Below are 288,358 nucleotides of genomic sequence, written 5' to 3' on the forward strand. Positions count from 1 at the left end.
ATTTCAACAATTGAAAAATTATTTTTCAGATATAGATCCTTTCAATTGTTAAAATCTGCTGGACTGAAGGAGTAAGTAACATTTCTAAATATTTAAAGTGTTGCTTTTGAAAAGCTATCAATTACCATTGGAAAAAGTAATTTGTAATTTATAGATGCTGATGTTTATATGAAAACATGTTTATTGGAAAACACCACATAATATGATTTTTCAATGATAAAAATGAACTACTAGTTTTCAATGTTAGAAAACACATTAGAAACTATATAACATAAAGAATCTTGTGCTCATGACTGAGCCCATCTTTATTTCTTTCAATTATGTCCTCTTACAACATAATGCAAAGCAACTATGGTATTCCCTTTGCATTCAGACAATTATGCAACAATAAAATTCAGCTAAGTAGCTGTTTGTATAATCATGTCAAAAAGGTTTGTTTTACTATTAACTTATCTCAAATTTAATTGACTTACAAAGAGTCCAAGATAAAACAATTTCCAAATTTCTCCTTATAATATATCTCAGCAGAAAATAACTCCTGAAATTCTCATGCGCTGGAAACAATTGCATTCAGCAGGGATACCAAATGATTCAGGAAACAGCAAGATCCTACAAAATCCTACAAAAGCTACAGGAAGAATCTAGTTTGATTTTCATTTGTGCCAACTGAAGTCTTACTTCAGTGTTTTACATCAGCAGGCAAACATAATTCAGTGTTTCCATTTATTAATAAAAACTCTCCATGCTTTAATGAACTAGTTCTTCAGAAAGAAAACACATTATTAAGTGAAATACTCTTTGCCAACTAAGATTAATAAAAATCCAGAACCAAGTAGGATAGCTTTTACCATGGCAACTAAAGCTTGGACTTATCAAACACATCAAAGCTTACATTTGATTAACTGGATTGAAACCAGGCCCTGTTTCCCCAAAGAAAAGAAAGGAAGAGAATAAGATGGGAAAGAATGAGAGTTAAACAGGTGTAACATCATAGGCATGTCTGGTACATGCTGTTTGACATGTGATTTTACTGCAGCAGCTGTCTTTCAATAAAATTTCAACATCCAAATCACAGGCCTGATGAAGATGAAATGTAAGAATCGGATTGTGCTTAAAACTGGTAATTAGTCCGATATAATACCTTTCTTGTGCCAGGTGTGTGCTAGACAGATATCACTCACCCTGGTAAAGGTCACCCACTGACAGCTTGGGCCATCTGAAGATACTTGGGCTCTGAGATGCCCCAGGGCTGCTCCCTTGCCTGAGCACAATATTATGTGAGAAGTGCTGCACAGGTCAGTCCTAGTTCTTCTAACATCCAAGGTAGATCTGATATGAGTCATTTCCTGCATCAAAGAAATCTTGACTGAAAAAGACAGTTATAGATTTTAGGACAACAGCCTCTTGTCACTAAGTGGGTTAAAACAGGCTGTTTATTTAGGACTTGTCAGGATAGTAACATTAAGAGCATAGAAAAAAAAAAAGCAAGCAGAGGGACTGAAGTACATGGGTCTGTCTCCTTAGCTTGCAGAATGCCAAAGCAGAATAGAGCAAACTCTCACTTTTTGTTATTTTATCACCTTTTTTTCTGCCCCTCTAGTCCCAGAAAAACTTTCCTTGATATCAATGCCAGTATAGCTCCACATATCCTAAATTAGCATAGTTACAAGATTTAGTTTTGCTTTTCCTTCTTCCACATGTTTTAATGTAAAATCTGAGCAAATCACATTGGAAATAATAGTGTTGAATCCGAAATTGGGTTGTTTTTTTCCTAAGCTATATCGTTTTCTAAGTACATTAGTGAAAAAACATTCTGCTCCTTTTTTTTTTTTCCAAATTCATTGTTTTCCTTTTTGTTTAGTTCAGTCATTCTAACTTCAAGACGTTTCCTTTTTCTGGGTGCATGTTTGCTGTTATTTTTGCTGTATTATCATTGTCATTGTCCACTTGGTGTGGTTTTTTTTCTATAAAAATTTCCAAAGTATTTTTAATATTTCAGTCCAGGCCTGTTTCAGAACACTTAGGAGTTTACTTGAGATTGCCATCACTTGATTCAAACTATTCCACATTTTCCCTAGTTTTAAGAAATCTTGTTTAGATAATCCTGGGACTATCATGCTAGTGGTCTGAACTTTATTGTTTTAAAACCAAATTTTGCATCATTAAATAGATATGGCAAAATAATAGGACAGATTTTTTTTTTTTTTTTTTTAGCTTTCTCAGCTCAGTGTGAGAAATCAGATGCCTGAAAGATGGTCCAAAAACATTATCTCAGTATACAAGTAGGATTTATGATAAAGCATGAATGATGTCATCTGTCTCCACTTTCCTTGAAAAATAAAAAATGCGACTGGGTGTCCTTTCATTTAGTTTATCATGCAGGCATGTTTCAGTCCTGGATTTTTCCTTTTGCAATCCCCATATGTTCTTAGGGAATCTCTACAGACTTTTAACATACTGAGTCCTGAACAGAGGTCTGCAGTGTGTCTGTTGTGGGTGGGCAGGTGTAAGCCTGTGCTACACACACTCAGAGGTAATACATGCTTTCCTCACCTGAACTCTGAGCTGGTACAAACTCATTCTGTCCATATCTTAGTTCATAGGGGAAAACTGATTTGGAGGTGATGAGCTCTGATGAAAGTATACGTGGGGCCTGCTTATCATAGGGATGTGGCTTTCAGTAACAAATTTATGTTTACCTGTGATTTACCACACACAGGACTACAAGATTTGGAGGGGTATATATATAATTATTATTTTTAATATGTTATTATTATTTGGAGGGATATATGCTGTACTATGACTTTGCAGAGACAGTAACGACAGAATCTTTTAATTTTGAGACCCAGAGGCTCTATGCTTAGTCTCCATTTGTACAAGGGAATCTTATTCTATTCAAATCTTAAAGGTATTTTTAAGTGACAGTGCAAAACAGTACTGAATCTTTTTTTCACAAAAAAACATTTTGGTTGAACTAAACCTTTCCTGCAAGGTTTTTTTTAGTCCTTCTCTGTGATTTGATACTCCACCACAAGTCTTTGCAAATCACATATGTATCCATTTTGTCATTATCTCTTGAGACTTTCTTCTCATGAGGGTGTTTAAAATAGACTAAATGTTCCCTGAAAATAAATACTGTCAAAATATTGTCTCTTGTACTAGAGGTTAGGTATCCATATCATACCATCTTTAGAACTTCATGCATATAAATAAATCATAATGCAATAATTTAACTAAATTAGTTGATCTGGTACCAAAATCAGACTTGCATTCTCCCACAAACATGCCTGTGAAAAATTTTCAGTGGGTCCTAGTCTGCCATAGCCTTGCAAAACTAGAGAAATCTTGATGAGCATTGCAGGAAGAAAAGGAAGAGTTTGGGGCAAAATGTCTTCAACTCTTATTGTATGATAAATCACTCAGAATCACAGAACATTCTAAGATGGAGGGGACCCATAAGGATCATCAAGTCCAGCTCTTGAGTAAATGGCCTGTACATGGATCAAATCTGTGCCCTTGGGATTATCAACACCATGCTCTACCCAACTGAGTATAATATAATAATACCATACCAAAACCTGCTTTTTTATTCCTTTATAGGTGACAGTTTTCAGAAGTCCTGAGATAGCCTTTTCTAGTTCAGGTAAATATTTCACAGTAGCAGATGAATATGGGACAAGAGACCTTTTTTAATCTATTTATCCAGGAGTCCATCTGGGGAACAAAGGCAGGCAAAGTAAAAAACAGAAGAGAAACAGAAACCTTGTAACAGAAGACCAAAGAAAATAACAAGGAGAAAGGAAAGGCATGTGTTAAAATATCTGTATTAGAAAAGGCAAGGCAAACAGAAAAATCCATTGTCAAATGGATTAAAACAAGATTAAAGCAATTAAACAAAGAAGATTAAAGGAGAGCTGAAAGCAACAAAAGGTGTTGAAAAGATAAGAGCAAGAAGCACAAAATGGGGCAAAACAAAAGCAGCAGATATCTGCAAGAACCAACAATTTTTAAACTGATGCAGCAAGGGTCTAAGAAGCAGTATAGCCACGTAAAAACTTTAAGAGCATGTGGCTTGTAGGAGCATAAACATATAGGTTCCAAGAGTCTGGTTTGGCAGGTTACTTGTGTCAGCCTGTCAGAAAGGCTGCTCACTACCAGGTAAGGGTGAATGCCCTGGGTCTTTATGAATCTCAGTGGTATCCAAATCTGCAATCTCCTTTCAGAGACAGAGATGTCTGACATTGATGTTTGGCATTCTGCAATTCGGAAGAGATTCCATAAGCATTTACATAAGTTTTGATTAGAAAATTTTCTAGTGACAAACACATGTGGTATCCCAGCAACTTCCTGTAGATAATGAAAGCTGTTCACATAGCAATATTATCCCTCAGGAGGATAGATTCAAATCCTCACTGGTCTTAACACATTAAAAGCCCCCACATGACAACTAGCCTCTGCTAGAATGAAACCTGCTGCCAAAAGCTAAAGAAAGTATTTTCCTTCTTGATTCCCACCACAGCTAGTGAAAGAAGAAAAATCAGTGCCCATATGTGTGTCTGGTTTTCTCAAGCTGAATAATCTAAGCATTATTTCTGCCTTCGTTTAATGCAGGTGTGAACCCACTCTCAATGGCAAATTTATCCCCATTCTCTTATACTCTCAAAGTGTAGTGAGATGGAAGTTAAGCTGATAAATACTTCAGTCTAAATCCAGATTGTTATGGTTTACAAGATATGCACATGAGTCTGGTCCATTTCTGTTTGCCAGCAGATATCTTCCCTTGTCTAACAAAATAAAAACTGAACTATAGCCAAAAAGATGAAATATGTGGATATGTCAGTTAAGGTATATTTTAACTTGCTCTCTCAAGCATGTTCCTTATTTTACAGGCTGTGGTTACTCTGTTTATAAAAAAGGAGTAAGGCAGCATGCAACTTCTAGGATAGTCCCTGGCATAGTTTAGAGTCATGTGAATGAGTGCTTGCACAGACAGTATCCATGTACAGTTTGGAGCTTAGTAAAGGCTAAAACCCACTCCTGACAGGCCATTTGAATAAAGCCTTTCTGGTTTGGGCAGTTGCAGGGTTTAACTGTGGGGATGTGAACTGAGTCAGAGATGAATCCCTGCCTTGTATTTACTGTTCCACAGAGGTAACCATAGCAGTCATAGTGGTTACAGGGTTATGCAAACTTCTCATATTAAAGAAAAGATCTAGTTAAAACATTTTATTTGTGGCTGGATAATCTAATTGCAATTATTTGACCATGGAGAGGCTCTTGCAAGCAGCATTTATTTTTCCAGCTAAACCTGGGATGAACACAAAAATCACATAAAATAAAGACAGAGAGGTATCCTTTCAGCTGCCATTAAAAATCTGGAAAACCTGGACCTGCCCTCTCCATCATGCTGCAGATATTCTGTTTCAGGACATTGTGAGTATTAACAGGATATTTAAGGTCATATCTCCTAGCTCTGTTTACTATGGCTGCTTTTCTCTCCCTGATTGCTGCAAATGACTGCTTTTGCTAAAAAACAATCTCCTTCCCACTGACAGTCTTATGGCAGAGAATCTTTTAAGTGGTAAGAGTCAAATCTCAGTAGTGAGTCATCCAATCAGTCAATCAAGAAAATAGTGAAGATTGGCCATAAAGCAACTTCATACATACATATTACCCTTTGCTTTGCCCATCAGTGTCAAATTCAAAATGCAGGTGCGTAAACGCTCTTCAGTACTGCATAGTCATTATCCCATAATTTAACTGGTTGATAGGCATGCTCAGTAACATGACTCACTATTCAAATTTCCTCCTCACCAGGGGGAGTATTTTCTTTTCAGGTCTTTTTTTTTCTAATTCGCACCCAATGATTTTAGAAGAAACTAAGAAAGATGGATGTACAGCATGGTGATTCTGGTTTACTAGAACAACAGTAGGCCTCTTCCTTTTTAGTCGTCTGCCATTCATGTCTTCTGCATGGAAGAGGTCTTATGTATAACCCACTTTTTATCACCGATAGTTGACATTTGGTATGACCATTCAAATACTCACTGCCTCCAATTCTAGGCTCTTCACCTACATAGCTACATCAGGAGTCCTAATTTCTGTGACCTCATGAGGAGTTGGGGTTTGCCAAAAGGCAATTCAAAGCCTGTGTATCTGCCCACTGTTCACGATAATGATGTGAAAGGGTGTGTTTTTCTGTGTTGTTTATATCTTAGTCTGAAGAAACTGATTTCATAATTTAGCCATTATATTTAGATGGCTAGAATTTCATATGGAAGTGTAACTTTTACAGTGTTCCCAAATTGTAAAGGCCAATCCAAGATGTGGTTATGATACAATCTTGCCCCCACAATGCAGTCACTTTCTTTTCTGATCTTTCCTGACACTGAAGCATAGATTAAACTGGCAAACCATTTCAGGGTGCTATCATAATGTAAAATTAGTTTTGTGAAAACCTGTCTGCTGTTTAAGCTTCATCAGCTGTCTCACTTCAGATGTCAATGCAGAAAGAATTAAATGAGAAGTATGGAACACCAGTCTAAATAAGAAGTGGTTTAGATTAGTTGATAAATTGTTGTGAAAAAGCACCATGAAGATGAAATCCAGAAGAATATAATATATTTGGACTCAAAGATGCAATATAAATCCACAACACACATGGTTTCCTAAATGGCTTTAAAATTGCTGAGTCAGTCTAAATGCCTAACTCAGGCAGCTATGACTCCTGGCTAAACAAGTCTGTCCCCTACATAAGAGGCATCAGTGGGGCCCCACCAAGGAGTGGGAGAACTGAGCAAAGTCCAGGCCCTTGGTAGTAGAAGGATATTACCCTATAACTCGCCCTTGTAGTATCTTGGAAAGAAACATCCACCATCTCTGCTTTGGAGTTGGGCCACTGTGTGTCCTCTAGCAGAAAATTCTTGTGTTCAGACAAAGAGGGAAGGGCACAGCAAGGAGCTCAGTTCCTGAACCTATCTCCAAACACATGAAGAAGCAGACTTGAGTTTCTCAGTGTCAGCTCTGAGGCTGGCTACAAGAAGCTATTCTGATCCATAAGCCACACAGAGGATTTTCTGTGGCTGACCTGGTAAGCCCACAGCTTGTTAGCTTTGGCATAGAACCAGACCAGCATGGCTAAGCAGTTTCTAGTTCTGACCAGCTCAGAGTCTGAGCAGAACAATGCTAGGTCTGTCTGAACTTGTCTGTGTACGTTAGGTGTCACAGCATTTGATTAAGTGGTGAAAGCCCCCCAGTACTGCTCTTTTGGCTGTATTTAAATATGAACATCAGGCAGTTACAGACAGACAGTTAAGGCATGTAGGGCCAAAATCTAGGGACTCCACGCTGAAAACTTGACTTGTCCTTCTACTTCTCCTCAACAGTCTTAACCTGACCTCGGAACCAATTGAAAGAAGAAAATGGAGAACTGGTTTGGTCCTGTAAATAAAGCCCTGAACAGCAGGAATGTAGGAATTACAGCGATTGAACGCCAGTCTAGGGAAGCTTCAGTGTACCACACATAGGAGACAAAGAAATGGCTTCCATCCTTTCCAAGTCACTTTTCCATGTTTTTCTGTCCCCATTAGGCCCTTGAACTTCCATCTCAACAGAAAATCATTTTTGTTTGCCAGTGGCATATATAATTTCCTGGACTACAAACACATTAAGTTCAAATCTACTGCAGCTGAGGCATACGGCTCTTAGCACTAGGTCTTCCACTTCCTAGCTAGTCATGGTTACTGCCCTTATGTCAATATTATGCCTTTCATATTGACTGTAGACCTCAGTAAGTCTAAAAGTTTCAAGTCTTTAGAATTTAGATGGTTGTAAGCCTAAATCTGGAGTGTAGAAATGCTATATATAGAAATTAGTATCTATTTCTCCAGAAAAAGCACTTTTGAATCTGGTTACATATTTAAAATTAGGTTAATACCAAAGGTTAAACAATAAGTCAGACATTGACTTTAGGGACCTGAAGACTTAGGGGAAGTTTGAAATCCAGTGAACTGCTGTTGGGGATTTCAAAGGCTTTGAGACACTTCAAAATCTAAGACAGACAATGCAAGCTTTAGCTTTATCATTAACTAAGGAAATTTCATTCACCAGTTTCTCTTCAAGTGTTCTGCAGCCTATGGGATGCACAGGTCTATCTGCTTCAGGAGCAGGAAAGGGTGACACTAGTTTTTCATCACTTAGAAAAGCTCTCAGCCTGGTAGTTATAGATATTCTCTTTGAATATAAAGGTTATTTTTCGAAACACTTCTTTCTTTCTTAGAGCAGGAAGAAGTTTTCCATTTTCTAGGACAGCACCCACCGAATTGGGCTGGTTTTACAAGACCTCTCTGCTTTGAGTTGGATACAGTGTAAAGTACAGAGTCTCAGGAGGGTGTATAGTGAAGGGAGGCACAGAACTGCCAAGCTTCTGTAACACAAGCAACCACAGGTGGAACACAGAGATGGTGTGCCAATCCTGGGTGTGTACAGAAAATACAGTACAGAAATACAACTGTAGGTCTTTAAAAGAATTCTTGCCAGGAAATATAAGCAGCTAGAGCTTTTAAGCAAGTTAGAAGTGGGATGAGGGGGTGTTTTTGGATAGCCCTTCTGATCTGTGGTTTATATATTCCATTTAAGGTGTTTATGAAGTATTTTCATAGTCACCTTAAGGCCTTGTGAAAAATTTACTTCAACTTTTGGCTCCTTTGCTCAAAGTAAAAATGTATTTTTTGTCATCTTGGCATGCCCCTATATTTTACTTTTCTATGAGATACATACTTTGTGCTGGTAATGTTTTGGCTCATTTTCTATTGTGTCTCCTATAAAATACCATTATTAAGTGTATTCTCTTTATTTTGGAACTTACATAAGTGTAAACTCATTATATATTGTTTCCATTTAAATCTCTTCAGCTTTGATCCTTTGTTTTGTACTGTTGGCTGGTCCAAATACTTTAGTGTTACCTGGAGACAGGGAAATGAGAGCAACAGTTTTATCTTCCTCTAAATCATGTAGGTGCATACTGAATGCATCAGGCTCAAACCTTTCCCTCCTTTCAATGTATTCCACTAACAGTTGAAAGGCATTAAAAAAAATAAAAAGTACTTAATATTGACATCACATTGTGGCCAATTTTTTTCACTATCTTACTAATATTGCAGCCTAAATTTCACTTTGCCCTTTTAAATTTTAGTTAATTCAGCTACAACAATTTTCATCCAATTATTTAATATAACTATTTATAGGCATTTCAAGGAGCTACTTATGTTAGTGTCTTAACTGGGATACATATCAAGAAATAATAACTACATGTCCTGTTCAATATAGAAACTTTTTGACAGATGAAAATAATGTAAAATTGTCCTTGTAAAAAAAAAAAAAAAAAAAAAAAAAAAAAAAAAAAAAAAAAAGCTGTGCATGCTTAAAAAGTGTACATGGACATGAGACAATTGTATGATTGTATGTTCATTTTTAGGACACCTAGACTTTAAAGTGATTCACGCTTAGACTTTAGATTATCTATGATCAGTTTGAATTGGGATAGATGACACCATTTGAAGGAGAGTGTAACAAGGATATTTCAGTTTAGCATTTACTTTGCCAAGGTTTTAGTATTCTCATGTCTGCAAAAAATTATCTTTCCTAAATATGTTTCTCAGTTGCACTACAAACAGACTTTCTAGTTGCTGGATAGAAATATAAGTATTGTTAACAACAAACTTGGGTGGAAATGTACTAACCAAACACTTTGTTTGAAATGAGCAACCGTAAAGATACTATGGATGGCAAATTGGAGTTACATCCTACCAAATCCTATCACTCCTGGCCCTGTTCCAGCACATGAGGAGTCTCATTACATTCCAGCCCTGTACTTTAGTTCTTACTGTTAAAGTCAAGCAGTGTTCAAAATGAATAAAAACATCATAAACCAGCCTGCAGAGTTTCTATTCCATTTCTTCTAATCCTCAGCATTTAATTAAAGAAAATTCGATTCCTCTTCCATCCAAAACTATTACAAGTGTGGTAGGATACATCTAATCAGAAAACAGTTGCAAAACATAGCTATTTTACAGACATGAGTCAAACTTTCCAAACAAATTTTATAAGAAATTTCAAGCTGTGATAAGTTAAATATGGCCCAGTATCAGGATTTGAACAGGAAAGAAAATATAACAGGTGGCCTTCAAAGAAGGAAATTTTAGAAAATTATTTCTTTTAGAATTTAATGAGATTTCTGTTAAAGGACTATGGACTTTGTAAAGATGAAACAATTGGAGAAGAAATGTTCTTTGTTTTGGTTATTCTGAACTTACTAAGGTATTTTTTTAATTTCTGAAAAACTCGTGAGATAAAGATATTTGAAATATCACAGACGTGATATTTGTGGCTGAGAGATAAATTTTAATCATATTCTGTGGTTAACTTCTCTCTGATTGTTAGTTTTCATACAGGTCTACATTGATGCATTAGTACTTTGTAAAATAATGTCTCTCTATTAAATCTACTGCAGAAATTCAACAACAAGAATAGCAAAAAATTAAGAAAGCCCACATATTATAGCCTACATACTTAAATTAAATACCCCATTTAACTTTTTCAACTTATGTGGAAGGGTGCAGTTTTCTGGATACCAACATACTTATACCCATATACAACTACATATGCATCTGAAGTCAAGAAATATTCATTCAGGCACATGAAAGCACTGGGCCCCAAAAGAATAAGAAAAGACTAACTGCGGAAAACCAACCAAACAAATTCCAAAGCAATTAAAACAAAAACAAATTAAAAAATCAGGACAAATAAAAGTTATACATTAACGATATGCATTTTTCTTATAGCAGCCTGTTATATTTATTTATTTAGAGCTGCTTTATTGAAGCTGCTTTATTGAAGCAACAAAAGCTATACTATAGGTTCGTGACTTTGAATTATCTCATAAATTCACGTGCTAAAACATTACTGCTTTTTCCAGGCTCTAATATTTATACTCTGAAAACAATCAGTTTTCACCAAAAGCTGTTCCTTCTGCATGTCCATAGGAAGAAAGTGATAAAATTGTCAGGAGGCCTTTCCTTTAAGGAACAGAAATACATTTGTGGAGAAGGCTACAAGCCTTCTTTAAAAATTTTGGGATTACTTACCAAAAAGCCCATATAAATCAAATTTATGTAGCATGTCTTTATGTATGCCAAGGCCCCTGAACCTACTGAAGCTGAAATGCTTCAAAAGTTTTCTAGAGCTTGCTATTTCACTCAGACAGCTGCTTTGCTTGGTGTTTAATCTAGTTAAAAAATGTGGGGCTTCATGCACTTAGCTACCATATCCAAAACCAACTTTCTCATACAGTTGAAATACAAACATTGGTTTTCTTAGCTGTCATGAACTTGGTATGTGTTATATGGAATGTCATCACACTCTGTGACAGTTGAATTGAGAAAGTTATCTTTTCCCATGTTAATCTTGCCAGTGATCTGATTATATTGCATATTCAGGATATTAAATTGGAGGACAGACCCTACCAGAAACCCTAGATTGTAGCTTGGCTGGAGCAGTATTAACGTGTTCTCTCTGGAAAGCTCTCTTGTTAACACCTGCTGCATTTATTTTTAAAAAATTTAAAAACCCCATATGATTTGTACTCACTTAAAATAGTAATATTTTAGGTTTGACTGTCAAATAATAAAGTGAATGCAGCTAGTTGAGAAGTTTTATATAGATTTTTGACCAAAATCTCTGATATAACTGAAAAGACAATACATTATAAGGCCTACAAGCCTTTCTGCAAATGACAATAACATGGAAATAAGTAATTGTTCAGGACCAAGATTCTAAATAAACAGTAAAGTAAGAAAAAAATCTTTGTGGAAATTTCACATTTAGGTAAATCTTAATTCTATTTTAGAATATAGTTATAATATGAACTGTCAGTTACATTCCTAAATTTACAAGGCAGATTGTGCAAGGTGACACACACAGATACAGTAATGCCTATCAGCCTCCTCTTCCACATGATCTTCCCACCAACCCCCTACCATTTCCCACAGTTCCAGTTCCAAGACCTTGCTGGGCTCACAGGATAATGCAGGGATCTCCTTGCAGATGTGTCTGAGCAGTGACAGACTTCATCTTCTCTCTCCTTTTCCTGAGGCTGCAAAGTGGTGCCAGTTTGGGGAGCAAGGGATTCATTAGTCTTTTGGTTTAAATGTGTGAAGTCCACTAGCCCTTTAGAATCTGTGTTCTAAATCTGTGGTGTTAGCAGGGAAAGCTTTGATAGGTGGATATGTTTTCTGATAATGGGAGCAAATTCAGCATAATCTGTAGTGACTTTGAATCTCCTTATCAGCTGTGGACTGAAGCAAGCAATTTTGGGAGAAATGTGGTCTGGCAATGCATGAATAGTGCTGGCATAATTTGATTATTTCAGACTGAAATAATAAAAGAGACAATTGTAAAATAGCAGGTAATAGAAATGTCTGTTTTCATATGTAAATTAAATCAAACAGCAGAATAATTAGAATCAGGCTTTTGGAGGCAGCTGAGATGGCCAATATCAGTTATTTCCTTTCAGGAAAGACCTGACAAAGAAAATAAGCTCCTAAATAAGTCTGTATTTTTATATAGTGCAACCATGAGTTTTATTCAAATCCTAAGTATTGTCATCATTTTTTTCATGCACCACAGTGCAGAAAGGTGCTTACAATTTTTGCTGGGGTCAGTGGACAGGAAACGTCACATATTTCAGTAGAAAGCTTCAGTTCCTCCCAACAAGGTTGATGACTATGTCAAAAATAACTGTTCACATTGGCCATTTGTCACTGCCTTCATCATCATCATTATCTGTAAAGAATCCCCTGTAACACACCTGTGTACATATTTTTCCTCTTCTCCTTTTCTTGCTCTGATATCCTTCAGCAATCTTGACCAGCCTCTTTTGGAACCCCTATGGAAACCCTCAGCCCCAGGAATCTTTCTAAGGCCATTGTCTTCAATACCTGTCTGAGTTGAGCTGTAGGATTATTTATCTGCAGCCCTGTCCTCCCTGTCCTGGTGGATATCAGACACATATTCTGGATGAATCCTTCCTGTATTTTGTACCTTGTCCTCAGTCCTGTCTTTAGCCCTGTCACCTTGTCACGCTGATGGGACACCCAGTTACCTCCTGGCCCTTGTTCAGCCCCTTGCCCTGTTACCAGCCACTGGCTTTCCCCCTGCTCAGCCCCAGGAGTTCATTGCCCAGTCAATACCCTCAGCTCCTGTCTTCCTGCCCCTCTGTTGTAATTGGTGTTCCCTTAGCCCTGAGATCAAGTGGGTTCCCTTCCTATTTGTTCTAGCTCTTTAATGATCTCTTTAGAATTATAATGAAGAGAAGGCTGTCCTGTGAGGAATTGAGATGTGCTCAAGTCTTGGAGATGTGTCATTGAAAACTCAATAGTATTTGAGTTCAGTTACAGAAGATAAGAAGACAGAGTCAGTCTCAAGCAGAAAGGTCAGAAATGGGAGCAAAGATGACCTGCATTCCTTGGCTAGATGCTTTCCCATTTTAGTTAAGATTTGAAATGCTGATAAGTAACTTATGCATTTAAGTGAACAAACTTAAACAGAAAAAGAAAATCTGCATATCTCTGAAATTAAACTACTTTATTTCTGTTGAGAAGAGATTATTTGGAAATGAGGTCTGAACTTGCAAATAGGTTCTGAATTCAAAGACAGTGAAACTTGTAAAGAGATCTTTGTCATGTTATTAACAAGACACTTAGGCACACATTCTGGTATTTGTATAACATAAATGTCTGATCTAAAGATGGAACATAAAATATTTCTAGATTACTTTACTAGTTTATGAAACCTTTCTAGGTACTACATGTAAAACTAAATTCAATAATATGAAACTACAGTGTGAAACCAATACCTTTCTTAGCAGTTATTGTAATAACAACATTCATACACTATGAACTTGATGGTCCAGTGTTGGATAACTTCTGTAGGTACTCTTGTAAATAGTCTATACCTTTGAACGTAGTCCATATGTACACTTAGGGAAAAGCACAGAACTATAGAGTAAAGGCAACTGGGAGACAAAATAAAATTCTCTTGGTGATAAAAGCTCATAACCAGCCACAGATGGTAAGATGTCAACAACATGGAAAAAAAGGAATTAATGTTCAAGAAATGTTAATGTTCTCTAATTAGGAAGAAGCAGAATGCTATATGTGTATCAGATTAAGAAAATGGAATGCTTTTTCCGGCCATTACAACCACCAGGGAATTGGAAAAAATCTTCTACTACATATATACACCTTTAATCTGATTGTCTGAATAATATGAACCAAGTCCTGGAGGAGCTGGCTGAATCTGACCTACTGTTGCTTTGGAGAGATTGCTTTGGAGATTCCAGGGGAATTTTGCAAAACTAAAAGAACTGTTTTGCCAGCAATATAAAGGGCAGAGAAGGCAAGTGTGGCATTTATAGTCTAATTGGATTACCAGTATAAACATTGCCAGGTGGTGGGGGTGGGGGGGCAGGAAAACAGATATAACAGAGTAGTGATTTAATTAAGAATCAAGATTATTGTAGGTTCTAACCAGTTGTCATAGTCAAAAAAGTGTCAAAAAGAGTCAAGAAAACACCAAACCCCAAAAAAAACCCAAAACCCCAGAAAACCAAATCAAACCTATTTAGCTATTGTCATGCTTTCCTAAGAAAACATGCTTGATTCCTAAACTTAAGTATCTAGATATAATACACCTTAATTTTGTATAGGCCTTTGTTTTATTGTTAATTCTCAATCTGTAAAGATAGTCAGATGGAGGACTATCTTAAATAGTTTTCACTAGGAAGTTACTGAGTAATGAGATTCTGAGTATACTCTGAAAAATTCTTCTGGCCTTGATACTTGGTCAAGCCTAATTTAGTGTTCCTTATGTAAACCCAAAGTATAGTATATCTGCTGGAAAGTGGTTCAACACATACATCTTTGTATAAAAGGTAATACTAGGTCACATTAGGTAAAATCCATGATCAGTCCCTGCTGGAGAATAGAACCAATATGTAGAGAAAATTGATAAAGAGTAGATTTTTCTTGATTGATCCATTCTGTGAAATGTAGATTGCATTAACTTTTTGTTTATTTTAAAGTATTTAATTTATTTTTATATGCTTTTACATGTTTTTGATAAATACACTCTAGGATCAGGCCCTAAAGGCTTTGTCTCAGGCCACATTGTAAATCTGAAAGAAAACCTCTGACATTTTCTAAAAAATTTCTCCTTTAGACAAACATTCATTTTGGAATTTTAACAAGGGAATTATAACCACAATAATCCTTTCCCTTAACACTTTTGACATATGGTTATTTTATCTTATTCAATCTTCTCTTCATTTTTTTAAAGGCTCTATAAGATGCTGTATGCATACTTATTCAACATCTGTTTTCAAGTAGTGTAGTAGACTAAATATAAAGTTAAGATGCCAGCATTTCATCTACTTAGTTTTTGTCTAGAAGGATGGTTATTGTGTCACCACACTCTTGCATCTTCCTACAGCCTTACAAGTATCAAAAGAGGCTCTCCCACTCCCTTCCTTCCCTTCCCAGCCATCCTTCCTTCCAACTGCATTCCAACAGCCTCCCTTCCAGCTGAGTGATGCACATCTTTGGGCTGCATCCAGACACTATCTGACCTTCTTGGATAAACTCACCTTGGTAACTCAGCAAATCTAAAACTAAACCAAATGTGCTTATGACAATTGACTCAAATGCACTGGCTCATTATGCAGTCAGATGAAGATCAGATGAAGAACATGTAACCAAAATCATAAAAAAGAGAGCATGAATGGGAGTGGTGACAGTCGGCTTCTCCACCTTAGCAACAAGGAAACATTAGGTCAGTTCTTCCATAGCATCTGATCGCACAATTAGGATTGTACCATTTGCTGTTCTTGGATGTTTTCCCTCTGAATCCTCATTTAAGCAATCTCCACAAACTTTCTTTTTTTTTTATATTGATGTAATTTTTCTCATTTATTCATCTAGTAAAAGTACAACATGTTTGCTGCAGTACAAGACAAGCACATGTTTGAACAAGCAAAAGAGGTAAAGAAGGCCAAGCCTACTGATCAGACTATGACTTTAAATTATCAGGCTAAGGTTTTTAGAGATGACTAGTTGTTTACATATGAATTTTTCCTTGGAACCTAATATCACACTTTTTTCTTCTAGCCTCATAAGGTATAGAACAACCAAACTTCAAAATTGTTAATATGTTCCTCTTTTCCACCAAACATGTCTGTCTTCCTAGCCTCTTTTGAAAGTCACAGCCATAATGCATTCCACATGTCGTGGTTTAGGAATGGTAGTCTCCAGTTTAGTGCTCCCACTGAAAGACTCTGAACCATGTACTGCTTACTCACTTTCCCATCTCCCTCCCCTTCTGTCACACTACAACACAAAATAACTCACACAAACAAGATAGATGTAAAAGAAAAGAAAAAGAACAAAAAAAAAGCAAACCTTATTTTATGACTCTACTATATTAGAATTGCAAAAGTGACAGTGGATTGGAGGGTGAAATTACCACCTCTCCAACCACACTGGTCAAACCAACAGTCCATTCATTTTCTCTATCCACAAAGTAGAATGTAAAACAATCATTGTTTATATGAACAGTCTGTGAGATCTACAGTATAAATATGTAAACATCAGAAGGCATAGCAAACTTTTAGAAGAACTTTAAATCTCTCAAAAGAATAGGGCAACACCCTTCCCCTTGCAGCAGGCTGTAGAGGAGAACTGGAGACACATAAAGGGCATAAATATCAGGAGAACATAAAGATCAGAAGTTGAGATAAGAAAATTTTCCAGGAGACAGCAATTAGATAAGAAAATGAACCATAACAGCAATAATATTAAGGAGAGAGCGTAAAAGACAGGCAAATGATTCACATGTTTGCCACCATGCCCTACAGGACCTGACCCCTGCTGATTGCTTCACCCTACCTGCCAGAAGGAATCCCGTCCTTCCCTGCCCACTCTGCAGGGTGTGAGGTGATATAGAATAACCACCAGGTCATAACCATGTTCCTTCTGGAAAAGGAGCAGCTGCAAAAAATTAACCCCTTCCTGGCTGGAACCAGGAAGATTTTTAATTATTTTTTGTGATTAGGGGGTCTTTAAAATATGATCATTGAAAATTAAAATTTAGTTTTGACTTTGATCCTGGGTCCTTTCTAGGAATGCATTTAAAGAAGGTCTAAAATGAATTTGTCATCACTGAGCTTTTCACTCTCAATTCTGATGAAGAGATAGCTACATGCTGAGATTTGGATTTCATTTTATGCCTTTGAAAAGTTTTACTACAGCAGAAAAAGAGATAAATAAGTAATCCCCACTCTAGTAGTAGTCAACTCTACTTGCTTTTAGGAAGTGTTTAAGTTTACATAATTAAAATTTTGTCTACATTAAATTAATTTACCAGGAATGGGCATTTTCTGAAATCTTACACATTGCAAGTTGGCCAAGAAACTGAAACATAAACAAAAACATTCCATTGTATAAAATTGGATAAAATGTTATTTTTTTTTGTATAGAAAGGACTTGAGAAATGACTGCATAACTTTACAGCTATGAAGGTTAAGTCATTTTATCTGATAGCAAACATGGGAGATTCTAACATTATCTTCCTCATTTGACATCATTCATGAAAAATTAAATTTTTATTGGATAGATAAGGACTCATGAAGTAAAATGAGTAGCTAGGTACCCCTATAGTTAGCAGTTAGAATGGTATACACCCTTAAGTTTTTGAGTCAGTCTTAGCCATGCCACCACTGATTTCCTTTTTTATAAGAGACTGTTCTCTCTTTATAACATGCTTTTGATGTGATTTTCTCCTACATTGTAAGGTTGTTCTTAGAGTTGGAAATATAATAGACTCTTTTCTTGTTTTTTTAGTTATTTAGGATTCATCACTGAATCAATGTCTTTTTGACAGTGAAGTTAGGGGAATATGAGTTTAGCAAGGTGTCATATAAATGTGATATAAGAAGCTGGGATGATGTAACCCAAAATTTACATACAAAAGATAGCAGATAAACAAGTATAGGCAAGGGATAACGAAGGAAAAAGTCCATCAGTGACTTTCCTAAAATTGTCCCTGAGGCCAGAATTGTTTGTGTTCCGTTCTAATAAAATGAAAACTTAACCAATGTGTTAATGTGACAGAAAGTCATGCTTGTATTATCTGCCTACAAGTGAAGGAGTTTGCAAGTGCAGAAGAGATTTGTGCCATGGGATTTCTATGACATGTTCCAAACTGCAAAAGTAAGAATGAAGAAAAATTATCTTGATGGTGAGCCAGCACTATGATGAATGTGTATCTTGCACTTTATGAAGCCAGCTGTTAAAATAAAAAGATATAATAGAAGATGAAGATAATTTAAGGAATATCTGTCAGTGATCAGTTTTATCATTCATTAATATTATTTTTTGCTAGAAAAACATTTTAGAATCAGTGGCATAGAATAAGTTTCCGATCCACTGTGAGACACAATCTTAGATCCACAGAATCTTTCTAAAAACACCCAGAGTAAAGAATGAAAAAGAGGTAATTTTTTTCCTGTCTGCAGGAAAAAAAAATTTGTCTTTTGACATACTTGTCTGCAAGTATGTCAGCTGCAGAGGAGGGGGCAGGACTGGAATTTCATATGATGTCCAGTAAAATACGAGGCTTCTTGTGATGTTTTCTAAGTGCAACCCTTCTTTAATCCTCATTCTTTTGTCCTTTATTGACCGAGGTTCTCTTAGGTGGGGGCTATTTCTTTCATGGGTGCAGAGATAAGGTGTCACTCCAATTCTGTGGCTCTGCTATACATGCTTGTCATGAATAACTGTCATGATTGATTTTGTGCTAGATATAAGTAATTGGGTCTTGTACAAGAAATCTTCATTCTTATTTGTAGAATGTTGTTGGGCAATGATGCAAACATGCTGTGACAAAGGGAATGGCATTCATTGCAAAAAGAGCAACAAATCTCTTTCAAGTATGTAATATCCACAGTCTTCTGTCCAATTTGAGAAACAGAAGTAATTTTCTCCCATATTTTTGTCAAAATATGTTGTGAGCTAAGAAAGTAAAAGCTAACAAAATCTTTCAATCTCTTTTGAAATATTTGTAGCCCCAGTGCTGAGTCAGCCCTGTCTTAAGAGGCAACATCTGTTAGGTATTGAGCAAAAGTATTTCTTACAGATCTGCTGACTCTGCATGAGATGAGTGGTCCAGCAACTGACAAAGAGTTAGTTAGAAGTTTCAATTACATAAAACCTATGCATTCATGGAAAAGTCTTCTCAGTCTGAACCTATGCAGCCTGGAGCCAGAGCCTTTATTATTCATACTTGATTTATGCATGAATACACAAGCCTGACTGGACAAGTAGCGCTTGTGAAGTACTGGATAAACATTTTTTATTAAACACTATGATTAAGAGACAAAAGAAGGTTTTAGCTTAACTGGATTAATACCTAATAATAAGTGTAGTTCTTAAAAATTATGTATATATATATATATATATATATATATATATATATATATATATATATGTGTGTGTGTGTGTGTGTGTGTGTGTGTGTGTAATATATGCTCGTTTGATTAAAATCTCTGGTTTTCTGCAGACATCTAAAGATATTAAAGATTCCTATGCAGGATCCTGGAGTGTGTGCAGGATTAACACAAAAGTAAGCATATTAAGTGTCATGTGAGAGAAAGCAGGGCTATGTACTGGCACAGCATGAAGAACATCATAATGCAGTGAAGAGTTCTGACCATTTATTCTATAACACTCAGGTCACAAGTTATGATATAGATTCTTTTTAAATAACTATTTCATTAACAAAGAGAATATAGAACAGAACATCATTTCTAGACATACTTTCAAAAGTAATGTGAAGACCTCAGCAAACAAGTTATATGCAAGATACTCAGTCTAATTGTGCAATGGATAAGTGCAGTTTCCTAAGAGACAATTTGTACACTGTCAAACAGGTTTACTCTTTGAATGTGGGGTAATTCCCTCTGCCTACCAGAGGCCTACTCTTGTGCCAAGAAAGAGTGAGCATGTGGCACTTGACTGGTAAAAACTAGACATTTTTTGATGATTTTAATATCATCAAGCTAGAAAATGAAAGTTAGAAAATAAAAGAAAATTGAAACCTTCAAGCTCCACACATTTATTTTATACAAACTCCAAAGTTCTAATGACTAAAAAACTCTGGATTTGGTTTTGTTTATCTTCTTACATTGAAACAAATTGCGAGAAAATTCTGTGAAAATCTTTATTTCATTCTTATATCTCAGAGTATTTAAGTAATACTTTATCCTAATATACTTTTGTCTTCATTGAATATATATAATCTACTAGTAGTTTTTTAGGTTTTATACTGTGTAGTTATTCTGATTAAGACCTTTTATCTGTTATCTTTTGTCTGTTCATTTATCTTAATAAATATTTCATTTTTTAAAAAATCTGATTTGCTATCATTAGAAATTGCAGGACAAGGTAATTCAATTAAACCTCTGTAACTGTCCCCACAACAGCAATATCAGAGCAATACATTGATATATAGTCTTAGTGTAGTACAGGATCCTTAAATGTTTTCATTGTAAATTTGGACAAACATTTTTCCCCTTATAAAATGTCCAAGAACCTGTGTTAAATATTAAGTTGCTTAAACAATGTGTTCTAGGGAAGCAATAAATAATTTTTTTTTCTTTAAGAAAATACTCCAGAGCATAAAAACAAATGTTGAAAGAAAAAGCTATAAATCATGTTATTTATAGCTGAAGTATTTATTTGAAAGAGTCTTGCTTTGCTTTATGTTATAGCACAGTCCAAGAATGACCACAATTTAGTGTTTAAAAATATAAGTACCAACCTTAAACATACAACTGTTCTTTTCTCTGAAGCCCCAAAGTGTCTAAGTAAGAATAACAAGTGCTTTAGATGTTTTCTCCCTGTCTAAGCACTAGTACTTATGCACTCTTCAGACCACATGGCTGGAAGAGCTTTTGCTCATTATAAGTAGTATTCTTTCGAAGCTGCTTAAAGTTTTCTTTTCCCGGTCTTTTTTTTTTTTTTTTTTCCCTAAATTCCTCCCTCCCCCAATCCCCCCTTTTAAAAAGCTTGGAGAATATACAAGTAAGATGAACAGGAAAATTATTGGTATCCATTTCCCATGGAAGATATTCTCCAAAGGATTTTTTTTTTCCAAAGACCCTGACGCTGCTGTAGACTACAATTTTTCAGTATAGTCTGTGGTTGGAAGCAAATGAAAGGCCACCTTACTGCTGTCTGATTTAGCTCTGATTTCGAAGTCATTTATTTAAGACAGGAGTGGGTTTGCATACATTAACCCCTGTATCTTGTGAGCAATTTGAATATTTCAGTTACTTAATATAGAGCCTCCATGAGAAGGAAGAAGTGTCAGGAGCTTTGAAAACTTGAAACTACAGTCATATATGCCTGAAATACAACAAAATTTCATTTTTAGCATTGAAGCAAGCCTAAAATATTTGGCCATTTATTAATGATTTTAAAATCCTGCTAGATCTGCATCTGAACTATAAGTTAAATCCATTTTAATTTTCCCTGAGAAAAGGAAAATTCCTCCACCAGATAAATAAATTTTCAAAGGAAATACAAGCAACAGTATCTAAAAGGACTGCATAATTCACACAGAATTATGTGGCAAGATTTACTTAAGTTAATTTGCTGAATTTTTTCCTCTACTTTTTTGGGGTTTTTTTTGGGGTTTTGTTTTGTTTTGTTTTTGTTTTTGTTTTTGCTATTTACTCTATCTGTTATGGTTTCCAGTTTCCTTGTTTCTCACATCTGGTGTGTAATCACTGGCCAGCTACAGAAAATATTATTCAAATGCATGACTAGTTTAAGATAAATAGTGCAATTATGATGCTCACATTGGAAATCTTTATAGGAAAATTCTGTGATGCTGGAGGTGTATCTGCCTGCGATAAGAAAAAATATGTTTGTTTAGTGATCAAAACATCTATTGTTGTATGTGTCAAAATATCAGATACCATAAAGTCTTTAAAAGAACTCAGACTTATGAGTACATTGATTTAAAAATAGGGAATAAAGTTTTTGAACTTTTATTTCTTTTCAATTGATTTTTTTGTTCATGCACTTTCTATTTCTATGCAAAATTTCCTGATGCAACATTTCCAGCATTGTGAGAAATTTTCCAAGAGCAAACAGAATTATTGTGTCATGCAGATTGCTTTACGGAAAGGTTAGGTGTCTAAATGTTATTAAATCTTACTTTTTGAACCTCAATCCTGCTGTAGGTATGGCCTCAGTATCACGTAATGTATTTGTGGTACAGCAGAGAATCAAAATCAGATACTGAAAATTGCACACTCTAATCCTTAGACTGTTTTTCCCCTCTTGAAAAAATTTGTTGTGATAGCATCAATAGCAGTTACTGGTTACAGGATGAGGAGAGATGTGAAAGCTGTTTGGGCTATATGCTAGGTTTAGTCTCTTATCTACAAAACTGCAATGAAAAATGTTTATAAAGCATGTGAATTAGGATCCTAGCCTGTTAATGGAGAGAGGGAGAAGCCACACTAAAAAGGGAAAGATTCATCCAGAAAATACTGGGAAGCCTACAGGGAAAGTAATCCTATCTTTTCATAAAATTATGGAAAGAGATGATGTAGTCAAAAAAGCTCGTCATTTGTGAATCACATGATTTTAACAGCTTTTCCTTTAGAGATTAAAACACTCAGTCCTGTCTTTTGTTCAATGTCTTTTCCTAGGTTTTGTTTCATAACGCATAGTGGTTTCTTATTTATTATTCCTTTTTTAATTTGTCTTGTTTGGAGAAATTGGAATTTTGAGAATGAGACAGGAATGGGAAAAAAGAATGCTGTAACTATAATCAGGGTGGAAGATGCTTTGTCTGAGCCCTCTTAGCCTTTGTCAAGAAAGGAAAGGCTGTAAAATGGTTTGTGTCCTCCTTGACTGAAGTGAATGCCATCATTGCTAATAAACACAAAAGTCACAGTTCTCTTTCTCAAAATGATTACTGCAGAGTTAAGTACTATAAATATGATGCTGTGAGGAACAGAAGCAACTAAGCTCACCTTCCTATTGGTTTGTATATTGAATGTGAGTTCTTGGGTTAGATTCTCTCTATGAAATGTGTTGTACATTATAACCTCTCCCTAATACAGTTTTTCTGCTTTATCCAAGATTCTGTTTTTATGATTCGTAGAAACAATGTCTTGCACTTTTCCATTTATTATGATTGAGATGGGACAGAGGCTCTAAATGCTGATAGGAGGCTTCATGCATATGCACACACATATGCCTCTTTTCCTTTGGAAATTAAGTTACTTATGAACTCTTAAAAATCTTACCGTTATCCTCAATATCTTCATAAATTAATTAGAGGAACATTTTAGTAGAATTTTAGAAAACTTTGCCTTAAACATTACCCTTTTAGATAAGTCTGTTAAAGAGCAGATTGAATCTGGACTGAAGATTAAATTACAGCAGTGGGGAAGGAACTTTAGGCTTCAATTCAAACTCAGACATATTACATCAGAATTATCTCTGCATTTTTTTCTTTTAGATCTCATTGTCCTTCAATATGGTTAAGTAAGGAGGTTGAAATCCAACCTGATTTTTTTTTTCAATTTTGTTTCAGAAGAGGAGGAAAATACTTTCCTTTTATAGGTGACAGATGTGAAGTTCATTGTAAATTTGGACAATTTAGATAACCAAAACCAATAGATGTGCATGACAGTTGCTGTTAAATCATAACTGTTAAACATGAAAACCTAATCTCACATAAAACTGTAGTTCCATCAAGCATCTTAAATTGTTATCAATGGAGAACATCAGAAAAGAATGTGTTTAAGAGAGGACAGGAGTGCAACTGGAAGAAAGTAAAAATATTACACAAGAAATACAAGTTTTGGGGGACATCTTAATTTCCTTGTGTTCATCAATATTGAATGGTAAGGCTGACAAGAAAAGAACATATAACAGCAAAAGCTGTTTTTCAAAATTTGGAGGTAATAAGCAGAACAGGGAACTGTTAATTTGCAAGAGAAGAACTAAATATGCAAAAAATATTCTGTATCATTTTCATAGGTAGTTGCAGACATCCAATTATGCCTCTTAAGAAACAGCAGCATGTCAACTACACAACTTAGTGTTCAGACTTTGAGAGCTGTGGATGACTGTTAGTTTCTGCCCTGAATTCATACTGTTACAAAATTTCATGTATTATAGTTATTTTTGCTCATCAGATTCTCTCCAGTTTAATTCATTATTCAACAGCATGCACAGAGTCTGACAAAAACTTGCTGCACCATTTTTTGGCAGTAGCACTGACTCCACTTTTGTAGAGAACTTGGGGAAAATATTCTGCTCTGCAGAGAAATTTTGCACAGTGATCTTTTTGAACAGTGGAAGTCCAGTGAGAAAGATAGAGTACAGTGTAGAAGCTAGACCAGGATGTGTCACTCATGTGAAATGGAGCTGTAAACCACTGAGGAAATCACTTCTTCTTAACTGCCTTTGTCTTCCTCAATTTGTGCCTCCCTTCCTTTCCATGTAATTTCTTTAGGGAACACCGACTGATCCATCAGTTACAGTTCTTGAGTCTCCACTCCAATCCTGCTTTCAGTGATGGTTCTGGATGTTGGTGTTAAAGACGGGACGAAGGTGGTACAGAAGTGCAAGATGTACTATAAAGGTTTAATTTAAAAGCATTAATACAAATAGTGCTTTCTCAGAGTCCTGAACAATTGAAATCAGTTTAACTCAAATGAAAGTCTTACCTCACTCTTGGTTCTTTTTCTGCCTCTACCATTTTGTAGACAGAAATAACTAAATTTTCTAATGAAGCATACTGTATTATAGCAACTTGAAGGTGGCCTAATTTTTACTCATTTCAAAAGTTCTTTTATTAATGAGAAATCCAGCCTAACTAAATTTCCTTATGACTTCAAATTAAAAATGACAGACCACTGCAGAACATGGAAATATTTTCCAGGTCAGGTAGTAACATTAACATGCACATTATTTATTTTTTCTGGCAACTGGACTTTTCTTTTTAAGCTTCAAACTGATGTTAATTTAATAATAAAGGATAAAATTAAATGCTGCAAAAGCCTTCCTGTCCCATCAGAGCTTATGCACATTTCTGAACCTGCTCATTCATCTATCTTAAAACCCAGAAATCCCTTTGGATTTCCAAAATTCCAAATCAATTTGGATTACCAAAGGATATGCCTTCTAGATCCTCTGATTGTGGAACATAGGGATTAAACACTTGCATCACTTGTATTTGAAAGTGCTATGATTGGCATTTGGAAAATTCTGAGTTCAGAGTGGTTTTTCACCTATAACAGGTTTCTGGGTTTTTTTTTGTTATTGGTGGTGGTGGTTTTTTGTTTGTTTGGTTGTTTTGGGTTTTTTTTTAAGAAAATCAAAATATCTTTTTTTTTCTAGTATTCTGCTACGTTTTTTTACACTATCAGATGTCCACGACTTATTTTCTAGAATGACAACATTTGAAGGGCAACAACAACAAAAAAATTTAAATAGCAGTAAAAAAGTAAAATTTTTATTTAAATTTAATTATTTAATTATTTAGGCCTAATTGAAGTCTTTACTTTCCTGGCAAGTATCTTTTAATATTTTATTAATTCAAATGCTCCAGAAGAGGTTTAGTGGAAAAGTGCCTTTATTTCAGATCTCTTTCCTCCAGTGAAGAGAAAAGAATATCCAAAGTAATATCAAAGCAAGAAATCTGATTGCTCCATCAACAATATCAATGAAATAATTCTTTCTGGAGTCTTGCTGGAATTCAGCTTGTCACAGCTTTGACCAGCCTGAGGCGCATCTACTTTTTCAGTACACAATATAACCTGATGTTTACAATGTCAGAGGCTGCAGATGTTCTACTTGTCATGGGCAGCTCAGAGAGCTGAAAGAAAATTCTAAATAATTAGAGAGAAGGTCAGCAGTTATGGCACCAGAACCAGGTGTGATAGGTAATGCTTTATTTATTTACTGTACAGTTATTCTTACTTCTGTCCTATTGAGTAGTATACACTAAAATTTCTTCTAACACAATGTAGAAGTGAAGCAATACAATTTTAAAATATTGAACTTTCAGATTCATTAAGTTTGGATATTTTTAAGAAAAAGGGATCAGACATCATCAAAATTTCAAATATTCTTTAATTTCACATATTTCTGGATGGAACAACATACAGCTTCATTATATAATTAAGTACTATTTAATTACTGGATAATTTAATTTAATCACTTACTAATTAGTAGTACTAATTACTAGTAATTTTATTACTATTTAATTAATTTTTTTAACACAGTAAAAAAACCAAAAAACCTGTGTTTATTTAGTGTTTTTCAGTAGGAAGAGTATTCAAACATTTTATACATTCTAATCAACCATCTCTAAATGAAAAGAAATATAAGCTAAATTTTAAAAGCATTAGCATCCTGGAATGGGTTTGTTTTCTGTTCCAAGTATTTCCTTCATGCGATTTAAGGAAGCTAAATATATTGTTTACATAGGTAGCATCTCCAATAGAAATAGCCAGATGCTAAGTCCTTTTCTGTTCTTTCAAAACATATTATATACATCTTCCATTTATTCTGTGACTGAAACCTCAAAGTTTCAATTTAAAGAAAATAACTGATCTTTGTAGCCTCCTTGCCAGCTCAGTAAGTGTTATCCTAATTTAGGAGGTCCTAAGTGTCCTGTACAAGATTGTGTATTTTAGTATGTTTTCAAAAGTGGATTCAGGTAGTCAGTATATCTGTAACCCTTTAAAAAAGTTTAGGAAACTGGTTTTTTGACATGGATGAGGTGAAATTCAAAAGTTTGAATATATATATATATTGTGCATAGGGGTTTTGGTTTAATTTGAATCCAGGACAGAGCCTGGCTCATGGGATACAAATGCATCTTTTATTGAAAACTGACTTGTTCCCTCAAGTCTGAGCAGACCTCTCTGCCCTCACTGGACACCACAGTGTTATCCTCTGTTTGCCTTTATGAAAACAAGAACAAAAAGAAAAGTTTAAAACCATGTATAATCATTTCTGCATTTGTCTTGCACTTATTACTTGCTCCCAGTAATATAAGAATTCATTGGCAAGAGCATTTCAAAAAATAGTTTTTTAAAGTTTTTTATATTAAATTTAAAGTCAAATTATAAACCACCTAGAAGAAAGGATAGTTACAGCTTTATAACACTGCTTATATACCTGAGAGGTAAGACAGGAAGATTACATCATCTCATAGTGGGAATGATAAGTGCAAAATAATTTGGGAAATTCTTTCATATGAAGCACAACAGAAGATAGAGACAATATTAATAAACAGATTGCACACCTTTTCCCTGCTCTGAAGAGGTGACTGACAGTGATGATGCAATTACTCTAAGGGGAGAGGACTGTATTCATCAGCTCATGGACGAGGGTTCAGCCAGCTGAGTCATGTCCTCAAAGATTTGCATCTCCAGAAAATCTTGTCCTGAAAGACAAAACCTTTTCCTCTTCACTTTTTTGTGCATGTAAGCTTTTGATTTCTGTCTCTAATGTCTGTAGTTTGGACACCAAGCTGTAGTCTTGATTGCTTTGAATCACCAATACATAGATACATTGAGTGGAAAACATCACATGAATACTGCCATACCAAAAAATTCAGTAACTTCTTCAAGCAAAACCTGCCCTACCCATACCAAATACTTTTCCTAATAGACTTCTCATTTCAGTTTTCTAGGAAAACAGGGTATAGATTCACATAGTAGGAAAAGTTAATGTCTTTTGTGAAAAGATATCTGTATCTAAATCTTTAGTTCAAAATCTTAGGCAAATTTTGAACAAGTAGGGTCACTAGATATTTTATAAAAGTCTTTTGTTTATGTAGATTTTAGTGGAAAAGTTTACTATATCTGACTTAATGCAATCACCTTCAATTTATAAAGAAGGTCCTAACATTTAAATCTTCCCCACACCAAGGAAACTCTACTATGGTACCTTGTGTCTGATTTTAAAAGTTCTTGTATTCTTATCCTCTTATGCTGGGCTTTAAACTGCTCAGGGAGCCTTTAGGGTTTTCTTTACCATCTACTTGAAGTTCCAAGAATTGTCTGATAATCATTGCAAAGAAATAATCATAGCTCTGAACAAGCATCTTGGAAAGGAAAAAAAAAATACTAAGGTGAATACTATATTTGGAAAAAATCAGTTATCAACTGAAAGGTCAAGAATATTTTAGTAATGTAATTCAAAATTCCATGTATGATTTAAATATCAATCTAAATCTGAAACCTAACTCTGAGTATGTTCTAACCACATGCTAGAAAATTCAGACCATGTTGATTAAGTGACTTACATCATGATGTCCAGTAAAGCTGAGAAAATTAAAATGCACCTGGCAGATGGAAGTGTCTATCTATCAGGAAATAAAGTCCTGTTAAGAGAATTTGCTCTTCAGGGCAGGAAGTCTCTTAGAGGACAGGTGGAGTTTATGTTCCCTGGAGTTAAGCCAGTTAACCACACAAGAAGTAGCACAGATCAGTAACTCATCATGCCAACATCTGTGTTCATAGCAGTTTAAAGCATTTTAAGCCTATCATAAGCCCGCTTGAGCAGGAAACAGTGCTGGACTGAGATAGATCACCTGCTTTAAGCAGTGGCAAAGAGAAAAAGGACAAGGAGGAGGAGAAGGATGTATTGCACTGGGAGGACTGACACGATGGAGTAAGTGCTACAACACACAGATGCATTTGAGCCTTTGTGTGGTTTGATTCACCTTCAATCCATATACTTCCACATTGAATTCAGGACATTTTCGGCAACCATTATCAGTGCCATGGTATTCTGAAATGTGAACAAAAGGAGACAGAATTTTAGCTGCTGTTTCAGCTATTGTGAATCATTGACTTAAAGGCAGTAATTCTAAAAAACGCAACTTATTATTCAGATTGATATGTACTGTCCAGGAACAGAGTGTCGTAGTTGGACACAAAAGTAAACTTTTTCAGGAAGTTGGGTCAAATCAATCAATAGTCAAGTTTAAATATTAGCACCTAGAGTGACCACTAAAAGTATAAACACACCTCTGAGAACACAGGGGGTTAAAAGCAGAGAACTCCCAGGGGAACTGTCTCTTTGGTTCCGGTCAGAGTGCAGTGCAGACCTCCCCTGCCCAGCCACGGGCTGCGTGGGGGAGGGGAAGCCATGCGCCTGGTCGAGATAAGCGAGGGGTGAAGCGACTAAAACCGAGCCAGCTCCTGCAAACAGAAAGGTAGAAAAAAACAGAGATACCTTTGTTCCACCCCCCCCCCCCACCAAAGGGAAAGAAACAGTCCGGAACATGAAATGTTAAAAAAAGAAATTTTTAAGTAAAAAGAATAATAAAGTAGCTTTTAACTAGACTTTTCTTATTAACCATAAACTAAACCAAATTCTCATACAACAAAAATTACATTTTTAAAAAGATACAATCATAAGCCAAAAAACCCTAAAAGCCCTACTTCAACAACTACCAGCACAGGAATAAAAAAAAAAAAAAAAACAACAAAAAAAAAAAACAAAAAAACCAACGCTAAAAAAGTATAGTAATACCCTCTATCTTAAAAAAAAACAACAAAAAAACCCCTCTGTTCTTAGACCCTCAACCCCAAAAGAAAAATAGAAAAAGACTGTAGTCCCAAGATAAAAAGCTAAACTATTATCTCTTTTAGTCCTTGGCAAAGCATCCTTAAAAAAACCCTATAAGCAATCTATCCATACATCTATCCATACAGTAAGAACACTGTAATATAAAAAAAAGTGTCACACTAAGAAATTTTCTCCAAGCAGTTACCATGTGTAACATAAAAACACAAGAAGTAACAATTGTGTTTCCGGCGGGGGGGGGGGGGGGGGGAGAGGGGTTGTCTATAGTACAAGAGAGACTCCTCTCTCCCTAAATAAACTAAATATTAATTATCTGAAAAGTAACAACTTTAATCAAAAATCCCAAGTAATGTTTCACAGTAGTTGTTTTAGAAATTAAATAGAAGAGTGTTTTAGAAAGTCTTAATCTTAAATTTAGTGTATGTGTCTTTTATAGTAATAATAATTTAATAAAGTTTTTTTCCTTTGTTATTAAGCTTAAACCTACTCTACTCTGTTCCTAATAACATCTCACAACATTTGTATTAAAAAAGTGTATTTTCATAAAAGCACTAACATTACACCAGTATCAAACCATAACACAGTGGACAAAATTCTAATTCAGTCATCATTGTGAAGAATAGATGTATCCATGGGTGGATGTTGAAATACTGTAATTCTTGGAAAAAACAGTGTAGCAAATTATTTACCAGCTCTTTCACCAATCACCATGCAAATCAATAACTAACCACAAACAGACCAGGGTATCTACCTGATGGCAACATGACTATATAAATGTAGCAAAAAGAAATTTGTCCTGCAGATATATATCCTGCAGAATCTATATGAGAATAAACAAAATAAAGGGAGAATGTGACACCACTTTTCCGCCAGGATCTGAGTTTGCTTTGGAGGAAGTTAGGAAATATTGCATAACTGTTATTATTGCAGTTGAGAGGCTTTTAAATTCACCAGATCTGGAGCAGAGGTTAGAAAGGAAAATTAGCATTCATTGTGCCCTACTAGTCAACATTCAGCATGGACCTGCTTAAATTTTCTGATGCATTCTGACTATAATATTTCTTTCTTTTATTATATAACTATTGCTTATCAGCAAAATTCCTTAAATCAATTGGTTTTAATATACACCTTCATGTTTTCCTAAAAGAAAAGCCAATGTGAGTTCTCTATTATTATATATTTTAGCATTTCAGTGGGGCTTGCAGAAGAAGTTAGTGTCATCTTGGTGCTGAGCACAGACACTGAGAGAAAGATTTCTACAAGTAGCTCAAAACCAGCCAGCTGGATAGTCTGGAATGTCAGTGAATATTTCCTTCTCCAGAAGTGGTAGACTTTCCAAGGTATAGGTGGTGCTTTCCAAGGTATAGGTGGTGTATAGCACCATTTCCTTTAGAGAGTAAAGGAAGAGTTATATAGGGGTACTCTTCTCTACTGACAAAGTCAAAAGGGTTTCCAGGGTTATAGATCAGGCTGCCTTAGATGTATTTGCAGGAACACCTTCCAGCTTTGGTGGAGAGTGGCAGAAGGAGCAGCAGACAGTGGGGGAAGGATAGGGGGAGCAGGGTGGGGAGCAAGAACAAGCTGCACTCTCTGCTGGACTGCAGGGCATGGGGAGAGAGCAGGAAAAAGCTGCTGTCCTTAGCCACACACTGGAGCCTCACAGCATAATCAGCATGTTTACACAATCTGCGTTTCCATCCCTGGAAGTGAGAGGCTGCTGTAAACAGCAATATGCCTTGCAGCCAAGGAGCACCTGGGGACTCTCGTTCACAGCACTGCAACAGCTTCATTTCATTCACTGCCTCTATGAGAAGGTGTTCTTGTATTTCAGAGAAATGAATCAGAGCAAGTCTGGACTGAGGTTCCTAGAAACTCTGTTTCCCTGGGTGTTACTTTTGGGAAGGTCTAGGAAAATACTTTAATATCCACTATAGGTGTTGACAGTGTCAACAGGGTCAGAAGCAAAATATTTATTCTTCCTGTATAGGCCTTTGAATACAGTTTCTAAACTCTTTTGAATGATCTCTATTTATTTCCATGATAGGTTAGAGATTTAATTCAGCATAGAAAAAACAGTGGACAGAGGAATATACGTGTTCTCTCCTCCAAAACTCCTGTTAAATAGCATACACAGTTCTTTCAGAACAGTCTAAATCTAGATCTGAACTGATCTCAAAACACTACCTTCCAGGAAATAATCAAATTTCTTATCTACATATCATTCTTATGCAATATCATTCCCCCCCCCCCTTTTTTTTTTTTGTTTTGTTTTGGTTTTTTTTTGGTTTTGTTTTTGTTTTGTTTGTTTGTTTGTTTTTTAGAAGAAATGAGAGACAGTAATCAAGGTACCTGCCAGAAGAAAAAAATACAACATGGAGGTTTCTTTAGTATTTATACTTAGCACATTTAAAAGAAAGAAAATGTTTCTTATGAATTGGAAACTTCTGAATGTAGATTCCTTTTTTGTTATAGCAGTAAGCTCTGCTGATTTTCTTAGAGTTTTCTGAGTTTTTTTCCTTCAGACTCCAAGAAATGATGTAGTTGTTACTGGTAATTTAAATGAATTTTCCAACATTTTTTTATCTGGAATTCTACAGTATTTTTACACAATTCTGCCCATAGCCGAATAAGTAGCAATTCTCCATCAGATCTCCATTCTGTCTCATCTGGTGACATGCCATCCAGATGGTACTGGTGTTTACTCCAAGGCTCTCTACACATCTGTCTTACAGAGAAATTAAAGTGTTCTTTCTGCTCTGAACAGAAATTACTTCTGAATTTTCTGAACTATAAAAACATTATTTTCAGATTAGCAGCAGTCAAGCCCTCTATTACTTCTTTAGGAAAGGCTATGACATACATCTTTGGTGACAATGAGGCCTGATTGAAAGGATAAAATCGTAAACTCTAAGCTTGCCTGTGTTGGATTGGTCTGCAAAGAGAGTGTGCATGGAAAGTGTTGTTTCAGATGTGCTTGTTCCTGTGTCACCTATTAACCACAGGCAAATATGCAACTATCAAATCCTTTCTTTTTCATTCTGACCTTCTGGGACACCCAAGGCATTGTACTGTAGAAGTGAATGGTGCCTGCAGCAGTGGATACCAAGGGCTGCTCCCCCATATTGGACAGTGATCCACATTGGCTTTGTGGCCATCTTGACAATGCTCCAGACCTGAACTTCCTTGCAGATGATGGCTCCTGATTATGAAAGGGCCAGAAGGAGGGGGATTTTGGTTGTGTTGGAAGTTTCACCATGGCAATCAGTCATGCATAAAATGCAGATGGGACTGGATTCAACAGGAGGTTCTGGGATGAGCACAGCAAGCTTAATTTTATGTGCATCAGAACAACTGAAGGTGAGGTGTTCAAAAATGCTTAAATTTCATTGCATGTAAGCATTGAAAAAGAGAGAAAACAGAGTTTGGTCTCACTGTGGAAAGGGCTGTGGATCTGCAAATAAAAACACTTTCACTTCTAAAATGCTTTGCCATGAAAACCTCTAACAACACACATATGGATTTCCATTAGTTGTACTTTGCTACTTACTTCAGGAGATGATAAGCATGGATAATGAGCATGTTTCTCATCTAATAGTGCTGTATCCTGTTAGCTGAATGGCTAATTTTATCTTTTGTGAAGGAGTGTTGTAGGATTCTTTACGGTTATAATGGGTCTAAGCCCAGCACAAGGAGAACCAGACCACATCTCTGAAATTATACTCTTGTTGTGCCTGTTGAATCAGAAGCAGAGGTGTGTTTCAGAGAAATTACCAGTGAAACTGCTAAACTGAGATGTCTTGACTAAAACTCCGGACTTCTGCTGCTAGCTTAGTTACCCCCATGCTGTGTGTGTCTGTTGCAAGGTATGTCCTCCTCCTCCTTGTTCCCACTGTGAAATATCCAGGCACTGTTTCCTACTGGATGCTTGTGTTGCAGCTAACATAGCAGAGTCCACTAAGCACAACTGCAACACAACTATTAAGTAGTAGTTACACACTTTCCCCTTACATGATTGTTTGCTAAGCAGCATTTTATAGTGTTAGTGTTATTCCCTTAATCATTATTTAGCCAAGCTGTGCATACATAAATCTTTCTTTATTCCTTAATAAATTAGTCTCTCTACCCCCTTCATCCCTTTTATTGCTTTTCTCTGAAGGAAAATACTGGAGAGAGCCTAATAGTAAAGTAGCCCTCTCTTTTCCATAATTCTTAACAGCAGTAAAAGTTTTATGCTGTTCATAACCAGTATATGATACCAATGGTCAAACAGCTTTTGCTTGGTGCATTTCTAACTGTGCCTCAGTTTTCCTTATACCTCCTTCTTACACACTGTTATCACTTCCCAAGACCTGGAATAAATGTTTCCAGTCTTCGGAAAGTTTTGTATGTGCCTCATCTGGCTCTTTACTGCTGTGTAAACTTTCATCAGCAATACCTTTGGATGCAGTGACTCTTGAGTGCATAGCATACAGATCTGCGTGTCTGAACGTGAAAATAGTTTGAGAGAAAAAAGCTTTATATGAACTCCATGTTCATGCAAACATATGAAGGGTGGTTGCCAACATTTAGGCCCAGTAGAAAGGAGTATATATGAAAATACATGAAGCGCCACAAGTTTGAATATACAGGGGCAGACCTTGCTTATTAAAATCATGAGCATTCTATCTTTTTCCTTAAGTAAGAAATGAGAATGCCAGACACAATTTTATACACTACTTTAGAAGATTAACTGGATGAATTTGGGATTTGACATGTACATCATTCATCTCACATAGTACTCATTTTTTATTAACTATACAACAGTTAATAGTATTAAATGTTATATAAATATATAAACCATTAATTATATTATAGAAACTATTATCAGTATAAAGATAATGCTGATAATGAGGTGAACTGCAAAAATCTTGCACAGCAACAAAAGCTCTATCTATATATTCTCAATATTACATGTCTTTTTGCACAGAACTTGCTAAATAACTATTAGTCTCTTGAGATTCAAGGCTAATGAATATAGAACATCTAAACTGTACCTGAGAATTTTTCAGTAAGTAAAATGTTTCTTTTTTCAGTGGCATTCCTTTAGATACAGGCAAATTTTGAAGAAGGTATGCATAGCCTGAGAATGGTAGTTAGTTCCTCACAGGAGTAAGCTAGCTCCTATCTGAGTTAACATCTGATGATGCAAAGCTCTATAGACAGTCTGTGAAGAAAGTAAATTATTTTCAAGTTAACTGCTGTAAAGGCAGGGAAAAAATATCATTTTGCTGTGAAAAGGATCATGCTAAAGCTGTCAAGGGAGAAAACAGACTAGTATTGCATAAAGTACAGCAAGCAAAGGCAGAGACATTGAGATCACTAAACAACACAGAAGAAATGAAAGTACTCCAGACAGTTTGTATAAAGTGTTATTGCCTGAATCCCTTTGAGACCACAGAAGTACACTCTGCTGCAGGGCCGAGTTCTTATGTAAAGTAATTAAAGACAAGATTTGGCCAAATTCTTTGATGTACATACTACAGATTTTGAGGATGTTTTTCTAAATACTCAAGATTTCTGATTTGATTTTTTATTGTGGCAGATCAAGCTTTGAAGGCATGAATGCAGTCCTCAAGGGCTTTATATTGTTTTCTTGTTGCATATAAGTCCTTTTCAGGATCAGAGCCAAAGTATTTAGTATTTTGCGGTACACAGACCTCATAAAATAGTAATAGTATATATTAGAAAGTAGTTAAATGGCTTTCAGATACAGACATAATGCCTGTAAATATAAAAGCCTCTAAATATAAAAGAAGAAATTATAATTTTCCAAAAATTATAGTTATATTTGACCTGTAAGTCAAAATGTAATTACACACTTTTTATTATTTCCTTTAACACAGAAAACATGTCTCCACAGAGTATGAATTACTGGGCTTTTACAGGAAGTTATTGCAAAGACACTCTAAGACTCAATAGATGAACTTTTCTATAGTGTGACAAACATGCTAAAATAGTACTTTACAAATGGGCTACAGAATTGAAGTGTTAGGTATAATCTTCCTTATGTAATCACTAAGTAGAATCATCATGAAGTATTAATGCATTAGTCAATAAAATAAGTGTAGATAAGGTCAAACACCTTAGGTGTTATCTCTTCAGCTATAATTGCTGCTATAATAGGAGTTTATGAACAGCATGATACTTCCTGCATTTTAGCAGTGAAAAGAGTTTTTCAAGTAACAGTCTCTTTGAAGATAACAGTAAAATAAAGCAAAAGTGCAACTAGAACCTAACTCTGACAGATGTGGTCATAGGGCTGCATCTAGAGTCTTTTCCTGAGGCAGATTCTCCCATTCTGCTACTTTTACCTAAGGAACATGTCACAAAAAGACCAGAAATTGATAAACTCTTGGCAACTTAGGATCCTTCATCATTTACTGGCTCCTTAGTAGGTCATTATACTGCTTTTTGAGGCCACCACTCATCAATGGCTATTTAAAGAGGAGAACCTGGCTAGGTCACCTTGGGTAGCACCAGCAACTAAAAGGCCTTGCTGTGATGTCATTTGTCATATTTGTCATCTGGTTTCTCATCCCCTCACTGGTTAGCCTGATCTTAGGCTAGAGCCTAATCTTAACACAATCTACAAGATTGTAAGTGCAATGTCTGTGCAAATGAAAGCACAACACTACCTGCAGTTCTCTTGCAGTCAGTTGCAAGTGCTTCAAGATTCCAGTCATGAAAAAGTTAAAACTGGTTATGAAATGCATGACATTGAATAAGTTGACTGCAAAAGTTGATAGATATTTGTCCTCAAACAATACATTTAGACTTACATCAATAGAGAGGGGTTTTTTTTAATATTGAGGGTGGTTAAACTTTTATTGATTAGGACCCTTTTAAGGAAAAAAAAAATAAGCCACAGAGGGACTATAAACTGTCAATGAATAATGAGAGTTGCGGATTGAAAATGTTCTATATAATTTTTCTGCCTATTGACATTCCTTAACAAAAGTAGAATATGCTAAAAACTTTCCACTGATTTCTCATTCTTATATCACTTTAAATGTATTAGGATTTGATGAACTGTAATCAGCAATCAAGCCACTGAAATGTAATTTTCAGTACAATGTTATTTGCAAATTTACATTCAAAGTTACACACAATATTATGTACCAATCATTTAAGGGGATTCACCTCAGAAAATACATATATTGATTTGAAGTTTCATTGACTTCAAGAATAGGCTTGATAAAGGTTTGATCATTCAAGGAGCAACATAGAGATCTACCCAGGTACCCAGTGGTCTGTGAACACTGAATTTGTTAAACTTCCTAAGAAACCAGGAGGATTTTTCCTTCGTCATACACCATCTGCTAGGTATCAAAGTTATCAGTGTTGTACTGTAAAGAAATATCATTATCAGCTGCAGTGTCTTGGCAATCTTGAATTCTAACTGGCTGTTAGAAAAATGAAACAAAACAAAACAAAACAGGGGAAAAGAAGTTTTCATAGCATTAAAATTTTCCTGAAAACAGTTAAATAATATTATTTCATTTATAAGATGCAATTTTGGAACGAGCTGCAGTTTGAAGACAAAAGTAAAGTTTCAGTTTTTAATCAATATGACCTAATTAGTCAGGAAGTTTCCACTAACCTCATCAATTGGAAAGCCTCATTGCCTATTTTAGAAGAATGAATGTGTCTTGATTGCATTGTGTTTCTTAAATATTTCATTAATGCTGAGTTGGGAACATTTGTGTTCAGCAGAAATTAGGACCTAAATTCTTATCTTCTACAGGAGAAGAACAAATGGAGAAGACTAGCTTACCTAAGCAATCAGGATGATTAGTATAGAAAATAATCTCCTTTGGAGGAGAGAGAAAGATTGGCCTGACTCTTTCACAAGAATGGATCAACCTCCTTCAGTGCCACTGGTAACAAAAACTCTGTGGCATCTCTGAAGACCCTGATGAGAATGGATGTAACCATATTTGAATGGCTAATCAATTCTCTCCCATGCCATTCTGTGTATCATAATGGGAAATTATTTTCTCCTTAAGGCTCAGTTATATTTTGTCATCTCTTTAATATTTTTATAAAATCTCTGACTTGTAATAGAGAGAGCAAAGCTTCTCCTAAGATAAAGAAATTTCCTCCTATAATTTGAGACTCTCCCCTCCAGATTAAAAATTTTTTAGAACAGCAAGTGATATGTTGAAAAGATTGTTTAATTCTAGTCACACAGCCCTGCAGAACTTCAGACATCCTTAGAAACACACAGGTTTCACTTTTCATAAATAATTCAAAATTGCCAGGGAAGATTTTTGGGCATGGAAGTTTAATCAGCTATGAAACTCTTTGTACATTTTAAAATTTCTAGTATGGCCCTTAGTGTGAGTTTGGCCCAAGTCAAAACACTGTCTCAAACAGTATTTAGATTGGAATAATGAATTTATATAGACCAGAATCCATTCCTCACAGGTAATTTAATGAAGTTTGTTTTGAATGGTAAAAGAGTTTAGTACTGTGTAATAATTAACTATGGACTGTGTTCTGCCAGCTGGCTTCAGTGCCAGAGGTCTGACACAACCTTTCACTAACCTTGTCCCACAGAGAGATCCTATTTGTCTATAGCTACTTGCCCTCTTCCTCTACTCCTGTGACTCTTCTTTTTCCCCAAAATTTTTTTCAATAAATCTGTTTCCCTGTTCATTATTGATATAATTTAGGAATTCCAAGAAAAATCGTCTTAGAACTATAAGAAAACGTCATAGGAAAATAAAAGAGTTCATCAAGAATCTCAAACAAAAAATTCAACCTTGGCTCATATGGAGCATGTCCAGTAAAGGGCAATGAAGCTAATGAAGGACCTTGAGAGCGAGTCATATGAAGAGCAGCTGTGAGAGCTGGGATTGTTTAGCCTGGACAAAAGGAGGCCTAGGGGGGACCTTATTGTTTTTTACAACTACTCAAAAGGAGACTGTAGCCAGGTGGGGATTGGTCTCCTTTCTCTGGAAACTAGCAATAGGACAAGAGGACACAGTCTCAAGCCACACCAGGGGAGGTTCAGGTTGCACATCAGGAAGAATTTCTTCACTGAAAGGGTTGTCAAGCATTGGAATGGACTGCTCACGGAGGTGGTGGAGCCACTGTCCCTGAAGGTCTTTAAGAAATTAATGGATGTGGCACTTAATGCTATGATGGTGCAGTGCTGCATGGTGGTGATTGGCCAAAGGTTGTACTCAATGATCATAGAGGTGTTTTTCAACCTTAATAACTATGATTCTATTCTATGATTCCTTGTGCTGCTGATTGTTGAGAGTTTCGAAGATTTACAAAAGAAATATTGTTTTCTCATTAACTTCCTCTTTACTTTTTCTGAATCGTGTGTAATGATTAGATGAACCCAACTGAACCTGTACTGCTGCTCCGCTGTTCTTATAAGAACTAAAAAAATACTTGTGGGAGAGACATTATTGTTTTTTATCACTGAGAGGCATAGGAATTTTTATTACGTAAGCATCATAAAGGGTAGCAAATCTTGTAGTCTACTGTATGAAAATCCATCTTGCTGATTAGCATGATTATTTTGTGATTTTTCCTGCAGTAATTATCTGTCATTAATGAAAGAGGAAAGCAGGAAACATTCATATCCTGCTGTACAATAGACCAATTTGCAAAATCTGTTAACAAGGAGCTACAGTAATATAAAACATCACTCCTAAATATGATGAGATTAAATATTGATGTTTTCCTTTTTTACAACTCTTTTTAAAGACAATTCCAAAAGACGTATCAATACACATGCACCTATTAAAATAGTCATGCACTGCCGGTTTATTATCATGCAATAAAAATTACAACTAAATATGCTTTCCTAGTGTCACATAAGATTGGTTAGAGAAAATGCAAAGTAGTAAACCCACACCTATTCCAGATTATATGGCTGTGAACTAGGATAAGTTATATAAAACCAGTATGTAAATATATATATTCTTATAAGAACTGTATTAGAAAAGTATGTAGGATTGATCTTGAGTTTATTAAGATCTGTAGAATGTTGTATCTGGATATTATTGTAATGGACTAAAATATTACTCCTGTGGTGGTTTTTTGCTGTTGCTTTTTTTGGTTTTTTTTTTTTTTTTTTTTGTGTGTGTGTTTTATTTTGTTTTGAAAAATTTTTGTTGTTGTTTTTGTTTGTTTTTTGGTTGGGCTGTTTTGATTTTTTTTTTTTGCCATCCATCAATTAAATTCCAGATATTATTTCGATGCCAGTGATTGAAATCAAGAAAATGCTTTTTCATTAACATTGAATCATAGTCTTCACTGTTCAGTTTGTCCAAACCATTTGGACAAACCATTTGTTTCCAAGCCATTCATTTTTACATAGTAATTTTATGTTTTAAACTATAAGTTTGATATAAATAATTTGGTCTTTTCAAAATAACCTAAATATAATTTAAATTTAATTTCTGGTGCATTTTAATCAATATGTACACATACTAGCAGAATAACGTTTGAAATAGCATTTTTTGCAATGGTCCAGTGAGTTTTGTTTGCCTTTTCTTTTCTTTTTACAGGAACAGAGGGCCACCCAGGATATACTTCACATATAAGAAAATAAAGGTCATCTCCTACTTGCTTTGTAAAAGGCTACACTCTCTCTTTGAATTCTCACAACATGCTGAATTGTGTATGGAATCTGAATTTTACTTTTTAATCTAAACAAAGGAAATTGTGCATCCGATTTAAAGTTTTAGTTGATAATGATATATTTCATAAAGTAACATTTCTGGTTCTGTCCATACAGACAACATTTGACAGATTTAATTTAGAAGATAATTTATATGGTGAGACTTTAAGGATGTTTTCTGCCATTTTAATATGTTTCTCACTACATTTTTTCATATTTGTGGTTAGACTGTTTAAAAATAAACTTTCTTATAATATAGCTAAGACACAGAAATATTTATACAAATAAATTTCCCTATTATCATAGACTGCTTATGCACAGATAAAAAACTAGATATGTCTCTGAACTAGATAACTTTAAGGTAGATTCACCTTAACCACAGAAAATTACAGAAAGCTACAGCAGAGTCATTAATTACTACCAAGATAGTTCATGTTAGGAATCTAGCCACCTGTAGTAGTGTCAATCTTCAGCTCAAACCTGGATTTAACAAAAAAGCTTGTCCCATTTAACTCACTAGTTTTGAATGCCTTTTTAACCTCAGGAGCCTCAGTTCTTGTTGTAGACACATTTAAATCCATGAGGAAGTTTTTCCAAGAAATGGAAGCAGCTCAATTAACATTTCTCATCTCGTAGATCAATCTCTCTCTTCTACTGTCTTTCTCTTTCCTACTGGTAACATGGAAGACTGCTTCCAGAAGAGAAAACATCTGTTTGAGCAAAGAACTATTGAAAACTCAGCCCAGAAATGTATATTACTGTCGTAATTTCATCTTGCTAAGAGTACCCCAGAGCTGCAGTCTTCCAGCTGGGGTGCCTGCACCCCAGAGGTGCACAGTCCATTTGGGATAGGGAAGAAAACGAGTTTAATGAAATTAATAAATAACACATTTAAAACATTTCTTCTTTACCTTTTTTAAAAATTATTTTCCCAGAGGTTGTATGTTTTATAAAGGACATATAAAATATCACAGCAGTATGTACTTTATAAATAAATACATACATAATATATTGACAGTTTGTGCTCAGAACTTTTTTACTGATGGGGTGTACAATCAGAAAAAGTTTGGAGACCATTGCCCTAGAGGGCCCCTGTGTCATCACAGAACCAACCAAAGTCTACAAGCTAGGCACCTAGAAAGCCATAGCTTCCTCTACAGATCTCTGCTCTCCAACAACAAGAGTAACTGGATTGGGTTGCTTATAAACTACTTATTTTATGTTTATTCTAGCTCCTCCTTAAGGGGATTGTCCCAAAGTCCTCAGGATATATATCCTTAGGATATATATTGAAATTTTCAGCATCTTGAATGTATAACAAATAGTTTGGCAGTGTTTATCTAGTTTTATGAATGTTCTGTAGCAGGTCTTCTGTGTTTCTTTACCTATTTTTTTTTTCTCCTTTCTTTTCATCTTGTCTTGACTGTTTCTGTATTCACACAATTATTTCATACTCTTTACCTTCCTCTTGTCTTATAATTCTTTACTATAACCTCTCATTTCCACATATGTACTCTATGTGACTGATTCACCACAGAGCAACTTTCAGTTCACATCAATTAAGTAATTACAAACTGGTCACTAAGACAGAAACAAGAGTAAACAAGAAAAGGAGAATATAGCAAATGCAACTTTCCTATTATTTTAACTCCCATGTTTGCAATCACTTATGTTGTCAGCTCTAAGTTTAAACTATAAACTCAAGGCAGATATAATTTTTCACTTTCACAGACTGTTATATCATCTTATTGCACTATATAAATATTGGTGCATATTTTTAAACATAATTAATAATTTTGCATGTCACAATGTTCATCTGTCCAACTAAAGAGTGCTTAAAGGGTTTATGAATTTTATGTGGCAGGTACTGTTCACTTCCTAAAATGGTATTTCTTTGGAATGCCATGTATTGGGTAACTGAGGTAATTAATCTTGTTAGAAAATTTGAGTTGATAGCAACATAAATCATGCACAGTTTGCACATGAAAATCTCACTGGTATCACTGCCAGGAAGAACAAAGAAGAAAACATAGAATCATAGAGTCATGGAGTGGTTTGGATTGGAAGGGACCTTAAAGACCACCTATCTCCAATCCCATATTGTGGCCAGGGAACCTTTCACTAGACCAGATTACTTAGAAGCCCATCCAGCCTGGTCTTGAACATCTCTAGGAATGTCCACCATGTCTCTGGGCAACCTGTTCCAATACCTCGTCACCCTTAATATCCAATATAAACCTGTTCTCCTTCAGGTTAAGGTCATTCCCCTTCTCTTACATGTCCTCATGAAAAGTCTGTCTCCAGACTCCTTGTAAGCCCCCTTTATGTACTGGAGGGCTGCTAACTTCTCATGAGAGCCTTCTCTTCTCCATGCTGAACAGGCCCAATGCTCTGAGTCAGTTTTTGTAGAGGAAATGATCCAGTCCTTTCTTCGATTTCGTGGCCCTCCTCTGGACTTGCTTCAACAGGTCCATATCTCTGTGTTGGGGACGCGAGAGCTGGACATAGTACTCCAGGTGAGGTCTCACAGGAGTAGAGGGGGAGAACCACCTCCTTTGACTTCCTGGTCATACCTCTTTTGATGCAGCCCAGGATGTGGTTGGCTTCTGGGCTGCCAGCATTCATTGCCAATTCATATTGAGCTTTTTATCAACAAACACTCCCAAGTCTTGCTTCCCGGGGTTAGTCTCGATTCATTCTCTTGCCAGACTGTACTTGCGCTTGGGATCGTCCCAACCCAGGTGCAGATCTTGTACTTGGCCTTGTTGAATATTATGAGGTTCTCACAGGTCCACTACTCAAGCCTGTCAAGGGCAAACATGGGCAACACCAGTGACCTCCACCAGTTCCCCTCTCCCATCCATCAGGATAAAAAACACTTAGTGGAAATATTTAAACATATATGATATGGATCCCCCCAGTAACTGGCCTAGACAGTCTGCACTGAAACTGGCACCTGGATCCCATTCCATCTAGGAGGACATAGGAGAGCCATACAGACATTCCATCCTAGACATAGGAGAGCCAAGGCCTGCGGCCTCACTCCAGCTGCTGATGCAGACTTACACATGCACACATGTGCACTGTGGATTCAGTAACTGGTCAGCAACTGGTCTTATCCAGTAACTTTATCCAGTAATTTGCCCTGAGATCCTCTCACTTCCTGTTACCTCATGCACTGACATGTGCAAACAGCGCCCTTGGTTGGATCCAAGAAGCCATGGTCAGCTCAGCATCTGGCTTTGTCCTCCTGATCCCCCCAGTAATCAATTGGCAGATTCAATAGTCTCTCCAGTGCCCAGAGTCCAACTCTGGCCATTTTTATATGTGTTGTCCAGGCTACTTGCCTCACTTACCCACCAGTTCATCTTAAAGTTCATGAAAAAATATACACTGACATGTGTAACCACAAACTTTGCACACACTTCAGCCTCTGAACAAGAATGAATGAGGCACTTGGAGGAACTAGCACAAATCAGAAAAATGGTTGCAAGAATGTCATATTTTAGTGGTCCCCCAGATTAAGACAATCTCAGTGTATTTACTTGCAACTGCTTAGGACCACCAGATTGAAAGGCAAAGCATGGTGGTTAATTCTCACTGCTCACAGATTTAAAGGGCTGGAAAGACTGTTAGCTCATAGAGAACAAAAAAAGCTATTGAAAACCAGCACAAGATAATACAAAGAAATATGAGGAGGACAGGACCATTTACCTTCCATGTCATTGCAAGGAATTCTGCTCACATCTCCTAAATACAAAAGCCTTGGATACTAAAGGTTCTACTTGGACACATAGGCTTTAATGGATTTTAACATGTGGGAGATACCATGTGAGTGTGAATGGATGAAACAGGTTAAATGAAGTCACCTTTCCCTGTAGCATTGCCACATTTGTGTTGCTACAGCATTGCAGTATTTCCTACAGGCGGCAATGTCATCTGGCTTAGCCTCTCAGCTGCTGTGAATCCTCATTACTAGGCACACTAGAAATAACCTCAAGGATTTTAATGCTGAGCTTCAATTAATGAATTTCATTAGGTGCTTGACACATAAATGCTTTGTGTGGTAGCATCATGCTATACCAATAAATCTGTTTATGGATCTGGCTGTGCAGCTGTCACAATTCATTCATTAAGAGAGATCTGTTCTGGAAACCTTGCCTGATATTCAAAATAAAAAATGGTGGCACATTTAATAGGCAATAATCACTTCTGTATTTGACTGCAAAAGGCTTCATGGAATGCCTAAATAATCTCGCAATAAATTCCAAATTTTTATATATATATATATATATATATATATATATATAAAATGAAAATTGAAAATTCCTCACCCATTTTTCTGTATTCAGAGAGGTGTTACTTTCATTGCACCACCCCATGACAAATAAACAAGCACAGATACTGAGTCCTGTGAAAGCTGAATTACTGTAAAATAAAGAAAATTTGGTTTGAGAAAGAGCAACAGGGTTTAGTCAAGTTGTCGGAGCTGAATTTAATGAAGCCAAATTACTTACTGAGCAGCCAGAGTGTGTGGGTGAATGAGGTTGTGCGTGGGAAGGTCTGAATATGTGTATGTATTGCTATTTGGAGCCACCCTTCATGCAGCAGGTGGTACATTCTGCTTCCCTAACAAGAAACAGTTCACTCCACTCCAAATAAGTGCAATTTTCCTTTTCCTTTTCTCATTTATTTTGATATGCAGTGTTGGATTATAATGTGCAGCTGTAATAACAGCTAAAAATACTTAGAGAACTAGGCAAGAAACGCCATGTACAGGTGACTTCGAAACTTGCAGGGATGAAGCACTGAAATAGCCCAAAGGCAATATTTCCCTTAGTACCAGAAACATATTAAGACAGAAACAGCAGAGCATGCTAAAGGTAGGAATTTACTTACACAAAATGCGTTGTAATGCAATGTAAAAGTTTATATTGCCTTTTTCCTCTCCTGCAAGAATGTTTTCCTCATAATTAGAAGAATACTGTATCACTCAGGCTGCCTTGCTGGCTTCTCACACAACTTTCTAGTGAATGGCACACTTTCTGCAGAGAAAGTGTAAAGTGTTTGTGGAGGTCCAAGGGTTTAGGGTGCTCTTCTTGGAAGTGAAAAGCCTAGGATACACACAGCTGTGTTAATAAAAAACTCAAGCCTTTGGTCCTTAAGTCACCAAATTTCACACTTACTGCCCTAACACTTATAAAAAGATATTCAGCTCTGGGGAAGATGAGATAAAGCTAAAGCCTTTTTTTTTTTTTTACACTTTTCCTACTGCACATATTTGTAATCTCGCTGCCCAGCATGCTTGGTGCTGCACATCCCACTCTGTACAGTTTATACAGCTATGAAAACACAATTTGTACTGATTTTTTCCAAAACAGTTTGCTTGCCCCTCCTTCTAATAAATGCTCATTCCCTCTCTTATGGGAGAAATAGGCAATGCATTCCTATCTGCACATTTTCACAACTACAGATCACATAGCAGAACCAGTTCTTCATATACAGGCAGACCTAGTTTTCTTATAAAAAACATTATGTTTTTTCCATGTTTATATTTTAAAGAGAGTTGAAGAAATGTTTATATGTGCCTGCTTCCTTTGAACCAAAGCCAAACAATATTCATATTTCCAAATATGAGTCAGAGCAGCTTTCTTCAGTTTCAGGTTAATAGATTTTTATTGTGCATTTCATTTCCCCTGTAAAAGGAAGCTCCAAGTTCTTTTCAATATATACTCTTATATAGTCGTATTCAGCATATATACATGTATACTCCTTCTTTTACTGTATGACTTGTCAAGTTCTCACTCCACTCAAATCAATGACAAGAATCTACTGAATTCAAGTCCAGAATTTCATCCACAGTTACAGAAAATAAAGCTCTTTCCAGCCTGCAGTTCCGGAAAGGATCAACCTCTTATAGCAACAAACATGGCTAGAGTTCTGTGCTTTATTTGTGAGACAGAATTAAAGACATTTTCTTGCCATCTGGAGGAAACATTCTGTTACCATGGGTTTGTTTTGAAAATTCAAGTTTGCATCCTGGATGCATAAGCAGAACAAATTTAGTTTTCAGACACAATAGCTTTATTCGAGTGTTTGACAGAGCCAAGGGTAACATGATGCTCTATTCACTGCTTAAATTTCTTGGTAGGTAGGTTTGTATACCAATACTGGGACCAATCCAGGTTGTTTTCTTTTTCAAAGTCCTCATTTTCTCATCTGTGTCTACAACATTCATCACAAAACTGTTGAAGGAGGGATGTGGGTATTTTCTGTTTAGAATGTTTTGCACTGATTCTCTTCTTAATTACAGGTCTCTTTTCCGGACTTTACCAGCTGTTGCTTTAAGAGAAGATAAACAAACCAACTTGAGACCATGTTCAGGAAGATGGAATAACCACGCATGAATTCTGGAAGAAAATAAAAATCTTCCTGTTAGGATATAGTGAGAGTGTGATTTAGGAAAAGGTTAAGGTAGATGTAATTTTCTTACCTATCGAAACTCTCCTACAACCCTTACAATAAAATCAGTAAGTGTACAAAGGATAACTGAATGAAGCCCTGGGTTTAAAACTGAATAAAATAACAGTGACAAGTTAATATAGGGAAAGTGATTATCCAATTTTAGTAAGTCAGAAAGGAACTCCAATTTAAAGCTGAAAGAAAGTGAAAGAATTAGCATCAGGTCTTATGATAGGCTAAACAAACTACTGCATGCAGAGCACATATTTGTCTTCTTACACCTGAAACCTCATCTTGTGTGAGCATGAAGCAGTCTTCAGCTTCTGTTCTCTATCTTTTCTCAAGTGGATGATTTCACTCAAAGTCCCAGTACAAGGTGCAGTGCAACATAACACCACAGGTCTTACTGGCATCCAAATTGTTATTCTCTGTTTTCTTGTGTGGGTGTTACAAAGGGCTTTTGATGGACTGAAAAGCAAGGAGCTTTTAATCTTATCAGTTCTTCTTCATAGCAGCCTTAGCCCATTCTTTCCAGAGGTTTGCTCTCAGGATAACAGGTGAAACTCAATTCAACTGGAATAATTTGTTGCAGATACATTCTCAGAATTTGGTACATTTTGTCTGGCCATATGACTTCATATTTCAGCCAGTAGTCAGATACCTGAATATCTTTGAAAATTGTAGTCAATAAAAATAAAGTATTTTTTAAACCATTGTTTGATTTTTAAACCAAGTAACTTCCCACCCTCCCACCCCTAACTCCTTACTATTTGGACAGATTCTCTGTGTTGGAGTGTGATTTGGGGGAGTTTATGTTTATGGTTTTCATACATATGAGCAAAAGGAGATTCATGCTGCCTGTGACATCAGTAGAGATAGTTTGGATCTCTGTGTCTTGTACATTTTATTTTGCAAGGTAAAGCTATTCCAGCTCACTTTTTTTGAAAACACTGAGAACAAAAAAATTACCAGAAATAAACACCTATACTGAAGATCCATAAATGAAGCACATTAGGCTAATTAATGCTCTGAAACATGTAGTCTGATCTTTTAGGGCACAACTATCTTAATTTTATATCTATTTTTCATACTATGTCCCATGTGCTAGTCTTGCAGGCCACTGTACGTTTTAGGCAAAAAAAAGAGGTAAGTATGTGTGCAAAATGTGCTCTCTAACTGTGGGACCTGTCATGACACTAAGATTAGAACTAAGGTCTTGAAACTGTAAAAGGGCTTTTCTTACCTGGCTTCCAGAAAGCCTTTGCTTGAATAATTACTAATCTGGGAAAACAACTAGAGGACTACCAATGTAAAGCTGGTGGGAAAATCCTCTGAAGAGCCTAGATGCAAGAGAAAGAAAGATTTAAAGGAAATTTCTGTAATTTAAAGGACATTATGGCAAAAGAAAAGTTGCCTGAAGAAGAGAATGTAAGAAGAGAATGTAAGAAACACTGACCTATGACCAATGTCATTCTTGCATATCATATGCTTTAATATCCTTTTAACTTTTGTTTTTAATTGTTTTCTTTCTTCTCTGGAACATATCCCACTTATCAATTTTCTTTCTATTATAAAAGACAGGCATCAGAGCTGAGCACACATCCCATCTCAGCAGCAGTGATTCTCACTGATAGTGCTATTAGAACTTCCCACCACTACTCAGCATTCAGCTTTCTGTATGTAATTCCTATAAACCAGAGTGCTACTCTGGACCTTACATCCAGCAGACTCTCCATTACAACCTCTCTCAGACTCACCTTTTTTCCTAGGTTTCATATTGGATGCCCAACCTATATCCTTTACTCCCAGATATATTTATTGTCTTACATGGAAGAAGACAGAATCATATGGACTGGGCCCAGTTTACAATGTGATCCAGCTTTCTATGTTAGTGATTTGTATTCCTCATTTTAATAACCACTCTATCAATCTTTGTCAACAGTAAATTTTATCAGTAATGATTTTATGTCTTCTAGGCAACTGAAAAATTTTAAATACTGTACAACTAAGAATAGATCACCATGGGCTCCAGTAAAACCAGAAGAGTTAATAGTTCGTCATTCAGATGACATTCTGAGAAATGGAGTTTTAAAACCATTTACAATAATTTTTTGTATGCGATTTCTGATTTAAAATCCAGCAAAGTCAAAATGTGAGACAAGAACTTTCACCTTTATCAGTAAAATATATGGGTTTTTTTTTCAATTTCATTATATTAATTTGAAAAAAAAAATTGATCATGGTGATATTTTTTAAATGACCCTCCTTTAATAGCAGTGCCTTAATTACTACTTGGTGCTAAAAAATGAGAACTTGATTAACTGACAACTAAATGCCAGTCATTAAGGCTGCCTATTCAGGTCCCCCTTTAGGGATTTAGATGCCTCTACTGGACATTTGGATTGTGCTGAAAGCTAACTCTGGAGGTACCTAAATTCCTTAGAAATCTAAGCTTTTATTAGTAAAGATATCCCAGGTGCTGGACATGTACTGCTGACCTCATGCAAAGCCATAAATGGCATAGCAGAAGTGAATTATTCCTTGTATATGTCAGGAACATTCACAAGTGTTGTGTTTCAATGTTTATATTATCTCTCATGTTTTTTTAGTAGATTTTTCAAAAATATGGTTAATGCTTCAGACCTCCCATATAGGCAGATGTCTCTTGAACCCAACAGCCGAATGCTTAGAGCAATTAGATCCTGAACCAGGAAACTGGTTCAGAGAGTCCCTTGGGAAACAGTCCTTAATAACAAAGGGGTCCAGGAAGGCTGGACATACTTTAAGAAGGAAATCTTAAAGGTGAAGGAACACGCTGTCCTTATTTATCAAAAGACAAGCCAGCAGGGAAGAATGTCTGGCTGAACAGGGACTCAGGGGGAGGAAAAAGAGTTTATGAACTTGGGAAGAAAAGGCAGGCAACTCAGGAAGAGTATAAGGGTGTCCTTAGGTTATGGAGACAGAAAATTAGAAAGGAGATAGCTCAGCTAGAACTAAATATGGCCACAGCTGTAAAATATAATGAAATGTGTTTTTATAAATATATTAACAACAAAAGAAGGGCTGAGGAAAATGTCCATCCTTTAGTGGATATGGAGGAGAACATGATAGATGAGGAAAAAGATGAGGTACTTAATGCCTTCTTTGCCTCAATCTTTAACAGAAAGACTTTGCCTGTCTTTAACAGGGCAATTGGCCCCCTGAGCTGGCAAACAGGGACAGGGAGCAGAATAGAGGCCCTGAAATCCAGGAGGAAGTAGTTAGAGGCCTGCTGAGCCACTTAGACACCCACAAGAATATGGGGCCAGATGGGATTCATCCAAAGGTACTGAGGGACCAGGCAGAAAAACTTGTCAAGTCTCTGTTCATCATTTATCATCAATCCTGGTTAACTGGGAAGGCCCAGATGACTGGAGGTTAGTCAGTGTGATGTCCATTTATATGAAGATTTGGAAGGAGGATCTGGGGAACTATAGGACTGTTGATACTTTATTAATCTCTACAACTACCTGAAGAGAGGTTGTAGCAAGGTGGGGTTGGCCTCTTCTCCCAGGCAACCAGTGACAGGGTGAGAGTCTCAGCTGCACCAGGGGAGGTTCAGGCTGGACATCAGGAAGAGTTTCTTCACTGAAGAAACTGAAGTTGTCAAGAATTGGAATGAGCTGCCCAGGGGGGTTATTGGAGTCAGCCTCCCTGGAAGTATTTAGGAAATGTTCGACCATGACACTTAGTGATATGGTTATGGCTTATGGTTATATGGTTATATGGCTTAGTTGATATGGTGGTAGTTGGTCAAAGGTTGGACTTGAGGATCTTGGAGGTCTTTTCCAACCTTAATGATTCTATGATCCATTTATCCACTGAAATTTAAGAGGGAGTCCAAAACTGCCCATCACAATCCTCGTTCTAAACAAAGCCCTACTTTGGCCCTTAGTTAGATTCAAGGCTCCAGAGATATCTGTGACCAGATGAGTCCCAGATGCTGACTGCTCTTTTGGAGATAGTTGCTTGTGTACCTGATTTCTGCAAAAAACTGTTGGCATATGTTTACTAAAATGTTTGTAATAGGGGTTTGTTTGAACCTATTTCTTTTCTCTCACCCCTTTGAAACAGAGCCTAGCCATTGTGTTGAATATAGAGACATGTTCCACTCAATTTTTGATGTTCAACTTTTCATTTTTCTTAGATACAAAGGTAGAATAAAGGTGTGCAAGGACTTTAAAAACCAGCTCTGTTTACATGAAAAAGAAAACACATCTGCAGATGCAGACTTTTCTATGCCACCTGAAAAATTCAGCGTAGAACAGATGAGAACACAGTCTCAGCATCAGACAGTCCTTCACAGTAACACACTCTGGGGGCTTTGGGGTGTGCAAGTATGCCATGTCTCTTAATAGGAGACTCATAAGTGACTTACAAATGAGGCTACTTAAGCAAGATTCCTTAACAATCAATAGCATCACAAGGATCTATACATTACTTTAGACATTTAGACTACTTTGCTGTACATATCAGCTGTACACACAGAGATATGATCTGGTAAAAGTGGGTTTTTTTGCACTTTTTAAGATGGGATATATGTATATTTATATAAAAATATATATATATTTGTATGATTCTTGCCCAGATGTTTCAATTTATTTGACATTTCATGGTCTTGGCATTACCATGATTTTCCTTCCTTTCTGGATCTGTCCTTCTGTTTAGCTGCCAAAGGAATGCAGCTGACATCTAAGAAGTTTCCTTGATGTATCTTAAATATTCTGATTTATCACTTGCTGTTTCACCTGATGGGATCAATCTACCCTTTTGATGTGCGTTGTAACACTTCTCTCAATTATCCCCTATCCACTGGAAGTTTAACTGCCAGTTAAGGGAGTGCTTCCTGATGGCATCCCTTGGGTAATACACAGCTGCAGTATGTTTGAACTGTTTTCTTTCACATCTGTCCTTCTGTTCACTACATTACTTTTTCTGATTTAAAAAGAAAATTGTCATCAGAAGGAGCAGCAAGTGAAGCATCCCGTCTCTCTTTGGCATTCTGATTCTTTTGTTTGAGATAGACCTTGAGACCTATTCCAAGAATAGTCTGAATGTTATTTAATGTGACTTTCCCATTTAAACAATATTAGGCAGTATTTTTTTAATTCATACTATTCCATAGAGCTCTGCTCTTACTACATTACAGACATGACAACTGAACCTGAAAAACAGGGGGAAGAAACCAAGCCAAAAGAGCATTTTACATACATTCAAATTCTGGAGGGGGAAAAAAAATCATTAAGGGTTGATTCTGGGCACCTTCCTTTTTTTCAGTCCTTTACAGTACACTGCTGAATCTTTGATAAGTTTCTTTACTTGTCATACAAGAATAGCAGTTCCTCTAATCTTAAACAGAGTAACTATTAACAATCAAACACACTTACATGCCCCAACCAATAGACACAACACATAAACAAGATCAATTAAAGCATATTTATTTAATTTCAAATTTAACATAATAAATCTTTTTTTTTTTGCATAAATTTTTCTTTCTTCTCCCTAAAATATCTATTTTCTAAAGTAATATATGAGCAATCATCCTATAATTTGGTTAAGAATTTGAAGAACCAGGCAGATGCAATACACACATCTTCTCCCTTCCTTTTACTTGGCAAAATGGAATACAGGGATGCTATCTTGTAAGCTGACACTAATATCCATCCAGAATAAGCAGGTTAGGAAGGCTCTGTAGAGGATCAGGCTTCCTGACAGGTCAATGGAAATAAATAGGTACATTAATTCTATTATGAAATAAGCATCTAAAATAAATAGACTTCTTCTTTTATATAGGATGTCTGTCCATATAGAGAATGCCTTTATCACCCTTTTCCATATGTCTACTTCAAAACAGAAACTCTGGAAAGTTCACTTCTTTAAACTTTACACCAAAATACATTAAATGAAATTAATGTATTTATTCAAAAGAACATATCCAAGGATAATCCAAACAAACAAATATAAAAGTTGTTACCAATCACTTAAATAAAAAGAAATCCTTAGACATAAGCATCACTAACTAAGGTAAGGATTCACAATGGAAAATGACAACTACTTTTGGGGTTGCTCTGCCTTCTCTTAACATCTCTATGAGCATCATGTCTAGTCCCCGCCAGAAGATCTATAAATAGTTCCTGAACTCAAAGTCTGAAGGTTATGGGATGTAGAAAGCCTCTACTTCCCCCTGTCTAGTCATTCAAGAAGTTATGCTCTAGGGTTACGTGCTAAAGCAGGCTCTGCAGACAAGGCAAGATTTAATTGACAGAAGCATTATTACGGGCTGATTAAAGATTTATAATTTACACATGTGTGATTATTTAAAATACTTCTGTGGATCTAAATGTTGGACCTAATGAGGTGGAACAATTCACTGCATCCAAAACATCTAAGTTGGAAAGATATTTTACAGCTGGGGAGAGAGATGCACTTTCAGGGGGATATTCAGGTCCTCTGACTCATACCTCTGATGGTGGTCTCTATCCATTTTTGCTTGGGATTTTTCAGTTTGTTTCCCACTAACAAGAGAGGAGAGGGAGGAATTCAGAGTTTATAATGCATATCAGCCTTTCAGTCCTTTGAACATTTTCCCTTTCATGTACAATCCCTTGCTTGTTTTGCGCATTTAATTTTTTTTTCTTTTGAACACATTGGTGAAAAGATATATAGCCATTAAAAAAGCATTTTTTATATTACTTCCATTATCTGAATGATACCTTGTTTAGAGGAAAGGCTGAGAAAGTTGGAATTGTTCAGCTTGGAGAAGAGGCTTCAAGCAGACCTTAATGTGACCTTACAATACTTAAAGGGGGCTGCTGAGAAGATGGGCAGAAACTTTTGGTAGGGTCAGTTGCAAAAGTATGAGTAGTAATGGTTTTAAACTACAAAAGAGTAGATTCAGATTAGCTATAAGGAAGAAATTCTTTACTCTAAGGGTAGTGATACATTGGAACAAGTTGCCCAGGGAGGAAGTAGATGCCCCATCTCTGGTAACATTCAAGATTGGGTTAGATGGGGCTCTGAGCAACCTGATCTAGGGGAAGATGTCCCTACTTATTACAGGAGATGTTGTGCTTGGTGGCTTTTATTGGTCTCTTTCAATCCAAACTATTCTATGATAGATATTAAGCTAAATATTCTTCTCAGTGCTGCCTGGTTGCAGCTTGTTCCCTTTGTCCCCTAGGGGCAGTGTCTTCTGCAAGGTATCATTATCACTAGCTCTCCTTAGAAATTCACATTCTTCAATTACTTACAAAAAATGTAATTCATTAATTTGATTGATGTGAATGCTCAGAATATTGGCCAAGGAATTGACTGGATCCTCAGTATTTGCAAAGTATTTGAAGAGAATTTCTATTTCCTTATAAGTCGGGTCTTTCTGCTGTCACTTGTCATTTATCTATGCATGGTAATATACTCATTCTCACAGGAGCTTCTACCATATGTTCAACCACTGCTAAAAGTAAACTTTAAAAAAGCAAGAGTTTTGAAGTGATTAATGTTTCAGAAACAGAAAATAACGTGAACTGAACAGGTGCCCCAGATACATTGCCTATAATTCTGCTAAATCAAACCTTTTGTGTCGTGTAGGAGTCTGGTGATGCCCACCACAGTGATTCACTTCCCTTTATTTCATGCTCTGCTTTTCCTGGCTTTTTCCAGTGAGAGGAAAGCAAACATCACTGATATATATTACATATCTGCTCCTTTCAGAATGAGACAAGCTTTAGTTTTAGCAGATAGCTAAGAACACATAAAAAAATGAGTTGTCCTGTTTTTCTCAGACTCAAAACAAATTGATTTGGCTCTTGTATTTCCTGTAGTTTTTTTAACAAACAACCAAACCAAAGAAAACTTTAATCTACAGGAAGATAAGAGAAAGCAGTTTAAAACTGATGGCAGTTGTTCTTAGGCCCCCATCACAGCAAAATTTTGAGTTATAAGAAAAAAGTAACTTTAGATGAGATGCTGCTATGACAGTTTTCTATTTAGCTAAAAATAAAGCAGGAGTTTTGGAATTATATTCTAGTTCTACACTTTTCCAACTAAAGTGGGTTTGCACAACATGGATGGCAGTTGGATAATGGCCTGTTTATTATAGGTCCTGCCTAATTTGGGGGGTCTAGTTTAGCCAGTTGCCATAGCAGACCAGAATGATGAAGGAAGATGAATAGGATGGCATTCAGATTACATTTGTTAGAACAGCAAAATAATATCTACCGTTACCAATAGCTTGACTCATTTTTTCACTGGACATTCTGAGGTAAAGTTATTTAAGGAACTAGTTATTGTTATAGTAACTTGTATTATTCTATATTTTTGGCTTACATGATATCACCATAATAAAGTTGATTACTTAAACCAGATTTTATATATATATATATATATATATATATATATATATATACACTAAGCTTAAATTTCAATCAACTACTCACGTGGACACTTGTCTGTCAAAGAGGCTTTGTTAACTCTGCAGAAGAAGTTTTAAAATGAAAATGAAGTTACTAAGAGAGACAAAAAATGGGAGAGAAAACATGATTCATGAGTTGTCATAGCTCATCATAAATTGCTAATAACTCCCTATTCCCCAGTCCTCAGACCCTATTATGTCATTAGCATTTAAACCATCTGGACTCCTCTATATAATTCAGAAAAACAGAGCTTGTTCAGACAAAACCTCAGATGCAATGTCAGCACCCTAAATATTTTTTACTTAATTGTTGTATAATTGCAAAAAAACCTCCATAGATTCGTGAGGCTTGTCCTGGTTGCAGAGAAGGGGTGGAGCCATGTGGGCCTTGCTAGGCTGCTATTCTATACCACTGGCATATTTGCTGGGGGCTGTGGTTCCAGGGGGAGAAAAAAGGAAAGCATTCCTGGAGCTGCATTACTTTGTCTCCCTCTGTCCCTCTGGGAGGTTGTAAGGATCAGCCCAGCAGACCTCATCCTCTGCCACCGATTGCCTTTCCCTTCCCTTACGTGCCAGACCAGGCACCGAGGCGTGGTGCTGAGAAAGGGGCACCAGTGCAGGAGGCAGCTGCAGGGCACAGCAGCAGAAGGGAGCTCGAGTGCAGCCGAGTCTGACCTGAGCCAGGAGGAACCGAGCTAAGCTGAAAGGAGCCAAGCCAAAGGGAGCCGAGCAGAGCCAGGCAGAGCTGACCAAAGCAGCAGCGCGAGTGCTGGAAGCTGCAATGCGGAATCAAGCCCAGCATCCCATGAGGCGGTTACTTTTGTTATTAATATTGCTTCTGTTGGTCTTTGGCTTTTATTTCATTGCTGTTTGCTTTCTTAGTTATTAGCTCAATCCATAGTCTCTGCCTTTGTCCCTGTCCTGCTAAAGGGATAGGGGAAGAGGCATGGCTTATCTGGAGTTTAATTTCCATCTGGTTTTAAATAAACATGATCCTGAACTCCCTTTCAATGTCATTTTATCATTGCTTCTGAAGTGAAACAATAGTCACTCACAGGCTTTTATGGGCATATTTAGTTCCTGAATACAGAATGCTTAAAAGAAGTGGAAGACTTTTTCATTGAGCGACTTCTCATCTGGCAGTATCTGAAGTATCATCTCCTTAGGAAACAAAAGTTTTACTGCACATTTTTTCCTTGCTGGAAGTAGGGTTCAGCATTTGTATGACAATTTTCCTAAACTAAAATAGTCTGGAACCTAGCTTTAGTGTTTTTCATGCCTATGCATTCAATTAAACCTTCCATCACTGAACTAACGTAGCAGGGAAAAGATTTTATATTACTATAACTAATATTTGAAAATAAGTGAATGAACTGAGAATTTCAAAATGCCAACATTAAAAAAATCAAACTAGGATATACAATCCTAAGACCTTTACTGTAATATCTCTCCAAATCAGTTGCAGTGTGTTTACATCTGCCTGAAACACCTCAAGTTATTTTAACATATTTAGAACTGCATAAATCCATCTTTAGGATTTTAATAAAGTCATATATCCTCGAGCAAAATTCTTCCTCTGGAACATAGGAAAAGATGTCCAAAATAGTCATAAGGATGTGTGAGAATTTCAGTTTACAGAAATTGATGTTGGAATTAGACTCAACCCTTATGTCACAGAATCTTTTCTGTATAGGGTTGTCTTAAAACAACAAATTGCATAAAAATATAATTTTAATTATTTCAACTTTACTTCTGTCATGGAACCTTCAGTTTATAAATTCAGCTCTGAAACAGAGACTGAGAAATATCCCTTTTTAACGACAAAATTATTCTTTTCAGAAGAAGAACACTGGAGCATTCATATGCACAACTGACATCTCATCAAGTCATGACCCAAAGCCTGAAAAAACCTGAAAATAAAGGCTATGTTTACTGATAATAGATTTGTTAGGATCTCTATCCTGCTGCCAACAGGCACAGGAAAAAGTTTTTTGGCTACATGTTCTGGCTACTCACTGGATGGAAGAACTAAAACATCTTTCAAGAGCATCCAAGTGAAAGGAGATCTTTGTTCTGTGTTCCAGTGGGACTGAAAACACACATTTTTAAACTCAAAGGTATATGCTCTAGGAAGACTTAGATGATGTTTGCTAACAGAGGAGGTTCCAACAGGGGAAGTTAGACTAAATGTGTCACTTTCAAATTAATGATGAATTTTAGAGGCCCAGATACTTCTAGGCTCAAAAAAATCCCAAATTAAAGCAGATTATGAAGGAAAATTATTTTGCATGTACTTTACAAAAGCAGATTCATTGACTGCATAATTTTGTTTGAATAAAATATTTAAATTGAAGTTTAAACTTAGCTTACTAGGAACGCAAAATATTTCCATGGTGTAGCTTGCAAGACATCAAAAAAAAAAAGTATATATATAGAAACCATTCAGTTATTTTATTAGAACCTAAGCATAAATATTAGCTGTATATTACTGTTTTAAATGTCAATATATTTCCAAATATATTTCTTTTTTTATGTTCTTTTTTCAAAATCTTAATGCTATGAGTGGCTGAGGAAAGAAGTGGGTTCAAATTTCATATGGTTTCATAAGGTTTCATATCAGTTGTAAGAGATATCAGCTCTTGGGTGGTCACAGGGATGCTCACATTGCCAAAAGGTCAGGTGACAAGACATGAACTTTGGTGTACCAACATATGTGAGGGGGGCTCCCAACACTGCCCGAGTGCATTTCACCCCAGAAAAAGCAAGGTAGCAAGGATGATGACGAGCAGACAGGTTAAGCAATAACCAGGGAATTATCAAGGAACTTTTCAATAAGAAAAGCCAGCTCTAAAAATAGTTTAAGAAATGTGAAAATATTGTTGGTGAGAGGAGATAATTCAATAGGAAAGATCAGCAATAATTCTGGCATGACTCTGTGGCACTGGGGCTCTACATGGACTTAGCAGCATGGCTCTTCATGGACACCCCCAGCAGTGGGAAAAAGTGTAATATTATGAAAACTGGAGCCCAGGACTACCTTAGTCTCCTCTGTCTCTCACAAGTAGCCTCATCCTATTGCTTTTCATAGCTTTCATTCCCAGGGTAAGGTTCATAGCCATGTATAAAAAACAGAATTGAACTTCTTATGTCAATCCTTCCAGCAACAGTAGTAGTAAGAAAAAAGTAAATGAAGACAGCTGTCCACTCTGCCTCTAGTTAACAATTTCTTTTTCATCTAATGTAGTTTGTAGCACACCCCTGAGATGCAGATGAGAGAGAAGTTGACAAATAGGAAAGTTCTTCTGCTGATAATCTTTCTATTTTGCATCTCTCAAGCCAGAGAGATTGCTGTGCTATTTGTGGCTGCCTTTTAGTAATGCTTACAATACATTTAGCAATTTCAAATTTGTTGTTTGCAGATACAGTGAAGAAAAAAGAAAACATTCTTTAAGAATTAGGGATGCTAACATAATCAGCTTGAAAACATAACATGATAGCTTTTGCTTGGTACAAAATCTCAGAAGACATATTTGCCTTACCTCAATTTTATGAATCATATTTTAATTCATAATTCTGTATCATTTAAAGAAGGTGAAATGCAGTTCTGATAAAGAATTGTCCAAGTAAAAGGGAAAAGATTCTTTCTTGTCCACAAAAATGCCCAGAGGAAAATCTAAACTGTGGAATCAATTTAGTCCTGTACAGATACAGTGCAATATGTTTCCTATTATGTATCAAAAATTCATGGCCAAGTGTTATTGATAAAGAACCCATTTCTTTTTATCTTTCCAGTGTACTGAAGGGAGAGGAAATGGTGACAGAGGGGAAATAATGTTAGTACTATTTCTTTTGTCAGCTAGTTTTTCCCATTCTGTTTAGATTTTTGCTGGTTTTCTAATTTGTACCTATATAAGTAATATGTAGGTTGCTAGCAAAATCACTTTTCCTTGGCCTCTTTCAAAACACTGGCAAATATATGAAAAACCACAAAAAACTTTGTAGTTTTCAGGGAGGGAAAGACTTTAAATTTCACTGACAAATTTAATTCTTTTAGGATTAAAAATCACATCCTGACTCTATCATGTCATTTCCTTGTCTATTTGTTTTATCCAAAATAGTTAAAGAGCAGCTGTTAACTATGGAGGCAAATACTGCAGAAATCCTAGTGCAAAATTATAAGGCAAAATTTACCTGTGTTACCTTGTTTGCTCACAGGGGCCAGTAAGGTACCACATGGTGGTCAAAACTTATCAGCATTATAAAATCCATTAAGGGGTATTAAATCTATTAAAATCAACGAAATTTTGGTTTTAAATTTATTTTTATAGTGATGGTTTTGAGAAAGCCATTTGAAAAAGTCTTACTTAATCATATACTATAGTCACATATATTCACATACTATATCACTTATTTTGAATTATTTTTACCTTCGGAAAAGTATTTTTCCTTGTCTTGAGAAACTATGACAAATAATTAATTAATTGCAAATTCATTTCTTAACCTTCCTGCCTGCATATACATACATACATAAATATATATATATATATATACACATATATATATATGTGTGTGTGTGTGTGTGTGTGTGTCGTTGTCAGTTCCATCCAGAGTGACCTTGAACACCTCCAGAGATGGGGCATCCACAGCTTCTCTGGGCATCTACTTCCAATGCTTCACCACCTTTAAAGAATTTTTTCATAATATCTAATCTAAACTCTACACTCTCCCTTGCTCTGTCACTACATGTAAGTAGACTCTCTTTATTTTTCCTTAGGCTGTCTTCAGTATTGGAAGGCTGCAATCAGGTCACCCCAAATCCTTCTCTTTCCAGGCTGGACAATCCGAATTTTCTCAGCCTTTCCTCATAGAAGAGCTGCTCCATCTCCCTCACCATCTTGGTGGCCCTCCTATGGACTTGCTCAACACGTCAATGTCCTTTCTGTGCTGGGACCTCAGAGCTGATGCAGCACTGCAGGTGGGGTCTCACCAGGACAGAGCAGAGGGGCAGAATCCCCTCCTTCTGCCTGCTGTCCATGCAGTTTTGGATGGAGCCAAGGACACACTTGGCTTTCTGGGGTGCAAGAGCACATTGCTGGGTCATGTCCAGCCTCTCAGCCACCAGCACCCCCAAATTCTTTCTGACATGGCTTGCTCTTGAGCCCATGTTGATACCATAATACCAGTCCAAGTGCAGCACCTTGCATTTGGTCCTCTTGAACCTCAACAGTTTCCCAGTGTCCCAGTTCTTGAGCTTGTCCAGGTCCCTCTGGATGGCATCAGGTGTGTCAACTGCATCACTCAGCTCATCTGCAAATTTACTGAGGGTGCCTGTCTATGCCGTTAATGAAGTTATTAAATAACACTGGTCCCAATACAGACCTCTGGGGGACACCACTTTTCACTGACCCTCAACATGACTCCAAGCCATGCATATGCATTTTTTACAGAGGAGATGAGCACATAGAATTATACTGATTAACTTAATGTGTTAGGGAGGATAAATTTGAATCATTCCAAAGATTAATATTTAGTTTTTAATGAAGAAGTACTCAGCTGCCCTCAGCGTGCCAAGTCAGTTTTCTCATGAGTCACACTAAGTAGCAACACGCAGTGGCAATATAAATCTTGACAATGTAAAGATCTTTAAAAGGGAGACTGTCATAACATGACATACACAAATACTTGTCTCAGTTTAGGCCTTCATCTGTTTAAAACTCAATTTCTAATGGTGAATATTACTGTTATAATAACTTTCAAAAACGAATTTTCATGATCATTATCCCAAAACTCATTATCCCCCAAGTGGTTGATTATCATTGTGTCTGGTTTCAGTGAAGAGGCAGAAAAGTACTACATGCACTTATCCCATTTAAATATTGCCATTAAGTATATCTACTTATGTATGGGTTGATATGAAATACAGAATTCAGTAAATGCAGATCCTTCACATTTCCATTTGAATTTTCAGTTACCCGAAACAGTGGGAATCTTGGTAGCTTACTCCTCACTGAGTCAACTCAAACAGCAAATGCTGTTTGTTTACCAACTCAATATATAAACACATAAATGACAATAAGGGATCTAGTCTAGTATTTTGAGCCACTTCCTCCGAGACACTATTTTAAATTTGCATTATTTTTATGCTTTTCAGCAGTCCTACATTTTGACATGTGCTGTTTGGAGGACTCTTTGTGCCTATGGTGGTAGGGTTCTACTGCATTACTCCAAAGAGGTTTGGTTTCTTTGCATTTATCAATTCATTTGTTGAGTACATGTTAACTTTTAGTGTCTATTGTAATTTATAACAAGCAGATGAGCACCTTACCTGTGTGCTGTGTAAAGCATCTACTTTGGCTAGCTTAAAGCCTACCACCTGCTAGCTTCATTTGAATCACTTACAGGGTAAGTCAGTCAGTGAAAAAGTGCTTGCTATAGACTTATAACTCAGTTTTTCAGATCATTTCTGTGTTTCCCTTCAGCAATCTTGTTGGAAACGTCCTCCTATACACGGGCATTTATTATGGAAGAGAAACAACTGTGATAATTTTGCTCATTCTTGTAGTCTTTATCTAACACAGATACATTATAGAATGTTATTACTTTGCTACTACACAAATTGTGCCATTCAAGTGGAGGAATAAAGGCAGAATTTCAAATAGAATTCGAGATGAAGGTATGTAATGGATTTTGCATAATGATTTTTCAGTATTTTGGGTCTTTTTGTCTACTATTCCATTTCTAACAACTTCTAACATTCACTTTTCTTTACTGCCATAGTGTACTGAAGTATCACTTTCACATATTTCTCTCTCATATTCCTAAGAGCTTTTTTTCAAACACTAATACTTGGCTCAGAAAACCTTATATAGATAGGAGTTTTATTTTTTTCTTATGTGTTTCCCTTGTACATAATTACATTTACATAGCATTTCATTTCCAAGTCCCTCACTATTATGCAGGTTTTATTTTTAATTATTAACCCTCATTCTTTGTCTTTATTACTTAGTATCATCAGCAAACTTTCTCACACAATTTTTCCAGATTATTTGTGAGTATTGTGAATAAAAATCTTGTCAGAGACTTTTATTTATGATGCTTCTATTGTAGAAACTAGGTAATAATGCTTTCTTTTGCTTCTTGTAGCTTAATAACTTGCTTATTCATCTGAAAACCTTAACTCTTTTCCTGTCATAACTAAATTTCTTTAAGAGTGTTTAAAGAAGGATCTTACTAAATCCAAAGTGTTAGCATTATTTACATTTTTCAAGAACTCTAACAGATTATTCTGTTACTAAAGTAACAGAATAATTCAACTAATTCAACTCTCATATATTATATTTATCCCTGTGTTTACAAGTCTTTCTCTTAAGGTCATTTTGCTCACTAGAGCAGTTTACTTGGCTGCAATTTTTCTGATTTTGTACAAAGCTCTCTAAAAAATCACTTCCAGTCATGAAGCAGTTTTAGGAAGACATGAGTCAACACAATTCATAAATCAGTTAATTTTTTTCAGTTCCTTCAGAACACTTAAATAAATTACAGCAGAAATTTGATACTTATGATCCCACAAACTAGTCTGTAACATCTTATACTGACATTTCAGCTCAAGATGATACTGTGACAATCACATCCAGGAAGACAGTTTGACCTCTCTATGTTCTTCCTTTTTTAAGTCAGATGCAGAATTTTGCGTGTCCACAGACGTGAAACAGTGCCCAGTATACCATCAAATAAAGTAAAATGAACTTAAAGAATAGTTGCAGGGGTGTCCTTGCCTAGCTGCTTACTCACAGCCTCTTGTCCAGGGTAGAGGGGCAGCAGATAGATTGTAAAACCTCATTAATTGAGATAAGGACAGGAAGATCAGTTAGCAATAATTGTCATCAGCAAACAGAGTGTGGTGAGAAATGAATTTAATTTATTGACAGTTAAGTTTGGATAATTGAAAAACACAGACAGATTAAACCACCACCTTCTCCTCACCCTTTCCTTTTCCCAGGCTCAAGGTCACTCTTACGTTCCTGACTCTTCTACATTTCTCTTCCATGTTCAGGGCAGGTGAATAGGGAACAGAGGTCATGGTTAGTCTGAAATAACTTGTTTCTACAGGCCCTTCCTCCTCACACTTGTCCCCTGCTACATTGTGGGTTCTCTGCAGAAGTTCCAGTCCTTCAGAATGAACCTGCTCCAGATTAGAGTCCTCCATGAGCACACTGTCCACATTTGGTCTACTGTGTTCTCCTGCACAGACTGCTGGGGAACCTCTGCTCAACACCTAGAGCACCATCTCTCCTTTCTCCTTCTCTGACCCTGGTAACTGCAGGGATGCTTCTCATCTTCTTTTAGCTCACTCCTCACTGCATGTGCAGTATTTTCACCCATTCTCCCAGAGGCACCACTGACTTTGTTGAGAGGCTCAGTTGTGTCCATCACTGAGTCCACTGGAGCTGACTGGGAATGACTGTGTACAACATGGAGCAGCTCTGGCCTCTCCTCGCAGAGGCCACCCTGTAGCTGTTCTACCAGCACCTGGGCACTGGCAGCACATACAGTGCCTAAATTTCCTGTAAGCCACCAGAGGTCCCTGGGAAGGGGATTGGCCAACATGTTCAGCTGAGAAAGAATTTGCTGTGACAGATGCAACATTAAGAATGTGAAGAAACACAGAATTAGTAATGGCCCAACTGAAGACATCCACTGCAACGAGGCTTTATTTTCATACCAAAACTAATGTCTAAATTCCTTCTGCATTGACTGGAGAGGCAGTTTAGAATCAGATTCACACCAGTTGCCATAATATTTCCTAAATGAAGGCTGAAGTAAAAAACTATACTGAGAAATACTGAAGAAACAGAGTAGCTCAAATCCTTCTTCTCTCTTTGGGTTAAGTACACGAATGGTAAAAAATTCCCTGAAAACTAAAAATCTAAATTTACCCTTTTTAAACACAAATGAGACTAAGATAATGAAAGCCATCCAATTCCTAAGAATAGACAAATTCCCTTGAGCTGAGGAGCTTTGGAGTCTTGAAGTCTCCACACCCCAGGGAGAATGCTTGAATGAGCAAACCATCGACAAATGTGAAATTTGCCAGTTCATCAATTGATGATGACTCAGAGCTCCAGATGTGTTTAGAAGAGTAGAGCCAGAGTTGTACTGTCCTCCTTCTCCAGTGCTTCTTAAGAGTAAGCTTAAGTGTCAACTTGCTCAACAAGGTTCACAATTATGAATCACATTTTTGGTGCTCAGTGTATGGAGTGCTTAGTCACACTATTGGCGATTCTGCTATCAATACAGTGTTGAAACAGCTGGCCAATGGTGATTATATGATTCACCAAAGGTCAAAAAAGGAGTGTAACTGTGCTGGGAAATTAAATATTATTCCAGTTAGGCTAGTGTTGCTATGACCTAGGTATCTTTCTCACTCTAGACACAAGACAACCAAAGTAGCTACAAGACTACTTTTTGTTCTATGCAGATGGAAAGAATCAGGAACTCCTGAGGTTGCTAGGCTTCAGTTTGGGTCTAACTGCTACAATCATCCAGGTAAAGATTATGGAGGAAAAGCGACTCAGGGGAATAAGATTACGAAGGCTAAGATAATTACTTTTATGCATAAAGAAGAAAGCTCTGCAGGTACTGTAGAGTTTCTGAGATAAACAGACGCATATCATTGTGTCAGTGTAATTTGGAGAGAGCTGGGAGAAGTGAAGCGGAAGTTTTTGTCCCCCAGGGAACTGTTCCTGCAGCCCACATCAACAAAGGCATACCCACTGCACAGTGCCATGTAGCCTGACCCATCAAAAGAATAATTTAATCTTCAGAACTTTCAAATTCTCATCTCTCTGATCCACTTAGGTTCAATTCTTTCAATTAAAATTTAAATGAGATTACAATTCCTTGTTTGGAGCTTCAACGGTCTTTCCCCCACGGGGAACAAATCTGGAGCAACCTGTTCCTGAAGGACAGAACTTTGTGGATGACATGCACAAAGGAGCAGTTGATGAAGAACTGCAACCTGTGGGAAGGACTCATTGTGCAGTTTGTGGAGGACTGTCTGTAGTGGGATACTCAAGTTTGATTGTTGCCTGGGCGGTGTCCAGTGGTACTACAAAACTGCAGGAAAGTCAGGCACGCAAATTCATGTCACCTATTTAACCACAGAGAAGCATGCATTGAGGTCCCTTTCCATTTTCCTTTTTATTTCCTTTGTATTGTGACTCCTGACAGTGCTGACATACCCAATTTAATTTCATCATGTGAGTCTGAGTGTTGCTGTATCCAGCATTTATTCTATTGTCTGCATCTCTGTTCTCCTGGATGAAGGGTGAAAGGAATACAGTTGATTTAATTTATGTGTCCTTTGAAGAGAAAGTGTCTTAAATTAGCTGCTCAACGTATCTGCCTGTTCAATGGAGAGAACCAATTTCCAAAGGCCCCCAGCTAGGATACAAATCTATTATATTCCGGTTGAGCCCTATTGTGATTACTTTAGGCACAGATTAGGAGCTACAAGTTGGCAATTATTCCCTTTTCTAGACTTGTAATGGATATTGAAGTTTCTGATCCCAAACTGTTTTGCTGATTGACTAAGCTGATCTTGGAGAAGGTAAAAATTTTACCTCTGAGTTTGCTACAGTTCTGAATCTAGAGAGTCTCTGATTCATTGTCAGTTATAACTAAACAGGACTCACAAACTCATAATTGTTCTAACTGAACTGAACTTCTCATAAACTGTGAGGCTCTATTTCTTTTTGAATTGAAGTATTTTGAGAACATGCCTTATGCCTGAAATTCTTCTACCTGCTGGGATCATATGGAAAGGATGATTCTATCTTACCCACTATGCCAATGTGATTCCTGGAATAACTGCCTCCCAGAAGTAAACACAGGTTTTATGCCTAAAAGGCCTAGCTAGCACACTCTAAGGAAAATCTGCAGTGCACACTGCCATGGAAGCCAGGCCTGGGAGAGATTTGAGAACAAGTTATTTGACACTGTGACAGTATTTCAATACTCCATATCTTCCTTGTAAAGCTAGCCTTTCAGAGATAATATAATATTTCATTAAAAAAGTACAACATGAATAGAAAAACTCTTCGAGATCTTTTTAAACTGAATGTATTACTTTAATTACAGTATGATCAAAGGCATGCAGTGGGAAGCTGGCCCCTGTGACAGAATAACAACTTCCTGGTGTGGAAACAAGAGGAGTGGAGCCACACTTGTCATTTGTCATAGTAAGAATGTTTGACTGGTGCTGAAAATCAAAGCAAGAATTATCTATGAACCACAACACAAAAGCACTCCACAGTAAATCTCTCATCTAGCAATTAGACAGCAAGTGAGCAAGTCATGGATAACAAGAATGCCTCTACATGTCACTTCAGGGTAACATTTTAAGTAGAAGAATCCTTGGGAAGTAAAGAAAGATAATCAATATGGTTATTAATGACACTAATTTCACACAAACATCTGGGAAATTAAGCATGCTCTTTAGGAGCTGTTTCTTGCAGTAACTTGTAAAGGAATGAATAAGTTGCAAGCCAAACTTCATATCAATATATTGAGTGGTTTAGTAGCAAGGATATTTCAGCCTCGAAAATTTTCAGAGATTAAATAGTAATATAAAAACACCTTAAAAATATTTTTCAAATACTTTTCTTTTTGTTGTTTTCTTGCATGCATTTACCTTTACAGTGAAATACTTGGGTTCTCTTGAATCTAAATATCCCAGATTTAAAATATAAAAATAAATTAAAACCTTATGGGGGAAAGAGGCACTTAAGTGAAAAAGTCTGTATGTTGCATTGAATATGACACATACTGAAATAAGAGAATAAGGTTTTGTCAAGTCTTGGGAAAACTCTGCATACTGAATGTTTGTGCAGAAGCTCATAGTACACTTCCCTTTAGGTTGAAAGTGACTTGAGGGAACACTGGTTAGGCATTGATTAGGGTCTAGCTTTTTACACTAGTGAAGCACAGACCAAATGTGCACCTAAAATTTGCATATCTTATAGCAAAATCTCCTTATCAATACCAACTCATTTTCACCAACACCAGCACTACACTGCCAACATACTTAGAGAAAAGGCAGTTTGACTCATATGTATTGTGGATTGTACGACTGTTTAATATTCATTAAAGTGCAATTCTTATAACTCATAGTAAGTGCCTAGAGTTTTCCCACTTGGCTCAGTAAGTGTTCCATAAATTATTGGTTTCTTTTATTTTTAGTTTATTTTGAGTGGAAAATGAGTATGTTGTATGCCATTGCATGTTGTTTTGACCTGAAGAAAGTAATATCTAATATATTCATAAGCCTAAATTCCAATAATGTCCAAATGTTTAGTTGGTTGTGTTTACCATTTCTAATAATTCAAACAATCAACAAGAAAGCAGCTGGCAAGCAGTTATTAAGAATATTTGTTACTCATAATCCTTTTTGTCTAACTAGTTAACACAGTAATTACTTCTTGATTGGAAAGCTTTTTGAAGAAGAATACCTGGAAGCTAAAGCTTGAATTTTGGCCCAAACATTAAAACAATAATCTAATTATCTGCTACATAACTGTATGCAATAGAACTGAAAAACTGCACCAAATTTCTCATATGTTAGCTGTGATTGCTGATGTTTAGTAATCAGTTTTCTGCCTGTAGCATCACCTTTGCCTATGAAGTGAATGGTATTGAGAAAATATGAATCAGCTTGGGAATTGTTTTAAATCAAATCTTTCAGAAACAATGCATTTCCATGAACTTAAGGATGATGAGGTAGAGATACTCCCCAAATCATTCCATTAAGAACTGGTGTTTATCCTGTCAGTCACTTGTGATAAGCCCAGCCAGGGACCTTTTCCTCTTTTATGGCTGAGAACTGCAGTCAGTGATTTCTGTTTTACTCATACACCTCTGATTTAGAATGGAAAAGAACAAAGCTTCAGGTAGCTTAGGTATGTGATAAGTTTGGCCTCAGGTTCTGGATCAGCTTATAAGCACTGCTGTCTTTCTTGCAAGGACATTGAAACAATAAGAAGTTTGTGTTTTTCTTCCAATAGACTGAGCTTGTTCCTGGCTTCCTATGCTCACATGCATGTATGGGTGTAGAAAAATTACAATGTTTTATAGCCTAAGAAGATTATATGGTTGTTGACATGGAAAACACACATATCTTTGCAAAAATGAGCTTGATTGCTAGTCTCACAAAACTTTCCTTTGCTCTTAGTCTTCTGGTCTTCTATTGTGGTTTGGTTTCAAGAAAATTTTTTTGTTGTTGTGTTTACTCTTTGCCTATTTTTTCTAATTTGAATCATTAGACTAATTTTTTTACATTAAATTTGTCATGGTTTTGTTACATATAACAAAGGAGGGAATTCAGCCACCTGTTCATCATTTTTTGTAGTGGCTGTGACAGCAATCTCTCAGACATTACAGAAGTAGGTCCACTGTTACTTACTCCACCTCTTTTCCAACATAAATTAGTTTTTCCTACTCTATCTTGATTGGAAAAATTGGAAACTATTGTTTCCTTCACCTTGTTCATACACAGATGCATCCATAATATATCTATAAATTGTCATTATCTGTTATTATATATAGGCATTCCTGTTCGGAGGCTAAATTTGGCTTTAATGCTATACAATATCTAAAGAACAGTAGCTATAAATCTTACAGCCATATACATTACCAATTAAACCACAATGCCTTTATGAAAATTTTTTTCTGTTCTCTTATTTATTGACAGATTTTTTTTTAATTACAACACAATGAAACGATGGTAAGTACATAAGATGCAATAGTATAAAAAGCCATTTTAACCCTTCCCTTGGTTAAGACACTTACAGCAGACAAGAACTGCCCCACCCCAATTCCCCCCTTCTCAAATGAAAACAAAAAATAAATATAAATTAATAAATATAAAACAAATCACTGCACAGCCCTTAACTCTTTGATTGCCATGGCAAGAACCATAATGATGATTCTAGCATGTGACGTTCCATGGTTAAAGGTTGCCGCAGCAGTCAAAGGGTTATAGCATTGTAAACATAAGTACTTTGTTGAAAATGTTCAGTCATATTAATGGTCTACAGCAATGAGATTATCATGACCCCTTGACCTTTAATGACACAACAGTATAAGGAGTTAAAGAGATTAGCTTGGTGAGCTGTTACATAGATTAATTAACCCATTTAGTTTAACAATGCACTATGAGGTCTTGATTTACTAACAAAAGATTACTTGTGTATAATAAAACACTGTTCAATGCATTGATCAATAAAATCAATGAAAAAAATCAGTCTAAGCACCACAAAATTTTGCCTGATTATATCTGACAGTCATAATACACTTTAGCACCATTTAGTCAGCCTTGTATTTGCACACAAACAAGCTTTGTGTTTGTCAGTAGAAGCTACCTGAAGGAATAACATATGTCAGTTATAAAAAGGTTACCGTATAGAATGCTGTGTGAGCCAATAAAATAAAATAAAATAACAATAATAAAATGAAATTCAGTTGCAGAAAGCAAATAAATGCTCCAGTTATTTTGATACTAACACAGATCCTAATAAGTGGAACATGGGCATGAAATGAATATGGAGCTATGCAGAGAAAAGGGAATAAAAATGAGGAAATTTGTTTCACACAAGAGAAATCATCACATCCATATTCTGACTTATTTGTCAGGCTTTGAAAAATAAATAAACAATTGTTGGGTGGTTGAAGATAAAAAGCTTGAAGAGTTATGTTCAACAATATGTGAGTTTTAGGGTCATGCTATGCATAAAACTACTTTCAGAGCTATCCTATCAACTGCACAAACACCCTTGTCTCTGCATGAAAGGTTGATTTCCTCTTTCTCAGACATGGAGGATAAATAAGCCAATCACTGGGTGGGCAGAACCATAATTGTAGTAGCTTCTAGCTAACATATTGGAACCAGAAAAATTTCTGTTGGAATTACAGGGATGAAGGAATGTCAACAAGAAGGAAAATGGAATCAGCTGCTAAAATAACATTCAACAAGCAGAACTGAGGAAGAAATCAAGTTCTGATAGATTCAAGAATACAGCACCTGGAGAGAATGCAAGGTGCGTGTTATTAATAAAGAGAAACAAGGATGTGTATGAAGCCTGGAAAATGATGTACCCTTCTTGTATATATCCATATCAAACTCTAGTTGAATACAGACTGACAAGACTAGCTGCACATGCTTTAACTGCTAACAACACTACCACTGGACTGGCAAGGAGAAGACACTGCAATCCCTCAGTTTCTGATCATATAGGAACACCTATAACATAAAGCAAACCTCAGAAGTCAAACACCTGCACCTTTCTCTGCAAGCTGTGTCTGAACTGGGCAATGAATCAAGACTACAGTAGCAGATGACAGAGAGAGTTCTTTATATGTGATACCAAAAAATAAGAATCAATTGGAAAACAGTGCATAATAGCAAAGCATTCTGCCATGCAACAGTGCTAGCCTATTATGCTACAGTAGTAAGGTAATGGTAATTGATGTATGTGTATGAACCGACTTGTGGTAGAGGAAGGAGTCCAGCTATAAAATTCTTGTCTGAATATCCATGACACAGATTATAGGCATCAGAATGCAAAGGAGAAAGAGAACAGGTTAAAGATGAGAACTGGAACCACTGAAAATAACACAGACTGTTGAAATGCAGCTTTCTAGTCTGCTCGCCTTTCAGAGATGCCATAAGCCTTACATACAAATGGCATGCAATGGCTGGCATCAAAAGTGGTAGGTCTCTGCTGTTACACTATTGTACATCTGACAAGTCAAGTAGTTCCAAGGTGCAAATAAATAATCTATGATGATCAGCCCTGGCTGTACCATGCCTTTTTCATAAAAGTCTTAAGGATGGCAATGTCAATGGATGGCAAAGGCTTCAATAATCTGCTGTAAGTTAGAGCTCAGTGTTGTAGTACTGGACAATGAACAAGATTCAGTGAAAGATATATATCCAGTTTCTCAAATATTTGCAGGAAATTTGAGAAGGTACTACTTCTTAATTGTAGACACAAAAAGCTGCAGTTCCTAATGACAAAGTGTAAAAAGTTGTATATGCTTAAATGAGATAGACAGCAAAATTGGTTTTCCTTATTTGTATAATGAACAGATAATTTCCCGCTTGCCTAGCAAGAGAATATAAAATTAAATATTGCCTTAATTAGTCAGGAAACATGTCAAGGTGCAGTGAGAAAAGGGGATGGAGGGGAATCAGACGTTTGGCAATATTTCAATTTACATATAGAAATAGAAATAGATGATCCATCCAATGGCCATAAAAGTATTTCTGTCATATCAAACACTTCAGGACTACCATAGAAGTAAAGATACATGGCTGTAATATAGACTACAGAGGTTAAACACTTCCTTGTCCTTCAGTATTTTATTCAGTGGCGTTCTTTCAATCATCTTGGATCTAATGTCTGAGAATAAACAGGACATTTCACTGTAACCAGTTTTTGCACAGAGATTCAGGTTAATATAAGTTTGACTAAATCGGTCTCAAAAGATTTTGATTGCACCAGATAAATAATGTACTATATATTACTATACATATTTGCAGTCAGGTTTAGAGGAACTATATTGAGAAGCTTTTTGACTGACTGTTATCTGGTGGGTTATGACTCCAAATACAGAATTCAGTGGACTTTGTACAGCCAACAGATATCTTTGTTGTTGGAGGCCAGTAATACTTTCCAAGCTATCACCAAGTTCCTGGTAATATCTCTTCTATTGTTGAATACATGAAATTTTAGTGGTGTTGGTGATCTTTGTCTCCATCTGTTTTTGATAAATTGGTGCTGTACTTGCACTTATAAGTTCCTATTTTCTTTTGGTAATCAAAAATGGTAATGCTACTTTTCTTGTGTCTGTCTGTAGGCTTTGGCCAAAAGACCGAGTTGGTTTTCCTGTGGGTCCTAGAAGTTGTGGAAAGAAAGTTCATGACCAGTTTAAGTTTCCTCTGAGAAACACTTCAACAGGGTGTTAATTTAAAACTGTATTTGTCATCATTGTGATCCAAGAACTGCTATCAGTACACATTCCTCTGAAGGTGGTAGTGTGTCTTGGATGATGAAAAGGGAGGGTCATGAACCTTGATCTATCCTGTAAAATTATTTTCAACCACACACAGTAAGACAATACTGTGGCTGAACAAGTGATATCTAAATGTTTTGGAAACACAGTAAAGATAGATGTTACATGTATATATATATATATATATATATATATATATATACTTGACAATGCTTTACCTCTTTGATTACGTAGAGTAAGAGTTGAAAATAGAGTATTTTCATCATCACACATTTCTTCAATTCTAGATTCCTATTCAAGGTAAAATTTCATTGAGTATAACGATGTCAGTTATTTCTGTAAGCTGTGAGTGTTGACAATGGCTGTTCTGAAAGGTCTTGTTGATTGTTTTCATCTGCCTGGTGATGCATGGCCAGAATTCATAGCACTTTATCATATGAGGTAAGACACAACCATATACCTAATAACCTGCAGCTATGCCTTGCTGGTATGAATTGTAGTTGTCATGGTAATTTAAAACAGTGCTGTAGGTTGCTGATGATGTCTTCTGAATGCATGTCATCACATGTACCATTTCCTAAATTACATAATTCTTCTTATATCCAAGCAGACAAACTGCTCAGAGTTGACTTCAACACAGTGTTCCCATGAGATTTGAAGGTGACCAGTATGTGAGCACTGGCAATTTTGTGGCAATGGACAAGCAAAGCATATACAGTATGTTCTTCTCTCTTTAGAATCATTGTATGCCCAAATATGAGGCTGTGCATTTACCTGCAATATATCAATTGTAAACCAGTACTTTTTGAGATCTATTTAATATAATCTATAATTTAAACACTGACAGTATTAGAAACCATCATTTTGGAAAGTAATGGAAAAAGTGATACTATGGAAAAACCTATTTTCTCTTCTTTAAGGTTGAAAAATGATAGTAAGGGAACCAAATTTTCTATACCTTATTAACACAGATTACCTGCTGAGACTAAGTACTCTTGACTTCAACAAGGCAGATGAATTTATGCACAGCCTCGTAAGCTATGAATGTGTATGTAAGCTGGGTGTTAAATACCAACACATCAGGATGGAAATAAGAATTTGAAACCTTATTTTATGACTCAACACAGAACCCTGCAAGTGGTGAACCCATATAGACATTCAATGATTGGCAGAGTTACACTGTTCTGTTGCCAGAACAGATGTAAGTAAGTTATGTAAGTAACACAATACTTCACTAAAAACTCTTTAAATTCCCTTGTCATATTGTTAAGGACTAACCAGGTACTTTAGGATGTTATTTTATGTCAGCATTCTGTTACTAATCCCAGTTGCCAGAAAGCCAGTTCCTGGAATGATGGATTAGTAATTGGGTTATCCAAGACACATGCATGACACAGAGTGAACAGGATTATTCCTGAGGATGGAGACAATATCAGTATCTATTTTACTGTAAGAATGAAAGAAAAAACAAAAAGGCATGACAAGCTATGACTTAAGATATGCTGCTCCAAGAAGATTAAGGTTGTAGTTATAAAAAGGACATGATTCCATTTCATACAGTAGAAATTACTATTAGCTTAACAGAAAACCTTGGTTTATGTAGTGGCTATAATAATAATAATCTGTGGACAATGGTATTCTACAGAAGCAAAAGAAACGAAGCAGTGTGACTGGAAAGCTTTATGCCATCGTAAGTGGCTGGCATGTGTAATGATTATTGCTTATGAAGTTTTACTGTGACAGCAAGTAGCACTATGCTGCATACACATCCAAATACAGAAAACTGTCTTTAGCATGTTAGTTTACATCAGCCTTTCTTCATTTATGTCTTCTCTGCATCTAAAATTTATTTAATCTATACTGTTGGTAGACCAGAGCAATACTTAAGTCCATCTCCACAAAGTCAACACACTATATGGACACCATTCACAGAATGCCTGCTTTTAAAGACAAAATGGGCAGCTGCAATTCCAAATGTAATTAACTGAACATAATTTTTAGATGATATGCTAAAGCTTATGTATACAGGGAAAGAAGACCTGTTTATAATGCATGTGTTTAATGCTGGCTATATCCTTCCTTGAAATACATTTTGATTTTAGGAACAGATGCTTGCTGTGCTCATACATTGATGATCCCTCAAAATATGATCTTCTGATTATTATTGGGCATTCCTACTTACATACATATATATATCAAATAATTCCTTACCATACAAAATCTATGCTGCCTAACATTAAAGGCTACCTTACATCAAACCTCAAATGGAGCCAGTTTGCAACAAGTGACTGTATGCTTTTGATGTTTATCAGATATTTCCAGCATTGATGGCACTGATGGCAATGTCTTTCTCCATCAGCCTCTGGCATCTCAGATGGCAAACCACAAGAATGGGTTAGACAGATTTGACTCACACATTACATATTTTTCATGAGACTAGTGGCAGACAATTCATTTAATTACATGCATATATCAGAAATTAATTTTATGAGCACATGGTTCATTTACACCCAATTTTGTAACTGACATATGTTTAAATGGTCTTATCTCATGAAAACCACTCTGTCTGCAGTCTGTGTAGTGGGAGCTAAGGAAGTATGCTATGCCTAACATTACAGTGCTGGAGTATCACAGGTATACCATTGTATTGAATAACAGGTTATCTGTTCCTCAGCTTCCAGACAATATTGTTTGATTTACAGCATAGTTGGACACATAAGTGGCCAGTGACATTTGTTTTCTCAGCTGATAGTAGTGATTTCCCTTATAACTCATAGACCTGCAGTCATCTATTTAAACTTCTGGAAACAGAGGTGTCCAGAGACAGTCTTGACAACAACAAAAGGCAAACTGGGAGCTACTGCTCTGTAATGGCTGCTTCACATCTCCCACTGCCATGGTGCATGGCTTCCTTCACCTCTGCAATAGGTGGTGAAACTTAGGCCATGTTGTAAGGAGAAGTGGGAGCCAGGACAGAGCAAACCCCTGCAGTCATATCCTTGCTCCTCCACCCAGTCATCTCATGTTCTTTCCAAAGTAGGCTGCTAATGGTATGGTAGCTTGCATTTCTACTTCCCTAAAAATCCAGTGCCTGGAACATTCACTGTTCAGTTTACTATGTGTGTGTTTTAAGATTTGTCCTAACAATGGTTCAAACACACACAAAAAAAAAAAAAAAAAAAAAAAAAAAAAAAAAAAAAAAAAAAAAAGAATAGGAATGTAGTACTTCCAGTGCTAAAAGGCAGATCAACTTCCTAGACTATGCACTTTTTTCTAACCAACAAGCTAGAATTAGATTCTATATCATTTGGTACCAAAAGCTACATTTAACTGACATTTAAATTGCAAAGTAAGCCCCCCCCCAAAAAAAAAAAGTTGAACATTAAAAAATTAAGCCTTACACTCTGTTCTTAACCCACAGTGCTAATGGCACAGGAGTCTTGATCAAGCAACTGGGGATGTGAAGTATGCTTCTAAGAAAAAGTGTAAGTCTGCCCCTTATGTTTGGATGTATTAGCTTATGTTATTTTAATTCACAAAATTAGCCTTAAAAAATCTTTTTCTTTAATTATCCCCTCCCTTTTCCCACTTTGAAAGAAGAAAAAGAACAAAAGTTCATAGGAATATATAAAATATGTATTACATTTATTCAGGAGACTTGAAAGGGCTCCTTTGGAGCCATTTGAGTCTCTCCATCCCAGCCTATCCAGTAAATATACAGTTACATATTTTAACTTTTTTTGATAAAAATTATTTTTTTCTACAGTCAATAACCTTTTCATAGGTTTAGATATTGAAAGGCCAAAGGAAACACTACCATAATCTACTCTGGCCTTCTTCATCATACAGACCATAGTACTCTGAAGATACACGATCTTGTGTAGTCAGCTTGATAGATTGTAGCTGATTAACACAACACTATTCAGTTTTGTATTGTTCCAAAATACAGATCATGACAATAGCAATATGGAAATGTTTATTAAAAAAGTCACGGCACATGAGCAGGGACCCAGATTGCAGACCTGAAAATACTTTCAATTTGCTTTTTCTTAATTCTAATAGTTATAGGCCCTTGTAGAGAAACAACTATTCAAAAAAATAAAAATTGTCTTAGAACTTTTACTAATTTGAGTTCAAAATTAGATCAGGCAACATCACTAATTTACTCTGAAATTCTATAATTTGAAACTAGCCAATATGTATTTGGAAATTACAGTGAACACAAATGCTCCTACATCTTTTACTTAAAGCAAATCTTTATGACTGCATTGCAACCTACTGAAAACATGAGTATGTAACAAAAATGTTGACACAATTTTGTTTGCATGACATAAACATGCCAATATATTTTTTTTTCTCCCTCTCTCTGTATATAGCATATATGCACTTTTAAGTAAAAGAAAATAGATTCAATGATCAACTTATCATGTATTCATGTAACTACCATGTACAATATACCAAGCACTAGAATTATCACACTTACCTTCCTGCATAATTACAGTTAAATTCTCCAAACACAAATATTTTTGTTACCTTATCAAAGAACAATAGTCAGCATGCTCAGCACTTCATTACTGTCAGGGAAACGGTTGCAGAAAAAGTTAAGCTGCCATGAAAGATATTTCAAAACGAAAATGAAATTTTCAAGTGAATAAAAAAACAGATGAGATGCTGTTCTGACTTAAAAAAAAAATAAAATAAATTCTCCTGCTGTAGAGGAAAAACAGATACAGAATAAGTAGTTCTCTTAGTATTTTCCTCCAGCTATCCAAGGGAAAAAAAATTGGAACAGCAACATCAATCATTTTATTCTGTCTATAGCAGAACATAAGTTGCAGTAGTTTGTTGACAATAAAAAATTCTCAATGGATAAAAGCGTGCATGTCTATGTATGTGTGTGTTTGTGTGCTTTTATAAGTATACAAACACACATCTTAATACATATGACAAACAGCATAGAATTTCAAATTCACCAAATTCACCAAATGATCCACAGCAAAAATCCTGTGCAACTATATGGTCAATAAATCTATATTTTCAGCAACAACTGACTTGGATTTACTAAATAATGTTATGGGCTGATACTGGTGCGCTTCTAACCTACAGTATGCAGTACTTCTACAAAACATCTCCAAAATGCCATCTGCATTGCATATTTGTTGTAAAACTATATCTTTTTCTAATCTTCATTTTTGTTAACCATACATATGTATATCTGTTTATGCTCTAAGAAATAAGTTTGCAATGCTTTACAGCATGCCACATATGTTCATAAGTCCTCAAATCAATATAAAATCATGTAATTGAAAAAAAGGCATACTATTTTTCATGCTATGCTCAATATAAATATAAATTCAAGGCAGTCAAGCTATCCATTACCAAAACAATAATAATAATAATATATATGCATATATACCTACACTCTCTAAAAAGTGATCCAGTTATGTGGATTAAGAAACCAGTAAGAAATTGGTTGAACATAGTATAAAATCTCATTTTATGTAAAAGCCCATACTGGCCATTTCAAGTATTTTAATACTTTCCTATAACCTTTTCATTAATAACTAGATATTTGTAGAAATAATAATTTTTTACTGAAAACTGTATTCAATTTAAATAAAAATTAACTTCTGCTGTAATTCATTTTTAGAGTGTGCATGTATACATAGCAAAATACCTTTCTACAGACCTATCATAAATATTTTAGTCTATGTCATTTCTCTCCTACTAAAACACTTCAATTTTTTTCTCACATTTTGAATCATGTCTATCAGGCCTTTCAAGAAATAAAACTCATCTAAGTTTATTTGCAACACCAGATTCCCTTCAGTTTGTGCCAGTTTGCAAGTTAAAGGTCAAAGACATAGGACAGTACACTTCAAGGAAATTCAGACAGTGAAGCTGTTCACAGAAGACAATGTTTAACTTGGTAATGACAGTCAACAGGTCAATAATCAAGTTCAAGGCAAGCTGTTCATTGTTGCAAAAGCTACTCCCCTCAAAACCTGGCTTTCATAAAAAACCAGGTGTCTGACTTTTGGGGTGCATCATTCTGACCATCTTTAGTAAGTTCACAGCCCAGTGACTGTAAAGCCTATCACTGCAAGAAGCAGCTCCTAAAATCAATAAAGAGGTCTGTCAGTTGCTGACTTTTCTCTAGGAAAAAATTATTGATACAAACCTGCTCTGCAGGTCACATGAAAATGACAATACTGCTGTTAGCACAAATTACATAGAATGACAAAATGTTTTGGTGGTCTTTTGGCTCTGTCAGTTGATACCTGTTTGACTGAAGGCCAGAAATTTTAACCCTTTGAGAACTATGATGAACATGCAAAGGGGTAACACACCAGAGGATACTCATGCACTATCAGAGTCATCTTCTTAGCTTTCTTTTGAAACTGTAACTCTACCTCTGCAGAAGCAAATTGAATTGTCATGCAACAGAGTCTCAAGAGAGAAGTCCAAGATGCTTAAGATAAGAGGCTAAGCTATAAAACTCTTGACAGCTCAGAAAAATTCTTGGTAAGTGGTAGAAATTATTAAAATATGTTTGGTTCCTTTAACAAGAAAGTAGCTGGCAAATATATTTTGTTTTCTATTCATGTTACAAATGCTTTTCTATCAATAATGCAAATAATTAAAAATGCAGTCAGTCACAAGAAATTTGAAAAACTGTTGTTTTGAAAAACTGATTTTCTTTTGAAACCTGTATTACCCAAACACAATTCTGTAATTTAATGATGACCAAGATTAACATCCACCAGACTCTGAAAACTGGATGCAATAGTTCTCAAAGGGTTATACCACCAATATAATACCAGTGTCAAGTCTCTCAATAGTATATCTGTTGTTTTAGTTCATTGAAATCCACTTCAGAGACACACTGCTTTTTACCATTCTTTGGAATGAGTGCTCCTGACAGACCTATAAAAGGCCTGGGGTAGTTGGCGTGGTACATCTTGGGAAATATAATGTAGGAAAACCAACCAGAAATCAAACCAACCAATAAAAAGGTTCTGCTTGAATATAGTATTGAATATGAGTTTAAAACATTGAGGACATAGCCCAGAGCAGCTGTAAAAAACACAAAATGAATGTATTAAGGCTGTTACTATATTGCAGATATTTTGGCCCCTTGTTTGTTGGAAAATGGCTGTCCGAACAGTCTGAAGTCCTGCGTGTCATCCGAGTCTCCCACCTGACAAAATTGGAAGTAGGAGTATAGGACTTTATCCGTAGCAGACAGAAAGCAATCCTCTTTGGAGACAAAGCTGTTTTGGGTCTTCTCACTTTCCTGAAAGTTCCATTGTTGGTTGTTGTGTTTCTCTAAAAAAATTTACTTTCAGCAAAAAATTCTTCGAAGGGGAACAGGCCTTAAGGGAAAAATGTAGAAACATTGGAGATATTTTTATTCCTCTTCATTAGTTAATCCTGATAGTTTATAGGGCATTGAGCGTGCAGAGGGAAGGCCTAGAATTGAATGACAAAGAAAGACAAAGGACTGAAGAAACAGCAGATACTGTGTATCATGGAAGCTTCCCAGCTGAGCGAATCGCCACTCATGCGCAGGACAGGCAACCCCCTGGGTTTTAAGGATCAGCTTTGTTTCAGACTGACAGATGCCCGCTCCTAGCTAGGAAACTGCATAACAGCTCTTGTGTTGAATCTCAAGTTACCACAAACTCCTGGGAGGGAAAAAGAAAAAACCAAAACCCTACATCACACCCACTCTTGCATAGAGCGTTTGCAGTACAGTATGTGGCGGGGTGTTCCTTTCCTTTTGAACTGGAACACAGTGTAAACCAAGACAAGGAGGCACAAGGCCAGGATGCAGGGAATGACAATGGCTATGGCTTTCACAGTGCTGGCTGTGTTGTCCAGTTTGATGACAATGTCAACATCATCTTGAGGGCTGTGTCGGTCTTTATCTCGGTCTGTTGGTCCATCACAACCCATAAAATCCTTGAGGATGGATCTGGGATAGCCAGGTTCCACCCTGAGCATCTGGTTATTGAATTTCCAGTACTCTTTTCCTTTGTAGAAATATGTGAAGCCTGAGGAAGAAAGTAGCAATTATTCATGGTCATATGAAATCATGTCATCAATATACCATTATGGAAATTACTGGTATCATTTTTGTTTTTGTAATTAAAAAAATCAAAAGACATAAGGAATAGACTTCAGTTAGAAGTCTTTCAAATATTTTTTTTACAAATTTTATTTTATTGTCTCTAGAAATCTAACATGCAGTTTGGGGATCTTATTTTGATTTTATTGTTTGCTTGTTCTTTAGTTGTTCTTTAGTTGATCTTTATTAAATTGGGATTTTATTTTCTTTCATTGCTACAAAAATAATCAAATCATTCCAGAGAATATGGTCTATGAAAAGTCAAGGTTTGGCCAGTTTGTTGATTCACTGGAAAACCAACTAGAGTTGGAATCCTCAGGGACAGGACTTTAAAGAATCCTGACATCTTCAAGATGGGAAGTCTCCTGAAACAAATTGCAATGCTCTGCTATGCTATGTTATCCAGAAATGAGAACTGACCCTCTTCAAGCTCACATAGACTGTTGTTGTACTTCAGAAGGAGACTGGATGAAATAACAGCATCTTTCACATTAGGTAAAATGTGTAACCAGATGTAAGTTTTCTGTAAAGACCTGATATTTTTTCATTCAGGCACAATCCAATGTTATTATTAAACATGCTTAAATGAAGAAAAAGCTTGACTCTTGACAAAAATCTATATTACTTTATTATCCCGGCTGAAAAATGACATTGATCTGGCAAGACACAAACCTTCAGGATGGGTGGGTAGGATGGATAAACCTCCTACAGTTTATGAACTGAATGGAAACAGCTGGATTTTTTCTTATCTTCACTTTATATATCTCATATATTTCCTGCAGTATTAAAGGCCACTAAGACAGATCGGGCACTATTTGTAGCTTACAATACTTCCTGAAAAGGCTGGTAATTGCCTATCTGGAAATAACATCATTATTAACCACCTATTCAATCAATCACTATTTTCTTTAAATTCTTAAATTTTAAGAAAAAGAAATATTTGATAGTCTATTTTGCAGCTCAAACTGTAGGAAATGTCTTCATCACCTACTACCACTTTTCAGAAAAAATTGAGTATTTCATCATTCTTCTACATTAGGGTTTTTTTTGTAATTTTAATAACCTTCCTAACCAATGAAAAGGCATTATTTTCCTTTCCTTAATTCCTTACATTTTTATTACCTGAAAATATGCTAATAGATTTATAGAAATATCTAATACAATTTGAAAAAAAGAAAATACAAAAAGTACTGATCTCTATCAAAAGAGTAGATAGACTTGTTCAGAAAATGCCTTCTATTCTAATTGGAATAAAACCTAAAAGAGGACTGGAATTCTTTAAATTCGATGAAGTTTTAAAATTTTAGCACATATAAAGTTACTTAAAGCAATCTGCAATTTAAATTAGAAGTATTATCAAATGCAAAGTTTCAGCATTTTGAACCACAGTTTCCCTATCTTTGGATTCCATATAACAATATGCCTTTCACAAAGTACTGCACATCTTGGGCATGGATAAATATTTAAAGTATGGAAATTTGATATATTATCTCTACCAATACTCTAACACACATATAGAGACCATATACAGATGTGACACCTCTAAATCTATGTTCATACATATATACAGAATACATGTACTCTACTCAGGGGTAGAGGTAAATCAAAATACAGATTTTAGTTAGTAGTAATGGATATTATGCAGCAAAAGGTCAAATTAACACTCTTAAAGCAGCAAAAGAATTGCCAGCTGCTAGAGATCCAATCCATTTTTTTCAATCAGAGCACATTTTCCACTGGGAAATTCGGTTTAAACTTTTTTAAAAGTTTAAAAGTTTAAACTTTTCTGCCATTTCTGCTGAGGTAGGAACCAGTATAATAGTCAGTTACAGCTGAAAGGTGGAAGCTACCAGCAGAGAAGGACAATTCTAAGAGACTGAGTAGTTTTACTGCTTCTCCTGACAGAGCAAATGACTTCACACAACTGTTGAAAGTGATTTCATCTAATCTGCTAGATGTGTTAAACCTGCTTTGAGAGCTGTTCCTTACAATTTTCTAGGTACTAGTCACTGAGTAGTGAGTGCAATACCTGACCCAAGCAGCACTGAAGGGCTCAGCAGTCACTGCTACCTCAAATGTTCTTATGTAGTAAGTATAAGGCAAAAAAGGCCAGTGGACTAATAAAGTAGACTACCTTTTGTCTTTCTTCTACCTAAAAATTTCTAGTTGGAAAGTTAAATTTGCTGTGCTGCTCTCAAAGGTAGAAAGAAAGATTTCTCCAATTTGGAGAACTTTGTGTGATCTCAGATTCCGTGCAGCAAAAGAAAGGAAATTTCTCTTTCACCCCCTCCTAAGAGTTTCTACTGCAGTGTTAGAAAACAAATCACAAAATGGGAAGTAGCAGGGCAAGTTTCAAAGGTGCTACCTTTACCTGTACCTCTACCTGTACCTTAACAAGCTTTTAGGGGGGGACATGACTAGAGTAGGAAATTGGTTTTTCTCATCCTTTCCAAAACTCTTAATGCAAGATTACCAAAATTTTTTGTCATCACTGAAGGAAACCCCTGCATGATCAGAGTTATTGTAGGTGTTCATTTGCATAGTTTGCACAACAACAAGGTAAAAGAAGGCAAAAAATATACTTTAAAATGAAATTCATTCCCTGAAAGACATGCTTTCAGATGTTTCCTTATGAAGGTTTATAGTAAAAGATCTTTATCAGCTCTGCTTCTGTCCAGAGAAATAAAAGCAGTTTCAGGCAAAATGGAATCAACTTTCCAACTGAGCTGTAGTATTTCTTATTTGCATCTGCTTTTGTTTCTTTCTCTCCTCATACAAACAACAGCAAAGTTGTGAACTGTTTCTTAAGACTTTATTTTCTTGATTTCAGGGAAAATGTCTTAGTGGTCTTCTTGGGAAATTTATGGTCTCATTTTCAGTCCCTTTTTCTGCCCTGGGGCCCTTATAGGATTTCTGAGATGTTCAAGAATTTCCTCTTTCCTTTCACCTCCTCCACAATCTCATGTCATGTTTTATTAACCTTCTCATCCAAAGAGTCTAGCAGACTATTAAAACCACTGGGGTTAGAAAGAGAAGTGCCTTTTATGTATTCAAAAGTCTTTCATACCTTAGGAATGGGTGCTTTGACTCTGCAATGCTTTCAAACTCACTGGTCTGAGTGTTACAGTAAGATAGTTTTTATTTTTAATGGGAGGCACATGTACCTGAGCTCTGAACATAATATATATATATATTTCTATATATATTTATATACAGAGATATGTGTATATATGTATATTTATGCACAGATATAAATGATACACACACAGATATATATGCATATATGTATATATATTTCTATAACGTTTGTGACTATTTCTACATATATGCATATTTTAAAACAGTTAATTATTGAGTGTGATGTATGCAGAATATCATCTTGAATGACCTACTTTCCAATTAAAAGCAACATAAAAAATCCATCTAGCAAAAAGGCCAAAATACAGACAGGGTTTCTTTTTCTGGGTACAACAGACCTAAAGCAAGGAAACAATTCAACATATTTTTTGAAAAAAAACCCCAAACATGTCCATGGTAAATTACTTAATCAAGTTAGAGGTTGAAATAGGAGACTAAAATGTTTTATAAAAGGAAAGAAATCTTTTTATTTTCTTATTAAAAGAAAATTAAAATATTATGGCAATAGATATGTGTCCTGTCTTATGAGGCAAACAGAATTAATTAAGAACCTACCAATAAATAAATCATATATGCCATATAACAATTGTCCAACAATGACAGGATACAACAAATGCATATCTTTATTCCCATCAAAAGGATCTAAAACTTCTGTGCAACTGAGGGCTCTGTTGGCAGCTGGCCACCATCCCCTGGGTAGCACTGAATTCTCCTAGGATGGTGGAGATTTCAGCTGCTCTCATTTGTTTTCTGGTGTGTCCAGCTGAGATTTCAGGCTCTAGGTATGTCATGTTGTATCTTGATAGAGGTAATAATACATCATACTAAAATCCCTGTTATCTGCTTTTCTACATCATGGACTTATGACATCTTTGATTTACATAAATTCATTGGGATAGTTCTGATTAGATAAAGATTTTGCTTCCCTTTGCTAGCTTTTGAGAATGAATGCAATACTTTCTAAACTGTTTAAAAAGCCAGTACCTTGAAAATTCAATAGAGATATACTGTGTTTATGATGCTTGTTTTAAGAGGTACTATCAGAGTACATCAGAGAACAAAACCAAAATGAATTAAGACAGAAGAAAAAAAGAATGGCAAGTAAGATTTATAATGCTAAATTTGAAAGTGTTTTGAGCCCCAGGTTAAACAGTACACACAAACAAAGAGTATTTTCACTAAAGCCAGTTCTATAGCAGTAAATACTCTGTTCATATATCAATAATTCCTTCACTGCTTAACCTGAATAGTCAATCAACTCTCTACTACTCTATCTTACATAAAGGGTGTAAATAAATCATTAAAACAAGAACATGCTTGCATACCATTTTCTTTGTGGACAAAGGCTCCCTGAGGAGATTCCGGGATACCTTTCCAAATTGTGATTGGTTTGGGATAACCAGGGTCCATGGATCTCATTTCTTCACTGTACCTCCAGTACCTGAAATATTTTTAAAAAGAAAAACAAAGCACATTTGTAAGATAGCAGATGTGTAACTTTATATTTTCCCCCTCTAACACTTGCTACATTCATTAACCACAAGTGGAAATACTGGATTTCTTCTCTTTGAACATACATTACAAATAAATCTATTTGCTGTTTCATGTAAATAGATAGAAGATAAAATATTTTTGACTTCAACAACTAAACCAGCATGCATCTTACTTATAATCACCACAATTCTGATGCCTAGGGCTTTTGTGCAGTGACACAGAGAGATGCAACACATGCAAAAAACCAATGTATATGAATGCCTTTCATAATATTTTAATAATGCAAGTGACAGTAGATTAATATTAAAATACTGCCAGCAATCTTAATTTAACTCTTCATACGTATACATTACAGTAGCTTTTAATTTTATTTCATTATCACTAAATAGATGCAGTGTATTATAAAATTCAACCTGTTTGTGTGTCTTTTTGCCAGCAAGCCTTTCTCAAGCTTGAAAAGCTTCTGTATGCAATTCTAGTAATCCTGAACATCTGAGAAGTATTTACAATTGTGATTTATTTACATTTAGAGATTATATTGATAATTTCTTTTTTCTTTTACTGCTGATCAAATTGCTATACATGTCTTATAAGTTGGTTCTAAGAGTACAGCATCTTTAATATCCTCTGTGTATCCTAATATTTTGGTGGGTCATTTCATATTTTGATTTACTCCATTGATTTAGAACACAGTTTTATCACTACCATTGATAATCTGGTTACTGCTAAAAAACTTGACCATGTTTCTCATTTGAATTCATTTGACTTGAGTTTTTAGAAATCCTTGTTATGATCATCATATATTAAAAAATTCTTATGTGGATGATATTTTGTTGCTGTGAAGGTACTTAGGCATTCTAATTAATTCACATTTTAATCTTTTTAGAAAAGTGGTCTAAACTCCTCAGTATTTCTCCCTGTAGGGAGTTTCTCTGGCTTTAAACTTTCAATGAAATTAAAAGATGGCAGATTTCAAGTGGGTTAAGTGTTGGCAAGTTAGATTAAAAAAACATTTGTATTTGTTTTTTCTTTCTTATGCTTAAATTATTTTTATAGCCTCAATTCTTAATCTAGCCAGATATACATCAGCTACCAGCCTACAACACAACGCTCTTTATTGGGATACGTAGCATCTTTGAAAGTTTACATGCAGAAACAACATGTAGAAGTAGTAAACAAAGCTCTATCATTAATACTGTTGAAAGCAGTTCTTCCTCATCTTTAAACTCTAAGTTTCTTGGTCTTTAGTTTGCATTTTTTAAAGAAATATATATTTTTTTCTCTCTCTATTCCAGAACTCTATTTCCATCCTCCATAATTTCTCTCATTTTCCTTTTTCTCTTCCAATCTTTTCACCTTTTTGAGCACCTTCTTTTAATAACCTCCGTTTTTCCCCTAGCCCTAGATGACTTTCAAAGATATACTTTGTCATTAAAAGTCTTTGAGGACATACTCAGTGCATACTCAGAAATCACAAAACTTCTGTGTTTTCATCATTGATGAGAAATCCTATTAGGGAAGGACTGATCTCGACACCACTTCAACAATCTGTACTGGAATAATGAACATGTCTGCAGGGTAAGGAAAAGCCTAGTCTTGATTCTATTTGTCATACCAAATGTTCACAAGCAAACTCCCTAATGATGGTTTGAGCTCTACAGCCTATATAAACTTGTTGCCGTATCTCAAAGACTGATAAATAACAGAGGGAAAAAAAAAACAACGCCCACTTAATAGACTGAGAAAAAGGGAATTTGGAAAATATTTGCTAAACTATATTCTATATCAAAGCCTATTTACTTAATGATATCCTGAGCCATTGGATGATTAAGTTTTATGAAGAAAAAACTGATTGATTTAAACTCTAAAGTGCATAAAACCAGTTGGACTAGACGGGCATAAACAAGGACATGTGTCAAGAAGTTCACCAAACATATTATTTTCTAGTCCCAAATGACTCAGTTCTGGTAGGATAGGAATAACAGAGGGACTAATGTTTTTTGTAGTCAATTTTTACCCCTTTTTTATTTTCATACAATTATTTGGAAGAATTATCTTTAGTGTTGAAATAGATAATGTCAAATTACAACAATAATATTCCATACATGAGCTGTTTTAGACATATGACTGTTTAATGGATTACTTTTAAATCTTCTTACTGGTATGGTTAATGGGATTTTCTTGTTTGTTTATTTTTTTGCTTGGTCATTTTTATTATTATTTTTATTTTATAGCCAATATTTGATTTCATAAGCAATGTACATTGAGAAACTTACCGTTGTAAGGGTTTTTTTCCCACTGATGGTCAATATCCTGTAATGGCTCAATTATCTCTGCAAGGGTCACGTTCAATCTTCTTCTAACATACTCTATTGTATTTATATCCTGCTGAGCTTCATTGTGCTTCTTAGCTCTAAGTAGCAACTTTTCTGCCAGTACATGTTTTCTCTGCTAGTTTTTTTTGTCTTCTGTTATTACCAATTGTGTTTTGGGAAAGTCCTGAATATAAGTAACTGCCTATACATGGTAATGTAAGAGGGCATTGCTGAATAAAGCCCAAAGGAAGTAAAAGTCACAACAGATTCCTACTGCACATCTTTTTACAATATGTATGTGGAGGTGGAAAATTATTACTTGCAAAAGAATTTGAATTGTAAAAAAAAATCTACTCAACCATAGGAAGCAAATTATTTAGGCATCTTCTACTCACTATGAAAATTGATTGCTTGAAATGATACCTAGTTTTAAAACATTGCAAAAATTTGACTTAGTTATCTACTTCCCTCACCATGAGTGTTGGAAAGCTATATTTTTTTAAATAATAAAAATAGCTTCAACCATAAAATTTGTTGCAGCATTCTGTAGTGCAATTTTTACAGTATTGCTATAAAATTACAAACTATACTGTCCTAAACATATTCTATGATGGGCATTAAATTGATTTCTTAAGTGATCCATGAATACTATTAGTGTCAGAGAACACTAAGTACCACACAGTAACAAAAGCAGTCATAGTTTTAATAAGATTAATCGAAATATTTACAGGTATTAATTAGGAATAATTTGTCTCTGAGCACACAAAATTTGCACAGTGATAGATCAATCAACAAACACAGTACCATACTGAAAACCTGTAAAATCCATCATTCAGACAATTTGCAGTGTTTCAATTCTCTTGACATCTCTATAAAGCAGACAAACATTCCTTTCCTTTTTTTTTTATTGACAGGTAAATAAAGATACAGTGACTAGTACAAGTATTTCATGTGTGTAAAAACACTTGGATTTTATGGGTTTTTTTTTGTGCTTGTCTTTTTGCTGGGGGGTTGTGCTGGGTTTTATTTTTTTTTATTGTTATTACTAATCATAGATATGTGTCCCTATAAGATTTATTTAGAAGTTATTCCAAGAAAATGCTCAAATTCTTCTCTATTTCCTAGGTTTAGCTCTGAGTTGCCTTTTTTACCTCATTATCAAATAGAAGCAAAGTAATTTTCACTGACTTTAAAAGCTTTGGATCATGCCTTGCCTGCTTATGTTCTGGGGTTTAGAATTGTGGATAAAAAGAAAGATGCAAGAGTGTACATAAACACAACACTTTTAATATTTAAGTTTAAGTTTACCACAACTGTGACTCTCCTGTTGACTTCTAAAACATAACTTTTCTATTGGATATATACTTATACCCATTCCAAGACACTCAAAAAAATATAATTTAGGTTATAAGACATGTGAAAACAGTATAGCCATCTATGCAGGAGGAGTAAATTTCATACTTTTGAGAACTAGAAGAAAAGGTTAACATGTTTAGCTGGTATCCACTGAATTGTTCCCTTGCAGAAATCCTATACCAACCTATCTCCTTTGAAGAAGTAGGTTTTTCCAACATCTTCCCACCAAATTGCTGAATCAATGCCATGGGAAGGAATTCCACTTCCAAGTGTTACCAAATCATGAGGATAGCCTGGCTGGAGAGTAGTGTCCTTGAAAACCCAGAACTTGTTACCTGTACAAAAGCATATATATTCACACATATATGTGTGTTAGTCATCAGTACTGCCAAGTAGAAATATTAATACACTCTTAAGAAATAAGAAAGACTTCCAAAGGTCTATAGTAGTGGTTCTTCCAAATACAATGAAATGAAAAATGTCCCATCGCTGCAGAAAATGCAAAATTAAATACGCCTTATGGATATCTTGCATTTATAAAGCACCTTTCTTCAAATAAGTCCACAGAATATTTTAATACCAACTATGCAATGATCAAAAGTAGAGTGAAAATTAAATCACCTTAAGAGACTCTGTAGTTGATAATGTAATACATTTACAGAAAAACTACACAGCAGTTTTACATTTCATGAGGAAAGAGAAAATTTTATAAGAAAATAAGGTAAGAAACACAGACACAAAAAAATAGAAATTACAATTTTCATAGAGACCAAATACTTTTATTACTCTGTATTTCTCCCCAAGAAGTTAAATTACTTATGAAAGATGTATGATTATTTCAGAAATAGCCATAGAATTTAATATTTAAACATCTTTTCTCTTAGGGTGGCTTAAAGACAGCAAACTGAGAATCTGAATCCCTTTTGTTGCTGAAAGTAATCGTGGGTTGCCAGTGGCAGTAAGATTTAAGCTTTGTCTGTAGGTGACAAATCATTCAAAACCCCCCAGCTGACTTATTAAGTGCTGAAAAGACAAGGTAGTTGTACGACTCCAGTTGATGTTAGCACAGTGTCTACACAAACCTCAGATTACCCTTGTTAATCCAGTCACTGTCTTAAATATGAATGACAGCCTAGGGCTTCCTGGACTGCGGTGCTGAGTGGACAAAACCGCTACTGCTAGAGGGGTAACTGCAGTTACTAGATAAATATTTTGTGTACATAGGGATCCATGCCTACAGAAGTAGCAGCTGCACCAGTGTTTTATAGTCAAGATGCCCCCCTGTTTGTGGGAGAGGATGCTTCCTGTGGTCTCTCTTCCAGCTGGATAGCTTACCTCACCAGCCCACAACTCCAGTTTCCAAGCTTGAGTTTTTCCTCTAGCTCCCTGGACAAGTTCTTCTTCACTGAATACTTTCATGATTATCTCACCTACTTTACCATCTCATATTAAGCCTATAGCCCAGTATTTCCCCCATAATTTTGTTGTCCTCCTAGAGACTTCTCAGCATACTGTGCCACTTGTCCTAGTCTTGCAACTATCTTCTCCTTTTTACATTTCTGCTTTTTTCTAATTCCTCTTCAAAAACTCACTTCTCACCTGTGTCTTTTCAGCAGAAACTTCTCTTTCAAACACAGCTTTGGCTGAAAAAAGGGAATAAAGATCCCCATATGCTCCCTAGAAATAGGAAAGGGGGAGCGTAATTTGTATTTATGTACTCATTTGATGAGCTTGCTTGGATGCCTGTCTTCTCTTTGTGTTCTGTCCCCTAGACCAAGAGGACACTCTTCCCAGGCTAGACTATAGGCTCCTTTGTAAAAGAACCATGTGTTTATTCTCTCTTCAAAGCACTACCATCATATTTTTTTCCAAAAAGCATTGCTAGTTTTAGTAATTATGACACTGAAGGAGAAGATACTCTTTGACATCACATGGACACTTTGAGCTAAATCCCAAAAGAAATCTAGATGAGAACCATGAACGTATATATAGAATTTGCCTTATTGGATTATTCACTTTGGTCTATCCATTGCTATTCATGATGATGATACTTAAAATATAAGGGAAAAGTTTTAAAACAAATTTTGATCAAACACATTTGGAAAGAGGATATAAGAGATAAAATCACGGCTGTTCACATTAGTTTTTCTACTTACCTTTAAGGCTAGACAGGCTGTTATACAGATTTAGGACATTAAGGTAGTGTGCTGTATAAATATTTTATAAGGAAATGTAATATTACCCCAAAGACCTAGGATCAGGTGCATGCCAGAATCATCAAGAGGGAAAATCCAGAGAGCTGTTTTGCAGTTGGTTTTACACTTTAGCTATCCCTCTGTGGTATTAAATGTTTGTTTAAAGGAAAGGTTTTTTAATCTCCCTGTTTGTACTGTGGTGATTTAAAGCATGTTTTCATTTTATCAGAGTTTTAATTAGGAGAGGGGGTATAGTTTCCATCCCTCCCATGCTGGGTTTCCAGGGTTAATTTTTTATCAGCTTCTTTACAGCTGCTTGTCACCCACTTTCAAGAACAGACACTACCGTTTGCTCAACAGATCCATTTTCCTGCCAGTTGAAGGAAAAAAAAGGACTCAAAGAACGAGTATGTACAGAGCCATCTGAAGTACTAAAAATGAAAGAGACACAGAGATCTGTGAAGAGCAGTCATGGAAAGCTGAGTTCTCTGTTGATCTGGGATTAAGGTCATTGCTAACCTGAGATTTACCTTTACTGAGATGCCTTATAAAAATTCACTTATAGGGTTTGATAATGACAGAGGTGAGCATCTTCAATCATTCTCTGTCCCTCTTCCCATGTGGTTTATTTTTTGCCAATTCATATGACTGGACACAGAAGGCTTCAGATGTTAATGGCAGTTTCAAACGCAATGATAAAGAAGTCATGCGTTTTGGACCTTACTAGTTGGTACTTATGGTGTGAACAACAGATGGCATCCAGTGAATGATCCCAGGCCAGCTCATTTCTGTTTCAGAAGATCATTCAAAATGACAGCTGTTGCACAGCATTGAGAGGCATATGCTGTGATGTATGTAATGCCAATACTTTTCTCTGTGCCTCACAAGGAATAAAAGTCAAAGCAATGTTATGAATAGATTGTTATCAGCCATACCCAGGGAGGCAAAGTTAACTATCAACAAGATCAGGTCATATCAAAATAAACAATGGTTATGCACAAGCCATTGTAAATGACAGCACCACTGAGCCATGTATTTTTTGCACATTCAGATATACTGAAGTAAAAGGAAAATGTAGATGTGGGAACAGGCATAAGAAACTGAATTCTTCACATAATTTCTTATTAAGAAGCAAATTCTTTCTTAGAAAACAGAGAAAAGGTAAGTTTATCAGTATTCTGTGGAGACAGGGGAGCACTGAGATCTCTAACATATGTAAGCAAAGCCTATTGATGCTAACTAGCAGGAATTTTATTTAACATTTGCCTTAGAAGACATGTTTAGTCTGCTATAACTGTGTTGATTGTTAATGAGAAGTACTGTATATAAGAAATCCAAATGTTCCATCTGGCTGACAGATTTAATTTCAGTTTTTTGTTTGGTTGGTTTTTTAGGAGGTTTTAGGAGGTTCGTTGTTGGTCTTGTTTTGGATTTTTTTTTCAGTCTCTCACCTGGAGGAAAGTGGGTGTCTACTGATCAGAGAATTGATTTGATCAACAGAATGTTGATCAGAACACAATGTAGGAGAAGTTAAAGCTGAAAAGCAGTGCCAAAGATGCCCAACTGTGATGAGAATGAGATAATTTTATTTCTAACATATTTATAAAACTTTAAACATAATACAAATTAATGCTAAAGTCAGTATGCTTTCATGTAGCTCCTATTCCACTTCCACTAATAGTCAATAAAACTTCATTAATTGTGATGATAATGGAAAGAACTATGACAAAATTAATCATATTTTTATTCTTATAGATAACTAATGCTTCTTTGGAGTCAAAATCTGTGCCCTTGGCAGAAACCACCAAGTGTTTATTTTGCAAAGTTGTTTTTTTAAGGTCTCATTGGTAGGTTTGTTATTTTCACAAAGAATAAAGCACCACATGTTTCATGAAGTCTGAAATTTCAGAATGTTTAATCTCTTGCTTTTATTCCCTAATGTAAGGTCTAATATAATAAGAAGCAGATTGGCAAGGTCAGAAGCTGAGAGTGAAGCAAGTGATAAAAAAGCTAAAATGTCTTACTTCTTGAAATAATGCTTTGTTAAATATCATCACTGTAGGGAAACAGCTGAGAAGGATGAACCATGGAATTATTTGAAGTCGCTCAAAATCCATGTTTGACATTCTAAAAAAAGTACTGGAAATAAAGGACATCTGTATTGCTATGCTTCACTTAAAATTACAATATTCTATATATTCTTTAGACTGTTTAACTTCCTACTGACTACTGCCAACAAATATGCAGTTTTTAGCAACTAGTTCTTCCTTTTATATAATCTGAATTCTGAATAATTGTGCTTCTGGGTTTTTTGTCCATATTATTTGCAATTATGGTGTATGTGCAGGGCAAGAAGTGTGTGGCATATAATCACTGTGATAGAGTGATGAGATGAATTCCCAAATTTTTAAACAATTACATGTAATTTAAGTCAGTTAAAAAAAAATGTAACATCTAATCCTGAATGTTGGTTTATTCCAGCCAACATTCCTCTTAATTTTGGTCTTTCAAGCCTGTGTCTACTCTTTTTCTAGAATCCTAAAATTACTATTCATGGTGGCTTTTTCCCCATTCTCTATTTCCCACATCAAGTTTCTGTCATTTCTCCATTCCATGATCTGACACTATAGTAAATCTATTTTTCAATATAAAACTGTCAGGCCATGGGGTAAGTGCAGTAGAACGTTATGATGGAGGCACTGGTAGTATGAGTTTTACAGCAGCCTTTCTATTGCTACATTTGGTTTACCATAACATTCAAGAGTGCAGATGGCTTGACAATTTCATTTTTAGCACTATATAAATTCCCAAAGGTACACAGAATGAATTTTACTATTCATGTTTTCTCATTAAAAGAAAAAAAAAAGGTATGCCATCTTATTGTCATTCAGCATGGACACTGGTAATGAATAATAACAAGAATTCAAACATCTGTTTTTTATAAGTAGCTATCCACCAGATTGCTCTGTACTTTATGAGTATGATCTGGTCTACTGGGGGCTGATGAGTCCATCTGGCAGGGAACAGGAAGAGGATCTTGGTCATAGGCTTGCCAAGCTGGTAAAGAGGGATTTTAACTAAAGTTGCTGGTGGAGGGAGAACCTCAATCCATCCCACTCCTACCAGCTTGATGCCAGTGCCAGCAAGAGATGTCCAGAGCCTGGAGAGAGATCACAGGTCAGCAGGAGAGCACCTGAAACAGCACAAAGCAATTCCAGCCACTCCAGCCAGTAAGTTGATTTCATTGGGGGCTCCAAATTAAATGCCTCTGTGGAAACACATGTATTATGCACAATAACAATAGGAGTTGGGGATGTGCTTGGAAATTCGTGCACACCTGCAGGGCTGTGATCTTACCAGCATCACAGAGATGTGGTGGGATGGCTTCTACAAATGGAAGGTTAGAATGGAAGGCTACTGGCTCTTTATGAGGGATGGGCAGGGAAGAGGGCATGGGGGTGTTGCTATCTGTGGCAATGACCCGCTGGCATGCATGGAGCTCAGCTGGGATGGATGAGGAACTTGTCACAGAATCAGCTAGGTTGTATAAGACTTTGGAGATCATCAAGTTCAACCTATGACCTAACACTGCCTTATCAACTAAACCATGGCCACATCCAGTCTTTTATTAAACACCTCCAGGGACAGTGACTACACCACCTCCTGGGCAGCCCATTCCAGTACCCATCCACTCTTTCTGTAAGCATTTTTTTCCTAATGTCTAGGTGTATATTTGTAGTATACTATGGGTCAGCACTAAAGGGAGGGCAGGATCAGTGACAGTATAGTGTGGCTCAGAGGAGTACATAGTGACACTAAACCAGTACAAGTTCTCTGCTGGCACTTAATCCATCTTTTCTATTTTATTCTCTGAATAACAGATGTAGACATTGGCTTAGGTATATGCTTTGTTAACACATCTGTATGCTAGACTTCAGATTTAAATTTCCTTCTAGAACTTACTTGTTTGGATCAATTTTAGACTGGTAAAGAACACTACCTGGATAAGGTGTTCTACTTGCTCATCATCTTAGCAATAATCAGCTTGTCTATTTCTAGCACCTTTGGGAGGAAGACAAGTACTCTTTTCTCAGGAAATTTTGTGATGGAATAGAAGAAAGAAGACAACGATCATTTACCTACAGTCTATTTATATAGATTTCTGTAATCATGTTCCACAAGGCAGTTGAGATCCTTGGAACAGGAATTTTCAAGGACACCCACACAGAAGACAGCTGAAATTTTTGATTCTGTAGCAGTGGAAAAACATGAATTACACTGATAGAAAAAACACCAACAGTTGGATATTAAGAGTCATGAAGACATGGCAGAGAAGCCATTTTTTTTTTAATTGCACAAGGAAATACAAAGACTTTTGACCTTGGCAAATAAAGGGATAATACAAATGTCATTGGAAAAATAATTGAAGGAATTTTGAAAAGAAGTCATATGGGAAAAAAACCTACAGCAGAATATCCAAATATCATATGGTATCAGCCAGAAGGCACAAAACTAACTGGTCTGAAATCAAATAGCATAAGGTGGGGATGATGTGAAAGGAAAACACAATTCTGACTTCTAAAAGCACAATCTTACTGTTCCTGCTTGCTTTAATTAATCTTGATTTAATTTCCCAGAGTAAAAATAGAGAACTTCCCTCCTCCTTCTGTTGTTTGCTATCTGTAACTCATAAACTACAGGATCAACCTATTCCTCTAAGACCTAACAGGAGGAGCCAGTCAGCAGTGGGTGAAGAGTTAAATAATGATGAAACATATTTCAAGGTCATTGGGAAGGAAAAGAAGCAGTTATAAAAATAAGCTTGATCATTTCTGTCTGGGGCTCAGATAATGGATGCCAGCATTATCAAGGCAGAAGTCTGGGATGCCCAGGGTAGCTACTTTGCTCTTTGTAGAAGTGGTGCAAAGGAATAGCTACAGAATAATATTTTTATCCTTCCATATCTTACGGACCTAAAAATCAAGCAGTGGGATGGAGATTTGGAGGTACCTTGATCATGATTCCTCACCATATAAACTTCCCAGTGTTAATGACTTGAAGTTTATTTTATGGCAACAGAAATAAAAGCATTTGCTCTATTGAAATAGAAACTGCACTACATGTAATATCATTTTCCTTATGATTCACACAAAAAAAAACAATTTCACTTTTAGCAAAACATAAGCTTCATTGTACTGTTATGAAGTGTTTCTGCATGTTATTAAATATTTTTCATTTAACATTCCCAAGATCCTGTTTCCATAGTGAATGAAATATTCTCCCCGTAAATTACTCCACTTGTAGAAATGAATTATTTTTTTTTAATATAACAACTTTTAAAAAAGCTACCTTTTTTTGTAATGAGTTAAAAAAAATAATCATTCACAACACTAAATAGCTGAATAATTTTTCACATATTTGTTATCTATTCAGTTTCATCTTCTCTCAAATGATTATTTTATAAAATGTACTTTACATAATTTGAAGATTTTGTCTCTAAGTATGCATTTGTTAAACATATAAGATAACTTTATCATTAAATCTAAATAAGGTACATGTTCAAGAACTTTAATTTTGAAGAACAGCTGATGTCTGGAGTGAAATTTGAAAAGAATTGTTAGCAACAATTTGATCTAAATCACCTATTTTGTGGAGTTTATGCTCCTTTAAAAACACTAAATACACATCTATGAAAAAGATTATTTTTCCCCACATGAAACTGCTAACATCACAGGTCTTAGATGAAACAAAAACAATGCAGTACAGTGAGGTATATTCATTGTGTTTTCCTAAAACACATTTAAAAAATTATTTCATAGTAGATCACTTCATTTCTGTCTTATATTTATTCTTTCAAATTTTTATTGAATATGTAAGAGCAAATGACCTGATACTGTGAAGGGTAATCATAAATTAAAAATGTCATTGCCAAACAAGAAAATGTTAACATATATACTCTTCATTTAGCTACCAATTTGCAACAAGATTTACAAATCATTAGTAAAAATACACACGATGTGTTTCAAGAAATCATCACACTCAAAAGTGTTACACAAAATCTTACTTTTGTTCTTTCTTACCTTTAAAGAAGACAAAATTCCCCTCGCTGTTTTCATAAACTGCATCAATGCTGGGAGGCAGTCCCCTCCAGAAGTAGGTAATCTGCATGGGGTATCCATCCATCACCCTGTTGTTTCTGACTCGCCAAAACCACTGATCCTGGAAACCAAACATACACTTCTTAATACATTTATTTGTGCTCAGCTGGTGTCTTGAAAATACTGAACAGCTTATTGTGGCATTTTTAAAGCAGACCTTTTGCTGAGTGGATAAGCACATTGTGTTTGCATTTGTCTCACATTACAAATGCTTCAGAACTGGTTTTTGCTGAGGTGGGGATAAGCTACACACACAAACCAGGTGTTTGGAGAATGTACAGCATTATATGAGATGATGTAGCTCTCTCAACTTCATTCTTAAAATTTAAAATTTGTGGTCTGACTACAAGTGCTTTTAGACTGGACATATACTTATGTGAATGCCCAAAACAATGGGACTACATACAGACTTTGAAGACCAATTAGTTTTGCAGGTCATTTTTTTGCAGTGGCTGCTAACAGTGAAAGGTTGATAGATATATGTGCAACATTACTACCTCAGTCCAGTAGGAACTATGCTTTGATGACAATTTTACTGTAGTGAAGTTCAGTAGTCTTTCAAGGGACATTAAATAGAATGGTTAATATTACAGCCATATATATATATATATATATATGTATATATATATATATACACACATATATAAAATAGGTGCTATATCCAGCTAAATCTACTACATGGAACATTACATGGGTATCAATAAAAATATTATCACTGTACCACTTCATAACTGTTTCATTTCAAGATGAAGGATAGGGTAAGTATTTAACTTCTTACACACATTTGAACATTTTTCAGCATTATTATTATGTAAAACAACCCCCTTTAACAATAAAGGAAGTGATATTCCCTTTAACAATAAAGGAAGTGATGTTCTGCCAGAATCTGTCTCAGTTTACATGGCAGTTCTTCCTCTGTATAAGGAACACAGATTTCACAGTGCAACAAAATCTGTAAAATCATAAAGTTAACAAATATCTTGTAAAGAATGGGTTATGTTTCAGACTTAGTGATTTTTGGAGTATGCTTGCATTATTTTATTTTGATAGCAAGACCGATAAAATTATATTTTGCAGATTTGGTATTGAGCTGTATGTCAAACTGTATTTTATACTTCATATTGCTGACTTGCAGCATAATAGAATATTCTTATCTATTATTTGCTCAGATTCCTTAGCAAACCAATAATTTTTCCTGCTATAATATTAAAATCTTAACAATAATACAATTATGAAAAAACTGGAATGTTTGTTTCATTCAGCATATCCCCATGAATTTATTTTTAAATCTGTTTATATGTATACATAGATTGATATGGGTCATTGCCTTTAATGTTGAAATATGCTATTCTGAAGCATAATTGTGAATATAACATGCAGCGTTCTCTCTTCTGCTGATGGAATCCTGTAGACTTCTTATTTTCCTCATCTATTTTCAGCATATGTACCTGTCCTTGCAATAACCATGGACAATGAGGTATAGCTCATCAGTAAGGATCCTTCAGGTTTCCACAAAACTAACATTTTGAAAATGTATGATTTTAGCATTTTTATGGTCTTATTTAAACAGGCAGAGGCTGGCATATGATTTTTCCATAGATACAATTTCAGGGAATCAGCAAATGGAAATGTCTGAGGTCAGAACTGAAAGTTTGGACCATCTGAAGATTGGGGAAAGTAGGCATTGGCAGAGGCTGATACAATAATTTGTTTATGTAAATTTAATTTTCCTGGGTGACTTTTCTGTGAACATGCTGGACTCAATGGTTTTAGACTGATATAATCCAAACTCTGGAACGCAAGAAATGCAGCATGTAGCTGTAAAGCATGCCAAGGACCTTTCTGAAGTATCAGATGAGAAAGGCTCTGCTTATGGAAAGAATGCCTCATTTCAGCACATATATGTAAATGTAATTTGTTTACCTTAAACAAAGTTATACTTACCAGCAATTTTATCATCTGTATTTTGATAAACATGTACATTTACTGGAAGTATTTTTTAACAAGAGTTTATCTATTATTGAAATTTAAAAGAGGCATAGTCCAAGACAAAGCATATTGACTCTAATAAAGCTCTTTCACACGTTAAGCAAATAGCTTGAAACAGTTTCTCTGGCAAAACACTTTTCAGTGTATTTGTTTATGTTGAATAAACACAGTTTTGTCTCTTTTGAGAAATGGTGTTTATTGAGAATCCCTTTGCCCTTCCCACTATGTTGGTTAAATATACTTTTTATTATTTTGTTTCCCCAAAATACATTAACTACAGCAAACAGGTTGAACACAATTTGTCACATGCATTCTAATGCAAAGCCTGACAAATGCATACATTGAATGCATAGATTTTAGTGTCTTTCCTTGCAGGCTAGTAAATGTCTCCTTGTTAGCATCTGTAGATACCCAATTGCTTCAGAAATATGGATCACTCCTGTGCAGCTGAGATCTGGCATAATAATGGATCATTAAATATTATGACTACAGACATACCAAATAAATTAAGCTTGGGCAATTATTCCCAGTTCAAAAAGCAAAGCTGAAACAAACAAAAATCAACACTTAATTAAGATAGAGCAATATATCTAAAACCCAGAAAATGGTTATTGAGTGAGAAGAGACTGTAAAATGTTTCAGAAACTCTATGATGGTTAAAGAGTAACAGTTGAATGAAGAAGCAGTAGCAGTCACTCAAATTGAATGTTTTGACATTTTATTCAGAAGATGGGATATTTCTGAGAAAAAAAGACAATAAAGCTTTTTAGAGAAAACAAAGTAAACAAAGGTCATACATAAATCATTCTGCACTCTCAGTAAATGTTTCACATATTTTTTTCCTGTGCATTTAAAGGGACTAAAATACAGTATATCATGTATGATCATAGCATATAGCTCCCTCATAGAAACACTTCTTTATTAGCTCAGAGAATTTTAAAAGGAAGAGAGTATTAGAGTAAAAAAAATCTGACTCTTAATGCGTAATGTTCATACTTTGTTGGTAGATATAGTCTCCTCCCAGTCTTAGAATATACCTTTTTAGTGATGATTGTGTTAAATTGATCTTTATGTTTAATTCTATGATTGTTTAAATATTTACTCCGATGAATAATTAGTTTCCATTTCAGTATTTATTACCAACTTAAATGTATTTCAGATTCCTTAAGGGACACAACTGATGCATATGAGAATTAAAAAAAAATATCCAGGTATTTTGCTTTATCCATAATACACAAACTAGTAGAGACTTTAGTGCAAAATTAATGGACCTTTCTTGTCTAGAGCACCTAACTTTCTCTTATGTCTCTGGATCAACAACCATTGTCAATGTTAAAACATTAATTTGCTACAAAATGCCTAGAGCTCTGACCTTTATTTTATACCTAACGAACTCTCTCTGCAATTCTGTAATGACATGTGACACTCTGACTCAAGGTCGAATGATAGCCAGTAAAAAAAGAAAGACTGCAAAATGTGATAGACATTCTAAAAAACCTACAACAAGCTAGAAAGAAGGAAAAAAAATCAGAAATCTTTGAACTGGTACCTTTTTTAGCTACTTGGAAGTGAAGGCAGGTAAAGATTTAAGGCAGACAGAGAGGTGCAAAACAAGACCAAAATGCAACTGTAAATTATATTATTTTGACTATGATTATAAAAATGTGTGCGAACCCCCAGTAATTTTTGAAATATCCTTGCACTGTACAGCAAAAATCTCTGAATTTCTGCCTGACTTGATGTCTAATTGTATATATATGGTGCTGTTAAGAGTATTACCCTAATAGGATAGAGTGAGATGCAAAATTTAAAAGCTATAGCTGATAAGGGAGAGAAGTTTTACTATTTCTAGATTCCACAGGATAACTGTTTGGCCTATTTAATTTGAAAAAAGAAAAAGCCAAATAAGCATAATACTTCTGCCCTAAATAAATGTCAATCAAATCAAATACTAAATTTCAGTCAATACTGTAGCTTAATATTATTGACAAAATACATCAAGATATCACACTGGGTCTTGTGTTCTCCTACATGCATACTCTCATCATGTGCAAAAGCAAGCCTCTGTCAATGGAAGATTAAACATATTCAGGAGCTAAGCAAAAGAGCAATAACAGACTGACACATTCAGACAAATGAATAGCCTTCTACTTTTTTTTTTTTCATCTAAGTATTGCAGAAAAAAAAAAAAGAAAAGAAGCCAGTGCAAAATAATATACTAAGATATTTTTAACAAATTTAAATTCTTCTCTTAGAGAAAATGAAGACTTCCAGTTATATACAGAGAAATTGACAAAAGGACAAAGCCTGCAGAAACTGCATTTCAAGACTGTGATCAAAGAGACAATAAAGTTCCCCTACTTCCCTTACAACTTTATGGGATATTAAGAAACTGAATTTGGGAAATGCAAAGTATAGTTATTGTATCTAAACAAAAAAAAAAATTTGGAATGTCCTTTTAAAAGTATTGATCTAATCTCAAAAGGCACTTTTCCACATCTACTTCATCAGGTCATGAATTTCATCAGGAAATCTCTATGTTGGTAATAACCACCCTGTGGCATGTGGAATTAAAGACTTTGTGCCTGCTCATTTGGGGGTTTCCCCTATTTCTTTAGTAACATCCATTTTCAACATTCTGAATTTGGAATCTACAGCATTTAAGCCAAAGGAAATTACTGCACAAATTAGGAAAAAAAAAAAAAAATAGCAACTTTCTGGGAAATAATTTTAATGGAGCAGAAAATAGAAGATACAGTTCATGGGATATAAGGGAAAAAAAATTCTTAGCACAATTCACCTATGAGAAAGATTCTGAATTTAGTTTTCTTTTCTGTTTTGCTTTTTTTTCTCAATATAGAATTTGCAATGAAACTTACAGACTAGCCTTACTTTAGTTCCTACTTAATCCCATAGTAGAAAACAATTGGCTCTGTTGAGACCAGAATCAGACATTAAATAGATGCTACCAATCTATCTCATTTTAGGAAACAATCAACTAAATGGACTATTTACACAGCTCAGCTCATTATGAAGCTGGTTCACATTAAGAACAAAGTTCCTTTAAAATTACAAAGGATAGTTATCTGTTCATTAACAGATGGATGTACAACACATCACTTATCTGAACTTATAGAAACATTTCATCTTTCCTAATGTGTCTGGGACAACAGCATGGTTACCCATTTAGAATAGGGCATAAAGGTTGTCTGAGAGCCATGGTGAGAAGTCAGAGATTTAAACACCACTCAGAAAAATCTCAGCACTTCCTAGGTTGAGCTCCTGAGCCTTCTGCTGATATCCTCACTGGAAATGAGACAAAATCATTGGATTCAAAACAAAGATATGCAAAGACATCACCAAATACTTGTTCTGTTTCTTCCTTACTTTCTCAAGTAAGGAATTTACTTTGATGCCAGTTATTAAGGACAATTATATAGAATACCAGCTATTTACTGTTGGTACCTAATCAGACACTGGAGAACTCCTGTAGACAAATTAAAAACATTGTTTGTCATGAACTTAATTATTTTCCTTAACAACATGTTATGGCAAACTAATACCATGAACAAAACTGTTAGCTACTGTGACTCGGCATAGAAGCAAGTGAAAAACTGGGAAACGTTTCCCATTGTTGAATATGGGGAGTGCTAAACTGAGATTGGTTTAAAGTATCTGTCTTCAGCTAAGCTGAGGTTCACTGGTGTAAATACATTTTCAAGAGAAAATATTATGTAGCTATTTTATGGGAATTCTTTGCTAAGGAGTATGCTAAGCATTTTTTCCTAGTATCTGTTCTTACCTCCTCTTCTGTATTACTGACACAATAAAGTGATGTCAAGTAATTTATTCAGGGTCCAAAATGGCTTTATGTTAAAACACGTCTTCTTGGTATCTTATTCTGAGACCTAACTATTGGCCTGAATCATCTCTTTCACTCATTTGAGATATATCAAAACTACTTTTCGTTGTTCATGCTGAAATCTATAGCTATGCTTAAAAAAAAAAAAAAGACAGAAAGAAAAATAAAAGGAAAAAAAAATTAAAAAATGCTGAAGCAACCCAGAAATTAGACTTCAAAGATCAGAGAAAATATGAAAATAATCAATTTATTTTTCAGAAAGAACTCAAAGGGTTATGGTTTTCATATGCACTATTACTCTCTTCATGGCAGAAACCTCTAGTTCTCCTCCCTCATTTGTAAACAGCTGTACAAATCTACTTCATGGAGCACATACACAACAAAATTGCAATGTGCAGTCTTGCTTATCTGAAATCTGGTTTATGCACTGCCAGAACAACAGGATGCAGCAAGAGGAACTGTGACTGAAACTGGAGCAAAAATATCTCCTTTACCCTCAACATCAAATTCTAAAGTATGGTTGATTAGCCAAAACACTGGCAGTCCCTCTGAAACCTATCCTGAATTTTTGTGGTGATTTCAATAAGCTGCAGTCAAGTATTTCCACTTCTACTGCTGCACAGTGATAGATCCAAGATGCAGTTACTCCTCCTTTATTTTGTCTTTTAATTTCTTCCTTTCTCTCTAATTTTCCTTATTTTACTCTAACTCTAATGTGTACTTTGGTCATTTTTTAAGGTTGCCAGTGCCCAAGCGCTGGCAGAGGGAGCAGCAGGACTGACCTGTGCTGGAATACTGTCGGGAATGCCTGAGCTCCTCAGCCAATCTCCTGCCTCTATGGTAATATATTTAAGAAAGGGCAAAAGCATTGCTCCCTATTCAGAGTTCTTTTTCATATTCAAAACCATTTCATGATCAGTAGCAGATTTGAGAAACTTTTCATTTTATTCCCAATATAAAAATACTGAACGTTTGATGACAAGCTACACAAGAATTCTGGGGTTCTTCACACTTTGAAGATCAACCATTCATTTTTAAACTAGATTCTGCAAATCACTCCTTTGTGCTATATTTTTTTATTTGAAACACAACATTCATTGCTCAGCTACTTAAAGCAGAGTTATTTTGTCTAACGTCATAAACATAAAAAGAAGATAAAACTATTCATTCTTTTAGAACCATAGAATCATAGGAATATTAAGGTTGGAAAAGATCTCTAAGATCTAAGATATCTAAGTCCAGCCTTTGATTGAATACCACCATGCCTACCAAAACAAGCCATTAATATATTTGTGAAGCTTATTTTGGTTGTTGTATGTTGTATTTTTCCTAATTACCATGTGTATTACAAGGCAAATATGTAAAAAATACTCAATATTGTGAACTTACATTACCTCTTCCTAAACAATATATAACAAAATATTCAGCCAAGTACCACATGCAATTTGGTCATTTGCTGTGCAGAAATTATTTTGGACATCTACCTGGTTGACTATTAGTATATCCAAACACTTTGTGCAATTCCTTGAATATTGAATGTATAAGACATGCAAAGAAAAGCATTTCTTAATAATAGACCCTAGGCTTAAAAAAAAAATGCTCAAAGGCCAATATTTATAATTTTTTTGATAAACAGTCTTGGTATAATCCAGAGTGAACTGACTGAGAAAGTATGTCTTTCAATGAAGGTAGTGAATGCAGCCTACTTGCAGAGGCATCCACAGCCATGGCTGTAGTTCTTCTTTGGAAAACATCTTGATTGAAATCCTGTCACTGTTCATCTCAGTGCAGAAAATAACTGCAGTAACTATCTAACTTACTTTCATCTATGTTACAAAGGTCATATGATTGCTGTTGCTCAGTCCAATTTCTAGTACAGATGAAAACTGTTTATTAAAAAAATATATTCTCTACATTTCCAATTAACAAATTTGTATTACTGCATTTAGAAAAAAAATAATTCTAAAATAAACATCTCTTAAAACTGCTCTTAGTATTTGGTGTTCTATGGAAGTAAATAATTTAAGGATACTTTGATATTCGTTTGTTTAATATTTAATTTTTTAATACTGCATCCTCATTTTTACAGCTGTTTTCATTAGTAAATTATTCTTTGATTATAGCCCTTATTTTAATTCTTTCAGTCTTATTCAAATATTTTTAATAATTTCTTCACTATGAAATTGGATGTGAACTTCTTATCAATTTTTTGATGCATATCCATCTGTCCTCTATTTTTCCTGTGCAGGCAGTACCAATGGCATTTTAGCATTTCTTTCCTTTGTATACATTAACCTTTCAAAAATATCCTGAAGTAATCAAAAGCTGTATTTATAAAACACTTTCAGCTCAAGGAAAATCTGTTCTGCAGAATCCATACAAAACATGCTATGGAGTTTTTGGCTAACACCAGCAGCTGGGTAACACTAGATCTCACGTTGTACATGAAACTCGGTAAACTTAGAGGCCTCTAACAACACCATGGGTTGATTTGGGCCTTCTGTGAGTGGTTACTATGTGCTATATCTCCATCATATACTTTCAAAGAGAACTTGGCTCCTTCTGGAAAATCTTCCACATGAGAACTTGTCCAGTGTCTCTCTTCAGATTAAAAATATGACCTTGTACTATGATGCAGCTGGAGATGATATTGCTTTTTCTGATCTGTTCCACAGTATATATATAAATGGTGACAACTCCGGTAATTAATGTTTTATCTTTACCAACTGAACATGTTTTTTTTTTTTTTTTTTTAACAACAACAACAACAACAAACCACCACCCCAAACAAACAAACAAACCACCACCCCAAACAAACAAACAAAAAACAACCAAAAAAACCCCACCCCGAAAACCAAAAAAAAAACCCCACACCAAACAATCTCTATTTGGATGGGTTTCTATATTCCTCACTGAATTGAGCATTTTAATTCATTCTGATTTTGCCCAAATAACTAAACTGACTGAGACACTATAAAATGTTCCCCTTGCCACATGGTTATGATCCAATATGAAGAAACAAATAGACAGACATAAAAGAAGCAAAATAAAGACCTGTAACGACATCAAATCTAGGCTTACAGCCAAGAATCTCTGGAATGTTCAAATTCTCCCTAATGTTCTGTAGGTATCAGCACAAGCCCATGAAGTGCTGCACAAAACCTTTCATCCACACAATGAATATTAGGCCTTTACAGAGCAATTAAGTGTTTATTTCCTCAGTAGTGATTGCACTTTGAGACTACAGAATCATCTGTAAATTTTCTTGAACCAAATTCTGTTGCCCTTCCCCACAGGGAGTTAACATAAAAACAATGAGTTCCATGAATTCATGGAGCAGTGGTGTGTTCTGCACCATGGAAAGATAAGAAAATTGGGCATTTTTTATTACTAAAAAAATACCAATTTTTCTTGGTTAGAATCAAAAAACTTTCTCCTGGTGCTGAGAAAAAAAGTGTTCTGTTGAAGTAGTCTATATTTAATCTGTAAATATTCTAAGAAAGATGAGTCAAATGTAGAAAAACCACCACCATTTCATGAATACATGCATCTGTCTATGTCATATGATACAAACAGGGGATCTTTGATACATCATCTTTAAAATCAGGCAGATACATAGAAGGGAATAAACAATGAAAAGAGTTGAAAAAGTTTTAATATGTAGTTGCATTATGATATGAGGTGAAGATAGGTGCTTTGTAGTAGCTGTCCTGTTCTCTTTATAAATAATACTGGAAAACACCAAGTTGGAATGTAGATTGGCTCTCTCAGAGGCCTGCAATTATACAGGTTATGTCAACACATGATCATGGTTCTTCGAAATACCATGGGACATGTGATGAACATAATTTGAATGAGTCAAATCTCCTTTTGCATTGACCAACACCTACTTCTTGATATTTCTCTTCCAATAACATATTCCACTTTTGATGCACTCTTTGGGGAAACTAGATAACCCATTATTTTCTATGACACTTTGATAGCTTAAATCTGACAAACATATGAGCCTCTAATCTATTTGAAAGCTCAGTAACACTAATTGTACAACTCTCTCCATTACCCAAATAATCTTTAATATGTCATAATCTTCAATTTTCTTCTATCCTTTTGCAACCTCTTTTACAATTTCATTAAAAAAAAGATCAATAACTGTGGACTACCTTTTTCCTTTTAATGAAAGTGTAAAAAAGATTTCAAAACGTGAAATTTTCTAGGAATAGAGAGAATATGAGCATAACAGCATTTTCAAGATTCTTTTGCCAGCTGCACAGTATTTCCTATCACAAAACTATATTGCCTTACCAATAATAGCACAGAAACCGAAATTTCCTTCCTGGAAAAGACCAAGTGTACCACTTAGGATCCTATAGAAAATTTAAGGATTTTTTTTCTGAGTTATTCATAGTTTATTTTTGCTATCCATCCTGGTCCATGAAAAGAGAATAAAGAATAGTGGCGTTTGTGTGTATACACTTCTTCTGTAACTTCACATATAAACCAGTGAAAATGGTTCAGGACAGACTTATCTTTCTCCAAACAACACTGATCAACCCCTGCAATGAAATCAGAATAATTTTTTTTTTTTTTTTTTCTACTTGTCTAGCCTTATCACACCATGACTTACAATATGATGCTTCACCATCTGCCAGAAGTGAGCAGATTATTTTAAAAACTAAAACAAATATGTCTGAGTCATCAGACTCATGAGGCTGGTGCACCCCAGGACAGGGTTGGCTCTCCTGGCTGTCAGGGCACTGCTGACTTAGATTCAGCTTTCCATCAGCCTGGACCCTCAAGACTTTTTCCGTGGCGGTCTCTCCAATATCTTGTTCCCAAATCTGTCTGTACATCCTGGTTTGCCCTGTCCCAGGTGCAGAATCCAGCCCTTTCCCTTGCTGAACATTATATGGTTGGTGATTGCCCAGCCCTCTAATTTGTTGATGTATCTGCAGGGCTTCTCAGTCCTCAATGGAGTAATCAGCTCCTCCCAATACAGTTTCATTGGCATACTTAGCATCTCTTCAAGTTCTGTATCCAAATTGTTTGTGAAAGTGTTGAAGAGAACTGGCCTTAAGATGTACTCATGTGAATCCCACTACTGATGTAGTCATGTGATCCCACCAGCCTGATGTAACCCCATTTACTATAGTCTCTTTTTATTGTCCTCCACATTTCTGGGCAGCTTCAACCCCAAGGATTCTTACTAGCACTCAGTTTGTCAAGTTTTGACACGTCATCCCACAACTTATCATTGGCAATTGCTTATCACTGATTTTGTACCTTTGCCCCTTACAATCTAGTTTAAACCTCTGTCAATGAGCCCTGGTAGCTCCTGTGCTAAGGTCCTTCCTCCCCTTTGAGAAATGTGCTCCATGTCCTGTAGGTGAGTGTATGAGGGTTATTTTGCATTCAAGCTGCAGCAAGATAAGAGGCTAATATATGCCTTTTGTTCTCATTTTAATGCTTGTGTATTTTGATATTGTGCTGACAACAAAAAAGAAAAAGAATCTGGGTACCAAATCTAACTCCAAAAGGTATGGGACAAGGCTAAGTAAATGTTCTCCCTGATGGACATAGTAGGATTGAAAAAAATGACTGTAGAAGATCCCACACTAATCAGTGATCATTTCTAGAGTGTCTCAGCTTTGAGGCTGACTGCAATGGCCAATGAGCAAAACAGGCCGCTAAGAGTGAAACATCCAGAAAACTGCAGCCAACAGTAACATCTGTCATGACAACACAAATATGAAAATGATAGATATTCAATTGTCTTTGCTCACTGCTTCTGTTTCTCAGATACAGGGATTAGATCTTGTAGACAGTGAAGGAATTTTTAACAGTGAATATGTAATGTCATAAACCACATCTGATTGCAGATATGCTGGGAATGTACAGTTTAAAGCAGCAAATGACTGTGGCTATTATAAAGGACTGGCCAGACATCACTCCAACACAAAATCAAAGGCTACATCATGATAAGACTACAGAGAAATGCTGGTGCAGTCTTATAAAGAATGGGAAAGGATTGAACTCTGCCATTATTAAGTATAACCTTTGACCTAAAACAGCCTATTCTCCTTTGTAAAGATATTTTCATTAGACAGATATGTCAGATCATGAATTAAAATGGTCCCTGCGTAATTTTGATTTATTGTCTGGAAAGGTAGCATAATCAAATTTGATTTTGTATAGAAAATCAGTTTTTGATTTCATACACTTGGTATTACAAGCTTATGTGTTGTTTCTTTTGTGATTTTCCCTAGCATGCATTACTCATAATAGATAGTCCCTCATTACACCAAAGGTAATTAAAACCAAGTGAAATCATCAGTGTGCTATAGTCAGTGGAGTTTTTTACCATTACTTTCACGTGGGCCAAGTTTTTGATCAATAGGCAAGGAAAGCAATACTTGAAAATATTCAAGCTATGGCTTATAAAAAAGAAGGAAATGCAGCATTTAAGTAAATATATGTTATAAATTTTTGATATTTTTCAATAGATTGCCAAGAGTGTGAATTGTGTTTCACTAAGTGGTTGAAAAAATAAACATACGTGTGTTTTACATTAAGATCTCAACTGTGTAGTAGTGCAGTGTTTTGCATAGGAAATGGCTAATTCAGAGGAACAAATGAGGTTAGTTTATCTGCATTTAAAAGCCTGCCAAACTTTTACATTGTGAACCTTCAACCCCTTGAAAGGGAAAAAAAAAAAAAAGAATCAAAGAAATTCTAAATATACAAATATTGGTAGAACAGAAAGCTTTGGATGTAAATGAAGATTAAGGAAGTTTAAGCAAATAATACCACTGCTTGAAAAAGCTTAAATTACAAGCCATTCAAATTGTTTTCCAAAACATTTACCTAAATTAGTTGAAAGGCCACAATTTTATATAACAAGAAATTTTAATTAAGCCTTGTGCTTGAAGTGTTTCTGCAATTATTCCCTTTGGTTCTATTAGGATGTAGTCTCAGTTAAAATGTATTGTTAATATTACAAGATAACACTTGCTGGTGGCACAAAATTGAAGATATGCCTCCATGTAATTTTAGATTATTCCTTGCTGTGAGTTTTTGCAATTATTTTTTGTCAATAATGCTTCTTTATATTCTCTTGCCAATGAAATATTTTTAATCAGTACACCCAAACGCTAAGCCTCTGAAAACAGGCAACTTCTACAAAACTAAGTATTTTTTGCAAACTAGAATTCAGTTACAACTTTTCATTATTCATTTTTTCTGTATTAAAATAAAAAGTAAAAAATTAATAGGGTCATAGGATTCTCTGACTCTAGGCAACAAATAATGTAACTGTGAGCAGGAAAATCCCCAGGATTACATCTTTCCACTTTATTTGACATCATTAGTCCTTTGTCAAGTGATAATGTCCATTGAAGGCATTTATTTTCCCCACTGAGATTCTCTGTCTATTGTTGAGTTATGCACAAGAAATAAATTTACCAGATTAATCTTTTCACGTGCATTTGTTTATCTGTATTTTAATGTCATTCTCTTATTTAATAGTTTTATGCAGAACCATAATTGTTCAGTATTCCTGACATTTGGTAGTATGTAAAACTTGTGATTGAAAACATAATTTTTAATGATCAAGTAGATCTTAGAACAAACTCTGGTCATATAGGCAGGAAAAAAGGAACAGTTATTTGCAACAACTAATAAAAATAGCATTTCTAAATGCACAAGTAACACCATATATGCACACTATCGTTTGTTGGAAGAATTTTTTTTTCTGAGTGAGGAAAAGTAACAATTCTATTTTTTTTATTTGACTTACAGAACTTTCCTAAGCATACATAAAGGTTTGACCCACTCTATCTTTTTGCATAAAGCAAGACCAGAGAACTTCAGATTCCCCCAGTTCCACTCTATTTAAAAAAAATGCTTCTAAAGAATGACTAATTCTTTGAATTGTGGCCAATGGTTTGCAAATATTTAGTATTACATTTTCAGTATTTATTACATTAAAACTAAATCAGAAGTCAGAATTTGTTTAGATTCACATTCAACTGCCCACAATTTTTAAATATTGTCCCAAAGCCTGCTACCACATTTGCATAATAATTCACACAATTCACTCCAGAATTCCTGTTAAACTCAGACTGTCCAAGTCTGTGAAAACCCTTGAAGAGTCTGAAGTGCTCCTTTTTATCTGTAAGGACTCTCTGGGTTAGGGAGTGTACCTTGTGTGTATTAATGGCTCATCAGGAGATGGTGAGAGTTTCAAAGAGACAGGAGCAAGTCAGCCTTTGAATAAAGTATTTTAGCTCAGAGCTTGACCCTAGGAAGGAGGATGATTTCCTCTGAAAGCTGACCCAGGGGAAGGAGGCAGCAGAGCATCTGTCTCACACAGAGAGAAAGGGTAGACATTCCCTCCCCTGCACTTCCCTTGTTAGTGTTTGTAAGCAGGTGCCACACATCCCAATCTCCTCTGCCTGGTCTGTTTTTCTGAGCTGGAATGAAGTCACAAAACAGTCTCCTGACCAAATCTTACTAGCTATTGCCTCTGAGAGTCATTTTCCAAAGGAGACGGAGCAAATGCTACTGGGAAATGAGTGGGTGAAGCAGTCAAATTTCAGCATATTCATAGAATCATAGAATGGCTGAGGTTGGAAAGAACCTCTAGGGGTTTTAGAGGATTATGTAGAAATACTTGAAACTTTCTTTGGAGTTAAGTGGGGAAAATAACTGACAGAAACATTTTAGGAGGCTATGACTTTTTAGTGCTCATATTTCTTTTGCTACAAAAAGTCACAGAATGGAAAATTATATTTCCTCATGTTTAAATTGAAATTAAACAAATCATCTGTCTTGCATTTGTCTCAGGGAAAATAAAATTCAGAATATTAGCTTTCAAGTTCAAGGCAATGCCTCAGCACAGCTGTTGCATCTACCTCATCTTCCTGAACTGTATTGCAATGCAAACTTGTAGTATGGACATAGTCAAGCAACAGGTACAATTGTTTAATGAAAAAAGTTCTATGAGAAGAAATAATACTATATTTTGCATGTGAGGGTTTATTTGGGTCAAGATGGTGTGAGCAATTACATATTAACAAGATGGTAATACCCACCATTAGATGAAACACTGGTGTGGTGCACTCTCATGGGGTCCACAGTCAAAGACACCAGTATCTAAGTGATAGCTACCCTTCTGAAAAATCAGAACCACATGTATTGTGCAACTGTTTGGCCTCAGAGGACAAACTGTATCTAATTAAATGCAAAGCACATATGATGGACATGAGAGGAACTCAGTACCATCTGCTCTACTACTGATTAAATCCTTTTACACCACACTGCTTGCCAGTGAAAACATAGCCTTTGGAAAAAAAACAGTACTCCCTCTCCTGACAAAGCTAAAGCCCTGTGGAAGATACTGAGTCATACATCCTGGTAAGGTTATACTTCTTAATGGGCTACTACATGACTAATGGGAATTTTACTAGGCAGATAGTACAGACTATTAATCAGTTCAAGTTGCTTGTAAGTTTCAATAAGATGTATACCAATTATATTGATACCTTTGTAAATAAAGCCCTAAAAATAGAGTTAGGATTTTTTAGAACTTTCTATACATAAAATTTACATTTATATATACAGATATGAGTATAAGTGCTAGATAATAAGTATTCCTATGATTGGGCTGCCATCTTTCAAATTGTGTAATAAAGACAACTTTTTAAAAGTTGTCAAGACAACTTTTTAAAAAGAGAGATGGTAGAAGGATTTTAAACAGAACTATTCAGGTACAATTATCACCCAGGTGATTACATTCTTGTCTAAATTGCTCTGCAGCTGGATAGAATACACTACCCACTTTCCACACTGTACGGAACAGATTGTACTTCCCATTTTAAGCCTGTGAAATGTGTTAGCTAGAAACCTTTCCTAGCTTAGAAGCAGATTGAAAGGCTGAGGTAACATTTGGAGAATATTTTTACATCTGTCAGTGAAAGTATTCAATTATCAAAAACAGACAAGCTATGACTTTTTAGCATCCCAGCATGTCCCTGCTTGTATCCTCATGACATCCTACAATTTGGTTTTGTTTCATAAAAACAATCATGCTGTACATTTCCAGTTAGCTTGGTGTATTATAAAACATTGAAATCCTCACTGAGTTTTTGCTGCTTTTCTCTTCATTTTCAACATATAAACTAAATTACCTGAATTAAAGCAGCTCTCCCTTGCCGATTAGTTCAAAATCGGCAAATTCCATCAGGCTGTTCTTCCTAACATGACACAAAAAATACGGTAAAAGGAGTCTGCTCTCTGCAGACTACTTCTGAACTGCTAGCTACTTCTGAACTACTGTTCCAAGCCTTTTACAGCGAAGATGTTAAGTGGTTTTTCCCTCTCAGATCACGAAGTGTCTACTTCCTCAGGATCCTCTGCTGAACTTTCCCAGGCAGCAGTTGACAGCTCAGACACCCACAGCATGACACGACAAAAACCAGCTACACAAACAGACCACAAGAGCTCTGAAAAAAAGCCTGCTCTCAAATACAGTGAAATCCAGTCTCATACTATAGCTATTTCTTTGCCTCTGCTTTTATTAGTAGTATTTTCCCTCTGTCTTACATATTTTTAATTAGATTAAAAAGCTAATGCTAAAATGCTTTAAAAGTTTCTTGTGTGTTTACCACATATCAAGAAACAGATTTTTTTCCTTTTGTGTTTAATGGCATACTCTATATAAATACACAGTTCTACGAGGGATATTCAATGGAACCTATACTGTCACGTATGAAAGCAACCACAGTCTAAACTAATGCCAAGGAGTAATTACAGCCTAATTGCCTTGGCTTGTTTGGTATGTCATAAATGTTTTTACAATGGTTCTTAGCAGATCAAGAGTCAGAAAACAAATTCCTGCAAGTTGTGGAGAAATTACTACAGCCCTTTAAGGCCTTCCTCAAACTGGCTCCATATTCTACCATCTGCAGTGTTCAGAAGACATTTCTCTGAGCTATAAATGTTATTTGTCTGCTGAACAAAATTCTTTATCTAGTACTTAAATTACATTTCAACAAACACCACAGTATATGAGAGTAGTTAAAAAATGCTCTTCTACAAGGAGTTAACTTTTCCAACAAGAATACTAAAACCCTTAGAGGTTTTATAGGATCCATTCATTTGTTTCCTAGGGATTTAGCGTTAAACAAAGGACCAGTGCAACCTCTGTGAAATGTTCTTCTGTGAAACAAAAACCTGTGTCACATAAAAAGGACAGTAACTTGTCCCTCTAATTTGATGCTCATGAAGGGCAAATTCTACAAATGCTTATTTTTTGAGATGCAACTTGCTCAAGAAAGCAGGATTTTTTCAAATCTGTGAGACTGAACAGAACGTAAAGGAAAAGGATATTGCCAGCAGTCACACTGTTTGATGAAGAAGAGCTACAGGTAATTTTGTTGCCATGGAACAAAGTGTGAATTGCACAGGACACAGGAAGAAAGTTGAAGTATATGCTGCAAACTTCTTCACTAATGGATTTTTTCTGCAGACCTCAGACAATGGGGTTTCTTTTCATGATGCACTAGCCCTGGAGGTACCCTCAGGAGACATTAATAAGACTGTATTGTTGGATACCACATATTGCTACACACAATGGCAGAGAGGATTTTCATTAAAGGCAGACACTGTCATACCACTTTGCATAACTTGCCCAGAAAAGAAAGGCCTTTATTTTTCACCATTTCAGCCATTTTTCTGCGTCCCAGGGGACTTCTAACTAAACAGAAGAAAAAAAGATTGGAAATGAGTGTGGCAGCAAAATAGTAATTGTACTGAGTATAAATACAGAAGCTGAGAAGCTATCCAAAGATAAAAACTTAGCACACATGAATTTTGGCATAGCAATTCTTCTGCCCTGATAGTTCCTTATACCAATTCAAGCACGAATCAAATAACAGCAGTATTTATCAGTTGATGACAACTGAAACCAATAGTTATGATGTATTGATTTTAACAAATATTTTTGTTGCATAGCATACTGTGTTCCCAAACCTTACAGCTGGCAGGGACATTTATTTAAAGAATTCTGGAAGAAATCCTCTTGGGACAATGCATTTATGTGTCAGTGATATTGATATGTGTATATTTGGTGTAAAAGAATTACCTTTTTATTTAAAATCCAACAATTCCTACAAAAAAAAAAATCTGATCTCTAAAATTATAATTTTATTTGGTGATAATTGAAGCATCTGTAGGAAGTTGATTACTTAACTTTTGTGTTTAATATTTATGTTAGATCAAGAACAGTTCCCCTGTTTTTCATCTCTATGACCCTAGAATTTTTATCAAGTGTTTCTAGGATTGTTACTTTGCCAAAGTGATGGAAAACAATAAAAAGGGATGGATAAGTGTAAATTGCATTTTCTCCTTAAATTTAGTGATACTCAGTTTTACTCTGAGTATATCCATTTGAGAATGACAGATAGTCTTAAAACCACAGACAAAGCTCATTAATTTTACTGAACACAGAAATTGCTTCTAATATTCTGATGCTCTTAAGTATACCTAATAGCTCAACAGCCAAGAGAAAACAATCTTGAAATTAATGTTTGTCATCTACTATGACAATCCACAATGTATCTCAGTGTGTTAGATTTCATGCTTCAGTTTTATATTTAATTAGAATTTAATTATTCAAAAGTGCTTAAATTCTTCAACTCTGTGGCTAAGTTCCCAAGCAATTTCAAGGATTATTTAAACAAATTGAGCTCCTGAGTTTAAGACTTGCCCATGAGAAAAAAAAATGGCTATTTTCAATTTGAAATTGGTACATGGCATACATTCCATTCAGGAGGCACGAAAATCAGCCACTACACAATAATTACAGACCTCTGGATAAAGACAAAGAAAGAAAAGGATTTAATTTGATTAGCCTCCAACTTTATTCATTTAACTCATCTGGGAACTATCCAGTAATAATTCTTCCAATGAAGGTCATAATTCTTCCTTAATTGTTTCCACCTGGTACAGTACTGTCATCAATCCCCTGTTCTCCAGCTTTCCTTACTTGGCTCCCAGCCCATCACTCATGCCCTCCCAGTCTTCCTTTGCACTGTCATTAAGGAGCAAGGGAAAAGAGGTTTGGGTTATTTTTGTTGTGACACATCACAGAACTGCCAGCTTGGTTTCCTCCTTTGCTGGATGATTTCCATGTGTTCAGTCCCTAATTCTGTTTACACCTCCTAAGAACTAATTCCTGCCCTTTTTCTGCTACATTCAGACACGCTGAGCTCTTCCTTACAACCTGTCCCACACCCCAGCATTCTGCAAAGTTGACTTTTCTAACTCTTCCCCTTTTCTGCCCTTTTTATAGTCCTCCCTATACATCACCCCCTGCTACCCCCCTCAAAAAATCTCAAACAGTTAATAAAAATCCTTTTGCAGACAAAAATCTTCACTATAAAATTAATGTACAAACAAGAGACTAAGACAAGCATTCAAAGACACTCATTCTACAAAGTCAAAATCCCTATACTTAGGAAAATTCCATTGCTATGCACACCTTGTTATGTTCCCAGGCATCCTGAGGAGAAAAGGGAAACTGTGGGACCCTAAAGAAACTAACCTCAACAAAGGTGACCTTTTACTTCCCTTCCTAGCATATTGCTTTCATGATTGCAGTGACTTCATCTGGGGAGTCAGACTGTATACATGAAATCCGGATGCATTCTGTTAATGGTCATTTTTCTTTGAGAGACTTTTATCATATTTCCTCATTGGAATTATAATGAAAGGAATTTTAATTTTGGAACATAAACGCAGTCTGCACACTAGCAAGCATATACACTTTATAGTAAATATGTGGTGTTAAGGCAGTAAGCAGTAAACATTTTTGAAGAAAACTTAATTTGTTGTCAATCAGACCAGATAAGAGTGATTATTAATGGTGGTGAATATATTTATCCAGGAACACAGGCTTGCCTAGACAGGAAATTTTGTATTAGTGAAACAGAATTTCTCAGTTTATTGATTTATGTCTGAACTAAATGAGAATATGTTCTATTGCTCTTGAGGTGGGTGACATGAGATTGAAGTAGGTATTTTAATATCCTGTTTAATGTCAAGTTAGAAAATTAGGTTCTTCCTCAACCTTTGAGTTTTAGTCATAAAAGACTGATAGTTCAGGACCTCCCAGTGTTTTACCATATACCATCTATTCAAATGGAATGGGCTGACAGCCCTAGGCTGCAAAAATCCTTAGCTGTTTATCGGAAAAATATTTCCTGTCCATTGGATTGTGAAGGTAGTTCAATAATTTTGAATGAATTAATGTAAAGCTATTTGTAAATGTTTTTTAGATAGGTAAAGAAAGTGAAAGCCTGGGTAGCATTGCTAATAAGATTTATCTGGTAAAATAGATTATATAAAAAGAAAACACGTAAGAGAGAAATGAGTCCTATCAGAAAGGACAACAAAATTGAACAGGGAGCTTCACATTTTGAGACAAATACATTGCCTTTCCCTTGCACTTACAGTATTGCTGAAGAGAAAACACTTATCTAGTTACATGAAAGGCCCTTCCTCTTTACCTATAATACTGAAGATAAAAAGGATCCTATCACACATTTACAAAACAAAGATCTCACACTTCCTATTGCTTAAGCAAATGTGACATGCTATTACTTCAAAAAACAGATTATCTTGTTGCTTGTTTCTGAAATTCTTGCACAACATTACCTGACAGCAGATTGGTTTATGAAAACGAGCAATAATGATTCTGTAATTTTTCTTCAACATTCAATGCCTTCTGGAAACCATACTGCAGATCATCCTCCTAAAGATACCTTTGATGTCCATGAGTCTCAGCAAACTGCTTCTATTAAAAGACTGCCTTTCAGTTCAGTTTGTTTATTTCAATTTGTTGTATACACACCACATTTTCAGCTCAGAGCAAGAAGATGAATGGACATAAATAATGACACATTTGCAGTAAGAATTTTGTGGCAAAGACCTTTAGTAAGATATTGTGGTTTCTATGCAACCACAAAACAATGACAAACGTCTTTTGTAAATGACAGATCTAATTGTAAAGTTAAAATTATAGTTCCATGAAAAAAAAACCCAAGTACTGAAGACACAGTACAACATCTACTGTATGTTGGCATGTGGCTGTATTCCCAACAAAACCATCCCTATTATTCATGAATTGATTTACACTTTTTATCTTTCCATAACATGCAGTATTTATTTACCCTTACATTTTGAGACATTACAGTTTCTGCTGACATGGCTATTTTCTTAAAATAGAACATTACAGCAGTCCCCTGCTAGATGTTTAAGCCATGTGTATGTTTATTTTTTAATTTTTTTCTTGAACTTTCTAACTGTGAGCAGGCTGGGAATGTAGAGTCATGACGAATTAGAGTTTGCTTTATAAAAAAAAGAGAAATGTAGACATTTGATGTAACACTGAAAAATTCACAGCCTCCTACCTTAAAAACAAACATTTCCCGGCGAAGAATAGCCAGAGTGTTGAAGTTCCCATCACAGATGTTAGGCTTGGCTCCAGGATAGGAAGGTTTGTCACCAGTGGGTGGCCTGGGAGGTTTAGGTTGCCTGTCATTCTTTCGTGGGTCTGCTGGGGGGACTGAACGATGTGGGGGTACTGTTGGCAGAGGTCTTGTTGGTGGTGGTATCCTGTCAGGTGGACCTTCAAAAATACAGCAGCTGGATGTAATACACAAACCCACTAAAGGAAACATACACAACAAAACCAGCTATAAGCTGTGCAAACCCAACAGTGAAAGGGGAATTAAAAAGTGACCTAACATACCTTTCTGATGTTATTAAATCACTGAATCATAGAATCACAGAATATGCTGAGTTGGAAGGAACCCATTAGAATCACTGAGTCCAGCTCTTGGCCCTGCCCAGGACACCCCAAGAGTCACACCATGTGCCTGAGAGCATTGTCCAAATGTCTCTTGAACTCAGGCTGGTGCTGTGACCACTGCCCTGGGGAGCCTGTTCCAGTTACAAACCAGGCAGTGGTTACAAAGGGCATAAAGAATGACTACTAAAACCAAGGAAAATAATTAGTTTTCATTATCCAAAACATTCCTTTTTTGGAACAACATTCCAGTAAAACCTTCAAAGGGTACTTAGGCCACCATCATTTCAGATGAGAAGTAGTTCAAAGCAAATTATTTACCAATTGAGTAAGATCTCTTATAACAGAATCATTTTCACTCATACAAAAAAAGAAAAAAGATCTTGTTCCTTATAAGATCATCAGTCAAAGATTTTCAACATATAGTTTTAATCTATAGTCATCAATTCACACAGGCACTTGCTACTTACTCCTTACTACTGACCAGGTAATTATTACTGATCAGGTAATGTCATATTCATTAGAGACAGGATAGTCCCAGCTCTTTCCAATGTCCTTTGGTATGTACTGCAGCTCCTAAAACTGGACCTCCAATCCTAGGCATGTATATAACACACCTACCCCCCCTGCCATGATTTACATATTTTCAAGTGAAAAACTAAAACTCTGTAGAGCAGTCTTAAAACATTTTTCTTTTTTCAAATATATTATTTGTCAAAATATACTAAGTTTTATGAAATTACTATCCCACTCATAATTTCTCTACCTGCAAGTCATCAGGCCATCTCAGACAGATACTGATCGTAATCATAATGGCATACTGAATGACTTGAAATGAGTGTACTGAAAATGCCTTCCCCTCTCTACACATGTCAGCAACATTTATTTTTTATGGACAAAAAGACAAGAAGCTTCATATATAACTTCACGTCTGGAAACAAGATGAATGTTTTAATTTTTGCTCACTCTATTTAGGCCTCTCTCCAAATAATTTAAATAGATAATACACTTTGACTTTAAAAAATAAATACTGTTTGCATGACCACCTTCAGAAATACTTTTGAATAGTACGACAACTCTAAAACTGCACAAATGACATTTGAATTTCTGAGAATTTTATGAAAAATACTTTTTATACTTCATTTAAAAAAAGACGGATTATGTACGGAAATCTTAAACTTGCCAAATAGTTGTCATGCAATTTAATAAGGCATTTATTTCATTCACAATTTTAAGACTTTTGACATTTATAATTTACAGCTAATAACAGTATTTCAAGGAATACTGCAGACCAAAGTAATTATTTTAATAGGTGTGACATTTTTATTGAGGCATATGATTCCAGATCACATCTTGATTTTAAAGGGAGCAAAGAAATCAGTTTGCAGTAGCTCGTGTTGGAAAGTTTTTAACACCAAATCAAAGTTTTTTTATGCTATTTGGTGGTGATGTCAGATATTACTTCCCAGGGGTAACACATTTCTCCTAATGTATAGCCCACAGCTGTTTGAGCTTAGCAGTTGGTTTTCAGCAAAATATTCTTGTCTAGCCCTTAAGTCTAGACTATCAACTTATGAGGTCATGAGAAACAACCTTCCTTCCAGCTAATCACAGGAAAAAAACCCAACCAAACAAAACTTGATCAGCCAATCATTCTGAAATTGCTTTTTATGCTTTATAAAAATATCTATCTGTGCTTGTGAATATGATATTTAGAAATTCTTGTTACTATTACACCATGTAGTCTGCAGATTTCTAGTTAGCAGTACAGTAATTCTACATGATCGTAGTTGTCCTTTGTGGTAGGAAAGATAAAGAAGGAATGCCCCTCACAATATTCAACATAAAGAAAACAAAATTTAAACAGGGAAAACTGGAAGTACAGAATTTAATTCCGTGCAGATTTAATTAAGGAATATTAAGCAAGGCAATATCAAATTATATACACTGGATAGAGAGCATTAACATGGAGGTATGATAGAATTTTCAATTCTAAAAATAAAATAAATCTTTAAAGAAAAAAAAATAAAGACTATTTAACATATACCAACAGAATCAAAGTCATTAAAACCAAAATTAAAACTCTGTCTCTGGAAGTTTAAGGGATAGTAATATGGGAGGTAGTATTACATTCAACCCATAATCACAGTTATGTTATTGTTTTGACTTTTAAAAAAATTTCAATTGCCTTTTTAAATGCAGAATTTATTTGCATCACATGTATTTTATATCAGGCCATAAAAAACTGAAATGAACATATTTTAAAGCAGTCTCTTCTTTACCCTCTGTAGGGACTATAACACTATTTTGGGATCAATTTCTTATATTTATCATAAGAAAGGGTATTTACGGGACCTCAGATTTTGAGGGAAATTGTCTGTATTATAACTGATAAATTGAGAAGCAATCAATTCATCCAGTTACATGAGCTTGGACAGCTGTGCAAATAATCTCATTATAGTTAAAGACCTGCATTTCTTAATATTTTCATAGTTTGGAATCATTTTGTATGAATTTTCATTATGGATTTTTAAAACATTTAAAATTACTATTCCAGATGAGTGTAGATTTGAATGTAAGTTTTGAACAGTGAGAAACAGAGTAAGAGCATCCTCAAAATCTTTGGATGTTTTACTCACACAGAGACTCTGGAATAACAACTGGTGAAGTCCACACTAATGAACCCTTTGGAGAGGTGATACGGACAGGAGGGCCTCAAAGTTATTCTAAACCAAAAAGCTTGTGCTGTCTGATGAGAACATGGCATACCGTATATCTTCTGGATGCCCTGTAAATCGTCATTAGGTAGTTTGAAGTTGTCAGTTTCCATATACTGGTAAAATGGAGCCATGATTGCAGTGGGATCATTAGAGTGCTCCAAGCCCAGAGCATGTCCGAGTTCATGCACTGCAACTAGAAAGAGATCGTTTCCTGTGAAGAGAAGGAAAGGAAAAAGATCTTTGAATCCACAAAGCTAGTAAAAAAATAACACACATTGGGGACTCTGGATTTGCAAGATGTTTTCACTACATATGAGTTTCACAAGGTAATGAGTACTAATTTATGGATCATCAAGGATAATGTGGCAAAAAAAGCATTTTTGTCTCTTTTTTTCTAACAAGGAAACTATTATGCTATAATATATGGTACTCTTACAGCCATCATAAACATAAACCTTTTTTAATTTATACACATGGTAAGTGTAGGGTTCAAGTGTCATAGCTTATGTCTAGGCTTTTGTGCAATTTATGACTTGATGTTGCCATGAACCAAACTAAAAATGCTTTCATCAAGTCATACTTCCAACAGAAAAATATCTTGGCTTTGTTTGGTAAACTTCACAAACTGAAGACAACCTATTTAGGATAAACCCCACAGAGTGTCATTCAAACACTTGTAATCAGACCCTTGCTGATTATATGTAGATGTTGTCCATTTCTGAATCACTGTAACTGAAATCCTAATGAAGAAAATAGATGTCCTAATACATTCCCCTGTGCAATTCCTTGTAATAACAGTAGTTTTTTATTTAAGTTTTAGAGCTTTTTAAATTTTTGTAGGACAAAAGAAAAATCCCAAAACCATGCACTCAGGTTATAGACCTGAGTTTGATATTTTTGTTATTCTCTTCTTAAAGTATCTTTAAATTTTTTATTATAGAGTATTAGATACAACTGGAAGATGTGGCAGTAGAATATGGCACTCTCCTGAAGCAAACACAAATCAAAGCCAATGGGATCTTTTCTAAAAAAAGTTTCAGAGCTGGACCTCTATGGTATTAGTCTATTTTTGCTCATCTAAGATTTTGTTCTGCATATCTTTCTATGAGTCTTTCATACAGATTCTGTCGTACTTAACCTGTCACAAAATGAGACTTTGGAAAAGTGATTTAGTTCAGGAGAAAGATTCCAGTTGTTTAAAAAGGGTCACATCCAGAATATAGCTCATTTCACCACCTAGGGATGGGAAGAACTATCCTCCAGAAGTGTGATCCTGTCCCACTGACAAGAGAAGTACTCTAGATCAACAGCTTATGCTGAATTTCTCAAGTATTTCCTCTTGCTGACACACTAAAATAAACTTTATTCAAAGTACATATGAAAGAGGAAACACTAGATGCCTTCATGATGTATGAAGCCACGCTGATGTCTGTAAAATAGATGTCTGAATGAAATAATGAAAACAGACACAAGTAAAACTATATGCTTAGTTCACAGAGTCTTCTCATAATTTCTGATTCATAATTTGAAAATATGACAACTAAATGCTCTTGATCTTCTATTCAATATAACTGTGCAAAAAAATCATGTCTTCCAAAAATTAATGTGACATAATGTGCTTTTAGAAATGAGAAGTTTATCCCATCATTTATAATTATGTGGTTTCTAGACGAAATGTTTTATGACAATATTTCTCTTGGATGCAGCTCTTTTTACAGAAAAGCAGAATCTCAATGTGCTGTTTCAATAGGTTTGATAAGCCTGACTGTCCTGGTGACAAATGCTCTTGATATCTGAATCTGGCCTTCTATATGCAGACAAAGCTGATCTTGACATCATCTCATATGAATAATCCACAGCTTCTGTAGCTAACATCAGCATAGGAAATGATGCACAGAAGGAACTTTGTAATGGTTTTTATTTTGCACTTATAATGGAATAATTAATGTAATTTTAAATAATCATAGGTTTAAGATGGAAAGACAGAAAAGAAGAGCATGTTACTGTACTACAGCTTTCATACTATGATGAAAAGTCTCACATAATTTTTCAATTATTTTCTGAGTTTTGTAAAAGTTCTAAACTAGGCTTATTAGAATGCAAAATTTCTTTCCCTAGTATTAACTTGAATATTTAAGAAGCAACATTCTTTTTCTTTTCAGACATTATGAAAGCAAATTTCTTTCCTATACCCATGCTTCCTACATCATAACTAAGAATATTAACTAAACCTTATATTATAAAATGCACTAACAAGTTGGCCACATTTTATTCACTGAATTATTTTCAAATAGTTTTGAAATAAGAGTATTTATTCTACTACTATCATCAGGCTTGTTACTGTCAATAAATGAAACACTTTTCTACATGTTTTACCTCTACTGTTTGAGGCAGGAAGTCTGGGAAGTTAACTAGTTATAATTTATAAAATTTCAAGAAACCACAGTTAATCAACAGTCTTGTAAGAGTCTACTACTTCTATTTGTGCCAGTTATGCAATACATGAAAAATCAATACATCCTTTGGCTCTCAGTGCTTATTGAGTCCCCTTACAGATTTCCAGCAATTTCTACATTGTGTTCCATGTTGATCTGAAAGAGGTGAAATACATAGCAATAGGGAAATAAATAAAACCGACTTTCAGCTACTGCCATATCCTCTTTCCAGAATCACAGATAATGAGTATATGGTAGAGCACTTCTAAAGAAGTACCAAGTGACAGTAGGACCATGTCAGACAACAGATATTATGCAGGGGTTGACTGTTTCTCCTTTCATCTTTTGAATAGAGGAGATTATGTAAAGAGAAAACAAAAACAACAACAAAAAAAATCAAAACAAAAGAACTCCCAACCAATCAACCAAAAACCTCCAAACACTACATTCAATGTCCGACTGTCCCTCCGGATTTAGTCCTTATTTCCACCTCATGCAATGCAACTTGTAGCCATCAGGGGAGCCATTAAGTGTGGCAAAGCCCTTGAGCAAATGCGTAAGGGGGAAGGGAGAAGGTCACAGGAAAGAGCTGGAAGAATAATATTCTTGCCTGGGGTGACAATGATTTAACAGGGAACATATTTTCTACTCATAGCCAAATAGCCCCATTATTCATAACAATTTCCATCAAGAGTCATGATTGTCTCCAGGGCATCCTGAATTTGAACTGACCCAAATAACTTAGTGCAATTGAAACTCAGGTTTAAACCAGCCCAAGATGAGCTGTCTGAGTCCAGTACAGGTAGGGCCTTATTACTATCTGATTTTCCATCCTTTTTGCTTTACATATGATTAAATTTCTCTAATTAGGCAACAATTATTCAGTGCCTCCTTGCTTAAGGGAGCAGACTTGCCCTGAGTACCTCAAAGTTACTGTAAAATGCTCCTGACAGTGCAGAAAGACAACCTTCTGTAACTCTGGCACTTTCTCTCAAGGCTGTACAGAAGTGTATTTGTGACTGCAAGGTCAATGGTGGCCCACCTTCAATTCCTTGGTCAGTGCTCAGAATAAGCTGAAGAAGCATAAAAACAAGTGAGCATTCCTATTCAGGCTAGCTGTGTTATCCTATCGATACTGGGGAGTTTTTACATTTTCAGTTGCCACCGCTGAAAGAGAGAGTGCCAAATCATTTCAGTACATTATCCAAGTAGGACATATTTCAGTCCACATGGCAAAATGAAGCACCATCACAAACTTGAACAAGTTGTAACAGAGTTAAAATGCATATGACTACAATGATTTTTAAAGCAAATGTTGCCACTGAAGGATATACAATGGTAAATATTCATTGTGATAGTCTCAGTTGCATCTTGTTGTATACCCACAGAGTAGTAGAAAAATATTGGAAAATATATTTCACAAGTCCAAAACTTGTGCATCTCTATTCTTGTGTTCCCCATTAGCATGGAGATTTGGAATAGAATGGCTGTAAGCTCAAAAAGTTTGTGATTATTTTTCTTGTTTTATCTCAAGTTTGATTTCACAAGGGAAGAAAAAAAAGATACCGTGTGTAAAGAACTAAGATAAAATTATTATTTTTATACTGACACTTTTCTCTGAGGCTATAAACTACTTTAGGCACTAAATCTGCCTGACTTTACAAACACTGCCCAAACTCCAGAATATAAATATGTATTAATATATCAAATATTCAACAGCCAGCAGTGTGAAGTATGTTATATGGAAAAGCCTTTCCCTTTAGCTAATATATACACTATTTTTCACATCTACAGATAAACAAAGCTAGTATGTTTGCCCACAGTAAGCTATTAAGAAAACCTAGTTCTGAAGATAATAATTTCCATTTTAAATGGTATGTGAATTCAATTTATAAATGCAATAACTTAATGGCTAAACATGTGGCCTCAATTTTGAAGACTTTTCCATCCCAAGGAAAAAAAAAAACCTAGAAACTGAATTTCAAGTTACAAACAAACTGTTAAAATATAAAGATGTTTTATACATAGACATACACTCTTTCTTCCAAAGACTATTTTATTTCATTTTTCATGATGTAGATAGATGTTTTCTAATTAAATTCACATCAAACTGAAATTTAAGTCTGCACAAAACTTCTATTATAGTCCTATTACAACAAGACCAACAAGACAGTATCTCAAAGGCAAACCTACAAATAATCAGAAATATTACACACACATAAAATACCCATTATTTTCTGTATACTTGGGCCTAAATATAAATAATAGGAATACTCTCACCCAAATAAAGGTGCTACATTTTCCAGTCTAAGAAATCATATATAGTTGCTTTACATTATCTCAGACTTCTGCCATTGGCACTAAAATTTGGCAGCCTGGTGATTATTTTGGAAAGAGAATTTTGCTAAAAGATAGAGGAGCACCTTTGAAAAATGAAGAACAAAACTAATTTTTTGTCATTTTAAGTAAAAGCATATCATATAGAGCATATCCACTTTCTGCATGAACTTAGCTTAGCTATTTTTTCACACTTTATTTTCAACAATTATTTTTAAATAATATAACTATATATTTAGGCTTTTTCATTGTGACAAAATGCAGCAACATAAAAATATCTTCCTTCACCCTATTAATACATAAAATGTAAAATATCTCCTTTCCAGTAGGCTTAGTGAGATATATATGCATACATGATATATATGCATATATGCATAGTGAGATATACATGCGCACATATATGCAGACAGGATGGGAGGTACAGACATTTTGTTATATACAAAGTCTGTACTAATTACAATGTCTATAATTTAGAATACCTACACCCATATGTGTATATTTTTGATAAACTATTCTATTTTAAAAAGATTAACAGATTAGTGTGAAATTCAAAATTGCTTGCTTGAAATTTGATAAGGACACATTACTACAGAGCAAGGCTGTCTTCAGGTGACTCAGATCTTTGATGAGATATGATGAGAACACTTGAGTTTAGTGGCCTGTGAGTCCATCCTGGCAGTGCTTTACTGTTTCTGCATATTTTGGGCAGAATTTAGAAGAAGTTAGGAGCCCACTTCCTTTAAAACACACATCAGCTTGTACTTTAGAAGGCAAAGACATGCAAAAGACAAGAATTTCTGACTTACTGCTTAGATCTGTTACCAGCCACATTCTACAACTTTTAGTAAAATGCTTGAAATGGGTGGAATTAATTACTTTAGGTATTCTTAAATTTCTTTCTATAAAAAGCATGGATATAAGAATATATCCACTTTTTCTTACAGTTTCTATCACTAGTACTGAAAAAATTTGCAAACCATTCTGACTAGTGAATCAATACCAACTTCCCCAAAGAGAGACAAGTGAAGAAGATAGAGATTATCCTAGGGGAGGTAAAGAAGACATGAGAGCTTGCTTCAATGTGATGGTATGTGTTCCTTCTGAAAATATGCTGCTTATGGCTTTATTTCATCCTTTGAGGAAACCCTGCTGTGACAGGAAATCTAGCAATCTAAACAAACTCTTACATTTATGTTGAATCTCCAGCTCCTGGGATCAACTTCTTCATCACTCAGGTCCACTACTGAATATTATTCTCAAATGGCATTTTTGAGAATTCTACTAGTAATAAAGCCATATTGATCAACAGAATGAAAAATTTTATTTTGGGGTGTTTTCATGGTTGTGTTTAGACAATAACTATCTTAAATAAATTTGACTTTTAATGGAATGCTGCATTTTGCTAGAAAAGGTCTTCATATTACAAATGGTGCAAATACTGTAATAGCCTTACCTATTTATACTCTTTCCTGTATTTTCTTTGTTTCTGTTTTTATTTTTAGTGGGAAAAATAAGCTAGAGAAGTACTTAAAACTGCTTTCTGAAGGCTGTTAAAATGAATACATGCTAGGATTGAAGATTTGGGTATGCACACGAGAAGAGCATGTATCACACAGTTCTCATCTATCCTCCATGGTCTGGTCCCTGTGGGTCACTCATGTGAAGGGAATGTACACCTTTCTACCACTCCTAAGTGGCACTTTGGGTGAGAATAAATGCAAGAGAACCTTAATTGTGCATGAGGCTGTACTAAAACTGAACCCTTGTTTTGACAAAAAAATTGTAGGGTTTGTCTCTAAGCCACTCAGCTAAAGTGCAGGTTTGTTAACACGGTGTCTTCTTTTGTTTTATTTTTATTCCTTTACCCCTATGTTCTTTGTGTCCCCCTATGAAGAAATATTTGTAAATGCTTGGAGGAAGGTCAAAGTCATACTGCAAATATTCGTAATAGATGGAATCTGTCATGGGGCAGAAATCACAGAAGCATAAAATGGTTTGGGTTGAAGGGACCTTGAAGACCATTCAGTTCCAACCCTCCTGCCATGGACAGGGACACCCTCCACAAGACCGGGTTGCTCAGAGCCCCATCTGGCCTGGCTTTAAACACTTACAGGGATGGGGTATCCACAGTTTCTCCGGGCAACCTGTTCTAGCATCCTCCTGCCTTTTAGAAATCTGAAAGAGTCCTAGAGATCACTGAAATCCCCACAATAGAATGTACACAGAATTTAAGATATGTGTAAATATTGTGTTGGCTAAAGTTTTGTTTGATATTTTTTTTACCCTGTACCAGTAAACTACTGAGATTAATTATAATATCCTCTAAATTAGCTCACATTAAACCCACCAAAATCAGGTTATTATTATTATTATTAGCGTACCATTGTATCTTAACACAGACACAGGACTTTTTTAAACAGTGACATAGTTGTTTGTTTATATATATATATACATAAAGTTTTTATATGAACAAATCTTCCTTCACTGTTACTTTAGGTTTTTTAATTCAAATTAAGAAAAAAAAAGTCAAGATAGATTTTTCCATTATTTGGGTCTTTTTCATTAAACTGATGATAAAAAGAAGTGGGAATTTTGAATCCTAATTGGCAAAGTGATTAGAAGAAAAAAAAACAAACCATTAAAAGTTCTCTGATCTGAAAAGAAGACAAATTTTCTAAGAAGCCTGCAGACTTCAAAGACAAACCTGATTCAAGTGTGCACCACATTTTAAATTGAGACAGCTTCAAACTGGGGATCGTGTATACAGAGAAAGTGACAGAAAGACAAATCTGCTACTTAGGTCTTACTTTGTTAGAATTTACTCATATGAAATGCTCTGATCTATTGGACAATCTGCTGCTAAGATCCTAGGATTCTATATCCATACAGATGTATGCCCCTCTAGCTAGAGGGACCACTGTAAGCCTCTCTAGATCTCGGGGAATATGAGTTCACACTAGTGACTCTTGGCACTTGTTGGCATGGAGATGACTGAGCTCCTGCCATGGAGGAGCAGCATCCAGGATGACAGGTTGCAGAGGGCAGAGCAAAAGGTGCTGGGGAGGACAAGATGGTCAGGAAGTCTAGTCATACTCCTGGGCCTCCCAGCAGAAGGAAGACTATGCAAGAATTTGCTTAGAGAGGAAGATGAAGGCAGGAGTTTGTTGACCCTGGCAAAGCTCAGGAGAGATTGGACATGAGAATGTAGGCCAGGGCAGAAGTTAAGCCTCTCACTTCCCCTTCTCTGAATTAGGAGCTCAAGCAGGACCCCAGCCTAGGGCAACAGCAGTTGGCCCCAGCAGGAAGAAGGGACAGTGCCAGAGGCTCTATGTTTGATGGCTCTCAGACCAGACCTTCCACACTCAGGAAGGTTGGGAGCACATCTCTGCACCTCTGCAAGCCACTATGGCCAGCCCGGCCAGTGTCACAGGTGATGATTAAAAACAAAAAAACAGCTAAGGAGTGACTGTTGATTATATATGTATTTTATTTGCTAACTCTTCCTGAAGCTCAGGCCTTACTACTTTTGCTGCTTCTGCTAGCACTGCTAGCTGGAGCACAGCTAACAACATTAATTCCATGTCTCTACTGGATCTTCAGCATCCTGAATATTCAGTGGTAATCCCATTTCCTCATACTAACATAGTGTCAATTTCTAAACTGCATCTGGTGTTCTGTATGATTCTCAGAAATGGGAAACTAAAAGTATGTTTACACATTACCATACTACCAACAATGCATTCAAAATTTCAGAGGTGCAACCCACTTGTGAATTATGTTACTCAGGCCAATACGAGTGTTTGTCTTGCCATACTGAGGGGCAGGGAGCAACCTCTGCCTGAACTGCCCTTTCTGACTGTTATACTGAGCTGCTCCCAAAACAGCCAGCTCTGGGGCTGACACAGATTTCTTTTCACCCCGTTGGTGCTGCTATTTTGAAGCTCTTATCACTACAGTTCTCCTCTAATCTGAAATGGCACGATTCAATATCACTAGTGCAAGTTATCTAGCTACTCAACACCGTAACACAAATGTCTCTACCTGCACCTCTCACAGCAAGAGATGAGAAACAGGTATTTCAGAACATGATTCATCCAGTTTGTTTTAGACACCTGCTTCAGGATGCAACAAACCTTACCCAGGAAGGCAATATATCTCTCCTATAACTCTAAAGGGACTCCATGAGATTAACTCAGATATAAACATCAACATATGGTCAGATTAATTCCGCCTCCTCAAGTCTTCTGGCTTTTGACTTAGGTCTTTTCTTTTAAGTCACTGGCAAAACATTAATTATAGAAGTACAGGACATGGACTTAAGTGATATATGTACAAACACAGGAAGTACTTATCATTGGCTGACTTGAAGAAGAGACTTAAACCTTAAAAAAAACAAACCAACAAGACAAAACCAAAAGATATTTGGCACAAACAATGTTGCTCTTTTAACTTGTCTGGATTCTTTTTTTTTTTTTTTTTTTTCTGCTTTCATCTTTTTTCACAACCTAATGTTTTAGCTTTGTATGTTTCCAGCTATTGGTGTTACCTGTTCAGCACTTTTTGGTACCCAAACTGTTAGGAAGAATTCTAAATATAGATAAAAACCATTTTGGCCTCAAGAACAAATAATTTGGGCATTTTGAAGTGAAGAATTGTCAGGAAAAGCACAAATTATACTCTAGACTTGAGAACATTATTGTAGAAAATCTTTCATTAGTTAATTTTATACTATTCTTAAAATTCAGATATACTATTATCTTCTGTTTTAGGGTTATCTACATCTTTCTACTTTTTCAATATGCATTATATTTCTGTTTAATAAATAAATAAATATGTAATTAAATATGTAATTACTGTAAAAATCTTGTTTTGTTCTCTCAGGAAACCAGGACAACATCCATATTAATTGGCAACATGATTTTTCAGATTCTCTTTGCCCCTAAAAAAGCAGAGGAAATGAGATGGCAATGCAGTAATGATATTCTATGGAGTATCTTTGGTATTTCCTAAATCTGCTATCTTGAAGAAAAAGTCTCTATTAAGTGGCCCTAGCAACAAACGGAGACTTGAGGAACTCTCGATCAGATGGGAGTTGGAATGTTAGCCTGATGTCTGCTTTAAATGACTGAAATATCACTTTTTGTCTAAAGGGAGAATTCTAGATTAACAGATAATGCCTCTTTCCTAAATTACCACTTCTAGGAAACCCAACTGAAAAGAAAATAAATAATTTCAAGCCATTTGTTCATTAGCTGATTTTTTAATTTTAAACTGTTTTTGACTTATTTGCAATAATAAAGGGTATTCTCTCTCTCTCTTTTTTTTTTTTTTTTAACTCAACATGTTTGAAATATGGCTTTTCACAAGCTCTCCGTAGCAAATAATCTTTCAAGAATGTGAAATTCAGTCTCTGGTATGAAATCTCATAGCTCATGAGGCAGTTCCTCTATTATTAGCACTACTATTAGTTGGTATCATAGATTTTAAAGAAATATTGCCTTATGGTAGGCTGATGGCATGCACTTATAAAATGCATAGAGAATAAGAATAAAAAGCACTGGAGCATATTTTTTTTCCCCTTTTTCCCCCATTCTCTAAAACTTTCTGAAACATGTAAGTGTTATATGAAGCTCTCTTAGATTCAGTAATCAAAATCTGCTAAGCTTCTTTCTAAAAGGAGGAAATATTAAGGTAGGAGTATTAATTTGTTTGTTTGGTTTTTGTAGATGTAGTGTTGGGGGGGTTTGTGCATGAGAGGTTGTGGGGTCATAAAAACAATCATGAAAAGGCTGGCCCACATTTTATGTTTGGATTCATTTAAAATAAATCTATTTGCCTGAACAAAAATGGCTTCCCAATGATCTTTTCTCATATACTGCAGAGGGAAAATGGCAAAGACAATAAGAGAAAATGAAGCCAAAAACTCCAACACGGTTAGTTTCAACTTACTAATCACTTCAACAAACATTTTTCAACTGAATTTCCACATGTAAACTTGGTTCTCTTAATATACTCGTATGATGGCCTGATTAAATGAATCCATTTTGGTAGATAAACTTGACTTCATTGTTACATGAACAGTTGTTTGAGACAATGATATCTTTAAAATTAAAAAAAAAGAAAAAAGATGCAGGGTTTTTTTCAGTGCTTGTAGATGCAAATGCTGCCAAAATTGTCTGCAGGGCCCATGCTGCCTTTCAGCTAGATGTTTCCTTGGCAGCAAAGCCGATGTAACAGACAATGTGAACTTTCCTCATTTATTTCCATGCAAAGTCAGCCAGATCTGCTTTAACACTTTTCATTAGCAGTTTAAGATGGGCTGGCGGATCGCAAACCGAGGCAGATGGCAAACGCAAGCAAGCAAATTCTGCTGCCCTGGTATGTGGGAAATAACCTCCAATTGCAGTTTGAATGGATAGCTGAGCTTGCAACTTCCCTAACTACTCCACAAAGGATTGCAATGATCTGTGCTTACCTACACCATGATGGAAGCAATATGCACTTGGTGTCTCGAGCTGTGCTGCCTTTTTGGTTTGTAGCCTGCATCAGGACTGTCTCTAGCAATTATGCTGCACTCTAAATATCACCTTGCTTCTATAGACATGAAAAGCATGATGTAAGATGTGCATCTTGGTCTACAATCCCACTGCTTTAATTAAGAATATCACAAAGTCAATTCTTTTAAGATATTCCTCAGCCTCTCTTTCAGTTTCCATAACAGGGCACATAGAAATGCTAGGCCAAGAAGGAAGCTGAGAGTAAGATATTTCATGCCGAGAGCCCCTGGGATGTATTAAAAGCATCTAGTCAAACACACCAGTTGACTGCCAGTTTTAAACAGATTTCCCTTTTAAAAGCATGCAAATGAAGTGCTTTCCTCAAAGGCAAAAAGGTGTTCCACAAAAGAAAAATCCTCCCCCAAATTATAAAAAGGAGGTGAGTACTTTGCCAAGTTACCACTTTCCATCATCTGACTTCCAGCCAGTAGATGGGGTCCAGCAGACAGATCCTCTTCTATCTGCATAGTTCTATGTCCAATGACTGAGTCCTCAAAAGCAGCCAGGGCCATTTATGATTTTTTAATAATTTCCCATCTCTTCAAAAGCTGAAAGGGACCTTTCTGTTCTCCAGTGCAGCTTTGCATACTATGATAATAATTTCAAAGATACTTTTTATGAATCAGATGATGGATATCTGAGAGATATGGGACAGGTGCACATCAGCAAGTATAATCCAGGAAGGTTTGGAAAGTTTGAGGACAGAGGATGTTCTATCAGCACAAAATGCACTCACTGATAAAGGAAAGACTGGTTTCTCTTTAAATACTGAAAATGTTGTGGTTCAGTGACAGAAAGTATTATTTGTGTTAACTGATTTCTGAATTAAATTTGATTTCAGGAGAAATGATGAAATTAAATGAATCAATTGTTATTCAATATGCCTGCAACTTGCAGAGCTCCTTGAAATATTATCCTGGCATCTTCATCACTGTGTAAGTTATAAATGCAATAGTTTCGTTTTGTCGTCTTTTATAATATTGTTAATTCTCTCACTTTGCATTCAAATAGTTTCAATTTAAAATGGAAGTTTTACTTCCTTAACCTTATGATTGTATATAAACAAGGCTGCAATTCAACAGTCTCAGTCTCTTTATTCTGTAAACAAGATATGACAGAGGCCCCTAAAATATGAATGGAATAGATAAAATTATTAGAAAATTACTTCCTTACAATATGGGCATCCATCTGTCTTAAAAAAAAGAAAAAAAAACAGAAAGAAGAAGTCTTTCATGTCTGCTTAAACCACAGGACATATTGTCATAGGATGTTGTGGATACCAAATGCTTACGTGAGTTCAAAAAGAGATTACACCGATTAATGAAAGGAAATCCCTCATAGGCTACTAAACACAAAAATATGGCCTGTGCCTCAGAAATTCAATGAGCCACAGATTACTGGAAGCTAAGAGGGAATATGCTGGGGTTTTACTGCCATATGTTTATCCTGGTCTTATTCTCTTCTTTAGGTATCTGTTAATAGCTATTAACTGGAGATAGGATATTTTGTAGGATAACCTTTGATCTGAACCTGCTTTTGCAATTTTCTATTTACAAGCACATACACAAGTACTATAAAATAAAAATTCATATAAGATATTAATCTTCCACATAGTTATCCTAGTGCAGAACTAGAAAATAAGCATGTGACAACTGGAAGGTCATACTGCTTGGTTACAGATCAAATTTGATGTTGATAATTGCTTATTAAAAAACATACATAATCAATTAAGACCACTATGCTTTTTGAAATTAAAGCCATGTTAACATTGTCATACAGAGCTTCCTTTGATCTGAAATGCTTTATACCAAGCCACAGCATGAGCACTGTTCAAGACACAGAGCTCCCTTAGGAGATGGTTTTCACAACGCCACTGGTTCACATTTCCAACAGCATATATCTCCTGCACTGTGTCAACCACACTGGCAGCCAAAATAAATTTACTACAAGTTGATCTATGCAGTTCAGAGATCAGGATTTTCATAAATTTTTCTTGGCTGCCAGCACAGTGCCCACAGCAGAATCTACGCACTAACTGGAGTCCAAGTATATTACACAAGACACTGTATTTGCATCAGCTCCAAGAAGCTTTTACTTGGCAACCTACAAACAGCATGGTACAAAGTGACAGGTTTCTTTGCTTGTTTTCTAGTTATTGCCCAAAAACTTCAATAATTTTTTGAATGCTGGAGAATTAACAAAAAAATTAACAAAACTGAATTCTTGAATTTTTGTTTTCCCAAAGACGGAGCTTTATGCATATACAAGTTACAAATATCCCACATGTATGTAAGTACTTAGCAGTAATATTCTCTTTACATGTCACTGTACACTAAAACCATACATTACTTCTGTAAGGGAATTCCACTTGTTATTATTTATCATATGTTATTTGATGGAAGAACTATTTTCTGCAGAATTTCAGTATGGTACACTATCTACCTTGGTAAATTTGCTACAGAGGTAAAAAACAATGTATTTTAGTTTGACTTGTATTTCTCTTGCTGATATGAAGATAACAGTATCAAATTACCACTACTGATTTACTGTGTTTATCTACACTTAGTTTTTGCCAAATATTTTCTGCTGATGGAAGACACAGTTCTGTGGTCACATTTTATCCAGTAATTGGTACATTACATATCATGTCTAATGTGCTTGAAAACTAAGCTCCCAAGAAATCCTTGTTTTCCCCAAGTACTTCTTCTAAATTTTGCCCTTTTTTAAAAATCTGCACTTGTGCAAGTAGGTCAATCTTAAATTAATCTAGTTAAAAGTAGTGCACTCTCAATTTAAACTGGTTTAACACTCCCTTAAATAGGTTTAGATGTATTCAGTAACTTCCCAGGAAAAAAAAAAAAAAAAAAAAAAAAAAAAAAAAAAAAACAACAACAAAACAAACTGCTTTTAAAAAAAGGTTTAAACTAACTTAAGTACATGTAGACAGACAAATGTGAAATCAACTTTGATAAACCAGTGCAATAAATCTAATAAGAAGCCCCTTTCAGTTCTGGTACAAGAAAGACAGGATTTTTCTTAAAGCTACTAGAAAATTTACAGAGACAGTACCTATCTGAGATGCTCCCTGGCAGTGACTTTGAATTTCATCACAGTCATTTGAAATATTGCCATTGAAGAAAATACTTTGAAAAAGATTTTTGTTGAGGGTTTTGACAGTACAATATATCCAAAGTACTGCCACTACTAGGAAGGAGTCATTGTCCCTTTCTGGATTTAGATACATCATTCATTGTCCATAAATTTTTAATTTAAAAACAATGAGGAGATATATATCACCTAAATGGATTGGAGTCATAGGAACAAGAAAATCTCTCCCTAGTCTCAAGACTGGTATAGTAAGATTTCTTCCTCTTTTTTCTTCACTTTTTTTTTTTTTTTTTTTGTTTGTTTAGTTTTGTACACAGTTCCTGAGTTCAAAAGAAAATAAGTATTTAATATTTTTTCTTACTAAGTGCTGATTTTTCAGATATCTATTTATGCAAGATGAATTCCATTTCCTGTTTATCCCTTTACCTTTGTACATCTTTAAGTGCTCATATTGTGAAACATTTTCCTGTAAAATCCTATCCATTTTGATTTGCTGTTCCTGAACAGTGTTTCTTCTGCTGTATTTGCCAAGCGCTACCAGAATAACCTGAGTTTTGATTGAGACTGCCTAGGAGCACAAGATACTTCGTAATGTGAATGAAGAATCCATCCTGTTCCAAATAATTTAAAAAGCTAAGGCTCTTATGTCACCTGAAGTCTAGATAGGCAGATCATAAAGGAAATGGAGCCTACTGTAAGTGAAACAGCCTACTCTCATGGGAACTTGAAAAGTAGTTGTGCTAAATGGGAAACTAGAAAATGAGAGCTGACTGAAGGAAGACTACAGTCCAATACACGCACTTTGTATAAAGTGTTGAAAGAATAGTGTACCCTTTCCTTATTCAAAATAAAAATTAAAAAAGAAAATAAATGTGCACCATATTTTATATTCCAGGATTGCCCTCATTCCCTGACAAAAGAAATTTTGTCCTTGTTTCCACTGCTTCCCTGTGATGCTAAGTCTATTGTCCTTCTTTCTGGCAATATTTCTAATATCACCTGCAGCAACGTGGATGGAAATTCAGAGAAAACACCTCCACAGCTCAGCTGGAGTTGAGGTACCAGCTGTATTCTGCTTACAGGGTATTATGAAAGCAAAGAAATATATCCTTGTAGAAAGCCTGCAAGTGTAAAATTGTATGATATGACAGGAGTTTTTTCCTGAGTGACAGACCCATTTGTCTTTACTCCTACAAAAGCCTCATTCATTCTTCAGGATGAGGGAGGAGTCAAAGCACAAATCTCTTCACAGAACACGATTGATAAGAACATAGCATTGAAGTGAGAACAAAGGAAAGCAGCAATGAGCTGTGGAGGTGATGCATTTCTATTGCAACTGTCCTTGGAGTCTAGAGTATGATTAAACAAAAGAAAAATACAAGAAGATTGACCAAATGTAATAAGAAAAAAAAAACCAAAAAAACCACCAAATCAACCAAAAACCTGAAGTATGAAGACACTGCAATTAAGTAGTCAGAATAAATTGCTATAGTAATTAACTATACTCAGAATACTGATGTTGTATATGATTCCTTATTTGAAATGAAAATTACTTTAAAAAAGACAACAGTTTATGAAAGCATTTCATTAAGTTGCCTGTCTTTTCTGAGGTAGATGGCATATAAACTATTTACATCAGAACAGTAGAAGGTGAAGAATGTGACTAGGACTTTTTAAAAAGACTTTATTTTTGCATTCTTGCTGCTAAGTAAACAAGTTGCTTTGTGTTTTTGAATCTCTCTGGGATACTGGAATAGGAATCAGAGAAAATCAGCCTCTTGGGGTGAGAGTTACTTTAAAAATAAAAATAAATCATCAAATCTTTTCCCCATTCTACCAGATTTCAAATAATACTACAAGAAGGCAGCTATTGGACTATTGGAGCAATGAATCTTAAAATTGACACCCGCCTGGGAAAAATGACTCATCACTAAGATCACATATATATTTTTCAACCTTCTGCTTTTCAGTGTTCTGAGACTCAGCTCACAATGATAGGAAGCCTAAGAGAGCTGTAAGTCTTTCTTTCCTGTCAATCCCAAATAGCATGCTCATCTTCTTTTTCCCCCTGGAAATTTTTCCCAGGCACAAAAAAAAACCAAAACAAAACAAAACAAAACAAAACAAAAAAGCCCCAAAAACAAACAAACAAACAAACCCAGACCAAACAAAACAACACCAACACAAAACAAACAAACAAAAAAAAAAACAAAAACAAAAAAAAAAACCAAACCAAACACCAAACAAAACAAGAAAAAACCCCAAAACCTGCACGATACTCCAGAATTCCTAAACACAAGCTAATCAGTAAGACAATGAGGAAACCTGGCCTACCTGATAGCTAAAAGCCACCAATCAGACAAACATGTGCCCTGCATTTTCAGATTAAATGAACATATATTGATGTTTCTAGGGTTACAGTGAAAAGGGAGTTTTCTCTGGACAACAACTATGACCTACGATCCATGGTTCCCACCATATCAACAACAAAACTAACAGTTGCCAAAGTTCTTCAGAGAACTTGCATTGGTAAGATATTTTTATTAATTATCTTCAATTTTTTACTCTGAATATTCCATTTTATCAGAAATATGTGTCCCTCAGAAAAGTATATATGGGCACACCAAAGTACGTAAGTTATTACATTTGCAGAAAAAAATTCCAATGATAACTCTTAAACCTTTGTGATATAGATAACAAACCTTTTTATTATGAAAGTTCAAGGTTCTAAGATACATAAAGCACAGTTTTAGTGATATCATCAATTTACTTTTCCTTGGTTTTTTTCATCAAAATATATTAAAATTCATGAATATAAGCAATAGCTTTTGAAAACTGCTCTAAAAAAGACAAACCTCAAAAGCCCTATAAAGAAATGAGTGCTATTTGGCAATATGAGAATTATTTAAGTTAAAGAAGACAGTCAGAAGTTTGTTCACTTTCATACAAGGTGTGGAACTGCTCCAAAAGGGTTATCCCAATTAAACTGGCATCCTGACTTCAATTTGCACATGCCTGTAGATTTTGCTGAGTGCTTCAAGCAATAGCTCCAAAACCACTGAACATTATGTGCAGTGTTGGTCTCCAACCAAAATAAAAACCAGACACATAAAATCACCTTCATTTACCCTCACAATGCTGTGACTGACTATGTACCTGAACTGCACCTACAGAGGACTCCCACCAGTGCCCCTTTGAGCTAAACATGTGAAGAAAGCAAATATGAGCTGTGCAATACCAGAGTTTTTGCTCCAGTAAGAATCTAGGGCTTGTTTCACAAAAATTAAGTGTCTTGAACCCATTGCACAACTGAAGGCTTTTACAGTGCCTTATACAGCTCTTGCTTCAACTGACTCTGGCGCAGCACAAGTATTGCACCAATGGAATAGTCACAACACCGTATTTATACTCCTAAAATGCTAAATTAAAATTTTGTTGCAGACCCCAGGCTACAAATACTGCTACATAAAATGCTCTGAATTTTACTTGGAGGATCTCAGGTAAGAAGGGGAAAGAAAAGGAATTAGATAAAGCCTCTTATCATTCACAAATTCAGTGTAACATTGAAATACAACAGCTCTCCACTTCTTGCCATCTCTATCATCTTTTGTATATGCCAGAAACATCCTACTTGTGCATCTCTGAAGAGATGTCTCAAATTTCATGTAACTGGCTTAGAGGGATCTACCAGGAGAAGTAAAGCTGCTTGGAAACAAAACCTATCACAGCATCAAACACAGAATATCTCTACAGAAAATCTCTTCTTTGATACTGTCTTGCAGAGATGCAAAGTTAGACTTAGCTTTTAATTAGCATTCCCAGATAATGGCAGTAATTTAGTCACAGTACCTTAGAGCTTGGCAATGGCCAGATTTTAGTTATGAAGAATAAAGGCTATATTTAGTCTTTATTTGGTAAATGTTAGGTGTGTAACTGCACTGTGCAGTCATTTATTTGACTATGGGGAATGTACTACTTAATTAAATTGGACGTGTTAAAATCAAAAATTTCAAAAGACATTCAAAAATTTTTAGGAAACACCAATTCTGCTCTTGGAATGGCATCTTTAAGATTTGCCTTTAAATGCTGTCACTGCATCATCATAGATGCAAACTGAAGACTAGGTTTTATGTCCAAAAGTATCCACAGAATTGGTGGATAGCTGAAGTAGTTCTTGTATCACGGCTAAATATTCCACATTTCCCCTAAACCCAAATAAGTTTGACATGTTAAAAAATGCAAAACCAAAGTAGTTTAGATAAATATTCACCAGTACAATGTTTGAATGATCATGAAGTTCCCTAATAAGGATTCAATGTTTTTTCAAGCAAAACATGTTTTCATACTGTATTACATTAAGACAGATACTTTTCTGCCTTGGATTCAAAGACCATGATCAACCAAATAAAATTCTGAAGTAATGTTAGCCAAGGAAAGAAAACCATGTGACTTTAGGAACAGGGGAACACAGAAGTAGTTCTGTTAGCTGAAAATTCATGCTACTTATCTATTTTGTTTAAAATTAAATCTTGTCTTACCATCATGATTGGGATTTCCCAAAGTCCATGGCTCATCTGAGTCAAAATGAGTGTCTCCCCCAATTCCTGGGCCAGGAAAATATGCATGAGCTAAAAATCCTCCCTCCCCATCAAAGGGAGAACTGTCTCCATGAAAACCTGATGCAAAAATGATTGTAATATCCACATCTCTCTTGCCATTTTCTAATTCAATGTAAGGAACTTCTTCAAATGTTAGAGGAGTTACATTCTGCCACACATCGAAGGCACGGCGAATGGCTTTACGAGTTTCAGCATCACCTACTTTTGGAGTGACGTTCTTTATGCTGAAAGAAACAGAGAAACATTACATAGATTAACTTTAACAGATTGGTAAGTGACACTGCTAATAACCATTTTCCCCTAATTATTATAAGCTCTGTGCTTTTAATAAAACATGCTAGTCTGGCATTATGTACTTTAGGAAGAGTATTTTTAAACAAGCTTGTGCAAAATTATGGTGTCAATCTGTATAGCTCTTTAAACTAGAACTTATTATGTTAGCTGGCTTTCTCCCAGCGGTACAAAAAAACTTATCTTTAGAAGATTTAAAATATATTAAAATGAAAAATTCCTAACAGTGGGATAACCAGATTAATCAACCACTGACTGTTTACCTCCTGGACCACAGTTAGAATCCATCACAGCTAAAGAATGTCATGTTCTTTCTGATCAAAATAAAAATGTTTTCAGTTAATTTTTACTTATTAGTGTGTTCATTAACAAAAGCAGAACTCCATACTGTGACCACCAACCAGTATTCATAAAGCCTTGCTGCATTTGCAACTGGATAAATTCATTATCAGAAACAAAGCCTTTTGACTTCAGTACAGGCTAAGATGTCCTTTAATGATCTGATTACATCTGTGAATCTGTAACACTGTAGAATCCATCAGAGAAATCATTTTATAGAAGACAATTTTGTGCTAACTTAAGAATATGTATTAAAGAGAAATTTCAGTCTCCAATACTTCTTCAAGTTGTATACACATGAAAATGCAAAAAAATATCAGAATTGAAGTTTACTCTCATAGTTAGTACATCATAGTGAAATTATCTTTAAAAAAACCCTTTATTTTCATTATTGAATTCAATAAATGAATGTCAACAATCAATTTCAGACCTATCCAATTTTCTGCATCATTTCCACTTGATTCATATCGGCAGCAAAAACTCTTTTAGGTTTGTGTCTGCTCTGAAAAGGCTGCAATCAGATTCCCTTTGTTCATTTGACATGTGCTTGACTGAATGTCCAGCACAAATTTCAGAAATTGCGTAGTTCTAGAGTATATGTAGTATTTTTGCCAGTTTACACAGCATGGCACATTAAAGGAGAACAAATATACTTTCATGAATAAATCTTGAATGATTGGTTTGTTTGGTACATTAAATTTGCTTGATTATATGGTATTTATGCTTATATAAATGGAAACAAATCTTTCAAGTGTAATTTTATATATTTTACTTCATATACACATTTTGTTCATAGCTTTATGTAGAAAACATAAAGTTACATATTTGGACTTCCACTCAAAAAGACTTTAATGTATTGAGTCCAATAGTGCTGTCTAACCAGAGCATAATTTTTTAGCTGGTATGTATGTTCCAAAGAGATATTAACAGAAATTATAAGATTATACATTGGAGAGAATCCACTGATTTCCTTGATATTTTTTTCCAAAGGTGGTTTAACCAATCAATTCATACTTGTGACTATTCTATTATTTGCCTGGCTTGTATTGTTGGTTCTCGTTCTGTTTTTCTCTCTCACATACATGAGCTTCAAAATTTTTCCCCCTATACATAAGGACATTTAAAAGACATTTCTGCACTGCAAAGTCATTATCTTTTTGTTCTCTCTAATAAATCAAAAATTTTAACTCTTTAAATCTCTGGTTATAAGACATTTTCTCCAGTCTATTGAATATTTTCTGTGATTTTTATTCAACTCAACCAAATTTTTAATGCTCTTTTAAAACTGGCTCTGTCAGAACTATAAAGTACTGCAGTACTGGTCTTGCTGTCAGAGAGAAAATATCCTCTGACCTGTAGGCATGACCTTACTCTACATGATGTAAATGTCATGGGATTTAAAGTGCTTCCTATGATGCCCCTTCATAATTATTTGCTCATCAGTAATTTTATGTGTTGCATTGCATTTTCTGTGATTAAAAAAATATTGGACACATTGTACCAACAATCAGCCCTTGCAGAACCCCTCTCTGAAAGCTCCTGCCTTTGAGAATTAGGGTTTTTTGAGATGTTTTAATTAGCAAGTTCATAAACTGGTGTCTGTGCCTCCTGAGAAAGTTCAGCATTTTGGAACTTGTCCTGTGACATGAAATCAAAACCACATCACAATGGCACACTTATACTGCCACTACCAAAAACTTCACTGTTGCTGTGCTAAGAATATCCCTTACAAAGCTGGCAGATGTGCTCTCAGTCAATCCTGCTGTGAGCTCCCTAAGCACCTGTATTGCCTGAAGCAGAGCTCTTTGAAGGATTAGAGCCTCTCTTATTTGCCATGTATAAGAAACGTGGCAAATGAATCAACAGGCTCCCATAGAAAATTGAGCATGTCTAGAAAAACTGAAATATTGATATAGAAAAAGTTCATCTGAAATATACAGCTTGGGCTTTGGTTTTTTTTTTAAATCTATTTATTTGTTTGGTTTGGTTTTTTGTTTTGTATTTAGGAATCTTAGTAATTGGTCAAAGTCCCACTTTCGTATTAAGTAAACAGAAAAAGGGTCTTCTGCTATTATATGTGAAATGAGAAAATGGATAAAAATGAATTGGAATTTTGTATTGGTGGTAAATTGAGTAATTAATTAGTCTGAAAGGATTTTACTCAAACGTCAAAACTTATCATTTTACATTTTCTTGCTTTTCCAGCACATTGAATTATGTTTTAATCAGATTACAAATGAGGAATTGAGCCATTGGGCTAGTTTCACACTTGCAAGCTAGAGTAGACTACCTTTGATATCAAATATTTTCCATGGGATTCAGCTATTGACGTATTTTTGAAATAGCATTCTACATCTCCAGATTTTCTGGAAAGTAATTATTTTTTTCAAAGCATACTTTCTGTATTAAAACCAGAGAGGTTTCTGGCTTCCAAACCAACATTCTGGAGTGGGCAAGATTATACTAAAAAGTGTAGCTTGAAAGAGATTACATAAATCAGCAGTTATTTCTATACAAGAGTATTTACAGAAAACAACTGTCCACTTTTAATGTGTTAAACAAAATCCAGGTTCACTCCTAAAAGAGCAACACAAACACTGAAATTGTCTTGCTGGGAACATTTTTAAAATAATTCACCAATGCAGAGATATCTGAAACCCAAGTTATGTTACATTTCTTTCATGTTGTTTATCATACAACCTCCAAGGGTGGAGTACAGTAAAATCAATCCATAAAGACAGTCTGTCAATTACCAGAGATACTAGGATTCATTCTTCAGTTTGCAATAGTAAATAAAGTCTCATATGAACCCTTTCCTATTACATTTAGATCTACATCTTGAATCCAGCAATCACCTGAAATAGTAGTAACTCTCACAGGAGTAAAAAAAAACAAACAAACAAACAAACAAACAAACAAACAACAAAAAAAAAACAAAAAAACCAAAACAACAAAAACAAAAAAACCACGAGAAGAATTGGACATCTTACACTCAACATGTCCAGATAATGGAACTTAAATAGAAGTAAGTGTAGGACGTGACAACTCAGAACCTCTCTTATTGCAAGGTGAAAGCATAGCAAGACAAAGCCCTTCATAATAAAAATCCATCTTTTTTCTAAGTATTGCCTTCCTAGCCTCAATGTCTAGTGATCATTTCATGGCAAAGTTCAAATGAGAGAAAGATCCAAAACTGACCTTAACCAGACTGGCAGTGCAAATTTATAAAGAGATTGAAGATACTGTAATTATGAAACAAAAGGCAATTTATAAGATGAAACATTTATCTTCATGCCATTTTTTATGAACTAATAAATTGAGTGATACTTTTTATAAATTTTGAGAGCTGTTATTTTTAGACAACCACAGCCATGTATCAATTGATTATGCTTTTTTTGTGGTTATTATTGCTGGTTTTGTATGATTTTCAAACTGATAGTTGCTTCAAGCATTATAACTTTAAAATACATGTCTTCCACAAGAACAATTAGATTTTGTCAGATATGCACTTTTCACGTTCATGTACTATTTCTACAGCTGCCTGAGGAGTCCTGTTTTGAAAGTGTTATTCTAGAATCCTGAGTCCTATTGATTTCAGAAAAGCTTTGGGTTTTCCTTCCCTTCCCACTCCTTTCCCAGAATATCCTAAAAGAAAAATTATATGTGTTTCACTGACATATTTTTGGCTGCATCAGCTTCCGGAGCCTTGCAAGATTGTCAGGATATACCTCACTTGACTGTGTAAAAGCAGCAATCTGAAATTTAAATAGATGAAAGAGCAGGAATTTCAACTGAGTGGGTAAAAAGATGCAGTCAATAATCTGTTTGAAGTAAGCTAGTTAAGATCTGTGCTTGATATGAAACTGTTCAAGTAAAATGAATTGATACATATATTAAATTTGAATAAGTTGTTGACACAACCTTTTTTATTGTCATTGATGTAAATCAAACCTAAACTGAATCAAAACTTTGGGGGTCTGTTTGTTGTTTTCATGGTTTTTTGGGTTGGTTGGGTTTTTGTCGTTTGGTTGGTTGGTTGCTTGGTTTTTAATCACACTATAGCTTTTATTGAAAGTAATAAATTACCTCTGGCCAAAAACATATTTCATTTTGCACCATAATTTCTCTAGAAATTGGTTTCTGTGAAGTTGCTTCACTAATCTCTCACTCATGTGAGGTTTTTTAGCTTCAGCTTTTTTCCAGTTTCAGTTTGCTGACTCTTTGTAGCTATAGACTAAGAGTGCTATCTTGGCTCATATAGCTCTTGCTCACGTTGATTAAACCTAAACCAGAACTATTACTTTTGATTTTCTGTGGGTTTGATTTTCAACCTACTGCTGTGATGATTGAAGGAATTTATAATTATCTTGCTTCTTCATTTTCATGGATAACATTCTCCTCAACATTCATTAAAAGAAGATGAAATGCGAAAGGGATGAGATTTGCGAGACAAAAACCCAAGATTAGCAAAATACTTGACAGATAAATGATTTTATGGGAAAGCTATTTTAAGAAATCTGATGTCATAATATGCTACTAGGTAATCTAAAATCAATAAAATGCAACATAAACATGGAATGTGTTCTAAATATTACTTTTTATTAATACATTCACAGGGTTTTTTTTGCTACTATGAATCAACAGTATTTTCAAAGTTTTTTCTTAATCCAGTATTTCCTTATACTTTTTAGGGTGGATTTCAAATATCCAAGAAAAAAATTTCTCTCCATATTCTAGACAATAAGGACCATTCAGACTATAGAAATTGCATAGTCTATTGCTAACAAGCCAAATAAGACTTTTCATTGCATACTGAAGCTCCCAGCTAGCATTCATTCATTTATCTGAACAGCATAAAGTTAGACCCATTCAAATCTTTCATCTTCTTTCAGAAATCTAGGTTATATCTAACTTGTAAAAGGAAAATGACAATTATCTGGGGCTTGATCCATTGTCCACGGAAGTCAAGAAAAAGATGAAATTATTTATAGTGGGTTCGGGATGAAGCTATTGACTATCTACAGCTAAGTTCTGATTGATTGAATTTGGGTTTTTTTCCTACTTAAGCAAGAAAAAATAAATCAGAGTAGCTTTTCGATTACTATTTTATTTTAAATCATTACAAGTTCTAAGTCATGGTTATAAATCAAGGCAAATATTTTAATTTTACAGAACATTCTCCAATTTTACTTGCAAAAGTATTTTGCAGATAAAATAATCTGGGCAATTGAGAAATGACTGACTGCTGGAGTTCAGATTATGAAGAGTATGCACAGAGTTCCAATGAGGAGGGCTTCATATTCAATGATTCTCTGTCTAAAATGGACACATAAACATTTATATTCCTTTTTTACAAAACTGATAACTTTATTGATTCACATTATTGCTCCTTCTTTAAAGTATTGGATTATTTACTTTCCTAGCAAAAGAGAAGGTGATTTTATTTTTGAGAATCGTATGTGCCTTCATAAATACACCCTTAAAATTTTTTATAAAAATTTAATTTTTAAAAATCCATTCATAGCTTTCTTAAATTTCTTCTCTGATTCTGTACAGTGTTCAGAGATTGTTGTGTCACCTGACACAGCCTAAAATAATAAGGAAAGATGAAGACTGTATCATTAAGATCTCTGTAGCTTTTTCTGTAAAGGGTTCGTAATTCTCTTGTACTCTAGATGTTCTCTTTCACCCCTATACCCTTCTGGCTGGAAAAAAGTTTCAAATACTTACTTTCTGTTTCTCTCTTTGTAAAAGGCATATTAGTCTATAACATATGCACTAATAATGTTCACAAGATTTTTCAGCATGAACTATACCAGGCAGAAAAATACTGTAAATTTCATCGGAAACAGAAATTCTAACAAACATCACACATCAGTTCAAATTAGAAGAAAGCTGCATTCCCTGAGGGACAGCAAGCATAATTAATGCACATTCCGTGCTGATGTTCCCAATACTGGAAATCTGTATTGTGGTTCTGTCTGTAAACACATTGCATTCTAAGAAAAAATATCACTTAAATCCAAAATTTAATATGTTGCCAAAGAACATAATAAATGTTCAAAATGTATTATGGAGAAAAATACATTATTAATGTAACTTCTAATTATAATTGTAGTTTTAAGTCGTTTCTTTGAAACTTCATCTTGAAATTTTGCAGAACTGTTTCAGGTGGAAAAATTACACATTGATAATATGGAAAAGTTCCAGGGCAAGGAAGGGTTGGGAGCTTGCTTTTTGGAATATTTGTTATGGGGTTTTGGTTTTGGTTTCCAAAAAACTGTAAGCTGTAGCATGCACCGAAATGAAGGAGAAATTGCTCTTTCTGTGGAAGAATTAGTAAACTGGCTTAGCATGCACACTTCAGACAGCAAGGTTCAACTGGCCAGGAAGGCACAGAATGCAGCTGGAAACCTGCAGGTTATAAAGAGACTGAGGAGTGGCACACAGAAAAATGGAACACATAAATGATGCTAGAGATATGATTAAAATTTTAGGAAACAAAGCAGGTTAAAATGCCATTCATTTAACATGTAATAAGCATGTAAGCAGGGAATTGGTGAAAAGCGTGAAAAGAATCTTAGTTCTTTTTTTTTTTTTTTTTTTTTGGTCTTTACTTGCTTTGGGTTATTTTTTAATTCAAAAAGATAATATAACATCTTTTTTTTTCCTTCTAATCAAATTTAGGGTTTCTATTTTAAATGTCTTTTGTGCTGTAATTCACTGCAAAAAATATTACAGACTTATTCACTTCAAAGCCCTGTTTCACTGGAGGTCTTGTCAAAGTGAGAGAGAGAACATTTTTGAAGAGGAGAGGCAGGAGATAAAGAACTGCTATAAATTCTTCAAAGTGAGAAAGATTACTAGACAGTTGTCACTTAGTTTAATACTGGACACCTTCATTTGTTATTTGGATTGATGCCTTGGACGACAGTCCAAAAGGTATACAACTGGTAGGATTTAGACTGTTGTAAAAAATCCTGTAATGAAATAGGAAATCAGACACTCAGAGTGGTAGAAAACCACACATATGAACAGATGACTACTCATGCCTCCTAAGTGTGCACACACTGCATTTAAATTCTAAAATGCAAATAGATGTAAAGCACTGTAGGTGGGCATTTTTATTCTAACTAACTATAAATTACATTTACATTAACAATAAAGGACTTCAGCCAATGCAATATACCAACCCCAAGGCAGTCAGCTGTCTACTGCTTGATGTTATATCAGAATGTAATGTCTTAAACTAGAATTGTCTAATTCAGTTATAAACCACAGTAGTGACACAGAGTTACTAATGAAACTATATCTTCACCAGGGTATGAGGAACAGTCTATATGCCAATTAGGGCTTATGAACTTTAAATTTAATACTTTATGGGTTCATGAATAATGGCACCAGTTAATGAATTTGAAAACTATTTTATCCCTCAGAACTTACCCCTGTTAGATATTACAGGAATCCATGATGAGGCTGTGTAAACTTTCCCACAGTTTGTATTGGAATCCTTGGTTTGCTGACAGATTATGGATTTTATATTATATACATGATGACACTTTCTCTGGTTGACAGAGCTCTAGTGAGTACATCATGAAAGTTTCCATCTAACTTTCCCTTCAAGGCCTCAGTTTTGACAGCAGGCACACTGTGCTACTACACGGCAGACTCAGGAGTCATACAGATGTACTGCCCTGCACACACTCCTATACCCATCATCAACTAGACTGGAAATGGTTGGGTCAGTGACTCATCAAATTATAATCAAATAAATTTGTACTTTGAACAGACCCATAGGCATATATATTTTGCAGAGACTGACTCCTTTCAATATCCTATTTTACATATTTAAATTAGAAATCCGAGTTTCATTACAGCACTCCTAGATTCAAAGCATTATTCCCTGAGAAGTTGCCAAGTTGAAAGGTAATCTTAAGGAAATACTGGGTGTTAAATTGATGCTGTAAGCTTCTGAAAATTTACTGGCTTCTAAATACATGCAATTCTAATCCAAAAAAACAACTTGGTTCTTATGCAGCACATACATACTTATAGGAGGTATCCATTGTAGCACTTCTATATCATACAGTAATAATAAACTTCTCAAAGTATTGAAAAACATTCAGGAATTTATATTGACTTTAAATTAAAAGTCATCACTATTAGTGACATTTGTATACCTATTGGAATATCTTTTGTACCTGTAAGTGATATGTTTGTGTTGCCATTTCTGTCCTGTTAACGCGTAGCGTTTTCGACGAATGTTGAATTTGGAGCTACCTCTTGTTTGGTCAGGCACACCACATCGAGGTTTCTTCATCCAGCTGCAAGAAACAGCACCACACAGTTAAAGCAACATGGAAGAAAAATCATAACCACTGCATCCCTAATAAAAACATGTAATTATCTGTAGATGCAATTTTATAGAACATATAAACTAATAAATACAACAGACTGCTGGCATTCTTTTAATTCAATATACTGAAATTGCTACCTTTTTGATACTATCAAGTTCTTCTATCTTGCTCTTTTTCCACACAATGAGAAGTATCTCATTGCAACTGTAAGCTCCTAATGGAGATATTTAACTCAGGAATTATTGCTTAAGAATATTTAATGTTCTGCAAAATCAAGCTGAAAAATCTAAATCACATACAATAAAAATGATCATTGCAGCAGCACCAAATTTCCCAGAGAAGGGCTGTAATTCTACAGTGCTCTGCAATATTTAATTGTTTTCCAGTATTTAAAAAAATTAAACATGCCAGCATTCAAAACATATTATAATTAAGATGATATCTAATTCAAAATTATAATTTCCACAGCAGTATCCTTGAACTGTTTCTCACTTGTAGTGTTAGGCACTATTTAGTTCAAAGAAAACACAGCTAAAGTTATTATTTATATGAGTTGAATGGCTGCAGGGCAATTTACCATCAGGAAGAGAGTAAGATAAAGTCTTTTACTGCATAAGTAAAAGATAAATCTCCTCTGTTACTTTTTCCAGCTCATTGGACTACATTTGTATCATGTCAAACAATTACTTATGTAAAAGCTATAGGTTTTCAATGGCATTTACAAGAAGAGTAGTCATACCCTATATTCAGGCTTTCATGGATGAATTTCTGATCACTAAACTGGCATTGTTTTGTAAATAAATGTACACACAGAAGCTGTGTATATGTGTGATTGGATGACAGAAGAGTAATTTGAAATGTCATCTCAGAAAGTAGATTCCCTTTAGAACATGCACAGGTAATAAAAAAACCTCCAAATAAGCAAACAATCAATCATCAGCTTATTTAGATAAACATGTAAGAAGTGGTTTGAAAGTAAAATTTATACTTGTAACACTTCATATATGAAGTAGCTATGGGTATATAGCAAACTGGTTTTCAAAGGCACAAGTAGGTGTTAAGCTCGCAAGCCTGTGGGAAAGTACAAAATTTTCTTGATAGTACCAAGATGGCACTGTACCCTACTTGCACCAGTAAGAGCTTGCAAAAACTCTTATGTGAGACAAATCTATTGAGGAGGACAGGTGAGGAACTAAAACCTAAAAACTAAAAGCTAAAAACTAAAAACTTAACTGCTTTAATTGAAGACATCAGGTTCGCAATCATGTTTCAAATAAGAAACAAAGAATGATTTGTTCTAATTTCTAGTCAGAATATTTACGTATAGCCCATAAAACAGCTGATGTGCAAGGAAAACAATGTTCCTTCCCTAGTGCCTGCAAAGACCATACTGCAAAAATCTAAAAGCCTTTACCCCACCAGCATTTGCTGAAACACCCTGCAACTTAACTTTACTCTGCAACTTTATTTCCTTTGTTTTTTGAAATAAAATAATAATGCAACAAAGTAGACATTAGGGATTTTTGGGATGAAATATTACTGAAAATTTTAACTTGCTCTAATACTGAAAGAAAATGAAGGAAAGAAGTAGACCTCTCTTACTGGCCAAAAGGCAATAATATTCTTCTTAGTAAAATAATATATGTACACTTCATGAGATTAAAATTGGCTCAGACCTTCGAAAAGTTTTAGACACGTTGTCAGTAATATTTTTTAATAAGGATGTATAAAACGTATGTTGTTGAAACTGCATACACACATTACAGAAAAAGATGTAAACATATCAAAGATTGGTGTTCTCACCTTAAGGTGATATCCCTACATCAAGAGCAAGAAGCAAGAAATAAAGCAAAACCAAATAACTATTATATTTGTTAGAAACACTGTATAAAGATATTGTAAAAAATATATATAATATATCACTCATAGTTGTATCATTTCAAGAGCAATGACTTAAAAGCCATTGAATTAAGCCTTTCCCCTCTCCAAAAAATTTACATTATTTAGCTTAATTGATGGAGACCTATTCTAATAACAGGCAAACTAGGGGCAGATAAGAGTATATATTCTAAGTTCTGAATTTAAAAATTAATCTTCAAAGTTATTGAAATAATTTCTCAAGTCAAAAGATTAAATAATCTTACAGAAAATCTTGTTAATGTAAAATTTTCTTCACACTTTAGAATTAATACTAAAAGTCAGGAACAGTAGGTAACGTGGATTCAAAAGTCAACATTGTATTATCTTACTAGAACTACTGACAATCCTTTTTTAACAAAACAAAACGTAGCCCAAAATAACATGTTATGAAATTCAAGCAGTCACAATTTGTTCTTGCATTGCTTTTGAAGTAGTATGTACCTATCAAGGGTACATGCTTGTACCCTTATTGCTTTGGACAGGGAGGGGATGTTGCAAGTTGTCATGCTGTCTGGACCATTAATGTTCTTACTATTGTTACATGAGGTCTGGGACTGTAGTTCACACAACATAAATCCAAATATAAATCAAATGGAAGTTATTGCATGGGTGGTTCAGTAGCTTTCAGGAAATTATCTTCATGTAAAATCTAAGGAAAAATGCAATTCGCAGCCGAAGATATGGAACATCACCAAATCTATCACCTAGATCTTAGCTGAGCTAAGTTAAGATATTGAATTTTAAACAAACTAGTGCATGACTAGTATTGGAGCTCAGTACCTTTGAGCACAGAAATAAGGCAAAATGTTAACAACTTCAGACACATCAATTTTCCTTTGATTTCTATAATATTTTAATTTTTTTTCAATAGCAATTGTTCTCACACTCACTGGGAGAAAGACTTCTCTTAGTAATAATCATTAATGCTCATGACATTCCAGATACTTAGCACATAACATGGTCCTCCCTTGGGGGAACTGACAAATAAAACATTGATTTCTATGTTCTTCCAAATATAGATTCTTCTAATGTAATATCATCAAGGTCTTCCATATTCCTGATTGTTTGTTAGAGTTTAATTTTTTGACATGTTTTTGAAATGTTTTGAAATACACTTCATTTTTAAAAGGTGCATACAGGTAATGACTTTGCCTCTCTTTCATCACTTTGTTTTTGAACTTGTAGAAATCTTTTCTGCAGCAGCCCTTCAAAATTAATATTTTATAAGTGCTCAATAAAGAGGCTTAATTGTGACTAATGTTCTCTATCTGTACACTATGTCACATCACATTCCTCTTCTAACTTTATTAGTTTGAATCTTGAGGAGCTATATATGTCAGGAAAATTTAAATATTTTAGACTCACAGCAAATCTAGAAAGATTAAAAGAAAAATATGCAGCAAAACTGCAGTAGAGAGATGAAACTGAACTTCTATCTCAAGCCAGTTGCCTAACCGTATTTTTTTCTTTCTTTTCTAGAAGGAAAAATCTCTTCCTGTCTCTTATTTTTCTTAAACCTTCAAGAAAAAGATTTACCCTCACAGGATCAAAACACTAAAAACCATACCTTTGGTTGAAGGCTCCAGCTGCTTTATCCCTTTACCAAAATTGACCTTTATCCCTTTATCAAAATTGCTGCTAAGGTTGCAGAATTGTTCTGTTCTTGTTGGGCTTTGGGGGTTATTTGGGACAGAGTTATCGCAAAAAAAAGGAAACTAAAAGAGAAGGTTCAACTTGACTCACTGCAACTTAACTTAGTGGCTGGACAAACTATAGATGTCTATTTAAGAAAACTACTGAATTATACCCTTAAACTTCTAGTGAGGAGAAATAAGTATGTCTTTCTTTGCTCACATAGCCTGCTATTACAGGACTTTATTGACACTTGCTAAGTAATAGGAAACAGTCAAAAGAGTGATGTATGATGTATTTCAGCCGTGATGATTCCTTTTTTTAATACTTCAAATTGGATATTTGCTGGGAGTACAGACCTTATATATACTTTTGTACAAAAAAATTACTAATTTACTAAGAAAATAAACCTCTGGATCAATTTCAACAGCTCAGAATTTACTTTATGAGTGATAGTTAATATATAAACAGCAGAGAGCATAAACTTGGTTAGAAGTTCATCTAAGCATTGAAATAAACATATTTGCCATTTATTTCTAAAGGATGACATTAGAATAAAATGAAAGTTTTATTATTATTGCACAGATTTAGTCAGCACCCTGTACATGACCATTCCATCTGTATATTCAGAAGTCTTGGGAATAAACATGTATAGCAGTTTTAAGAAAGATCAACAACTAGTCTTTTTCTACAATGTTTCTTTTAGGGATGCAGAAGACCAGGAATGCCAACAGTGGGTCCAGTTTCAGAAATGTCTTTTTTCATGAAACATTGACTGTGTTTGGTAATATATAAATGAAATACAGAAAATACTGTGGTACTCCATGCAAACATTAGACAGTATTTTCATTGGGTTAGCCATTCTCATGGTATTTGTATTCAGAACTTCTCTCACATTCTTACACCATTATAAGGATGTCTGTTTCTACCACTCACTCTTCCTTACCCCAGCAATAAGTATGTATCATTCTTTCCAAGACACTTGAGAAAAAAAAATAGCAAAAACAAGTGAAATCTGAGTAGTAGGGAGAGGATGAATACTGTACATATTTATGCATACCAAAATACTCATTGAGGATTATTTTTTTTTTCAGAGCAGCAAAATCCCTCCAGGAGACATTTAATGGTGCTGCTGCTGTAGGACATTATTTCTTTGTTAATACCCCCAAAGCTGGTTCCTATGAAGTTGCTACTATAACTTTTTTAATTGTTTGTCCTTCTGAAGATGAAGAGGCACATCATAATCTCTTCTCAAGATATGTCAAAGAAGCAAGTAAATCCTCTTGCACAAGATGAGAACATATTTTTTATGAGGTTCCTGCTTTATTTATTATTTGTAACACCAGCTTTGTTAGTTATTGCAGCATATTAATCCCAGAGAAACAAATTACAAATTGTCACATATAGTATATATACTTTCTGTGTAGATGAAAGGGAAAATAATTTCAAAAATTTACAAAATAATGCCACAAATGAACAACTGGAAAATAATCTACCCTTTATTATGTATTCATATTTCCTATGAATATTCAGTGATGTGAACTGATGGTACCTCGAGGCCAGAATTTATTTAAAAATCAGGTTTTTGTTGGTTTGTTTTTTCGACACCACTGAAAGTGTGACAAGCCTTTAAGAATCAGTTCTGTTCCTAACTTGACTCAAGTTAATGTGACTCCAAATATCTAAGTAAATGCAGCATTCATCCAGCATAAGTTACATGTACCTAAGAATTGCAATACATTAATGTATCTTTCTATGTAGAAGAAAATTATGCATCAAAAAATCTCGAAGACTCAATATTCACCACTTCATACAATTAATATTTTGAGTTGCTGCATAGATGGATTTCTTCATCTCTTAAATTGCAGAAGTGTAGAAAATCTTGGTGGCCAAACTGCCAAATTAGCAACATTAACAATCTCCATTTGAGATTAGAATTTTGGGTTGCTTTGTTTTTTGTTTTTTTTTTTCAATTCTCCAGCTGATACTCTAAATTGAGATGCCTCTGCTTTCCCTTAGGTTACCCCTTTCTGTCTCTTCTGCTCTGCTGTGAACAGACTATTTTACTTTTAGTGAAATATATTGTCTCTGATGAAGCTGCTACTAACATATCTTGAAAAGGGTCCTAGTTACTGGCAGCACTCTCTCCTCAAAAATCAGTCACTGAAGCTGTACGAAGAGCACAGACTCTTCACCCTGCAGTGGACCATAAACATACTTTTGAGCATGGCTCTCTCACAAGGCATTTACTGCTATTGCACTGCATGGTCTAAGGTCCTTTAAATTCCTAAACTGAGGGATGTGTGATCAACTCACCTCCCCTGAGGGCAACCACAAAATCTGCTTTGTTTTATTGCTTTCCAATGCAATAGAGTATGTGTCAGTGGAATAAAATGATTTTTCCAATCCTGCCAGAATTTTGTGTAGCCTCTTCCCTAAACTCTAAATGAAAGGAAAATCATTAATGTCGGCTACTTTAACATAAAAGAATAACAAAATATGACACATCAGGTTGGGGGTGGTAAGTGGGAAATGAAGGATGATTTCTCCCCCCCCCCCGATAAGAATTTTAGACCAGTAAAAAGATATTTCACTGAAGCAAATGTTGGATATGCAGTGACAGCACTATTGAGTTATTGCTTGCTTTTCAAGCAAAGTAACTTTTTCTGAAATCACAAGATAATCGTTATCACAATTCAACTGAATGAGTCCAACAAACACTTCAAATCAGAGAAGAGATTAAGTTTGAAAAGACCTCTACAATCATTGATTCATACTTTTATCATGGCACTGCTAAATCCACCATAAAACCATGTCCCTAAGTGACACATCTACACTTCCCTGGGCAGCCTGTTCCAATGCTTGACAGCCCTTTAGGTGAAGAGCTGTTTCTTAATACCCATCTAAACCTCCCCCGGTGCAACTTGAACCCCTGTCCTGTCACTTATTACCTGGGAGAAGGGGATGGCCCCTGCCTGGCTACAACCACTGCTGTGGTGTGTTTTCTTTAAGTTTGTGTTTGCCCACTATTCTCCTCCCTAATCTTTTCCCCTCCCAAGTTGCCAATCCCTCCAAGCCCTTCCCTAATTTCCTCCCTCCCAAGTTGTCAATCCTCCCTATCCCTACCCCTTTTTCCAGAGTGTTCCTTGTCTATCTAGTAGTATAGATGCCCCATTTGTTGCTTTGTATTTTTCCCCTCCCCTGCTCTCCCTGATAGGTTTATAGACTTCAGATTCGCCCGCCTTAAGACTCCTCCCCTGCCATTCCCTCATTGGTTAGTTGCCCTATACCACTCCCCCTAAGCTGTTGTATAAAAACCTCTGCATACCCCCTAAGTCTTGTCTTGGGGTCTTGGAGCCTCGTGTCTTCCACCTAATAAGCCCACCCAGTTCTACCCCAAGTCCCGTGTTGTTGTTATCTGTTCCTTCGCTGGACCAAGCGATAACTGGGAATAGCAGAGCTCACAGGGGGAAAGTCGCGCCCCTGCTGTCGCTGCCCAGTACGCTACGACAGCACACTGCAACAAACCACCTTTCAGGTAGTTGTAGAGAGTGATAAGGTCCCCCTGAGCCTCCTTATTTTATGTTAAACAGACACAATTCCCACAGCTGCTCCTCATAGGACTCATGCTCCAGACCCTTCCCCAGCTATGTTGCCCTTCTCTGTACACAGTCCAAGATCTCAATGTCCTTCTTGCAGTGAAGGGCACAAAATGGAATGCAGGATTCCAGGAGTGACCGCACCAATGTCAAATACAGGGGCATGATCGCTGCCCTGATCCTGCTGTCTTAATCCCAGGTACATTCTTTTAATTGTGTGTTAATAGTCTCTGTTATTTTACTTTTTGGGGCATATTTTTAAAATTCAGCATAGTATAGAGTTGTTTGAAAGTGTCCTTTAATAGCTCTGTTTTACAGAGTTTCTTCGTGGTATCCATTCTGTCACCAAAATCAGGCACTGAGAGCCTGAAACAATTCAGAATTGCAAAGGGCATGAAAAACTAATTCAATTTTACTGCATGTTAAAATCACGACACCTGTTTTTTTGTTATTAGAAACCACTAAACAAATGGGCCAGTGGAGTCTGCCAAATTTAATAAATAAAAATAAAGAAATTTACAGTAAAGATTTTCCAGTAAAACAAGACTCCTTCAACTGTGATACATTTCATGGATTCTTGCCAGTTTCAAATACGTTTTTTCCCTTCCAAAATGATAACCTTTTGGCCCTTACTTTAGGTAACCCTGGGACAGCTTGTTTACAATCACTTGCCCAAAGGCAGACAGCAGTTAGGCAGGTGATGACCTGCTACCATGAAATAAAAAAGCTGAAGAAAATGAAAAGGCAAGGAAGAGAGAAACAATTTACCTCCCCATCTGAAGCTGCAACACTATTTGGATACTCCAGTTACGCTGCTGCTTCCCAGCTCTATTTTACCCTGCTTGAAACAGAAAAGTCAAGAGCAGTTCAGTACTGGTTACTTACTCAATTGTGTTCCTGTCCACTTTTCCTGTCATATTAATGCCATAGAACTGCTGCATGGCAGCTATAGCTGATTGCATGGTTTCTGCAGAGCGCAACACCGACATTCGGGGGTCAGTTGGTGGAAGGTAGCCATACTTTTGTAACCATACCTGCAATGACAAGTGCAGTGGCTATTAAATAGAAATTAGAGGTAAATAAAATGCTCCCTAATAATTAGTTGTATACCATACATAAAGAAGCTTCTAATTCACCAAGTATATGTTCTGTTAGTTTGGGTGCTTGGGTTTTTTATTTATTATAGCTGCAGATTAGAAATTCTTTGGGAATTTTATTTCACCTTCTTTATTAAAGATTCTGTTGCTGTAAGACTTACAGAGTTTTCTACCCAGAAGCCAATCTCTCTTTATTATCTGAAACTGCCTGCTTCAATTATTTATTTAATGTATTTATTTATTTATTTGAAGCTACAACTTAAGCACCTAACCCTGTGTCTAGGCACTCAAGTAGTGTTTTAAGCAGACAAGGTATAAATCTACAATATATGCCACGTACAATTGATTGCCCACAGGGCACGTAATAATATTCACCATCTACAATAATAAATCCACAACAGCTCACGCATTTACACTAAATTGTTATTGTCTCTTGAAGAACATGAAAGAGAGGGTAGGGAGACATTCAGCTTTCTGACAAGAATATCAAAATTGCAAACTTATAGGCAAAACAGGTGTCCAGGAGATAGTGAAGTAGTAGAGTCTGCCTTCACTTAGAGAAAACTCTCTTATAAGAGGAACTGCTTTTTTAAATCAAGATGCCAACTGCTTATGCTTTTAATTGTGTAGAAGTGTGAGGTCCAAATTACTGAAAGCTTTATGCATTAAAGCCACTATCTTAAGAATCCTTGGACAAGACCTCTGAAACATGCTGTCCTCTTGAGGCAACGTTTCATAAGCAAGTAGCTGCAGTCATCCTGTTTTTGTGTATTCTCAAAATCAAGACTACAGAAAACAGTGAAAGACTTTTGAGGAAGTGAGGGCACTGATGCAGCTTTAAAAATGTCTTTTCATTTGAGGGCTAGAAGTACTCACTAGAATGAAAGGTACATATAAGCCAATCTACAAGACAGTTAAAATGGATTACTGCAGTTTCACTCCCTCCAGTAACAAAATATTTGTGACCCCATGAATCTGATTTTCTGTTCTTTAACAAAAAAAAAATCGAAATTGATTCAGCCACCTCTTTCAAACATACTGCATCACAATTCACAGATTCTGAATCATTACATTAATGAACAGTATCCACCCACCACACCTTATAGTGTTTTGTGGGCTCTCTCTGCCTCATACAACACTTCTGGGTTTTTACCTGTTTGTATATACACTGTTTTTATGCAGTCTAACACCAACCTATGAATCTATTTTCAGTTTTAAATTTATCTTTCTGAATCTACCATTTCAGTTTTGCAACAGGTTAACCATGGTTGTGATGCACTCCCCTTTTATGAACACAGTGAAGATGATCACCTCAAATTAACTTATTATTCAGCTTCACTTGCCTAAAACTGAATATGCTTTATAGGTGAACATTGGCTCAGTGTAAGTAAAAGATCAAACTGGAATTAAAGATAGTGGAAATCTTCAGGCTATGAGTTCAGATATTTCTAATTTAAACATGTTTACCTTAAACACACATTTACCTGTGCAGTTCACACACAAACTCAACAACCACAAAATCACAAAATCACACAATACTCTGAGTTGGAAGAGACCCACAAGGATCATCGAATCCAGCTCTTAAGTGAATGGCGCACAGGGATCAAACCCACAACTTCTTTGTGAGCTCCACACAACAGGGAAATACAACAGGACAGGGAGGTATAGACAGGATTAAGACCCAGACTAAAATCTTTCACGTTCACACTATCTCTACATACAGGAACCATTCAGAAGAAGAAAATGTTGTTTAATAGATAGGAAAATGTTTTTATTTACCATATAAATGAATTGCTACAATCAGTACCTACATACAACTTTACATATTCATACCTTCTTGTACTTTGCAGTTTTAAGGGAGAGCTTGTGTACATTAAGTGTGTGCAAGATTTGGGTAAGTACAGAAATAACTGTTTATGTGCCACTTTGCAGATGAAGCCTGTTCTTCCCTTCATTATTGGAAGATAGCTCTGAAAGGCCAGACAGCCTGAATGTTGGCAAAAGCAATGTACTAAGTGGAAACAAGACCACAGAAGTAAGAAACAAATAAGTTTGACACAGAGTGGATTGATTTCAGCGTAGTATGTAGAGTCTCTTTACATTAATGTTTACAATGAGTACATTTAAGTATGAGGTTATTTTTATATTCATCTTCTCAAGTCAGTGATATCCAAACAAATAGCAAGGGAAGAAAAATAGTTCTGAGTAGCATATCACAGTTATGTAAAATGGTGCCATCTTCTCAGCAAGAATTTGGTATGCAGACACAGACTAGGGCTTTTTATGAAGTTCTCAGGTACTAAGGGCAGAAAAAATTGCTTGGTAAGCTTGGGAGGTCACCTATCACCATGCAAAACCATCCTCACTGCAGCATAACTGAAGAAGTCAGAAGTATGGGATTGCAAGAAAGAAAACATGCCAGAAGTTAAACCTTCAGATATCTCAATTAGAAAAGCTATTAATACAGAGACAGAAAAAATATCTTGGGGACTACTGCTCATGGGAGAAGTGGGGCAGGGAGAACAAACTGGAATCTAGGAGAGTGCCACTGCAGAGACACTTGGCAGAAAAGGAAAAGAGGGTTGACTCAGAAACAGCAGGAGAGGACAGTATAGCCTTTCTCTATCTAAAAAGTCTTACATGCAAGGTAAGTACAGGATGCCTGAAAGCCACCCCCAATCATTGAACAAAGGAAGTAGACCACCTGGGTCTTCCCTCAGCCTTCAAAATAGACTAGAAGTCACTGGAAAGTCAGATGACACTCTGAAAGTAAGTTTCTTTTTGAAAATTCAGACAAATTGACCTCCAGGCTGGTGAATGTTTGAGAGCTAGTAGCACTTAGTGTTACAAAATTCTTTACTCTATCCTTATGAGAAAGGATTATGAAACAAGAAAAAAGACAGAAAATCTGGTTCTGCAGTTTTCTGCAGGAAGAATAGAAACTTTGGAAGGACCTTGTCTCAGACTACCAGATATCTGAAATATGCATCTCAGATTTTATTGTTCATAATCCAAATGCTGTGAACTGTAGAGGAGAAGCTTAACTTAAAGCCCAGATAATATATAGGTAGGCAAAACAGCAAAAAGGAAAAGAAACAGTATGAGAAGGAGAATGAAATGAACAAAAATTCTCTTGGTCTTGTACTTTTGAGGCAAGCTATAAAAGAAATTATACACAGAAGAATTTTCCCTGCCCCTCTACTGAAATTAGACTTAGTCTGCCTTTAAGGTACTTCAGCAATGACAGTGTCTTGGCAAGCCTCATCCTGAGGAAATCTTTGGAACAAAGAAATAGTGAAATATATCCATCTAACATGCAATGTCTTGGATGCCAATGGAACCCTTTGCACAGACCCCAAGTAGGTGATAGGTTTCATTCCTTTATACAATTTAAATTATACAATTTTTTGGGCAGGACTTTGTTGTCCTGCTGCTAAATGAGAACAGTGGTATCTCTCAGGTAACCACAGGAAAACACAGATGGAAGGCAATAGGGTTCTGCCATTTCCCTCTCTAGTACAGTGCTTTAGTATCCCACTGCTGTGAAGTTTCCTTCAGAGTTCAATCCTTCTTACTAGAATTTAAGCCCGTAACTTTATTTTACCTGCTACAGGTAAAGGGAACCAATTATTCATTTCCCCTCTGAAGCAGCCTTTCATGTATTTGAACTTTCTGATGTGAGTCACTCTTTCTACTGTTTTAAAAATAAACTAAAGAAACCTCTTTTCCTTAATCATATTTCATTATCTGCATTAACCTCCAGAGAACCTGAAGCTAAAATCTATCTTTACGAAGCATCTGCTTGCACTAGATTTCTATGCTAGTTCCCATTGTTGGCCTATTAGCAAACACTGGAGTTTAGCTGTAGTGTTAGGAGTAATTCAGAAGAACATGGACACCCAAATATTTCCTTTTGGAAAGAAAAGCAAAAAAAAAAACCAGAAAAAAAACAAAAATAAAATTACCCTAAAAATATTTTTATTCCATAACAGAACTTCAAGGCTTATGTCCCACTCATCTAAGCATTTTAAAATTTTAAACCCATGAAAAGTTTCTTCAGCCTAATTCCACCTTCTGTTTTCATAATCATAAAGAAAATGAGAAACAGAATCCATTGGTGATGAAATCTGTAGACATGACAGGAGTTGGTTGAGGACCCGAGACTTCTGCAGACATCCATGGAACCTGTAAGTGCTCAGCACATGAGCTGTATCACCTTCTAGATTTTGATTGTCATTGATTAGATACGTAGGGTTTGGGTTTTTTTAATGACATGATGAAAAAAATCTTTTTATTTTAGTTTGTAACTTATGCTATGCTATGCTATGAAACAGATAGAATTTTCTCACATGGCTGTATTTTTTTTCTCCTCTAAAGAATAAAGAATGGGCTAACTTAAAGTGTATTAAACACACCAAGGAATCTTAATCATTCAGCTCTTTGCTAGTTTAGGAAGAAAGACTGATCTTAAAAACAGTATGTTAACACTAAACTCTTATAAAGAACAAGGAAAACTGGTGTATTATCACTAAAGATTAAACAAGAATATTATTAAGATAATCAGAGTTTCAGAGACATTACTGATTTCTAAGATAGAAGAAAGTTTAGCAACAAATTATTATTGTTTCTGAATGAAAGTACATAGTATAAGCTACAATACAATTATGTCCTATGAAGCTGAAGGCTTAGTAAATCAGTCTGATAAAGCACGAATAAAAACAATTTCATAAATATCTTCAGTAGAGCAGCTACATATAATGATTATTCATGTATTCCTATTCCTCTTGTAGATTTTATCTGCAAGCAGAATTCCTATCTGCACTGAGTAAAACTGTGATATTTCATAATTTCAAAATATTTTGACTTCTGTTTTTTAATACACTTCCACACTATAAGTGAAATGATTTTAAGTGTCGGAGTAATTCAGGAGATTTGTATTTTCAAAAAGCACACATTTATGATTGTAACTTACAGAGATCACCACAGGATTTAGTAGTTCAAGTGCTGATGTAATTGTGAACAGGATTGAAGGCTTTAACTATAGTAAGGATAACAAAGCTAGCTCTAGAATTAGTATCCATATGACCAAATTATTTCTTCATTTAGGTCAAATAATCATGGTTAATGGTGTGGCTTAATTACAGTCCTGCCTATTGCAGCTAATACAGACTTTTCAGTGACAACTTGAAGACAGATAGCCAGAAATAAACCAAAGTGTTTACACAGAGCATTATATGAAATCTTCTGATGTCTTTCCTTCCTTTTGCCTTCAGTGCCAGCAGTTCCTCATCAGTGATGTTTTTTCTTCTTAACAGAATGCACTGATGTGAATGGGTATATGATGCACGGCATATAGCTAGTAAGAAAAATACTTCCAAGAAAAAGCACACACAGTCCAGGAGAGTCTGCCTAGTCTATCACTGATATCTACAGGATGAAAATAAAAATTATGATAGATAAAACAGAAGTCTAATGGCCCTGATTGTTTTAGTACCCATGGTTTTAAGTTGAAATAACTAATACTTAACAACCAAAAAAACAGTTCTCATGTTCAGAGTACACTGAAGCTCACAAACATATCAATTTCTTGTAAATTGTATAGTAGTGTGGAAAAGATGTTAAAATGAAGGAAGCATCTTCAGACCAAGAAATTATCTTTTTTATTGCTTTGAACATGCCAGAAAGAAAAACTTGCAAAACTTCTTTCTCCATTGACATAAACTAGAAAGTGACCAATCTATTTTCTTGTGAATTATTGTGACAACTCCCCCAAGAAACAATTTACATGTGACACTGGCACATTCTTAGACACATTAATGATGGTAATCTTCACTGGGGATTTCAAAAATTGTAGCAAGGACTTAATAATTCAGACAAGTGTGTGGGATCTAGGTTGCAGCCTGTACAACTGTAAATACTTAGATACAGTATTAGAAGTAGCAGAATTGACCTCAAAGTGGGTCACAGAAGAGAATAAATTTGGCTTCACTGGGTTCGGTGTTGCTGCAGCTAGTCAGTTCAAAATTAATTGAGGCACCTCCACTGTTCTATTTTGTATCTGCCTATTGATTTTTCTGTGTTCTAGATACAAAATAGATGTGAAACTGAACCATATTACCCTATTAGTCTCCAACAGTACAAAACTAGATTTACTAACACATGATACTGCATGTCAGCAGAGAGGTGAAAATCTGGAATTTCCCCACTCACATGTATAGTGACACAGATAATTTTAAAAGGGTACACCTCAGTGAGAGGCAGCTCAAGAATGAAGACTGCAGTCCAAAGCCAGAAGCTTTGCATTGTAAGTGACTTTGATTCAAACTCAGTGTCCAAGGAATGACAAAAGTAAAAAGACAAAATGTATTCAAAACTGAGTGCTGAATTCCTCTCATTTGTAATTCAAGTTTAGTTTAAATATTCTAAATAATTTCCTTTATTTTCCCACACTTACACATGGGAAAATCAATGTAGCTTGAGAGCAGCAGAAGTGGGAGGTGTAAAAGAGCTGTTGGGAGCACCAGACCAGAGCCATTTACAGATCCCGGGCACATGGGAATCTACCAGTAAGCAGCAGATGTGGGGTCTACATATAGCACTGTCCTTCAGCAACTGAAATATGCCTGGAACAGAGATTAGACACTACTCAGCTCCAAAGGCAGAAGCTACATTGTTTATTCACTATTTCTACTGTCTGTGTGGAGAGTGGGTTAGTGGCATAAGGATCTGACACAAATCCCTGGCCTGGAAAGAAACTCTTGATCATTTGCTCAAACAAATTTAGAACTGACTTCAGAATGTGGACCTTATTCATTAGTTACTCAGGGAAATTTTCTTCAATCACTAACAGAAATCTCTGGCAAAGTCTGGCAGAGGCCCAGACCAGTGGAAATATTTCTGCAAATAAAACTTCTAGTAGATGTAAATACTCAATCATACAGCTTATGTTAAAGGACTCTGTCTCTGCATCTTACTAGAATTTCTATAGCTTCTAGAAAAATATTAAGTGTTCTGCAGGGATAAGAATGCTGTACTGAATATTCTGACTGAATTTGTCCTAACTCGTCCCAAAAAAAGGAAAAAAAAAAGGAAACTTATAAGGCCATGAGGATGAATAAGGGACTAGAGCATCACTTCTATGAAGAAAGACTGAGAAAATTGTGACTTTTCAGCTTAGAGAAGAAAAGGCTCCAGGGGTATCTTATCTATGTAGACAAATATCTGAAAGGAAGGAGCAGAGAAGATGGAGTCAGGCTCTTTTCCACAGGGCCCAGTAACATGACCAGAGGTTATGGCTACAAACTGAAACACATGAAGTTCTTTCTCGAGTCTAAGGAAACACTTTTTTACTGTGCACTGGCAACAGATTGCCCACAGATGCTGTGGTGCCTCCATTCTTGGAGATACTCAAAAGCCATCTGGATATGGTCCTAGGAAGGGGGTTGGACAGAGTTCTCTTTCTACAATAGCCATTCAATAACACCTTTGGTTTATGAATGTCAAACTAACAAAGAACATGGGTGCAACATTGCAACTTTCTGCTGATAGCTAAGCAATTGTATGCATTTAGAAAGAATTGTTGTCTACTGTTTTGATAACCGTAATATTGTGGGGAATGGAGATTGCCCACAAGATTCCATAACCTCCAGTTCCTTTAAGACTCAAGCATTTTACTTTTTGTGCCTCTTTCTGTCCCTCTTTGTGTATCTTCTGAGAAGTTATTCATGTGTTCCTACTTGGAACATTCTTGATCTTTCCTGGGTTTAGATTTTTCTTTTTCTTTTATGGTTTTCTGTGACTCATTATATGTAGCCGTGGAGTTCATTCAGATGCCTGGATTCCAGAAAACCACTGACTAGATCAAGGTGATAGGCATATAACAAAAACAATTAAGAGTCTGAAGTCAGGGCAATTCTGGTTGAACCAAAGGCCTATGAGGTGTTCCTTGGAAAATCATCACTCACTTTTTGTTAGCAAAAATGAGTGATGCCTCCCAGTGTTCCTCTTCACAGCATTGCAAGTATTTAGACAAGGCTTTGAACATATCAATCAATATATAAATGCAGCTGTTGTTTGGTGATATATCAAAAAAAATGGCAAGAGTTCCCAGTAAGTCTTTCACCACATTCCAGAAGATCACCCCATCTTGTCATTGCCTTGGTATTAATCTTTGATCCCTACAGCTTTGCAATACCTCACTTGCAAACTGATTATTTTCATCTAATCCAAATATATATTGATGGCATAACTTTGACTATGCTTAGCATCACAATATTTTAGGGCAGAGTTGTTTATTCTTATAAAAAAGGCAATCAGGGAACTGAACAACGACTAGGGAAACAGAATTTGCTGCTTAGATCCTACAGCTTAGTACTTGCTTGAACTTTTGTTTCTTCTGGTTTAGATTTCTCAAGAGAAAGCCTATCTCTCCTCGGACACATATTCTAAACAATCAAAGCAATGCATTTCATCATGAATTCATGAGGACTGCCTCACTGCTTCAATCACCATCCTACCAGCAGGAACGTTTCCAAGTGGTTGGTGCTAGCTGGAAATGACAACATATTTTTTTAGGCTCTGAGAATATCATTGCAGGCAACCATATAGGAGGTGTACACATCCCTAAAACGTAAAAAAAAAAAAAATTGATTTTTCCTCATAAGCTGTAAAACCATTAACAGGAGCAGTAACACCAGACACAGAAACTTTATACTACTATAATACTGAAGTAAGAAACCTTAGTTATTTGGTATGTCTGTCTTCTATGGTGCAATTATAAATTACATGCTTTGATGTAAATCAAAACAAAAACAAAACCAGAAGTGTATTGACCAAAAATACAGTAATGATCACTTTCCTTTTTATATATCCCAATAGGTTGTTTCAAAAAATTTTACAAAAGTACCAAAACTTTGTCCGAAAAATTTTATGTAGGAAACCAACAGATGGTGGTGTGTTACTTTAAAAAGGCTTGTAAGAAGGTAGACCATTGTAAAAAAGGAAAGGGTCAATCTACAAAGTTCCTCTGGGGAAATGATTAGTCAAATCATATTTGGCTCTTGGTATTTGAATCCATTAGATAAAATAGCTTTACTATTATAATTTATGCAGTTTCAATTTACAACACTGAAATAGATGAAAGTCAATGTAAACATCTAAAGCACGTGTGACTGGAACAAACTTTTTTTATCCATCTTGCCTTTATTTAATTTTCTTCATTATAATAGGTTTTTTCTCATTTTATAAAGATAAGAAACATCATATTCTGAACCACTGAAACATCCACTAAATAGCTACATAAATGTTTACTGAATTGATATCAATAATATGAATAGTCTTATGAGTTAAACTAAAATTGCATTAAAGCAAAAGAACAGAAATGCAACGGCACAATGCATGTTTTTGTTGATTTATACTTCATAGGTTTTTTATTACACCTTTATAAATAAGATTGCATGTAAATTCATACTTTACCACACAAAAGCAGTGTTTAAAAGTTTGTCTGTAGAAAACCAGCTGGCTATGCCAATGTCAAGAATAAAGCTGCCTTCAGTGGAAATAGGAGGTATTTAACTGAATCAGTTAGTTCCTTTATTTGGATGAGTATAACTTTTATTTCTTTCTATCTATTTTTCAGCAATTAATGATGTCATAACTATCAGCAACATAAATTTAAGCACAGTATGTTTGTTTACCACGGTCAAAAGAATTTTTAAATGTAAATCTATAAATATATGCTATATCCACTTGTAACTTGAACATATTCTTTTTTTTTCCTTCTGCTTTTCAAAGTCAGATATGTAAGATGCAAAATTTCAGATCCTGCACTTCTTTGCTAGACGTCATTGCATATTTTAGAAATACTTCCTTTTTTTGACTGGTCTAAGATTTGTGATACAGTACTATTATAGCTCTTTGAAAAATCTGATTTATATTTTCCTGCAGAAATATGTAGATAGAAGATGAATGTGGATTTTGTAAATACATAAAATTGATGTATGATAGCAGTTCGTCATTTCCCAGAGAGAGACAAGAAGAAAATGTAATGAACAAAAATGGTAATTCTGTCTTTCCCAAATTACCTTATTTGGTCTACATGGCAGAATGAAAACAAAACAAAAGTAAATACTACAACAGAACATTTAAAAGAAAAATCTGCAAGGAGGCCAGGGAGCTAATAAAAAAAGGAAGTACATTTCCTGAATTGTATGATTTCTTCATGAGGAAGATGGACAACATTCCAGTTCAGCCACTGTTTTGCAATGAACACATTCAATTCAGCTACATGAGTGTATCTGATCAGAGGCCCTAATGGTGAAAAGGAAAGCACAGTACAGAAAATAGCTTGTCCTCTATCCCATACTGTTTTGATTTCTGACTGATTCCCCAGTTTTGAAAATGCTGTTCCAGTAGAAGAGTTTCCATTGAATATTGATCTATAATTAATGTTTCCTACTTTCATTTCCAACACTTCTTCAGAAAATGCCTGTGGGAGATGCCTCTGCCACAGGGAGGGCAGGGATCAATCAGAACCTAGTGCTGCCATTTATACATGCTTGCTTCTAATACTTCTAAACTTCTGTGATAGTTTATGCAAATTATACCTGTCTATCTTTTCCTCTGGTATGTGTGGTTCAAATGAAGCCACATAGTGCCCTACAGCTAAAAAGGTAACAACAATATTAGGTAAACATTTTTACCTTTTTTTACTCATCTTCAGCAATGATCACATACCTTTCATTGATCCTGTTTTAGCATGGATCACAATTGCTTTTCTGTACAGAGTTCAAATGTTATGCAACAAGATAAGGTGAATTCAGTACTGGAATTAATAGGTTTTGACTCCTGCCAATGATATGAAGGAAAAAAGACAGAAGGTATAGAGAAAACTATTTCGCTTGCTATAATAAAGACACATAAATTCCAAGGTAAAATATTTTTTTTCCTGGAAACAATGTCTGTGTAAATTAGAGGCAGACTATGACCAACTCAGGCTTGGTCTATTAGCCTCCTACTTTCATAAAGACAAAAAAATCCTTATACATCATTTGATGTCTGTTTTTTTGCAGTACACTAACTCACCAGCTGTTTGTAAGCCTCCTGCAAGTAGCAGAAAAACGGAATATATTTCAGCACATCTGCAACTCTCCTGTCTATGTCATCCTCTAAATTCTATTTTTGTTAAACAGCAGAATTACAAAAATAGAAGTGGGGAAGGGGAAGTGGTAGATTGATTCCTGTGAGGGATGTGACAAGGTGATTCCTGCAGACAGAAAGGAATGTAGAGTAATTGCTTCAAAGCAAGCCACAGGATTATCTTTTATTAGCTCCTCTATGGGCTATGGTCATGTGTTTTGCAGTTTTAAAATGTTGTAGAACAATTTCAGCTTTGCTTAATTACGACCTGATGCTGTGAATCCCTAAGTGCTCGCAGTAGCTGTAGGTTCAGATGGATGCTCAGAGCACTCAGTATCCAACTCATCTCAATTATGTCACTTCCAACCAACAAGATTAGGATTTATCCATACTTTTATATATAGTAAAAAAAAAAAAAAAAAACTTGCTTAAGAAAAATAATTTCCTTACACTCATCACTGGTAATATTTGCAAAGTCCAGATATTTTAGAAGTAGACGTTTTGTTTTTTTTTTTTTTTTTAATAAATACATTGATTTTCTAGCTCAAGCATGCAGATAGAACCACAATAGCAGAAAAGGCCAGGGAAAATGATATGGTATGCTTTTCTGTTTTCTTCTTCCAAAAGACATGGTCTTCCATGAAATTAAGTAACCTAGTACATTTTGAAAATTACATTTGCAATTAATAATTATCACAGGTCCTGTCTTTTCACAGCAATTAGTATCTTAATCCTGCAAATACCATATTAAGCATCCCAAGCAGCAGTTTATTTGATATTAATTTGTTTTTAGTTCAACCTATGTTTTTTAGACTTGGTCTACCATAAACTAGAGGCAAAATTAGACCTTGTTTAATGCATTCAGCAATTAAATTCAAATTTCCAAAAGTATGTATATATTTTTTAGAGATTCAAAGTGCAAGTGAGAACAGATTTTAAATATTAAAGACAAGGGTGTTTACAACAGCTTATCTGTGTATCTACATATCCAATTCAGAGGAAAATTAAACTTTTTATTTTTCAGTTTTGGTCTTAGAAACAAGAAAAAAATATTTTAATATAGTAATTGAGTTAACAATTGTTAATGAACAATCTGAATATTGTATTTCTCAGCTTCTACTGGAAGGAAAAAAAAACTTAGGAAAAAGGAGCAGTGTAAGTTTTATTGTACTGAAAACAAAACAAAAAAAAAAACAAAAACAAACCCACCAAAAAACCCCAACGAAACAAAAACCAACACAAAAAATAAGGAAAAACAAACTTTAAAAATAGAGAAAACAGCATCAGAAATCAAATAAATCCTGAATTTTGCAAACATCAAGCTCTTCTACAGATTAGGGTACCTCAGAACTGCAATTAAAGAACCCAAAAAACCTCCAACCTGTGACCCATTTATAGTGAACAAAACCATTCAGATTCTGATTGATGTAGAAACAACAGTTTAAGATTCATTAGTCCATTCTATCCCAAATCAGAACAGATACACAAGATTTTCCAACTGAGATCTTCCAGTAGGTGGTGGACATCATGGAAGAAGTATTCTCATGTTGTTGTGTTGTTTTTCTGTATGACAGCTAAAGTAGAATTAATTTTAGAAACTTGGCTATGTTTTTTTTAAATTTCTACAGATAAGAGATAACAGTATATTTTCACACTGTTTAAAGGTTATTATTTTATGATAAACATCTACAGTATAAATCCCATTTTTATCAAGAACTACGTCCTTACTTCCCTTAAAATTCTGCAATTGACCATCATCATACCTACTCTAAGGTTCATTTTTTAAATATATGCTTGCCACTATAGTTTTTTTCTGCAAGCAATTTTTCATGAAAAGTAATCTTTCTTCTTTCTTCCAATCTAAGGGATATTCAGTTTGAGAAAATTCACATTCATTCAATCAGTTAAATGTTGATTTTTAAAAAGCAATTTTCACATCTAAGTTTACTGTCTGCTTCAACTGATCCACACTGATTTTTGAAAATATAAATAGAATTCAGTTTAGTTTTTCTTATTCTTAAGGCTGATCCTATTCTTAATGAAACAATATTAATACAGAATCTTACAAAATGGGATTCCCATACACAAATTTCCTTTCACTCTTTTCTAGAATTCTGCCTTTTCTTGATGAATCACTTTCTGAAATTAAGTTCTCAGAACCTAAAAAAAAGTGTATGCAAAAAGATAGTAACAGAATATCTTAATGACATTAAAATATTTCAGGATTTTTAGAATTGTTTTTAAATGCCCTAGCATTTTCCTTTTGAAGCACACTGAAGGGCTGCTTTTGCTGAGCTGTCTAAAACACTGCCCTACTCTCTTCCCTCAGTGTCTACAATTAATTTAGAAATCTGCAATGTGTGTGAAGAGTTCAAATGATCCTCTCTAGCAGGCATTACCCCATCAGCACTGAATTTCACCTGCCACCCTCAATAAATTGACAACCATGCACTCCAACCCACACAGGCTGAGAACTGAAGTACAGGACTCAGCAAATAACTTCTCCCTGTCTCTTTCTCTCTTTATATCCCTCTCTCTCTCAATTCAAAATCTCACCATAAACTTCTCAACAAAGTCTTGCAAGGTTAAGTGGCTAATTGAATAAGTTTCAAAGTTTTAAGAAATTTTATTTTCACTGGGAAGAGGAAAATCGGGATGGAGTGTATTTTCCCTAAATGATGTGTATTATTGCAAAGTAGAATTAGTTCAGGGAAGTCTTATAACCTTTACGATGGAAGCAGGATGATCAACAGTCATCTGTGAGAAAAAGGTTTCACATAATTTTCCTTCTAGAATTAATGATCTCCTCAGAGATAATATTTTTTCATGAAGAGGAGGATGTGATGGACTACTGGTGCAATCACCATGGCAGTAGCTACTAGATTTTTTGTTTTTAGATATCATGATCTAGAAATCACCACTTTGTCTTCTGTGCCTGTTCACTTTATCTCATTCCAACAAAACACATGAGGCTGTGACAGCAAAGTGGTAAAGGTTTCCATAAGAACAAGCTGTATATTTTTGCAATAGCATCATGAGACTTTGGGAGGTCTGGTATTTGAAACCTCCAGGGGACCGTGCAGAAGCCTTAATGAAAAAAAGCAGGACATAAGTCAGCAGAGGGACTAGTATAGACCAGTCTGGGGCTGGAAGCATCTGCAAAAGATTCATGTGGTTTTAGTGAGCACTGAACTGCTTTGTAGGGAAAGGCGTCTGAGAGAAACGGACCAAAGTCTGCCACTGAGGCCTCTGAAGGTGTATTGGATCAGCAGCTGTTTGCATAAATGACTTCATCATGCATACAAAGTCTAGACAGGTAGAATATATGCATACATCCTTTCAAACTTAATCAAGGCCAGTTTTCTGACATATGATGAAAAGAGTATTAGTTCCAATTTGCTTGCAGATTCAAAATGAGCTATTTGTTTTGTTTCTGTAGGGCACATAGGACAGTCGACATACCAAGTTTTGTAGATGCCACTTTTCATAATGGAATATTTGAACAAAATATTGTAAAATCCATACCACTGATCAGTGTGAGAAGAATATATATAAAGTCTCTTCCCTATCTTGTGAAGGTCGTGAAACATTTTAGATAGCGCCAAGTAGTGCACAATTCAACATTTTAACAGAAATACATGGCAAGACTTTTTTATTATACTCATACTACTTTTTATGTTCATTTTCCTTATTAACTTTAAAATATAGAAAGCTTGTAACAGCAGGAAAGTACCTGAAATGTCTCTGAAACACTGTTTTGATTTTCATATCATGTGTTGAAAATTCTTCTGTAAACTCTCATTAAAGGACCTCCACATGTAATATGGATCTGGTACCCTCAGGGATTATTCTGCCATTCTAAAAGGCTTCTAGAGTAGCTGTTCTTTCTAAAAAGGTACATAATTTAATTTTGAAATACTCAGAATTTAATTTCCACTCAAGACTGGAATAGGTTTATTACAGAAAGGCAAATGCCATGCACATATACACATAAAAGCTCTATTATAGAGCTTACATTGTCTTAAAAAAATTGTTTGTCTGAATATTTTGCAGTTTTAAAAGATTTCTTCTTATAGCAGATCAGATGGGGGAAACAAAGGTAATCTCCTTCCATAGATGAGGAATTGCTCCCCTAAACCTCTGATAGGAGACTGAGAGGACAGAAAACTCTTGGACACCAAGTGCGCTTCCTCCTGGTCCATCAGAACAAACATGGTGATACTTTCCAAAGCCTTAAATTGATTATACTACTTTCACCTTGATGTTTGACTAAATGATTTGTAAAATACCCAAAATAAAAATACCCAAAAAGGTACAATTTTCAGGACAATTTAAGTCTTTTGCTAAAGGAACCACATCTACAAAAGTACACTTACTATACTTCCTATATACAGACTTTTATAAAGTATCCCTATTCAGATACTAGCGCCAATTTGGTAAGTTGTATTTAACTGTTAGCTAATTAATACTTTATTTCCTATTTAAATATCTATTTAAAAAATTATCCCCATAATGGTTACATACTAGAGCTTTAAAACTCTGCACCTGTGACTCTTGTATTACTCACTACCTATACATATGTGACCCCGAAGTCTACTTTGGATCATACATTAAGTCTTAAAACAACTGCAAATTTTTCATACTCTTAAGAAAGTAAATATATTTATATTGTGCTAATAGTACAAAATATGCAGTATCAACTAGAATGCTGTAAGTTACTTTTAGGAATAATTATAAGCTATGGAAATAAAAATTTATATATGAGAAAATAAAACAATTACAATAAGCTGTTATTTGAACTCATGTACCCTAGGATTCCTTTAAACCCCTTACTGCAGAACTGTAGATTTGGCAACTATTCTTAGTGCATTACTGCGGCTCTCCGTTGTTTCTCCCGGCTCCAGGCAACTCCGGCACCTGGAGCGGCACCGCTTCCATCCTGAGACTGGGTTCGCTGCTAGTTCCCGGGCGCCATGCGCTCCGGGGAGGTGGGCTGGCTGGGCTTTCCACCGCCACGCGCGAGGGACGCTGGGAAAGAGCGAAGGAATGTCCAATTCACCCACAAGGGAGGCGGGAAGGCTTTAATGGCCGTGGTGAGCTGTGGCGGAGAAGCCACGACCCTGTGGGGTCGCTCCCAGCGCCCGCATGGAGGAAATGGCGGCAGAACCAGGGAGGCGTGGGGTTTTATCAGGAGCGGGGTGAGGGGAGCAGGAGCCCCCCCCTGCCCAATGGGGACAGGCGCCGTGGTGATGACGTGGACCACGGCGCCCAACAAGGACGCGACAGGGGCAGACACGGGGCTCCGGAGCAAATGGGGTTGCGGGACCGGGATGACAGACACTGAATGCTCTGGATGGGACAGGGAGTGGTTAAGAGGAGTGGCGTGGGCTAGTTCCAATAGTAAGAGACTCAGAGCCAACCACCGCGGTGGCGGGGGAAACACGGGGTGTGCACGGGGGTACACAGCACTTGGCTAGCTAACATAGATCAGAACCCCTAATCTGAACCCAAACCCAGGATGCAACACATTACCTATACCTCAACTCTTTTATATTTTGAGACAAACACATTTTCCTTAGATACCATAAGCATCATCCCAGATTCCTCAGGTTGCTTTGAATTCAGGTTTTTGCTATTCAGAAAGATCTTTATATCACACAGGTATGCATGAAAATTTCCTTCACAGGAAGAGAAACCAACAGCCTTTGGTCTTATTCTCCTCTCTTCTATTCTAACCACTGGAATACAAACCCACACTGTTACTTGTGCCCAAGTGGAGGCATTCCCACTTCTCCAGGTAGCATACTTCCTAAATGGTAGTACTTCTCCAGATGAGAGAAACTTCAAACTTTCCTGTAGTTTAACAGTCTACTACAAGGGACTGGCTAAAGAAGAGCCTAGAATATGAACAAATGCTTTATTTAAAAAAATACAATGGAAAATGTGATAACTCCTTAGTACTAGCTAAGTATTTTTCAAAGAACATGCTACTCAAAGAGCTTTTTTAACTTGACAAAGCCTAAGGAGAGTAACTGACACAAACAAACTTCTCTTGTCCATAGTTGTGAGTGGAAGCTGAAGGTGTTTTATAACCCATGATGATAAATGCTCTATTCTCCTTTACCTGTTAAAAGAATGCAGATTTGGGACATGATTTTTAAAATTCTGTTTGCAGTGTAAGCCCTGCTAACACTCAACTTTATCACATTATGTCTGCTTGTTTTCCTGGGTCTGACATTTTCACACATGATTGCACACAGGATATGCTACAGTGAATATCAGTATGAACTGCTTAAAATGTTCAAAGAAATTAGGAAAAAGAACATAACAATGGAAAAATAAAACCAGGTCCTATATAGGCAACCTAGGGAGGCTTTCACCCTTGTGATCAAAACCAGCTCATATTTTAACTGTCTTCCACACCCTTATATGTGAAATCTGGAATGCATCTAGGGTTTTGCAGGGCTCATAGATGGCACGAAAGGAAGAATAACATGAATAATTACAACAAATCCTCAAATTACAACAAATCCTCAAAAGTCCTCAAATAGTAACTTAAGCTGTTTAAGTCTAGAGCAGCTACTCAGAGTGAGAAATCTAATAGTGAATGTGAACACATATTCAGTATCAGTTGAAAGCAAAAAAATATAATCTTGAAATGCGTCCATTAAAATCAAAAGCCTAAAAAATTAAATCAAGGCCTTTTATGGAAGACAGCTGACTCAGCCAGGTGGAATTGTACACAAGCTACATATTGTGAGTATTTCTTCATTACATATTTCTGGTCAGGATGGTTATAGCATAATGTTTTTTTCCAAATAAAGCCATTTTTTCATACAATATGAAACTTGTTCATAACTAATCTGAAGATTTGTAAAATATATACAAAATCATATAAAATGCATATCTTCACAAATAGTTGCACATGCCCAAATTTTATACTGGTCATTACTACAAAATGTTTTAAAAATCTCCAACTGTAAATGAAAACAAGGAATGGAAACAATAATAGAGTCCATATACATTAATAATACAATGCATCTAAAGCATAAAAATATATAGTGAGCTATTGAAACCACAACTAGTTTCTCTTTTTTATGTTAATTATGTGACAAAACAAAAAAGCATGGATTTCTCCCAATGAAATTGCAGACAGACTTAGTCTGATTCAACTAAAATACGTTATATGCATTTGCTGTGTTTGTAGCCAGATACAAATGAGTTATGAATTTCACAGTATGTTTGCATTCTATTTTTATTACTATTACATGAACTGTCTCATAGTTTCAAAATACTATAACGATTGTCACTTGACTCTACTTACTGTCCTTCACAGGCAGTTTTACCCCTGTTCTATTATTTAAAATGCCTTTCATTTGATTAAACACGCTGCATTTCAGTTTACTGTGAAATTAAGTTTTATTATGGCATATATTTGATAGTTTTTTTACAACATAAAATACTGACACAAATTGGCAGCTAGGCAGAAGCTTTAAATTTAGACAGAGAGGCTCCACACACACTGCTCATACCAGGAATTTTTCATGTCCTATTATCAGCAAGAAGCCCCATAGACCCATATGACACCTTAAATACTATCATTTTACTGTAACTGAGCCCAGTAACAATGGCCTGACTTTCAATATCTTCCATCTTTGCAACAAAATCTGTACACACATAGAAGTGCATGTTTCACCATACTTTAATATATCAAAGTAATGCTTTTAATGTTGCTTGTAACACTCAAGCTCTTGTTGATAACTCTGCTCCAATTAATAAAAAGAACTGCAAACACAAAGTCTTAAGTTTATGTTATTTTTTCAATACTTGGTTGTGGAAACAGGGAATTAAATCCAGATCCAGATGTTCTTCCATGTGTGTTACAGATTCATGAGGAAAGGCTTAGCTTCCAGCACATGAAAGTCAGAAGTTCATTATCTAAATGGGATATTATTAAAATTGGGATTAAAGTGGCCTTACCAGATGTTTAATCTTGTGAAATGCTTAAAAGCAGCACCAATTCAGACTTGGTGTCAACTGCTTGCTTTCTTTTTGATCAAGAATTGCTAAACAATACTTTTTTAGTATTTTCAGAATTTAAATAAAATATGACTAGTGTTTTGGAAGGGCAGTTTTTTTATTTCTGCTGAATTTTTGCTGGCAAAAATTTTATCAACTTTCTGATACATAATAGTAGTATCATAGATGATTTTAAGAGCTGCATTTTCAGATAATGCCCAAATAACTCTCAAGGTTTTCATCAGCCTATATTTTTCTGACCCAAAATTCAAACACAATCTCAGTGACAAGGGATCTGACAAAGAACCTCTAAGCAATGCCATCTGTGATGAGAATCTGACAAGTTCAGCTCTAGAAAGGTCAGTGCAGAAGAATAACCTTGCTTGCCATATCCATCACAACAAAATTCAGCAGTTTGGATGAAGAAAATACTCTCCTTTAGTCTGATCAATCATGCAATATCAGGGTATACTATGAATAAGTACTAACATGTTTTCAAATACTGATTTTTCTTTGCTGTCACCTTCAAATTTGCATAAAACTCCAGTTTGGGAGACTACTTCAAACTGTTTGACATTGTTAAAAGAAGGAATTAGAAAAGTCATCAGAAAAAAGTACTTCAGGAAATAGTGTTTTCTTTAAATCATAGCATTTAAAATGCCTCAAAGTAGTTGTAAAATTATGTTTATTTTTATTTGAAAAATTCATATAAGCTTAAATTCTGGTTAACTAGTTACAAAGTTGTTCAGTCAAACAACCCCCAGGCCATGAACCTACTTTAATTGTTTTATTCCTTCATGAGTTACTCAATCCTGTCTATGCAGACAATGCCCTTCAGCAACTTTTCAGAGCTTCTGATCTGCAGGAACACTTTGACCTTCTGTATGCCTCTTCAAAATGTGACAGCAAGATAGAATTACTCACACTTTGCTTTGCTCATAGTTCAACTTTTTCCATGGACATGGCAGAAAAATAACTACAGTAATCTGGTGACATTTGAGTCTTGAAGGAAACTCAGCATTAACTTTTTACTTTCATAGGTAACTATGAAAAATTCAAGTACAAACACTAGATGGAAATAAGGATGGATGCAATGAACCCTGTGCATAATTAAGGAAAATTTTGTAGGAAAAAAACAGTGGAAGCAACATGACAGAAAGGTAAAAAGTGCTTTATTGAAACCAATAACAAGCACTGCTTGATCTCTATAGTACATTAGGTGTAACTGATCGGTCAGAAGTCTACAAAAGAGTATAAATATGGCCCAAACTCTTTCATTGCCTTCCACTGTTGACATACTATGCACAATAATGATTCATCAATTATGATGATTTTTTCTTTGGCAGGATGGAGCAGTTAAATAAATTTGAATTAAATAATTTATTTAGTTCTTTAAATAGTTCATGATATCTTTTTAACCACCAAGGTAACTTACAATAAGCAGATAATAACTTCCTGAAGTACTACATGCTGTAATGCTTTAATCCATGCATAGCTGTTTCTCCTTTTCATTTTACTACCACTGAAAGAAAAAATCAGTAATAGTAATATTTAGCATGCTGACTGGATGGTCTCCTGCAACCAGTCTAGTGTAGCAGCCTACAAGCAGAAGCACAAACATGAAATAAAACTGGACTATGAAGACACTCAAACCTATGATGGTCACCAACCTTAAAAATACATTTGCAGTGGTTAGATGAGTCAAATTTGATAAGAATTATTTAAAGATTATCACATCTTTTAGCTGCTGTAGTGCCACCTAATGAGCATAAACCGCTAAAGTCACCTCAAATATACCCCTATTTTAAAGAATGCTTTAAAATGAGTACTCCAAACAAAATATAGAGTGTGACACAGTATGGACAGTGTGGTACCAATCTTCATGCATGATAGTTTAGTATTTCTAAGTCCCATTGGAATGGTAGGGAGCAAGGAATCCCTTAAGGCTGATACTAAGTTAAACTGTAAATGTATTTTACATCATCCTTATCATCTGTGCCATAGGCTTCTTTAAACAAAAGGTAGCACATGAAAGCTAGACAATTATTGGTAAAATATGTGGAAATGCCCCTTAGCTCTCTGGCTCTCCCCCTCGCTTGTGATGCTTTCTAATATGTCATTTTTTCCACAGGGTTCCCTGTATAACGAGCAGCCTCTCCTGCAGAGTCAGGGCAGAGTCACACACACACGCACTTAGGAAAGATCCGGTCCCACCTCTTCCGTATGGTGATGGTAGTAGCTGGCACATCTCTGTGCCAAACACACACAGGTGGGGCCATTTACTGGCTACCAGCTGTCATTCATCTCCTCTGTGAATAAAGGAGCAAGATGGCATATTACTGCTTTGCATGGTGCTTTAGAATAGATGGTGTCTGAAGTGTGAATAAAGGTATGCTACAGTTTGGCAGTCATTGTTCTGCACTAAAACAACAGCAGCAGACGGTTTTGCTATACCCAAGATCAATTCAGACTTGGCTGCAGCCCATTGCTGGTAGTGTGCAGCTCCACAGTTGTCATGAAGAAGTCCAACTAAAATATTTGCATTAGAGTGGTGCCCCCCATCTATTGTGCAATCATAAATACTTCAAGCACTATTTTAGCTCAGTGCTTTCCAGACAGTCAAGATGAATGGTGACCCCCATACATTTTTAGAGCATGAAATGTATTCAGCCTTTTGATCTTGACAGCTTGCACCAAGCTCTCACCAGCCCCAGCTAAGGGGAGTAAAGCCTGGCAGAAAACACAAGCAAAGCAAAGCCACTGCTGTCCTAAAAGTCTTTTGGGGTCACAGACAACCAGCACAAGTCAAAGCACACCATTTGGAGTCTTCACCTGTGCTCTGACACCAGCTTCCTAAGAAACCAACCTGGCTTGAAGGGATGTTTTCACCCTCCCCCACTTCAGATGTGCTAAGCACTACTTGGTTACAGTTATGACTCTAAATAAAAATCTCTACTACTTGGAAAAAAAAAAAATTACATCCTTCACTTTATAAAGGTAACAGCTGCCAGATGGTACAACTGTCAAGGCAGATCACTTTATGAATGAGTTCCAGCTACTTTGACAAAATCATTTTTAGTACAGATGCAGAAAAAGAAGTCCAGAAACACAACAGGACAGAAGGAATCTAAATTTCAATTGTAAGGTTCTCTCTTTTAATCTTGTGATTAATTTCATTTTAAAATAATGCAATGTCCAGCTATTGCTTTTGAAGTATAATAATACGCAGCTATATGCTATAGGTAGAATTAAAAGTCCCATCTCTGAAAACAGCCCAATGATTCCCGAGTAGTATTGTACAATACAACCCAGCAACACTTCAGTATTGTTTTAAGCAAAAGCAGAGCAGAAATGACACAGGTGAAGTGTCTAGGAAAACCGAAAACTCTAAGATATAAGAATGTGTAATCCAGAGAAACTACACATCCCACACAGCCACATATTTCTGGCACTTGTGAAGGAATACTTAAAAATAATTTTGAAAAAAAGGAGTTAACAGAAGTTAAGAATTATATGCAATTCTAACCAGCTGAAGTTTTCTCTCCTGTTCCCTTTCCATACATGTTACACCATTACTTCATCTTTTCAGCACTCTTTCTCAGAACGTTTGATCACCTGAAAATCACAGTTCACCCAGCTAGTGTTCATGCAAACTCTCAGATCTGTGGGAAAGAGTGGGTTGGGGCAGGTGATATCCATGGTCAAAACATACCGTACAAAAGATTTAAGCAAAATGAACCATCACATGTCATGTGGGAAATTGTTAATTGCCAGAACTCCTCTGAGGTTCCACTGGGAAGAAGTAAGAGAGAAAAGAGGAATATAAGTATGATGTAAAACACAAAAGATGAGAACAGCATAATAGTATGCATTCAAATTTGTATAAGATCTTCATAAACAAAGGTATTTCTAGGATAAAAATTCAAATTGACTCTAAAGTTCCAATTTTTGCCTATAGGAAACATTTCACAGTTTGCCTATGACATGTATAAATAATTTTGATTTTTTTTTCTCACCTACAGTGTGCAGGAGGCACAAGCCATATATGGATTAAGCCTTACTGCTAATTTATTTTTCATAAATTACTCCTATTTGTAAATAATTCCAAGATCATTTGTGAAACACTTTTCTCTTTTTGAGGGAAAACATAAACCAAAACACAACTCCCAAAGAAAAACAAAGCCCTTAAAGTTTTTTTTGGATACAAAGAAAATTATAATAATTTCAAAAACACAAGCAGCTGATGGATTGGCATGTGAAGGCTGATGACAGGTCTGTGGAATTCATGGAACATATATGCACTTGTATATTTCCATTCAGAATAAAAAGAAAACTGAGATACCTATTGCTTACCCTAATGCAGTGTGAAAGTCAGAACTACATTTTATAGTCAGATCTGTCTCAGGTAAGAAAAGGACACCCATGCTATTACTGTTGGTTACGATGTAACCTGGTACATTTACACAAATGTGTCTAAAGATCACCCGCAGCACATCACAACCTCATGTGTCCATCACCTTCCAAATATATTACAGGCATTTGACTTCCACTATGAAAGATCAAGAGCCTCACAAATGATAATGCTGCAGTATAATATCTTTTTTTATGGAATGTTATGAAAATTTATTTGGAATTTAGGGTTTGTATCTTGCAGAAGAGAAACACTTCTGTCAAGGGGAAAACTTGTGGGTATATTGTGATGAGAGATTCTTCTGCATGGTTTCTTATGCCTGCACCTGGTGGAGCCATTTATAGCAGTTTGCCATCATAAGCATACTGACCTAAAATGGAAATAAGAACCATTACAGAATGACATGTGTAAGCTTTCTCAAATAAAAACATGCAGGCAGCCATCAGCAGAACTAAATCCATATGATCAACCTGAAGGATGCTCTAAAGCAGCTGTGTGTTGATTATACTGTAAAGAGAGAAACTGCAGCTGGAAAAATCTTCAACAACTTCATGTCTTTGCCATCTGATTATAAAGGAGTACGAACAGAGAGAGAGTAAATATCAACTGCACCGTGCTTCACCACGGCTTCTTTATGAATTAAATAAATTGCAGTACATTTTTGAGTTTAGAAGAATCAGACATTCCTTCATGAACCAGCTATTTAGACAGTCTTCTTTCTTAATAGCATATTAAGTATATTGTTTTATGTGACAGTATATATTGCTTCCATTTATTTGCCCACTTGTCTGTCTCTGAAAACCTGATTGACACTCTCCTAAAGCTCTCTCTGCTCTCATCCACCTGTCTTCTCTACCTTGTTCAACTCACATTGAAAGTACTGCCTCTGCCTTGCTTAACTTTTAAATAGTTCTGGATTATTTCTAGTTACACTCCATTTGCCCTCTCTACAAACTCCAAGAAAATGTTACCTTTCCTCCTCTTTTGTTACCTGCCTTGGGATTTAAAATCATGAATTCTGAGTGCTATACTTGCTCACTCAGGCTTTACTGCGGTCTTCTTGCCTGCCTTTTCCAAGCCAACAGCTTCCATGGCCTTTCTGGCACTGGCCCACATGAGTCTACACAGTGCATTACAGGAGATAATGAGTTTGTTCTGCCCACACTACGACTTAGCCAAGATGAACCTGCTTTACATGGAAATAAGCCTGAATTTTAAAACCCTCCTGAGATAATGAAACACCTCAGATCAAACTCAGCATTCTGTCAACAGATATAGATATTTTGGACTCAGATCAACTCACATTGCACTTTCTCAGAGCCCACATGGGAGACTCTAAATACATCTAGGGAATATCTCTTAAGATATTTCCTCATTCTTCTAATTCTTCTTCCTGTCACAAACTCCACATTGCATTCATATAAATGTGTGGAAACCATTCCTGGATGAAGCAAAAAAGACAAGAGTACTCAAGACTACTCCTTGCTTACACTTGGTATTTCCTCAGTAGTTTTGGAGGGTTTGTGACTTAAGTAGAAAGCTTTTCACAAAACTTCTGCAAAAGCACCTGAGTCAGTGCTGCTTAGGACAATGTGGATATAGAGGATCATTAGCCTAGGCTGTTTCTCACTTAGGTGATGCTGCCTTTCTTCTGATGCTGCCTCTTTTTTTTGAGATTCCTATTTCCACACATTGAATACATTAACCATCATGTCATGAGTTACAGTGCCCTGTTCAGGACTCTCCAGTACAAAGGAGATGGACACATGGAAGGAAGTTCAGCAAAGGGTCATGGAGATTATTGTAGGGCACCTGTCATACCAGAAGAAGTTGAGACAGCAGGGACTGTTCAGCCTGAAGAAAAAGGGACTCAACAAGGATCTCATCAGTGTAAATAACCAATAAGAAAGAATAAGAAGAAAAAATCTAGACTCTTGTCAGGGGTTCCTAGAGACAGGACAAGGACAGGACAAGGGACAAGGAGCACAAATTGACAGGAATTGACATACAGAAATTCTCTTTTTATGTAAGAAAAATCTTTCTGTCTGTGAGGTTTGTAAGGCAATGGAACAGGCTGTCCAGAAAAGTCTTGGAATCTTCTTGGAGACATTAGAAATCCAGCTGAACATGGCCCTGGGTAATCTGCTTTAGCTAATCATTCTTTGAGAAAGGGAGTTAGACTAGATTATCTCCAGGGATGCCTCCCAAATTTCAACAATTCTGTGATATCTATAAACTTTTGTCCATATCTTGCTTTTCAAACTGTTCATGACTCCCTGTTTTTCCTCCTTCTCCCATTTCTGGCAATTTGTTTCCCTCTTTTTTGGAAGGCTCATTAATGACACCCAATGGCAAAGTCAGCTCCAATCAGATAGCAGTTCACCATTCCCACATAGTTTTGCACTTCTGAGCAATGCCACATGCAAGTAATCCAGAGTAGAGCTAATTCTGCTGACTCATCCTCCAGATCATCAATAAAAGAAAGTTGATTTCATTTATTTTCTCTCAATTCCTACTGCCCATTTGCCACCTTTTTCTATAATGTCTCTGGGTGATTTTCAGCAGGTAAGAGGTCATGCTCATTCTGACTAAACCCAAACCATTTTTTGACTTTCACTTATTTACTATAATAAGCAAAACCTGCCTTTTAGCCTGGAATATCCAAGTAAAGAAGGCCTTAAAATCCTGGGGTTTTAATGGAAGATTTACCAAATTTTAGCTTCTTTGGTTTTTTTTTTGTTTTTGTTTTTGTTTTTTTTTTTTGTTTGTTTGTTTTTGTTTTTTTTTTTTTTTTGTTTGTTTTTTTAGTTGCTTCACTCATTGCAAAATCAGACTATCCTGAATACAAGGTCTCCTCTCTCCCACTCATATAGACCTTGGGTGAACAACAGATCTGATCATTCTCTTATTAATCCTGATAGCTTTGATGGAATTATTCCTTGCTTTTGTAGATGCAATCAGGGGAAAAAAGTTGGTGTTCCATGCTGCAAGACTTACATCAAAGTACTGGAGCAATAATCACCATGCTTTCTGCTGCTCTTTTTTAAATATTGTATTTAATTAACGTTACAAGAATGGTTGAGCACAAGCTTCAAACCTGGTTATATAGAGCCATACATGCAAGCTGACATAAAGGAAAAACTTCAAAGAGCCCTGTTTGTCCAATTGAGATGGGCTAGATTCAATTAAAGATAAGAAAAAGGCAAAGTAGTAAATTATTTAATCAACTTCATGTCTGCTTTACTAGAGATTGCAGTATAATTTAGCTTTCTCTAATAAGATTTTACTTTATCACAAATCCAAACAAATAAATTGAAACATCATCCTGCTTCATGAAAAATACACACTACCAATGCTATCAAATATATTTTTTCTGCATTGTGTTATATAAGCTGGTATTGCCAAAAAGTTACAGAGTGCTTAAAATATGTAATTATACTGAATAACAGGGACAAAGCCCTGAGGAGTTTCAAATTCACAGATAAAAGCTAGCACAGTAGATGCAGCTCTGCAGCAGGGACACTGCCATTAGTGCTGCTTGACTTTACTACTAGAAGTAGACTGACAAGTCAAAATGCTTCCATCAAAATGATGGAAGTAGACACAACTCAAAATTATTGAAAAGCTATCTGAAACAGAAAGCAGGGAGGTCCTGCTGGATAAGGTGCTCCTATTTTAACTTAATGCTTTCTGGGCCTATTAATGCCATGACAGAGACCTTTCACACTCCCCCATCAACAGACACATCTCAGTGGTGGTTATGTCAGGACAAGGAAGCAAGCTCACTTCGATTTTCCACTAGACAGGTACTTCTTCTAAGCATCCCTGGCCTAAAAGTCATTTTTCTAGGTTTTCCCACCCATGATCTTCTAGGAAGAGAAAAGGAAATGAAGGCAGAATACCTTATTGTTGCTGAGGACTGAGGAAAAATGTAAATACTATATATCACTTCCCATGTAAAGGGACAGAGTCTGAAAACAAGACCCATAAAAAAACATATAAAGCACCTGTGCAAGTTTTGCTATAAAATAAAACACATATATGACCAGCTTGGAATCACTTTGTGATTCCAAATTTCCAATCACTTACCTACTGTATGTTAAAAAAAAAAAAAAAATCCAATGACAAAGAGAAGTGAAATGCAAATGTACAACTAATCAATGAAGATAAATGAATATCTTGACACTTGTCATTTGTTGGGCCCAAAACGAGAGCATTACAATGGATGAAGAAATATGGCTTCTACAGTTGAAATGGGCAGAAGTTCTGTTTGAGGTTGCTTTCATTATCTACAAACCAGCAAATATTTAAATGCTTTCAAGGAACATTATAGCTTTAGTGAACTTACACAGAAAAATAATATGACACAGTAGTCTACTATTTATCTTTAAGAACAAATAAACTGATTTTACTAGAATGTAATATATTCAGGGAAAATGTGAATGTTTCGCTAGAAATAATAAATCTCCAACAAGCAATTTTGCTTACATAATCACTTTGACAGTGAAAACCAGAAGAATCCTGCTTAATAACCAAAATACCCTTAAGTGCCACCCATCAGCTGGGCAGGAGAAAAATAAACAAAATATTATATTATTACATTACTGCTGTTTCTGAAGGCACGTCTTTCCTTAATCCAGCCAAGGATCCTTTTTTTATTTTTCTCCTCTATTGAAGCAACAAAGATGGGTAAATCTGTGGAAGCTAATTTCATCACCAATGAAAATAAAACCTGTGCTGTCATATAGATCTCTCAGGTCTATAGAGCAGGAAATATTCTTGAAAAAAAACCCAACCCTCCAATTATGAAATAAGGTCCTGTTTTGTTACTGAATCACAGTTTTACACATCTGCATAAGGTTCTCTTGCATACACAGGCACAAATAAAGAACAACTCTATGAAAACTTATATAACTGATCTGGTACAAAAGTCATGCAAGCAAATGGAATACTCAGCACAATTTGTTCTAAGGCAGTGGTGAAACACCTGTTAGACAGTCTGAACTACATCTTCCATGAGGCACTGCAGGCTAAATGAAACCAATGTGATAGAGGAGATCTAATCTAGTAAGGAAGACAGAAAATGAATGTCAAAGGACTAGAATTGCCTTGGGAAAAAATTTGTGATCCCAGCTAGCTCTAATGTCATGTGTTCAGATAGGCGGCTGCCATTTCCATCACAAAGCCCCAGATAAACAAGACTGTAGCCTGGAGAGGTGACATTCTCAGTCCAGGCAGAGAGAGGCTACTATGCTCCAGATGCACATCTGGAACATCCACGAGACAGAAGAGCATTCGTGCAAAACTGTAGAGAGAGTATCTGTGCAGTAATTAATAGCAGGGTGAGCAGTGACTCACCCTGAACTGATTCAGGAACTCTGTTCCCTGCTTCTGTATGTGTAAACCTATTTGGAATAACTGATTAATTAGGAAGACATCACATTTGAGATAACCTGTCAGGTTCTTCAGATACAAAGACCAACTTAAAGGTCACATTTAAGCTAAATAGAAGTTTAAGAAGAATTGAGATGAGGGCAAACCCAGAATTTTGACACAGATTTTGCAAAGAACCATAAAAAAAAAAAAAAAATGGAAGGTTGCCTGAGTGTACAAGAGTAATGAAATCACTTGCTTATCCCAAAAGCAGAATAAAGTGCAGCTAGACTATATAGGTCAGTTTTTTTTTTTTGTTAAAAAACCCCATTGAAAGAGAATCCTCAGTTTCCTGTTACTCAGCATTCCTGCATTTCATTCTCAAAGGTGAAGGTTTTCCTACATACCAAAACTAAAGCAGGGGCTTTTGATTGGTTGTTACCTCAAGGCTTTGTCTTGAAAACTAAAGTATTGACTACCTGTTTATACACATGGATGTCTTTTGTTTATAAAAGTCTTTTGCATACTGAAAATATTTTATCGTGTATTTGGCTCAAAAGAGAATTTTCCATAACTCTTGTAATTTTGCAACTCTCCTCAGAGCATGCTATGAATTTTAGCGCTTTTCTGAAGTAGGGAGGCAAAGAATGGATGCATTACTTCATAATTACTTCATAGTAATGTCTTCATCAGGTCTGGAGTGAAATTACTAAGATACATACCCTGCATATGGCAATCTGGTTAAGAAAACCAGAGTAACACCTGACGTTTATTTTTCAAAACCATTACTATTTTTTAGCTCACAAATTCTGTGGTCCACTCTAGAATTCAGACACTGATCTTCAGAATAAACACCTTGTTCTTCATCCTAATTTTCTATTTGTGCATTTCCCCCTTCTCACTAATCATTTTACAGTTATTTATTACCAAATTTCAGCATGTGATACATAACAGCTAAAATTTCCCAAGATAATGATCTTTCTTTCCTATTGTTGAAAAGCTACCAAACTGTCATATTTCATCCGTAAAATATATAAAGTGTACTTGTTAGTCTGCTGCAAAGTCATTTATAAAAATGTTGAAAAAAAAACAGGACCACTGTTGACCCTTCTTGGTAGTCAGATACTGATAACTCAGCTTTAAGTATTGTTTCCAACTAGTTATGTACCTCATCTTAATTTCATCTAGATCATATTGACCTAATTTATTTATGCACTTCTTTGTGGGACAGTGTCAGAAACCTTGCCTGAAGTCAAAATTAATCCTATCTGTTCCCGTATCTGATTAACCCAGAAATCCCATCAAAGAAAGTAATTAGAGTACATTGATGTGATTGTTTTTGACAAAACCATTCTGTTTTCATTATTTTATCTTCTCTGTACAAACACATTGAATGATAATAACTTGTTCTAATAACTTCCCAGATGTTGAAATTACACTGATTCATCTGTAATTCTACAATAGTCTATTTTTTGTTCTTTTTAAAGTTGGGTACTATGTTTGCTAATGGTTCAGGAATTAAGCTAGCTTGGTTTTCTAAGTACTTAAGGGCAAATTTAATTGGATCCTGTCAACACAAATACATCATGTTACATTAATATTCTTTAAATTATTCCTTCCCAATTCTGTTTGTACCTACTTGATAATGGTAATGTTGTTTGGTTAGATACTTGCCTACAGAAAGGGGATTTATTTTTTTCTTCTTATTCTTTCTTGCTAAATAATGGACCAGGGCTATCCTTTTATCACTCCAATGCATCATTCTAACACCTTCAGAATTTTCCAACAAAGTTTTCATGTTTATTTATGTACCCTAATGCATCCATATTTCTGAGTATATTTCCTATGTTTCCTGACAATTGTGACAGTTTCCAGCTCTGTTTTTAACATGTTCTCTTTCAGTAACTGCTAGCTCTCCGTCACTCTTTATCTTTTAGATTATCTTCCCAGGAGATCACTTCTACTAGGTCCCCAGGGTCATTAAAGTATGCTCTTTTTGAAGTTAGTTGTTCATGTTCCACTACTATGTTGCTTCTCCCTAAACCTATAAATATTGCCATTTTACAGTCACCTGCACCCAAATTGGCTTCCAAGTGGAGATACCTAGTTTCAGAAATCTCCTAGTCTCGGCCAAATCTAATTGTGATAATAACAACTTTCTTTATCTTTTAAAATAAACTTGTTCATATGTGAGACCTTCTGTATGCTTACACACTTTTTCAGTTTTTGGAACTGAATATCAATGCTCTTCAATTCAACCACACTAATTCATTCAGATATTTCTAGTGTCTCCATTCTTCTGAGTAAGCGGCCTGCAATAGATTCCAATAATGATAATGTCTCTTTTCCCTTCATAGCCTGTGAAGGTGTGCCTTCAATAATTCTACTTCTCACTTTCTTACTTGAACATCAGAAAAGTAGAAATACATTTTTCAAATGAAATATAACTCTACTAGTTTTACTAGCCCTAGATCATGGCATCTCTGTGATTCATACCAAGTAACATTTCTAGATGCCCTTCAGACATTTCTGTAGAGAACTCTCAATGCTTAAAGGTTTTAATCTTCACTCTTCCCTACTATCTTTCTATAATTTTCAGATTCCTGGATCAATTTTCAGATCTGTGAATAGTTCAGCCTATCTTAACTTACAAGTAGGTCTTTGTCATTAACACATTTCAAATTTGAGTGAAAGGGGCTGGAACACCTGTCCTGTGAGGAAAGGCTGAAAGAGCAGAGGTTGTTCAGCCTGGACAAGAGAATGCTCAGGGAAGACCTTATTGCAGCCTTTCAATAGTTAAAAGGAGCATATAAGAAAGTTGGAGAGTGACTTTTTGCCAAAGCTTGTGGTGGCAGGACAAGAGGCAACTATTTTACACAGGAAGACAGTAATTTAGATTAGATATCAGAAAGAATTTTTTTTTTATTGTGGAGGTGGTGAGGCACTGGAAGAGGTTGCCCAGATAAGTTGTAGATGCTCCATCCACAAGGTGTTCAAGGTCAGGTGAGATGGGATTTTGAGCAACCTGGCCTAAAGGATGATGTTCCTGCCTACAGATGGTTTGTATCAGATGATCTTGAAAAGATCCCTTCCAATCCAAACCCTTCTATGGTTCTTTGCAATCTGACTGTCCTCTCCTCATGGCTGAGTGAGCTGAAAATTGAATGTGTTATCTTCCTGAAATTCATCTGAAGAGTTCTATTAATTTTGTGCCTATAGATACACTTATGCTAATAGAAGCAAAATCAAAAAGAAAGGAAAACAAAGGTGTTTTAAAAATCTGTAAGCTCCACAATAAAAGCCATCAACTATATTAATAAAATCTTTCAAAATTAATACTTAAAACAAAAACTATTCTGTTACAGATATGGTTTTTAGGACATTTTTGTCATTGCTTTAGGCAGAAGCAATGCAATCCTAAGTGCCTTTTAAAGTAGTACATATGATGTGAATACCTGTCAGTCATGTCTCTTGATCTCATTATGGCTGAAATTTTCATTAAATTATCTTCAAAACTGTGGGGAAAATCTGAATTATAAATATTACAATGGAGAAAGTGTGACTTTAAGCTAAATCATTTAGTTTACACTAAAATAACCATTGAAAGTGTGTATTCAGAACACTGGGCAACACTTGCTGCATGGAGGTAATTGTGGAAAAGGGCTCTATCTGCAACAGGAAATTCCACCACTGACAATACAACACTTGGGTGCAATTTTGAGGCAATCTGCATAGAATCTTCATTACTGAACATATAACAATTCTTTACATTAAAAACACACTAATCACATCTATAATTTTATGAGCATATCTAGCGATGGAAAAATACATCCACACAAGCAAATATTTTCACAGTTATTTAATAATTTGAAATAAAGGCATAATCAGTATTATTGAAATGAATGTAAGAGATCTTAGAAAATCTCTACACATTTTGCATTATAAATGTATTAGAAAAATGCAATGAAAATTTAAAAGGATCTATTATATTCTAAAATCATTGCTTATTTAAGACTGATTTAATATCTCAGATTAATACTAACTAAAAGACTGGGCATCTGAGTCAAAAAAAAAAAAAAAAACAAATTAAATGAAAAAAGAATTCCAAGAAATAATAAATTCCAGTAAGATTGAATATTTTTGTAATAGACAATGTCATATTTCACATTTCATATGCACTACTGCAAAACAAACTGAAACACTTATTTTGTAACTATCAACTAGTAGACAGCCATTATTTGCATTTTAACTGTTTAATTTACATTTAATTAAGCTATTGTTGCATTCACATGAGAATTTATCAGTCATCATTTTCTCACTATTGTTTTATGCACAATTGTGATTTTCAGCCTTCTGCAATATAGCTTAATATTTAAGAAAGGGTTTCTTTTACATTTCACTAGCAAACGCCTGGCAATTTAACAATCTCTCTATAGTACAAACATTTATGAAAATGTCAATCATTGTGGCTTACACATGCTTTAAAATATTTAAAGTTTCACCAGAAGGTGGTAAGCTCAGCTTCTTGTCCTGTTTTTGATAAGATAATCGGCTGCTATCATTGGAAGTTCTCCCATGTTTTTCCACTCCTTTTAGCTGGACCTAAATATGGAGAGAAGGCAGCTGTCTTTAACATCTATTTAAAGGTTCCACTAAAATGACCTTATCTGCAGCTCATTTGAGTTTATTCTCGCATTCTCTTCAAGAAGACACAGGAGATGGCTTCTGGAGTCTTGAAGGTGATGTAAACCTAATCATTAAAACCCCAGTATATGTTAAGGTGGTGTAAAGTGCCTTCCTCACACTGTGCTGAAGAGAGTAAAACAGAGAAACACTTTTTCGTAGTCTTATTACAGTGAATAAGATAATGGCACTTTATAAAGAGTACAGTGCTTTGGTGCAAAGAAGAAACAGAAATGAAACAAGAGGAAGAGAAGCTGCAAAGATCTAAATATTGAGAGATACCATATCTTCACTAGAAGACAACTTAAATAAGCTATAGCACAACAACCTCCAAAATTGTACAAACGTTCCTGATAAAGCCAGAAGGCCCAATGCAAATGCTATAACTCTCTAAAAGAAAGAGGAACATTAAAATCAACAAAAGACCCACTGGCTTCAACAATACCCAGATTTCCTTAGGATGCAGTAACACTATCCCTGTACTGTCCTAATTTACTAAAAGTGTCAAAGCTGAAATAAAACTGTAGTGGTGAAAATATTGAAAAGAAGTCTTGAAAAGAAGTCTTGAAAAGTGTAATGCAGTCTGTGAAAAAGTACCAGGAATAGTTTCAAGGGAAATTAAAATCAAGGATTTCAAGATTAAAAAATAGAGGGGTCAGATGTTATGAATCCATTTTAGACTTTGTTACAAAGAAATTTATTTGTCCTTGATGTTAAAATAATAAGTTAGCTCTGGTCTCTTTCTGCAGTAGCCTACAGTGCCTAAGCCGACAAAGTAAGGTGTTTTTACAGTTTCCACTAGAAAGGAACAAAGCTTTTCTTCTTATTAACAAAAAAATGATATAGACATCCCATAACAGTCCCAAAGTTCATCTTACACATTGAAGAAAAATCTTTCTTATTGAATGACACTAAAATTTTTAAAAAACTTAAAAGGAGATTTCTAAAATAATGGTTGAATGTGCTCCAGTTTATATGAACTTTGTCAAAAACTGTAAGAGACATTTTGTTAAGGAACACACCTGTGAGACAAAAAATCACCAAATCAAAAAGATGCCAACAGGCTGGAAAGATCTGTAAAGAAAATCTTACTGTGATAAATTGTAGGCACTTAGAAAAGTTACATGTTTTAAAATTTAATATCATTTACGGGAATCAGATCCTTCCTACCAGATCCCCCAACCAAAAATGTTATTGTGCTATTCATAGCTTTTTACTAATATCACATCCTCTGCTATCTCGCAATGAAGAATCACAGCTACAATATCAGATAAAGGTTTGAACTATACTGACAACTTATAATCAAAACAAAGTTGTGAAAACAGTCCAGTGAAATTTAGAGTCCTATAAAACAAAAGAGAATGAATTATTCATTAGAGTAATTTAAGAAAAAAAGGAATATTTTGCAAATAAATATAGGTCATGTCACAAATCTTTTATCTAGAGAAAGGAATCCAACATTTCTAGACCAATCACTCTCAAAAATATCTTTCATTTCTCACAAACATGTTTTCATTAGTTAACGGTTTTAAGTTAAAAAAGAAACAAAAAAAAACCCCAAAAAAATATCTGCCTTTCATCATTACAATAAAGTCCTGGATTGTTCTGGAGTCAGTTTCAGGACACATACAAGAATCTGCAGGCTGTAGAATGAAGAGTGCAGAGGAAGGAAAGCACATAATGCTTCTAGCAATGAGTAATTCATTCCCTGCAACTTTTTTTTTTTGTCATACTAGGAGACTTCATTCCTACACAGGATGTAGATGATCATAAATTCTGAAAGACTTCTGCCCCACTAACTCCTTTCTGAAAAGTGCAGTTGAAATTGGCACTGTAGAATTTTATTTTATCATGTGCTAACATGATAAAACAACAACGATGCTATTTTTACAACTTCAAGGAATTAACTAGCTAGATTTCCATGTTTTCTGAACAGTTACATGTGCTTAACTTTTTATTTAATTAAGAATCTGCAATAGTTCTCAAAACCAATATCCAAGAGATTTACATGCAGTAGGTGCATGATTAAAGGCTGCTCATTGAACTTTTCCTTCATGTGACTGGGCTTGAGGCATGAGTTTAATGAAGGAGACATACACAGCTAGAAAACTCAGCTTTCAGTTATTTCTCTGCTTCTCCCAGAATCCTTAAGCTTTGTATTTGCTTAATTCTTAGACTAATTCGCACCTTTCTATTTCTGACAAGGCAAAGATGTTATATTTAGTAGTTCTAAATAGCTTTGATCATACTGTCAAATAAATGAGAAGAAAGATGCCTTCAGAGCATTAGGGAGAAAACATCTGCCCCTGCTTGAGAATTTGTAACATTTCAATAGAAAATGTTACAGAAGAATGAACAGGGGTGGGGTTTTCATTGCTGTTTGGTTGCTTGCCAGATTTTCTATCTGGTTTTACTCAGTTTTGAAAAAGCTTAAAATACGAAGTAATTATGTGTAAGGTTAATCACTAAACCTTAGATGCAAATGAACAGTAGTCATTATCAGGCAACTTCTCAGTATCTCCTAGCAAAGATATAGAAGTTAGTTATACTAATTTCACATGCTAAAGGCTTTGGAGCCTAAAATAACCTATAGCCACTTTATGAAAGAAAGGGTGAATTCAAACAATAACAAACAATTCCTGCTTTCAGCTCTTGCTGTTGTGGAGTTATATTTAAATTCTTATTCAGTAACACTAGTAACTGAGTAGTTAGTAACTAACTAGCTAGCAATACTTCTTTTGCTTTATTTGTAGATCCAATCGTATGAATTTTTATTTGTCCTGAGTTTAGATCAAAGAGATGAGCATGGGATCAGCTGAAGAGAATCAATTCTCATTCTCTGAATGAAAAATACCCATTGTGGGCTGCTCCAAAAAAAGACTGTTTAATTATAAATCCAGGCACATTTCAAAACCACATTAGAAAAAGACCTATAACTAGACCTGAAACTGACTTTTTTCCTAACACTTTAAGATATCACTTGTATTATTTGTTGTCACAACTGTGCTTATTCACTTTCAGATTAAAATATATGCTGTCATCCAAACTGTGCGACTCTGCAGGGGTTCCATGCTGCTTTCCCTGAAGGTAAAGTGTTCTCTGCCTCTGACCTCAATACTGCTGGGATATTGTAGCCTCCTAAGGCAATCTTTACCCTTGCAATCTGCATTTCATTCACAATCTACAAACCTGCAAATCTTCTTCCTTTTATCCGTGGTGAGTTCTACAGGGTGCAATCACTCAATTCTGAATGAAAATTAAATTCCATTGTGGATATGCAAGTGTCATCAAGTAGACATTAAATTCTCCCTATTTTCTTATACCCACAGTGCAAACAAGGCCACTTCACTGTTTACGTGAATTCCGCTGTGATAATTGCCGAGCCAATTCTGAGTCTCTCAGGTCATTGCAAGCTCCCGCTGGGTCATTTCCACCGCAACTCAGAGGCCACACTGGGAGACCTGACCAATAAGCCAATGTCAGTGAATGAAGGACAGCTGCTCGTGAGATTGTTCATACACCTCTGCCTCTGGATATTTAATGAAATATAATCTTATAATTCTTCTGGAACTGCTGAATTGTGAAGTCTTATTTCCCATTAAACTTGCAGATAGCCAGAGAGGTTTTATGAAAGAAGATGATTTCTATATCATCAGATGATTTTCAGTTCCCTTTAATCTATCTTTTTAAAGAAGACTGACCTGAAAATCTACCATAACACCATATTTTTTTTTTCAGTTTAGTAGTCTAGGATAAATAACATTCTCTTTAGAAAACTGTCATTTTGGTAAACTATGCATACATTCATAATTTTTCAGTTTGTATTCTGAAAAGTTAAAAGTCAATTATTATGCTAGTCTCATAAGAGATTGGATAACAGGGGTCTTCAACTGTTTTATAATAAAAATAAAAATATAAAAAACTACATACATTTTATTTATGGTCATTTTAACTAAGCAGCATGTCTTCCCTTTTTCAGTGATGGACTAGGGCCAAAGTAAAGTACAAAATCCAGCTCTTCTGGCTGCATTGCTCTGCTGTGCCACCTTGGCACTAAATTTCCTCTCTACTTCAAAGCAAATAGTGAAATATAGTGCCCATGTGACCAACTATAGGCACTAACTATAGTGCCTATGTTATGTGACTATGTGAAATAGTGCCTTTGTAACTAACTACAATAAAAGTGTAATTTAGGCGAGGGAAGACTTTATCTTCTTAATTGAAAAAGCAAGTGTCCATCTTTCAGCTATCATTAGTTAAGTCTACAGCAACATCATGTTTTGAATTCTGACTTTGCTTAATTACAACTGTGGGTAAATCATCATTGCTTGTGGTTAGCATAAAACATTGATATGTATGACCTACAGAAATTCAAAGCTTGAAAATAAACCTTAAAAACCTATTCTTATCTTATTTAAAAATTCTCCAGCATACCCTGCTCATTGCCTTAAGTACTTGTAAGATCAGAAATCGTAATTTCCTGTTACAGAAGAAAAAAATAATGTACCCATATTAGCCTGCACAACATGCATCTGTGCTTAGGAGATTGAGTAAGAAATAATCTTAGTTTCCAAATACTTTGTTTAAAGTAGCTGCATGTATACTACAAGGCCACAATTGCCACACCAATATGTCTTCCTACAATCACTGTTTCTTAGTGCTAACACTGTTTTTCTCTCTCCTTTTGTAGTGTAAAGCACCGACACTAAGAGTGAGAATTGATTTATTAGCACTCCTTTTAAGTAGATTTAATGCACAAAGATGCATCTTGAGCATCCCTCTATTCCTGTGAAAGAGCAAAGTAACTCTGCAGCCTATTAATCTTTTTTCAAACTTAAACTCATTTGCATGAGCAGTGATGTTAGAGATACTGCTCCCATCTGGGACAAATGCTAACCCCAAGAAACAGCTACTGCATTCTGACATTTCTTTTGCAAAGGAGACAGACCACTCCAATTTGCTTCAAATATAACTGAGGCATGGCAGAATGAGAAGCACTAGTTCATTCCTGTAGTACAATTAATTTCTTTACTGTAACTGGGTAGGAACACTTGACAGTATGAAGCGTCTAATTGCAGGCACTGAAAAAAAAAAAAACCACCCTTCTTATGTGACAGGGGAAAGGCAAAAGTAAGGCACAAAAAACAAATGAGAAAACGCCATGTCTGGCTCAAGTCCACACCCCTACATTTCCCATTAGTGCAATCTTTTGTTGCATTACAGATTTACTACTGCAAATCAGTGAAGGCCATAATTCTATGGCCTTCACAAAACATTACGAACATTTTTTTTTTTTTCTAGTTTGCTTTTTTAAGAGGTCTAAACTTCACTTCCAAGCTCTATTTGACTAATTCTTAAGTGAACCATGTTCCATATGCAACCTATATGCAAAACAATGCTCCAATAGCCAGCACTATATATTCTACTGAGAAGAAACAGATCCCTTTATCCATACATCCAGTTTTTCATTATGAAAATTCTGAATTCTTCTTTGCTATCTACTCATATACTAAAGAGATGTGATAGTTTATTGCAACATAATGCATTCCTGTAAATAATATCAGTACCCAACTATTATTTTTTCTTATTTAAGTGCAACCAAAATTTTTGAATTTCCTGTGAGTTTAGTGGATTGGTTAGAATCATAGAAACACAGAATTGTAGAATGCTTAGGTTTGGAAGGGACCTTAAAGACCATCTCATTCCAACCCCCCTGCCATGGGCAGGGACACCTACCAGTAGACCAAGCTGCTCAAACCCCATCCAACCTGGCCTTGAACACTGTCAGGGATGGGACATCCACAGCTTCCCTGGGCAACCTGTTCCAGTGCTCCTGAAAAAAGAACTTCTTCCTAACATCTAACCTAATCCTGCTGTCTTCTATTTTAAAACCACTGTCCCTTGTCCTGACATTACCTGGTCACAGCAAAAGTTCCTCTCCCTTTAATTTTGAGACCGCTTAAGGTATTGGAAGGCCAAAATGAGATCATCCCAAAGCTTTGTCTTCTCTACACTGAACAACCCCAACTCTCTCAGCTTGTCTTTATAGGAGAGGTGCTCCATTCCCTCTGATCATCACTGTGGTCCTAAGCTCTGTTGCCTTCTGTTTCTTCAACTGTGCAAACAGTGAAATTACAAGCCTATAATCTGTTCCCTGTTCAACTTACTGAAAATCCATGATATAGTTTTAGTTTTTAGTTCATTTTTTTCTCTTTCAGTGTTTATGCAACAAGTAGGTATTTTCAATGGGTTCACCCTCGATAACATTACAACCAAGCTCTCTATCACAGCTTGGTTCAGCTCTACTGCTCTCACTGAAAGCTAGTCTGTTTGCTAGAATGCACAGACCTTGACATGCTATAGAGTTCCCTCTGTTTAAGCAGTGGGTGAAAAACATCGTTAGGTTTGGCTCTCTCAATGCAAATTCTAATCTGACACTATTCCAGGTGAGCAGGATACTCAGATTCAGCTGCCTCAACTCTGAAACAGCCTTTCAAGCCTCCTAAGTACCACAGTTAATTGAATATATTTCTCCTAGAAAACACAGTTATATCAGAGATGCTGGCTTATCATTAATTTTTGAAACAACAAGTTGGTAACTGACAGAAAGCAGTGGAATTTCTAGAACACACAAAAATGCTATTCTCCTGAAAAAGAAGAAAAATGTGAAAACGTAGGGGGGAAAAAAAGTGAGTCTGGGGAGAAGTAAGTTCCTTAAGGTAACAACAGGTTCCTGAATATAATTTTACTTCTGAAACTTCTAATGAACGTTATGCTTATCCAGAAGCTACTTTGCTTTCCCCTTTCCTATTACATTTTTGGGCAAAAGCAGCCTTCTTTGTCCAGACAGCATGCTCCTTTTAAAATGCTCTTACTTTCCTGTTTCAGTTCTTTTTACTCTAATGCTCCTGTCATTTGCTACTGGATTTCTGGCCTGAGAGCTGCTCAGAGCAAATGGCCCTGCCTAAAGAACATTCACGCTTTTCCCAAAGGGAATCAATGTCAATAATACTGTTTTTCTCTCTCACATCTTCCCACATTGGGCAATAGCTGACTTTTAGAAAAGTTAACTCTCACAGCCTTAGCAACAATCATATTCAAAATAAGAAAGACAGACACACACATGGAAAAAACACCCCCAAAGAACTGCAAGTCCAGGTGGCACCTTAGCCATTATCTGCTCAAAAAATGTAGCACAACAAATTATGCTTCCTAAACCAGTGAGCACAGCCAATTATAAGGGGCGATTCAACCCCAAGGAATGGTTCTGCAATAACAGCACCTCATGGTTCAGTGTTTACTGTATTTTAGTGGTATTTATCAGTTTACAAGTAACAAGATTATAACAAAGCATGCCGCTCCCACCTCCAGCCCCTCTCAAGCTGTCAGTATGGGATCCAAAAAGCTTGTTTCTCTCACATTGTCCCGGTAATCTTGATCCAGTTTGTACACAGCCAAGGGACAACTATGGCAAATTTCTCTGAAGTACTACTCTCATCAGTGAATGAAGACAATTAGTAATTATCTTAACTGAAAACAATTATTTGATTGATAATATTGAGAAATCCTATACACATATTAGAACATATGTGCAATCTATTCCAAATTCTCCAAATTCTTGACAGATACCAGCTCCAGGTGCACCTTTGAAAATAAATGTTTTTACACACTATTTGAAGGCAAGTAACACCAGATGGGCAGCACAAAGATTAATGTGAGTATTTGAGAATGCTCCTCTGTAATCACGATGAAGCACTGAGTTCTGAAGGGACTGGCCACTTTCAATTTCTAGAAACTTACCTTGAATAAAGGGTAGTTATATTTCAATTAAAAATGACATGACTTAAGCAACATTGAAAAATAGATACATATTTTTGGGCATAAAATTCAATAACAATTTGTCACCTGCTCTTGCTACAGACAGAGCATCACCACTAAGGGCTGGGATCTCATCACCATACAGCTGATGGCAGAGCACGCAGGACAGTGGTATCAGGATGGATGCTGCCACAGGCTGGGAGAGGTTGGCAGATGGGAGACAGGCAGAAAATATGGAGAGGCAATACAGTCAAGCAGCTGCATCACTTAGACTGTCCAGCAGAACTAAACAGGAAGGCTACAACCACCTCCACCTGCTGAGTAAATCCAAGCTATATGAGGATACAAATTACTACATCCCAACTTTGTTTTTTTAATGTTTGCTAGTATTAGTGGTTTCATTATTTTTTCATATTTTTAAAAACTACACAAGCACAATAAAACCCCCTTACCTCATCACCATAAATCAGCATCTTCTTTGTAATATTTACAGGTAAACTATCATCTCTGTTAGCAAAGAATTAAGTTTTGGCAGCTAATCTGACTGCACAAAAAAAGAACCTCTACCTTTCACAATATTTTAGGCAGTCAGAAGTTAAATTCCAGATTGCCTAATCAAACACCTGTATTTTGCAGCACTTGGCTGTGTAATTAAACATGGAGCACTGAGCCATAGTGTTCAAGGTCAACAACTAAAACATCAGTCATGTAAGTAATAAGCCCTGGCTGACTTTCCTAAAATCATTCTTCAGCAGTAAAGTGTTTTTAAATAGATCAAGAAGATGACTAGGTTATGAAATAGTCACAATTCCCACTGTCAGACATTTTCAGAAGTTTTAATTAGAATATAAGCTTCAGACTCCACAGCATACCATGCCTATTAAAACTCATATAGGTATAATCAGGAGTGGTGTTCAGTTATGAACATATTATAAAGTGATTTTGCCTGGGTATTTCTCCCAAGCTAAACAGTTCACCTCATACTCTAAATATTATCTTGATTAACTGTATGTTAATAATGCCCAGAATTGTGTACTGTAGATATCCTTTATCATGTTCCATTAGGCTGTCATTCAAGCATATATTTAACTACTAAGAATGCAATTGATGTTATCTAAGCCAATGGGTCTACTGAAAAAGCTGAGAATTTCCTGTGGAAAAGTTGAAGTTTAGTACCAGCACACAGACTGCAGAAGCAATCATGCTTCCAGGCCACTGGGAAGATTAAAGATTTGCTTGCAGAAGGACTTTGTAGTACCTGGAGAGAAAGAAACGCTTTCACACCTGCATCTCGCTGAGAGGTGAATACAATTAGTCTTTCTTAGGCAAGACTTTGTCCCACTCATGTAGTGGCATTTTACCTGAGTGAGCTAGAATGGATCATTGAGCTAGATGAACTTTCAAACCAAAATATTCCATAATTCTATGACTCTGTAACTTGGTCCAAAACTGCCTGAGTTTTGCAATTCAGTACAATACAGAAAAGCAACCCAAAATTTCCTGAATATTTGACTATACTCCTTCTCTGAAAATTACCTCAGACCAGTTACTCTTCTCATTTTAGCTATTTAAAAATAGAGAATAATATCAGATATATGCATTGAGAATATAATTATTAAAAATGTAAATATCTCCCTTTTTTCATAACTCTCAAGAACACAGGTGCATAAAAAGTTGAAAGTTCAGTTCACAAAATGTTCACAATATTCCATAGCAATGCCACAAAGGAATAATTAAACCCATTTATGTTTACAGAGCATTTTGAGACATATTCATTCAATTTTAGTAACTTTTAAGGAACATAAAATTCTCTTCCAGACTCCAAAATTTCAGGAAGCAAATACCTCTGTCCTTTTGACTCCAGTTCTAAAGAGTTCTTTGTATTTGACTATGCAAAATGTAAAAAAAGAAATAAAAAAAAAAAAAAGAAAAAAGGGTATAATAAAAGCAAGAACTACTCAAAAGCAGCTGTAATGGTTCACTGTTTCACACAGTGCTGGGTGAAAAGTAAATGGTAGAAAGAAGGGTGGATAAAATGTATCAAAGATGAATAGATGAATGCTTTGTAGTATGTATGTGCAATGTAAACCTGTTCTACAGATATGGTTGCTCCGAAGAGGAAAAAAGGATTTCTTTTCCTTAAAAATTAAGAAAAAAAATCTTATATAATTAGTATAAATATCAGTCCCTCCAAGAGAGGAAAAAACAAACCATTTGCAACACAGTGGCTTTTATCGGAAGATACCAAATGCATAATGTCTTTGAATGGAAACTTGCTGAATGTGCACTCTCCCTGCTAAAGCTTTCTGATGGAACTGTGGGAATGCTTCTCTAAAATAGTGCCATGTTTTGTTAAGTATATTTATGCAACCTACAAAACTAAAGGGTTAAGCTTATAAAGGAATCAAAACTTGTGAACCCACTCTTTGTCGTACCAACATCTGAATATTTCATAAAGCCCATATATATCTGCCTAAAAATCTATTTAATGTATCCCATAGAAAATACAAAGCCTTTTAGTTTCAAAGGAATGGGGAGAAGGTGGTGTTTGCATTAGAACAAAGGCTAAGAACTATCTTAATTCCCCAACATCAGTCCATATCTCAGTTATGTTGCAAGTGATACTTACCATCCTGAATTTGCAAATCCTTTGAGATCTGAGAGCCCTGTACCACTCTTTTAATCTGCAGCATTTATTTTAGGGTCTCATTTCTCTTCTGCAAATGGTATTTCAAACAACTGTTCAAAGTATAGCTAAATTCTCAGAAAATTATACCTTATGCATTATATTAATATGGTTCTAGTATCTGAGCACACACCGGGTAAAACCCTTTCAAAGACTAGACTAGAGGTCATTAACACCAAATCCATTACCCATCAAACATGGTTTGCTTCCCTTTATTGTCTTATTTCAGTCAAGTGCTGCTGCTTAACCATGCAAATTATTCTCATTTATATGTTTGTAAGAATAGCTATTATTACATAAAATGGATATTTCAATGTATAAAGTGCATAAACCATATGTGTTTTGAACTCCACATTCTCAGAAATCAATACATTCAGATATGGAGTAAACAGTTTCAAATATAAGCCAAGAATTTAAAGGAAAAATATTTTGTCTTTAGTAGTGCTCTTCTATTCTTTTCAGATAAGATTATCAATGCATGTTCACATTTTTTAGTACACTGACTGCAATAACCCACTAGAAACTAAGTAAGAAATTAAGTAAGAGAAGACAGAGATACAAATTTACATTGGTATATATTTGGAAAGCATTGATTTTTCTCCTTGTGCCTTGATCAGAAGTGAAATTTGCATGTCTGCATTTGTTTAACAAGAGTAACATCAACTTGCACAGTGTCTTGTCATTTCCATATATCTCTGTCTGCATGCTACCACTATTTGACTGATAGTTGCATAACTCTAAGAATAGTGATTGCTTTTCAAATATATCAACGTTATAGGCAGAGAACCAAAATCAATGTGTACTCCACGGAAATAGTGATTTTAGGAATCCTAATATCACACTACAGTCACAGTGACCCATCCTAGGGAGGATCTGAAAAGTACAACCCAGCAGAAGATAACACTCCAGTGGCTGAGCCTGATTTGATATCTGACATGCTGTTACTTAATAATACATCATGATAGACTAATATCTGTTTGTCTTCTGGCTACACTGTAATCAAAGTAGTCTGATTACATAATCTTTGAGGACCTGAATAAAAAACTGGGGCTGGTTCTTGTATTGCTAATATAGTAACAAACACTGCTGTGCTCATGCCCTGAAAACTCTGATTTCTATCAAGAGAGAAAAGAAAAAAAATGTAAGGAATAATTAGTATATAAGAATTATTTCTGTCTCAAAGAAAAAAATAACCAGACAAATAATAATGCATGTATAATATGTTGTAAATTAATGATATCTGGAGCCAATTACAAGTTTTCCTACAAATACACAGCTCTAGTTTCCTGCAGATAGAGATCTTCAAAGGCATTTGGAAAAGGAAGACAGAGTGACCTTGAGGACAGCTGCTGAGTTCTGTTATTATTACACTGAAAAAAACATCCCCTGTTTACAGAGGTGTTATTCACAACAAAAATTCTTGCATGTGTGCCCCTCTGTAATAATATTAATTAAAAAAAAAATTGTCTAAAGAGCCTAGCATATGAAAAATTATAATAAAATCTTCCATGTATTTTGTTTCAGTAGAAAACTGGAGCTGGTCCAAGGTATTTCACTTTGTAGTAGGCAAGAAGTGAGTTGTATTTCTGGAACTGCAGTCCATCTCTGAATTATATGTATTTGACTCAGCAGTCACTTACCGACAGAAAAGTAAAGTTTTTCCAATAGTAAATCATAGAGTAATAGATTTAGCTAGCTGGTACTGTGGGATTAAACTTTTCAGTAGCTCATCAGCCACAGTTTAGCCCAGACAAGATAAGTTTAGGTCAGAGGTTTGGGTATAGCTGCTTTTAGCTGATGAGCTCTGGGATAAGCAGTGAAGGTCATCTATTGCTGTCACAGAACAAGAAAATGGGCAGAACTGCATATTTCTCTTCAGTGTACATGGATGAGCTTAACACAAAAGCTTTCTTTTCACCCCTTCCCCATGAACTCTTTTGCAGAAGTTTGTCTCTTCTAAATTTTTAAGCATATATTGGTATGCCAATGTATTATTGAAATAGCTTTTGCCAGACCTACCTGTGGAGGGCTTACTTTTCTTAAACATTTCTCTGCTATGCTTTGATATCTGCTTCACCTGCTGTGCCTGCAGTCACGCAGGGTATGTTCTGCAGTTGCTTCATCCCATATTCTCATTTGAGATGTTATCAAAACTTCATCAGCTGGGACATGATATTGCAAATGGAGAACAGAATAAGGTAGCTAATGGGACAGTGTCTAGGGAGGGACATGGACAATGACAAATGGAAATACAATGGAAGGAGTAATAAAGATTGGGAGGTCAAGTTGAGGAAGGAAAGGGAAAGAAAAAGCAGAAGGTTTAGGGACAGGGCAGTTATAAAAGCATTCTGGAAGTAGAATGTTAGGTCAAGTTCTGTGGAAAAGGGAGTAAGGCAAACAGATAATGGTAGAAAGTGGAGAACAGAAAAAGGGAAGAAGGAAAAGAAAAAAAAACAAAACAAACAGGAAGCCATAGTGAGCTTTTTTAATATTTTAGAACATGTTCATTTTAGTCAGTAATTTCTAGATATACCAGTCAAAAAAACAGCTTTGTCTATTTAAATAATAAAGGTTTTTAAAACCTCAGGATGAGAAAGCAAAATCACCTTTTTTTTGAACTTTTAACTCTGCCTTCACCTTCTTAAAGGAAAATACATTAGTCAACTTCAATTGCAGTATGTTTCACTAAAGGTAGGTAGGGCCATGGGGAGTCTCCCCCAGAATGTATCTTCTCTCCTTAGACAAAAAAAACATTCAAGACACTTCTCAAACCTCATCAGTCACATAGACAGAACTATGTGATACTAACTGGAAATACAAAGAATAGACAAAAACAAAACAACCTGATGAAAACTGCAATGGAATTTGAGAATTGCCTGCAAAACTCTCTTCCTTTTTTCAAATGTCAGTATGTTTCTATTTGAAATAATAAAATTAAGCAAAATATCAAAAACCGGTTCCTAACAGCACGTTTTGTTATGTAGGCATTTATACCCTTTTCAACCAGTCACAGGCAGCTCCTTGCAATATCTTCCTGGTAAGGTATTCAAGTTAGTAAAAAAAAGCAAATATAGCAATCCCAAAAATATGGTAAAGCACACTATTTTTGGCTTCCTACTTATAGGAACCTGACTAGTAAACATATTCTGAACAATCTAAAATAAACATGCATAGATAATTCTGGAAGATTCAAACAGTCAAAGTGCTGTCCTCCAGGATTAAATAAAATTTTGCAGCTGCCATAACTTTTATTGAGCTAGTACAAGCATTTCAAGATTCAGGCATAGAAATAAAATGTGCAGCAACACTTTGAACATAAAAGCTCAATACACAAACAGAGTGTGGAACAAAAACATACCATTTGTAAAAAGACAATCTTATTTTATCCTAATAGGTTTCATACGCATTTTAAATTTCAGTGGACATACAAGGAAAAAAAAAACCTGAATATCTTAGAGAGCTTGCCAAAATCAAGACTCAATCAGTTATTTAGAAGATACATTTTAAATAAATGCTTACTCAAGTTTTATAAATCAGCATTTACATTCAGCAAAACACAAAATATAGTGGGCATCAGCATCAGCCAAGAGTTTAGCTTACCACAGACCATATGTGAGGACATCCCCATAGACTATGTATCTTGTACTAGCATGGCAACTGCAGTACATAGCAACACTTTATCTGATGTAATAACACCTTCTGCTCTTAGCCTTTCTAAGTTATAAAACAAATGATTTAGTGATTTCACCACAAACAGCCTCATGGAAGATAGACAGAAAGGGATGAAAATAGGGTGTTATCACTTCACATGCCAGGCGCCTTGCAAGTCAATATATTAAAAGTTACAGCCTAAGTTTATACCTTTTTTTTTTAAGAAGACCATATTGCTTTTAAAAAGAAATATAACTAGCAAATTGAGTGGAGGCTCTTGTAGCTCTTCAGTTCCTTCCAGTGTTTATGCCAGTAGATCAGTAAATTCAATGAAAATATAATAAAATCAATGCAAACCTCAGTTATCAAGAAAGTGCTATCAAGCTTTGGAATGATTCTGTTAGGTAGAATGTTGTAATGTCATCAGCACAATTCACAGCATCAGGCTGCAAATTCTGAATCACCAGTCTGGATTTACTCAAAGAAACAGAGACAGAAAAAATAAACCCATCCAGTATTTAATGAGTCTTTATCACAGGAAAAAATAAATGTGGAAGAAAAGATATACTACAAATTTTTCTGGTTTATCAAGTGTTTTTCTGATACGTGCTCTTCCCCTAATAAAAATACTCCATCTGGCTCTTACCTTGCCCTGTCCTATGCCAAAAGCACTGAGTAGGAAATGCTCCACTGAAGTTATAAACACAACAATACAATAAATATAAATTCAGAGTGCTACATCTTGTGAGAGCTCCCTTATACAGTCTACATCCAAAATGAAAGCTCTACTGACAAAACTAGCCCAGGACAGGACCACATTAGAGATTAGTTTCAAATATTTCTGCAGTGATGTCATGTTCTCACAAAACAGGGTTTAATCAATTACAATAGTCTTGTTTTATTACAATATATCAAATTTGGTACACTATTGCTTTAGCATTCTTCACTGATGCGTGAAGACCACATGACCAAACTGTGTTCATCAAAGACTTGAAATTATTTTTCAGAATTATAAGACATGGATTATCCAGAAAACCAGAAAGTCAAATTTCATACTGCTTTTCATTAAATATTTTTAACCTTAAAGGCCTTGACTTTCTTATCATATGCCTTAACACATAAAATGCATCTCCAGATAATCTAATCCTGTTTAAACAGGGGAAATCCTTTCAGAGTTCTCTCAATGTCTGTAAAAGATGTTTTGTCTTTTAGCCTCAGATAGAGATAACCATAGAATATAATAATTTTTCACTCACAGAATTGCTTTTGATTAATATTCTAAACATCAAAATTCTTTTCTCTGTAATAAATATCTACCTAAGAGATTACTTCGAATTGTTTATTTAGAGCAAAAGAAACACAACTGCACTGGTAATAAAAGAGGTCCTCTAATTTTATGGATGTCCTCTGAATTTCCTCAAACCATCCTGTCACACTGACTGCTGAGGAGCTTACCAAGTTTAAGGATTCATCATTCAAGAAGTTCCAACAACCTCAACTGGTTTATGGGTCCTGAGCACGCAAACAAAAATTGTATGATCTCCAAATATCTGTAGGTAAGTGATCAGCTCTGAGCAGGGCTTTTTAAGAACTCTCTTTCAACCTAACACTCCACCTGAATTTCCATTCATGTACCAGAATGCTTTTTGGATATTTTCGTAAAAGGGATTAAAGAGATAAAAGATGTTTTCATTTATGTTACATACATGCTACAGACTGCCCAATATCAGTAAAACATGTGGTGGGTCAGTAGTTACTTCCTTCTTGAAAACTGAAAACTTGAGAACTGTCATTCATGTCTGGATCTGCTTCATGCACTAAGGTCATTGCAGAACTAATCATCCGTAATGAAAAAGGAACACATCTTCTTTCAGTCTAGTAGAACAACTGCTAACTCAGTTAATATATAAGAAGTTCAAATAAAATCTTGAAATAACATGTGTTAGTTTAATTATCTGTCAAGTCATGCCAAATGAAACACACACAGGCAACAAATGTGATTATATTGAAACAGGAAGGCCAGTCTTCCCATTCCAGCCACTGACATAGATCTCTCACCCTCATTTTCAATATGAACATAGGTCCTTTTCGTCTAAACTCCTAAGTAATTACATTAAAAGAGGTAAATTTATGGCTTAGTGTTTTGGCCTTGCTTTTAATTTTGGACAGAATTCTCTAGGCCTTTTTTTCCTACTTGGAGGTTTTTTCAAGTACTCATCCCTATAATTCCTATTTCCATCTGTGACTGTTTCCTTCCAGTTTTGCTTTCAGAGGAGGATAAAAAGATAAAAAATATTCAGAGATGAGGCTGGGAGGCAGCATACAGGGATGAGCCAATGTTTTTCCATGACATTGTCAATGTGAATGAGATCATGCAGAAAGAACCAACAACACTGGTCTCTAGCTGGAGGTAGAACAGAAACTCTTGGTTAAAGAGTAGGAAGAACAGAAAAAAAAGGAATGAGTAACAAAGATAGAGAAGAAAGAATTGAGTAAACCCATGCCAGAAGAAATTAATTATTCAGAATTTTTCAACAACCAGGCTTGGACATCAAGCTTATACTATCTTTGTCAATGGCTGACATTCGTTTGTGAGGTTCAGGGAAGGAAGATGCAATCAGGAGTTTTTTCTCCTATTTACTGGAGGCCCAAAGAAAAGTTCATTTTATACTTTCTGTTTGATATCAAGGTAATTAATGCTGATTCCAGAAATCTTGTTTGTCCCTACAAGGGCTTGTTTATAACAGCTGTGTTCAAACCTCCTGACTTGGGAAGGGAGGAGGAATTTTCTATGTACAGCTGCAGGCATTGACTACACAACCTCCAAATAACTTCCCATGATAATTCTAAGCTAAGAGAAAATCATAGACTCATAGGAGGTTATGGTTTGGAAGGGAATTTAAAGATCATCTAATCCCAATTTCCCTCTTATGGACAGAGACATCTGTCTCTAGATGGGGCTTTATCCAACCTGGCTTTGAACACTGTCAGGGTTGGGGCATGCACAAACCTCCTTTGGAAACCTGTTCCAATATCTCACCACACTCATAATAAAGAATTTCTTCCTAATATGTAGCCTAAACTTCTCCTCTTTCAGTTTGCACCCATTACTCCTTGTCCTATCACTACAGACAAATCAACACAAAACAATCAGTGGAAGAGTTGCCACACTTGCTTTTGTACAGTTGGAAGCTGGGATTTGCCCATCCATTCCATTTCACTCAGTAATAATCAAGGGCCCAGCTGTTCCACTATGAAACAATGGGGAGGTACAGCATGGTGAGGACAGGAATGTCACAAGAAAGCAGTGAGACACACTGACATAGGAAATGGGTTTAATGAAAACAGACTCCTACTCTTCTGCTTGTATTTTTATCTCATCACCTGAATTTCCATGCAGACAGGCTCTGAGCTGTAATGTTCTTGTTCTGCATAGGCACCAAGCTGAATTCCAGGCTATGTCAGCAAGATATAATGCTGCCTGTGGAGTTGCACAAGCCAGCTCAAATACTGGAGGCAGTTTAACTGCACTACAGAAGTGTTCTGCCACAGATAATGAGACTAACCACTGCATCATGGCGTGGGAACATTCCCTAGGAGAGTTCCTGAGATCTGACACTACATTTCTCTTAGATTTTAATTTCCAAGGTGGTGTATCTTTTGTTGAACCTAGACTGCTTCATGGCCTTTGAAACACTTTGGATGCTGAGCTTTCCCATCTGAACTGATTAAGAATACCCAAACTCATCAATTTGCTTCTGGCTGGGCCCTGGCTACTATCACAAACTCTTGGTTTCTTACTGAGTAAGTTTCAGGTTAATTTGTGAAGCACTTCATAGTTATCAGCAAGCATGATTGTCCACTTCTGTTCCAGGTACATGCCCAAATTATATGTTCCAATAATAAACCCTGAATGATATGGTACTATGGGAGCTGAGTCTTTAAAATGCCTTGTCTTTGTAATGCAAGCTTATTTCACTTGCAGCGATTTCCCACATCTTCCTACTCTATGTTATGCCACGAAATCTCTTTACTGTTTTAAACTCCCAGCAGTCCAATAGTTTTATAAACAGTTGCAGAAATAGTACCTGCTATTCCTGGGCCAGAACAGCCAGTTATTACTCATATCCTTCACCTGGAGGCTCCTTCTACATTCTCCAAATATTTTACTTTCAAAAATTATGCTTTCACACTTTGATTTACAAGTGATACTCTGATACTCTGAGGAGCACTTTAAACTGCAGAGTGGGTGAATTTACCAGTTCATATTCCACTAATGTGTGCCCTGACATGAACTTCTTTAATAACTTTTCAATAGATCTGAAAACAAAATTGAATTTTAAGTCTCTTGAATTATATAAGGAGATAAGCCTCCCTTACCATGCATACATTCCTTCTGTTCATTCAATTTTGTTTTTCACCTAGATACTGTCCTAAAATATCACATATTTGGTTAGGACATCAGCATTACTGTGTCCTAGGCTCATGCCTGGTTTAAATTTATAATCTGTCACAACAGTTCAGGATTTTTTCTAGCCACTTAGCAAGCTGCCCCTCAAGAATACCAAACCATAAAAATCTATCGCAGGGGTACATTATCTCTGTTAATGGGAAACATCGAAAAAGAAGATTTCAATGTTCTAGAATGCAATCACAACTACAAGGTTATGCATCTATTTCTCTAAGGAAAATCTGGACTTCTCCTGTATTGACATACCACCTCCTAAAGACACTGGTACACTAATAATTTTTTTTCTGAGACTGTTAAGACTGACTTCTGTGTTCAACTTTTAGAGAATTTTGGCATGCAAGCAGGCTGAAACTAGAGAAATGGCTGTGAATGCTTGAAAAGGGAAAATAGCATTGCATTAACTATTGTAAGCTTGCCTTTCTCATTTAATCTGTGTTTTTTTCTGTGCAATACTGGTTTAGCAATATTATTCAGCAAAACAAGAGGCTCCTGAAAAACTTTCTATCTCCTAAAAGGAATGGAAAAATATCTATTTCCACATAGCGACAGTTACTACAAAAGAAATGCTGACCCCACTGACTTACTGTCTGCTTTTTAAATAGACCTCTTCTCTTTGGATTCAGTTTCTGAAAGACAGGCTCCAGTTTATCACAAACTGCTTGCCAGACACTTCTTCCAAGATTCAACATGCATTAGGCTATGTGTTAGCAGGATGACAAACAGACCTAGAAACCCTCTGTTGATCAAGTTGTGCCGAAACTTTCACACCCATCTTTGTTTTTCTTCATTCTCTTTACTTTTTCATACCTAGCCACCAACCCAAATAACATCCAGTACATGCCCAGTATGTGTTCTGTCAAAGCTTTTCCATACACAGTCTATCAGCTTCTGAACTGCTTTGCACTGTTGTTGCTTCAGACAGACAGAAATGCTTATATGTCACATGTAACCAGCAGAAATGAAAGCCACATATTAAACTATTTCCTTACTTTGATTTGTGAACATGAACAGTAAATTGAATGAATGAATGTTCAGCTTTAATCTGCTATACAGCTGCTGATGCAGTAATTCTTTTCAAAAATTAGAGAAACAATGCATATACAAATATTTCCAGAAATTGAAAAATGTTAAATAGGAATGAAGTGGCAAGTAGTTTGCAAATTCAGCTGGCAGATTTACATTGCTGTTATATCCCTTTTGATAGTATTAAATAGAGCCATGATTCAAAGCTTTTAAATACATGCTGTACTTATTTCTATGGAAACTAAAAGTTTGCTTTCATTTAGAGCTGCACACCAAGCAGACCTTACAAAATCCATACAACCTATTTCAGAAGTAAAAGTGCCCAATTCTCACAGTCACTTATCACATTACACCAGAAGGGCTTTCGTACGTCCAACCTACACACCTCACCAGATAAACTCTACAATGCATAAAAGGAAAAGAAAGAGCTCACAGCATTTCCTTGGACACTTGGCCTGCCACCAAGGGGATGAATAAGGACTCTGGATTCACAAGACTGACCCCTGAAAAAGCTCTCATCCATGTACACAATCACCATTCCCACGAACCCACATAGGCACACTTACAGGCAGAGCAGCACAATCAGGAACACACCAGTGACTGAATGGCTTTTGCTCAGGTACCAGGATCACTGCTCTTATGCCTCTCTTTTGGGAAGAAAATTTACTGATCATTATATTAAAAAAAGGTATGCAACACTCCCATTATGGATTATGCAGAGAAATAATTATGTTTGAGTGTATTTTGAAGGAACATTTAGAAGTGACTCCCCAATGAAAAGTCTTTCACTCTTCACTGAAATGAAGTAGGATCATTTTCAGATGAAATCACAAAACTGTCTGCATGTACAAGGGAATGAAACAAAAATTAATATCTTGCAAAGACAAAACTATTTTTAAAAATACTTCACACAGAGGCCAGGAGTATTTTTCTGAAAGTATCTGCTGCACATTCTTTGTTGCAATTACCTCATTTTGCATTTATTCTTATTTGCATTGCTTTTTCAAAGCTCTTTGAATTTTCTTAGGAAGCTAAGTAATCTAGATCTATTCTAATAAAACCTAAAGGTAATTTACATCTTGAATTATTGATTTAAAAGCCTTTTGGTTTCTTTTGAAGAACTCCTTATAAAGGAAATTTTACAGACATCTGCCTTATAAGAATGACTGACATGGACTGCAATGAACTAAAAACTAAGTTCTCAAAACAGGAAAGCATCAGAAATTTCTGGCAAAAGGAAACAAATAAAACTGACACTAAGAAAAATAGCTAATAACAGAATCAAGCTGTACCTAGTCTGTTGGTTTTGCAACTTCATGTATTTGGCTGTCAATTCAAGAACATGAACCTGCCTAGATTTTACCTCTGAATGCTGTCAGACAACCATCTACCAGAAGGCATAAGAAGTGCCTCATGAACAAAAAAGTCAGATTCAACCCAGCTATTTGAAACAAGGAAAGCCAAGCCCACAGCACCAATCACCTCTCTGGAGCCTCATTAGTCTCAACACTGTCAATGTGGTTTCAAACTGTGACATTGCCTAGAGACGCTGTGGAATGCCCCATCCCTGGAAGTGCACAAGGCCAATTTGGATGGGGCTTGGAGCAACTTGGGCTAGTGGAAGGTGTCCTTGACCATGGCAGCAGGGTTGGAACTCAATGATCTTTATTCCAATCCAAACAATTCTGCAACTCTACATATACCCCTCAAGTTTTTTTAATAATACTTTACTTAAATCTAACCTTCATAACTGTTTTTTGGAAGCTTATGCTTTTCAAGTTAGTCTGAACTTGACCCTTTCTAATTTTAACAATAGCACACTGCTGACTAATTTCAGGGCAATGTTCATGCCTATTGCCATAACAGAAATATACCCAGACCAGCAGCAATTTCTGGAGCAACACACACAGGAAGGTGGGCAGCTGCCGAGGACTGGGGCATGGGGAATTCTCCAGCAGTGCAGGGAATACAGTAAATTTTGCTTCTCTACTTGCAACTTCTTTTATAACTGTACCAATCACCAAGCCCATGCCAGGTAAGATCTTCTCCCTGAGAGCCATTCCTCTCTGCAGTCTTTAGAGAAGCTTAGATGTGTCATGAGAATCTTTGCATGCCTCTTTTTCTGTTATAATCGTGCCAGTGTTCAACAGATAGAAAATACCAAAAGCTGATTAAGGTAAGCAGGCACTAAAGGATATTCAACCCATTGCACCAACGAAAAAGAATGAAAGTGTCATTTTTTGAGTCAGAATTTACATAATAGAAACTTCTCCTTGCATATCTAAATTGTGCATTACTTTTGAAAGGCTGGCCAGCTAATATGAAAAGTATTTCTTTAATAATGTTGGCTTTAATTGCATAAAGAAAAGTGCATTTCACACTCTTAAATTATGGATTACAGTCATCTTCTTGAGTGAAGCTATGAGATCATACACTGCATTAAATGTTAATTAGGATATTTTCTTTCAGTTTCTCCATAAATTTAAGGACATGGGAATGAATTCTGTGGAACAACTTGGGGCAAAACTCTCTTCCCTTTTACCTAGGATGAAAATGACAAGTAGAGTAGCAGTGCACTTGAACAGCATTTTTTTTTCTGATACAAGCTATATAAAATTGAAACTGACAAAAAATTCTCTGATTCAGAAAACATGTCAGAAAAATATTTGAAATAATATACTAAACTGGACAGCAGAGTTTTAATTGGTTTGGAGAACTTTGGTTGCCATGATTATTGGGGTTTTTTTTTAATATTTTCTTTTTCTTTTTTGCAAAGCACAAAATGCATTTCCGATGGCTTAGTTGAAGTCACATTATCTTAATGGAACTCTTCAGAAAACACAACCTAAAGATGTGCAAGTGTCATAGTATTTTTTTTTAAATACCATTTATCCTTGCTCCAGACTGTTCTTTTTTAAGTAAAAAAAAGACAACATAAGAAAAAACATGGCAAATATTCTAAATTAATATCATATTATACAGCTAGACCATTGGCAAATCAGTTTAAGTAATCAGTTTAAGTAATAAATTTTTAACCATACTGATTAGAAGTTCTACACCTCACTTTTAAACATGGTATTCAGCAATAAACCTAAGACAGTGATTCAAGAATTTTGACTATGACTTTCAAACCTTTATAAAACCAAAAGAGATACACAGATTAAAATTCTTTCTTCACTAGATGTGGTAGGAAATTGAGGTATTTCAAAAGGGCAAAATGACAAAAGGGGATTAAAACAGTCAGTTGTATTAAAAGCAATGCTGAAACATCGTAGCCAAACCTACACACTACACTGCTGGTAGAATTAATTTTTACATGTCCACCAGGTTAACACCAGATTTTCTCAGAAGTCAGAGTTGAAAAAATAGGACCTATCTCATAAATCATTGTAACTGACAATTAATAATCAAAGCTGGTGAAGGCCTCAGCAGCAGCAAGACAGCCATCACCTTGGATGACTAATGCAAATGACCAGGACTGATAAACTGATACTCTCAAATAAAATCTAAAAATATGCATATCTGAAAATGAAATCTATTACTTACATGCTCTTAAAAGCAAAAATAACCCATTCCCATCTCTCAGTACCTTCTTTAAAATTATATATTATCCAACTAATGCTAATGAGAGCAGTCTAATGAGATTTTATAATGCATTTTTTATCTCTGCTGTTGCAATAGTATTTCAAGGAATTTATTTATTGCACAGACAATTGTTTTTGATTATTTCTACAAAGATGCTTTAAATTTTGCAGTAATGTTTTTTTGTAAGATTTTTAAAGTAAAACTAGGTGTAAGTTTACATATTTGATTATTTGGGAGTAAATATAATCCATGTAATAACAATACTCAGACATTCCACCTGTCAAAAATAATACAATCTAAAAGCTATAATTAAGTGCTTAATAGTCTTAGGTAGAGAACCACTCAAAGATTCAAAACCAGCTCCCCCAAGAATAATGAATATTCTTATAAATGAAGAAATATAAAGGTGATAAAGTAAGTCTTAATGAAAAAAGAGAAGAGTACTTGTTGATAATTCACAAAAAATATGGACTTTATAATTTGGTATAGTCAGAAATCTGTGTATTTTTTCTGCTGAAGCCACCAATGCTTCTTCACTGTTGTGCCTCAATACTGTGGTATTTTTCTCTGACAAAAAAGATGATTTATTTTTCTTCTTTTTAATCATTAGCCGTCTGCCTTTGAATTATGTCGTATATCTTTACAGTGACTTTGTAAGGTCTTCACATTCTTGTAGTCTCTTGACTGTAAATGAGTTCTGTGTTTACTAATTCATCTGTATTTGCAGCTGGCAGATGCAAAGATGTTAGCTACACTCAGGAGACACTGACATGGGAATTCTTGAAATGTAGAGGAATTACAATTTTCCCTTTAGCAAATTACTGCATGTTTCATTTTCATGAAATGTGAGTCCCAAAGCAAAATGAGATTATTAGACTAACTTATTTGCTTTAAGAACTTAATAGTCAACATGCAGATTTTTATTTCTAATAATCTTAGCTAGCTAAGTTTAGTTCATGTAACTTCTGGTTAAAACAAAAGCAGAGTGCAAGGGAACAGAGTAATGTAAGCTTGGTCACCTCATTCTGTCCTGCCTTGGATTTACAAGCTGACAGAGCTGTTAAGGTGATTCTTCTGGTTGAGGATGAAGCTGCAAAGAGGACTGGAGAGAATGTTAGGCTCCTTTGCAAGCCACTGATGGTGGACAGTAGCACTGGTAGCATTTTGCCAAGTTAATGAATGAACAAATTAAGCAATATGCCAAGCAGGCAACATTCTTTCTGCTGGTTCAGATTTCATCCAGAAGATCAATTACATGTTGCCCTGTCAAAACTGAAAGGAGTTGGTCAGTCAAGCAAAAGAATACACCTGAATTTCAGCCCCCTGACAAAGACATGCTCCCCACTGAATCCACTGATCAGCTCATCTGTAACCCTTACTTAGTGCTGTTGTACAGGATGGGACATAAAACGAGCTATTGCATTGCCCAAAAACATGCAAAAATATACCAGGTACAGGGTAAAAACTGTTTTAAATATTTAATACTATCGACATGAACAAAATCTGTAGTCAGTGGTAATATGATGTCATCTCCCCTACTTAGAGTTCTTCTGAAAAAGAGGGCTTTTGAGTCCCATCTACCAGAAGGTATAAGTATTACATTCATTACAGGTATTACATTCTTGTAATAGTACTCTGCCCTGAAGTACATGCACAGGAAAAAAAACTTTATAGACTAAACTTGTAAAAATCAGGCTAACTGGTAAAATCTGTCTGCAAAGTCTGTGGTGCCAAACCAAGCAGTGTACACTTGATACAATACCTTTTCCCCCAAGAATACAAGTTTTCTTCATACCTACAGCAGCTAATACTGCTGATAAACTTCTGATAATACTGCTGATAAACAGCAGATAAACTTGTGTCTATTCTGCTTGCACTCCCCAACTGCAGGTTGGCCTCAAAAGCTAAAACTGCAAATATGTGTTTAGGGTTAAATACATGTAACCAAGTACACTAACGCTATATAATGCATATATAGAATAAAAGTGAGTTGTCATAAAGTATTGACAACTGCCAAATACTCTTTAACAATCATCTAAATACACAGAAACACAGAAATCTTGGACATAATTACTTCCAGGCTTAATAATTTGGTGTACGACATTCTCAAACTCTCGTCATAATTTCTAAGAACATGGATAGCTAAAAATCAAAGGAAAAATTGTTTGAATTAAAAGAACCTCAAAGGAAAAATAGACTATCAAGTCACTGAATCATTATTCCCTTATTTTCTGTTCATAAACATAGACAAAATGTGGGAATCCAACATGGACAATGATAAATAGAATAAAGAGCTTTAAGAAAGGAAAGAGCTTTTGAAAGGACTGCCTCCGCTCACTGGTGAGAACCCTCGAGCACCTTGGTATAAGCTGACTGATGTCACCTTACTGCTCTCCTCAGTTACTCACTAGGAGCCTGTTGCTGTATTTTTTTGATTCAGCAGAGCTAAATAATTCATCATGGCACAGCGTTTTGTGAGCAGGCCAGACTGCAGGCAGCAGGCCAAGACCAAGGTCGCCATGGAGACCTACATGCAGCTTCACCTCCCTCCCTTGCAGGGAGAGCCTATGAAAAACGGCATCAGCTGAGCAGCCATGCTCATTTCAGCAGTGAACAATAGGTATAATAAAAGAAGAAAAGAAAAAAAGAAAGAAGCAGCAAAATAAGGATATAAAAGCATCTTCTGTAGCTGCGTTGAAAGACTGAAATGACAAATGAGTCATTAAGCAGTTCCTATTTGGACTGCCACAACTATTATTTTACATGAAAGAAGTACTAACCCCGTCATTATTAGTAAGAGCTATTGCTGCTCTTCAAACAAATAGATTATCCTATACAATGCAGATGGAAAAATATTAAAGATAGATTTTCTTTAGAACTTGTTTTTGTTACTAAAATAGAGTTGGAGGGGTAAAATGAAATCCTAACACAGAAATGAGATTTATTGCTTAGATTTCTTTTACCATCTTTTGCATAGTTTCTGTCAAATACTGATTTTTAGAGTTCTCTCATCACTCTTTAAAAAGACAGGCACATTTATTATCAAACACAAAAAATAGCAGTCAGAAATGGAAAAACTATATTACATCAAAGAGAAAAAATGCTTTTGAACTGTGTTTATTGAAGGGTTGTTTTATTTCTCACAAAATGTTTTCCATTAACATGAAACCAACATTTTTGTATGCTTCATGAATGAAAAAAATTAAAACATATTCTGAGGTATTTATAGTAGATCAGCTTAACTTCATAACCACTATTCTTTTTTTTTTTTTTCCTGCTGTGTAGTGCTGTTCCTTGATTATCTTGTTCTCCAGACACCTGTTATTAAACATCACCATATTTTTTTTACCCAAAACCACCTCAAAAGCAAGAGCCTGGTCATGTTTTTATTAGCTATATAAAGTATAAACCTTAAAAAAACCTGTATTCTGCAACCTTCTAAACTTATTCTTTTTTTTTTTTTTTCCTCACTTGTAACCCTGTTTATTCCAGAAACAATATAAAACCCCTTTCACTAGAACATTCCCACATCCTCAAGCTTACACATTTATTGGAAAAAGTGATTCTATGAAATGCTGACATCACACTAATACTGCATAGTACTATATATATAGCCTTTGCAAGCCACACTGAGCTCTCTATAGGTGATAATGGGAAAATTTACAGTATGAGACCACAAGTACATAAGTGAGAGGACCACATGACTTCTGTGTGGTAAACCTGAAAATAGAAGAGTGTCTCTGTCTGCTTACCCTGGAAGGTCTTACAGAGCCTCCCACTGCCTGCCATACACACTCCTGTTAGGGTTGGAGAACCTGTGTTTAGTATGGACCAATTCCTTTATTCTTTTTCTCTATAACTGTTAATCTCACCTTCTGCTTAGGCTCAATATTTCCCAGCAATATTCTTGTTTATCACTTCTCCTTAGAGATTTTTGTTTTACTTAACACTGTAGTCACAGTACAAGAGGGCTGAGTGGAAATAATTGACCCCTTCTGATTTTCAATATTCCTACAGAGATTCTCCATGTTCAAAATAAAGTCCATGAACAGAAGTTCCTCTACATTTTGCAATAGTGTTGCCTCTGGCAATTACATGTGTGTAAGCCACACAGAATTTGAGACCAGATTCTACTGAGGTAAGGCTGATAGATAAAAATTGGGAAATAGTGCAGTTCCTGAAAAAAATTTGAGAAGATAAAAGTAAGGCAACCCCTGATGTCAGAACCATCAGGCCTAGTTTAAATCCCAGTCCACCCATCAAAATCTACCCTATCAAGAAATTTCTTTTGTCTTTGCTATCTAACTATTAAGGAGGCAAAAGAGTTTTATAAAATACTTTTTCACGTTACAGAGAAGATTTTTTTTTTTTTTTCAGAGAAATATATTGGCATGAAACAATTCAGAAAACTGACTCTTGTCATCACATATTTTCTGGGCAGAAGGCATGTGGGATATCTTTTCACTATTTCATCACACCAAAACCAAGATTTCCCTTGTCTAGAAAGAGACTGTTAAATCACAAAAAGATCTCTGCTGATGCTCTGACACACTTCAGACAGAAAAATAAAACAAGTATAGTCCCTTTGCTCAATTATGAAATGCCTAAAAACCCCTAAGTTTAAAGCCTTGCAGTTCAGATAGGGATAGCACGATCCGTTGCTGGAAGACCAAAGGCCACTTCAGGAGGAGAGAAGACCTGTGAGGGGAGTTTTCATTCTTGATGATCTAACTCTGCAGCTTTCTAAGCCAGCTGGCCATCACATTTATTTTCCATCGGCTTTGACAGGCCTGGTTTGCTTCCAAGGCTGCACACAGAACAGCCTGGTTATCATGGATCTGAAGACCTCATTATGAATGTGTAAAAAACCCAGATATGGTAACACAAACACCAGCAAGTGTTGGACAGCTGAAGAAATGTGCTGATGATTTTGATGCCCACACTGATTCAAATGGACTAGAAGAGATTTAATTTCAAATCACAGAATATTCTGAGTTGGAAAAGACCCACAAGGATCATTAAATCCAACTCTTAAGTGAATGGCCTGTATGGGGATGGAACCCCCAACCTTGGTTTTATCAGCACCATGCTCTAACTAAGTGAGGGAATCTATTCCAGAGCCAGGCCTTTTATCACCTCCTGAACATGTATAGCTTGCAAAAAAAAAAAGAAAAAAAAAAATTGCTATTTGCCTGCCTTAAATTTATTTATTGTCCCATGAATATAGCTTAATTTATTTCTAAAATGTGCAGAGATATAGCATAAATTGTTGACACATATTTCCTTTAGAACACCATTTTCCTTTAGCGTAAGTGGACATGGGGAAAAATACCAAAAGAACAATTACCATGAAAATTTCCTAGAAAATGTTGTAACAGATGGATTCAGTTGAGGGTATATGTCAAAGAAACAAAAGAAATAAAGAACAATCACATTTCATGACATACAGCTTCCTCTTATGTTATCCTGATCATATGGGCCACAGAAGACATAGGAAATGGATTCTTTGGACTTAGTTTTCAGCTACTGGTCTGCTCTTCCAATCTTCTCTGGACAGGAGTCCTATAGCAGACTTAAAGGTCATTTACAGATTCTTTTAACACAGAAAAGGGTAAAGAAATAGTTATTTACATGAGTTATTTACATTTTCACCTTGTCCCAAAGTAATTACTTCTTTCTTCTTTATCCTTTCAGGAGAAAGGAAGGATGGAGTAGAATGTACAAGTCCTTATCCTCTGTCAGAGGAAGCCACATCTTTAAACAGAGGGAGGCAATTTTCTCCTTTCTTTATGGTTGCTTGGGTCTCTTTCCATCTCCAGGTTCCTTTAGCATCTCTTAAGCACTCTGATGTTAGTTATTTGATCTCCATTTCTTTTTATCCTGTGTAACCCTTGCAGACAGTGTGGCTTATGCGCTAGTGTACACAGGATTTTAAAGCTCATTAAGAAGAGAATGTGACACTGTGGTCTGACACTGTTCTTCCAAAGACACAAATCATTATGTCTGGGTCTGTCTCTTGTAGGAAGGTTTGAGCAGATTAAATGACATCAGTTTCCTCATGTATATACCTATGACAGACTAATAAAAGCATGTAAGAAAAATCCCATTTGACAATGAGGGTATACTTCTGTCAAAGGTCTGCTGAAGTTTCACAAGGCTAGAATGGAAAAAATGTATTGGCATCAAGCACAGTGTATTGTGGCTTGCTTTTGACACAAAAATCACATTACCAAACATCTCACTTATACCTGAACTGCTATATTTGAGGAAGGCTCCTGGAGCAAGAAGTTTTGGATCCATACCATGATTCCTTAACAACTTCACCATCACACCATAGTAACTGCTATGGCATGTGATAGATCCATAGAAATCACTGGGGATGGTGGGCATTTGCCGAATGGGATATTTAAACAAAGAGTGATCATGTCTAGAAAGAACTATGGGGCTGTGACAGAGTGACTAAAAGAGTGTCTGGAACAATGACTAACATTTTCCAACATATATATATATATATATATATATATATATACACAAGATTTCAATAAATGTCCTATAAAATGCTACAGAAAGTGCAGAGATAATACTTTTACTCAGTTATTATTATTATGAGAATTTGTTTAATGATGTTTGTCAAGCATTTTGAACAATGGCACATTTATATGCAATAATATCAAAAGATAGGATGCAGACAGGACATCTGACCCCAACTGACCAAAGAGATATTCCATACCATTTAGTGTTATATTCAGCATATAAAGCTGGGAGAAGAAGAAGGTATAGGGGGACACTCAAAGTTGTGCTAAGTTCCCAAGTCACTGTTATGCAAGGTAGAGCCCAGCATTCCTGGGCATGGCTAAACCATGGGAAGTGGAGAATACCCGTTTAGCTCTGCTCATTTGCACAGCTTTTGCTTTACCTCTATGACTGCCTTTACGCAAACCCACAATTTTTCTCACTTTCACCCTTCCAATTCTCTGCCCCATCCTACGGTGGGAAAAGTGAGATGTGTAGGACTCAGCTGCTTCCTCAGGGTAAGCCAAGACAATTGCTTAACAAAATGCTAGGCTGACTAGCAAAATTAAATACAGCAAAACAGATTTTAAAGTTAGGAAGGGATCTCTAATAGATCTCTGTCCAAAAGGAGTAAAGTGATGTAGGTTTGGATCTACTCATGCACTTACTACTTTTCTGTCTTTGGATATGGGGATTTCGGTGTCAGGCATAAAAGTGTATGACTGCTATTGGGAGCCCAATCAAGTATCAGGCACAGCAGGTATAATCAAGAACTATCAGGATATCTGTGTTTTACTCTGTATTGTAGGACAGATACCCCTTGTATATCAAAAACAGCATCACAGAATATACACCACTATAGTGACATAAGTATCTCATATATTTTAAAAGAAACACTTAATTTGGTCCTTGACTAAAGAAAGAAGCAGTAACACTGCTAATGCCAATGAAGTGGCAGTGGTGCCATCTATCTCATACTCTCCTCATCCACATGGAAAGAAACTGCAAATAATTTGTCCCAGGAGCAGTTCAAGCAAAAAGGTTAGGTCAAAGTAACAACATTTACACCTTGTTCCACTGGTGATTATTCAAATCAGAATAAACAAATTTAAGAGAGAACAATTTCAAGTTGATGCAGAAACCATGTTGTCAATCTATATCATGATGAAATAAAAGGACACAATCTCAAGCTGCGTCAAGCGAAATATAGGTTGGATATTAGGAAAAAGTTTTCTATGGAAAGAGTGATAAAGATCTGGAATGGCCTGACCAGGGAGGTGATGGAGTCACCATCCCAGGATGTTTAAAAAGAGATTGGATGTGGCACTCAGTGTCATGGTTTAATTGAGGTGTTAGGGCATGGTTTGGACTTGATGATCTTGAAGGCCTCTTCCAACCTCGCCATTCTGTGAAATTCTGTGAAAAATATTTCTAGTATGATTTGGTATGTATCTACCTGGTGGATATAGATAAACATATTGATAACAATTTGCCACATTTGTAAGTGGCTTAAATTTAGACACTACCTTGAAAATTTCTAGACACTTTATTGAAAGGATTCCTAATCAGGTTTTCCCATCTCAAATAGTTATGTTGCCTCACTTGATACTTTCTTGCATTTTAACATTTTCTAAATAAAATAAAATAAAATAAAATAAAATAAAATAAAATAAAATAAAATAGTCTTCTAATAACCTGAAGATAACTTTGCCACTTGGAAACATTTCTGGAAAATTATCAGCCACACTATCATTCTGCAAGAAATACTCCCCTGAATTACAGCTACCCCATAGTCTGCAGCATTCAAGCTACAGCACTGATAAGGATTAATAAGAATTAATCCTGGTAGCAAAGAGCAAAGTAACATGAAGCACTCTAGCTGGTCACAGGGGATTCATAGCTTCAGACATTATCCCTCACACTTTAACTGAAAGCTTTGTAAGAGAAGTGCTCCAGGTGAAACCACAAGCACACAGAGGTCAGAGTAAAATTCCTAGTTTTTTCAGTCAGGACACAATTTCACTGTAGGGATTTCATTGTCACTAGTCTCACTGTATTTTTAATATCCTTTCTTCTACTTAAAATAAAAGAAATTATGTTAAAAAGCAGAGAGAAAGAATCTTATATTAAAAATTACATGGTAATAACTGTATTTACAAAAAGAACAAGGGAGGATCTGAAAAACTGCAATCCAGTAACTCTGACTTCACTTTCAGAACAGAAATTGTAAATACTTTCTACAGCCTAATGTATAAACATTAAAATTGTATGCAGCATAGAACAGGCAGGTAACTTAAATTCATTGAGAAAAAACAAAACCAGCAACACAGTATGTATTGCTCATTGATGACAGAGATAAATTTTATACAATTAACATTTTATTTATGTCAGTTTCCAATCAGTTAATGCTGCATCACAGAGCAGTTTCACCTACAAGATCAGACATTAGAAAAGTTGCTCACAGAGATTAAGAGGTGGCTTTCAAAACAAGAATGGAGGGTGTCAGATTAAGAGAAAACATTTGACTTGTGTAGGAGTAATAAGCCCAGTAGGTATCAATAGCTTGATTTTGTTTACACACTTTATACTGAAGGCAGTATTTCACAGGCTATCAAAGCAAGCGAATAGTATCAATGACAAAAAGCCACTCTGGGCTTTCTCCTTTCAAGATGCTGACTGGTTCTAGCTTTCCTAAACACAGTTCTCAATAGCATGCTTTAACAGATCATGGCTACAGTCCTCTCCTGTGCACCAGGCTGAGGTTTATAAAGACAAATGGAAAGGAATAAAGCAGAGGAAGACTACAAGCACTACTCTGAATCTGGTCTTAAAGGCTAATATTGCTACACCATTGTTACTACACGAGTTCAGAGAGCTGCTAGCACATAAAAGAAGTTGAAAATCCCAGCTCAGTTCCCAAAAGTATAGTACAGATTAATTCTCAGTGGCATTGTTCCTTGACTTGGGAAGTACCAAACAGTGATGAGCCTTGGAAAACTCTCTTGACTTACCTCATTTTCAGCAGAGGAGACTCCAGGAAATAGTTTCTTCTTTTTCCTGAATCACACCCCAGATATGAATTGTGTCACCAGCATACAACTATCCACGTGCCTCAAAGGGCCTTTGGTTTTCCCACCAAAGGGGAACACATTTTCCAATAAAATTTCATCTACTGTAAGACTTTACCCAAAGATATGGGCCAGACAGTGAGGTGACGATGTAACATTTGCATCATCCACAATCTACAATCTAATGGAATTTACAGGGTAGTGCAAACATGCAAACTGCAGGGAAACGTTTCACTAGAGACAGCTGTGTCAGTCAAGATCGGAGGTAATGTTTCTGCTTCAGCTGATTCTATTCTTTCACCCCCACACTTGGGTGCTGCTATACTTAGAGAGATCCTTTGTGGGACTACTGCTAAAGAGTTGAATCTAACCCAATTAATACAATCAAAGTGCAATGTCTCAACAGATTATCTCTTCTGCTTTTTCAAAACTGGAAGCCACATTATCCACTGCTTTTCTGACATATTACAGTCTGTTTCTCTTTATCCTTTTGAAATTCATTACTTGCTGTCTCCTTTCTACCCAAGAAATATTTTATTAATTGTAGGACAGAAATGGGTTGGCTGATTTAAAATACTCTCTACTATAAATATGTATGGTTAAAATAATGTTAAATTCCCCATCTGCATTCTTGAACAAGTAGAATCTCTATCAGCAGGTTTTCCAGAGGCCATCCACTCACTTTCAACTCCTGATTCATGACATGAATTCAATCAGTATGGTAATTTTGAAGTTTCAGTTTATACTGTTGGCAGTCAACTGTCTATAGTGTTGTGTCATTCCCCCTTCAACCAGTATTCATTGCCTATGTTTCAATCAATGCATTTTTCTCGTGAAAATATTACCTAATCAGTCAGCTACTAAGCAGTCTTGTCTTGTTAAATTTCATATACCTCAATCAGAGTGAAAGAAAATAAAACAAAATAAAAAGGACATGATTACATAAGAGAATGGAGAATTTACATTATCTAAATATTAATCTAAAAAATTCATTTGTATTATTTAAATACGAGCATCTAAATTAAACTCCTTAGTTCAAAAATTAGTTAGTTTATGACTAAAAGTACATGTCACTACTGATATTGGTACTTTGATATAATGCTTTTGAAGGTCTAATCCTAAACCTTGGTGACACTGGTCCTACCTCACTTACAACCCTATTTTTGTCTCTCATAGATGCTATAAAATAGCAAATCAAGAGTACAAAGTCACCACAGTTCAAAAGCAGTAAAATCTGTGTTTTCCTGTTCCTACTGGAGAAATTGCAACACCTATAAAAATAAAAGCTAAATTTCAGGAGAATCCAGTCCCTGCAGCTACAAAAAATTAGCATCTAAGTCCTAGAATCAAACAGGCATCTCCTGACATAGTGATGCACAAGGTCAGCCAGTTAGCTACTGTTAAACAGTTTAAAGGTGTTATGCAAATTGTGTAATGTTAACAGTCTTCATATAATGAAAAACAGTGTTTGTCAGCAGTTAGAAGTACTTTGACCTTATGAAGTGGCAGGTTTTAACAGGAGCAAAAATAGCAGCAAATACAATTTTGAAGACAATCAAAGCTGAAAAGAGGTATGAAGAAAGCAGTGTGGCTAGTGTTAGACAGCTTCCATGTTAAACTGTTGGAAAGCTTCTTGCAGACTTGGCTTACTGTATGAAATGAAAATATTCTGTTTCTTCTTTAACTGTGAATTTCTCATTCTTATTTCAAAAAGAAAAAAGAAGTGAACCCAAGAGCTCAAAAAGAAGACAACCAAAAATATTCTTTCATGATTGTCAAACAAGAGTGGTTGATTCCATGGGCATTATTTACATTGGGAATTATTTCAGCATTGAATTAAATGTTGTTGGAAAAAAAGAGAGTTTCACACACGGTGACTGAAAAGTGCAAACGACAAAAAGCAATGAAGCAGAAAACTGTATTAATGCAATATAGCACACATTTTCGGTCTAACACAGTATCTACAGGGTTCTTAAAGTAGACACACTAATGCAGAAGAATAAACATTACAGTCAATTGCTGTCAGTAGAGCTAACAGCCTCTCTGAAAGAGGAAATTGCTGTTAGACAGAGTATAGAACAAGGAAGGAATCCAGTCCATTATTGCTGATGAGTAAGGTTATACACTGTAAGCCCCACATGAAACAGATCCCATCTCAAATTAACTTTTTCTTCTCTGCATGACCCCACTACTGTTCTTTTCAAAAAGTGCTTCAAGAATAACATCCCTCTAGTGATTCAAAACTTTCTTCTAACTACAAGATTCAGCTTATGCATAGATAGTGCATCTGCACTTCTTTTTGTTCTAATTTCATCCCTTTTATATAGGTTAAGTCTATGGATTTTTACACCAATATTTATCTTAAATATTTAATAAACATTCACATTAAATATATATTATAATATATTTATATAAATTTCCAATCTGGAGAAGAGAAGGCTTCAGGGACCTTCTAGCAGCATTCTGATACATAAAGGGGCCTACAAGAAATCTGGAGAGGGACTTTTGAGAAAAATATGTTGTGACAGGACAAAGACTTTAAAATGAAAGAGGGCAGGTTTAGATTAGATGTCAGGAAGAAATTTTTCACTGTACCAGTGGTGAGAGACTGGCACAGGTTACTGAGAGAATTTGTGGATGCCCCATTCCTGAAACTTTCCAAGGCCAGGTTGCTGACTTTGAGTAGCCTGGTCTAGTGGAAGGTGTCCATGGTGATGGCAGGGGGGGATGGAACTAGATCATCTTAAAAGTCCATTCCAACACAAATCATTGTGTGATTCTGTGATATACATAATTTTAATTTACTAAGTTCAAATGTTTAGTAATTCAGTGCTTTTCAAATAGCTTGGTGTAAAACCTTGGATGCAATGTCAACAATTCCATGAAGTTAGAGTCTCATCTAAGTTTCCCAATGAAGACCCAATATTTTATCAGGCTACTAAGTGCATAAGTAAACAAATAACAGTTACAAAAACCAAAATAAATTTAATATGGCTGGATTCCCTTGCTTCTTCCTGTCTCTAGTTTCTTCTCATCACTGAAACATAGGTAGTATATGAGCTCCAGAAAAAAAGAAAGCATGAAGGAAAATTATGTTCTCCATTTCTATATAACTCTGAAGGCTCTTGACTTCTTTCAACAACTCTATGAATTCTTTGTTTCAAATTTTAAAAAGTAACCACCTTTTTTTTCATTAATTACTTCACCAAACACCATTACACAATTTTCAACCACACCTTTAGCTGGTTTATTTCTAAAAACAAGTTAAAACCTAAAAAACCCTTAGTCTGCAGTACATTTAAAGTTAAAAGTCCCATTTTCCTTTTCTAGATATCAGGATAAAGCTACAGGCATGATGAACTTCTCTATTGTATTATTGGAGACAGAACATGAGAAAAGCAGTAATTGCTTTAGGCTCCCCTGTCTGTTATCACTCTGTAACTTTTACAAAACATCAAAGAATGTATTGTTCCTACATTTTAAAAGCTTAGTTTCACCTTAAGAATAATTTCCTCTGGTGCTGAAAATGTAGATAAATGAATATTAATAAAGACATTAAAATCCCCCAACTTTTAATGAAACAAAATTTTTATTTAGAGCAAAGTTAAGACACAGAATATATTTCTATAGAATTTAAAACTTTTGATACAAATTAAATTGACATCACCTCCTCAGGATGATCTTGCATGTAAAAAAATTCTCTAATATCTTGGTGGAAATGACATCTATGCAACTAATCAATGAAGAACAATGATTATATCTTTATCTGACTGCTGAAACAAAATCTAAATTCTTTCAAAATCAGGAAAAATGATGGAATTATTCACAAAGGATGCAAAATACTGTTTATCTCTAAATGAGCCTGTGAGTGCAAAATAAGAGTAGAGCTATATATTACAAAGGAAGCTCTTCTGATTAAAAGATTGCAGATATGTCACTCTTTCTTCACAAATGCAGACTTAAAAATCCACAGCAGATCTAGTCTCCCTCTAATTACATGATAGCAGAAAGCTCATTTAAATAGTATATCAGGTAGCATACTCACAAATTTCAAATTTTGGATTTAAAAATTTAGTAAATAGCAAATTTATAAATACAAGCTGGTCAGTTACACTCTTAATCTGACACAGTTAAAATTACCATTTTGAAGACCTAAAGTAAGTAGTATAAATAAATCAAATTAAATTACATACCTACGATGAGATCTAAATTCTGGTATTAACAGAATGGTAAATTTCTCTTGACTTAATCCCCATTTTGTTTTACATAACAAAAGTACTTGAAAACAAGATATTCTTGAAGGCTGAGGGCTCTAAGCCAAAGAAATTATTAAAATGTCATTTTCATTTTTATCTTCTTGGGGATTGTCTATCAGGCAACAGACACTTAGCGAGCTTATTCTTCTAAAATATATTTTCTTATTACTTGCTTTTTATAAAAATGCTTAATATTCAGTTTTCTCCCCTCAAGCTGTTTAGATGTTTGTAAGTTTAGGATGGGAAGAGAGCCTTTAAAACCATTTAAGGTAAGGCATGAAATAACAGTCAGAAGCAGTAAATTTGTAAAATCTGCTGTAAGTGTTTGCTCTGAGTTAGGTAACATGTTTTACATGGATTTGAACAAGCTCAGGCCTGATCTCGTTACAGTTGAAGGCAAAACTGCCTTGTTACATTACAGAAACATTCTTTAAATCCCTAACTAAATACTTAGAATATGTGAGATCCAAAGATGTAAGGTAGTGTTAACCTTTTACACTAAAGGATATTTAATAGTGTGCAGAGCATCAAAGTGACAGGGTAAAAATTGTAGTGACATAAGGATGGAGTTCTATTCTTGGTTTAGTCAGGAGTACAGGTGTCTGGTGTGATCTGAGATGAACTACATTAACCAGGGGATGGGAGATATATCACTGGAATTTTTAGGAGGCCCATGATTTTCTAGAACAATATCTAGGGACCAAGCAAGTCAGACCATAGGGCCTAAACAGCACCAGGTCCCTACACAAGCGAAATGAGTCCTACCACTGCAGAAGGAAAAGATTCAACATGAAATCATGACATTGGAATGCCACTGTCTGCCTGGGGGAGCCCCATAGATATAGGTCTCATCATTCTCCACCATAATTTAAAATTAGAAACAGGTTAGTTACCTAAATAGAAGTGTCTAGAGTCATTTGAGGTATCCTAGAACACAGACACTGGCTTCCTGTTGCTAGCCTAAAGAGGAAACTTGTTGGTCCCATGCTATTTCTGCCAGCCTTGGGCCAAGGGCACTTTAAGAGGTGCTCGATGCCTACATGTGAGCAATTTAATCCCACTTCTGGTCAATACCAATAGGAGAGTTCAGAAAAATACTTCAAGTCACTCTGAAACAGTCATAAAGGGAACAGATGGTACAGGAACCTTGAGGAAAAAGATTCAGTTTCCGCTTCTATCATATTTAACGTCATCACAGCAAATCTTATTTACTGTATCCTCTCCCCATTAATTTCTTAACATACAAGAGTATGTGAGCAGTATGGCTGCCTGTTAGTGGTGCCTAATATAAAACATTAAATGCATGGAGCAGTGCATCTTTTATTGTATGTCATAAAAATCCACCAATACACAAATACAAGAGGAGAAGCTTAGGTATTGTGATGAAAAGGAAACACGAATGTTCGTGGAACAATTTACTTGTTTAAGAGTACATTCACTCAAAACCAGAACATTTTTAAATTGTGCATTGTGTGGTATTTACAATCTGATCCAAAATTTATTTATTTGTTAAGACTTTTACATTTATTTAAAATCATTTTGAGTATGTTTGGGTAACAAAAATTATCTTATTCAAAGTTTCATTCTGTAAGAGACTGTGATGCTCTCTATCTTCAGTTATCTAATGACATCCTTCACCTAATCCTAACAGTGTTGTCTACCAAGTTTTGGTACTCATATTTTAAAAGACCAAAACAAAAACAAAACAAACAAAAACCAACAAACAAACAACAAACCAAAATCTAAAAAACCCTAAAAAATACAACCACAAAAAATCAAAACCAGTGTTCACACTGTTATAGACATGTCTTTCATCTTTTCTGCTCTGGTACTTTCTTTTGAACACATTCACTTCTAGAACAATTTTACAGATTATTAAATTGAAGTGCAGCATTTATATTTTATGGTAGTCCTCTACTACACTTTATGAAAAAAAGTGAAACAGTCCCAAGATAAAGGAATGATGAAGATATATTCCTAGCTCTTTTACATTGCTTTTCTTCTATTGCTCTTGACGTGTATTGGAAAAGGCTGGAAACACTCTTCATTTAGTTCAATGCACATTTGTTCAAATTAAGTTACAAAGATGGATAAACTACATGATCTATATGAAGACTCATGGTGGAACTGGACACACAAACTGGATCTTTAGACCCCCTGAAAAATGCCTCAGTCACATCCCTTTCCCTACATATTTGAAAACATATGCAATAGAAAAAGTACAATAAAGACCTTTCCAAAGCTGGCATTTCATGTACAAGTAACAAAGGACAGAAGTATCAGAGCTCAGCACTTCATAAGCAACAAGAAAAAACAAACACTGGAACACTATCCTGGGTTGGTTTGAGTTTTTTTTTTTTTGTAATTATTATTTAATTTTTCTAAATACACAGAAGCAATGAGAGAAAAAAAAAAAAAAAAAAAAGCCTCACATGCCAAGACGAAAATCATGCTGTACAGTTAACAATATATTTCTATTACTTCTCATAATAGTAATAATACATTTTATTGCATGAAAGATCATTTCTTTCACTTGCAATTAAACACAAACCACAACACAGACAGATACAATCTGTCAATTTCTCTGCAAACACAGTGGGTCAAAGCAATTTCCTAGAAGAGCATCATACAACCAATGTCTGAGGTAAAAATATGACAGGATCATCACTTTCAGATCCACATGCCATACAAAGAGAAAGCAATTTCCTCTGTTGTAGTACACTTTGTAAATATCCACCAATACATTTAAATAAAGTAACTTCCTCTCCATTGAAAGGGAATATTGTTTTTCTGTTTTACTATCTATGTTTCATAGACATTGATAATTTTCTTTCTGCCTTTCAGCTGGTAATTTTCTAAGAAATTAAGTCTTCCCCTTGCCAACATCTATTTCACATCTGTAAGTGAATTTCTGATTACATCTCAGCAAAAATGAACAGTACAAATGAAATAAAACAACTTTTTCTCTATAGTATAATGAGAAAAAAAATACTAAAGACTAGATTTTCTGAGGTTAGCATTTATTTTCAAATTATCTATACATCTTTGAAACCAGTTCAATTGTTTTGTAAAAGAGAAAAAAAACACAACACAATCTTCATGTATTACAAACACATCACATGAGTTGGAAAATCTCATGAAAATTGATACAGATTTCAGCAGTTACTTTTTTCCCTCTAACTGTGTCATGATATGATGAGTACTTGTGAGTTAATACAATCAGAAGCTCAAAGAAGAGGGCATCAATCTCAGAGTGACATTCTTTCATATAATCATAGAATGGGTCAGGTTAGAACGTACCACAGTGGGTCATCTGGTCCAACCTCCCTGCTCAACCAGGGTCATCCCAGAGCACATGGCACAGGATTGTGTCCAGATGGTTCTTGAATATCTCCAGTGAGGGAGACACCATACGCTGTTCCAGTGTGAGTAAAGAAGTTCTTCCTCATATTCATGTGGAACTTCCTGTGTTCCAGTTTCTGCCCATTGCCTCTTGTCCTACTGCTCAGCACCACTGAGCAGAGACTGGCTCCATCCTCTTGACACCCTCCCCCCAGATACTGATAGATATTGATGGGATCTCCTCTCAGTCATCTCTTCTCAAGGCTGAACAGGCCCAGATCCTCCAGCCTGTCCTTGCAGGAGAGATATTCTTGTACTGAGGAGCCCAGAACTGGACATAGCTCTCCAGATGTAGCCTCACTACAGCTGAGTAGAGCAACAGGATCACCTCCCTCAACCTGCTGGCAATTCTCTGCTTGGCACCCCAGGATACCTTTGTCTCGGCCACAAGGACACACTCCTGGCTCATGGACAGCTTGTTGTCCACCAGGTCCTTCTCCACAGAGCTGTTTTCCAGCAGGTCACCCCCAGCCTGTACTGGTCCATGGGGTTGTTCCTCTCCAGGTGCAGGACCCTGCATTCACCTTTGTTGAATTTCAGATAGTTCTTCTGTGCCCATCTCTCCAGCCTATCAGGGTCCTTCTGAAGGGCTGCACAGCACCCTGAGGTATCGGCCACTCCACCCAGCTTTGCATCATCAGAGAACTTGCTGAGGAGGACTCTGCCCCTTCATCCAGGTCATCGAGGAATAGGTTAAACAATACTGGGCCCAGTATTGAACCTTGGGGGACACCACCTGTGACAGGCCTCTAACTAGACCCTGTGCCACTGATTACAGCCCTCTAGGATCTGCTGTTCAGCCAGTTCTCAAACCACCTCTCTGTCTACTCACCCAGTCCACACTTCCTGACCTTGCCTGTGAGGATGCTGAGAGAGACAGCTTTCAAAGCCTTGTTGAAGTCAAGGTAGATAATAGCCACTGCTCTCCCTCTCATCTGCCCAGGCAGTTGTATCATCATAGAAGGTAATAAGGCTGGTCAAGCATGATTTACCCTTAGTAAATCCATGCTGACTACTGCTGATAACATTCTTATCATCCATGTGAATAGAGAAGCCCTCTTTAACCAAGCACTGAGCCAACCAGAAGAGGCTATCCTACCAAGTGGTGGTAGCAGTAGAGACATAAATCTTCTTCCACCCTGGCCACACAGTGTAGATGCTCTTTTAAGATGCAGACATAAGGAATTTTCTTCAATATTCTTTAAAAAGACATTTTCTACAAATACTCCATAATCCGACAGTCTCATTCCACATTGCTATTCCACACAAGGGTCAATCCTGATATGATTCATAATGAATTAATAAAGAGAGCAAAATATTTTCATCCACAGTCACAAAGCAATTGTTGAATAATACACTCTATGCTTTTTTCAACATGTAATAAAAACTGCTGTTGTTCTACAGAGAGAAAGCATCAAGTGACTTTAATGTTCTTATTGCTTCACCTGCACATCTCCTAGCACAGCAGCTTTAACTCTAGAATGTGAAATCCCTTTCCAATGACTGGGTTCAAGCTTCACTACTTGAGATTGGATTGCCTAATATTATGCTCTGAAATCAATAGGACATAAGTTTCCTAGCACCCTGAAGCTTTGATCTTGAAATTAACAGGAGTTTCTAAACATGGCAAAAATACCTGAACAAGCCTCTAAGTCAATTATGTGCTCTAATACCTAAAAAGGTATGCTAGAAACATTATTATTACAACTGAACTCTTCAGCTGGTATAAACCAGATGTTAATAAGCAAAGAAACATTGTACCAACAGTTTTTGTTAATAAGTAAAACTACAGAAATATTTTTTCTTTATCTGTAATTTATGTCAAATTTAATTCATTATAGAAACAAGTATTGCCACATAATTGCTCTTAGTGTACAGCAAAGATGCTTACAATGGATGATGATAAGCAGGAACATGAATGAACAGTTGCCAGGCAACCAATAAATAAAGGTTCCAAATAGCATGACCTCTCTTTAAAGGATAAAGGTCTAATCATAATTATTTTTCAAATCCATTTCAGTGCCAGCTAAAATCATGTTTGCAGCACTAATCCTGGCCTTCCTCATACAGAATGAAACCAAATCTGTTATTTGACATATCACCGATAACAAATTAAACAGACTCAACCTGCTCCTTCAGATTATGTTCAACAGTGCATTTTGAGGATGGCAAAAAGGTTAGACAATAAACTGGAATCTGAAACAAAGAGCTGAGATTTAAGCAATTTAAATAGGGTAATTAAAGTCATTTTCTTAAAGTTACATTGTTTTCTAAGGATCTTCAAACAGTATCAATACAAAATCCTCCAATGTTTAACATCATAAAATGATCATTCCATAAAGTACAAGGATGAGACAGACTTTAAAATACTAAAAACAGATGCAGTTTGAAATGCTTTAAGATGCATATAATACCACATTCTATCTTTATAAACTCTTACAACACAGTCTTGCTGAGTGCATAAGCAGAGCTGAGGTGCCTAGAGCAAACACTGACCTTTTAGATGGATTCAAATAAAACTGACAAAGAGCAGCATAAATCTTAAACCAGTTAAAGAACACAGTATAACCACTTTGAAGAAACAATGAATGGTTATGCAGGAGTTTTACATTATGCCGTCCAAATAATGGAATGGGAAAGCTTGGGCTTGTTCAAGGTTTACTGGTGGGCCAATAGATATTGTATTTATTTTAGTAAGCTCTCATGTCAGAAAACATTAGGAATATATGTTTTTGTAGTTTTATCTTGCACTACATAAGGTGATTACATAAATCTCTTTAACCATTTTATTTCTTTTCTTTAGTCGAATTGAGATTCACTAATAGCTGTGATGCTTAAACACTAAACTGACAAAAATTTACAACAGGAAAACAAGTTGAACTACAATAATAAACAAATATGTTTGTACCTAAGGTATAAAATACTATGTCAGCTGTGAAGCCATAAGAACAGGCACCATCCTTCGAACCTGTCTTTGAAAAAAATACAGGCAACAGAATCCATGAACTTCCCTGCAATGTCAGTAGCACAAAATAATCTCACACTTTACAGTAGAAAATGCACTCTAACAACTAAGTATTTCTTCACACGTATTTCTTTGTATCCAATGAGAGACAGTTCATTATATAGTAGGTATTCCCCTTCTTTGACAGAAAAGTATTCTGTTGCCTTCCATAAGGCACATCATTTTCCAATTATTTTCCTTATCTAGATATATCTGCTCACCAGAGACATTTATAGGAGCTTTTCTTTGTATCTGTATTTCATAAATAAGCAAGCAGGAAATACACCACATTATATCTGTATTTTCCTTGACTAATATTTTGCCCACTAATCATCTTTGTCACCAATTCAGTAACTGCTCTCAATCTTTCTAACAATTTCAGTTTGAACTTCTTGTTCTAACAAAAGTTCATTTCATTTCATTTCATTTCATTTCATTTCATTTCATCCTATGCAAGACTGAGATTCAGAATTTAAGTAACTGATAACTATGCACACTGACTGTAACTTAATGCAGAAGATGGTCTAAATTCCTGTTAGGACACATGGCACTATTGATACCAAAACCACATGAATTGCTCTTCCATGTTTTCAGCTTGCATTTTAATGAACTATAAAAGAATTGTGTTGCGCCTATAGACCTCACAACCAAGACCACTAGTTCAAAAGTGTGTAAAGGTGCTTTGGAGGATTTATTCCCTCACAAATGTTTATTCCTTTTCAGATGCCAGCTGAAGAATGAAACTGGTCTGGTTTTAAGCCTAGAAGACTAAGAGCTTATGGAATTCAAGCTCATGCCTTATCATTTAGCAGAAGCTGGAGGCTAATTGTGAAGTTTATTAACAATGAAAACAATGGAGTTCCCAGAAACTTATTACCATGGAGGAAATTTATGTTATTTTTCTGAAGTTTGGATCCCACTGTGATTTGTTCCACAATATGCAATTTAACTATCCCACTTTTGAAAATGGGAGATGACTGTATTGTTTTAAAGATCTGCTCACACTAAAATAAGAGTAATTTTAAGACCTCCCCTAGGGATTCAAGTCTGTACATTTAGCAATAGAAGGAGGAAAACAGCATAACTGCCAGCTTGAGGAGAGAGATGATGAGGCATGCTTTCTCTCTAGTGTTTCCCACATTACAGATACAGTCAATGAAACTAGGTGCAATTCTAAAAACACTTTCCTCGACAGGGCTTAGGCAGATACTCGTGAGTAAGAGTAAGCAGTTTTATGTTCTGGAGATCAATCATATTCTAGATGCATGCTGATCCTGTCCTCTGATCAAGATATTTTTGTTTCAATAACCATTTTTCCCATAATAAAATGGTAACATTTGCTTTGATTTTTTTAATATTGGATATTTAATAGGTAATTAAATACAAACATACTTATTACTCAAGTCCATACAAAAAATAATGAATCACATTGGGAGATAAATTTGCAGAATAATACCAGCTCAAACAGTGCAATATTGTTTGGTTTAGGAAAGCAAATATATATATGTATACACACACTAGATGTATATATAGATACTTGTTAAAGACCATCTGTAGACACTCAGTAACACACAAAGGAGTTATCTATGAGCCACACAAAAGATTATTACTATAGTGAGGAGCCCAGTAGGGGGAAGAAGGTGGTTTGTTGCTCTATCACTTTTTAATAACAGTTAGCTTCTATGTGTTTGATTCAGTTTTATATTTGGAATGTTCTTTTCATAACCATTATTCCATTCAGTATCTCATTGATGGACATCTTCCTCTGCTAGTGTACAGAAATAGTTGAAAATAGCAGCAAAATTCAACACTGATGACATAGTCTTTCACTAATGTACTTAATGAAGTTACTGTTTTGGACCAATAGTTCAGCTCTAAAAGAGGGAGCTAAGAATGTAGTCCTTAGTTTTTCTCATGATGCCAGAAACAAAGTCTCACAAAAAAGCTACTGAAAATCAATGAACTTTGAAAATTACTGCTAAAACCTTCCTTCACATATGACTAAGTGATTCCTAAATTTCATACTGATTTCTTAACCTATCAGTTACAAGCATCTCTCATGAAGCTTTAGCACAGAAGCTTTAGCACAAAACTCTCACAAATACAGAATGCAAGCGTGCCCCTCTCATGTACCATACTCCATGATCTGAATCCTATTCTGCTGTGTCTATTACATGAAATACCATATACATTAATACATTTCAGGATAGACAGCTGAATTCAGCAATCACTGGAAGCTTGAGGAATTCCTCCATTCAGTTGTTTGAGTAAAAGAAATTTTACAGAGGGACAACCAAATTACAAAGAACAGAAATGTTCATAGATGCTTGTAAATTTCAGCTTTGTGTTTTACTTTTAAAATGAAACATTATTGTTTAATGTCTTTGATCTACAGTAGCATCTCTTAAGAATTGCCCTGGCTCACATCACTGAAACAAACAAACAAAAAAATTCAACAAGACTGCACAGATTTTACTTATCAATCAGGAAAGTGGATTAAACAAGACGGAACAAGAGGAAATAAATCATCTATATATTTTATAATGTTCAACAGGTATTTTCTGTATTTTATTTAAAGACAAGAAAGAATGAAAAGTAAATCTGCTTTCCAACCATCCTAAGCATTTTTTTTCAGTGACATTTCATTCAACTATATGTACACTACTTCTTTCCTGAAGCCTATTTTGCATATTTATTCTTATTGTCATAAGAAATCTTTGTTACATTTTCACAATTTACTCCAATGTACAACTGCTTTATGCACTTGTGCTGACATGCAGAGTTTTACAGCACAATACATACTTGCTGTTGCCAAGTCCTTTGCCTCAAATTTCCCATGCTTTTAGCCTTTGCTGTTCCCAGCAAAAAGAAAATTGAATTTTCAGCACTATCCAAACAATGTGAACATGGCAATGGCTGTTCTGGGGCAAATGTGAAGTTCACTTAGTCCAGGACCATGTCACTAGCAGTGGCCAAAGGCAGCTTCCTAGGAAAAAGCCCCATACTAGGACAACTCTCAAATAATACAGCAATCCCCCGGAACACTCTTCAGCAATGTGTGGCTCAAAGATTTAAATATTAGAAGACTGAAAGTATACCAACAGTATGATAACACTCTTTGTTTTCAGAAGGGCTGGAAAGAAGAGCAGAAAATGGCATACTTCAAAAAGAAGAAATATATGCCTTCATCACACGTACATGCCACTTCATTCTATCCATTTCTTGCTCCTGATATTGCCTTTACCCTCAAAATGTGCTCTTTTCCCTATGGAAGAGGTAGCAAAAATGAAAGTGTTTCCCTTCTTTCCTCAGAAAACCTCCTCCTGACTGGAGCTGGCCTCCTGTTCATGTTCCACTTGACTAAACCAATCTTTTTCTCTTCCCACACTAGCTCCATCTGCTGCCCGTCTCTCCAGCAGAGCCAGATGCCAGCAAAGCAGACTGCTGTGGGAGGAGAAAGTTCTGTCGCTGGAATTTCATCCCTATACTCTGCAGGGGGCCAGCCTGTGAAGCATGGGGAGGATACAGAGAGCAACTTCCTCTCTTCCATGCTCCTTCCCCTGCTCATCAGTAAAGAAAGCAGCTGAGGACATGAGCAGAAAGATAAAACACCAATGTGTGCTCTTAAATATTCAGCTTTAATATTCATATAGCAGAAGTCTCACAGTTGTACTCCAGACTTGAGCATATAGTACACACCAGATAAACATGTGAGAAGACATGAGTCCTGCTCCAAAGATCTTACAATCCAAGAGAAGCAGAGATGCACATTTGTGATAAGGATCAAATGAGTGACTAGAGCACAGAGAAAAAAAGACTCGGATTTACAATCAGGAGAGATTTTAATGATGGAGTAAAAAGACAATACTTTCTGGAGAGATGGAAGTCAAAGAAAGAATCAATGGATGAGTGTTGTTAAGCTGAGAGAATTGCAAAGGAAACTGCCTGTATAGAAGGAAAGAGTAGGATGAAAACAGACTTAGAGAAAGAAAATGTGGGTTCTTTATACACTTGATGTGATCTTGCATGAAACAGAGGGAGAAGACATACAGGTCTTCTTTAGAACTTTAGATAAACAGTCTAGCAACAGAGGAGGATCTGCATGAGCAATCTTGTCAGAGAAAGGAGCAGGAATATGTGTCACTGAGTGAGAACAAGAGCTCATATAAAATAAGCAAGTGTGCATATGTGTGAGACAGGGACGCAGACTTCATTTTTCTGGGAGAAAGAATCATGGGAACCCAGGAGACTAAAGAGACTATAAAACAAAAAAGGCTGGTGTATGGGTGCAGCAGAAAGTTTTGAGTGGGATTGGCAGGACAGAAGAAAGTGAAGGTACAGAGCAACCTAACAGAATACCAGAATTATGTATAAGAATCTGAAAGAGTACATATAAATTACAGAGACAAACCAAGAAAAATCAATAAGTTGAAATGACAAAGAAAATAAGTAGGAAGTAGACACAATCACATTGCAGTAGAGTAAATGATCACAGCAGAACAAATGGAGTGACAGAATGGAGAAAAAGGAGGAAAGAACATATACAAAGACGACAAAAGTCAGTAAAGAAACATTAGTTAAGTGAAAGCACTATGTAAAAACTCCTAATGGGAAAACTGGCTGTGTAGACAAAGGTGAGGTCACTGTAAGTGTAAACTCTTAGGGTTTGCCCATCTTGGTATCCCCACATTTTAATCTTAATTTTATCTCGGAAAAATACTGTTTCCTTATCCTCCACACCCCCTGACTTCCGAGCTGTAGCTGCACCTTTATGTCATTTGTTTCACTATTTCTAGGGGCAACTCTTTTTCTTACGTCTACATGGGAAAAATACCTTATTTTTTTCAGATACTCTACCACAACGAAACGTGCCAAAAATCTCAAGTTTCCTTCCTCCTGTCCCCATAATACTCTTTCATTCATTCTTCTTCGGAAAAAAAAACCAAACAAACCAAAGCAAAAAAAGGCTGGGAAAACGCAGCAATACAGTGGTATCTTAAGTCCAAGATATTCAGCGAACCTTTCCTGAGCTGCATGTACATACTGTGCCCCAGGTTTCCTCCGTGCCCGGGTGAGGGTTTCCCGTCTCCCGCGGGCTGCGCTCCAGCGCCCGGCATCGCGCTGCCGGGATAACGGGATCTCCGGCTGAAACGCATCCATCAGGCGGGGCAGCGCGGGGAGGGGAGCTAGCTACCGGCTGCTGGAAGGAAAGCCTACACATACGTATGCCCTGGCTGCTGGAAGACATGGCTGGTTGGCTATTTGATTTGATTTGAGGGACATAAAAAAAGGGAAGGGAGGAAAGGGAGAGGGGGAAGCACACACGCTCGCACACGCATCCGGCTGATCTTACCTCCACATTGAAATACTGCTCCGCTTTGCACACTGTAGCACATAAAATCCAAACGAAGGTTTGCAAGAAAAACACCCTGGATTGAGACACGAAATCCAACCGGCTTCCAGTGCTGGATGCGAGTACGATCATAGTGAACTGTGCTTCAGCGGGTGGAAGACCTCTCTTTCTCTCTCTTTGCCTTAAACAAATGCACAAAACAAACCAGCCTCCCCCGTGTCGGTGAAGAGCCCGTAGCGCAGGTTCACCCACAGCCGGGGAGGAGGAGGAAGAGAAGGAGGAGGAGGAGCAGACACTTCACAGCACAGGCGGCGGCGCGACAGGGTCAGCTCTCGCTCATCCTCACCACCAGCCCCGTAGAGAGGGAATGTGGCGTCCGAGTACAGTCGCTGCTCCTGCACGACTCTTCTCTGCCCAGCAGCAGCAGCCTCCTCCCCGTGTCCTCCCTCCGCTCCCGCCTCCTCCACCTCCTCCACCTCTCCTCCTCCTCTCCTGCCTCCTCCCCTTCAGCCTCCGCCTCCTCCCGGGGAAGGCGGCCCGGTTCGGCTCCCTGCCGTGGCCCGGCCTGGCTTGGCTCGGCTCGGCCCGGCTCCCTGCCCTGCCTTGCCCTACCTCGCCTCGCCCCCCGCCGCTCCCCTCCACTCCAGAATGTTCAGTCGAAACCTTCATGGCCCCGCCCCGTAGGCGGCCTAAGGGCGACGGCCCCACCAGGCGGCCCCGGCGCGCCAGCGCCGCACGGCCGCGCTCGGCGGGCCGTGGCCCGGAGCCTCCGTGGGCGGCTGCTGGGGACCGGCGGTCCGGGAACAGCCCGCGGCCTTTCCCCACGGTCCCGTCTCCAGGAGCCGAACGACTGCCGGAGCCTCCCCGCCCTCTTCACGGGAGGCGCCCGGCGCGGAGCGAGCGCCCCGAGCCATCCGCGGCTCCCGCCGGGCGCCAGCGCGGCCGCGCGGTGCCCGTTGCCGGGAACGCCGCGCTCCCCTGCCCGCGGTGCTGCTTGGGTGATGAAATTCTGCTTAATGCGTCCGAAAACATGGCCATACACTTAAGGGAAAACAGCGTGTGAAATACTATAGCACAGACTAACTTAATGGTGGATATTGTCATATTCAAAATGCCGTATGATTACAGCAGATGAACTACTCCTGCAGTGATTTAACAGTAAACGGGACTTTTTATGCGGCCCTTTGCTATGTCATCCAGTATAAGGAAGGTGAGATGATCCATAACATCAGTGGACACGATATTGCAGTAATGCATCTTGGGGGAAAAAGGGGAGGGGAAAAAAACCTCCAAAACTCCAAGCTTACTGACAAAAAAAAAAAAAAAAAAAAAAAAAAAAAAAAAAAAATTGTAATTTATTTTTTTGCTTGGTTATCAAAAAATATGCAAAGATATGTGATCATTATATGGGACAAACAGGAAGCAGAAGACATACCCGATGTGAAGTTTCCATAATCTGATAGATAAGCTGAATGGCTGAAATTAAAACACATGTAGACTACATGTACACAATTTTGACAGCACCTAGTAGCAGAATGTAGGAGTGTATTGAGTTATCCACCATTTCGTATATTAAGAGTAAGGCAATTATGTGAAGAAGTCATGATCTGCCTAATCAAAAGGAATCCTGTTTAAGCAGAATTCCTTATGTGATATACTTTTTTCATATTAAGTGCTTGATCTAAAGGGATTTTCTATTCTTCTGATCCTTAGTGATGTGAATGATGGAATTATGAAATACAGAATTGTCAGCAAGCTAAACGGACCTGTTGGCACTTTGGTGACAAATATGGGAAGTCAAATTAAAGAAATGAATAATTAAGCACAAGCTAAAGAAATGTCTTGGAAGAAGCAGGAGAAAACGTGATACTGACGCATGCAAATTATATTTGGGAAGAAAAATTTAAAAGTAAAATCAAAAGGATACTGGTAAAATAACAGCACTTCAGAAAATTATCTGGGGGCTGTAATGTAAATATGAGTCAGCAATGTGCTACCATTAAAGAAAAAAGACAGCATCACTATGGAATGTATTAATAAGTGTGCAGTACATCTGACAGGACAAATTATCTTTCTGCAAGGGGTTGATGAAGCCAACTGTGTTTGGTCTCAAACTGAAGACAGTCCAGAGGAAAATTACAAAATGTTAGAACATGTAGAAAGTTAGAGATGGATATAGAAGTTGAAAGAACACTTGTTTAAGAAGATTGAAGTAAATGATGTCTTTATGTGGTGTCACTGTGAAAAGGACAAAAATATTTCATTCTTTCTGGGGGAAAAAAACCCAATCATCTAAATTATTCATAAAGTTCAAATTCAGTGTTGGACAAAACTTTCTAAAGTATTATTGTTTATATACTGAAATATATATGTTTTTATATATACTGGAACAATAATGTCCCAAATTTAGCATTTGGAACAAGATACCTGCGTAGTGGAAGTGTAGAATCTCTTCTGTATGTAGGTTTGATAGGCAAGATTATTATAGTTAACTTCTCTAATCATAGGGAAGTGGATTGTATTATGAGATCTAGTAAACTTTTTTACTTCTAGCCAAAGTAATTCAGTAATTTCTTTCCTTTTGTTACTGTGAATTCATCACTGTAACTTTATGAAGGAAACACTAACTTTATACTGTCCCTTTTGTTTTTCCTCTTTCCCAAAGGGGCTGTGTGTGTGCCCTCAGCAAACACTAGCTCTACGTTTGCTAGTCTGTTTTGTAGAGTCTGCCATTAGTGCAATATCCAGAAATGGAAACGGAAACTAAAATAGGTAAGTTCCTGTAACGGGAATTTCATTTGTCTGCCTGGCCAAGACTGCTGTTTCTATTTATTGTGAAAAACACAGGGTCATAAATACAGCTCTCTCTTTCCTTTACACTGTATCCATTGGAAGAAAGAAGAAGAAAAGCAATGATATGAAAAGAATGGTGGACAACAAAGGCACATGAGTATTTCTTAAGCATGTTTGAGGAAATCACACAAGTAGAGATTGGTAAGGAAAGAGAGTAGCAATGTATGAATGAATAGGAGCACCAAGGGAGAGACAAGGCATATGAAGGACAGAGAAGATATTTGAAGTGAAACATACTCTTCAGGAATGCTTGTGTGAGTGAAGAAATGCCAGCAATGGTGGGAAAAGGCTTTGAATATTTATGAGTAAGCTGCGGGCAGAAACGTACAAGAGCACAGTCAGAGCCTCATGAGACATGTAAGAAGGAAAAAGAAAATGGAAAAGAATTTAAATCTCCATACAGAGCACTATTTGTACTTAGGTGTGTACGGGATTATGATTGAGATTAAAGAAAAGACAAAAAAGCAACAAAGATGAAAGGGTAAGTATATAAGTAAAGAAGGAATAAAGCAGAATAATAAAATAGGAAAGAAATGGGAAGTGTTTGTTGAAGTATTTGAGTGATTAAAGTCATGTACTTTATAAGCATCTTACAGATTTTTATTAAATACCCTTATGATTTTTATATTCTTGCCTATGGCAGTTACCAGCAGTAAATAATAAGCAGTCAGCTGGTTTGTAGGGAAGCAAAATTTTAAAAGGGAAAGTTTTAGTTCTAAAACTTTTAGCCTTTTAAAAAGGCAGGAAGAGATCTGTCACTCTGCTGTGTTACGAGTCAGCCCATATACCATCAGAGTTTCTTCAACTCTAGAATGTATCTTTTATGGATGACTGTAGTCACAGGTTTGCAATGAATAAATACCAGAATCTGACATAGACACGATACATTCCCATGTCCATCTTTGAACACAAGGCAAAAATCTTTCACTGTTCTGTTTACCAATTATTAATAGAAATTCATATGATAAATAATTCTAAAAAAGATAAAATATTATATGTTGTCCTTTCTGCGCTCTGTGTTGCTTAGCTGCAGATAGTACCAGCTGGAACTTTTAAAAAAGAGAGCTTCATTACAAGATATAACAAACTGCAAAGAGTGAAGGTAGATATCACATATTTCACACTATTATATTTAGTCGTGGTTTGCAAAAGATTTTCTAAACACCTTGGCTTTTATTTGTGGAATGAGATTTTCATAGATGTGTCCATATGAATTCTGTTTGACTGTTTAAGAGGTCCTACAGGATGTGAAGGCAATAAGCAGGTTTAACAGCATAGGAGGGATTATTACATTGTATATATATTCCTGTCAGGATCACATTCATATTGCCTGTGCTCAGGTATCTGTTTATCCAAGGTTCACTGTAGATACAAGGTTATCCTGTCAGGAAGTAGAACTGACTTACATTGTCAGTGCACTTTACTGTGTTGCCTTGCAGCTCCATCGATGGCTTTACAAAGAACCTAAGTAAAGATAGCAAGAAATGATAAAGTGAAACCTCGCACATAGATGTAGACTCACAAGGAAAATGCCTAGAGTCATAAAAATCAGTAATATTTCCAAATATTTTGATTCACGTGTGGTTGGAGTTTTTGACAAAAGAGCCAGGGAAGTCAGAGAGGAAGAAAATCTGAAAGTGTAAGGTTTTCTTTTAAAGGAAGTTTTAAATTGAATTTCTAATTCACAGAACCATAATATCATGGAATAATTTAAATTCAATGAGACCTTTATAAGTCATGTCCAACTCTGTACAAAGCAAAGGAAACTCAGGTTACTCTGGTGCTTGCTCAGGGAGTTATGAATCAAGTTAGTCTAACCCAAGCATCATTTCCTCATCTGCAATGTGATTTCTCTGTCTCAGGGAGCTATTTTGAGGGTAAAATTTTTTCTGTGAGGCATTTGTCAGGCTTTCAGTTATTTTTGTCTCTGTAGAGACAACACTCATTTCAAGAAGTAAAGCAGGTATCTCCTAATCTCTTGAAGGCAGAAGTGGAGAAGAAAAATAGGAACAGAAAATAGAATTCTGTAGCTGAATACTGAGAGAAATACATTTGAAAGAGAGAGAACATCGAGTGAGAAAGAGAAATGGCTCCTCTGGAGCCATGGAAGAAAATCATCAATAAGTATACAATAATTCAAAATATCTCTTTTTTTATAATGACATTTTTAGGAACGTGAGTTATTACTGGGTTAGTGAAGAAGAGGTAAAAAAAAATGCACTGAAGCAGTCAAGTCCTTACTTGTTTACTCTGTGAAACTGTTCACATGAAACTTTATTTTCTTTGCTTTATGACAATTTTCATGCTGCTTTTTTCTCTCCCACTCTTGATGACTTTTCTCCATGCTTTCAGATTTTTTTTGCATTCTTGCAGAGCAATAAAGGCCCATTCAAGCATCAAGTCTATCATGCTTGTTATGTTAATCTCATATTAGAGGACTCTTTACAGCCAAAAGCTTACATGCAGTCCATCTGTCCTTTGGACTGTGCTGGTGATTATTCACTGAGTTTACAGTAGGGTCTGAATGGCAGTCCAGTGAGTCTTCTAATATTTTAGCAATCTCATTCATTTTTACAAGGTTTCCTGTGCTTAAGATTGATATTGGTATTAGGTAAGAGAAGAACACAGTACATGAAACAGAAAAAAAAGACACAGAGCAGTGTCAGGTGAGTCTGACAGATATGAGGAGGAAGACATGAGGAGTTCTGAGAGAATACACAAGCATAGATAAATGGCTTGGGAGGTAACCAGGTCCTCTGAGAAATATTTAAGGGTTTGGTCAAGAAAGACACAAACAAGTATCTGTTATAAATATTATGTTTCAGAGGTGTTTAAAGGTCTAGTTAATAGATGGCTTCTACAATGTTAATACAAAGGCCTCCATAGCTCTATATCAATTTGAATTTTAAATGGCAGATAAATATTCCAGGTTTTGTGTTGCTCAAACAGCTGGAAATTCCACAGCAAGATGGCTTAAAACAGGCAATTTTTAAATTACTCTATTAATTAACATCCCCATATCAACTGTACTTTGAAGCTGTGTCATTTGTTTCATTGTCCATAAAAATGAATTTTATATTTTCTCTTTTCAGTTTTCAACACACTTAATACATTTTTCCCATATGTTTACAGCATAAATGAATGATGGAAGTGTTATGTGGGGAAAGATAAGTCTTAGCAGTTGGAGTTTTGAGAGAAATAGCATTGTGATTGGCAAAAGTAAACCTAAGACTGGAATTTCACAGATGGATTGGATGTATCTGACAAAAAGAGTACCGGTAAAATAGATGGGAATGTTAATATTTAAATATCATTGGTGAGTGTTGGAGTTCTGGTGAGTGTTCCAGAGTTAATTATCAGTGTCACTAAGGAAATCACTGTACCTCTTAAAACTATTTTTCTTCAATCATGGGAAAGAAAATAATTATTATGCTTGACATACACATTCAGGAATATCTTTACTGTGACAGCATAATTTCTTCAATTACTTACTTCTGCATGAATTAAAGTTTGGGTTCTAAAAAGCAGTTCTACAGCTTTAGTAGCCCAAGAACTGGAGGAACTTCCCTCAAAACCATCAGACACATATGACTTTTTAAGATCATTTTACTTTATACCATATACATATAAGCTTTTTGTTTAAGAAGAGTTGAGAGGAGAGCTTAGAGAAAAAAAAACCCTGCACGTTTCTTGTGAAGGGAGAGTAGTGCTAACAAAAGAAAATGTATTCTAAAAGGGCACACTTGAAAATACACCTGGAGAGGCCAGCCTTCAAGAAAGAAGAGTTTTCTTAAGGTTAAGGTTATTTTTACTTAACTGCAATACAGATACACCCAAAGTGACAGATGCATATCCAATAGAAACAGTTATTCAAGTGAAAGAGGAACAATCACACACAGAGAGTTCAGTTTCTCTGTATCTCTATTCCTCCAACTACAATCTGTTTGTTTTCCCCTTTTATTGACAACTTCCGTGTTAGGATTATCTTAGCATGCTTTTGCTATAATTGACTAACTATTTCTCATTTGGGAAGTAGTTGTATGGGCAAAGAGGACTATAAAATAATGCACAATCTCATAAGACTAGCATAAAGTTTCCATTTGCAATTTCAGCTTTTTATCTGGAATGCTGGTGGCCTAATAAGAAATATTAAGTTTAAAAATGCAGCTTTTAAGTGCAAGAATATTAGAATGTGGGTGAATATTTATAGTCATAATTATCCCAAGGTGAAAAATTTGGGAAGGTGAAAGGAAGAAAAGATTTAGAAAATGAATTCTTCGGAACAGTAGGGCAGAAGTATTTACCAGGATGTTGCTGTCTGAAAATGCATTGCACACTTACAGAATCTAGTTGCACTGTATAGATGATTTTATATATCTTTAGGGAATGTAAATTTGGACCTGATCAGTTTTCCTGTTCCCAGGCTCCTCTGAATAAAGAATGTTCAGTTCCTCTGTTTTTAACACAGTGTATTTCTTAATTAGAGCACCATGAACATTCTCTTTTTACTCTTACAGGTGGTTTTTAATTTATATTCCAGAAGGCGAGGATAGGAAATTATTTTAAAGTAATTAAGCTGAAACCAAATTTTGCCTTGTTAACTTTTTTCATCAGTCAAACATCATGGCCACCTTGGCTGTTCTTTGCTGTTCCAGTGGCAGTCATGACCCTAGTAACAAAAACTTTAATAGTTACCATAAAATATGTGAAAAAGAATGAACGTGCTGGTGTAGATTGTTAAGAAGAAAAGGATAGATCTGATGATGCACTACGGTATTACTCTAGCATTTTGGTGGGGATGACCTCATATAAAGAGTCACATTTCAAACCTGTCTGTACATATGCTGGTATTGTAGGTGTGTGTAGAGCTATTAAAATATATTTAAATTCATTATGCTTCTAGTTCACACTGGTAAAGGAAAAAAGATAGGAAGATTAGGGGGCTGGAACTAGATGATCTTTAAGGTCTCTTTCAATCTAGGCCAATCTATGATCCTATGATTCTGTAAAAAGGTGAGACACAACCGATGGTTATTAACTTCGAAAAGTCTGTCTATACATGGCTCCTGGTGACAGTGACACTGGCAAGAAAGTTTTCAACGCCCAAATAAGCAGTCCAGTTTTACATCTGTATTCTGCAAAGAGCATATATAAAGTAGTTAGATTACGCTGTAGACTTTTATCAAGTCTCGCTGGTTAAGTTTAGTGTGACCTGTATAACTGAGGCACTGCAAAATCACACAAAATTTACTGAAGATTTTTGTAACACACACCACCTACTTGCACCATCTTCCATCTCAGTTCTGCTCTGTACAAAGTGTAAATACAAATATGATCCTGGTCCTTGTGATGCTTTGTACTATCTTTCTCCAAGAAAGATACTATTTCTATGTTTCGATGTATATATCTTCTAATCTTCCTTAATCTAAGACATGCAGAGTTTTTTATCTTTCCTCTACTTGTATTTTTCTGGTCTTCTCAATTTTATTTTCTTCTAACGTCTGCATTGCAAGACACATCCTAAAAGCACAAGAACTGGCTATACAGTATTTCTGTATCATTAAGGAGTCTTCCAGTAGAAATCCTATGCATGTGTTCTTACTCGTGCATAGCTGAAGAAGAGGTAAAATTATGCTTAGACCTTTAGCTTGAGAAAAGCTTCAAAATAGCACTCATACTTTCAGGTTGAGATTTCAAAGGAACCTGTGGGATTCGAACACGTATTTCTCATTAATTTTTTAATTGGAACTGGTCATACTGATCCCACAGGCATTTTGGAAAACACTAGGCTTACACATGATCTATTTCATTGTCCTGTACTAGAAAGTATGAAATAAAAATGAAAGAAATTAAAAACAGGAGAATTAGAAAGAGACTTTTTAGTGTATATACTTGTTTTTTAAAGGGCATTTGCTGTTTACTTAGTTGCTAAGTCATTACCTGAGATTTACACAGGATTTACATTAATTGATTGATATTGCAATTGTCCAACTTATTAACTGCTCTGAAAAACTTTCTTAATCTTCATATTATTTCTACTGTAATTGTGTTCAGTCATTCATAGTGAAAAATCACTTTCTTCATGTAGTCAGTGGGCTTTAGGAGGCAAGGGGCCTTTAGCAGACTTTGAAACCTTCAGCTCTCAGTGACCCAAAGGCAGGTGAAAACATTTGTACCTTTTAGAAAGTTTCTCACATTTTGTTAGACCAGGCATATGTTTGCCAGGATGAATAGAATTTCTGGAGGACAGAGGATGACAAAACAGCATCATTAGAAATACATGGGTTTTTCATTTTAACACGTTAAGGTTATTATTCTGTGGGAGTCTGTCAATGTGTGTGTGCACACACGTGTAAGTGTGGGGGTGTGGGGGTGAGAGGGAGAGAGAGGATGGGAGAGGACAGAAGGCAGAGTTCCAGATTATGTTAGGAAACATAAGATGATGTCTATTTCTTTGTTACCAGAGGTGCCCAGTGAGCTTCCAGAAGAATGTAGAGTGAGAGGTGGAGTTCTGAGACAGAAACTTCTTGCTTTTCCCAAACCCATAGGTGCACTGAACTTCAAACGTAGGATGTTCATCCCTGTTTAGTATTGAAGAAAACAAGTGTGAAATGTATGTATTGTATCCTAGTGTGAACATATATATAAATATGGATTGAAACAATGGAGGTTAGATTAAAGTAGAAGTAAACGTTTTCTCCTTAATTCTTTGAGAAAGTTCTGTTCCACTAGCTCTTTCTTGTCTGGAGCTCAAGTCTGTAAGTTTACCATTTTTTGTTAATCAAATAAGAGAGCTAGTCTATTCTTTAATTATTACAGAAGACTTTAATTATTGAAGACTGGAGCTCATAAAAGAATTTAGTTAGTTTTTTTCTATTTTTTTTGTGCATCATTTATTTAACCAAAGTGATGTTAACATACATAGAGTTGTAGTCTGTAGGTATCTAAGTACAAGACTGATGGAGAGAGATTTTACAAGGGCATGTAGTGATAGGACAAGGGGGAATGGTTTTGAATTGAAGGAGAGTAGGTTTTGATTAAGAATTAGGAAGAAATTATTTATTGTGATGCTGATGAGGCACAAGAGCAGGTTGTTCAGGGAAATTGTGAATGCACTATGCCTAGAAGTGTTCAAGGCCATGTGAGATGGGGCTCTGAACAGCCTGGTCTAGTGAAAGTTGTCCCTGTCCATGGCAGGGAGGGCTGGAAGTGGATGATCTTTAAGGTCCCTTCCAAACCCTTCTATGTTTATATGAACTATAAGCTTTGTAGTTGTTTTTCTTCCATATTTAATGCAATTCTGAGCAAAGTTCATAATTGAAAAACTAAAATTTGAGGGTTAAAAAATCTAAATATCTACAAAGCACATAAATGATCAGTAGTCTAAAGAAAATAGCTGTTTTTATATTTAGATGAGGAATTCAAATACATCTGTAAGTATATGATCATACAGAAAATTCTCGGGGACCATAAGTAATAATCAGATAACTTATGAGGCTACACATATTCATACAAGACTTGGAAATTTCCAGTAAGTGTACTGCAAGTAACCTATGAATTAAAAATAATTTGATTAAAAATACCACTCCTAAAAAAGTATAAAGCAGACAGACTCACTTCCAGCATTCAGCTTCATGTGCTGTAGAGTGATTTCATTGTTTTCGATTGAACTGACTTTTACTACCAAAGGACTTGTTTCGGAAATTTGTATGTGACTTAAATAATTTCTTGTAGCACAGTATGATTAAATACTTTGTTAATGCATCAGAGATCAGCTTAGTATCTATGTGATAAGAGAAGCAATAATAATATTGAAAAATAAGTTTATTTTTTATTATATGAATATCAGGTCAGTGCAAAGTCTGTAAAACTTAAAATATTTAAGCCTTTTTTCTAATCTTGCTCTACTGTTCCTTGGATTTTTATTAATTTTTTAAAATCACAGTGATATAGGTAACATGGTTTGCTGACACATATCACATGCACAGAACTATTTAAATTTAAAATATTATTACTGGATACTTAGTTTTCCAGCCCTTTGGAAAATTTCAAATAACTTGACAGTAGTCATACAATGACATTGGCATGATGGTATTGAGCTGGCACTGTGTAGTTTGTAAGTATTCTGGAGATCAACATATGTCAGAGAAAAGATCCCAAATCTGATTAAATTTAATGATGACAAATACAAGTACCGTGCTTGGCAAAGATGTTATATGGGCAGTTACAAAAGGAGGAGGAGCAACACAAGAAGGACTACAGAAAAATATAAATGTGGCATAGTCTGAATTAATGTTTATAAACATTAATTGCTTGTCAAAAAAGGTAAATGTTGTTCTGGGAATGGCTTATGGAAAACTGACAGCTCTGAGTGATATCTTTTCTTCCTTCCTCAGTCTTGGCAAGGCTTCATCTAGAAATTAGGTTTGGGCACCATTCTCTAAGAAAAACAACAGAAAAGAGCAACAAAGTGATCAGAGATTTAAAAACAGATGAGAAAAGCTTTTATCTTGAACTGAAAATTGGATTTGTATAGCCTAGAAAGAAAGATGGTGCAGAGGACATGGTAATCACCTCTATGAAAATGTACAACTATCATGAAAAGAACATTTATCCCTCATCACTTTGGGATAAATTGGACCTAATTTATACCCAAGACAGCTAGGTTAGACATATTTTTTGCCTTACTGTAATAATATGCAAATGTTCGAAGAGGCTGCTTTAAGAAGGCCAAGAAAATTAAAACCTAAGAATGTTTCAAGTTACTCCTGCCTGAAGGCAAAGTAGATTGACCAAATGACTGACCCACTAATTATCTTTTTTATTAATTACAGGTAAATAATGCAATAAGCCTTAGGAAAAAAGCAAATTGATATTTTATCAGGGTTGAAATATGTATAAAAGTTTTTTAATAGTTTCAGCCCTTGAGAAGGAATATGGGACAAAGAAATATTTGCATTTCTCTAGTACATAGATCAAATTTGGTTATTAAATATAAGTTTCTTTTATTTTTTTTAGTTCATCAGGAAAGATCATTGCATGATGTGAAGTTTTGTGGGCTTTTGTGGAATACATTAGTGTGCTGACTAATGGGACTACTCTTTGAAACGCTAGTACACTCTTGTTTCATCTGTGCAGACAGATGATATATTTTTCTCTAGCTCCTGGAATTAAAACCTTTTCATTTAATGATTAAAAATGTACTTGCTTGGAATGACATGAGCTTGCTGTTCTGAGAATATGATGACAATAATACAATTGTGATGTAATTACAGCATGTACAGCTTTGGGAAGTGATCTCATTTTCTGAAAGCCATGAGTCTTCATAACAGTTACCAGTACAGTCTCCAAACTTACTGTTACAGATGGGAAAAGAGCATCACGGTCTTTCACTTTTCTGTTATTGCCTCTGCCTGTTCTCCCATTCTTTGGGAGGCATTTTGTTTTTTGTGCTGACTGAAGAAGCAATCTCTTCCCGTTCAAAGGGGTAGGTTGGGTTTGTGACAGCCATCTGAAGACCACTTTCATATTGCTCCATAATAAGGAAAGAGAAAAGCAAAAAAATAATAATAATAAAAAAACCAAAACAAAGAAACAAAACCACCAAAAACCCCAAAAACCAACCAACCAACAACAACAACCCCAAACCAAAGCAAAAAAAAAATTAAAAAAAGAAACCAACAGCAACAAGGAAAAAGATGTCTGATAAAAAATGATGAGTCAATCTGAATGGGGGAATATCCTTTTTAGATGTAGGCTGGAGATTGATTGGATATGGTAAAGATGAAGTATCAGTGCCACTAAGAGAAAGCAGGAAAAATGATACTGTCTGAGAACATCATGATTGGAACAATGGAACGAAGAAATAGTGAGGTAATAGGATGAGATCAAGAAGTGGAACTCTGAGACTTATTACTGCTTGACTGAATTGGAAGAAAATATCCTTCGTCTGGAAATTGCCAAGTATATGTTAAAGCAGCATGGGGAAAAATTACTGTGCAGCACAGAAAACAGTTTTTGATTCCTTGCACGAGAAATCAGGGAATCCTGCATCCACTGAAATTCAAAGGGGCACATGTCACATAATTACAAGCCAGAGATGTGATTTCTCCCAGTTTATTGAATATGTGCCTATAGATTTGTTTATCATAAAACTTGTCCTAGATTCTTATTCACAAATATTACTGTAATTCTGGATCCTGTCAATTTTATTCATAGAGTCAATCTTATAATTTTATAGAATGTTATGAAATTCTTGACAAGCACAATTCAAACTCAGTCAGAATAAGCAGAGATTCCCTAATATGAGGAATCCACCTGAGTGGCATTTTTTTTATCTAGCCTAAGGATGGATCACATTTATGACCAAATGGCTGCTTGCTTTCATTAGCTGCATATAGTTTCTTTGTAGTTGATCTGACCCCAGGAATAGTACAGGGATGGAATTGATGTATGGCTGATACACATCTCATCATGTTCACCCTTAGAAGCCATGTATATGATGACTTATATCAGTGTGGTGATACCTGTACAGGCAAGCACTTAAACTGATCAATTTTTTATAATGGAAGGGGCAAAGCTGTTGCATCCCAGCTTTGGGTTTAGATTAGGGGTTCTTATCTATGTTATCTAGCTAGCCGAGTCCTGTGTACCCTTGTGTTCTCCCCCCCCACGGTTGTTAGCCCCAGGCTGCTCGCCACTGGAGTGTTCCCCCATCACTCCTGTGACCACTCTCCCATCCAGTCCTGAGGAGTTCTGTGTCTGTCACCCCAATCCCGCGATCCCACTCGCCCCGAAGCCCCGTATCCGCCCCTGCTGTGTTCCTATTGGTCGCTGTAGTACCCATCATCACCATGGCATTCATTGGGCAGGGGGGGCGTCTGCCCTCCCTGTAACACCCCTGTATCATCCCACTCCCCCCCCTGGTCCCGGCGCCATTTCCCCTATGTGGGCGAGGGAAGCGCGGGTCGCAACCCCCAACTGCAGCTCTCCACGACAATAAAACCTTCCCGCTTTCCTTCATGGGTGATTTGGACAATTCCTTCCCTCTTTGCCTCGGACCCTCGCGTGGGTGACAGAACCCGGCAGACCCCGACCGCGTGCAGCAGCAGCGGCACGCGGGAATTAACGGCGAGCCCGAGTTCCGGAGGGAGGCGGGGCCGAAAGGTGATGGAGCTGTCTGGAGCCAGGAGAAACAGCGCAACGCCGCTCAAAGCACACGCTTGCCAGATTTTCTTGCATTCTTCTCTGAGGCTGTGTAAGATACAGTATATCTGCCCACATTTTTACCAGCAGATTAATGTTGTGCACTTCCCCTACCCTCAAAAGTAAAACTCCTAAGTAGGCACCAAATAGTCAAAGAAAGATTTGTCTTTGTCTGATTTTAGTTTTCAGCTGTGGATGTCTCTTCTTTCGCAGTGATTTTATTGTGACTTTTTGCCTAAATCAACAGTTGTTGAGAGAATATACTTGGTAAATTATGCAATCTGAAGCCAAATTTTAAATTGCAGATACAATCTAGCAGTTAAAGCTCTGAAAAGGGATTATAAGTGAAGGCTGTGTTTTATGAATATATTAGGCTTCTTTATGACAGGAGCAGAATAATACCAGATTAAAAAATATTCAGAATGGTGCAAGAAATACATGGTAGAAAAATTTATCCCTAATTCTTTATGAGTGATGTGTAGAAGTCCTCTCTGCCCTTAAAACTCAGAAGCATTTAATGAATCTCATAAAATTCAAGCAAACATAAATTTGTGCCTAATTTTCTATTACTGAGTATAAACTTGTTAGGGAAAAATTCTTGTTTTATGTATCTGATTTTCAGGGAGCAGCAAAAGCCTACGGTTAAAGGGGTGTGGTCTAGTCCAGAAGAGGATGGTCCATTGACGAGTATGTGCCAAGAACTGAGCAGAGGCAGGATATTGCTCTCTCTGACAAAAGAACTGCACTACTGCAGGAAGGCAGGGCCATGAGAGGAACAGCATCCATCAGCAGTCCCTTATAAGATAAGATCTTGGATCAAGTCTGGGGTGCTCGCAGAGATTCCTTCAGGAGTGACAGCAGACAGGGCTGCTACAGCATGTGTTCCAGATCTATGCTGTAATCCCTTGGACCAGGACAACAGGAGGCAGGTCTGGGCTCAGGGACACCTTCATAGGGCAGGGCTGTGAGCTTCGTGAAGCCTCCAAGCCCATAAGAAGAGTGGCTGGGTAAAGATCTAGGTGAGACTGCTTAGGGTAGCTAAAGCCTGTTAATGTACTCCAGGCCCTTGTGTAAATCCAGAGTAATCCAATTCACTTCAAAGCATAAGCAATGGAATTTGCAGTAATCAGTCTCTCTCAGTTGAATTTTCAAGCCTGCTAAGAGCTAAGAAATGGTTTTGAAAAATTATTCATCGTTTAATAAATATTTATGTAGTGCCTTATTGTGTGAAATTAGTATTATTGATGGACTCCAAATATTAAAACAACTCCCACTGGATATTTAAAAAATATTAAATTACCAAATTATATTAATGTTAGAAATGCTGCAACATGGAAATCTGTGATATTTTTGAATCCATGTTTTACTCCTATTAATACTCAGTATTTCATTAAAAAATCAGGCATATTTTATCTCAAAGAGAGTTTCGTTGATTCTTGTTCTAAATTACAACATCTAAATTACAATTCATTTCATGTATAAAGGCCACATTTAGACACATGTGAAGGGATCTAGCTATGCTATCTAGATTGATGCTCGGAGCAATTCACAATGGCAAGTTAGGTTTCTTAAACAATGTTTTTAGACCTACCTATGTGGTTTCTTTCTAAAATCCGTCTACATCTTTATTCATCTTAGCTATCTTTATCAGACCAGTACCTTCAATTTTAATCTTTATAAAGTAATTTAAAAACTCCTATATTTTATGCATGCCTTGATAATTTTCTGATATTCTTCTGGCAGTATTTTCTTTTATTGCCTTTCAGTACTTACCCTTTACTTTTTCTCTGATTGAACATTTTCCAAGGCTTGCTCTCTGTCCCCAACAGAGTTTTACATGCTGACTAATTTCAGAAATTTAACCAAGCATTGAAGCTACAATAGAATGTGAATAATGCCTGAGAGTTATTGGGACTGATTAATGCACCTACTGAGGAGTTGAAACCATAGAATCGTAGAATGTTTTGGGTTAGAAGGTACCTTAAAGATCATCCAGTAACAACCCCTGCCCCTTCCCCCCCCCCCACTTCGTCATGGTCAGGGGCACTTTCATTATACCAGGTTGCTCAGAGTCCCATCCAGCCTGGCCTTGAACACCTCTAGGGGTGGGGCGTCCAGGGCTGCTCTGGGCAACCTGTTCCAATGCCTCACCATCCTCACAGTAAAGAATTTTTTCCTAATATCTAACCTAAACCTGCCATTAATCAATTTAACCCATTTCCCCTTATCTTGTCACTACATGCCTGATGTATTTTTTGGGCCTTAGGCAGTCATGTCATTCTTGACTGGTTGGTGCCACTGCCAGGTAGATATTTGAAGCTTTATTGCAACAGACTTTTTTCATTGTTTGATGTAATACAAGAAGTTATCTGTCTTCCAATATAATTTGCATTTCATAATCCCCAGCACATACCTTATGAAAAATAATTAGTAGGATATTTTTCAATCAAAGTTATTTTCTGGTTCAGACTCACTGTTCTATGTTACAGAGCATATGTTTCTAAAAACCTTTTCAGGTTAATTTATGCAATTGCAAATAAATAAGTCCACTAGAGGGCAATAACATTGTTAATGTAGCTGAAATAACAACATTTCATTTTGATTAAAAAAAAATTAGGTGAATAAGGAAAAGCACAGGGCACCATTTAAGTGACTGGGTGTTTGACTGACTCCAGACTGGGAACGCTACTCATTCAGCTTCTTCAGTTTTCGTGTCCCAGGAATACAAATGAACACCATGGTAAACAGATGTACTGGTCCTCAGATATTCCTTTTTTCCATGAGGAGAAAGGGAAATGTCAGAAGGACAATTTTTGTAAGCAGAGAATTTCAGGGACTCCATTTACCTAGTGTAATTCAACCTGAGATATTAAGACCTTCAGTCTTTATCCTCAACAATAATTTCATGTCCTACTAGTTAAAATGTCCCTTACATACATACAAGAAGTTGGAACAGTAAAATCATCAAATCCCTTTTTGACCTGCAAATTACCAGAAAGACTTACCAGTGTCTTTAAAAGCTATCCTTTAGGAGTTTACACTAAACCTTAAAGTATGAGAAGGAAAATATAAATAAAGAATCAGAGAAAAGATAGAAGAGTACTTAGGAGTCTCTTTCAAAAATGTTTTGACTGTAAGGAATGACAAAAAGAATATTTCTAAAGAAATATTCTAGTCATTTCCACCTCGTTCCTCAGAGCTTTGCTGCAGCTTTCTAGCATGTATGTTTCACATCTGATGAAATGAGTAGTGAGTTCTACAGTAAGTGAAAGCCTAATTTTAATCCATGGATTATACAGAATGTGTACAGAAATAATAAATACAATACAATTTCAGACTTGATGGGAAGCTGAATGTGAGTCAGCAGTGCCCTTAGAGCAGGAGAGCCAACCCTCCTGGGTGTCCTGGGGGGCATCAGGCACAGCATTGCCAGCCGGGCAAGGGAGGAGATTGTGCTGCTCTGCTCTGAACTGGGGCAGCCTCACCTCGAGTGTTGGGTGCAGTTTGGGGCACAACAATATAAGTCATGAAGCAATTAGAGACTGTCGAGAGGAGGGCAATGAAGATAGCAAAGAGTCTTGAGGGGAAGCCAAATGAGGGGAGGCTGAGGTCGCTTGTTCTGTTCAGCCTGGAGGAAATTGAGGGGAGACCTCACTGCAGTCTGCAACTTCCTTGTCAGGGGAAGAAAAGGGGCAGACACTGATCTCTTCTCTCTGGTGACCAGTGATAGAACCAGAGAGAACAGAGTGAAGCTGTGTTAGGGGAGTTTTAGGCTGGATGTCAGAAAGAGGTTCTTCACCCAGAGAGTGATTGGGCACTGGAACAAGCTCCCCAGGGGAGTGGTCACAGCACCAAGCCTCACAGAGTTCAAGTGTTTGAACAATGCTCTTGGGCACATGGTGTCACTCTTGAGGATGGTGCTGTGCAGGGCCAGGAGCTAGACAAATTATCCTTGTGGGCTCCTTCCAACTCAGCCTATTCTGTGCTTCTGTAATTCTGTAATACTCACTGGAGTGCAAAGGCTAACAAAACCTTTTAAACAGTCTATTGGTGTCCTTTACCTAGATTTTTCTACTTTAATGCTTATTAACACAAAAGACACTGCATGCTTTAGCATGTACATGTAGCATATGGCCCTCTATTGTCATGCCTAAAAAATCAGACTTTTTTTTAGGCTTTGTCACCATAAGTATTGATACATCAGCTGGTCTGTTCACAACTAGAGAAGAGAAGAGAAGCAGCAACTGATGCTCTTTGAAAACAATGCCAACAATGCCAATACACTCTCCAAAAGTTAGTAAGCATCAGAAGCCACTTTTTTTTTTTTTTTTTTTTTTTTTTTTTTTTTTTTTTTTTTTTTAATTCCCTGCATGACTGTTGTCTGTTGTCTACAAAAAGTTACACCTTAAAAAGAAGTCATGAAAAGAAATCATCTTTTTGTTTTTATGGGTATTCTGAAGACCCTGCAGACTCAGGAACTCTGACAACTCTGTTGAAGATTTAATTCCAAACAAAGCCTTCCATAACCAAATATTGCTAGTTTGTTTGAAAAAGGTTGAATGATGTTTAACAGGGAGAACAAGAACTAAATTTGAATACTTTATAAAGGCTATATGTAGTTTTGTCTAAATGCTATTTTGTTTGGTATTATAAGAAAATTGTCCTCTCCACAGAGTGCTTTGCTCCAGGGAAAAATTTCCATTACCTGTGAATCCTGGAAACAGCAACTAAGGAAATTTGAAGAAACATTGCTCAGAAGCTGTGGCACTAGTCAGGCCTCTCAGAGGTCTAGGCCTTTGAGGTAGAGGACATGTGGGTAGGAAATATATATTAAGTAAGTAAGGCAACATTAATGAAAGGAGTATGTTAGAATATTATTCTGAGAAAAATAGTAACATGCATTTATTAGGAAACAAAAAATCCAGCTAGTCTATGTTCCATTATAAAATTAATCTTACAAATTAATTTGAGCAATGAAAGTAGAAATAAAATCTCTCTTTAAATTTCATCCTAGTATTGACTAAGCTTTAATGATATCTCCAGTTGCTATACCCACATACACTTATGTACAAGGTCTGAAATGGATTAAGGAAATAAACATGCATATGAAATTATATGTAAATCAGTTTAAATGGAAATATGTTCCAGATGCCAAAGGACATGCCGCTAAAATGACTGGGATGTGACGTCAAAGATGATGAGCAAATGTTGTTTAGTAGTAACATTGAATTAATCCTGAAGATAAAGTAACATTGATGTATGCTCCAGGAGGAATTCACAGGGGAAACTGTAAACTACAAGGTCTTAACTGTTGCACTAGATGGATGGGGAAATATATTCTGCTTGAGCCTTCTCTCTGGCACACTGTAGATGCCCTATTATGCCAGGGCTGATGAATTCCCTGTGCCTTCTGATTGGCACATGGAAGCAAAGGAAATAGAATATGAAAACGTATTTTCCTTCTACCCGGGTAAATGTTAAGATAAGTCTATAGCCTCTCCCATTTTTCCCCCAAATGTACTGGACCTGTAAAATCATTGCATCTGCATCAGTTCTGATTTATCCTAATCACCTCTAGGTAGTATGTACATAGGAAAAAATCAACACATCTAAATATTAAAACTCAGATTGGAAAAGCCTAGATGGGTTTTATATCCAGAATGTCCAAGTGAAGTTTTATGGAATAATCTTTCAGGAAAGACATATGCTCTGCCTCATGTAGTGAATACTGGTGTCAGGGCACCAAGAAAGCAGTTGGTCTATTCTGATCCTTGGAAATCAGCTTCTGAGCAAGTTTTCACTAATAATAACTGTAAAGCTTTCAGAAATAATAGGGGTCTGAATTTAAAACCTTGAAGAGATAAATTTCACATCCAGCTGTGAACACGTTGTTCCCTTAACCTTAGATATTTCTTAAACCATCATGTCCAGTGCTGTAGATCCAGGTACAGCATAGCTGAAATAAGTCTCACACTTTATTACAATGAAATCTTTGTCTGTTACTGTGTTCCCACAAACTCAAAATCAGGTTCATTATAAGAATACTATTAAATGATATGTGAAGTCTTATCTCTCAAGAACTATATGTTTCTGACTTTAAAACTACATGTTCACTCCCCATGATAGAAGGGGGCAGGATTGATAGGAAGATGTCATGCCAGCAACAAAAGGCAATACTCGCTCTTATGCAAGTGAAATCCTCTTCTGTGGACACTTCAGTAACTCTGTGAATTTTCAGTAAACTCAGAGCCTCTATTCTTTGCATATGGAAACTTTTCAGATTAATCCTTCTGCAACTTAGAAGAAATATTATTTTTACCATGTTTTTAAAGGGACCTTAAGCACTCTAACCAAGATCAGAATCCAAGTAGCAGAAATAATATATAATCTTATTAATTTTCTGTTAGAAGATTGAGGTTTTTTTTGGATTTCTACCAAATATCCCTTATAAGGCAATTTTAAGTGGATTAGTGGGTTCTTCTTTGGAGTTACTAACACTTGCCAGGAGGTGGAGTAGAAAAAAATATAATCTCCACAGCTTTCTTCTTTGTCAGTGAGAAATGTTCCTCCTTTAACTTAACATGCTGAACTACCTCTGGAGGAAACTTTCTACACGGATTATATAAGAAGCCAAAGCATAGACATAATTATGGGTATAACTGTAATAAAATACATTTAGAATAAATTGCTGTATTTTTTCTTTCTGAGGATGAGCCCAGACATGTATGCCTTCTCTAAATTGTGTATGATTTTCTGGAAGTCTGAAATTATGCTATTATGTATGGTGGTTAGATTATTAAATAATGTATTTCTAGAAAATCAGAACTAATATCCAGTGAATCATAGACAGGATGGTTGCGGTCCAATTTTGTGTTTGAATCAGATTATCTGCTAATTTTCTTTGTCTGAAAAGTATACTTAAGTTTTCTCAAGTTTTATCCTAGCCAATAAAAAAACCTTTGATGATAAAGTATTAAGAAACATTGATTTATAAGCTAAAGTATTCCTTTATGATACTTTCTTTTTGTTTCAACGTCTTCCTTTTCTCTCTGTGTTTTGCCAATTAGTTTACCTCAGAAAATTAAAGTAAGAAATGACATTGGCATAGTTAGAAAATCCTTTCTTTAAAATTATTCTTCAGGAAGTTGTATCTATGATGAGGTGACCCTGAAAGATTAAAATATTCTTTCAAGAATTCTTGATACCTTTTAGTTAATGCTCCTGAAAAGTGCCTGTAGTTTCTTGCTGCCAAAATAATGGAAGGTTTCTCATGTCTTTGTCACAACCAGCTTTTTGTGTCTAAGGCACAAGGAACCAGACAAATAAAATAAGAAATGTGGAGTGAAACCTTAACACAGAGAGATACAGAGTATGTCCAAAATGTGATTATCTGTGTCCAGATCTTACAAAGCACTGCCTTTACTAATTCAGCCCTCTAAGGTTTTGTAAAGTCACTTACAGACTGAGATCTGCCAGCGTGCCCTGCTCTGAAAATGCACAATACCTATCAGTGCAGTTTAACTGGGGTCTGAATTGCTAGGCATGGTAAAAAGTCTGATCTCAACAGTCAAAATACTTTTATTTTTTAAGTTTTGTTAATTCATATTTTCATGTCATTAGCAGTCATGAGAGGAATATTGTCTAACTTCTTATTTCAGTTTCTAGTATGAATTGTTTGGCAATTCTTTAAAAGTAATGTGAGTAAAAGAATGAAAACAATAACTGTTTTCTTTCTTGATGGGCCTCTACTATTACTGCCCCCCCCCCCCCCCCCAAAAAAAAAGGCACAAATAGTAGCAATTTTTTATAAATTTAAAGGTTTTTTTTCAATCAGGTATTGAATTATGCAATGAATATCCTTGGGCCATTATACTCAAGTGGCCTTAAGTCCACTATAAAATAACATCATTATCCCAAACTCCTTGTAGAGCAGTGTCAGAATGATGCACAAAATAGTATTTCTGAGCAAGTTGTTCTGATTTAAATCCACTGACTGTGTCACTTTGGATGACAAGTGACTTTGGTGATTCTCCTTGAAAAGGATTTTTTGTGTTCATGTTTAAAGAAACGCTCATTTCACTTTATATACAGATTTCTTTTCAATGTAGAAAGTAGCTGTGTCATGCTAATGAAATGGAATTAATTTTAGTATTTCTGTTATATTTTCACTAAAGTATGTACATTATTATGAAAAAAAAAGAAGTAGCAGGAAAATAGCAGGTAAAGCTTTTCCCCATAGTGCTTAGTTAAAATAGTAATAAAAAGAAAAAAAATATCAGAACAATGATATCTGCATTCACCTGACAATGAGACAATTGTGTCTCCACAGACTGAAACTTGACATCTCAGCTTAACAAATGGATGATAAGGAAGTTTAAAATGCTTTTGTATATAATCCTATATTCTTATCTTGTCCTTTTTCCCCCTATTCTATTTGCTAAAGATAAAATGTAATAACATCTGGTTTTATTAATTATCTTTCACATTCCAAGTACCCTGAAGTATATTACAAAATATTGAGACACAAGCTGGTCTTTTCAATGGGTGTGTAAGAAAGAGTACAGTGTATCTGGTAAAAGAAAGGTGGTGCTCTGCATATCTTCTTCGGTGTGATGTGCATTGACCTCATGCAGAACTGTCCTTAATAATAAGTGTAGGCAGAGTTTTGCATGAGGAGGTCTGCTTGAGCAGGCAGCCCAAATGTTATCCCTCAGGGGTACAGCTGAAGTATCAGTGGAACTTCTGCTCTAACCTCCCAGATCAGCCAGGCAGATTTTTGTGTGAAGTACAAATTAAAGGGAAGAATAGAGAAAATGCAGCCAGAGCACTACATATATCTCCTTCCTCATCTCCAGTCACTTTTTTCCACACTACAAAATCAGGGCAAATAAATATCTAGCTGGATGCAAAGTAACGTACTTTGATTTTAAGTATCAATGTCTATATCACAAGAGAACAAAATAATTGGGAAAGGACCCCCCAACATTTTAAACTGTCACAGATTCATATATACCAATATTAATTAGTTGTTCTTGCCTGTATTTCCTGAAATTTCTGCAAAGTATTTTGAAATATCAGACACAAGAAACCTTTAAACAGTACAACATAACCTAACAACTTTGGGCAGCACCACCAAAACGTTCAGAGGAAGTGAACATGACTCACACTCACCAACCTCTATCATAGAAGCGGTTTCTAAATTTGTCTTCTAAATTACTTCTTCATTGTAATAATATTGTCATCCTTCCTGTTACTGCTGTATTGTGGCCATAAGATGTTACTCAATTTCTCTCTGCAAGTATCCTATAGGTGAAAACCCTTATCTCTGAGTATTGATATTTAAAGAAGAGCACGTTAAATACAGTAAGAATAGACAACAACACAAAAGCATACAGGGACGGAAGGTAACTGATATCTGCTGTCTGCACCAAGGTTAAACATACCATGTTAACTTGTGGCCAGAATTGTATTAGACTTTGAAGAGCAGCAGCTATGGTGGAATACTTTTTTGAAGGAAGAAAGAAAGCAGCTTATTTACAGCTAGAGTTTCTGCTGCACATGGTGTAAATAAATTAATAAGAATTTTCTTAATAAAAAATCAATTTATCTTTTGAAACCTTATGTGTTTTCATCTGTATAATGAGTTAATGCAACTAAAGTAACTAGTTTTATGTTAGTTGTAGTGTCAGGGGGTTGTCTTGTCAGATCCAGAGTTAAGACAGGTATTTGATTAGTGAAAAAAAAGGTACCTTGGAGCAAAGCAGGGTGGAACTGTGAATAGATTCAGCTTCTAGAGAACCTTACCTCTTCAGAAACTAGAACAGCAATAAGTTATTTTTAAATAATAGTTCAGGAACCACTGGTGTGGTAGATTTTGCTCTTTGTCAGCTATGTTTTTACAGAGGTGAATCAACAAGGATGCCTTCTTGATCATTGATACATATTGGTGTATGGACGCCCTCAGTTACAGGCAGTTGACCAAACTTTTATAAAGTGATGTCAAAAAAAAAGAGTCATTTTGAGAGGGAAGAGAAGTAGTGTTAAGCTTTTGACCAGGTCAAGCAGGTGATAGCCAATGATGTTTAGTACTAATCAGGAAGAGAGATGTAAAAATTCTGCCATATACCAGCACAGGAGGTAACAGCAGCTTGTGACAACAGCAGCAAGAGCTTATGGCAAATGAGCTCCTCAAGAAATGCAAGGCAAGCTGTTGGGATTCAAGAGCTGAGGCCACTAAATATTCAAAAATAACTACATTTCTAGGGAGTAAGAGGTTTATGCTGCTGTTGAGGACATTCTGCATGCCACTGCAGTGCTAGGCACAGAACAATCACTGTGATTACACCGTAAACTGTCTGCCCTGAACTTTTTCTTCAAGGATTCAAAGCCCACTGATGAAAGAGCTACTGCCATGGAGCAAAAATATGTGCTGACCTTTACCCAGTAAATATGTACTGGCTCAAGATCCAGATTGGGACTAGGTGAGTTTATTAGTCCATAGCCAACAAATCAGCAATGTGAGAAAACCAAATTCCTCAGGCTATTGAAGCCCCAGCATATCATGAATTTAGTGCTGCAAACAGTGGAGTTTGTTTACACATAGATCTTGTAAAATTACAGCAGGGATCAGGAGGTGGTGAGCTGCTAATTGGAATCCCTACATGGGAGGAGCTGCCACCTGTGAAGGGACTGGAGGCTCTAGTCAGTTTGCAGAAGTAATGGCCTTGAAAATAGCCTTGGAACATATTCAGATTCATCACTGGCCCCAGTATATGTACACAAAGTCTTCTGGTTAGTGGCTAATGCAGTGTAAAAATGTCTCAAAAACTAGAATCCTGTTAACTGGCAGCAACACACAGGTGAGCCTGGGAAGAGGGGAGGAAAATGTTAGTATTTAATTGTGTGGTTTGGGTTTTTGTTTTTTTTTTTTTTTAATACATGATTCTCTAATAAAAATTTCTGTTAACTGACAATAAAACATATGTAAAATTCCTCTAATTGAAAGTATTTTGCCTCTGACAACTGTTGGCAAGATGGCACAAACAAGATTCCTAGAGGATAGCTCTGAAAAGCAAAATACTGATCCCATCAGGTTGCTAGCATACCCTTACTTGTGGAAAATGCTAAGAAGGGTTCTAAACAGATGGACAGATCTTAAGGAACAAATATGCCAAATTACTGATGGAGCTGTAGAGGTAGCCCTTGCAGATTTAGGAACAGACCTAATAAAAATGGATGTTTCATGCTGGACAAATGTAGACAAGTGTCTGTGTACGCAAGATTATTGTGCATATGTTTAAACAGTGAGAAGAGTACAAGCACTACAGAAGACACATAGCCTCAACTAATTCTCAAATAGACCTGGAAAATATAAGATCAGTATTTAGGAAATATTTAGATACCAGAAGATTGATTTACAATTTCTGAGACAAACTCCAGAGGGCAAAATGTGTCATGACAAAACTAAAGATAGATTTCTGACCTATCTGACATTGAGTCAGGAAATGAGCAACACATTACAGAGAATTCTAGTGGTTCAGTGGCATCTGGGAATCTGAAAACATAATGGATAGCAGTAGGCATGCATAATCCCTTGGAAAGACATCCAAGAAACTGATGACAAGGGCAAACAAACAGAAAAGGATACTTACCTAGCAGTGTTGGATCCAGCAGAGCATCTTCCCAGGTAACAAAACAAAGTGTGATGAGCTAGAAAAACATTTTTATCCCCTGAAGTCATCTGGACCCCATCAGAGAAATGACCGACTCTGTCACAGTTAGGAGAATGCCAGGCAATGTGGGTAGCCCTCTACAGCAAGGAACATCTACAGCTGCGCATGATCGTGTCCGACTGTCAAATTGCCAAACAATGGCAATAGCCCATGTTCCCATGGAAAATACTGCCTGTAAGGTAAACGCAGACTGAGAGAACAGTGGAGAGAAAACTGTGGACAACAGCATGGAATTGGCAGGCTGACAGTATATAAAGGACAGAATGATAGCGACAGAATGATAGGTACAGAGTGACCTAGAGTGACATCCTATGAGAAATGAATATGCCTAATACATCTACAACAAGGGTTACATGAGCTGATAAATCCTCATAGGTACTAAAAATACTTTCAAAATCTGACTTTCAGAGACCAAAATCTTTTTAACATTGATAAGAGTTCTGAAAAGATCTTTTTTCCATTCTGATTCAGAAGTGATCATCAACCTTTATCCTCCAAGAAGAAAGCTGGATTTAGCCAGCTCTACATCAAACCCACTTCAAACTGATGGCAAGATCTTTCCTTTTTTCCACCAGATTCCATCTATGGCTTTGTTTTAATGTCTAAGATATTACAGTACCTAGACTTTCTGAAAGTGCATAAAATAAATCACTTAAACAATATCAGATGTTCCAAGTGTGAGTTATTCAGCAATATACTAATTTGGTGCAGATTCTTTAAGCAGTTAGTGCAAACACAAGTGGGTGAAAATCTATTTTATTAATTATAGCACAAATAAGCAGACTTTTAAATTTTCCCTGATTTGATTTTTGAGTGAGAAATGTTGCATTTGTCCTATATATAGATACTAAGGAAATATATAGAATAATGTTTCATATATTCATAGAACACTATCACAAATGGAATATCTATGTTGTGGATTCTAAATTTAATCTAGGTAGAACTGGTTATCAGTGTCACAGAATTACATCAAAGTAAAATTATACAATGGTTGTCTTCGCAGTATCAGGGAAGAGCTTACTAATTAGCACTAGTTAACGATTTCAGGTTTTACTTAATTTGCATGAGGGTACTCAAAGCAGTTTCTTAATTTTGTCTCCACTATATTAACACCAGTGAAACGTCAGTGTTTTAAATGGAAATTAACTGGCAAGTTAAAATTTAATAGGAAGCAGTGAGATTGCATTTAGAAAGATAACACCTTCCCTAGCCTCCTCTCAGTGAGACTGGAAGAGAGCTGACAATGTAGTAGCACCCATTTCACGGTTTACTTGCATTTTTCAGGTAGCCTTACTGAATGGAATCTCTCACTTAAATGAAAAATACAACTGATCCATTGTAGACAGGCAGGATGGATGAAAGAAATGGTGCCAAGTACTGTAAAAATAGACCAAATATATATTTTGCCATGAAGTATGCTAGTATACTGGATGTGAAATATTAAATATTTGAGCTTTTAAAATACAGCTGTAGAGAGTCATGATACTTAGGCATCAAACCAAATATACCCTTCCTATCTGTGAAGTATCTACTGTAAAACACATCATACTTTTTGACACATGTAGACATGAAATATGATGGAAGGGTTTTCTTTTGTTTGTTTTTTAAAGTAGGCAATTATACCTTTTTTGTTTATTTTATTAAAACAATATGCATTTATTTTTAAAGCTCTCCATATGATTCTCGATATTCTTACAAAATGTAATTCCATTCAGGGACTTATTCCAATTAATGCTATTTATGGAAAGATATCAGAGATTCAACTTCAATCTTGGATGCACTGTAAATAGTATTTTTTAATATTTCACAAATAGATGATCAGGGTTTTAGTATAATTTCTGGACTGCATCTAGAATGTCTAACCTTAAAGTAGGAAGTGAATATAAAGAGATAGTTTAGCAACAGAGAAATTGATGCCATATGATATTATATTTCAAAATTAGTTACTTCAGTTGATGGAAGCTATTAACCACTGAGTTCAGCAGGAACTGTGTTGGATATTCATGACACTGAAATGAAAACTAAATGCATTCCTAAAAGTCATGGTCTAATTAATAAATTATTTAAAGGGCACATGGTGAATTTCTATTCCTTTTGTATACACAAGATGTAATTGTAATGATACTTCTCACCTGAAGTACTCTAAAAATATCTCTTACCTAACAACATACCTGTAAATTCTCATCACAATAGGGGTGAACATACTTCCATCCTACAGGAAAAAAAATAAACACCGGTTGATGCTGATGGTATGCTGTGATATAAGGGCATGTATGTGACACCCTTTGCTTCCATTCTCATTGCTTCTAGTGCAATGTTTTGGCTAGCAATAAATAATTTGAAGTACATGAAAACTGAGAAATTTCCCTTGACATGGCATTTGAAAACTGTCTCTCTAGAAAACAGTTTTATATTTTATTCTAGCTGGAAATTTTATTTTGAATACATGTATAAAATCAAAAAACTATGATTTTATAGTTTTAAAATTTCTCATTCATAGTTGCGCTCATGTCTTCATAGATATAATGTGAAGTGAGGAGGGAAGAGTTAACAACCTTACTCTGTTTTTACTACCATATTTTAATTGGAATGAGCTATCCATTTCACTATATCATTACAGAGCTGATTCAGAGCCTTAAAATGTGATACATAATTTCCCTGAGTAAAAAAAAAGAAGTGAGGATTGAAAAATAGCTTATCTGCAAGGGAAACAATGAGTTGGAAATAAAGTAGGAAAATGTGGGTAGGTAGTTTTTTAAGTAGGTTTAGTATTTTTAAATGCAGATTTTAAAATGTTAAAAATAATTTTAATTGCCCTGGCATTGCATGAACATTATTGGACTAGTCACTAATGCATGCTGGCAGCAGATTTTTTAATACCTTTCCTACTTTGCTCTGTGAGAAAACAGATCATTTTAGTGGATATTTAAAGCCCCAACCTAATACTGGAATATCTTCAATGCAAAACTGGCAAAACCATAGTGAATTCTTAATTTTATTTAAAACTGTCTCAATTCAGCTAATACATCACGGACACAGGTCTCACAAAAGAGAGATCTTGTTAACAGAATGACAACAATGATAAGGTTTGCTCCATTTGTGCTGTGTCTTTGCTTTCCCTGCTTTTGCTATTTTAAAGTTATAGAGTAGAAATTTGCTGTTTCCTTCCAGTCTGGAAGGCTTTCATTGAGTATGATTAATGGGACTGAAGGGTAGTTTAGAAACTAAATAACTGACAAATAATTCTGTATTAATTGATTCCCACTAGTTTATGCTTTCCTATTCAAGGCTGGACCAACCACAGACTGAGCCACAAAAATGAGTAATAAACTTCTCTGGGGACAGACAGAGGACTATATTTAGTGAAAGATTTAGGTATACCAAAGTGTTTGATAGCAGCTAAAGGCGCCTTTCTATGTAGATTCACCAGATAGCTCAAAAAGAGATTCTACATCTGTACTAACATCCTAAGTTACTTGCCCAGATTCTGAAAAGGTTGTTTAGTTATCCAAAGCTCCACATACCTGGAAAAAAGGATGTTATGCAGTGCAGTGCAATGCACAAAAACACAAGTCCTCGCTGGCATATCAGAGTTTAAAAATCCCAAGCATCTTGAAATCTTCTGCACTGTGTGGTATTTACACATTCTTGGCTCATAAAATCATGAACAATGATTCATTTCTCTATGTAAGCAAATAATTAAACCCCGAAGTTTTATTACTCTTAATTACACTGGGCAGTCCTTACTGGTGTCCTTGTAAAAGGTGCCTCCAGCCTAACAATTAAGTCACCAACAGAACTGATGTTATTGGTTCAACACTGACAACCAACAGTAAAACTTTTAAATCCACAGGTAAAAAACAATCAAAACACTTGAAACTTAAATGGTCAATGAAGATGAGTAAACAAAGTATTTCTAACTGCAATACTACATTCCTCATTTTAATTTTTTTTTTACCTTTTAACTGTGTGAAATCTTAGGCAGAAAAAGATTCACTTGACAGCATTTGAAAAACATTAGAGATTATAGGATTCAATATGCTGCAGAAGAGAGGCAAGCTGAGCTATATTATACTGAGCAGTTATTGCTGCTGCAGAAATCCAGTCAGTTTTCTTTCAATATTTGCAAGGGCAGGAAAAAGATAAAATGTTGGTGAGACTCAATTGCAACTTAAAAATAAGGAAATTACAAATACAGTGTGCCATCTTATCTGTCCATTCCAGACTCAATAAATGTCTACCCCTGCCTGTGAACAGAGGAATAAGAGTCTGATGTAGGAAAGCTTGTTTCCTGACTTATACAAGTTTGTATAGGCAATCTCTGTGTATAAAATCACCTATCCCAGGACTGTCAGTCCCTTTTCAGAACTTGTGCCTGACCCATCTTCACTTAGCTGGAGAAAGTGCTTTACTCCTAAACCCTCATAGTGTTAAGTGCTACCTCCTCTTCCTTCAAGCTGTACATTTGAAATGGAAATTCAGTGAAGATTCTTGCTTAAACTGTATAAAGGATTGTAATTTTGACCTGCTTCCCTTTCTAACTTCTACATTTGGTCAACGATCTCATTTCTGGATTGCCTAATACATGATGTACAATGTAAGAGATCAAGGCTCTTAATTTGTATTTTAGATTCCAGACTGGTAGGTCACACATATCAAACCAATATTCTCCTAGGGATTAAATGCAGCTGATTTAACTTAGATAACTAACTAATACCCCAGTTTTAGATATTTAATGTGGTAAGATTTCTCTCTCCTGCAAACATATATTTTTCTGAGGTGAAGCACCTAAATTAGGCAAATATGATGTCACTCATGAGGACTTCAGAGGCACCTACTCTCCCCATTGACCAAATTGATGTGAGCTCTATTTCTAGAAGTTTGCACACTTTTATACAACTGAAATGGAAGGCAAACTGAGCAGGCTATACCCTAAGAATACTTTGGGGTCTAGGCTGCAATGCCAGGCCCTGCATTTTAAATTTTTATATTGTCCCATTTATGTTTTATTCCAGTTCTCAGAATCATTCAGTAATCCTCACATGATATTCTGTATTTAAAGTGCTTTTCAATTCTCTATCATCAATAAATTTCATTATCACATTGACACTTTTGTGCCAAGTCCCTAACAAAATATTTACATAACGTCAGACCCAAGGCTAACATTTTAGGAACTTCACCAATAAGTTTCTTCTATGAAGAAAAATCTAATTTCAGTTCTTTTTCAGATTTCATGGGTCAGTTTCTTACCTATAATGCAGTTCCTCTATTATTCCTGGTTTAATGAACATCCCATGTGACACTGCATTAATTTATTTTAGTGAAGAACTGATTAAATCTGCTGCATTTCTCTAAATGGCTTAGAAACAAAGTAACATGACCCGTTATATTAAATCAGCTCAGAAATTATATCTCAGAAAAGTATAGTGTGAAAAGATAATAATTTTAAGATATTAATCAGAAATGAGAAGCAATATTCTCAGAATTCACTCAGAGCCCTAACTGAAAGACTCCTTATTAAAACATATGAAGATAAATCAAAAAGACTGTTCTCCAGAAAAGAAAAAAAAATCAAATTAAGTAATTAAGCTTTTTAAAATGACAGTTATTAACTGAGCTATTTTTAGTGATCTGATATTTAAATATCAATCAGCTGGGTACCCTACTCCCTTGGAACTGCAAATACTGGTTTTACAATGTACTATGATGTTTTATTTCCCTCCTCCTTGGTTCTTTCTTTCTGACAGTGTGATGAATTATATTGGTGTTTCACGTTATTGAGTCACTAAAGTTAGAGCACAAACTCATTTTTATGACAGCACTAAGATATTACTCTGCCTATTCCTTGAAAATGAAGAGTCTTTTTGAAGCTGCAATTGTTTCTATCTGCACCAAAAAAACCAATTTCTGTGGTCTCTTAAGAGAGAAATTACTTTCTAATGCACATCGCATCCCTGTGTCACGTATGACATCAATAAACCCTGATATGTTTCTTGCTAGGTCTTCAGGTCAATGCCTGAAATACAGTACTGCTCCAGAGGAAAGGAATAACCTGGGAAATGCAGATAAGCAGAGGACTCTTGTGATTCAAAAGCACAGAAATATCTAACTGGGTGCAGTGCTGAATATGTTCCGTATACTGTTTTCCTTCCAAGACAGACTGTATTTTTTCTTCTCCTTTGAGCAGAAGAGATTAATACACAGATGTGTAATAATGCATATCAGACAGCAAAACCAGAAGCCAACAAGATCAAGGGCAATTTATTATTCACAAGACAGAGGATTAAAATTTAGGAGTGATCTCTGATAATGAGGCTTTTTTGGAAAAAGTGGATGAAATATTGGTTCCACTGAAGTCAATGAAATGTTGCCATCAATTTTAACAGAGATAAAATTCTTTTCACACGTCCCTCTTTTTGAGGGACTCCCTGGACAATTCATATTAATAGTTTCATTTTTCAGTTTGGGTCTAGGAAAAGAAATTGCATATTTGTATGTCCAAACCATTTGCATAATTTTGTTTGATTATTTTTAAATTCAGATTTATTCCTGAGCATTACTGTGGGAAAGGTTGGAGCATCTGTGAGAAGGGTGATCAGGTGCAAGGCAATTGCACAGATTTGACACAAATTCAATGGGAAACAAGTAGGACTTACTGTCTTTAACAATGTCTCTGTCTCTAAAGAAAACTGATGCTCTTAAGCATGATTAAAAGTTATCTACCAAGATGGTCAGAGAAAAAAGCCTAAAGGAAGAGGTTAAGGGAGGTTTTTTGGACTATTAGAGGGAAGACTAAGAGACAAAGAATTAACTAATTGAAGGGCAGTTACAAACATGAGGGAGCAAAACTCTTCTCAGCAAGTGTTTTAGCAAGTGGCAATAAGATAATTCAGGCTAGATAGAGGAACTCAAAAAACCTCTGGGCTGACTTCCTACTCAAAGTATAGTCAGCTGTGAGATTGGACCTGTTTGCTTATGATTTCACATAGTCTGGTCTAAGAACCTTCAGGGATGCAAAATGCAAAACCTCACTTGCCAACCTCTTCCATTTTATGCTTGCCCTCATTGTTTAAGAGTTTGTCTTGATATCCAGTTTGAGCCTCTCTTGCTTCAACTTATGTGTGCTGTACATCATCCACCCAATATGCACCACTGTGAAGAGCCTGACACCCTATTCCCTAACTCCCTGTTGATATTGGTAGGTTGCCATTAGGCCTTTTTGAAGCCTTCCATTCTCTGGTGTGAACAAGTTCAGCTTCCTCACTTTTTCCTGATAAGACAAATGCTCCAGCACCAACCACCATTGTAGTGGTTCTTTCTTGAATTTGATTCACTTGTTCAGATTTTGGTTTATACCGGGAGATCTAAAACTGGATGCAGTATTCCAGATGTGGTCTCACGAGTGCTGGGTAGAATGGAACTGCCTCAAATGTGTTTGCTGTGCCCCTGTTCATTTCACACAGAAGACAATTGGCCGTCTTTGTTGTCAGGACACTGCTGGCTCATGCTCAGCCTTCTATCAGTGAAGACCCCCAGGTGCTTTATAGCACAGGAGCTCCCCAGCCAGGCTCTTCCCAGCCCATGTTGTTTCCAGGGCTTCCTCTTTCTAAGAAGGATTTTGCATTTGTCCTTGGGGAATTTTATAGGGTTCTTGTTGGACCATACCTTGAGCCTGTCCAGGGCACCTTGGATGGCAGTCTACTCTCAACTGTGTCAGCTGTTCACTCCAATTTAGTGTGTTCTGAAAACCTGAGGAGACTGCACAGTCATTTCTTCAAGATAATGACGTTAAACTGAACAGGTACCAGAGCAGTCCCCTGCAGTTCCACACTTTTTTGCCACTTCCAGATAGAGCACAATTCCATTAACCACTACTCGCTGAGCCCACTACCCTCCAATCATCTTTTTACCCATCTAGACTGAAATCTACTTATTTGGATTCAAGAATATTGTGTAAGTCAGTATCAAAAGACTTGCCAAAGGTAAATTACTATTTTCCTAGGGACTAAGCAGGCTGCCAGCCCTGCCACAAACTGAGGCTTGTAATACTAAGATTGGTGATTAGGTAAAAAATTTGATAAGGAGTAATGCAGTGCTGGAACAGATGATGAAATTCCCATCTCTGGAGTTTGTCAAGACTCTGTAAGGCAAAGATGTTACTAATTAAACACTGGTGATCTCCTATATTAAAGAATTGTATTGGTTTACATGACCTGCAAAAGTCTGCCTAACTAGCACTTCTCTGATATAATTAATCCTGAAATTCATAAGGTTTTGAATATCCTCTGTATGATGGGATGTTGAGATGAATTTATTGCTCTTAATATAATCTTATTGTCTTGTGAAAATTTGCTTGGTGTTGTACCACAATCACATTTTTGTAAGTATCAGATTAAGCCCATTTTTTGGCTTACATGCAGCATACATAGGACTGTGTTTTGCCCATTGTACATTATTTTTTAATTACTCTGGGTAAAAAAATAAATACTTAAGGATGCTCTAAGGCAACATTTTAACTACAATGAAGAAAGATTTAGAAAACATTATACAGAACATGCACAGTCATTTAAAGTTTTCTCTCATATGAAGTTCACAACTACTCTAAAGAAATTAGGTGGCATTGTCCTTCCTCAAGCACCCTAAACCCTAGATAGACACAGAAAGACATTTTTAGGTTTTACTGTGCAATATGAGTAACTACATTTCAAACAGTTTTGCATCCAAGGATGACCAAAGTACCTAAAAAATGTTGAATCCCATCAATCATATATCATACAGGTTTCAAGAGTGGCATTTCAGTAGTGTTATGAGCACTCAACATCTTGCAGGGTTATGCTAAATAAGGTCCATTCAAGAAAACTGTGTTGAACTGACTTTTTGAGAATCATGATAGAGAAGATGCTGTTTCAACAAAGCTGTATTTTCCATAATTTTGTGTTATCATAACGTTAATAGGACCCATGTGCAACTGATTTTATGTTGCTTAAGGCTTTTCATATAGAGTCACTTTTTCCCAGGTCATAAAAATTGTTATTATTCCTTCATTGGATCTACAAAATCAGAAACTTAGTAGTTAATGAAACTAATTTGACCGGAATAAAAACCTAGCAAAACACATTTAAAATTCTCAGATTCTATAGTCATTTAAAGAATTGACTATACCTTATCATGCAATCAGTTAATGCATATTGAGAGGTTTTTTAAGCAATTAAGCATGGCACTCTGTACATTTATTTTTTTCAATATGATTTTACATTCTTGTGTATTTGAATGCTTTTTCTAAAAGCTGTGTGGAATTTGATTTTCACTTTCAGTGTGTCATATCATATACATATAATTTTCTGTCCATCCAAAGATGTGGCTACAGAAAGGGATATCATCTTTGCAATAAATTGTACTGGCACTGGATAGCTTTCAGAAGAATGTGATACATTCATTTAAGGCTCGAATTAGATTGTCTGTTTTCATCTCTATTCACTACCCTATTTTGTCCATTATTTACTTTAATTTCCAGAGCCTGGGGAAACATCAACCAACTGTTTAAAAAAAAAATAGAATCAATGCTCTGAAAAAGTATTTTCCATCTTCCACACTGCAGACCCTAGTGCTACATCCTCATTTTCATCTTGGAAATTATGATCTCACAGAAACTATTTTTAAGGCCTGGGTTCAAATCTAGCTCAGTATTAAAATGGAATGAGTAGAAGTTTTCCACCTCTTGCCTAGAAAAAACTTTGTCACATTTTAACGAATTGTTGTTGCCTTTGTCAAAAGACAGAAGATAGAGTACTCCAAACTGAAAGGTAAGCAAGAACCCAGTGTTACAAAACAGTACTGGAATTTCAGTTGTGTCCTTTTAATCCCAACCATGCTCCATAAGGAGGTCAGAAGGGGCCTCTGGGGGAGCTGCTCTTCTGGCTCATGCCCACACAGATCTCCCTGACAGTCAGGCCTGTTGCTCACCTGCTGCTGGGTGCCAGACGATGGCAGATGCTGCCCCAGCATGTCCCTCACTAGATGCCAAATGGAGCCACCTTCTCTCTCTCCAGACTAGTCTTACCCAGTTTGTTATCAGGCCAACCCCTGCTGCTTTAATATTTATCTCTAAGCAAAGATTTTCATCAAATGAACCTAAAGTAGGTTTTTCAAGATCAAAGCTGTCTTTATCATCTCATTACCTGCTAGGAAATGACAAGTCTAAACACCCTGGAACCACTCCCATTTGACAGATTAGTGGCCCTTGAAATCCTGAAGTGTCAGTGACGAGCAAACATTTTCTCATCGAAATCTATATTGTGAAAACAGTCTATAGCTTGTTGGGCGAAAATAAACAGATTAGTGCCCCATGCACCTGATGTTTTGTACGGCCTGCGCATTGACATAACAGGCTTATGAAGTTGGGGCCAGGCCAATTCTGATTCCAGGAACGCAGCAAGAGATTGATTAAAGTGAGCTTTATACCATCTGTGGTCAGGTTATGCTTGGTATAGTTCATTTATCTGCAAGAGAAGCAATAAATATGCCATTAAAAAGAACAGGTTTTCATGAATTGAGAAAAGAAATAGGAGGTGACTAGGAAGATGGCTTCTGCTTATTGGTAAGGATTTGAGAAAGAGTGGCTCTCTGTCACCTGTGAGAGAAGATCATGCACGAAGGAGAGCTAGTACTGGGAGATGCTCCCTAAGAAATGAATTTATGATTCAAACTGAGATTCATTCCAATATTTATTCAATTAAATTTGGTATAGGCATTTTGGCAGAAGTTCAAAGTCTACATTAGCAAGACAGCAGCAAAATATATATCTGGTTAGGAATGACTGGCTCTCAACTGCATCACTCTACTAATGAAATTGAAAGTAAAGACCAAATTATACCCAGGGCATAAACAGGCACAGCTTAATTATCTTCGGTGGTATGGTACATATTTGTGCCAGACAAAAGTTTTGCCAGAGAAGGTCAGTATGTAACTAGTACTTTTTTCTCCACACCATTGGCTAACACTGAGCAGCTCTCCCCCCACCACAAAAATTACTTGATTCTATGTACATGCCATTTCTGATCCATCCACAGCATAGGCCTTGTGCCAGCTCCTGCTGTGGGTGGTTTGGCAGGGAACTCCATTGAGATCTGAATTACCAGCACACATAATCACCAATGTCAGTTGTTAAATATGAGGCAGTTTTTTATCAAATGAGAAAGCAGAGATTATACTTTGTGATTAATCTCCTGTTTAATGTTTTGTTATCTCAATCATCCAATTGAATCCAGAAAATACTTGTTAGATCCTATAAGCATTTTAGCACTGAACTCATAAGAGTTGGAATACTACAGGAAATACTTTCCATGTTTAAGAAAAGGCAAGAAGTAGATGGCTGAGAACAGTAATGCATGTAATTTTAACAAGTAAAACAATACTATGTTCTCAGATCCGCTTACACTGGAGTAATTCAGATACGCTTTTGTTGCCATTTTCACTGGGATTTTGATACAAAATTTTCCAAAATGGGTTATATGTGTATATATAGTAATAAAAACATAAGGCATATTTCTAATAGTAGTCTATATTTATGAGTTTCTCAGGCATGTGCAATGACTGTTGAATCTGGAGCAGTATCTTCTCCTTAAAGAGTACTAATCCACTCTATGCTATTAATTAATGTTATCATTATTACACGTATTGTCTTTGATGGAGTTTGCCAGGGTAGACCCTGCTTCTCTCTAATGTCCCCATCAAATCCCTTTAATATGGGATTAGACAGTAATGTTAACAGACCAAGCAACTGTCATGTACTCTAATATCATCTTCTGGCATTGTCTTTTATAAGCTATTTGATTACGAAGGAAATCTATTAATCTCACTTTTTCTAGGAATGTCTTTTCTTACCTAGCCTTCTGATAGAAAAATATTTTTCAGACTTTATTATACCAGAGGCAGTCTTTGGATGTATTTCTGGATATTCTTTGAACTAGTACTGACTAAGAATATTAACCTACTTGTTACTTAGCAGTTTAATCTTTACTCATTTTTTGATCAATTTCTTGTAATTTTTGATAACCAGAATAGTTCTTAAAATGTTAAGTATACAGTTGCTTTTTAGGCATTAAGATTAACATAAACAATTCCCATTAGCTTTGTTAATGTATGGATTTTCAGATAAATGTTTCATTTGACCAGGCTAATTCTAGTCTTTTTTTCCCTAGATTTTGTGGTTGAGTTTCTTTTGCCTATAAACAAAGCCATATGCCAGGCTCAGGATGGTGTGTCTTTTTGGTCATTTAATACTACAGATTCTTCCTGGGAACCTTAAGCCATAAGAGAAATACATTTTGCAAGTGATGTACCTTTCATGTTCTTGGTCTCATAATGATAGATGTTTGACTGTTCTCATAATTTTGAAGCAGCATTTTTAAGCATTAAATTCTCCTTTGCACGTTTTAAAAGACATCTTCTTCTTCTAAACCTAAAATTACCAGGTCCAAAATCATCCATATTTTGGACTCTCCGTGAAGCAGTGACTCTCCATTACAAGCTAGGAATCCATATGACTGCTTTATTTGATCTTCAGTAGCAGAATATTTTCAGATTTTTTTATCTATTTAGACAAAATTAAAGAGATTAAGAGATGGAGCCAAGTTCACAAGAAAGAGCTAGCCATGGCTTAGAGAGCATGAAAAAGTGATTCTGTGGTTACCATGGTGAATGACAAGACTCCCAAATGCTGGTCCAAGATTTGTCACTACTTTTTCCACATCTCCTAAGTTTAGCATCACTGAGGGATATTCTGAGTGTTTGGATCATAAGCCTAAGGTAGAAAACTGTCAATTCTTAGGTTGGTTTTAGGTTAAGTTTTATCTTCAGCTTAAGTGAATAGAAAATGCATGTCATGGGGAAGGCCAGCAGAACAATCCCATTTTACAGAAGCTTAGGTAACAGTACCCACCCAGCCACAGACAGAGGCGTGCATAACACATGCATAGGCTTTAAGTCAATCTCAAAATAACTGTCTGATAACATGTGACTCATAAATTTTAGAAGGGCTTATATCCTTGCAGGTTTTTTTCCCAGAGGAGGCAAAGCGATGTGCTTCACATCTTCAGTAAAACATTGTTTTGTGTTCAGATGTTTGCTGTGCTTCTGGTATTGTGAGAAATAGCCACCAGGTGATTTCTAAACATAGGAAACACAGTTTTGTAACATACTTCAATTTTGGATAAAGCTGAATTCACTTTGTGTGAGTTTTATCAAATTTAGACCAAGGCACATATCTGGTAAGAAAATTGTAGTTCCATTTCTGAAATTTCAGAAAGGTGATTGCAGGTGGAAATACAAATAACTGCAGGAATGGAATCATTACTAAAAGGCTCTTCCGAAACTTGCATTTTATTTGCAAGAGATCTTGAAATAGCAGTCATATAAACACAATTTCCCAGTGGTATCTAATTACATTACCAGGATACACTTGTCACTGAGATTATGTGCTGCAGTAAGTGCAATAATAAATAATATCAGAGAAGGATTTGCTGAAGAAATTCCAAAGGCTGAATCGCCATTTTTGTTAAAATAATTACATCGGGAAGAGTTTCAAAATTGCAAGAGGAGCCATTCACTTAAACCATGTAGAAAGGATTAAACAGTGGTGGTGGTACATTGAGATTGTCTTTGGCCCATCCTCAACATAGCTGAGAGTATGTGAGTACTCAAAAATTCTTAGCTCAGCAGGAATTTTCTACATTAAGTTTTGATGTGTTCTTTTTAATTCCCCCCTTAAGTAACATCTATTGGGAGACATATTTCAAGGAAGACAGTTTTCTTTCTTAATTTTTGCATCATCAGCTGCTGTTAAAACTGAGAAATGAAAGGCTAAATCTTTACCAAATGGGAAAACAGAGTGGAGAATATAGGTTGCCTGTATGAAAAAATATATGTATGGGGCCAAAAATCTGTATGGCACCAGATCTGAAATAAAACTTGCCTGTCCCTGGAGTAACTCATGACATTTAAAGCCATGGGACTGTGGAAAGTATTTGTCCATCATACTGAAAACAATCCAGACCCAGAGGTTCTCATTCATATTTCTCTTACACAGAAGACATTACCTTTTCATTGATGTTAATCAAAAGTGATATTTGTACGCCTTAAAGAGTAAAGATCTAGGGCCAAGAAACTTTGCTTTTCTAATTTTGTCATTTCTGGAGCCTTCATGTGAGGAGTTATCATTAAGCATATCTAGTGCAAGAGGCTAATAGCAGGAGACCATTATCTGTAGACTATTATAGCCTACCATGAAAAGAATACTTGTTCTTTAAGGCAAGCATTCAAGATTTCAGATTGGAGGTGGAAGTCGTCTAGAACCCTATTAATTTGTGTCATAGAAGTAGACAGACAGACTTGTGCACTGTACTGTTGCCTATGGAAGAAGCTCTAAAAGATGAATTGGGAAGCTGTAATTCCCTGCAGATATCCGTATATGAGTTAGGAAGGAAACTGGATTAAGGTGCTAAGAAAATTGTTCTTATACTTCCTCCTAACTACTCCTCTGGGGAATAACTAAGATGCTGAATTTAATAAGGCTTGAATATAGAACAGAATTCACACAACTAAAAGGATTTTTTGGGGGTAAGAGCTCTGGCCATACTTACAAGATTCCTGTGGTAAACGTAAAGAAATCAAAGAGAGAATGTGAATTTATGTTGGATCGTGTCCCTTCCACAGTTAACTGCTTATCTTAATTCTGAATTCCTGCTTCTTTACTATCTTCTTTTTATAAAACACATTTTATTTCTAATTTCTAAAAATCCAACCAACCTCAGAACATTCTAATAGCCTTTGTTCAGAGAATGAAATGGAACTAGGCAAATGGAAAGGATGCTTGGTAGAAATGTCCACTTCTGAGATTAATTTCTTTGAACAGTTAAAGTTAAACTATGAAGTTTTTATTATATAGGTAATACCATAAGAACTTTTATTAGTATTTTTTCAGTGGTGTCTAATATCAGCTTTACTCTTCATTATTATTGAACGAGCTAATTGGCAAATAAGGACTATTCTAAAAGTATTTAAAATATATTTAAAATACAGAAATACTATTCCATTAGATAAAAATGCCATGGACACCTTTGAAGTCTAATGAAAAAAACTCCTAAATATCACAGTAAGTGCTACAGTATCTCTACTGGATTTAAATACTGTAAATTTATTGCCCTCCTGACCTTTGAACATCTACAAGATCATCAATTTGAAAACTTCTGTGTCATTAAAAGGAATGGAAAAAGTCTCAATTATCTGTGCTAAGGAATATTGTTCTTTTGAAAGCACAAACTGTGTGTTGATAGTGCTACAGAATACAAGACTAAACAAAACTTAAAAATGAGTATGTCTTTATGTTTCCTTTGACTCAATCAACCTATAAAATATGCATCACAGAAGAAAAATGTAAATCCCATCCATATATTGTCCAACATTTTTCTGTAGGAGATATTTTATGTGATTCACCAATTACAAGGAAAAGCATAGTTAGAATGTCTGTGATTTTCCATAGATACACTACCCACGTACTGCTTTCACCTTTTCAAAACCCAAAAGCATTTCTGAGTTATATTCAGAGGTGACTAAGTCTGGTCTGTCATTGACTGTGACACAGTAGCATGTAGACCAAGGTAACCAGGAATGAGAAATCCAGACAGTTTGGGTAAACAGAGACACCACCATGCATGTCCCATAGGTGGAAACAGGAAGATGTTTACAAAGTGATAAAAATGTACCAGGCAAATGGCTACTGTCACCAATTTTCAAGCTTCTGCTTTTCCTCTAAGTCTTCAATGTTACATTAAAATGTTCATCAACACATCACCCATTTGAAAGTAAAGGAAGCTTCATATAGTAGAGGAGGGCAGATGGTCTGGCTAGTTCTAGTGAAAAAGTCTAGGAACCTCTGAACTGAGTGACCCAACTTTGAGTTTAGTAGAAGCTGAAAGAATGAGAAATTTCTTCAGGCAAGTGATGCTTCTTTCAGGGTCACTTAAGAATTGTATGGGAAGTGAGTAGTGTTTGATAAGCATTTGAGACCCTTAGATGTAAAATGCTACTTAAATGATAATATAACTATGCATTTATTCATGAGGGAGGCTGTAGTGGGATTGGCTTTCTGTCAAAAACTGTCAGACAGAAATAGGATTCCTTCTGGATAGTTGTCTTGAGGATTCCTCCTGCTACCTAAAAGATTTACTTGGAAAGGATTGCCAGTGTATTAGGGGCCAGTAGGTAGGACACAGGACTAGATATGAAAATAATTTTATTCTACTAATACCTCTGACCGTACCTATTTTGTGATTTTGACATGTCATGATTCTGTGTTCCTTTTCTTTCCTAGATTTTGTCAAACAGGAGAAAAATAAATTAACTGTTTGAACATACTTCTGTATAAGAACAGATAAATAACATTTTTAATTTAAATGACCATAAATTCATTCCATAATAGAAGATACTATATTGTAATAATATTATATAGCTTCAATTCTCTAAAACTGTAGAATCTCAGTTGTTCAAAATGTAATCAGATGGGACATGCATTCACATGTAGACTGTGACCTAAACTGTATATTTGGATGTGCAAGGTCAGGTCTTGAATCCATAGTAGGACCTCAAAGAAAAATGGACACTCTCAATGGAAATAATTCAGGAATCAAAGATTATAAAAATTTTGCAGTGTTTAAAGTAATAAATCCAAAATCTGGGCCCTGATATAGCACATGGATAACGCTTAAGGACTTTAGTTCTCCTCTTGTCCCAGCCACAACAATCTGTGCCCATGAGTGCATAGAAGCAGTGACATAGGACAAATTCTGGGACATCTGATCTCCATTGTACAACTAGGTCTGGATTTTAGCTGTCATTTTCCTGAAAACCCCAAAGTGATGTGGTCCATCATGCCTTTTGGAAAAGTCATACTTTAAGTGTGATATAATTGTTAAATAAGTAAACCCCACAGTGAACATTTAAGGAATCTGATTTTGGGGCTGTGATGTCTGTAAAATGACTACTGTATTAACAAACTCGTAAATTAATCCCAAGAAATTTTTTTTGTCAAAAACTGTTTCTCTATGTCATTACTGCCCCAGTACCGGGGAGAGGACTATGCTAACAATTGTACAGCACAGATCCTGATACACTTCAAAGACTTCCACATTTTCAGGCTGAAGGTAGTTACCACATATCAATACAAAGTTTTACTCTTAAGCATATAACATTTCTGCATGTTTTTTCATGATTAAACACAGCGTACTTCAAAACAGAGGAAGGCTTCATTTCCAGTATAGAATTTATCATTATTTAGTGTTTACTGTAGGAGGAAAATCATCATTGTGTGGGTAGCAGAAACCAGTAATAAAGATATATTAATTGCATCATAAATGAGATTCATGTTGTACTGAGAGGCTTCGTTTTAGAGCAGCTACACTGTGTGGAGAATCTGTAAAGGAATAGGTTTCTCTAACTTCATACTCTTAGTTATAGACTTTAGAAGACCTGCAGTAGTACAGTTTGTGTTAATGTTGAGTAATAAATATAAAGAAACCTTTCTCTGATTGCCTTCTTGAAAATATGCATTCCTAGTATAAAGAACATGTAGCAATTGTAATTGATGCTCCTGAGAACAATATATTTTCTACTTTACAAAGAAGAAAATTTAAGCTGGGATTTAGCTCCTTAGCATCCTTGTGATTTGTGGGAATGGTACTAATCCTAGTACTAGTTTCATTATCTAACAGCAGGCTAAAAGGGCATATGGCATGAATCTCATAGAGGAGCTGAAAATTAAAGGGAAAGCATCTTCAAATATTGCTCACTAGTCCCTTAAGGAGCATCTGGTTCTTTCCCATGCATTTTCAACTTTTAAAAAAAATTAGTAAATTTTCTTATTAAGTTTACCCAGGGGTATGTGTGTGTGCCTGTGAGACATGGAGGCTTGGGAGCTGTGTGTGTTACAGTAGGTTTTTTGTCTTGTAATTACTTGAAGGAGTCTGAATTCATGAGGCTTGTCAGACAAGCGATATTTGTCTGATTTAGGTAAAAGATGTTAGGTAATGTCTGAAAGAGCAGAAGGTACTTGAATAGAATATTCCATCAACTAAAATACATGCTACTTGGAGCTGCATATGGTAAGAGCTTTGAATTTTAACTACCACTGAGGCTAGCAACACAGATGTTCAGACATGACTTGAAGGGGGAAGTAAGTTTGATTGCTAAAAAAAATAAAATAGAATTGGAGAGGAGGTATATCCCAGAAAATGAATCTAATTGCTAGTTTCTGGAGAAATGAAGATTTCTTTTTTTAAGTTTATATTATCTAAAATACTTATTATATTATTTAAAGTAGTCAGTGAGAGGATTTGAGAGGATTATTGCATTCTAGAAGGGATGGAGAAGGCACCTTGAGCCAGCACTACCTGTTTTTAAATTCATTGGGAAGGAGACTGAAAGTGTGTAGAAACTTCTAGGCAAATACCAGCTCCTTCTGCATTAGATTGTTTTGCCAGGGAGGATTCACCTCGCTAACTAAGTGAGCACTAAAAAAAAAATGTGATATCTGGCTTTCTCAGGGTCTTCCATTCTTTAGTACATTCAGATCTCATCATCACTCTGGTTTAGATAATGCTGCTGTTTCAATTTTTGCATTTTTCCTTTGCAGAGAAAGAAAAATACCACATAAACAGTCTGTTGGTTTGAAAGTCAAAATGTGATCAAAATTTCTTTTTTTTTTTGCTATTATTTCGAATGTAATTAATATCTTTTCTATAACTTGTATTTTAAAAAGCTTTCTTTCTCCATTTTGGGAAATGAGATTCTCCCCTTTTGGGAAATGAGATGAAGGTAAAATTAGGTGTTTGCTGAAATGAAGGAAATGAGGTGTTTGCTGTCTTCTATGCATTTATTGTCTTCTGTGATCACTAAGGAGATTCCACAATGATTCCACTAAAGGGGATCCATAAGCAAGTGAGGTTGACTTTTCAAAGGAATTTTACACCCAAGATCATAGAATAATCTCTTTCTGAAAGGCAGAGAGAGCAAGTCAGTAGAAAATTTCACCCAGAAGCAGTTTTCCAGTTTCTTTAATTTTCTTGTAGATTTTATTCATTTGCCCTTTGAAATATTTTTCATTAATGTCTTTGAACTTGGAATCTAAATCTGACAAGGTCATTCATACTTTAAATTGCCAACTTTTATCTCTTTCAAAGCTGTTATTTACAGTTTGTCAAAAAATGAGTCTTGTGTACATCTGTGACAACTTCTTATTCTTACTTGTTAAGGGTTTGGGGTGTTGGTTGTTTTTTGAGTTGTTTTTTTTTTTTCTTGTTGGTGGTGTTTGTTTGGTTGGTTGATTTTTTGTCTTTTCAAGAATTCAGTCCAAACACCTATGCCCTGTGCTCAAAATCTGAAGGACTGAACCTAAATGCATGCCTGTTTGATGGATTTATACAATTCATCCACCTGCAGCTGGATGAGAAAGAATGAGATCCTGTTGTCATCTCATTGGTATACCATCCAGTATATCAGCCTTCACAATGAAAAGGTGCTATTTCGATATGAATACATGCAGACAAAATTCTCCCTTCGTATTAACTTTTAAAATGTAGGAAAGGACTAATCTTATGACAGTTTTTTGCAGTGAGGATGGGTGACTGAGGGACTGGGACATGTGAACTTTAAGTGTGTTAATTTCATGTTTCTAAACTTTTCTATGAGGCATTATATCAGTTAAAAGGTTAAAAAGAGTTGACTGTCTAAACAAGCAAAGTCATTCTTTTTAAATAACAAACAAAGAAAAGATGATGCAGCCTTCATTGTAGCAGAAATCTACAATGCCCAGGTGAAGTCCACTATGTACTAAAACAGTTTTCTAGTTTATATTTTATTTCATGAATGCATAATAATGTTGTGGCTGGTTAGAATTATAATTTCTGTGTCAAAAATCTTGCATTTCATGGAATTTAGTGCTGAGAAAAGAGAAAACCTGGTTTTTATGTATGTCACAAAACCAATTTTTTTAAACTATCAGTGTGTGAATTGAAGATCAGAGTATCATGAATTTATGCAAGGCAGGCTGTCCTTAGGAATCCAAAGCGGTCCACAAAGTGTAAATGATTACACTTTCCCATAGCTTAAAACAGGTTTTTTAAATCATTCTGTGCTATCCCTTATCACAGAATAAGGGATAATAATTCTTGTTAGTTGTCCCCTACTTTTTGTGTTAGTTTTAAAATTCTGTTCTTGTATATATGTGCTAATGTTTTGTGGTTTCAGCTACATCCCACATAATGTGAACACAATCATAGAATCACAAAATATGTCAAGTTGAAAAGGACCCCTAAGAATCCCTGAGTCCAATCCCCTGCTCTATACAGGACTATGTAAAAGTAAACCATATTACTAAAAGCATTGTCCAGACACTCCTTAAACTGTCAGAATTGGTGCCATGACCACTTCCTTGGGGAGACCATTCCAGGATAATCCTCTCAGTGAAGATACATTCCCTAATGTCCAATCTGAACTCCTCCAGTCACAAATTCTCTCAATTTCCTTGTGGTCACTAGCAATTGAGAGATCAGCATCTCTGCCTCTGTGGTGAGGTACAAACTGATTTCAGCCACTCTTTGTAAGTCTGGCTTTCTCACCCCTCAGTGTTTGAGTACAAGGGTTTGTTCTCCTGTCTGTCACAAACTGGCCCTTTCCACAAGCAATACAGGGAGTATAGTAGGGTATTGGCCAAATTTATCTTATATCCATATTATTGGTGCTTGAAAGAGCAATCAGACAGGCTCACATTTTTTTTCCTTTAGAACTGATTCCAGTAAGAGTCTTCTTAACTTCTTACTTCAGTAATTTTCTTTTTTCTTTTGTTTATTTTGTTTCTTTTATTTTTTTTTCTAACCACCTGTGTCTTTTTCCACTAGAGACTGCTTAAAATAGATTTTTTTCCTTCCTGATGTGGATGTGCCAGATATTTCTCTGTTACAAGACAGGGAAAAGTAGAAAACAAAAATACTGTTAAGGCACGACATTGGAAAAATTGTAGTAGAAAAACATAGTGAATTTGGTGCATATATTCAAATAAGGGGGGAAATGTCTCTTCTTCTGAATCTTTCCTTCTTACTATTGAGTCAAATTGTGCTTTATGTTTACACATGGTGGAAGAACTCTAGTACAGGATGCTGTAAAAACCCCAACATCCACCCCAGAATATCCTAAAACTCAAGACTGAAGAATTTAGAATTAAATCTCTACTGCAAATCAAGCAAGAAAAAAATTCTATCTGGAAATTGAGTCACACACATGCATGTTGACTTAGTTTTCAGGAAATCTTTGTACTGTTTGCTTGTTCGATAGATTGTAACTAAAATTATGTGATCCATTGGAAATGGCTGAGTGAAATCACTGTAAGAGTGGCCTGTTCTGGGAAAAGAAAGACCTGGGTTGACAGCAGCTGTAAACCTGGATTTTCAGGGACTGTAAAGTCTAAGCAGTGGCATGTATGGAAATGAGTTTCCATGGGTTTCAGGGACTCCAGGTACTGAGGGCTACAGAGCCTGGATGACCTTGCAACGCTAGTTTCCTGAGGGCTATAGGGTTTGGTGTGTCAGGGAAAGTTGCAGCTATGAACAAAACATGCTGATCTGTATATGTGTTGCTGTCACCCAACATAGGCCTGATCCTGCTTTGTGGCAGGCAACTGTCAGGAGCTTGCACAGCTGGACAGCTGGGATATCCCTCATAGTCTGGCTCTCCTAATTCAGCGAATGAGCACTCATTCATAGCTATGGTTTCACATGGGTTCTACACTTGCCATTCTGACATTCATTCTCCATGATATTATAAGGACCAAGCAATATACTCATGGCAATGAGGATCTGTGTGAGGAAGATAAAACCAGATTCCAGCCAAAGACTGAAACTGCTGCATTTTCCATACTTTTCACTTATCCAGCTGCACTAATGCCATACAAGAAAAAGCTCTGGAAGCAATTGATATTGTTTGTGAACAGTTCTATAATTCCAAGTATTATAAAATTGGTAGAGTATATTATATAAATTTGAATTAATATTAATTATCTATAGCTATTAAATAGATAAACTAGGTGCTCAGCACCTTTCTCTGACTTGCTACTAACTGGAAAAAGGGTGTTCTGGTTGAATCTTTTT

At 35.8% G+C, this 288,358-nt stretch overlaps 1 protein-coding gene across 1 annotated transcript; it reads right to left on the bottom strand.

The window, feature by feature from the left end:
* Positions 1-79,832: 79,832 nt before the first annotated feature.
* MMP16 (matrix metallopeptidase 16) lies at positions 79,833-240,627 on the bottom strand. Its single transcript, XM_053977528.1, has 10 exons — positions 240,376-240,627; positions 157,712-157,860; positions 149,520-149,642; positions 140,608-140,912; positions 121,682-121,843; positions 118,515-118,732; positions 97,119-97,257; positions 89,028-89,178; positions 85,004-85,119; positions 79,833-80,466 (listed from the first exon to the last, which is right to left on the bottom strand). The coding sequence occupies exons 1-10, from the start codon at positions 240,505-240,507 to the stop codon at positions 80,132-80,134; spliced, it is 1,830 nt and encodes a 609-aa protein (XP_053833503.1). The 5' UTR covers positions 240,508-240,627; the 3' UTR covers positions 79,833-80,131.
* Between the last annotated feature and the right edge of the window lie 47,731 nt (positions 240,628-288,358).

Source organism: Vidua macroura, chromosome 1, assembly GCF_024509145.1.
Source record: "Vidua macroura isolate BioBank_ID:100142 chromosome 1, ASM2450914v1, whole genome shotgun sequence".
Taxonomy (NCBI): Eukaryota; Metazoa; Chordata; class Aves; order Passeriformes; family Viduidae; genus Vidua; species Vidua macroura.

Excerpts from the sequence above, each read along its gene's own strand:
- MMP16 (XM_053977528.1), bottom strand. The coding sequence starts at position 240,507 with ATGATCGTACTCGCATCCAGCACTGGAAGCCGGTTGGATTTCGTGTCT. Across the intron at positions 118,733-121,681 it reads GGGCATCCAGAAGATATACG|GTCCACCTGACAGGATACCA; the intron begins GTATGCCATGTT and ends GTATTTTTGAAG. Across the intron at positions 85,120-89,027 it reads TACTTCTTCAAAGGAGATAG|GTACTGGAGGTACAGTGAAG; the intron begins GTTGGTATAGGA and ends AAAATATTTCAG.